The sequence below is a fragment of the Planococcus citri genome, chromosome 4, assembly GCF_950023065.1.
Source record: "Planococcus citri chromosome 4, ihPlaCitr1.1, whole genome shotgun sequence".
Classification (NCBI taxonomy): Eukaryota; Metazoa; Arthropoda; class Insecta; order Hemiptera; family Pseudococcidae; genus Planococcus; species Planococcus citri.
Window position 1 is genome coordinate 33984372 of NC_088680.1, and position 250034 is coordinate 34234405.

General features: G+C 34.4%; 11 protein-coding genes and 2 long non-coding RNA genes across 27 annotated transcripts; 5 read left to right on the forward strand and 8 right to left on the reverse strand.

Annotated features, from left to right (window-relative positions):
- Positions 1-830: 830 nt before the first annotated feature.
- LOC135845766 (RNA polymerase II elongation factor Ell-like) lies at positions 831-42339 on the reverse strand. Its single transcript, XM_065364589.1, has 10 exons — positions 42032-42339; positions 28819-28863; positions 18558-18697; positions 13916-14035; positions 9410-9787; positions 8751-8821; positions 8479-8635; positions 3893-4651; positions 1718-1889; positions 831-1619 (listed from the first exon to the last, which is right to left on the reverse strand). The coding sequence occupies exons 1-10, from the start codon at positions 42158-42160 to the stop codon at positions 1458-1460; spliced, it is 2133 nt and encodes a 710-aa protein (XP_065220661.1). The 5' UTR covers positions 42161-42339; the 3' UTR covers positions 831-1457.
- An 8754-nt stretch (positions 42340-51093) lies between these two features.
- Positions 51094-81096, forward strand: LOC135843753 (probable serine/threonine-protein kinase DDB_G0282963). The gene is made up of 8 exons (XM_065361754.1): positions 51094-54740; positions 61249-61367; positions 76769-76953; positions 79467-79569; positions 80041-80202; positions 80276-80466; positions 80540-80748; positions 80819-81096. The coding sequence occupies exons 1-8, from the start codon at positions 51545-51547 to the stop codon at positions 80962-80964; spliced, it is 4311 nt and encodes a 1436-aa protein (XP_065217826.1). The 5' UTR covers positions 51094-51544; the 3' UTR covers positions 80965-81096.
- On the reverse strand, positions 56960-57878 carry LOC135843764 (uncharacterized). The gene is made up of 3 exons (XR_010558380.1): positions 57730-57878; positions 57234-57329; positions 56960-57144 (listed from the first exon to the last, which is right to left on the reverse strand). It is a non-coding gene; the product is annotated as an uncharacterized LOC135843764 (long non-coding RNA).
- Positions 81097-81338: 242 nt separating the features above from the next.
- LOC135843751 (ankyrin-3-like) lies at positions 81339-154313 on the forward strand. 13 transcript variants are annotated; one of them, XM_065361742.1, is made up of 37 exons: positions 81339-81513; positions 84338-84510; positions 108719-108820; positions 118636-118768; positions 118854-119017; positions 119100-119255; positions 119334-119462; positions 119544-119741; positions 120158-120454; positions 120523-120720; positions 121220-121516; positions 121590-121730; positions 121815-121970; positions 122046-122144; positions 122216-122413; positions 122500-122689; positions 124156-124251; positions 128237-128356; positions 130629-130731; positions 131309-131326; positions 131656-131886; positions 131969-132132; positions 132506-132711; positions 136356-136560; positions 136635-136824; positions 136912-137047; positions 137155-137337; positions 137409-137535; positions 137626-137823; positions 137903-138027; positions 138100-138133; positions 138307-139818; positions 140219-140344; positions 140416-140466; positions 144794-151405; positions 152922-152972; positions 153290-154313. In XM_065361742.1, the coding sequence occupies exons 2-37, from the start codon at positions 84409-84411 to the stop codon at positions 153304-153306; spliced, it is 13065 nt and encodes a 4354-aa protein (XP_065217814.1). In that variant the 5' UTR covers positions 81339-81513; positions 84338-84408; the 3' UTR covers positions 153307-154313. The 13 variants fall into 13 exon arrangements, with proteins under 13 accessions (XP_065217814.1, XP_065217821.1, XP_065217812.1 ...); XM_065361740.1 differs by lacking the exon at positions 81339-81513 and adding an exon at positions 83263-83663; XM_065361752.1 differs by lacking the exons at positions 81339-81513; positions 144794-151405 and adding exons at positions 83270-83663; positions 140972-141427.
- A 2459-nt stretch (positions 154314-156772) lies between these two features.
- On the forward strand, positions 156773-158914 carry Mob2 (MOB kinase activator 2). The gene is made up of 6 exons (XM_065361773.1): positions 156773-156965; positions 157199-157353; positions 157430-157526; positions 157612-157736; positions 157811-158139; positions 158217-158914. The coding sequence occupies exons 3-6, from the start codon at positions 157459-157461 to the stop codon at positions 158361-158363; spliced, it is 669 nt and encodes a 222-aa protein (XP_065217845.1). The 5' UTR covers positions 156773-156965; positions 157199-157353; positions 157430-157458; the 3' UTR covers positions 158364-158914.
- A 2933-nt stretch (positions 158915-161847) lies between these two features.
- On the reverse strand, positions 161848-168197 carry NAT1 (N-acetyltransferase 1). 2 transcript variants are annotated; one of them, XM_065362734.1, is made up of 17 exons: positions 168101-168197; positions 167819-167927; positions 167630-167740; positions 167288-167548; positions 167031-167201; positions 166793-166954; positions 165592-165746; positions 165198-165511; positions 164976-165110; positions 164767-164906; positions 164032-164206; positions 163779-163937; positions 163545-163705; positions 163210-163461; positions 162868-163054; positions 162674-162795; positions 161848-162585 (listed from the first exon to the last, which is right to left on the reverse strand). In XM_065362734.1, the coding sequence occupies exons 4-17, from the start codon at positions 167507-167509 to the stop codon at positions 162496-162498; spliced, it is 2445 nt and encodes an 814-aa protein (XP_065218806.1). In that variant the 5' UTR covers positions 167510-167548; positions 167630-167740; positions 167819-167927; positions 168101-168197; the 3' UTR covers positions 161848-162495. The 2 variants fall into 2 exon arrangements, with proteins under 2 accessions (XP_065218806.1, XP_065218805.1); XM_065362733.1 differs by lacking the exons at positions 167819-167927; positions 168101-168197 and having other exon boundaries at positions 163779-163931; positions 167630-167734.
- Positions 168198-169769: 1572 nt separating this feature from the next.
- LOC135844520 (uncharacterized) lies at positions 169770-171168 on the forward strand. The gene is made up of 2 exons (XR_010558553.1): positions 169770-170300; positions 170879-171168. It is a non-coding gene; the product is annotated as an uncharacterized LOC135844520 (long non-coding RNA).
- A 207-nt stretch (positions 171169-171375) lies between these two features.
- colt (carnitine/acylcarnitine carrier protein colt, mitochondrial) lies at positions 171376-178118 on the reverse strand. The gene is made up of 7 exons (XM_065362738.1): positions 177858-178118; positions 177512-177626; positions 177237-177433; positions 176151-176268; positions 172276-172461; positions 172001-172194; positions 171376-171909 (listed from the first exon to the last, which is right to left on the reverse strand). The coding sequence occupies exons 1-6, from the start codon at positions 177951-177953 to the stop codon at positions 172007-172009; spliced, it is 900 nt and encodes a 299-aa protein (XP_065218810.1). The 5' UTR covers positions 177954-178118; the 3' UTR covers positions 171376-171909; positions 172001-172006.
- Positions 172585-175540, forward strand: LOC135844513 (leucine-rich repeat-containing protein 15-like). Its single transcript, XM_065362735.1, has 4 exons — positions 172585-172817; positions 172914-173051; positions 173309-173428; positions 173689-175540. Exons 1-4 carry the CDS (start codon positions 172761-172763, stop codon positions 175354-175356), a joined length of 1983 nt encoding a protein of 660 aa, XP_065218807.1. The 5' UTR covers positions 172585-172760; the 3' UTR covers positions 175357-175540.
- Positions 178119-178707: 589 nt separating the features above from the next.
- On the reverse strand, positions 178708-181591 carry LOC135844517 (peroxiredoxin 2-like). 2 transcript variants are annotated; one of them, XM_065362739.1, is made up of 4 exons: positions 181423-181591; positions 179856-179994; positions 179418-179788; positions 178708-179022 (listed from the first exon to the last, which is right to left on the reverse strand). In XM_065362739.1, the coding sequence occupies exons 1-4, from the start codon at positions 181520-181522 to the stop codon at positions 178940-178942; spliced, it is 693 nt and encodes a 230-aa protein (XP_065218811.1). In that variant the 5' UTR covers positions 181523-181591; the 3' UTR covers positions 178708-178939. The 2 variants fall into 2 exon arrangements, with proteins under 2 accessions (XP_065218811.1, XP_065218812.1); XM_065362740.1 differs by lacking the exon at positions 181423-181591 and adding an exon at positions 180554-180712.
- A 352-nt stretch (positions 181592-181943) lies between these two features.
- On the reverse strand, positions 181944-183448 carry LOC135844518 (uncharacterized). Its single transcript, XM_065362741.1, has 4 exons — positions 182997-183448; positions 182733-182877; positions 182345-182487; positions 181944-182274 (listed from the first exon to the last, which is right to left on the reverse strand). Exons 1-4 carry the CDS (start codon positions 183061-183063, stop codon positions 182174-182176), a joined length of 456 nt encoding a protein of 151 aa, XP_065218813.1. The 5' UTR covers positions 183064-183448; the 3' UTR covers positions 181944-182173.
- Positions 183449-185144: 1696 nt separating this feature from the next.
- LOC135844519 (pro-neuropeptide Y-like) lies at positions 185145-215001 on the reverse strand. Its single transcript, XM_065362742.1, has 4 exons — positions 214810-215001; positions 211944-211976; positions 186399-186600; positions 185145-186168 (listed from the first exon to the last, which is right to left on the reverse strand). Exons 2-4 carry the CDS (start codon positions 211945-211947, stop codon positions 186042-186044), a joined length of 333 nt encoding a protein of 110 aa, XP_065218814.1. The 5' UTR covers positions 211948-211976; positions 214810-215001; the 3' UTR covers positions 185145-186041.
- Positions 215002-225266: 10265 nt separating this feature from the next.
- On the reverse strand, positions 225267-239261 carry LOC135844680 (homeobox protein vab-7-like). Its single transcript, XM_065362991.1, has 4 exons — positions 238982-239261; positions 231906-232082; positions 227580-227737; positions 225267-227096 (listed from the first exon to the last, which is right to left on the reverse strand). Exons 2-4 carry the CDS (start codon positions 232078-232080, stop codon positions 226467-226469), a joined length of 963 nt encoding a protein of 320 aa, XP_065219063.1. The 5' UTR covers positions 232081-232082; positions 238982-239261; the 3' UTR covers positions 225267-226466.
- Positions 239262-250034: the final 10773 nt, after the last annotated feature.

The window sequence follows — 250034 nt, forward strand, 5'->3', positions numbered from 1 at the left end:
GAACTGATATGATTCATGATTGAATAAAATATGAACCGAAAATCACAAGAAGAATATTCACGAATTCACGATTAGCATAATTATGCTGAGTTGACCGTAAAGGTACAGTTTTTTGGCACAGAACTTTTCCTCACTTTTCGGCCGTTTTCCGTAACTTCTTGAAAATCTTAATCTTGATCATAGAAGCTCTTTGATAAATAATCAATAAACGCCCATTTTTCAAAACTGTCAACTTCACCTGATTCCAAAATCAGAAAATTAATTTTCCATAATTTTTCATTACGGTTTTGTGAAATCTAAACATGGGCTTAACTTGATATTTGAGATCTGCAGTCCAGAATAAAATATTACAATTTTAATTTCATCATAATATGAATTCTTACTCGGTAGGTATTTAGTTTTCAATTCTGATTTCGTCATGTTGCAGAAAAAATTTGTATAGGTGTGAAAAAATGCTACTGTAGGTACTTGGCAAGTTGGCAATGAAAATTAGTTTTCATATGTGATGTGTTCAGGCGAAGGTGGGTAATTGAGTACTCTTAATGACCAGGGTTACATTCATTGAGCATCAAGTATTCATATTGTTTCAGAAATTTTCGTTTTTTTCATTCAATTTGTATGTTTTATCCGCATAGGTATTCCAAGTTCAAGTTAAGTAGAAATAAATTCAAAATTAGAACCATCAGTAAGCCATGTACCGTACCTATTCACCCTAATTAATTTAGAGCAGCTTCCAATTTCAATGTAATACCGTCTAGACATCAACTTGAGCGGTTTCCATTCGTTATTAAAAGTTCTCGAAAAAAAAAAACTAATACGAAACACAAAAATAAATAAAAACATTCGTAACACATTTACTTGGTTCTTTGTTGTTGCCGCGTTGATTCGACATTCGACACGCGTATCAAAAATTTATTGAAAATTCAATATTTCAATGCAAGTAACAAAAAATAGTCGAAATTCAGGTATGCAAGACATATGAAAGTTATAAAAGAATATATACATGGTAAAATAGAAAACAAAAACTCGAAAGAGATGTAGGTAAATTGCCAATAGCCGCCAGATATGCAGAAATTTTCACTCATTTTTCCTGCGGTATTCTACCGGTTCAATATTTTTGAGTTTTTCTTTTTTTTAAAAAATAATAATCTCATTAAATGAAATTTTTAATGAAATTTCAATTATTTTTATTAATAATATTATTATATAAATATTTTTAAAATAAAATTAATTTGAAATAAAAGAGTACGTATGGTTGAAAGTTTCTACCAAATAGCTAAACATAAAATTTTCACCTATTCGTGTTTTTTTGAACTTTTTCTGACAAAAGTGGCGGCTATTGGGCAGTTTACCTCAAATCACAAAAAAAATGGTTGCGTACAAACAAAAAACAAAAAAAAATCAACCAAATTATTGGTAAAATAACTTAAAAATTTTACAAAAAAAACAACATGGCTTCATAGATCATCAATTTCGCAATATTTTTCATCGTAATTGCTAATCAGTAATTTAATATGAGATAACATTGCATATAAGAATTCACAACGTCGTTTCGATGCTTGATATGCTTCATCTTCTTTATATGCTCGATACCTGGTGATGATTTCATTTTCGATTCTCTGCAATGAATGAAGAATAAAAAATTAATAAACGGAGACAAGTTTAATTAATCTTAAGCAGGTAATATTGTTAATGTAAGGTATTGATGAATACTGACCTTAAATTCAACACTTCCTCTTTCACAGCGTTTGAGTGATTCTCCTAATTCAGCAAACATCATAGCTACTGCAGTTACTTTTTCGTTTAGAACGTCGTATTCTTCTAATATTGTTGTATAATCAGCCTTATATTTTCTACGTTGTTCAATATTCGTAATGGTAGTGTACTCTCTGTAATAAAAATTAGTTTGGAGTTAATTGACTAGATAGATAAACGATTATATCTCCGTATTTGAATAAAATAATAAAAATTACTAAACTTTTTATATGTAGCAAATAGACTACAGAAAAACAAATGAGTGGCTCATTCATGAAAATTTATACCTATATCAAGTCGCAAAATTATAATAAGATGAAGGCCAATTTTGTATGAATCAACCCAGTAGTGTTAAAAATTAGAATTCATCAAAAATCGCAAGAACCTATTTCACTTTAAATATAGGCATCTCTTCTATCAAGAAATCATCTCTCCAAATACCAAAAACCATCATAAAATCGTGATGAGAACTACATAACGCACGCATTTCTCTAAAACCATTTCTTACACCGGTTAAAAATTATTTATTCCTTCAAACATCGCAAAATCCATAAGAAAAAGTGAAAACTACACAGAAAACAAAACAGAACCAATAGTGAAAAAAATAACGAAACAAAATTTGAGAAAATTAGGAACAACAATGTAAATCCCGAAACAATAATACTTAAATCTTGAATCAATAAAACTCAAAACATTTCAAAACCTAACAAAAAAGTGATTGAAAACTGAAAATATTAAAACAATGTTTTGCAAAATTTGTGAAAAAAGTCAGTAAATTCTTCGTAAATAACAAGTCATTCCGTCGATACAATATTTTTAAAAAGGAAAAAAAACAAAAACTGATAAAATGTTATGGAAAATATTAAAAAATCAAAATCATGAATTTGCCATCTTCCGCAAAATTAGAAAAACTCATTAAAATAATAAAATTCGAAAAATTTAAACACCAGAATCATGAACTTTTAGAAAAGAAATTATAAAATAAAATGTACTCGTACGAAAAAGGAAAAAACAAAACTGTAGCGCAAATAAAATGTATGAAATTTTCTCAAGAAAAAGAAGGGATTTTTCGAAACAAACTCAATTAATTTTCAACATTTTTTGTGGTCCATCTTTGTAGTCTGTACCTAACCTAAGTATGAGAAAAATGAAGCAGACTTATATGAATGTGATTTCTACTTTTTATTTTTCAATTCCAAAAACCAAAATTTGAATTGAAAAATGTTTTCTTTTTTTTTGTTTTTTTTTTTGTCAATAGAAAGAATTTTATTCGAAATCTGTAGGTGTATTGAAATCGAAATTCAGACATTTTGAAAAAATTACAAATGAGTTTCTCTTTTTATCCTTTCAAGCCTTGGAGTAATTCAACGAAGGAACTTTGAAAAAATTCATAAGAGAAGGTCAAACTCAAATGGGACATGAGATTGTAAATTTTTCAGAAAAAATGGTATTTTCTTAATTACTTCAGAAATGCAATTACTTTGAATAAAGTTTAAAATAAATTAAGTTCTTGCATTTTTAATTTTCTGTATTTTTTTTTCGAACAATTGTGGTATTTGTGGTTTTTATTTTCGAAAAATATTTCCAGATAACGAAATGTTGGTATTAATGTGCAACAAGATGATCCATGATTTTTGATAACTCGTAATATAAACTTTATTATGAGAAATGAAAAACACACTTCGAGAAAAATTTCCATTTTTAGAATAAGGATTGAAACTACCATGTTCTATTGAACGACTAGACAACTTGTGACAGAATTTTTCAAAGTTTACCCCCTGAATTTCTCCTGGACGTTGATAAGATCGCCAAAAAGATTGTTGATTAAAAAGCAGAGAAAAAATTTGAAAAGTTAATAAACAATTAGTTGTTATCGATATTTTTTCATATAATAATTTTGAAAATTTAAATAATACGGTTCAATTGGCCTCATTTTCTAGTAAATTTTAGGTAACTCATTCGAGTGTTGAACGCTTTCCTTTCATTTATAGTCAATTTTTGACATTCGTAAGGTGAATTAATTTCCGAAGCTTGAAGCTTTTCTCAATTTTAACAAGCAAAAATTTAAACCACGATAACAACTACATCTGTACATATTTCCTAAATCATCGCCACACCACAAAGCGAAAATACTCACTTTTCGTATTCAATCTCACTAATATCGTCAGGCAGCATCATCTGCGACATTTTCAATGGTAACGGCGATACGGAACTAGGAGTTGGATTATTTAACGAAGTACTTCTCGAAGACGCGTTCGTATTACTAAATTCATTACTAGAAGATTTGCTAAGCTGAGATTGTCTATCATACGGTTCGGTTTTGATCCTTCCGACATTTCTATACGGCGCAGACGAATCGATTGCTTGCGATTTGGACGCGCTGCTGTACACATCCGAATGAGGTACAATATTTAGATCTTTGGTATCATCTTTATTATTAGCGTTGCATATGGTACTTCTGCTGGCGCTATTCGTGGCACTACGATCAGGAACACTTTTAGTAATAGTATTAAGCTCTTTCGAAGGTTTTGAAGGATCTACGTCCATTGGCTGCGATCGGCCATATCTGTAGTTAGGCCTCAACGGAGGATTTTTCACAGCTGTGTTAAACAGTCCAGATTTCTCGATGACTTCGTCGAAACAGTTCGTTATTCTGCTCGGACTTATCTGTACGTTTTCCTCGCCGGCGTGAGGTTTATTAGGCCTACTATAATGAGATATCCGATGTCGTTTCGTTTGCAGTCCATCGACACCGTGAAAATATCCGGGTCTTTTGTATTGGCACGACGGAGATTTATCTCCCGAAGAAAACGAGCTACTACTATTAGGAGACTGATTCGAACCGACTGATATACCGCTATCGCTGCTGGGCGGAGTTAGATTTTGAGGTTTATTTCTGCAATTAGAGTAACATACATACAAATTGATTAATAATTTTTTTAAATTGCATCGTACACCTGCGGGTACGAGTGGCGGTATTGTTTTCGTCGAAAAAATATATTTTTTAATAGTCTACATGACGACATTATCGTCGTCTGTGTCGTAGCTAGAGCTACTACATACGATACTCGTGCAGTACCAACCTATACACTCGAATCGTATGTTATGTACGAATGCTAAAATACCCCCGACCCCGATCCCGAGCCCTCGTGTGTTACGCAAATACACGAAATTTATTCCAAACGACAAGTGTGTGTTAAATAATCGTCGACCGACGGATTTCTACGTCACCTAACACTCGTACACACGCCATAAAGAATATCGATGCTTGTGAAAAGCTCTTATGAAAACCACGTGACACCGACACAATTTAATCGCTCTCAATTTACCGCGAATTCAAGCTCGGTAATCGTATCGTTAGTAAAATGTTACGTAGATATCGTATAATATACTTATGCTGTATATCGTAGCAAAGCAAATATCATTTTTCTTTTCTGTTTTCTCATTGCGCATTGCCATTTCGTAATTGCCTTTCGTCACAGTTGATCGAAAAGATAACCGAGTTGTTGACTGAAATCGTTTTTGTTTTCTTTTTTCTTTCGGATCCAAAAATTTAAAACTACCACGAAGAATATTGCAATCCTTAATAATTTGTAAAATAATTCGATTTCTTCGGATTAAAAATCAAAAATTAAAATAAAACTTAATTTTAATTGATTTATTTGGTTCTATCATTTTTGTAAATAGCACGAATATCGCGATCCTTCGACGATCCTTCTTGATACCGATACAGCATCTAAACTGATCGTCACATCATTAAATTAACATCAGGAAATACCACAATGAGCAAAAAGATAAACATCAGAAATAAAATAGACAAAGGGGCATGATTTTATGACGTTTTTCCAAGTACCTTAGTCGACTAAATTTATTCTGAATTTATACCATCACGATAATATTTTTTCATAATAGAAAAGGAAACTGAATAAGGGGAAAAATTCCGAGATTGATCATGAGTCACTAAATTACCACGGAATGGTATAGAAACTCAACAGTGACAACACGAAATGAGATACGAATAAATTTAAATCATACTTAAATGCTAATGACCAAATTCCATGCAGAAAAAAGGACGCTTGAGTACATATTTTCAGAGATACGAGTAGTAGGTACCTACACCTTACTTACACACAGAGAGTTCGACGTTCTTCGTAACGACATTCAATTTTTTTCATCTTTTACACCGTGAAAAAAATCGTTATAATTTTCAGAATCGAGAAAATGTTAATTTAACGATGCATTTTCAAGGTTACCCACTTTTTTGTTCCAAAGATATTCAACCTGGGAGCGATTTTTACTTCGAAAATAAGGTTTTACGATTAGGAATTTTTGTAAATATGGTCGCGAACACAAAAACACCAGTCGAATTTTAAAATATTTTGAAAAAAAATAACGAAAATATATGGATAATATCAAAAATATGAAAAACAAGTAAACAAATGGATTAAATATTAGATATAAAATGTTTTTAAAATCTAAACAGAAAAACGCAGAATTTGGAAGGTTTTTAAAATTTTTGTAGAAACCCATCTTTATTAGGTAAATAATAATTGAACAGTTGTCAGTTTTACTGAAAATGAAACTCCAAATAGGAATACCGTAGAACTGAACTACCTAGTCGGAAATATATTTAATAGCCTACTGGTTGCATATCAGCTGGAGTAGGTTTGCAATGAAAAAATTCTGTTGATGAAAATGAGAACCATATTCGAAAATTTGACAATCATTTTTAAACATGATTCTGAATATTTTGACATTTTTTAGGCATAAAAAGACAGATATTTCGCACGTTTGAATAATGTAATGGAGACGTTGTCAAGCTATAAAGCCCATGAAATCACGAAATATGTTTCAAAAAATGAATGAATGAGTAAAAAAAGAGCATAAAAAATATAATAAATAAGGTGAAATATAAAAACTTTAAATCGTAGATTTTAGGAAAAATCACGATAGGCAAGGAGATGTCAATTAGGAAAAGGGGATTTTAATCCAATCTTAAGGACGAATATTTTAGTAATACTATCTATCATTTTGCATTAATTTCGAACTAATCTAACGTTTCTTGGTCAAATCAAGGTTTTTCAAGAAACTGACTTTAGAAAATTTGAAAAAAAATTATCACGTCAAATTTTTAAAAAATTTAAATAATGTTCAATCTTTTTGAAATTTCTACATAAAATACATAACTGCAGTGAAAATACAACCGCAAGTTTTATCAAAATTGAAATCCGATTTCTGAAACGTAAGATGCTATATTTTCATTTTTATCAAATACCTCCTCCCCAATGGGGGTCAATAGGTTCAAATTTTCACCAGTTACTGAGGATACTGTACATATAATAGTGTATGATGTGGTTGTATTTCAATTTTTTCTTAACTTTTTGGATCGTAGGGTCCAAAAATTCCAAAAAAATCAGTTTTTGAGGGATATTTTGGTCCCTATGCAACTAAATTGATTCAAATTTTAGATTTGTGGTCAATAGGTTTTCAAAATCAAACTAGGCCATGGCATTTCTCGTCAATTCGTTGACAAAATGGGGGCGAGGAGAATTTTTTTCACATGTTCGTCAACACATTGCTAAAATATCTCAAAAAAGCAAACATTTTCATTTTTTAGGTTTCTGATGGTACTTTTGCAATAAGTGTAAAACTTTTAATTTTTTTCTCGAAAATGAAAAAAAATGCCAGTTCAATTCTTTGATATGTTATTCTACATAAAAATCACTAAAACTGAGAATTTTTTCAGAATTTTTACTCGCCAAGATCATGGTTATATTTAAATCATAAGTTTTTAAATCGATTTTTTTAGGTTTTTGAAAGTGGCAACACTGATTTTGACATCATTCGTCGATTACCCTCTCAAAGTACTACAATTTGAAAAAAAGTTCAAAATTCTATACCACATACAACCGGAGATATTTGCAATTGAAATTTTTCATTTTCGGCCATTTTGGAGAACTTTGAAGCCCCACAGCACAGCTCCGCCAAAAAAAATCGAAAAAATGTCCGGTTTGCGTCATTCATCATCGTTTGATGACCTCTACACATGATCTGATTTTGAAAAAAAAATGAAGACCCCTCGAGCAAAAATCCGCCGATTTGGGATGCATAATGACCCATACATATTAAAAAAAAAATCGTTTTCGACGAATTTTCTTTTCATCCCTCATTCTTGGGGTACATAAAAACAATTCTCCCCTCCCCTCCTCTCCAAAGAAGTAGTAGTGAAAATGAACCCAGAAAATGCTCCAGACAAAATATTCGCACTAAAATTTTTATATGGTTTCAATCGTTTTAAAATAAGGGAAGTATCAAATTAAAAATTAGTAACTTACTGTTCAAAATGCAAAATTAATACGTAATTTTTTTTACATAAAAAATCAATGATTCAAAATCACATACAACTGACTTTTCATTCCACGTACAAATCTTTCGATCAAAAAAAAAACCATTGACTATACCTTCTTAGTTCTCGTATTGCGATACAAATTTATCAAGGCAATAAAAAAGAAGCCAAGTGGCAAGTCTATCTACCATTTGAATACATCAAATCGGTCATTTACCTCGCAGCCCGGATCACCCTTTTTTGTAGCAAACTAGTTAGCAGTTGTATTCAACAGTATACATATGTACTACATAGGTATAAAAATCAGAGGCGCCTACTCGAGGCAGCCTTTATTTTCATAACAATACCAGGCAAAAAGACATACGAACGAAACCAACCTCTTCATCTGCTGCCTTTCTGTTTCCGTGTAGAAAGGCCAGTCTTCTTGTATATCATTCCACACATGCCTCAATAGCTGATAGGTATTATCACGTAGAGTGGATACTGATACTAATGTGTGCATTAAATGTGATTTATCACTTTCGCGAAGGCCATCTGTATAAAAATAAATTTCAATTAGTTATCAATTCTTGGATACAAATATTACGTGAGTACAAAAAGGAGACGAACACATCCATCTCCTTACAAAGTCCAAGCTGGCAACACTGACCTCTTCGAAGCGCCGCGAATAATTCTAGTTTCTTATGCGGTCTAATGGCTAACATATGAATAATACGTTCTCTGCAAATATAAGAAAAAAAAGAAGGGGAAAATTAGTTATATAGGTACCAGAGTACTGCACGGTTAAGTTAAAATAGCCGGATAACCGCCGGAGCTATCGGCTAATTTAACTAAAGGTTACAAACTGCAGTTACTTTTGTCGGCGCGCGCAACCAGCGGTAAGTTAGGTTAATAACCATACGTTAACCGCATTCGGTTCTCTGGTGTCTCAACAATACATTTTGGTGACTCATCAAACAGATAAGACAGAATCGAACATTACATTTCCGATAAGAGCGCGGTATAATCGCAGGTAGTTTAGTCATTTTAACTACAAAATTATCCGCATAGGCTAACGCTAATATAACTGCTTTTGGATGAGTTATATTTGGTAGCTTACCGCACACGACACGTGACTAACGCAGATAACTTTTAACTATACCGTGCAGGACTCTGATAGGTACCTACTGGAGAAATTGTTCATTCGGTCAGGAATTCAAAAAATCTTGACACATTCGTTTGGCATACGTTCAATATAATAGTGAAAAAAATTCCAAAATAAATATAAGTACATGTCTGTGCGTATCTTGTTGATGATACGATACTTACTTGAGAGGTCTTTTCATAATGGCCGGATTATTGGTACTGGTAGCTTTGGGGGCAGCGTTTGTTTGCTTGGTTCTGGTATTCTTAGCTTTGGTAGTAGGATTGGCTGTCGTCTTGGTTAACGACGGTGATGGCGATGGCGACGAAGACGACGTTGTGCTTTTATTAAGTCTGTTATCTAAATTATCCAACGAAGGTGCTAATTTCAAGTTACTAGTACGTTTAAGTATTGGCACAGTATTGGTAATTTTGGCTGCTGCGGTAACCGAAGCTGCAGGCGGCGTTTCAGCTGCGGATGGAACCTGAGCTTGTTTAGTATTTCGGTCTATTCTCACTTTGCGATTAATTCCGGACGTGACATTCCAGTCGATTTCACGCGTACTAGTTGCAAAAAAAACATAGAAAAATACGAGGTAAAAAATAAATCACGAATTAAATCAATGAGTAAACACAAGATAAGGTACAGTATGGAGTACATTAAGCATATCTTATCTCTTTCGTTGACGAGTACCCATACCCTCCAATACCATACGTGCATGGGACGTAGCTAGATTTAAACCGAGCCGAGAATTCACGTGAATGTGTAGATTGTGTACCTGCATATACACCTTCGATCCGACTGCACCGCACATATACATAGTATTATAGGGTCAATGTACGTATAGCAAGCAACAGAAGGGAGAATCGAGTACACACTCGCAGCATCCACCATACCTCATGCACAGGCATCACATCACATACCACCGCAGCAGTACACCCGAATGAAAAAAAAAGGGCAGATGATACTACGAAAACCTGATTGAAAAGGCGACAGATGTGAAATGAAAACCACCATCATCATATGTGCACCTTGGTCTAGGTCTCTTTTCGTCCTCCCTTCTTACCGTACCTGTCTCTTACACACTACGATTCTGCACATAAACCTCGGTTAATCTCCTCAGCAGCTATAAAGGTTATGATTATGTTAACAATGTACACATTTATACCTATATAGGATATGTTTGTATCTGCTCTCCTTCATGTCACTAAGGAACTGCTAACAGCAGAAACGATTTCGATGCCGCACATGAGACACCAGGACACCACCGTGCATTCGTCCACACCACCACCACCATTTTTATAGGGTTTCCTGCACCTCTACCTATGTACTATCGGGATTCAAAGAGATGTCGCATGTCGACGGTGTTAAAGGTGGTGTGGCTCGTGGGTCAGACTGCCGCCAGCCGGTCTACTTTTATTTTACTCTCGTGTCAAATAAATGCTTAATTCTTGCTTTTTGGGTTGTATTTCTTAGGTATCGTATGCTCAACGTGTACATGTGTAAGCTTAGGGATTCTTCGCCAAAGAATAATGAAAAATCACAGCAAGAGAGGACTTCTAATGCAATTGTTATGTAGGATAGTATACGAGTCAAGGGCTTTTCTAGCACCACTTTCTTTTGCTGAAAAAAAATTAAACGAAAATGATAGTCTAATGGATATACGACTTTTTTAAACCAATGAAGTTTCCCATCTCTCTAAACGTGAACTGATTCATTTTTTGATTCATTTCTAATGAACTTGTCGTTAATATGATTCATTTCTCAATAAAAAAGGAAGGAAATAGACGAGTGGGTGGTACATATTTATCACTGATACGTTGGGCCTGTGTATATCTAGGAAGCAACTACATCATCCAATTACCGAAAAATTATTGAAAAAAATGAGAGAATATACAGAGAAAAAATTATTGCATTGAATACTTCAGTACCTTACGTAATATTTCCAGATTGAAACGATGCTGGTCTTTACTTAAAACTAAAAGGGATAGGAACTAGAGACGAAGAATCATACCTACATACACGTAATAAAAGTACTGATGGAGTGAATTCGCTCTTCGGCACAACTTTTCGTTGAATTTGATGACGAAAAATGGGGTGAGGGGGGGAGATAACTATCAGGAATTCAGAACAGGTGAAATTTGTATGTACATTGAGTTTAAAATTGTTAAAAACCACTTATTTTTCAAACAAAATTCCTCAAAAAAATTTCGCTCTCACTCCGCTCAAGTAATATTTTAAGCTTCTCTTACAATTAGTATTTCTGAATTTCGAAAAACTCTTCAAGATCGCGACTTTTTTGATACTTTTGCGACCTGGTAATATAAAAGTAGTAACTTTCAAGATCCCCCCCCCAGTAAAATTGGTTTGTTCGCCCCTGATTCAGCAGTTTATTTGATTTTTTCTCAATCCTCGCATTGAATTGAGAAACTTGCATCTCAACTTCTCTTCCAAATTCCAAAATGGAATATTAATCCAATTTTCACAATCTTTTTGCGCTTTTTCTCCTGGCACAAAATTTTAAATTATTAAAAGTATGCATTCTTTATAAAAATGTTGCTAATCCTCAACCATTTTCAATTTTCAGAATTCCAAAATGAAATTTTATCAAAATTGAAAGCTCTGACGTTATTTTGCCGGATTTTATTCCAATTTTGTTATGTTGTAAAATTTTTTCCTCGTGAGCTGTCAAAGTTGTTGAAAAAAAGGGGGATTGAATTTTTTTTTTAATATATATGTTTTAATGTCACAAGATATATGTAGGTAAATACATAAGTGACTTAATATTGGAGCATTAAATTTTTTCTTAGCAGGTATTATAAAAAAATTGAACAAAATTTCAGCTGATGAAGGGCACATTTTCAACAAATTGGCTTTTTTTCGTATGTATCTGTTTTGGCTTTGGAAATCAACGTAATCTTTTTAAGAAAGTTTAGGAAAATCCTCCATTTCCAAGATGGGTGATCAGGTGATCACTAAAATTCATAATAATTCAATTTTTTCAGATATCACAATGTGATGGTTCAATTCAAATTCTCTCACAAAAATGCTTGAAATTTATCGGTTGAACTTCTCTCAGGAACGTCAAGACATAAAAAGTAAACAACCTTGCACAAAAGTAGAAATTTTTAATAAAAATTTTCAAAAAATGTTCATTTTGCTTTTCTTTTTGTTCCTTCAAATAAATAAATTAATTAATAAAATAAATTTTTTACCAATTTATTTGAAATTCAAATTCTAAAATGAAATTTAATCAAAATTGAAAGCTCTGACGTTACTTTACCTCATTTTATTCCAATTTTGTTGTTACATAAAAAATTTCCTTCTAAGCTGTCGAAATTATTGAAAAAAGGAATTGAAATTTTGCGCTTTGGAGACATTGGTGATCAACATAATCTTTTGAAAAAAATGCAGGAAAATCCTCAATTTCCAAAATGAGTGATCACTCAAATTCAATAATTCAATTTTTTCCCCAAATATCACAATGTGCTGGTTCAGTTCAACTTCTCTCATAAAAATTCTTGAAATTTATCGGTTGAACTTCTATCAGGAAGGTTAAGACTAATAAAAACGATTAATTAACTTTACTACTTTTTGTAAAAATGAATCAGGTAAGCAAAAAAACATGTAGCTTTCAAACTTTGTACCCTCTTCCCATTTTAATCGAAATTTGAAACACTTTCTCACGTACTTATCGGTTTTTAAACATACACCCTTTCTCGACATTTTTGGCCTTTTCGCACCTGGCTGACATCCAGCGCCCATACCAATCCCCGAATATACATACATATAAAGGTGTTTTTGCAACCTTCATTCCACCATGGACAGTAAACTTGCAATCACACACGACTGACCAATTGATATACCTACAATTGATTCGTTCAATTTGAACCTCTAACAGCGTGCGAAGGGGACAAGAATAAATAATTCATATACGAGCGATAACTGATAAGAGTCGAAATTTCATTAACCTCTTTTAGCGCTTTCGTTTCGCGACTAATTTACACATTAATTACAACAACGGTCCGTTTCTATCCAATAAATCATTGTTTACACCCAACCAGCGTTCTTACAACTACCGGGACATCATTCTATGTACAACCAAAGACTAAATATAAGGCAAGGTACAGACAGAAATACAAATCCTAGCAATGTTGCGATCGCTACAATGTACAATCTTCACACCAAAGCACTATTGCATATAGAAAAGAGATACCTATCTATGTAAAAAACATTCTGGACTGGCTGCATAAACAATCACACTAAACACGGGTACTTCGAATTTGACGTGTAACAGATTTCCTCGAATTTATCCTTCTTTCAGAATTTCAGATCCATTAGTAAAGATACTTCTAGGAAAAAGTTTCCTTCTAGTGTTGTACAGTTACCGAGTAGTGGGTATTGTTTCGAGGTTTTTTGTTCATTTTTCAAAACAGCGGAGAAAAATGTGACAGAAGTACATGCCAATCGACTTGAATACTGTTAAATGCCTAGACTCTTTTCATATGCGACTATTTTACTGTTTTCTGATCTGCCAGGGAGTTCAACTGTTCAACGCACTATTCACGGAGAGATGACTAAGACAGGTACCGCACTAGATACATAAAAGTGGTGGCTATGAGGTGAAAATACTCGTCATCCGAAGAAACAATCGAAATGCATGTAAATTGAATGGAAAAGAGCATATTTACCAATTCCTTCTCTGTTCTAATTCTATGGCGGCCATTCTATTTTTAGTCTTTTCGAATACATCTTCGTTAGCGTGAATCCACAGTCTATGCTTCAATTGCCCAAATTTGATTAAATGCTTGCTGAAACATAAAAGAGTAAACAAAAATTTAAGATTGGTTCAGCCAAATTTGCGATTCAAGCGTGATAATTATAATTAAGATTGATACACTAGAGTTAGATAGGTAAATCGCAGGTGGTACAAAATTATGCTCCATGTCTTACATATGAATCTACATCAGTAATATTTCATTTTTCTTTCCAAACTTAGAGAGGTGAGCACTCTAAACGTATCATTTATAGGCTCTACAGAGTAATACCAGATAAATCTGGATACGAACATTATAAGCACAACTTACAGCATAATAAAATCAGATCGAGCATTGAAGAGAGAAAAAAAAAGGGGGAAAACTTGCAAAAAAATATATATTTGTATCTCTAATGGCGGTAAACAACTTGTTAATTACAAATCATCTACTGCGAAGGTTATTAAGAAAACATCGTCGAATAAATTCGATCCAGTGGGTAGTAAACTTGGTTCATTCGGCAGCGATAAACCGGTAATATCGTACATTTCGCTTTCGCGATGACATCATTACCTAACAAAAGGTAATTTCTATCAGTTAAGTGGAACGACGGCACGAAGCGGCGTTTAGATACTTGAAAGTGGTTTCTTCTGAGTATCGCGTACACTACATACGCAGACGAAGTATGTACCTACCTATATAAATACATGGCCGAAGCGTAACCGCATATATAGGGTGATGCGGCCAGTCGGTATCATGTGTGATACTTATGCCATATCGACGCCTGCCTAAGATTAGAGAGACTAAATTGAGATGTTCGCCGGAGCTTCGCAGAATGTGACCATTATTGGAGAATTCCATCTTCTCTGCGTAAAGGACTCGAAAACGCAGCTTACATACTAGAAGGATGATAGCGAGTAAAGGGCTCAGGATTTACGACAAATTTCAAGACAGCTGATGCCAAACATTCCATCAGGAAGGAGATACTGTGGGCGATCATTTGCAACAGTTTGATCATCTTAATGACCAGGATGTCCGTCGTAATTTTGACAAAATTACCTTGGAAAATCTAGAGAAAAATTGTCCAAGAATACTTTGCAAGTAGGTTGGTCAAAGTATGGAAAACATTTTCGTCAAAGCATCGGTTGATAACATCATCAACTTTTTTTCCATCTCCCTCACCCTCTCCCATCCAAAATTGACTACCAATTTTTTTAAATATTTCATTCATTATTACCATTACAAAAAATGCTAGGTGGAAATTTTCATAAAAATTGAGAAAAAATTGACGAACATTACCTACCTACCAATTTTACTCTATTTGTACATAATGCATATTCAAACGCAACTGTTCAATTTTTTCAAAAACGCAATTCGAAAAACTAGGTACTCGATGAGTTTTTCAAACCTCGTGTAATTCGCACAAAAATGTAATCATTTTGGTAATTCTATCAATCATTTGAAAATGGCTATCACACAAATATTATACCAATTGTTCGCACACATTATATAGGCACGTACGATCTGTAAACAAGTTAAAACGAATGACGTACGTTACTTTTTTTTTGGTAAATTTTGAACGCGCATCATTATTACCTGCGTACATTATTGTCATTAATCTATTTTTTTCTTCTCATACTTGACGTTATTTTGTAACAAGGGCAGAATAATTCGATTAGCGATGTTTACTGAATTGCAACTTGTTCGCGTATACATTTTGTAAATTTCAAGTAAAACTCAACTAATATAACTACTGCATTTAGTGGTTCCTAAATTCAGATGGTAGCGCTACGATGTTAGTTGGTTTCGCAATCAACTCGATACAGACGTAGAAGATGGAACAAATTAGAAGAATGATCCAGCCTAGTTCAATGCGATGATAATGACTTTCTAATTAAAAACCGCGTGAATCCCTCTGAATGGAAGTCGCGTTATTCCCTCTTCGTTCTCCAACCACTAAAAACCAAATCACAATCCATTATAATGAGGTGAATCGCGAAAAAAATGCAGATATATTTCGATCAAATTCAGTGGAGAGCTTCATTTTGAGTTCAAAGTCATCCAGAAAAAATCGTCAGCTCTAGAGGTGCACCTGGAGAAAAGATATGGGTCCTCGAAGAGGAAGCATTTTTGAAAAAATCTTGGGCTTTTCGCTCTTTCTCCCCCCTTCCTCTCACCCTACATATTCTGGGGGAAATGCCCAATGTTCCAAAAGATAGAGTACTTATTACAGATTCTGCATCGACTTCTGTCTTCAAAATCCAAGACCTACATACTTAGAATGTTCCTGTTCCTATACCATTAGTGCATCAAATGCAGAAACCAAATTTGAGATGAAAGTCCTAATGCAATGCTGACGACCTTCCAAAAAATCAACGATATATGCCAAGTCTGCAGTACAAGTGAACTTTTTGATATTCAATCGTTTATGACATCAATTCCAACACTAATTTATGAACTGGACATTGACAAAAAAAAAATAGACTTCCATCTTTAATCTATGTGTACAGATGACCAGCATGGGTGCAAGTATCCAAACCGACGAGTAAAATCCGTGCGATTTAGTTAGGCAGGTGTGCGTGCGCAACTTCGCAAGTGGAAACCAACGAGGGTCCCGAGTTAGCAGATGGAAGTGCCAATACAGCTCCTCATTGGTTCCCGGGTGGATCAACCTTTCAGTATCATCGATTCAGCTACCTTGTTCTCAAAATTTACATTTCAGTTAACAGGGTGTCTAAAGAAATTCCCAGAAAAAAATCATGACTTTTTCATGAGCAATTTTTCACAATTTTACCGTATAAAAATACCCCCCCTCACTCCAAAAAATTGAATAACTTGAAACTGCGAGGAAATTTTTTTTTTGGCTATAGGTGGATATAAGTAGGGTGACTTTGCCCCCGAGAGCTTCAGGGTTGGTATTTGCATGAAAAGTGGGCAGCTGGGTACCCTTGAGCACTTTCCGTCAGGAAAGTTTCAGACCCCCCCTTTTCTGAAATTACAATAAAAATTATTTTCTCAGCCCCATGTGAACAGATTTTTTTAATTTTTTGGTATGTTGTAAGCATCCATAAGAGGTATCCTCACAAAAATGTTCACCCCCTCCCCTCCCTCCATATTTTTCCGTGGTCAAAAATTGAAAAAATTTACAGAGGGGGTAAAAAGGGATTCTGGTATAAATTATTGTTTTTGGTAAATGAGGTGTCGTTTCCACATCAATGAATCGAACCCCCCAAACACGAATATGACGTCCAATTTTATGTTACCCTCATCCACACCCCTCCAGTGCCTCTGCCCCCATCTCAATTTTTACTATGTATATCAAAAGTTGAGTATTTTCATAATATTGGTGTCGTTTCCATATGAGTCGAACACCCCGAACACGAATATGAAGTCCAATAGACAAGTGAGAAGGTACTTCAAGTTTTTTAATTTTTCTGATTTTTTGAACAATTTTTGATTTTTTGATTTTTTTCCATTTTATGGGCTTTTTGAAAAATTGTTGAATGTGTTTCGAGCAAAATTCATGACTTTCACGACCACCAACCAAAATTCAATGACTTTCATGACCGTTAGACAGTTAAGACACCCTGCTTAAGCAATTCAGTACTTTAGACCGGGGTGGGCCAAAAATACCTACCTTCTGGAATTTTTGACCAGTATGCACCAACAGGAGAGTTACTAATATCAAAACATACCTATTTTTTGATCAATCGATTAACAATTTCAAAAAATCAAAAAATTGAGAAGTTTTTGGCTATTTTTTATAATATTTTGAAATTGACAAAAATGACCAAAAAAATATTTTGCCTATTCCAGAAGTAAGAGAATATATTTTTTTCATCTTGAAAAGGTGGACCAGAAACCATCGTTTGGGGGCGGTTTCCAATCCTTCTTTTGCAAGAAATATGACCACTGATAGCATCCACTTGAGTTTTCTGAATATTTTCCAAGCATTTTTTCAATTCACTTACGCACCCTAGAAGTGTTTCTGCAGAAGAAGTTGGTAAAAATGTTACGTCCAATCATCAATTAGAATTCGACTGAACACTGTGAGGCGAACAATTGAAATTTAAAAATTGATTCAAATGGAGTGATAAACCATCCACTCTGAATCTCGTCCAATGGAAACAATTCTCCTCAAATTTTACAGTCGATCTGAGTGAAAAAATGAACGATGAAAAATTTCCTCACGACGAGACTCCAATCACGTATTTGCTATTTGAACTTGCATATATTGGGCGTGCTCGGTACCACTGGTTCCAGAACACGTTTGCTTTTACCTGTCGGCCAGTCATAGCGAGTCGCTGCTGCATCGTTGGCTATTGCATAAAAATCGCCACAGCGGCGCGACGCGACGCGGCGCGGCGTTGCTACCACGTACGCGGTTCTCGTGATCGCTTGATCATCGATTGGTGGTCGACGATGGCGGGAATAGGATGGTTATATATAGATATTTTTTTAAAGAATATTTACGAAATCGAAAGCGCTCATTTTATTATGAATGGTGTACTCGAGTATGGTATTATTATAGGTATAGTGAAATAAAAATACTAACAACGTTTAATAAATTTCATATTACCTTCCGCGTTTATGTTGAATACATTCGAAACGCCCTTGTTGACCTTGCATCGCAACATTGCTATCGACGTTAAATTTAAATTGGGCCATACATTTATCTGATTCTATGGAACCTTTGGAGCTCGTTGGAATAAATATTCTCTGCAACACGTGAAAAGAAAAAAAAAACTAATAAATATATCGTAAAATTAATCGTCACGACTTATAGTACAGTAGACCTACTGAATAGCAATATGGGATGGGATAGCGCACATCTAATGTCTACGGTATATAGTATAACAAAAAGCATCATCATCTAATATAAAAATAAACAACTGCTCGCGAATAATCATCTCATCTCGTTTGCTGGTCACATTTTAATACGGTGTAAAAATGTAGTCGTTTGTTAACCACGTATATGTGTGAGTGTGTACGCGTTATTTATAGTTCAAATTATATTAGTCATGATTCCATGATATTGTGTATCTTGTATTATTATTGTAGATGAAGAGTTTCATTTCGGCAGGCAGGATGAAGCTGTGCATGGTGCGAGTACAGTACACTACACACGATTACGTAATGACCACGAACGCGTGCCGATGCCGGGCCCTCAACCACCTCTATCGTACCATACCAATCTTGGTGGCATTTTCAAGTATTGAGACATCACATCGCATATCATCGCAGAAGGCAGTCTTAACATATTCGGACTGAGCTATACGAGTATATCGCCAGCTCTCTATGTCTGATCTGTCTACGCACGTCTGTCTATCTATATGAATTTTTCTAATGTTACATATTTGAATACATGAGACAATTCGTGACGTATCTACTACATATACACAGATTCGTATGCCAAACCACCCGTATGCCTCTGTGAATAGCGAAGGAGCAGATAAAAGCGCGAATATCGTACATAGGCACTCGTTGACTCATATGCACCTCGACTGTGAAAAAATCGTTACTGAATGATCAAGGCTTCGATGGCCTACCCAACACACTCTGATATAAATCATGCAAAGGTCAACGCTATCGAGATTACTGAGCACTCTGCCCAAGTACATACAAATACGTACAACAAAAAAACCCAACTGACTCTCTGAATTAAATTAACGTTCGACTTATCACACTCCGGGAGGGTTTCTGCAGGCTGCAGCGCCCAACACTATGAACAGTGAGCACTAAGCATGCCGAAATGAATGGTGACGAACAACTGAACACACATGTGTACTATAACACGTACTAGTCGAGTCGAGGAGGTAAGTACTTTTAATAAAAATACAATGAAGCTGGAGAAATTTCTCAATCATCCGAAAGAATGCCTCGAAATCGTTATTCGCACTCTCGACTCGCCGCGTGAAACACCATAAAAACCATCTCTTCAATGGATAAATAAACATTTCTATTGTTTTCCAATTCGTCTGAACCATTATATTAAGAATACATACACCATCTACGTTCAAACTATTAAGAAGTACCTTTAACTACGTTTGATAGTCGAGTACAGACCGTTTCAGTGGTCTAATATTTCTTTTTTGAAGGGATAAAAAAGATTGCGATGAAAACCTAGGCTATAAGATTGAAAAGCCTTTGAAAATCAGCAACGACAGCTCTCTGGATCAGAAAAGAGCAATTTAAAGTTCAGAAATGTTAAATCCATAGCAGAGATGCGAATAGTTTCACAGATTATAGACATTTCATATCACTTTCGATTCATTCACATATAGCCAATGATAATGAATAAATTTCAAAAATTCTCATGCGAGAAGTTGGACTACAAAATTGGGACGTGATACTCGTACTTGAAAAAAATTGAAAGTCATCGCTCACTTTGAAAGTAAGTGTTCAGTATCAGATAAATTTCAAGATGCAAACGAAAATGAAAGGTCCAGTTGATAAAAATTAGCTATGAAACTGTATCAACTAAAAATTTTGCCAATCCCCTCCTCCTCATTTTTTTAGAACCCACGAAGGAGAAATTTACATACAGAATTTCAATCCTATTTTTTAACATTTCGGCATCTCACAAGAAAAATGTTCTCAATATTTTCAATTAAAAATTTTTTTATCCTGAATAAAATGGAGGAAGTTTGTGCAGACAGCGAAAGCGCAAAAATTGATAAAATCAAATTTCAAAAGTTGATCTTGATGGCAATAAAAAATTCAAAATGCAAATAATTATATCATGTTTTCCATTCAAGATCAATCAATAATATTCAAAAATGAATTTTTTTCCATGAAAATAAAAAGAACTATCTCAACTGGTGTTTTCTGAGAAAATTATTTTTCATAATTATAATACGAGTATATACTTACTTACGTATTTGTGTATAGCAGACCATTTTGACGAACGTTTTCCCCAAAACGTAGTAAGATTTTTCGTTATCTCTTAAGTGAGTTCAACAACCTTGATTTTTCCCACGTTATTTAATAAAAGTTGTAGGGCAAGACAGATCGATTATCAAGCAAGTATGTATTGATCAAAGTTGAATACAATGTAATTCGAGAGTTCACATTTACGCCGGGTAAGTTCAAGTACACAACTTGAAAAGCATCTTTCACACGTGAAATCACATGGATTTCCTTAAATGATACATAAGTCAGTACATACCTTCTCCTAACCAATGATGATAATGTACATTATAAGAGAGTGAGTCATCGAAGTTTTGAATAGTACAAGGAAACTGCATTTTTATTAATCGCTGTGATAGAATTTAACATAGAATTCGAACTGATACACAAGAACAATAAAATTTTACTGGCAAAATGCATCATCATCATCATCATTGTGACAAATCACCCCTCACGGAGGTACAGGGTCGTCGAGGAGAGGGGGCAACCCCGCGCCTTTTCAAGGGTCCCGCAAAATAAGGGCTTATGATGAAAGAAACACAGTATTTTTTACTTCTCGAAACACAAATTTTCAAAAGCTTTTACCCTCGCTTCGCTCGGGCTTGTTTTCTTTTCCTTTTCAAGATCTAGATGGAAATTTTTTTTAAAAAAACATGTTTTAAAACCAAAAAATAATCTCTTCACAAAAAAAATCGTTCTTATGCCTCTCGAAATATAAATTTCTAAGAGCTTTCGCCCTCGCTTGGGCTGTTCTGTCTTCTTTTTAAAAATCAACTTCCTTCCAAAAAAACATAATTTATTTTAAAAGCCAAAAAAACCTCCTCGCATTAAAAGAAATTGGTTTTTAGGCATTTTGAAACAAAAATTTTCAAAAACCCTCCTTCTGGAATAAACAAATTTCACATTTGAGACTTTCAAAAATTAAAAAAATAAATAAATAAACATTTTCATAAGACATAAATATTATATCAATTGGCAAAAAAATACATACAGGGTGTTCCAGAATAACCTTTCACATTTTGGTAACCACTGATCTGTGTTCAAGTGGAGCTAGGGGAATGGTAAAGGCGGTTCTAGGTAGCCAAAGCATGCCGAATTATGTTTCAAAAGTTATTTTTTGCCCTGGAGAAGTAGATGGCTGTACAGTATACTTTTACTGTGAAGGTCTTTTTTAAAAATAAAGACTCCTGGACCCCTTTACTCTTTACTCATCAGTAACAAAGCTCATTTTTATCTAAACAGTGAAGTGAATATACAGAATGTGCGCTTCAAGTGTACAGAGAATCAGTTGTTACTACTCGAGAAACCTCTACACTCCGTCAAGTTGACTGTTTGGTTGGGCGTGGCTAAAGTTGGTGTAGTGGGACCATGTGTGTTTAATGAAACAGTAACGGTGAGGGGTAAGGCAAAATGTTGAACAAGTTTGTTGTTCCTGAACTGAAAGGCAGACGATAATATAGAGTTACTTACTTGGTTTCAACATGTTGGAGCTACCTATCATTCAGAGACCATCACAATATGTTTAGCGCGTGAGCACTTTGGTCATTGAATAATTTTGTTGAACACAGAAATTTAAAGGCCACCTCGATCCCCTGATTTTTCCGCCTATGATTTTTTTTATGGAGTTACCTCAAGTCAAAAGTGTATCAGGATGAATCTAGGACTCTAAAACATCTTCTAGGTAATATTAATCGTGAGTCGAGACTGATTGGAAGAGAAGTGTTCAATAATTCGAAAAAATGTTTGGTTGAATGTGTCAAAAATGATGGAAAATATCTCGATGGAAAAATTTCTAAAACTTAATTTTTAATGGAAACTCAAATATACGGTCTAAAAACGGCATGTTTCTACTTCATTTTGGTTGTAAAAGAATTTTTGTAAACATTTTTCTCTCAGAGTAATAAGAAAAACAAATGTGAAAGGTTATTCTGGAACACCCTGTAGAAAATTTTCACCCACACCAGTGGACAAATTTTCAGTCTACACCTCCCCCCCTTCAAAAACTTCAATATAGCTTCTGCTTTAGAAATGAGGCTCAACATGATACTTGCCCCGGGCCCGCATTGGCTCTTGTGGGCCCTGCGGGGGTATCGTATCAAAACCCAAATTACAATCTTGTTATTTATAGTAAGGTAAATTGCTAAAAAAATGTGGGTAAATTTAGACCAAATTCAGTCTAAACCTTCATTTTTAGTTGAAAGTCACCCAAAAAAAATTTAGCTCAAGAGGTTCCCTCGCAAAAAAGATGTGAATCTTCAAAGAGGGGACATTTTCAAAAAAATCATGGTTTTTTTCGTTCTAGCCCCTACCTACCTGTTCTGGGGAAAACTTCCAATTCCAAAAGATAGTACATATTTGAGATTCCACGTCGACCTGGTCCACTTTCATCGAAATCCAAGACTTCTTTTATGGTTCCAATGAGCGATTGAAAATTTGCAAATCGCTTATTTTAGGGTAAATTCGTTTTTTTTTTTTAAATATTTTCTTCTTAAATATTTTGCATTAATTACGCCAACACGTAGAAAGATACCATTTTTGAAACAGGAGAAATTTTTTTTTGCAACACAGTGGTTCTAATTTTTTGGTTATTTTATTGCAAATTTCACAAAAGCGAAAAGAATTGAGAAATTTTCGACTGTTTCTCTAGATTTTTTTAAATTGAAAATAATGACCAACAAAATATTTCCTTTGTTTTATACAGAAATGATATCTTTCTATGTTTCAGGATGATAAATGCAAAATAAACAATAATTTGTAAACTTTCAACCTCTAAGTACATAGAACCCCAGAATGCAGAATCTCAAATACTATTTTTTCCGAACAGGTTGGGTAAGGTCTACAGCGAGAAAAACCACGATTTTTAAAAAAATTTCCCCTGTTGGTGAATCCATTTCTCCCTTCCAAGAACACCTCCTGGTCTAAAATTCTCTTCTGAGTGACTTTCAACTCAAAATGAAGGTCTTCGTTAAATTTGACCAAAATCATCCGATCCACCTTCCTACGGTATAGTATAAGTACAAGTGTGATAAATGATTAAGTAAAAGACAAAGCGCAATTAATTAGAGCAATACGCATTTAGATTGTTTTTTGTCCATGTCCATTTCTTCTTTTCTCATTTCTTTCTTTCAAAACGCCGAAACAACACGGACGAAAAAAGTTATCGCGCCATAATAATTTTGACTTACGACTTACGAGTATTCCTAGCAGTTTTCTTTTCAAGGTTAATGTTACCTTACACTCAGGAAGCGATAAGTGCACGAAAAAGTGTAAAACATGGTTATGTCGGTGATAACCAGTCACATAGAATAACAACGTGTAAAAGTAAAACGATAGACATAAAATAGGAAGCGTATTACAAGTTCGGGTATTTACCCAGATAGAGACTACCTAATATTGCTCGTCGTTGAATTGAAAATAAGAAAAACGACCAATAGGTACAAAAATAAAAATACCCAAGTTCAGAAAACAATCGGCTGACTGGTACCTGTTTTGCGAAACCTTTGGAATCATCTCGCCAGTTCATATCGTAAGTTGATTGCACTGCTACATAAATAATTACCAAAGAAGGCAAAAAAGATAAGAAAAAACCATCAAATTCTATAATCGTCTATCGATAGAGGATAACAGTTTGCGGTGTTGAACGGATAAATTGTACACATTGTTACGGTTGATTCGCATCGTCACAGCGACGCGTGCGGTTATCATGTGCGCTTCTTATCGAATACCCGTCCCGTAGTCGAGTCGTACTGTATAGTTTATTTTTGGAAGGAAATAGAATTTTTCAGCTGCGAAGATAATACCTACGCTTGCAACGAACAAATCCAAACTTGACGTAAAATTTTTAGGCTAGGACATAATTTTTCCCACAGAATGAAAACAATTTTTGTAGTCAAATGAAATAGGGAATGATGCTATTTTCAAGGTCTGTATTGGATACTCGACGCACAACTAGCTAATTACAGGGCGAAATTGTGCTATTTAACGAGGTCAAGGTAGTACTTTCTAATTCAGTGTCTCGTTGCTTCGCCCTCTTCCATCTCTTTCTCCTACTCTTGCGTATATTCTGCATCCCTCTCAGTATGTGCCATGCTGCTCTACATCTCGCACACGACTACCTTTTTGTTCTTTCCTGCCAGTGCCTTCCACCCACCTTATCACCAAGAACCACATTGTTTGGCGCTGATTTGTTTTAGATGACACTTTTTTTTTCCATTTGAAAGAAATCGAGAACGTCCGTAATAGATAATTTTTAAATACGAAAGAAACAACAATTAGGAAACTAAACCAAAACAGCTGAATTACTCGAAACTCACAAATTGTGTCTTCTTTCAGCTTAAAATCATGTATGAAAACAGATGGTCTGGAATTAAAATTAATTATAGATGTATATCAGATTACAATGTAAAACTGCCAAAAACTCACACCACACCACTCTCTTTTTTCTTTCTGCCACCTACGAACGTGCATGGATACCTCTCTCTCTCTAAAAATAAGCAAACCTGCAGAAAAAGTAGGTACTACTGTAGGGAAAATTATCGGGGAAAAAATGTATACGAGTATTTAGATATGATGACAAAATCAAGTACTGTAATTTCAAACGAACGTTTTGTTGATTCATTAATAAAAAATTTCTCTATCGTTTTTCCTTTCGTGTTTTCCTGCTGAAACTGATAATAATTTTGCGGAATATCGACCTTTCAAAAACACATTTTTCTAACTAAGGAGCAACGAGTTATTGTTCATCTTGTCACCCTTTTCGCTCAGGCCACAAACCTCACTCTTGTCAAGAATCACATCTCGTTGTGAAATATACCAAGTACTTCAAAATGGTCAACTTTGTATCGAATGTAAAAAAAATGTTCGATAACGATATCTTGAAATTGCTGATACTGCTGTTTATTTTCTTCCCTGTCCTGCTCTTTCCAGATGTGTACTCGAAGAAGTAGGTACTTTCAACAATCAATTTAACGAAACAATGGTCACTTAAAAATATTAAAAAATCACATTTGCCGGCAATACTGCGAATGTGATATTGTTTTATCAGAAAAAAAATTAAACATTTCTTCCTCGACTAATTTCATCAAATCATACAGATTTGTAACTCATCGATGGCTTCTTATGTCTTCATTGTCTTATTTGTTTGTGACGTTTTAATACACTTTTGCTGACTCTTCTACATATAATCAGAAAAATTCCATTTACATTTTTTTTTTTATCACAAATGGTTTACAGTTACCTACCAATGCTTCAATTTTACAGTTTTCATCATACTTATCATAATTTTTTATCATAAAATGCTATTGACCAACGGTACATGTTATTATAAAATCCTTTTATTCATTTTTTACAAAAAAAAAAAAAAATTGGATAACGTTTTGTAAAAATTAACGATCATCATTTTTACGGATGCTGTTCAAAGGAAATTGTGGAGAAGGGGACAGTTGAATAGTCACATTATCATAGATTAGAAGCATGAAAACCAACAAAAAAATGTAGTAGCACGTAGCTTTAGCATACAATTTTAATTTTTCAGACTCGAGTACATTTTGATGAAAAAAATTCAACAGGTTGCTTATCAAAGTTTTCACAACGAAATGCAAGATTTTTTCAGCCTGCTCTTCCTCTTCGAAAATACACCTTCAGTACAAAAAAGGAAATGCACAAATTCTATACCGAGCTAGGATTATTTTACCCAGAAAAAAATTAGTTGCTGAATAAGTTTACAATTTTTTCTGACAAATTATAAAAAACTTTCATCTTGAGAATTTTCAAACTAAACAAAGAGATGTTTTTGTAGAGCTCGAGTAGATTCGAATTTCAATTTTTTTTGTTTGAATTATGCTTTTTGAATAAAGTTCATGACCTTTATGAACAATACAAACTCTGGAAATGCTAATATTTGCAAATTTGAATGATTAAAATCACAAAAAATAATTTCTGATTTTATTATTATTTAAATGAAATAAATTTTCGAATCGAAGACATACTTCTGAGTTCATAAAATTTTCAAACATCAAAATGTAAATTTTTAAAGTGCAATACAAAAATGACTATACATTTCTCGCGAGAAAAACGATTTCTTGAATTTGGATGTTTTTTTAATAAACTGATAGCTTACTTTTGATTTTGAAAAAATTTCATTTTGTCAGCAAAAGATTACAGATGAATTTTGTTAATTATCGATTTTCAATTTCTGAAGTAATTTATTCATAGAAAAACTGCATTTTCCTTTTCCTTTTTATTACTATAGAAACGAGTCATTGATAATTCATCTTTTCCATTACTCAGTTGGTTATTAAACTCAAGTAAATTACATACCTACATATTAAAACTAAACATCAAATTGCTCAGCAATTTCATGAAATTGGATTGACCTCTGGCCTAGAAACACTTCCACATTTCAACGATAGGTAATTCAATGTTATTTCGAACTTGTAATTGGCAGTAAATTTTTATAAAAGCCAATTGTTTGGAAAATTTTTCATAAGTGCCCTTCCCCTGTCCCCTTTTCTTTCAAAAACTTGCCTATAAATGATGGAGTCTCTTTGTGGTATGTTTTGAAATTTTGGAGTTTTGGATCATTTTTTTCATGAACATATCAAGGCTTACATACTTTTATTTTGAACATTTTTTCACGCTACTTTCATAGAAGGTTTTATTGATGAACATTGTGTAAGGTGGTGTAGTAAGCAATATTTCTACAGGAGGCTCCATCCTTTGGGTTCCAACCCCCCCCCCCCCCCATATTCTAAAATATGTTTTTGTTGTATTTCAAGTTGTTTCAAAATTCTGAGGGAGGGGTTCAAAAATTCCGAAATTTGGTTTCAAGGGCAAATTTCAGCCCCATGAGCCTACAGGGCCAAACCGGTTTAAAGTTTGGATTTAAAATTAAAAAACAGTTTTTAAAAAAGTTTTTCCACAAAATTTTCAAGTTAATTTTAGGTTTCGTTTTTTCCAAAATTTGAGGCCCTTTTTTCAATTTTAAAGACGATAGAGCCACGATCCCTCGACCTTTGAAGCAACCGTGTTTTAGAAATTTATTAAGACACCCTCTCATCGAACAATGGTCAATTGATCACCCAAGAGTTGACAAAATGAGACCCGAATAAAAAAATACGAAGACTACTGCCACGAAATACCACACACATCTGAATAAAAATGAGGCCATTCGTCGAACCGAACGAATAATCGCCATAAAACTCAATCAGCGATTCATCGTAACAACAATTCATACTTGTGGCGGATTCAAACACTTCACAATCCGAATCCGTAGACCGGAGAGTGTATCGACAAAATAAACACGATCTTATAATTTTAAACGCAGACCTGCGATTGTCTTATCATTATAAGGGACTTCTCGGCGTCGCGTCGATGACAATTCTCTTAAGCACTTCTACTTGAAATTCTTGCGTTCGCGAAAAGAATTTACACTTGTACCGAGTGAGGCTCCAGGAAGTAGTATTACATCATCGCTACCGTGCATTACGGTCACTGCGGTAATTTATCACTCCTCCAAAGCATTCTTTCACTGTACTAACGAGGAAAAAATATCTAAAAAATTCTCTCCTTTCTATTAACGTTCGTTGGCTCTGGCTCGGGCTCGGGTCGCGCGCTTATTAGAAAATCCACATATTAGTTTATCTATATACTCCATTCTATAATGTTATTAAACCTCCAGAGATACGGCAGAATCACCATCATCGCTGTACCAGTGTACCGGCTTGATGTACTCAGACGTCTTCTTCGTGTCTATATATGCTATGGTCTTCCGATAAAATACAGGTTTTTTTTCAACGTTTACACGAAAGAGAGGCTATTATGATTCCATGACGATGGTGTACGGAAGTACATCATAATGTATCGGGTAATAAATTCGATTTAAAATCATTCGGGTAATCAATGATCGAGTAATGAAGTAAAAGCACACTCACCCCGTCATCTTTATTGAATTCGATTATTGGTACTCTGCATTTATCCTGAAACAGACAAAAAAATTATACGTTAAATCACCAGTAGCAAACAAAAAAAAAAGGTCGTGAGATAAGAGATCAAAGGTAAGGTATCCAAAAAATGGTGTTGAAAGTCACAAAATTAACAAACTAAAATTATGAGGAGTTGAAAATTATAGCCTTTTTGGGGGGGCGGTTTGCAATCCTCACTTGAGGGTGTGGCAATTTTATTGTTTAATATTGGGATACAATTAGGTGTACTCACTCCCATCACTTCAAAGTGCCACAAGGCTCATATGAGGGGGAAAATTATAGCATAAGGAGCCCTCCGCGACACCCTATTTTTTTCACAACACCGAGGGGTCAAAAATATGTTAATTTTCGAATTCTGCGACCTCGATTCAGTAGGAATCGATATGTCACATCATATTTTTATCATTTTTCAAAAATTGTGATCGGAGGGGCATTGAGAGGTCAGTGTCATATCCAAAAATTAAATGAACATTGATTCAAAAAACAGAGCGTCCCTCGTCATATTCTATTCTTTGGTGTTTTAAATTGACCATTTTTAGAGCACTGGTTCAGCAGATTCCAGCACTCTCAACTTAGGTAAGGATGTATGTAGTAGAGACAAAGTCAATCCTATAACTTACTGCTTGAAAGTTGGAATTCTTTTCCTATGTTGCTCCACTCGCAAATAACGTGATATGGAGCAGAATGAAATTGCCCAGGGATCCTGTCACCCTCAGAGGACAATTTTTGCTATTGTGACACTCCATCATCATCAACATCATCATCATAGTAAAAAGTATAATACTCGAGATTGGCATTGCAGTTATAATAATATAATCTGTACTTTGCAATCGTTCTTACTTCACTGTTCCAGACACCAAAGTAGCAGAGAGTGCCAAAGAGAGCGAAAGAGAAAGAAAGACAATCAGTGGTGCGGTGGTTAGTACAATTACAAAACACGATCGTAAAGCAGTGAAAATGTTAAGGACGATGGCGAGAATTCAACCAGTATTGCATCTGAATAGGACACGATGTAGGCTACACCAAGAAGAAAAAAAGAGAGACTGGGAGACATCTGAAGCGCGACTGAAGGCCAAGTTCGATAGGTTATGGCTACACAGCAGAGTATCGCATCGTCGTGTTCACAAACAAACACAAACAAGCAAACAGACAAACACATAAGACGAGTAGAGTAGAGAGATAACCATAGACATACTCTACACAGCAGCAGCCGTAGCCGCAGTCCGAAAACCATCATCCGTAATAAGGCCATCGTGTTTACTTAATCGTCGCGGATGGCGCGCGCCACCGACCACCGCCGCGCTCGCGCTGCTGATGAAAAATTACACCGTGCTACGGATGTATTTTCCACGAATCTCCCGCTCCGTCTGTAACGTCCTCTCGCTGTCTCTGTCTCAATCTTAACACAATGTCTATCCATTTCGCAAACACACAAACAACACTAGTATGTACCTAAACGAAGGTATATTTTTTGACTTCATGATCGACTCACTATGGATAATGATGACAAGTACCATCGTCATGTCTTCTCTCTATCTCTCTCTTTCTAATGCATGGTACTTCTGAAAAGGACACACATCGTCGATGCAAGAAGCTCACAATCAGTCTCAGGGGGTAACCGGATATCGTGTTCGGTCGCTTTATCAAGGATATTGGTAATTCCTGGTTTATTTCTCGTTCTCTCAGGTTCGTCGTATAGTATAAGTAGAAGTACAACGAGATACTACATATTGGGCTTACAATTATTATAAAATGAAGCACATTTCTTCAGATATTCTTAAACCTAGTTTGGCTACAGCTTTGTATACCTGTAACCTAACACATTACGTAAAAAAGTACATTAATGAAGTCGTCGCAAAAACACATCAGAATACCTTGATCTTCGAAATACACGCTGTAATACGAGTATTGATCGATATCGACATACCTAACCTACAGGCCCTGATCTATCTTACAGCATTTCTCTATCTCTCCTTTCCCAAATGTTCCACTTTTTATGCACGTAGTTCAGAAATCTGCTCGGCAAATCGTATTCCAAAAAATTTCAAGAAACCCAAGATTTGTATCAATTTGAACGTGAAAAAGTGAAAAAAGACGGGCCATCGATTTAATTTTCATAATATATTTAAAAGATTTTAACTTCGACTTCTTGATGACCTTGGAACACGTCTTGTCCATTTCATTTTTCGATTAATGTATTAATATATTATTTTTGTGTACTTTTGAACTGATATGTGTATGAAGTATGAATACAGCATCCACCACGCTCTCCTCTTTCGTATCCAATCGTATCTTCGTCGAAGCGATCACATCGTCGATAGTACACTTCATATACAGCAACCATGTGTAGCTTATTATGTAGGATTTTTTCATTTTTTCGAATAACATATTTTGTACTTACAGACACACACACATGTAAACTGATAACTTATTGATCTAGCTCTTTCGAAACAAACACTTCTGTTTGAGCAGATGAGAAATTAATTCGATATTTTCGAAATGCATTATTTGCTATTGATTTTCATCTATTTTTCTAATCTTGTTTGACTTTTCGATTACCATTTTCTTCAAAAAATGTCAACTCATGAACCGTAACATCACACCCAAGCGATTTTTTTTGGATTACTGGTTTCAGATTTTGGGCTTGGATTTTGTTGAATCAAGTTTGGGGTTTCTGCTGTGGGCTTTATGCAGTTGGGTTCAAGGCATGAAAAAAAATGAAGGCATCAAAGGACTTTATAAGGTTCATTTTTTTGAGCATCTTTCCATTCATATGCACATTAGGAACCGGTTGGATCGCAAAAAAAAAACGTTGGAAATTTTGAGAAAATTCATTGGAAATTCTCATTTTGAGCTGAAAGTCACTCAAAAATTTTTTCATCTCCATATGTGCCTCTGGAGGAGAGATGTGGGTCCTCAGTAGTTAAGACGTGAACTGGCACCCAGGTACGGGTGCGAAGGTACCAAAAAACCTGGGTGCCAGTTCACGCCTTAACTACTGTCCTCAAAGAAAGGGCATTTTCGAAATTTTTGAAAAAATTCGTACATATTTTCGCTCTAGCCCCGACCCAACCTGTTTTGCAAAAATGGTCCAGTTCCAAAAAATAATATTTGAAATTCTGCGTCGATCTAGGCCATTACCATCAAAATCCATTTTAGAGATCTACAAAGTGATAGAAAATACTTACTTTTGGCTAAATTTATGTTTTGAAAATTTTTTCATCTCAAATGTTTCGCATCAAGATAGGGATATTAAAATATACTCGTAGAAAGATATTATTTTTGAAACACGAAATATTTTGGAACGCCTCGGGGACATTTTTTGTGGTTATTGCCACTTTCAAAAACTCGAGAGAAATATCCAAAAATTCTCGAAATACAACTTTGAAAATTGTACTCGTATTAATAAATTGAGATGGCTGAATTTCTCATTTTCACTATACAGATTCACCAAGTTTAAAAATGTGGCCCCTCTCTTCTCTCCAGATTATTATTCCCAGTAAGAAAAATAAATAAATTCACAGATTGTGCGAACTGACCCAGCAAACTTCAAAAGATCAGCAAAATGGCGAAAAGGTAAAGTAGAATTTACTTCGATTTTTGAAAAATTCATGATACACTACAGATCGCCTCTCACTTTTAGAAATATCATTCTTCCAAATTCTAAAAATAAACCCGAAAGTTTGGCAAAATTTATAAAGAAAAAAACCTGAAAACATTACCAACGTGATGATTAAAGAGTAATAGGTATAGAGATAAGGTAAGCCACTTGATCTAAATATGCAATAAAAACGTAGAAGGCGGGATGGATGCTGAAAGAAAAATCAAGTATTTTATATAATTAAAATCCACACGTGTATGTTTCCCTCCTATATAACATCTCGTTTCAACCATAGTATAGCGATTAAAACGGTCATTTTATTCAAATTATACAGAAAACGGATTAGGTACCTATTTAATGCAATCGTATAATCCAGTTTATTTGTCGAACTTTAAATAAATTAGCAGATGGAAGGAAAAGTCGAAAACATGTAATTTCAAAGTAAGAAATTCAGAAATCATCGCAATCGGTGTATGAGACATGGATTTCTTAATAAGAAAATCCAAGTGTTCAATATTTTGAATTTTTTATGAAAAAAATCCAAAAATAACGCTTCTCTCTTTTTTGAAAAATGAATTCGATCAAGTTTTTATAGGAGTAAGTATTAAATAAATATATTCTATGTATTGCATAATATTTGGTGCACAAAGCGAAAAAGTATGAAACTCAGGAAAGAAATAAGAATTCAAAAAATAACTTGGTTCAAAAAAGAGAAACGATCGAGTAAAGTAATAATGTAAAACTAGTAAAACTGAATAGTAGATGATTGAAATGAAACCCAACTCTTCTACTTCTCTCTTTTAACAATATTAGTGGATCAATCGCAGCGAAGAGAGAGAAGAGAAAGGGAAGAAGGAAAGCCAGCTTGAACAACATCCTACCGCATCAGAATCGTTACCTATCTAATTAAAACACAAAAAAAAACGAAGAAGAAATAGTACACATTGCATTAGGCCATTCATAGATGTACTCGGAATGGTGAATCCAGCGAGGGGGGAGGGGAGGAGAACAAGATAACATAGTCCATTTCCGATTGACGACCCATGCAATGCTGTACGAGCGAGTATCACATTATTACTCGTATTTTTATACTTATAATGTGGAATTTCTTCAACTAGACGACTGGAATCCGGTATTAATTTTTAAAGCTGAAATTAACATAGGTCAAATTAAATCGACGTTCATTTTCGACCTCACTTTCCCGCGCAAATGAAAGGTCAACGAGAATTTCAAAGTTTGACAGATACAATTTCCTGGATCTTTCATCAATAAATCGAATACTACTCTGGGCGAGAAAAAATCGCGAATAGATCAATTATCAATAAAATCTTGAAATTTTTTGAGTTATTCTTAGAACATGGTTCTGGTCATCGACTCAACTGAACGACCTTTTTTTTTCAAAACTTTATTCTTAGTTCATCAGCTGGACACCAAATTAATAATCTTCCAAGCTATTTTGTTCAGAGAGAAAAAAAACATCAATTTCTATACAAGACAGGCCCTGTACAATTTGAATAGAAAAATTGTCACGCTGCATTTGCAAAATTACCAGAAAAGAGAAAAAAATGCCAAGATAGCTGCGTTGTTGATGAATCATGGGATGAGCCCACCTTCAGCACTGGCTCGATTCGTCGTGTTCGGTTTCACGACACTTACAAGTTAATTAGCCGAATTAGTGCTTTACCAATTCGTTGGCACCTACGATGGTAAAACAGATGTTTGCAAAGTTAAGTCAAAGCTACACGGTCAAGGTCATTCGATGATGCGTTCAAATAGCGCAGACGAAATTCACACTGATGACGACAAAATTCGCAGGGCTGCGGTTTTGAAAATTTTCCAAATCTATCAGCTGTGTACGGAGTATACACATCCTTGACCGTATAAGACTCGGACGGTACAGTACGGATGCTTCGATTATAACGAGGTGAGTTAATATTTCCTTTCTTTAGGCGATATCGTGAAACAGAATAGATTTTTTACTTCTGGTACAAGATACTCGTAATTAATAATTTTGAGGCGAAAACGAACAGGGATGGATGTAGAATAGAAGCAAACGAATACACTCAACAGCAATGTAAAAATCGCAGAATGCATCAATTACCATCGAAAAGCACATAGATGAAAAAGTATACTCATAATGTAATGGTTATCAAGTCATTAACTATTTCATCATTGATATGCGTTACATTAACACTTTACGCTTCGTATGTGCAACCGCCTTTCGCGCCCTCGTCTCTATTCTCCCTACCACTCGTCCCGGCTCTTTAAATCCATTCACTTCATTATGCAGACCGCTCAACAGGATCCATAATACCTACCAAATATTGCCACGAAATTGGTAAAGAAAATTACATCGAATATTTCCGACCTCCCCTCCATTTCTTTTTTTCTTCTTCTCATATACCATACCATAATACCTGCAGCAGGGACAAGGACATCTAAGATCTGACACTTGGACCGAATCTACTCGCATGATCACGTCAATTAGCCTATATAATGTCACGATTTAGGTATACATTATATGTACCTATGAAATCCTACCATATCGTCACTATTTTTCTTTTCCTTTGTCTTGAGAAAAAAAAAATTCGTACTTTTGAGCCACTCGATTATATAATTAATGCATTCGTGGCCACGACGACGGCGGACGCGGACGGCGAGAAACAAACCCTCGAATTTTTTTTCACCGTCTCGATTACATCATTGCCGACGAAATTGTTCGTTTCGATCGGCCAACAAAGAGATAGGAAAAGTTACACTTGACGTAACTTTCACTCAATAGCGCAGTGCAAATTGCAATGCATTAAATTTATATTATACACACACACATACATCATTCTCTCCCTCTTTCTCTCTTATACTCCTGTCCTCTCTCGTCTATCTTATGATCTCATGGTGCCATGCAACCTTCTAATTTGCAATACAGACAAAAGCCGGATTGCAACCGCATATTCTGCTCCATACACATTTGGAAATAACTCGACTACCTTGGCACTTGTGAATTTGCGGTAAAAATTATACCATTAAATTACTTCCGTGGTTTTGACAATAAAAAAAATACACTCATATTCGCGTATAGAGGAATTTAGTATGTCAATACCTTTGGCGGCGGAATGGATTTCATTTTTTTTTTTGTATTTTTCTGCTTCTCTGCCTCTGTCTGTCTCACTATACTGCAAGCAGCTCTCTTGTTACAGTGCGCTCAGATTCGATCTTCGAAATATATTGTCGTTGTTGGTTGATGGTTGGGTAATTTACTACTACAAGGTATGAATGCGAGTAGGTATATTCGTTCGAGAGATGACTGTAAGATTTCATGGCACAGATGAACAGAAGGTTGCACTTTGTAGATGTGGTCGGAGACGGGAGAAGAGGCGAATTTTCTTTCTTTATAAATCGTAGAATTCGAACTTCAATGAAACACACCGTTTACGAATATATATATTTTGTCCATACTAAATTAAAAGGATAGAATATTCCAGAACTAAATTCGTGTACCTAATACCTATATCTAAAACTAATTACACTCCACGTACGAAAAATTGCATCATTTTTATTCAGTGCCACCGTCAATTGGGAGGGAAGTGGAAAAATTGGACCTGGGCGCACGTTTTTAAAAAACATTGTGAACTTTATTTTTAGAAGAGGAAATGCAATCGTCATTTTTGAACAGAAAATGAAAACTTCATTTTGTTTTCGAAGAGAGTAGTCAAGTCATGCAAACTAAATTTTTGGAGAAAAAATACAAACTTCATTTTTGAAATAAAATGCAACTTTTATTTTTGAAGGAGAGAAATTGAAAATTTACTTCATTTTTGAAGGGAAAATGAAAATTTCAATAAAGAACAAACGCTATCAAACTTTTCTAATAAAAAAAGTCTCCAGTAAAGAAAAAAAATTTCTACTAAAAGAAATTGTTTTTCGCGAAAAATTTTTTTCTAGACCTGAACTTTCGAAAATGAAAACTTCAACATCAAAAAATGAAGTTTTCACTTCTATAATAAAATTTTTTAAAAACGAAATTATCGTAACACTTTTTAGGAGGAGGGGCTTTTTCAAAGGGAGAAAACATGCGGAAAAATGTGTTTTGTGAACAATTCACTTTTAATTTCAATTTTTGAAAGAAAAACATGCTTTCTTTGGAGGAGGGAGGGGAGAAAAGTTTTCACTCGAGGCTCTTATTTTTTGATTTTTTGCCCTGGGCCAACATTGGTACTCGACGGAACTGCTTTCATCAGTAAGATTCTTATTTTTCCTCAAAAATCGTTCCTTTCGACGATGAGGCAATCTGACGGATGAAATTCAACATCCAATTTTCAAAACCACTGAAAATTTGCCAAATCAATGAAAATTTATTTCGAAAGTATTGGTACTTATACTTGACAGGAAATTAATTATTTCTGAATTTCCGAAATAGGAAATTATCAAGAATGAAAAAACATTTGCTCAGAATGTCTAATCTAATAGAAATCGAATACCTAATAAATTAATAATAAAAAGCAAAACTGCAAACAGTGGGAAAATTAGGGGAAACACAGCGTTACAAGTGAAAAAAATAAGTATCGAATTCAACATAGCATACTACCCAGAAAAGTTTTGAGCCCCCTAACTGCACAGAAAGATGAGCCAAAGATCTTCAAAGTGCAGTTACTTTTGAAAAAAAAAAGAAAACAAATGTTTTTTGTCATTTCTGAGCCCTATAGATAATTACAATTACCTGTGCAGACTGCAGAGCCTCGGTCAACCCCCTCCCCTCCCCACCCAAACGTACAAGATTGAGGTTCTGCATCCGCCGTCCCATTATGTACCATAGAAATTCAATACCACTTTTAGTCCTCTACAAACGACTTGAAAATTGATGATAGATCACAAAAATTTTCATTTCGTATCATTTTCACGAAACTGCCTAAATAAAAAGAGAAATACATATGAGCTAAATTAAATTTTATAATTTCTCTCACGTGAAGACGCGGAAAAGGACATTTTCGAAACCGACTTCTCGCATCAAGAATGACTTGTTTTATTTCTTGAATTATCAATTTTTCAAAGCTTGCCCTCTCACTTCACTCGAACTGATTAGAATTCTGCGGTAGGAACAAACTTTCAAAAATTTCCAAGAAGGGAATACTTTATTTTAGAAATTTTCAAAAGACATTTCATAAATTAATTGAAAAAATTTATTTTTTGTATAAAACCATCGTTTTAAAAATTTAATGACTCGTAATTTTCGTGTTCGACAATTTTTGAATTTTTATATCCGACGACGTCCCCCCTCCCCCCTCCAAAAAAATTCAAGTTTCTTTTGATGGATCTATTTCAAAAATAAGGGATACCAAAACTGAAATGAATAATTGAATCAGTGGGAACACTGGGAACAGAAAGGGACCAAGTCACATTTTTGGAAATTTTTCTTTTCACGGATATAGGGGTTTCAAAGTACGGCAGATCGACTGGTGATGTCAGATTTCCGCAAAACTGCCGGGAAAGTGGTATTTGGGCGCAGAAAAAGGGCAAATCCGCATTTATGACTTTTTTGTAAAATGTTTTAAATTCCTTGAAAAATAACTAACATTTTTGAGAAGACCATTTTTTGAAATTCAAGTTAATCTCTGAACTAAAAAATGATGAAAAAATTAACAACTTCGGCAAAAAGTCTTATACCTCAAGAGGTTTTTGGTCAATTTAAACGAGATAGCAGTCTAAATGATGTACTTAGATGTAGAATCATGCCCCATTCGTGCCCGAGCAATTTCAAAAGAAATTTTGTCGATTGGGTGCAGAAAGGGTCTAAGTCCCATTTGTTTAGGCAGCAACAGCGCCGGCGCACGTGAATATTTTTTTTTTCTAAACAATGCTAAAAATTGTGTCTTGGGGTCCTCTTTCAATGACCTTAAGCATGTTTACCAAAACTTTTTAATTTTCAAATAAATCAGTTTTTTGTTATTCCTGAAAAGTCTGAAAATGGACTTAGCCCCTTTCTGTTACCACCGATTCAATTTATAAATACGCCAATCATATTTGAATCAAGTATTACAAAACGTAATCAGAAAACGAGAAAATTTTATGCTGATTGCAAAATTATCTAACGGTAAATTGTATAAGTACGTATAAAAAACCTTCAGCGCATTCTGCAACACAAAACAGCAGTTAAAATGGATCTAGCTGAAAGAATTGCCACAATATTCAGAAATTGTTTAATACATCCAATTTTCCATTTTTCCAAATTTCCTTTCTTTAAATCAACCGTTTCTAATTTTCTAGGCAGGTATCAGTATTCTCTGACTTTTATCTTTTGCTAGGAAATGATAACTGTGATCCGAATATCTTTCCTGATCCTTTTAAACGATCTGAGCAAGGATGAATTGATAAAATGGCATCGGAAACGTTTTGGTTGTGATTCTCTTTTATTTGTGCAAAGAAACGTCTCTTACATCGACATCTTTCAAATTCCAACAAAAATACGTTGATGTATGCTCGTTATAATTCCTTTTAGAAAGCAATTTTACCTTTCAAACGTCGAAAAAAATCACAATTCTTTTTCAGAATCATAAAATAATCGTACTTTACTTTCATATTTTCAACCATATTTAACATCAATTGATCAATAAATTCATTTGGCATAGGTCACAGAATAATGCATCATTTCCTAAAGTCTACTTAAAATGCAACAACATAATGGTCAATTTTTGTTCAAACACATCTAAAGCATCACTTATAACACTTCAAATCCGTAATACACCTAGAACTCTATAACATCTGAAGTACGATTTTTACAAACCACTCCATTCAACAGTCAACTTCTTGACCTATCTATCACCTAAATGTGTGCATATGTTGAACTAGAAAAACTGCAAAACATCCTTGTACAATAAGTAGGTACAGTACAGGTAGGTACACCACCTAAAACCATTACACACGAATACCAACTCAAGTTACATCCCTCGACTCGTTTAAACATTTACCTGTTGATAAACAATTCGTCGATTCAATTTATTGTTCGCGTGCTCTAAAGAATATTCAGTTCACCTCAACGCATATTTCATACCTACTGTGAAAATGTCACTTACAGACTAGAAGAAATTTACTAGGCGGTAAAAAAATTCGTACTTTGGTAGTAAACTCGTTGTTTAGGCGGGTAATAAATTTTGCCACGTTTTTTCTACATTTTGCCAAGTCTCTGGCTTGTAAACCGATAGATACTGGGTATAGTATTTACTTAATGGAATTTTTTTATTCACATAGCTGTTTCAATTTAACAGTACATGACAATGTGACTGCTGCGTAATGAATTTTACGAAAAATTCCTTCGATACCGTGCACCAGGGCTTTTTAAAAAAAATTACGATTGTAATTATTTTATCATTCGAGACGAGAAAAAATTTTCAATAAGAGTATGTGGTGACGAAATTGGCAAAATTTTCTCGATCAGTTGCGTGGTATTCGCTATTTTTAATTTTTTTCAAAACAATTTTTCCCATATGTGAATTTTCAAAATCGACTCGAATTGTCAAAATGTGACTATTTTTACGAATTCGAGGATTAGCAATACAATGATGATTGATGATACATTTTCCTGCTGAACAAATATGTAATTGGGATCCCATGTACGAGAATTTTATATTTTTAAAATCGTTTCTCTCCCCTTCTTGGTACGAATACTGAAAAAAACTGAGGGAAATTCACCTTTTACCCTCACATTGCGTCACGTGTTTACGATTTTCCGAGTAGCGTTAACCAGGCGATAAATAATTTTCCTGCATCTATTGATAAAAAACTCTACAATAGTCGATATTTATGGTACACGGTGAATCAACACCGCAATAATAGCTATAGGTAACCTTCTACGTATTGAAATTAGCTCGCTGATTATTTTCGGCCAATCAATTAAAATTTTTCACATTTAACAATAGTAATGATTAGGCGAACGCGTAAGTACCTCCATAAATCCGCATTCGGTTACGTTCGTACTATGCTCGTATTTTATTTCGATATAAATATGATTTTTCTCATTGAACGTATTAATGAAAGATAATTATTCAAGGTTACTTTAAAGCGGTGTACCTCTGAACAATACGAAAAAGAATAATAAATAGTCATTAAGAAGATACAGTAGGTACCTACCTACCTATACACATATACGTTTAGAAAAACCCAAAAAATAAGGTCACTCGAAAGTGAGAGCAGGGGGAAAAAAATACCTATACTTTTAGCCCTGTGAATTGTACAAAAAAAAATAATCTACCGAACGCAAGGTTTGTACTAGTACTAATCGATGGACTAGTATGAAAAAAAAATAGTATAGTGACAAGCAGAACAGCACAATTTCTAGATTTAACCTGAATTATTCGAATGGCATTCCATCACTTGGCATACCAACGACAACCTACATAAATTTTTCACTCTAACGTTAATTTACGAGTAAGTCGACGTTAAACAATATGCACACACAAAAAATCCCTATCCCTCCGACTCGGTGTACAATTAAACTGCACTCTTGATCGTTAAGCTTGGAGTTATCTCTTCACACTAGTTTATGATTACGTGTATCATTTCCTTGTATTATTTATGTTAGTGGGTCAAGTCTCGCCGCTCAACAGACGTCCAATACGTTACGAAAATCACGAAAGATCATTTTTTTTCCCCTTCGATTCATCATGTTTTGTTCAGCGAATGATGCAAAATTACAAATTTAATACTCGTACCATCCGTTTGCGAGACGTGGTGTAAAAAATGAAACCGAAAAGAAAGTAATAGTATAGAAAACGAAGGTTTTCAGACATTCGATTTACATTGCCAACTCCAGCGACGGAGGTACATACTTTTCCATCCTTATCCGATATGAATACGATACGATTGTGTGCTCTCGCTTTTTCTCGCGTTGTTTTTTTTTAAACATCTCCATCACGTAACCATTTTTTCTCCTTCTTTATCGACAATCTGGTTGATATTGATATTACAAAATATCATGTTTCAGCAAGTTTTCAATTTTCATCATCTGATCGAACTAAAACCATGCAAATAACAAGCATTTGCCTTACAATCTCTCTTCCCTGTCGGTTACAAATACAAAAACATTCGAGTACACTACGCCATCAAAACTCAAAACAGTAAATATGCGCAATATTCTCGAGAAATCGAGTCAAAACAATGCACACAGTTTATGATACACAATATACCTAACAACGTAAAAGATTCGCCAAGTTCATTCCTATAAATTGAGATTTTTAATTCGAAATTATTTACAACGATGAAAAAATATTCATGACAGATTTACTACGAAAAGCAAAAGTGAAGGACAGACTGTAACGACTGGTATTTGTCACAACCAAAACATTTTAACAATAATGCAATCGAAACTTTCACGTTGATGAATTTATTCGTCAAAACTAGATACTTGCAGCGATTTCTCAAGAAGCTTGCAACGATTCGAATCTGAACATCGATTTGTAGGTACGACGAAGTTGGTTGACACATAACATATTTTTTTACCAACTTTTGCAAAAATTGTAAGATACATTATGAGATGCATAGAAAACCAAAAATCAAAATTAACGTGCTTACTTGGTTTTTGAAAAAATCATTCAATGCTCGCTGAGCTGAATCAGTAAGTTTGACAAATATCATGGATTTTTTATCACGTACACAATTCTTTTCGATTAAATCATATTCTCCGGAAGATAATAAAGCCATCTTCGAGATACTTAAAATTAACTAAACGAACGAGCAAATTATTGATAAAAACCATTAAACATTACATGCAGAATAATTTAAAAATTATCTTTTAAAATACAAAAAATTTTCACAACGCAAATTCCAGTCCCCGCAAACACAACTGATACCGCCACAGTTGACCTCAGATACTAACAAAACAGCGTATTGTTATTCAATGAAATTTTTCGCCAGTCAGTGTTGCTCATCGTAGAAGCGTGAAATTTCATCCGCATCGAAATCGTCAAGTAGGTAGGCCGGATTACGTCGCATAAAAATCGTTTTTTGCTTAATTTGCGTTTTTATTAGAGGGATTTTATCAATAGAATAGAATTAATAGAATATTTTTACAGTTATTAAAACAAATTTCAACCGAATTTGATAATTTTAAAAATTAAACTCTTACCTACTTACAATTCTGTAGCTACGTTTCTTTCCCCGATCAACAGATGTTTTATGTTGAAGGTAACATTGATTTCATATCGGATCGGACACAGACATAATCATGCAAGTTGAAAAATTCAAAAGCAACTCGAAGTCGAATCTTCAATTACAATTTTCAATTGCAATATTAAAAGTTTTATAATAATTCGTAGGTATTACACGAACAATACTGTACTTAAAAAGCAGTCATTTTCTTTTCCAAAGTTTCTAGTCATTAAGAACAGGAAGGTAATTACGTATTGGTAGCATCAACAACTGTCATGTCCTGGCTAGGTAGGTACGTAGGTACAGCTGATTTGCTGATGATGATTGTATACTGGATCGTTCAAAGTCGAAATAAAAATGCATAATGAATTATTAATAATCAACGCTCAATAATTTATATATCATTCCGATACATTAAGGATTTGAAATCATTTTTAATCTAGTTTACGTTACCATAGTTACTTAATTCAGTGAAAAGATTTTTGAATGCATGTTTTTTTTTCTCACCTTGGAACAATTATTATGCAATAATAAACGTTTTAGTTCTTTAGCAACTGACGAATTTACTTCATTTAATTGTCGAGTAAATCAATGATTGTTATTTGATTTTGCAAATACATATTTAACTCTCTATTACAGTAGGTACGCATATTTATATCGAGTTTGTCAGTTATCGAGTTCGATTCATTTATTAAATGAAACTACACACTCGAGAAAGATATTTCTATTATAGCGAAATAAAATTACCTCTCGCCTATCTTATAGCCTAATAGATTTAATCATACGCGAAGAAAGTTGCAATTGGATTTAAATTTTTACACATGTCCTCATCGTCCACGATGAATACTAATTCACCTATTACCTATACCTACCATTTGAAAAATCACCGTCGTCGTCGTCATTTCAATTAATCGGCGAGAAAATTTCGATGATTTTTATTCCTAATCTTACGCAATAAGATATCTCGGCACTTCTCCTATCGTTGAAAAAATAATATACAAAAACTCGGTGTCTCAATCGCATAACCATAGAAGATAATTTTTTTTTCATTTTAAGGTGACCAATTTGAGCAATATTGGCGAACACAATAAAACTCATCAATTTGGTACTGTACTAGCGCAACTTCGCTTGAAAATTCATAATCAAACATTTTCCATAGAAACCAGTTTCATATTTCAAATACCATAAAGATTTTTTTTTTTTTATAACTGAATAAGCAAACAGGTAATTAATTAAACTGACGATTAGGATGCATACATGCGGTTCAATGCATATAACACGAAGAAAACCAGTTAGAGAGTAAAAGTATCAAAGGTGTTAATAATACGAATAAAAAATGTTCGGCAGATGAGCATAACACTGTACGAGTACATGCTTACACTTGCGATAAGTGAAAATTATGTTTACCGCGCATCTTTCGATTCAATAAGGTATGGATAAAAATGAAAAGTATGTTTGAAATTTTTATATATTATTAGCGCTAATATGTAGATCACGAGTTGACCTCGATTTGTCGCCGTCATCGCGTTTAACTTTTAAGGGAAGAAAAAAAAAGAATCGTTTAACTCTCCTCTTCCATTACACTCCATCTCCATATTGTATCCATTGATCACGCCAGTGTAACGACCATTGTATCGCACACTCAGCAACTCAGTTACACAGACATACTCGTGCGGACCTACTTTTCGGAAATTAATTAACACTAATGAGCGAATACCAGCGTACTTCCTTCAGTCCATTTAAGATTAAATGGCGTAATTTGACTCGCGTATACTTTGTTGTCATCCACTTAGGCATATCTTCATTTTATATTTAATATGTACCTGTATAGACCTCTACTGATTACAGGTGCCATTTTGCACGTATAGGTAACCAATAACGAAGATACAACGACCGGAATTTACAGACATTGTTCAAATTTAATAACAACAGCCCCAGTCCAGACTCGCAATGACTTCCATGTTGCATTAACACTCACAGTCACAATATTCGTTCCAGATACTCCGAGTACCGTAGGTAATTAAAAGTAACTTCTCTTTTCACTTTTGTTCCAATATATGTGCTTATACACGAAGCAAAAGTGTAAGTACCTAACTTGATTTTAACACTTAGCAGACCTATAGGTACTTGTTTATTGTTTGGTGTTTCTACCTACTCTTATTTGTTTGTAAATTATTTCTTTTTTGCCAACCTATTTGGCCGAATATTAACTGTTTACAGTTTAGAATTTTCCAACACTACTAATAAGACATGTGAAGAAAGTAGGGAATTATGGGATTTAAGTACGTACGTACATGTGTATTTTTTTTGTTTGCCAATTTTCGAACTTTTTAATTTGCATCATAATAGCAAATTAACGATTAAGTATCTTCTTTGTTCGAAAATTCATGAACATACTTGACAACTTGATTACAAAAATAGCCCTCGTCAGTTTTTTAAAAAATCGTGAAAGTGCTATTCTTCACTAGGTAGGTACATGATATGGACGCATCATTATGCAGCTTTCCAAAAAAAATTTCTGAAAATAATAGGAACTATTACTTAAGTTGATAGAAAAATCACTTTGAACGCGGTCTATCAATTCATCAGATCCATTTGTAGTGGTTTTTTGCCTCGCATGCTTTTTATTTTTATTATTGACAAAGACTACTTTTGTAATCGAATCGTCCCTCCCATCTACCTGTTATCCAAACATTTTTGCAAAACATTTTACGTATCCGGTTTCAGACTCCTTATTTGTTCATTGTAGGCAACCACATGCACATCAAAGTTCAAAAAAATGCATCTTTTCAAAAATTGGCCAAATTAAAAAAATAAATACGTTGAGCAAGAAATTGTTCGAAAAAAGTGCATTGTACATTTTTTGACTGGCTTTATTTTCGATGGGCTGCAATATTGATCAGATATGCAGTGTGATACAAATTGATACTAGCCTTTCACTCGCAATTCTATACTACCTATGGTTTGTTTAAAACCTTTGTTAATTAAATTCCTAGGTACTTATTATAAATCGGCGGTTTTATACGATTTACTTCTTCTGGCCAGTAATACAAATCCTGACATGAAGAAGAACATTGGGTCGGATTTTCATAATTCAACTCTAAGTAAATGTACGTCTACTTCCTACAGAATAGAAATTTTAAAAAAGGAGTCAAGTTCAATTTTATTCGTTGTAAAAGAAGATGTATCATAATGATTCTAAAATGAATTTTTTTAAAAAAGTTGAAAAAAAGGGAAACAAATGAGAACAATCATTTTTTTAAAAATGGAAATTGATTACAAAAAAATATAGTAGCTAAAAAAGATTATGAAAAAAAACTTTAGCAGTGTAAATCTTGATACTGCGAACGTTTAGGAATTAAATTCAATTATCCCTCACGGAAAAATATTGGTCGGTAGGTAGGTAGGTAGGTAGTTTTTTTCATAGAATGGTAAAAGTATTTTGCTAATTGCTGAAGGTTATAATAAAGGTATACAAACATCACACATACATTATTACAAAATCTTAATTTTAAATACTTCTCCATTTCATCGGTTCACCTCAAAATTCGTTGTACAAGATGCTATAATTATTTCTCTGTGCAACATTAAATTTGAGAAAAATAAAATTCTGTTTGAAAGTAAAAATAAAAACACAATATCATTTTCTATTAGCTACTTACCTTAAAAGCAACAGAAAACAAATTTATGTGGAAAGTATCTCTTACATTACATGTCTATACCTACTAAAACAATCTAAAAGACTAATAATTTAAAGCTGTAAGGTATCATCGATTAGATTGGAAATGAAAAAATTGGAACTAAACATTTCAGTACAAAAACTAAAAACACACATTTATGATGTGAAAATGATGTTATTTAGCACGAATTGAAGCAGTCACATCATCTATAGTTAAATGAGTAATAAATTTCGTAAATTATTCATAATCGGTTGAAGACTTTTTTGATGATTATTACTTCAAACAGAAGGTTTTTCTATTTGTGTAAAAGTGAGTACAATTCGTTTCAAAAACAATTTGACATTTCAAAATTTGTAAACCCATATTAGAAAAAAAAAAAAAAAAAAAAAAAGAAGAAGAAAGAAACTGCACAAAACATAAAACAACGTTAGCACATTTTATTTAGATGTGAGCAAAAAATTCATTTTTTAAAATGATTTTTTGAATTCTTTTATTAGAATATTTTAAAGCTGATTCAAATTGCTTTTAACTTCTTACATATATAAGTACTTCGAATTGAAATCCGAAACTTGATCAAATTCAGTGTAATTTTATAACATTCCATCCGTATCCGTATCCATAATGCAAACTGAAGGTTAATCATGTGGGCATTGTTTAAACATGACATAATGGGTACGAGTAGGTACGATTATTTTGCAATTTTAACCGTAGATAAAATTATATGATCATGATAGAGCCTAGGTGTGTTTTATTGAAAAAAAAAAGAATTCACAATGCATTTACTAACATTATTCGTTTATTCGCTTTTCATTTATGTTTCATTGAAGTGAATCCAAAGTTCTTGATTTAATCAACGCATGATATTAATTTTTTTAATTCTTTTTTTCAAAACAATACCATAGCAGAATAAAGTAGCTGCTTGAGTAAAATAGGGAATATTATTACACCACATCTGCATTACGATAACTGCAATACCTAAGTGACGGATTTCGAAAGAGGAAGATATCACGAAACATTTGCCCGTTGGTGTTCTATGAAGTGAAGTGAAATTTGATGTAAATAAACCACTGAACTACAAATGAAAACAATTTTCAATTTTCATGCTGCACTTTGTATCACAAGTCCTTTTAACTTTGCTCTGTTGTAATCCATAGTACAATCATTTTTATGGAATAGGTAGGTACTAGCCACCTACAGGAATGTTTTTGGAGAATTTTGAAAAAATAACAATTTTCGTCTTCTACAACAGTATTAAAGCTTAACTTTCGTTTTATTCTAATGATCTTTTGCTACATTTTTGCTCCTGGTATACCTATCATGTGAATGATATAAACTGAAACTGACGTTAATGATCTCTAATCAGAGTTCTTTTTCAGTTTCTTCGAATTTTAGTCTTAGAAGGATAAATTTCCATGGTACTCAGTTAGCCCTAACAACCAATCCGCACATGGATTATTTGAAAGCAAAACCGCCGAACCGACATTTAAAATTTCTTGAACATGTATGTACAATTTGCTGGCGCTCATCACCTTAGCAGTAGCGGTACATTCAGGTAGAGAAACGTCATAAAGAGGTGTAGAACTGAACCTATGTTAAGGCTCTATATGATATGGGTGTACGCATCCACCATTTTGTTCCCTGAAGTGATAACGAACTAGTAGTATGCATACAATTTCTCATGTAAAAATGCAATTTTTTAAATTGTTTGCGAGTTTGGGTGAAGTGTTATGCAGTCTTAAATTAAAGACAATGAAATTCCCTATCGATTAATGTTAAATTTTGATCATTTCGCGTAAAAATAACGATTTTATGAATACTTCTATTTTACTGATTTTTGCAGTCTACGTACGTCATCTTTAAACTAGAAATACTCGAAATTTTCAGAGGACACATAAGTAGGTATTTTAATGCAGTAAAATGTTCGGAATTTCGTATTCTTTAAAATGAGTTATTACCGAAAGCTCTACATGCAACCGTTCAAAAGTTTTCGAAGTTGAAAGTTGCGAAAATCAGCTGCGGGCAGTAAGTATTCAACTTTGAACTTATTTTACTCAAAATTTTCAATGAACACATAGGTATTTTAACAGCAAAATGTTCGTAATTTTATCGTCTTTAAAATGAGCTTATAACGAAAGTTCTACCTCTCATCGTTCAAAAGATCTTGAAGATCAAAGTTGCGGAAAGTAAAATAAATACTGATCGAAACTACAATAAGGGAACCTCTTGAGGTGTCCGCCTCCGATTTGAACGGGACCGCGATTTTTGGAAAGAGCATGTTCTAAAACCCCCAAATCCAAATATTCAGCTGCCCAAGTTCATTTTTCGATTTTTGGCGAATTTTTGAAAAACCAAAATTGACTATTTCATTGGTGATTTAGGCTTTTTTTTAAAAAATACGTACTTGATCATTAAAAATGTTCAAAATAAGTCCTAAAACTGATATTAACCCCCAAATCCAAATTTCGCCATTTCCAGCCATTCTGGAGCCTCCAGCGCTATTTTTCAATTTCTCCAGAATTTTAAATTTGCTCCAGAAGGCGTGAATATGAAGTTGGTAAGCTAAAAATCGAGTTGTGTGTTATAATCGATCTGTTTAACGAGTTTATCCACATTTGAGCCGATTCTGGAGCGGACACCTCAAGAGTGGTTTTTTGACCAGCTTTTTTATAATAAAAATATCCAAAAATTAAAGGGAGGCCCAAGAAAGGCTGGAAATGGCGAAATTCGCTCTCGTGTGGTTAATTAATGACGAAATACATCGATCGCGCAAATTTCAAAAATTTCCTCACAAACGAGGAATTTTTGGTTTTTGGATATTTTTATTTCGAAAAAAAAACTGGTCAAAAAACCACTCTTGAGGTGTCCGCTCCAGAATCGGCTCAAATGTGGATAAATTCGTCAAACAAGTCGAGTATAACACACAACTCGATTTTTAGCTGCCCAACTTCATATTCACGCCTTCTGGAGAAAATTGAAAATTCTGGAGAAATTTAAAAATCGCACTGAAGGCTCCAGAATGGCTGCAAATGGAGGAACTCGACCTCAGGGGGTTTGTTGTGTTCGAAATACAGCGATTCGCACAAATTTCAAAAATTTCCTCGCAAACGGTAAAATTTTGATTTTTTTGGATTTCTTATTATGAAAAAAGCTGGTCAAAAAACCACTCTTGAGGTGTCCGCTCCAGAATCGGCTCAAATGTGGATAAATTCGTTAAACAGGTCGAGTATAACACACAACTCGACTTTTACCTGCCCAACTTCATATTCACGCCTTCTGGAGCAAATAGAAAATTCTGGAGAAATTTAAAAATCGTACTGGAGGCTCCAGAATGGTTGGAAATGGCTAAATTCGCTCTCGTGTGGTTAATTAATGACAAAATACTGCGATTCACGCAAATTTCAAAAATTTCCTCGCAAACGGTAAAATTTTGATTTTTTGGATTTCTTATTATGAAAAAAGCTGGTCAAAAAACCACTCTTTAGGTGTCCCTCCCAAAATCGACTCAAATGTGTATAAACTCGTTAAACAGATCGATTATAACACACAACTCGATTTTTAGCTTACCAACTTCATATTCACGCCTTCTGGAGCAAATTCAAAATTCTGGAGAAATTGAAAACTAGCGCTGGAGGCTCCAGAATGGCTGGAAATGGCGAAATTTGGATTTGAGGGGTTAATATCAGTTTTAGGACTTATTTTGAACATTTTTACTGATCAAGTACGTATTTTTTTAAAAAAAGCCTGAATCACCAAAATAGTCAATTTTGGATTTTCAAAAATTCGCCAAAAATCGAAAAATGAACTTGGGCAGCTGAATATTTGGATTTGGGGGTTTTAGAACATGCTCTTTCCAAAAATCGCGGTCCCATTCAAATCGGAGGCGGACACCTCAAGAGGTTCGCTTGTTAGTTTTGATCAGTATTATTATTTTATTTTCCGCAACTTTGATCTTCAAGATCTTTTAAACGATGAGAGGTAGAACTTTCGTTATAAGCTCATTTTAAAGACGATAAAATTACGAACATTTTGCTGTATTAAAATACCTACATATGTGTTCATTGAAAATTTTGAGTAAAATAAGTTCAAAGTTGAATACTTACTGCCCGCAGCTGATTTTCACAACTTTCTACTTGGAAAACTTTTGAACGGTTGCATGTAGAGCTTTCGGTAATAACTCATTTTAAAGAATACGAAATTCCGAACATTTTACTGTATTAAAATACCTATGTGTCCCCTGAAAATTTCGAGTATTTCTAGTTTAAAGATGACGTACGTAGACTGCAAAAATCAGTAAAATAGAAGTAGGTATTCATAAAATCGTTATTTTTACGCGAAATGATCAAAATTTAACATTAATCGATAGGGAATTTCATTGTCTTTAATTTAAGACTGCATAACGCTTCACCCAAACTCACGAACAATTTAAAGAATTGCATTTTTTTACATGAGAAATTGTATGCATACTACTAGTCTACTAGTTCGTTATCACTTCAGGGCTGCGATTATGAACTTTCGTTACAGTTAACGAATTCGTTAACTATTCGTTAACTTAACGAGAGATATTTTCTCACGTAAACTTAACATGGCTTAACGAAAAGTTAACGAAAGGTCACAGAAAAAATATGCGAGTTAACGAATTCGTTAACTTTAACGAATTTTCATAATCGCAGCCCAGGGAACAAAATGGTGGATGCGCATACCTGGTTTATATAGAGCCCTACCTATGTTGGAAATTTCATTTCAATTCAGTTATGTACTGAATACCTGAAATAACTATGTAGTGTGGTGGTGGTGGCGCGACCGCGACAGGACAGTTGTGATGTGAATGGCAGCAGTCATGATACACAGTACACAGACAATAGTGTTACCGAACAGGTGGGAGAACCAGTCGTTGACGTTGCTAGAAACTACTTGTCCTTCCAACGAAATAACGCAAACGTTCCACCATCTCCTCCTCGTTTCATGATTCGTTTCGAAGTCGAACCGCAATTGTGAGCTTGTGCGTTTGCGGCAATCGTAGTGAACTCGCTGCACTTCGATCGTGATCAGGTATCGTGTTTCTGTGTTTTTTTATTCTTTTTTTTTTCACTTGTACGTGCACCTCTTTCTAGTATCTTTCGTTTTGTACCTGGTGAACGCGAGATAGTCGATTACTTGGTTCTGACGTGTGTTTTTGCGTACCTACCTTCCTATACTTACTTATGTGTTTGTGAATCGTAATATGCGCGATGAAATATTCGTTCGTTGATGTGTAACTATGCGCGAATTATGGCAATCGCCTTCCATTCAGAATAACGTATCCGGTGGCTCTGTTTCTGTATCAACTCGAGTTGCAGTCGTCGAACAAACTTCAGCTACGCAAATATATCGCATCAACGGACCCGCTATAGGTAAACATTTACTAGGCCAGCTTGTCTCCGAAGATTCGATCAAATTATCGTCCATTCTCAGTTCTCAGCCTGAGTCATATTCTCGCCAAACTATTCTTTCTTCGCTAGTCATCGCTAACCAAGATGGCGAAAACGAAACTCCTCTTGAGGCGGACAACAATCCACCGCCGGACAATAACACCAACGATGACCATAGCACCAGCAACCAGCAAGGTAATGACGATCGTAGTAACAACGCCGCTGACGATAGCGATATAAACAATAACAACGATAATGCCGACGATAACAACAGTAGCAATAATAACGATAACGGTAGTAATAATCAAAACAACGATCCAGATGACAATGACCAACAAAATAGTAACGATACCGGTGACTTGAACGAGGACGACAGGACGCAAGAGGGTGACGAAAATAGCGACAGCGGTAATCCGGACGAAAACGATAAATTATTCGGCGATCAGTCTGATAAATTCGTCAGTATTAATACACCTTACGACAGTATCGAAGCTCAATTTAAACCTACCGCTAATTCGAGCTTCAAAAAAGATTCGCCAACGTCTCCGGAGGGTGGTAAATCGGACGAATTTTCCGGCACCGAATCAATGGAATACATTCACATTCCGGAGCAACAGTCTCCACCTGGAAAAGAAAACTGGTATACGAGTTTAATAACCATAGAAGATTCCAAACCTTGTGATAATTCGTTCGACGACTCAAACAAACCCGGCGAGGTACATGTGATCACTGGTAACGATACATTATCGGCTGTGATCTGTTTAGAGGAAGGTTTAGCCGACGATGACTCGTGGGTCGAAGAACTAGATCGCGATGAATTCGCCGAATCCTCCGAAGAAGAAGAAGAAGAAGAAGAAGATGAGGAGGAAGAGGAATACGAGGAGGACATTCCGTATGCGACCAAAGAAGAACCTCGTTATACCAGAACCGAGATCGACTTCACGTTACACACTATTATAGAAGAAAGTTGCGAGGAAAGCGACGACACAGAGACTGAAAAAACCGCAACGGAGCTGGAAAAATATTTTTTCGAGTTCGCCGGCGAAAACGCGAGCCAATCGAAAGACTTGGATAGCGTATCTGAGACGAGTTCCATATTCAGCGAGGCTCCAGACAAACAAGATACGCAAGACGAAAAAGATCCGGCCGAATTAGCCTCGTCTAGGCTAGAAAAATATTTTCTATCTGGTTTCATGGGATTTAATAAACGCGATTCGGACGGCAGTGTTGGTAGCGATAGCGAAGGTAAACACAGCCCCGAGCAAAGGCGTAAAAAATTAGTTCGAGCTAGAGGCTCTAGGCAACACGCTTCGTCCGATAATTTAAACAATGAAACCGAATTACAAGAGTCCAAATCGCAATCTGAAGATTCGGACGATGACGTCGACGAAAATAATTCATTTGATAAAAATGACGGCCAATTCGACACTGTAAAACGTACCAAAAAGAAGAAAAGGTCGATGTTGATGTCGTCCGTAGAACATCTAGAAACTTGCGAGCAACACGTAGAATTGACGGTGGAAACCTCTGAAGCGAAAATCGACTCGAAGTCGAAACCAGACCACGTGACGCCATTTACTGATCTCAATATTGCCAAAGAAAACGTTACTGAAAAAGTATCACTTAAGAATAGCCTTCAAAACGAAATAAAAAATTTCTTAAACGCTCCCAATCCGCCCACCGAAGGGTTATCTCGAAAAGACTCCTTTAATAATTGGAGTTCCGACGAAGAAACAAATCTCATGATGTCGAAAATGAGAACATTTTTCAAAAACATGATCGCTAATCAACGCAAAACTGCCAGCCCAGTGGTTAAAAATCGTAATAAACCTCCACAATTAATTTATTTCGAATCCGAATTAACACGCTTGATGAAAACTGTACCGGGCTTACGAGATGATCAGGTCAAAGAAATTGTCGAATATTTGAGCAGCGAGGATACTTGGAGTGATTCTTACGATTCCTCCGATTACACGAGTTCCGATTTGGAGGTAGGAACTAAAAAAAATCCATTCCAAGGAAACCTGAATGTTGCAAATATTAACAACGTGAATAATTCTACTGGTTTCCAAAAAGATTCGGATCTTATGTACCATTGTTTAATGTCGTCATTTCAAAGAATCGAGCCGTCTCAAGATTCGTCTTCAACTCAATCGAGAAATTCGCCTCCTCTGATTAATAAAGTAATGCAACATATAGGCACCAGGTTAGTAGCCTTGATGCACGAAGTATCCGAAGGCGCTACCACACCTAAAGGTCGATACCATCGCAGAATGCAACCAAAACTGCCAACTATTTCGACGACAACGGAGGAAGAAGATTCGGTCGAAGAGTGTAGCCCATTACCACGTTCAAAATCTTACGATCCTCTGTTGGAGGAATCTCGTCAAGAAACCAGTGATAATGAACGATTCAGTTGGCGTGGCAGTTTCGAATCGGCGTTAATGACCGGCTCCGATTCTAGAACCAGACTGCCATCGACTGGCGAAAACTCATCATCCGCTTTGGTCGTAGCCGCAGCTAAACGTCGATCTGCCGGCGATTTGTTGTTCAAATCGGGCAATAATAGCAGAGAACATTTAGATAGGGTGAGATCTTGCGGAAGCATCGGAGGCAGCGCCGAAGATAAAATATGGAGTATGAGACATCCTCGTAAACGTCGAAGTAGCGTACCAGATGCTGCCTCAAATTCCGGCGAATCTGCCGACGGCGAGAATGATAGCGATGACGAAGACGAGAGCGAGCGTGATAAGGCCCTAGAACTCGGCAAATCTACCACTCTCCCACGAACTTTGCAAACATGCACGTCGATGGCCTCAACCACCAATTCTTTGCCAAGACTGTCGTCAACATCGCCCGTCAGTCCGAGCATTTATAAAGTCAACAGTGTTCATCAATTTAACGTGAAATCGGCGAGATATCGACCGCCCGGGTATAACTCTCGTAATTCCGGATCAATGACCATTTGTGCTCCTCCTCGACGAGAATATGGTAGAAGAAGACCATCTCCTCATCAACTTTCGCCTTCTATATTGGCTTCTATGGGTGAGTTAATTCAATTGAGTATTTACTTAACATAAAATTCCATTTTTCAACATCGTCTTACGTCAGGTAAAAATATTCAACTCGATAGACAGTTATAGGAATATGTACTGCCATTAAAATGGAGATATTAATATTCTGCTCAACCACGTCGTATGTTTAAAAGCATGCAGCACGTTTTGCCCGCAGCATTAAATTTCTAAATCCGGTACCGAACACTGTATGTGCTTTGTACTAACTTACATTTGCACCATAAAATTGTCCTCTTATTGCCGCATACAATATTGACGAAAAATTTTAAACACTTCGATTAAAATACAATAGGTACCTAATCTTATTACCTAGGTAAATAAAGCTCTTGCGTGCTGCTGCTGTACCTATGTACTTACTCGATTTGATAACGTAAATAATGAAAACATTTAAATGTGTGAAAGTAGCCCATGTAAGAATTCTTTCTAAGATGTTCAGGTTCTATAATTCACAGCAACACGAACAGTTCATTATTTAGTACCTGTAGGTACCTACTCGTCTGTACCACAATCGACTTCGAGCTTCTATATAGGTAGGTAGTTGGTGATTACTTACTTATTTTCAATTTGAAATTGAGATAGGTGAGCAAATTGTTGTTGATCGTAGTTTTTTTTAAATCAAATTCTCGTGGTATTTATGTAAAGGTTTGACAACATTTTTTTTAATGGGTAAAAGCTTCTCCATTCTTCCTGCTTATTTGCTTGATGAATTTAGGTCAGTTTACAATATTCATTACTTTAAAATTGAAAATTGGGTTAGTAATCCTTAAAAGGTCCATTGAAAGTATACCTATACTTACTAATAATAACAACTGCAACTTACCACACAAAAAGCGTTGGCGGCAACAATTACGTCTTTTAATCGACGATTATAACAAGATTATGTTGTGTTTTTTTTTTAAATAAACCGTTCGGCTGTTCTTGGGAACCTAAATTACATAATGATTGTTTTTTGGAGGTCGGCGACATAACGCGTATTGTGTGATATTTTTGAATAGGCGAAAGAGGTCGAGAACCTCGGATGAATTCGCGCCTAATACGGTTCCAGAATCTTATACGAAGAAAATTGTTTGTCAGTAAGCTATTCACTATTCAATTTTAGTACCTTACCTACCTATATCAATTCACGTTGTAGAAGGTACACTTTTATTCACCAGTAGGATGCTCTGTGTTGGCTATTGTACTATTTATAACGTCTAAGTATCCATCTACATTTTTAGAAAAAATCATCTGATCAATATTGAAGAAATATTTTTCTGAATTTGGTTTTAAAAAATTACAGTAACACGAAATTATAGCAAATGAATACAAATACACCAATAAGTTGAAAATAAAAGAATTATCTATTAAAAATGAAAAAAAATTGAGATTACAAAAATCTTGAAGTCAGTTTCTCAATATTATTTTGAATACTTCTGTTTTATGATGTGACTAAGATCAAGATAAGTAAGCTTAGCCCAAAAATATCAATTCGCAGAGATAAAAAATTTTTAAAATTTATAATTTCCAAAAGTTTTGATTTGGAGACAGACTTTTAAATTGAGAAATTATTTTTGCATGAGAAGACTTGAGCAGAATTTGGATATTTTGAGATTTGAAATTATTATTTGAACAGGCTAGGGACTCAACTTTGTGAAAATTCAATTCGCAGAAAGAAATAAAAATAAAAGGGGAACCCCATTTTCGAAACTGGTCCTGAAGGCTGGAATTCATGAACTAAACTATTTGCTATTATTCCTCAGCAATCATTTTGATTATTTCTTTACTTTTTTTTTTTTTTTTTTTTGGTGGCACATGAAGACTTGTAGGAAGTTACTCTCACACAAATTAAAAAACGACGTTTCTGATCACATTTTAATTGCAGTTAAATTTCAAGGTCTAATTTAGATACCAATGGGAACCGGAATATTTTTGAAATGAGGGGGATGATCAACCGACTCAGTAGGTAGAGGAACCATGTTGAAAAGTCTGAATCAGCAGCTACGACCTGCTGCTTGAATTTCGAGTCTCTTGAGTTTCACTATTATAGCATTTTGAAGCCCAGTTGCTTTCCTATTTGCATTTCTCCAATGTTTATGAAAATTATGGTATTTGAAAAGTTAGAGCTCTAAATTATACCTACACTTTTTGTCACCAATTTCCAATAATGTGGGCCAGTACCCAGCGAATTAAGAAAAAAAAATACAAGAGAAATCAAAGTAACGAGTTTTTATTCAAATTCAACATTTTTCTTAACAAAAACATTATTTTTGGCAAATTATCTACCAATCACAATCATTTCCTCGACGGTCGCGATTTTTTCTTTGGTACTCGCGACATTTTTGTTTCAAGCATTGGTTAAGACAGCTTCCGAGTTTCCTGTATACTTCGGTACAATCCTAGGGGAAAAAGTAACATTCGAATTAGCACCAAAAAAATGAGATCTCGAAGTAATAAATATTTGAATCACGCCTAAACAAACACTTACTCCTCCACCTCCGTTATTGTCGCAGCCGCCGTCGTCTATGAGTCTCTCTTTAACGATGCAATTGCACTTACTGCATTGTTCTTTGGTACACCATTCCTGTGAGAATTTAAAAAAAAAATTGAGATGAAAAACATAAGTACAAAACAATGTAGCTCCAAGTGTTCGAAGGATTAGATGGAGAGGAATTATCGAATACTCATTTTGAGAATTCTTAGTTAAATATTCCTTCTATGCCAAGTGCAACATTGCGTGTAACCGTGAATTTATATTCTACAAGTACCTAAGTAGGTACATTATTTGCTTCTACATTTTGAAAAAAACTACGATTTAGACTTAGATTTTTTTTCTTTTCAAAAAAATGTAGGTCACTTAATCGATAAATTGCAATACATTGATCGAAGATCTCGGATTTAAAGTATTGAATCAAACCCGCGATTTCAGAATAAGCTAAGGTGCGTTAGAAAATTCTGTGCATAGTGAAAGAAATTATGCTTACTGACGACATGATGAGATGATTTATAAGTTTGAAAAATTAGTTTGAAGGAATGAACACTTGAAGCTGATGAGAGCGAACAAACTTTGATGCTTATTCGAACATAGCATCTGGTATTTATACGATTCTGGATACCTCAACTGCTCATGTATAATGTTTTATTTATTATTACACCACCTTTGCTTGTTTTCTCTTCTGGTAAACGAATCGATTGTTTTGGATAACCATACGTAAGTGCCTGTCAAAATATTTACCGAACAATGTAAGCTTTTCCGTTTACTTCTTGGAAGTTTACCTAAATTGAAAAATTTTGTTGACTTAGAAATGCTTCCTGCCACATTTAAAATTTGCCCAATAGATTTGGCAAGATTTGTAAGCATAAGTATTGCCATTTTACGTCAAGTTCATTCAAGTTAACTGAATTTTGGAGGAGCGATTGTTGAATTTTTCCGATTTTTTCCCCATAAAATCGTAATTTTAAGTTTTTAAATAGGTACCTACATGCGTCGACTAAATTTTAAAAACACCTACTGGAATTGACTGGAACGCTAATTTTAAAATTATAGTGATTCCAAAACTTAATATTGTTTTGTCTGAATCAGAATTCATAAACTCAAAATCGAAAAAGTGAGATATTAAGTAGGTAAGGGCGAAATAAAATTTTTCCTACTTTTCTGAGAAGAAAATTCGTTTTCTAGGTTCATTGTATCAGAATGGATCAGTAGAAATCGTAGTTGATAAGATACGTCGTGAATGATGTAACAGATACCTACCTATTAAATTAATGAAAAAAAGATTTTAATTTTTTTTTAAAAATAAATTTTATAAAATTGAAATTTTTTTGCATGATGTTGAATTATCTCAAAGATTTGAATTTTTACTGCCCATATTCATCTGACATTATTTCACAACTTCTTTTTTAGTTTTCGATTCTCTTTTCGATTTTCTATCTCATTTTTAGCGGTTTTGTTTTCAGTTTTCGATTTTATTTTCAAGGTTTCTCTGTTTTACTTTCATTTTTCGAATCATACTTTCAGTTTTCTGTTTTCAGTATGATTTTCAGTACTTATTTTTTAAATTTCATTTTCGGCTTTAGATTTTTTTTTTAGTTTTTTACTCTTTTCAAATTTTAATCTCATTTTCATAGTTTTCGATTTTGTTTTCAGTTTTTGATATTTTTTGAGCTTCAAACTAGTTCATTTTCAGTGGTTATTTTATTCTTATAGTTTTTGATTTTTTCCTCAATTTTTTTTAAATTTCAATTTCCAATCTTGTTTTTGTTTTTGTTTTTGTTTTTTTGATTTTATTTGTTGATTTCGACGTAATGTTTAGAATTTTCGGTGTTCAATTTTTCGTATGTATCATCAATTTTCAGTTTTGTTTCCAGTTTTCAGATTTTTACGTTGGGTTTCTCTACCTACCTATCAGTTTTCGATTTCATTTTCAGTGTTCAGTTTATGATTTCTTATCAATTTTATAGCACTATTCCACCATTAAATGTTTTTTTACAAAAAACTTATGCTGGATTCGCGCTTAGTAGGTTAAAATATCTCAATAATCACTTTTTTTGCGGTCATTTTTAACAAAATTTCAAAATTTATATGTATGTATCATTTTTCCCCTTATTTTGGCTAGTGCAAAAAATAATTCAAGCTGAAAAAGTAAACTTGGATTGGATGCTTTGATCGAAATGATTGTAAAGAAGTAGGTATGTATTTTGATCTCCTGAACACACTATATTTTCAATGTTTTTCAATGTTTCCGATAAACTGCTAAATTGATTAGTTGGATGAGTACGAAAAAAATGCAAGAGCTATTGTCCCTACGCAATAGGTAATTGTTTAAAACTGTCAAAAGGTGCAAGTAGTAGCAAGAAATATTATGTATAGTGTAATTATGCAAGGGCTGACAGAGTTTTTAGCTCAGCCTGATTAGAAGCCTTAAAATTGAAACAGAAAGTACGAGGGTTAATTTCTTGGTATTTTTAGCTTATAACTACTTACAGTCTATTCCTATATCCTTCTAGAATTTCTTTTTCATGGCACGAATGAGCTAAAAGTTTACCTACCTACTACTTATTTTCAATTGAAATGTAGGTATTCATTTTTTACGACGAGGTTTAAGCGAGGATACGAGTAGAACAAAATAATTTAAAAAAAACTTGAACTCAAATTTTTTAAATCTATAAAATATCGCTTTTTTTGATACTGAACATTAAAAAAAAATCAGTTGGTAAGCTATACACATTATTCAAGATAACGAGCGATTTGTATCATGAACAATGTTTCAGTTCGTTTTACTTTACTCATTTGGTTGAATTCCTTTCGGAACAACCTGTGTAATGAACGCAGCAATTATACATATGTGTTTCCAACTATACCTACGTTCATCTTCAGTAAACTCTCAATTAAATTAAAACTAAAAGATTTTCTTAAACCCGTGGTTACTTTAATTACATTATTGTAGCGAGTAAGTATGTAGTTACACTCGTTTTATACCGAACTACCACGATATTTACCCACTGCATAAATTATTTCATGCAAATAGAAGTAGAGCAGTAAAAGTTGTTTATTTTTCTGCTATTAATCGTCGTAATGACATTTATTTTCTGCAAAATGCAAAGCTAAGCGCAATTGAATTCCAGTAAGTTTCCGTTCGTTCGTAAAAATATAATCATGATTTGAGAACACATTTGTTTCAGTAGGTTGTTGTAGGCAAATAAACCTACTATACCTACTCTCTTTATTTACCTACCTGAAGTCTGACGGGTTGAAAAATGGGATTTTCCGGGTCAGTGAGGTTTTTTCGTTGTCGACGATTATGCGATTGCTATCTGATTCGTGTCGGTGCAGGTACTTTTGTTGTTTTATTTTTTTTAATTTGTTAATTAACAAAATCTCACCTGAAAATGAAATAACGACTAAGTTACATTCATTCGGTTTATCTTTGATGAAACTGAAAGACCGAAGAGTTATCAAAGTTTTTGTTTACATGATTTGAATTGAACTTTTCAACTCGTGTGATGTTATTGTTTATAATATTTAGGTATTTTTTGAACTTTTCAACGAACTGTTCTCCATAGGTACCTACTACCTAGTACCTACCTACGTAATGAAATGCATTGCCTCACTTGCTTTATGACGCTTTAGCTTTTTAGCCTACGTATTGTTTACTTTCAGTTTAGTGTACCTATAATGAAAAAAGACCAGCTGACATACATTTATCAAGTCGATAAGAACATTGATATTATTATTAGTTTGGGTTTTACGTTTTATCTTATTTATATTTTCTTTAAGTAAAATGTTTTTACGTTTCACGTACCTACATATCTGGGTAGATACGTCCATATTTACATTTCATTTCTAAGCGAGTAAGTTTAATAGTACAGTCGGTTGTAAAAGAAATTAGTTTTTTCGAATTTTGTCCCTTGTTTCGCACGAACGTTTAGAACAATTAATATGGAATTTTTCGAATGTTCGGATAGTGTGTACCTTTTGCTAATACGGTACCCTATGGTTACAGGTACCGGAGACGATTGCAGCGTTTCTTCGGATATCTCAGAGAGGACCGGTATACTAGATGACGAATGTGAAAAATCTCCTCTTCATCATCATCATCATCGGGTTTCTACCATAAGCGTAGTAAGTAAAGTGCTCAACTACATACATAACATACCATAAGGTACTCGACGTAGGTATCTGCGGCGCAGCTTGTAATAACGAGTGTTATAATTAAGCCTCTCGACGAGTTAATCAGTATTTTAATGATTTTAACACCTAGTGAAATGATTGGAAATCCGGTAATCTTTACGTTGACAGTTGCAACGTTCCGACGTAAAACACCAGCGATTCTTACTTTCGATTTTTCGAGCCTGCCACGTGGTTCTCGTACGTTGTTGCCAAATGGCGAAGAAGAAGAAAGTCGGCATTTCGATACGCTTTACCTCCACAGTCTGGCGTCTCGTGTACCTTACCTATACCTAACTTGGTACCTGAGATGATATTTCCAAGAATTTGTTTATTGTTTTAGTCACCCTCGCCTCTCGGTTTGTTTTCTAGGTCGTTCATCTTGTTCGTGTCTTCTTGTTCTTTTGTAGTATAATGAGATCCATCTCATTCTAGGTTTGTCTTATGGTATGGTCAATTTTATACCATCTTTTTGTACGAATTAATACAAAAGAGTTTTGTTTTTTTGGCTGAATAGTGAATAGTGAGTAGGTATGGCATTCTTTTCTAAAGCTTGTCGTAGTTGTCGTATGAAAGAATTACCTCCTACGTGGGTATTTAACGAATTGTTTGAGTGGAGGACTAGGAACCTATAGCTGCATGATTTGTATTTCCATTTCAAGCTCTCAGAAGCCCATTTTGTAATTAATGTTCGATAATAAGATCTTTATGGGGTTTCTTTTAAATTTTGAGAATCTTTTTTAGTCGATGAGTATATTTTCATGTACTTTCTTACTAAATGAATACGAATTCCGGAAGTAAAATCAGTTTATTTTCATCTTATTTTTTCAAAATTGTGATTTCTGAAATTCTGTTAAAAAGTCGAAAATACTGCTGACATTTTGCAAAAAAGCAGTGAAATTTCTAAGAAATTTTGTTTAAAATGACGAAATAGAAAAAATGGCAGAATTTATCATCTATTTATTGCAAATACGAAACAAAATTTAAATAACATTTTTGTCAGAACGCGAAAAAATCGTCCACATTTAGCAGAAATTCTACGAAATTATTGAAAAGTTCAACCGATAAATTTCAAAATTTTTCATGAGGGAAGTTGCACTGAAAAATCAGATTGTAACATTTGATTAAAAAAAATGAATCGAAAGATCGCTTATTTCCCAAGACCAGATGCCAATTACAGATGCAGATGGAAACAAAAAGCCGAGTTGATAGAAATTAGCTTTAAAATGTCACCAGCTGAGAATTTTTTCGATTGTTTTCCTGAATTTTTTTTATAAAACCCGCAAAGAGAAAATTTAATGCTCCAAAACACAACATTTCAATCCCTTTTTTTTTTTTTTTTTTTTAACAATTTCGACAGCTGACAACAAAAATTACGAAAAATGTTTACATCACAACAAAATTGGAATAAAATAGGGTAAAATAACACCGGGGTTTTCAAATGTGGTCAAATTTTAAGCCTATTTTAGAATTTTATTTTGAATTTGAAAAATTTCTACTTTAAATAAAACAAAATTTTGTGCAAGGAGAAAAAGTGCCAAGATTTTGAAAATCAGTTGGAATTCAGGGTATCGAACAGGTAGTGAAAGTAGTGTAAGTAGTGAAACAGTACTAAAGTAGTAAATCTATCAAGAAGGCAGTGAAAAAAAAATGAAAAAATTTAAACGTGCAACAAAAATCATCAAAACATTGAAAAAAAAAGTTCATTTTTGATGAAGTTGGCAACTGTTTTTTATAAGTAATTTTGATTGAAATTAAAAAATACTTTGTATGCAAAATTTTCTTCCAATTTAAATTTAAAAAAAAAAGTTTCCTGTGAAAAATGTAATTTTGTTATTTGTGTGTGTATGTATGTTGAGAGGGGGTGAGTGGGGAGGGGTGAAGTGAAGAGCTTTTCTGAAAATTTAGTGATTTTTTTCAACAAAAAAAATCGTTAGGTACCATGCAATTTCATTTTGGAATTTGGAGGAGAAATTTAGATGAAAATTTCTCATTTGAATGCAAGAATTTAAAAATGACTAAGTTTGAAAAAAAATCAAATTACAAAAAGAAATTACAAAATATACTTACCTATGATTGAAAATTCAAATTGATATTTTTTCCATACAAGTCCGAGTCGTCTGAAATGAAATTTTTTTTTTGCTGAAAAATTCTGATGCTGCATAGAAAAAGCATCAGTTTCTATGTTCCAACCAAGTTTTCATTCGATTAAAATCGAAAACTCCGGAATTATCTTATTCTATTTCATTTGAATTTTGTGGAGGTGTAAACATTTTTCCTTGTGAGGTGTCGAAGTTTCTGAAAAGGGGTTTGAAATGTTGTATTTTGGAGCTTTCACAGCAAATTTCTAATTGTTTGATTTTTTGTTTTCTTCTCCATCTGCATCCTCAATTTCCAGAATGAGAGATCCCCTCAAAATTCATTTTTTTTCTTCAAATATTTAAATCAGATTTCCTCATGAAAATTCTTTAAATTTGTTGGTTGAACTTCTCTCAGAGTCAGGAGTTAAAAAGTCAAGATGTTTTTGAGAATTGTGTAAAATTGATAGAAACTTTCACAAATTTTGTGAAAACTTTAAAAAATTGCATAAAATATTGACAAAAAATATTCTTTTTATCAGAAAATGCAAATTACTGAAACGTACTTGGCAAAAATACAAAATTAAATGAATATCGAAAATCTTGTGAAAAAACTAGTGCAAAAATTACTCAACTAATATGGCAGAACTTTTATTTACTATTTAGTGTAATTTGAATAGTTTTTTTCGTTCTTCTGAAAAACCAAATTTTTAAATATTTTCATTGATTTGGTTAAGTTTGAATTTGATAAATCGAGAGAAAAAATGGAGGTAAGGACTCCTCTGCGAAGTAAGATTTAAATAATTGGACATCTCGATTTTAATTTTTTGAATTAATTTAAAATTTCAAAAAATTCTAATAAAATATTGAAAATTGTGGAATTGATTAATAGTTGTCTATTCCTTGTGGAAAATTGTTTTTCACCAAAAAAAATGGTCAACATTGAACTCGAATTATTTCTCCGTTACCTACAGTAGTTGAAATTTTTCCTTCCCAAAAAAATGAAGAGAGAGGTTTTCTCAAGTTTTCAAAAGAAACTTGAAAAATTAAATTCCTTTTGATTACCTTTTTTGTTTCAACAAAAAGTTAGATGCTATAAATTTTTGCAATTTTGGTCCCAGCTGCCTGAGCTCTTGCATTGAAAAAACCCTTGACATGTGTAACGAATATGTAATCTTGTTAATGAAAACCATTCTGTTTGCGAACTTGAAAATAAATCACGTGTATGATAACCACGTTTTATATGTCTAACGTTGAGCTGAAGTTGATAATGAACGATATCTTTCGGTTTTTAATTGCGAATGATAAAAATTCGCAGGTACTATACCTGCTGTATCCGGCTCAGGCTCGAATGAAGGAAATCCATAGGTAGTTCTAGCGAAGCGACGACGAAGGTAAACCCGTTAATTTATTTTAAGTTCATTTTTATACGTTTGAAAGAACGGATCTGACTCTGAGTCGAGTAGGTATAGGTACCTACCTACTTAATTTGAAACTTCGTGAAAGTTTTCCTCGTTGGATTTTCTCTCCGATCGGCTTCTCGTAATTATCAAACAGATTCGAAAATGTGATAAGATCATCGGCGTATGCAAATTATTCCTATATTGGAAACGCAGAAATAGAAACATATAGCAAAAGAGAATTTCATACGAAACGAGTTTATTTTTTAAAGCTCTTCGCTAATTCACTTTCACCTTGGTACTTGGTTTTAACCTGTAAATACGGTTTAGTTAGTTGTGATTTCATCATAAATTAACGAATCGGTTGTCATCGTGGTGATCGTGTACTGTACACGCAGGCAGATTGAATAGCATCGTCGTCGGGTTACACTTTATCCGGTCATTTGACCGTTCCTAATTTAATTTCGCCTCTTATGGTCTCTGTTTCTACTAAGGTAGGTATACCTCTACCTATAGCTAATAGTTATTCTAAGGTTTCATCGTCGTCGTCGTCACTCGTCGTAGCCGTCGCCATCGTTGGAAAAAAATATGCGCGAAATAAAATAGCTGTGTTGTAATGAGACTGAAGTATAAGCAGTTTTCGCTATACGATAAACAAATTGTAGACATTCTAGACGCGTAGAAATTTTATAGGAAATTTTTTAAAATCCTACTTCATTACTCATACTTGCCAATACTGCTATATGTATAAGTTGTTTGTGGATGTCGAATGATGAGGGAAAATCTTGTTACGTTTATTAGCTAAATGATTGAACACGTAAGATATAATTTTTGCAATGATCTTGATCAGCGGTTGACATTCACCCCACTACTTTAAACGATGCGACTGGCCTTGATCGAGAATTGTAATGAGAAAAATGGGAAAAGATTAATTGAAATCCGTTTTATTGTCTGGTATAAACGTTGAGAAACGGTCTGTTCATACTGTTTGTGTTTGGAAAAATCATCGAAGGATTTTCCTCCACTGTTTTTCTCTCAACAATGGACCCTCTTCTTGCAAAATTCAAAAGCAATTTCTCTTTTGTGTTTGAATAAGTAGGTATTAAAAAAAAAAAACTGATGTGTATGGTTATGCTTCATTTCATTGGTTTATGTAAAAGTTGCCAGTGGTGTTTTTAAGTTTTGAACCAGCCATGTCCCCGATCCGCGACATTGAGTTTCAAGTAAATATCGTGTAAATTCGTAGATTTGAGGAAAATTCGACTACAGCTCCACCTCCGTGATTAAACCGAGAAAATTATGCTGCGTTATGTAACGTGTCTAATGGAGTTAGTTTCGAGTTACTTCCTGAAAACGATTTTTCGATTTTGAAAGGTGTCGAGATTATTTCGATTTTCAACGCAAAATAATCGAGTCAACTTAGGGATTTTCACGAGTGTGTTGATAAATTTTAACGTTTGTTGACTTTTTATAATAATCTGTGTAAAATTTGTCGATTCTTCGAGTCTGGTCAAGTTACACTGGTGCTGCTTTTTTTCTCTTCTTCTTCTTCAAGAGGATGTCTTTTTTATGTTTGGCGATTCGCGTGGTAAATATTGTTCATTTTCAAGATGTGTATTACCTTGTGTATTTTCAGCTTCTGAAGTTGATTTCAACGCTTTTCAGAGTGATTTTAATTTGTTGGCACAAAGTGAATTTTTGTAGGAGGCTCCGGATTAGCTCGAATGAAACGATTTTTCAGACTTTCATTCCAAAATTCACTCTTTTCATAATGATTTTCACACCAATAGGCCATTTCTGGATAGGGTGATCATTAACTACATGGCAAAAAATGTGCGATTTTTTCCGCTCCCACCTCCTAAAGTAGTGACCGCTGATGAGAAAATAATTCCCTATTTTTTATTTTTTCCATTTTCGAAAAATTCAGGCTGCGGTGGGCCTCTCAATTTTCAAAATTTAAAAAAATATATTCAATGGAAAATTTTAAAATTTTAAGTTCCATCATCTCTAAAAGGTCTCTTTTGAGTAAAATAGACTCTCATGACGATTTTAGCCCCCTCCCATGAAAACCAACCTACCCCCCCCCCCCCACAGAATAGCTGAAATTCGTATATTATGTGGGATGTTCTAAAATTAGTTGTTTTTGGTCTTTCCTCCTCCCAACCCACAAAGTAGTGTCCTTTGGTGAGAAAATAATTCCCTATTTTTTATTTTTTATTTTTTACATTTTCGAAAAATTCTGGCTGCGGTGGGCCCCTCAATTTTCAAAAATTAAAAAAAAATATTCAAAGGAAAATTTTAAAATTTCAAGTTCTATTATCTCTAAAAGATCTCTTTTGAGTAATATAGACGCTCATGACGTTTTTAGCGCCCTCCCTTGAAAACCAAGCTGACCCCCAGAATAGCTGAAATTCGTATTTTATGTGGGATGTCCTGAAACTAGTTGTTTTTGGTCTTTCCTCCTCCCAACCCAAGAAGTGGGGCTCTTTGGTGAGAAAATAATTTCCTATTTTATATTTTTTACATTTTCAAAAAATTCAAGCTGCAGTGGGCCCCTCAATTTTCAAAATTTAAAAAAAATCTAATTTAAAGAAAAAGTTTGAAAATTTAAAAATTTTGAGTTCCATCATCTCTAAAAGGTCCCTTTTGAGTAAAATAGACTTCTCATGACGATTTTAGCTACCTCCCATGAAAACCAAGCTGACACCCCCCCCCCGGAATAGCTGAAGTTTGTATTTTTGGTACAATGGTACCTATGTGGGAAATCCTAAAATATGTTGTTTTTGGTCATTACTGATATGTTGATGCGAATTGTTCACTTGCATACTAGCAATAACAAAAAATTCGTTATCAAAAGGACCATTGATATTGAATCATTAAGGGGAAGTGGGGACTTTAGTGTTGTTTCGAATTCATTGCTAGTATGTAACTGAACAATTCGCATCAACATATCAGTAATTACCAAAAACAACATGTTTTAGGATTTGCCACATGGTACCTAAAATACAAATTTCAGCTATTCTGGGGGGGGGTTAGCTTGGTTTTTATGGGAGGGGGCTAAAATCGTCATGAGAGTCTATTTTACTCAATAGGGACCTTTCAGAGATGATGGAACTCAAAATTTAAAAATTTTAAAAATTTTCCTTTGAATTAGCTTTTTTCAAATTTTTGAAAATTGAGGGGCCCACCCCAGCGGGAATTATTTTCTCACCAGAAGTCACCACTTTAGGGGGTGGGAGCGGAAAAAATCCCAACTTCAAAGGCATTTTCAAAATTCATCATTGAACTTTCCCCTTCAATGAAAACTGGGACATAATTTTTTTTTCATTTGTTGGCTCCTAAATTTATTTGTTGACAGTTCGTTCACTATAATAACAAAATTATGCGACCTCATTATGACAAGTGTAGGCAGACAGGCAGGTCGGTAGGTAGGTACTCAGTAGTCTGGAGTACCAATACTGTTTGCGTCTATTTACGCATTCGTAAAGGTGAGTGTAACGATTAATTGAAAAAAAATAGGACTCATCGAATTATACAAAAATCAACAATATATTTACATGGAACATTTACAACGAAAATCGAGTTATTATAGGCGAAAAAGATCGCGTTAAAAAGCAAGTCATTTTGCTATCAGTCGAGTACGTAGATAAACATTCGAACGTCTAGCGCTCGAAAAACCAGTTGAAGCTTTCAAAGCTTCGATGCGTCGAGAAAAACGACACAGATAAACAGGTAGGTATAAAATCAATCTACCTACCCAATCGAACGTAACATAAACTCCCGCCGCTGACAGAAGCGATTGAAGTCAGAAAAACAAAACGATAAAATAAAAGAAAAAAAAATACTTCGAATTACAAAGAATAAACAATAAAAAGACGTTCAAATAACAAACATCTTGACGACCAATCACTTAGCGATCGGTAAAGGCACAATTTGCTGGATCGGCACGACTTTCGACAAACGATCTGACGTTCGAACTTCGACTGTTCGAACTAAACCAGCTTCGTCGGGAAAAGTCTTGATAATTATCGCTCGAATCCATTGGCACGGTTCAGTATTAGGTTTTCGGAGTAAAATCAAATCTCCGACGTGATAATTAGGCTGTTCGTCTTGCCACTTGGTGCGAGAACGGAGCTGATTGAGATAATCCTGGGACCAAATTCTCCAGAATGCTCGAATACGATTCTGATTTGCAATGTATCGATCAGACAGCTTAATATTTGCTGGAGGCGGAGACGGTTCGGGTAGGTTGACGTTTAAATTTCGACCAACTAAGAAATGGCCTGGAGTGAGTATCTCCTCATCCGGTTCACCAGTATTCGAATAAGCTAACGGTCTGGTGTTCAGAATACCTTCGATTTGAGTGAGCAACGTTCTCAACTCATTTTCGGTGAATTTCTGATTTTCGGATATTTTCGGTATGTAACGCTTCGCACTTTTCACTGCAGATTCCCAGATACCACCGCGATGAGGCGTGTAAGGTGGGTTGAATTTCCAAGAAATCGTATTGGATAAAGCGTAGCGCTGGATTTCGGTGTCGTTGAAATTCAAATACCGTTCGCAACCCTTAAAGTTGGTACCGTTATCTGAGTATATAGTAGCTGGAAGGCCTCTTCGAGATACAAAGCACTTCAGCGCGTTGAGAAAATCTTCGGTCGATAAGGAAGGAACGAGTTCGATATGAACCGCCCTTGTCGAGAAACACACAAAGATGCAAGCATAAGCCTTCATATACTTTGTGGTTCGATGATACGAACATTTTAACAGGAAAGCACCGGTAAAATCGATTCCTACTACCTGGAAAGGCGGTAGAGGAGTAACGCGTTCGTAAGGCAGATTCGCCATCTGCTGGGGTTTTGATTCGACAAAACGTTCGATACATTGCTTGCAAGATTGAATCACTGATTTGATGGCTCGATTCAAACCACCAACAAACACGTAATTCGTCGATAACGTTGTCATTAGCCACGGACGGCCAGCATGGAAGAATTTCAAATGAACGTATCGAATGAAAATCTTCGTGAAATGATGATGAGCGGGTAACACAATCGGTATTTTAGCGTTAACAGGTTTGCGCGCATTTTGCAGGCGCGTCTTCGATTTCATTATTCCATTATCGTCGAGAAATGGAGTATGTCGTTTCAACAGGCTTCGCTTCGATAGTTTGCCTGGTTTGGTCTTCAATCGTTCGATATCTTTGGAAAATGCATCATACTGCACGATTCGTATGATACATTCGTTCGCTCGGATCATGTCGCTAGCTTCTACTTTCAATGGAACACGTTCTCGATTCAAAATTCGAGATTTCCAATGACGAATAACGGCGATTGCAGCAGCATACATAAACCGGAGTTTTTCGTACGATTCACACGATGAGATTAACTTCGAGTGCTTCTTGAGATCGGTTTCAAGGTCAGCAGCGATGAAAGAGGCGATTTTCGGTTTTCTGCGATATGGTTCACAGATAGTTTCATCAATTTCGGTATTATTTGACGAATTATCGAGATTTATAACAAATTCAGGACCAGACAGCCACATACTTGATTGCAATAGCGATTCAGTCGAAATACCACGTGTAGCGAGATCCGCAGGATTTTCACCTGAACGGACGTGACTCCAATGTTGAATAGGAAACACTTCGGTAATTTTCACCACACGGTTTCGAACAAACGTTTTCCATTCACTAGCAGGTTTCGATAGCCATGCTAGGACAATAGTCGAATCGGTGAACAGTTTACTGCGGTGAATATCGACGTTGAGTGTTTTGGAAACACGTTGGATTAGTTGCACAAGCAGAACAGCTGCTTGGAGTTCGAGCTGTGGAATATTGAGCTCTTTCTCGGGAGCAACTCTCGTTTTTGAGCAGAGCAACTGGAGACGTTTTGCATTGAACGCGTATACAGCAGCACAGTAAGCCTGCTCAGAGGCATCGCAGAAACCAACGATCGTTTCAGTATTGGCGTCAAAATCTTGAACGTATCTAGGTATTACGAACTTCGATAAACGATTCAAATCGGATAAATAAGCGTTAAACAGCGAATCGATTTCAGGAGTCACGGGATCATCCCACGAGATTCCTAGTTTCCACAATCGTTTGAACAGCAACTTGCCTCGAATCGTTACTGGACAAGCTAAGCCAAGTGGATCAAATACTTTCGAAATTGTAGATAGCATTTGACGCTTCGTTACGGTTGTTGTAGGAGCAGGAACATCGGTTTTCAGTGCAAAGCTATCGGTAGAAGGACACCAGGCTAAGCCAAGTATTGAAAGCGCTTCGTTATCTCCAAATTGAACAGTCAAATTATGTTCAATCAGAGCAGGATCAATTTTAGCCAGTACTTCGTTCAAATTCGATTGATATTTTCGTAGTTTGAAACCAGCTGATAACAACGTTTCATGCACTGATTGCTGCAATTCGATTAATTCTTCATCAGTGTCAGCTCCATAAAGCCAATCATCCATATAGAAGCCTTTACGTATAGCTATAGAAGTGCGAGGACGAGTTACTTTCACTTCTTCAGCGAGAATATCGAGACATTGAGTTGCTTCATATGCCGCAGGAGCAGTACCGTACGTTATCGTATTCAATTCGTGTCGTTTACCTCGCCAAATTATCGATTGAAATCGGCGATGGGCTTTTAGTATCTCGATACAGCGATACATGTGTTGAATATCAGCGGATATCACTTTGCAGAATATACGGAAACACAGCAAAGTATCGTTGAGCTCAGGTTGAATAGTTGGACCAACCATAAGCACATCGTTGAGCGATTTACCGGAATATGATTTAGATGAGGCATGAAATACAACTCGTAACTTCGTAGTTGTACTCGATGGACGTAACACAGCGTGATGTGGGATATAATATCTGGACACATCGTCAGAAACAACAGACATATGTTTTAACGCTTCATATTCTTCCATAAAATCGGTGTACATTCGTTTAGTCCTTTCGTCCAACTTCGATTCGATTCGTTTCAAATATTTCACGGCAATACCAAAGTTACCAGTGATGACAGATGGATCCTCCTTGAATGGTAGTTGAACGATAAATCTACCATCCGGAGCTCGTTGGTAAGTGCGCATGAAGTGTTTCTGGCATTCTTCATGCTCGGTTGATTTTGGAGCACTATCTGGATAACTGTCAATTTTCCAGAATCGTTCGAGTCGTTGGTCGATGTTGTCGATAGTTAAACCACAATACGGTTGAGAATGTCGAGTATTGCGAGCTGATTCGATCGATGATGAAATTGTCCAACCGAAAACGGTATCACGTAGACAAGCAGATTCGATAAAGATGGTTTTGTTACGCATGCACAAGTTATACGCTTCAACCCCAAGAATAGCATCGATTGAGTTGATATTTACGTTGCGATCGTAGAAAGCAGTATCAGCGAGATTGAGCCGACGTTCGTTCACTTTTTCTGCAAAATCGCCGATGATATAATTCGTTACAGAATACGGTATTCGATTGTTGATTACAGTAAATCGAGCACAAAATTTGAAATCTTCTACTCGTGATTCGATTGAAAATTCGATGATTTGATTACATTCGGTTTCGCTATCACCAATACCCGCCACTTTACTCGGATAGGGTGCTTTAGTCGTTGATAAATCGTTACGTTTGATGAATTCGTTCATTATCAAATTCAATTGAGAACAGGAATCGAGCAAAACACGCATAGTACCACACTTGTTTCCGCTAACAAACTTTACAAGCGCAGACGGCAATAACGCAATCGGTTTTTGAACGGATACGAGCGATGACATCCCGCAAGTCGTTCTTGGAGTGCCATCTTCGTTTAATTCGGGCTTCGGTGGATCCTTCGGGTCGTTCGTTTTATCAAAATGCAGTAGCGTATGATGACGATTGCTACATTTTTTGCAATTAGGCTGTTTACGACATTCGTTGGTACGATGATTCGAATGGAAACAATTTCCACACAGAGATTTCGATTTGATGATTTCGTATCTCTGCTTCGGTGTTTTGTCGTGAAAAACGTTACAATCGATAAGCAAGTGCAACTTGTCACAGCAGGAACAAGCTGGCTTCGGTGGCGATGATTGAGGAGTACCAGAAGGACCACTTCGCGTTTCGTTATTCGATACAGCAGTCAAAGTCGATCGTTTACCAGATGAACTGGGTGGAGTATCGTTTCGTTTCGTTTGTTTGGTCAAATCACTGCTACGTTTAGTGACCGACGCGCGATTCTCGAGAAAGGTTTTCAGAACACTCCAACGAGGAAATTTAGTGTTCGTTGTGAGAGATTTTTCAAAATCTTCGTACGTTACGTTGTCCAATTTTTCGGAGACGATATAACTCAATATCGGACCCCAATTTTCGGTGTCTTCTCCGCAAGCGCGTAACCCCTTCAAAGCGCGATTCACATTGCTAAGAAGCATAGGGATTTCACTCGTTGATTTGATTCGATTTATCGAGAATAATTGATCGATGTGCCTTCGGGTTATGGATTTGATATCTTTGTAGGTTGAAACTACAAGACACCACGCTTCGTCATAACCTTTATCGGTAACAGGAGTATCTTTCACCAAATCGTGAGCTTCTCCGATCAACGCTAGTTTAAGGTAATATAACTTTTTAACCTTCGATAAAGTTGGTTCCTCATGAACCACGTTCTGGAATATGGCGTAAAATTCCAAGAAATTCTCGATAGCAACACCATCAAATTTTGGTATATCAATTCGAGGTAATTTTACGTTCGGTTCAGGAAAACCACCAGTCATGTTCATTGATGAGTTATTTAACGATTCGCGTGTCTGTTGAGCTTCGAACTCGGAAATATAACTCTTCGATTTAGCGATTACAGGTAAAACAGCTTTGTTGACTTTTTCAAGCTCAGCTAAAATTTTGTCTTCGAGAGCGGAGACTTCTCAATACCACCTATAGTAAAAGGCCTGAGCGCTGTTTTGTGACGTCATCACTATTGGGGAGTACATACTCCGATAACACTATAGAAATGAATGCAATATTAATGCACTAGAACGAAATAAATCCCAAGAACATTTTATTTTGCGTTTTAAATCACATTCTGATATTTAATAATTAATTTAAGATCATGTGGGAATGATTTAAATGAAAAAATAAGTGAAAATTAGCTCATAACCAACACTGTTTTTATCATGTAAGATGAGAACATTGAGAACTACAATCGTTTATGATCCGATTTCTAAAAGAATACTGAGAAAAACTCTGGAGAATGACAATTGAGATTAAAAAATGACTTCAACAAATACAAATTATTGTGAATATTCAATATACGCGAACGCGAACATAATCTCCAGCTCATAAATAAGATACACCAGGAACATGATCACTGAACATTGCATATGTGACGGAGATTTCTCTTGAAGTTCTTTGCAAACATTGTACCACTTGACTATGCCTGTTGACATCTATCCGAAGGAATTTTGGAATTTAAAGCTGTTTCAATTGGTTTGAGATGTTGATGATTTCTTCTTTATATCCATCATATCATAGCTTTAGCTGGATGGTCCAAGAAGTAGATTTCAAATGTATTGTAGATTTTTCTTCAACTTGATGCAATCGCATAGTTCACTATTTATTTCATTACGACATCATTCCGGTAAAACACAAGCACTAGTTCACATTAATTTTCATTTTAATCTACATTATATCACTATCCATTCAAATCACACAACACTAACAACTTGCAAAAAATTCATTCTTATACACAAATCAAATAAACGGAGACCACCTACAGTTGAAAACATCAGTGCCACATGACTAGAACACATTTTAGGACAAATATTAATTAAATTTCTTAATTTAAATAACTTTTTTAACGAAAGTTTTACTCAATTTCACGAATTCGCCATTTAATCATACGTTAAAATTCAAATGGTAAACACAATCGAGTCCCCTTAAGGTGTGACGTCAGAAGGTGATAACGATTCAGCGCTCAGGCCTTTTACTATAGGTGGTATTGGACTTCTTCATCGGTTTTCGGTTTGGCGGCATCCTTGGATACAGATGCAAGATTAAATCCGCGACTGGATATTCGTTTATACAATTCGAATTCTTTGGTGAGTTCTTCAAGATTAACTCTCACCTCGCTAACGTTATCGATCGAGTAATTGTTTGCAATAAGCTTTTTGAGCGTTTCAATCAGCTTAACTATGCATCTGCCGGAGTAACGAGAACTATGCACGTAGCTAAAAGTACCGTCTTGGTCTTCCATGATAACGAAGATAAGGAACGATAAAACGATTCGAACGATGAAAAAGCGTTTCAATATGGTAGAACGTTTCGGTACGATGATGATAAGCGTTTCAATACGATAAACGCTTCGTTGCAGGAATAAAACCCTGGGTTTCGGGTATGGAAGCCCTTCGATACGATGAATTGCGGGTATGGAGGCCCTTCGATGCGTTGATTGAGCTATAAAAGCTCACCGGAACGATGATAAACTGGATTACAATTTGCCGAGCTGTATAACGAGCTCAAACACGACATAACGATAGTATATACGCGAAAATTCGCTAGATAGTTTTAAATTACATACGTACAACGTACTCGATAATTATTCGCACACGCGATTCGATAACGATAATTAGTATTTACACTCGCGTACGATGAGTCCCTGTTCGGGCGCCATCAATGTTTGCGTCTATTTACGCATTCGTAAAGGTGAGTGTAACGATTAATTGAAAAAAAATAGGACTCATCGAATTATACAAAAATCAACAATATATTTACATGGAACATTTACAACGAAAATCGAGTTATTATAGGCGAAAAAGATCGCGTTAAAAAGCAAGTCATTTTGCTATCAGTCGAGTACGTAGATAAACATTCGAACGTCTAGCGCTCGAAAAACCAGTTGAAGCTTTCAAAGCTTCGATGCGTCGAGAAAAACGACACAGATAAACAGGTAGGTATAAAATCAATCTACCTACCCAATCGAACGTAACAAATACCTATCTTTATTATAATACATTGTTACCTTTACTAATGCTGCAATGCGGGTACTCGACCCGTTAAAAATTCGTTATTCAAAAAAAAAAAAAAAATAATACGAAGTTCTGTAGCATTCATTTAGTCAATTCTTCGCATTGGAGAATTTTGCAGCGTTATGCGTCGACCGTATATAATGGACGAATAATTCAACGGTGAAAAAATGACAAAATGTGAAGCCTAGATTTTGGATGCAGAATCCTGGAAATCTTCTGCTCATGCGCCAAACATGACGCTTACGGTGCTGGTGGAGAGAGAGACGGTTTACTGGTTGAACGTGGGTTGAACCAGGGAACCGTCTCTCTCTCCGCCAGCACCGTAAGCATCATGTTTGGCGCATGTGCAGAACGTTTCCAGGATTCTGCATCCAAAATGTGGGCGTCATTTCCTGCCATTTGAATTATTCGTCCATTATATACGGTCGACGGCGCTATGTATGTTTAAGGTAGGTAAGGTACCGAGACAAAGAGATAGGTGAAATAACGAATTGGAAATTGCCAGCGTGGGTTTAAAAATCTGGCAAAACGTATACGTCTACCGATGGCATTCAACGCGCAGTACGAGTCGAGGAAAAATTAAAACAATGTCTTTTATGGGCCAATCCCGTTGTAATTTATGCATTTATCGTGTACACCTAAAAACAATCCATGCTGTTTTTATTTACCAAAGTACTATACACGTTGAAATCAAACGATGGCCGCCGTCGTTGCGACGTCGTCGTCATATTATTTTGTGTACCCGGTATCGGTATAGGCCGGGTACCTACAGCATATTGCACTCTGTGTTTAAGCTGCGCACGCCAAGTACCTACTTATAACGAAATTGTCGTTAATTGGTTTGAAAATTAATGAAATTTAATTATACGCGTTTTCTTCCATACAGACTAGAAGCGACTCGATGGCGAGCGTGTACTCTGGAGCCGGCGAGGGTCGTTATGGAGTTGTTCCAGTCCGTGGAGAAGTAGAGTTCAGTTTGCAATACAATTATAAAGCAGGCGATGTCGAAATTCATGTCAAACGGTGTTCAGATTTAGCTGCAGTTGATGTTAAACGGAATAGATCCGATCCGTAAGTTATAATTTGTTTAATTCATCGTTTTTCTTTGTCCGCGTGCTGCTCGCTAGTTCGAGTTAGTGCATTTTTAGTCCTCATACTGTATTCCAATATTTATATGTATGTGTAGGTAATTATCGAAATGACTTTTTACTCGTTGATGGAGATATTTACCTACCTACTGTTGTTTAACTTCGACAGCGAATGCCGCTAGGTGATCTAATTATCACCTTTTCATCGCTTTACTTCCTCAAAGGGAATATTTTTAATTACCCGTTACGAGTAGTGAGTTGTAGAAGTATGGACCAAAGATCGAGAGCCCATAAGAGGTTCGTTACAGTTCGTGAATGGCGAGTTGAGACTGAGAGGGTGGAAAAACCAGCTTGAGGAGGCGATGTATGATAGTGTAGGAAATTGGACGGGTTATTGGCCTTGATAGTTGATATTCAATCATAGATCAGCGTGGAGTCGATTTTTTGGTCGACGAAGAGATAGGGGAGAGTTTTGGTAATTTTTTTTTCATTCTTAACGTAGGATTTGTAGCTTGATGTTTTTGAAATTGAGCCGTGATTTAAGTAAAATTTACATTCAGAACCTACATATATTTTGATATTAATTATTTTCACCAACTTATTATTTTGAAGGTTAGGCATTCATCATGATAGACTTAAACTGTGTAATAATACTAAATAAGTATTAAAAAAAAAAAAAAAATTTAAAATTAGTCAAGTACCTACTTATTTGATCAATTGATCATAAAATTCTGTACCTAAAAACGATTTACAGTTCATGTAATGGTGTCAAAGTTTCATTATGTCTATCTACATTTTAAAAATTATCAATCTCTGAATAATTATGGTATTATATCCACGCTGATCTATGTTTAATTAAATTCGTTTCATAATTACACTGAAATTTTCTAATGCACCTAGACATTTAACTGCCCGAGACATGTGTACAGAGCCGTATCGAGCGTAAAAAAATGATTACGAAAATGTCCAACTATTGATCAATGCAGAAAAATGGCGTCGTTTGAATGATGGAGAGAGAGGGGATGGATGTTCTTCAAAAACCTTGCACTCAAGTGTGTCGAAATTACAATTTTTTCAATTGAAAATCTGTCATTGTAACTTGAAATTCGTTTTGTTGCCTTTTTGTCATTCGATTTCATTATTATCAATATCATGAATCTATCAAACCGATAGAGAGGGAGGGTAAAGCTGTTGAGAGCCAAAAGGGGCCCATGACTAAAGTCATTTTGCCCTCTTCTCTCTTCATTGAAAAACTAACCACTTGGTAACAAAATTATCTAACTACAATTTTTTTTTTTTTTTAAATACTAAAATTAAATCATTATAACCAGACTGAGAATTGGCCACACAAAAATCACACACAATCACCTCTATGAAAAGGCCCCAAAACCCACATGTCAGTTCTGCCTGTCAGAACTTATATCTGTACAACACTTACTATTTCACTGTCCCTCCTTACATCAGCACAGATTGTCCCTACAAATAGATGAAAGATTCCTAGTCATACCAGACGACCCTTCCGCAATTAAAAAATTCCTAGACCTAATTAAAAAACTTGACCTCACCAACTCGATTTAAATCTCATACAACGGGTGTAATAATCAAGTAATTACAAACACCCAAAAAAAAAAAAAAAAAAAGTTTTTGAATAAACTTTTAAATTTATTAATAATCTTTTTGTGAAGTTCTTCATTTTTCAGACCCCTCGAAATATTGAGGCAACTCCCCCTCCCTTCCCCTACGACTATGTCAGAAATATAGACAAGTCTCTTATTGTTCATCAGTAATCAGAAAATTATGACGTGAGAACGAAGAGGCTTCAGTTGTAAATGAAAACCTTGGTACAATCTATAAAATTGTTTGAAATCTTCTTATTTCTTTTTATTGTTGAAATTATTTCAATATATTGTTCAAAAAGCGAAATGTGAACAATTTGGAATCACTGTGAAATGCTAAACCCATTGGAAATATGGAAAAAATTGTACCTATAAAATGTATTGAAATTCATTTTAAATAATTCCAAAATTAGTTAAAATTCGTTAAATTTAACGAAAAGATTGTGGAAAAAGATCAGTTTATTTCAATAATTTAGTTTTTAGTAATTTTTGTACAAATAGATTTTTTTTGAAATTTTATTACCCTATTGCTATTTGTTGCCTATTGGTAATTTCAAGTAGCTATGTACATAGTTTTTAAAAAATATTTTGACTTTAATAAATATTTCATCAATTTTAACTTTTTTTTTTTCAATTAACAATGAACATATTAGAATTTAGAAATCAAATCGATTCTTTTCTTCATTTTTGAGTAGAGTAGTAATACACTTTTTTTTAAATTTATAAAACTGGATTTCTTTCTAAAATAATTTCTCAGTTCATGATGGATATTAGATAATGCGATTATGTATTATAAAGTTATTACTTACGTATTAATCCAATATTTATAATAATTTTTGTAGTCGAGCTGAAATGTTGATAAATTATTTATTTTTTTCAGATATGTCAAAGTGTACTTACTGCCTGATAAATCGAAAAGTGGAAAAAGGAAGACTCGCGTCAAAAAACACACATTAAATCCGGTCTTCGACGAAACTTTAAAAGTAACTTGAAACGCATTTTTCAAATACATATTAAATTTATTCTAAAATTATTTCCATGTATTTCACTTACTTATCAAGGTATGCAAATTTTTAAAAATCTAAACTACCAACTTACGTCATGAAATTCTATTTAAAAAAACATAATGTACAACTCACGATACATATCATGAAAAGTGTTGAAAAATTTAGAGATTTTTATTATTTCATGTTTCTGTTTTAGTGAACAAATTTGTAGGACTGGATAATTATTTCGATGATTGATTTTTCAAAAATTATATTGTTTATATTTTGTATTATTGCATTTATTATAAAAAAAAAAAAACAAAAAGTTTTCCATGCACCTGTAACTTTTTAATTTTATCATCTTTTTTTTTTTTTTTTTTGAGAGTCACGTTTACAAATTGTGTGTGCTCTACATTGTTTGTAATATGGAGAAAACAAAGAAATTACAATTCTATTATTTTTTTACAGTATCACTTACCTATAGAAGAATTGGAAACGAGAACGTTATGGTTGAGTGTTTGGCATTCAGATATATTTGGAAGAAATGACTTCTTAGGAGAAGTTATTATACCATTGGAAAATAAAGTCTTTGACGATCCATTACCAAAACTTTACGCTTTACAAGAAAGGGTAAATAATTAACATAATTAAATCTGTAATTTTCTTCGAATTTTAATATTAATAAAATAATTTCATTTTACAGTCTGAAGTTATAGACAATTTATCCAATTTAAAAGGAGAGTTGATAGTAGCATTGAAATTCGTATCAAATATCGAAGGTACTCTTAAAAAGAGACCAACCAAGGAAGCTGGTTCTTTGCACGTTTTAATTAAAGAAGCCAAAGGCCTCAGTGTGGCAAAATCCAGCGGTGCTTCGGATCCTTTTTGTAAAAGGTAATATTATTTCAAATTTTATTTAAAAATAAAAGTTTTCAAATTTTTATCTTAATTCTTTTTTATTTTACAGCTATTTGTTACCAAGCAAAGGTCGTAGCTGTAAGCAAAAGACGCCAGTTTTAAAACGAACTTGTCATCCAATTTGGAACCATACTTTTGTGTATAATAATGTTACCCTGGATGAATTATCGCAGCGTTGTTTGGAGTTGACTATATGGGATCACGATAGACTTGCTAGTAATGAATTCCTGGGTGGTGTTAGACTTTCATTAGGAACTGGTAGGTGGTCAATGTTATAATAATTGCACGGTCAAATACCAAAAATTCAACTTTTGTTTTTATTTTAAAGGTTTATACAACGACAAATCAGTCGATTGGATGGATTCGAATAATAGAGAAATAGCACTATGGCAAAGAATGATAGACCATTCTAATTTTTGGGTAGAAAGTTCTCTAGTATTGAGACCATCGTTGGATGTTCGTAACAAGACGTGAACTTTAATTAAATTTTTTTTAGCTACAGCTACAACAATTTATATGTGATATGTTTATTTTTAATCGCTTAATATTTTGTATGTCGTAATTTTTTATATTTTATTTGTACCAAATAAATGAATTTGTATATTATGTACGTTATATGCAACAAAAAAAAAAAATCAGTTTTATTATAAAATGTGTGTTACTACACTATGTATAAAACATCCCGCCAGTTACCCCATAATGTGTGTCGATTGAAACGAGAAAACGCGGCCGCAAAAAAAGTAGACGTGTGTACCTAAAATATTGTCGTCGTTGTAACGTTCAAATATTGCGAATCTGTGCAGTTGAAAAACATTTGAGAATACGGCTTTTGAAGACAGAAAGGCGTCACCATCCCTTTCAACCGTACCCTCCCTTAAAGACACCGCCCTTTGGCGCCTTAACGCGGCTGCAGTAACTTCACACGTTAAGAGTGCGGCATATTTAACATTTATAAATTCGTTAGATCTGAAATCGAAAGTGTTATGTGCGTGTTTTTTTATTTACGTTGTGTTATTTTAAATGGTAAGGCGCTAATTATTCTTTTACCAATTCGTTACGTATAAAATTTGTTAAATTGAGTGATGTTAAAAGAATTTCAAAAAGTTAGTTTATTGTTTCAAAGGTCAGGTCACGTTATTACGAGCAGTACGAGCACAATTGCTTAGAATGTTCGCTCGTTAAAGCTTTAATCAGACATCAAATGCCAGCGAAATGGCATTTTTGTCATTTTATATCGATAGCAATATTCTAAAAGAGTTAGATTATTTTTGAAAATTATCGCGTATTTTTTGGAGTAATTTGTAATCCGCAGATAACTAAATGGCTGGAATTTGATGTTATTCGACCAATGAGTGCAAAATAATTTATAGAAACTCGCTTATATACTTATACATTATTTGGAATTTGTTATAAATTTCAATTTCCGCATGCATTGATTTATTGTAATGTTCATTATTTGAAATTGAAACGCACATACCTAATAAGTAATAAACTTCTAAGTTGGTATTCGAACGAATGAACGTGACACATTATCGATTTCTGTTCAAGCTTCGAAATTGCCTTTCTAACCTAGAACTTTCATAATTCTGTACATAAACTTACGCATTGCTTCTAAGTAAATTTCTCTTGTAATGAAAAATTAAATACGTGTAGGAATGGTTGACTGACAATTTTCGTAAGGAAAACGTAAACCACAACGCGCACCAATTCGTTGGCTAAAATCGTTGCATTATTAAAGTGATGCTTGTTATTTCCCTACCGTAGTACGAGTTTGTAGGTATAAATTATGATTGTTGGCAAATTAAAAAATGAACCTATGAGGCGACGAATGTGTCTTCAGTTAGTCAAAATGACAAATTACATTAAATTTTGATTTTTTTTTTTTAAATATAAATGTTTTCTAGGTGTAAAAGTAAATAATCATCGGTATACTTTTGACAAGATATCCCAAAAACAAATAAGTGTTTACCTACATATTGTATGTAGGTTGTCTCATAAAATATTGCATTTTATAAGGATCAAGTAGAATAGGTATATGCCATCTACTCAATTTCGTGAAATGAAAAAAAATTACTAATTCGCTGCTCTACTTGTGTATTTAACTGAAACTATGTTTAGATAAAAGAAAAACAAACAAAGAATAGTGTTGTTTCTTGAAGTAGTAAAATTTTTTCTTTCTAAAAATTTAAAATTAACTTCAAGGTTGACAGTTACTTCATTAATTTTTTAGATAACTATGCTGAATTTCTTTCCGTTCCCGAAACAAAGTAATGTTTAACGAATTCTCATTATTTTGAAACAATAGTTGTGTTTTTTTTCTCTTTTTGAGAAAAGCAGAATGTAGTTTTAATGAATAAAGTTCAGCAAGCTCCCATAAGTCATATGAGTACCAAACCAATGTGAAAAAGCTTGGAGCTGCCGAACCGCCGGTATTTTCATGCAGGTAGCTTTCTATAGTTTTGACGGCGAGAATTTTTACCCAGTTTCTAGTTCAAAATTATCGTTATGTTAGAATTTTTGCCAATTGTTCGTGTTTTATGTGCCATAATTATTATCAAAACTTGAAACTTTGGATCCATCCATCCATTCAATACAAACTACGCCGTAGTGTTTGCGATAGGAAAGTGACGGTATTGGGCTTCTCCCTCTTTATGGTATGAAAGGGCAGCTTCGTTCATTTCATTGTGAAGCGAAGTTACGAATCTTTGTGAAATTCCAGATTGAACGAATCGAATCGAATACGTAATTTGGAGCACATGATACGGATTATTTTTGTTGTTAGGTGTTATCTTGTCGATGCGGCGTCTGGTTAATGGCGGTTCGCGAAGTGTTTTAGAATATTATTATTATTGATAATTATTCAGTTTATTGAATCGAAGGTGTACTAGATTATCATTTTTCTTAACTCTCGTCTCTCGAATTGTGTACAAATTATGCGATCACCGTTGATAACTTACTCGAGTGCGAGGTGATGACTGTGATGAGTGATGTGTTCGGTATTCGTGTCTGTGTCTGAAGCGTCTGGCTCTGGCGCGTAGGCCTTTTTCATGAATGTTTTTAATATTCGTGAATAGATACGTGTAAATGCAAAAATTATCCGTGTGTGTGATGTTTCGGTCAGAATTTTGTACCAGTATGGTGTAGTTTGACCTCATTCGGATGACAGAATTTAGGTAAAATTAATAGTCGAGTCATTTACTCTATAGTTTTTCATTAAATTAATGAAGTGTTTCCGCCCCTTTGAAAACAAAACAAAACAAAGTTGGCTGCAAAATAGACAATTAAAATGCTCGCTGTATTCCTTTTTACTTGTATTGCTAGCTACATCTTCTACAACTTCGACAGGCCTGTGCAGAGGAGGGGATTCTTTCGAGTCTGAGTATTTTTTGAGGTCCTTCCAAGGGCCCTCTAACGCTAAAATAATCTGTTTTCATCTAAAGGAAGTACACTGAAAAGTTACCTCAACTACGTTCAAAGATACAGGGTGCCCAGAAATATCGTGAGCCCCTAAAAAAGTTTTCTGCTAAATATTTCGGTTGGTCACAGTGAATGATACTAATGATAGCACATGATTGGTTGTTGGACTGGAGAGATAACATTCCACCAATCATATGCATCTATTTCACGTAGCCAACCTATATTTTTAATGAAAAACTTTCTTTGGAGTTCACGAGGATATTTCTGGGCACCCTGTACAATCTGCTGGGAGCTTTGTTTACTCTTAAGATTTTTTTCCAGGGTCCGGATTTCTCTGCACAGCCCTGAACTTCGATATGAACTCTTCGAAAAAAAATACCTAGTGCTGAAAAAAGTTGATTATTATCTTACATTTTTGTGTTTTGTGCAGGGCTGCAGGCGGCCGTGACTATTTATGATTATTCGGATGCTTAAAGAGCGGTGATTGGGACGTGATACATTATGGCAGACCAAGTGCAGGAGCCGATTCAAAATCACAAGGCTCCAGCGGACCATTTACTCAAAAATGTTGACTTAGGACCTCCTCAACAACCGCAAAAAAAGGTAAGCTTCTTTCTGTACGATTTACACTTCACAACGAAATACAAAATAGACGCTTGTAAATACGTGTCAACGTATCCAAGCCGGTATATGTATGTGGGTTTAACAGGCTGCACGTTTACGAATGTGTCTAATACGTGCATGTTGTTGCCTTTCAAGCGGAGTGGATGTTATCTGAATGGTCACGGTTATGTAATTTTTGCTTTCATAGACATTTTCTGTCATTGGAGTACCATTACCATATTTGAATTCATTACAATGGGTATAGCAAAATTCAGCTCTACGGACAGTTTTTTTCTTATAATGCAACGGTTCGGTTCTCGGTCAGATGTATGACAACATTTTGCAATTAATTGAATGTACGAGTTTAACTTCGCGGTAATTGTTTTTTAAAATGAACAAATTCGTGCCATACGAATTACCTACGATAGTTTTAATTCTTTACCTATTGTCAATTTACTGTCCTTTTACGAAGAATTTTTGCTTAGTCTTTCGAGCAGAATAGGAGTTTTTTTAAATAGGTACATTACATACCTTACTCGACTATACTTGACTATACGTACCAAAAATAAACCAAGTTGTTAATTTGAAAAAATCTGCTCGAATACTAAGATCCTAGAGGCAAGAGAAGGGGACATCCTAAGGAACATTTTAAAGCAAACTTGCCAAAAAAAAAGTTGGCCCTACTAACAAAGTGGCAGCCCTTTTGATTTACAGGTCAGCAAAAATCGCAGATTTTGAGTTAGATCGAAAGAGCATGCGAAAATTCATAACCAACCAAAACTTCGAGTGCTGAAGTGCGTTTTTAGATTTTTGGGGAATTCTTGAAAATAAAATTTAAGCCAAAAATGAGGGGAAAAAATCAAAATTTTACCAAATTGACCTAAAAAGCTGAAATTGGAGATAAAACTCTTATTTTCGACCTGCCAAATCGATTGGAAATGGTTTCAAACCGTTTGGAGCAGTTCTGGAGACTCCAGCAGATTTTTGAAACTTGAAATTTCCACAAAATTTCATCAAAATGTAGGTGGAAAGCCAAAATTCATTCTGTAAACTAATTTCAATACGCTATGAAGTAGATTGGAGGTATATTTCTAGTCGTTTTGGAGCCTCCAGGGACTTTTTGGAAATTACTGTAGCCTCCAGCAGATTTTTCAATGCTCGAAAATTCCACAAAATTTTACCAAATAAATCTGGAAATCCAAAATTCATTCTGCACTCCAATTCCAACACGCTATCAAGTCGACTTCAGGCAAATTTCAAGTCGTTTTGGAGCCTCCAGCGACTTTAAGGTACTGGAGCTTCCAGCAGATTTTTGAAAAATCCTGGCTATCCAAGTGGCCACTTTCGGATAAAGTTGAAAAATGTATACGTAGATTTCTAGTCGTTTCAGAGCCTTCAGCGACTTTTGGAAATTACTGGAGCCTCCAGCAGATTTTTCAATGCTCGAAAATTCCATAAAATTTTACCAAACAAAGCTGGAAATCCAAAATTTATTCTGCACTCCAATTCCAACACGCTATCAAGTCGACTTCAGGCAAATTTCAAGTCGTTTTGGAGTCTCCAGCGACTTTTTGGAAATGACTGGAGCTTCCAGCAGATTTTTGAAAAATCCTGGCTACCCAACTGGGTGGTCACTTTCGGATAAAGTAGAAAAATGTATACGTAGATTTCTAGTCGTTTCGGAGCCTTCAGCGTCTTTTGGAAATTACTGGAGCCTCCAGCAGATTTTTCAATGCTCGAAAATTCCGTAAACTTTTACCAAACAAATCTGGAAATCCAAAATTCATTCTGCATTCCAATTCCAACAAGCTATCAAGTCGACTTCAGGTAAATTTCAAGTCGTTTTGGAGTCTCCAGCGACTTTAAATTACTGGAGCTTCCAGTAGATTTTTGAAAAATCCTGGCTACCCAAGTGGGTGGTCACTTTCGGATAAAGTAGAAAAATGTATACGTAGATTTCTAGTCGTTTCGGAGCCTTCAGCGTCTTTTGGAAATTACTGGAGCCTCCAGCAGATTTTTCAAAGCTTGAAAATTCCACTAAATTTTACCAAACAAATCTGGAAATCCAAAATTCATTCTGCATTCCAATTCCAACACGCTATCAAGTCGACTTCAGGTAAATTTCAAGTCGTTTTGGAGTCTCCAGCGACTTTAAATTACTGGAGCTTCCAGCAGATTTTTAAAAAATCCTGGTTACCGAAGTGGGTGGTCACTTTCGGATAAAGTAGAAAAATGTATACGTAGATTTCTAGTCGTTTCGGAGCCTTCAGCGTCTTTTGGAAATTACTGGAGCCTCCAGCAGATTTTTCAATGCTCGAAAATTCCGTAAACTTTTACCAAACAAAGCTGGAAATCTAAAATTCATTCTGCACTCCAATTCCAACACGCTATTAAGTCGACTTCAGGCAAATTTCAAGTCGTTTTGGAGCCTCCAGCGGATTTTTGGAAATTACTGGAGCCTTCAGTAAATTTTTGAAAAATTCTGGCTACCTCACTGGGTGGTCACTTTCGCATAAAGTAGAAAAATGTGCCCAAAACCCGGTCAATAATTAGTCACTGAAACCATTTGATCTATTATAATCATAATTTTCGTAATGTAAATACCTATCATCTAAAAATACATAGAATGAAAAACCAATTTTCTTCAATTTACCATGCATTGATTACTATATTTTTTAAAGACGAGTAATTCCAATTTGAATATTTCATCTCTTTTTAACAATGGTCGATGCCATGTCTTCGAGTACCATTTTGAAAAATCGTGGTGAAGACCAAGCAATCAACGTTTATGAGATTACAATCAGTCATTTCAAATGACTAAGGGTCATTTCTCAGTGAACCAGTCAGCTTTATATATTCTCTGTAATGTGTGCATGTACTTATGTCTTCCGTTTTATGCGATTTTATGACATTCAATGGTTCAGAATAAGGCAAAGGGTACAGGGGCACCAGTAAAAACGTTTCCAAGCGTGTGTAACTGATAAGAGAACATTACAAATAGAGTCATATGGAACAGTAGCCGGTTGAAAAACATCGAGTAGGTAATAGGTTGATGCATTTATTTTTGCCTGTTTTGTCCATTTATAAGTTTTACCTATCAAAGCATTTCCTGCTTTCGCGATAAATTTGGTGTTCGGTGTGTCAGTAGCTCAATGGGTTTGCAGAGTATATGGAGGCAAAGGGCGCAATATAAGTACATATACCTACATTGTCAAGTATCATTATGGTTTCGATACGGTGTGTATGGATGTGTGGAATCTACGTTTATTCCTCTTCTCTCCCTCGAGTACTTTAAAACTGGAAACAAAGGATTTAAAATATGTCAGTATGTATACATATTATAATAAGGTAGGTAACTGTTGAAAATCAGGGAGAAAAAAGTACTCCAGCAGAAAAGAACATGATAGGGCTGCGAACCGCTCAACAAAGTAGCAAAGTATGTTGCTCACACCGTATTTTTCGAATATTGTCGTGTTTTATGGGCACTATAACATCGCGCGAATGTTCGGAAAAAATTCTGCTTCTGTATTACGTTCACGTAGTAAACGACGATGGAATGGAGTAATAGCGTTTTGTTGTTTTAAGGAAATATAAGTATGAAAAATGTAGACGTTTTGTGCCATTCCATTGCCATACCGTAAGTTCGGTCACTGGCTGCGTCTCTACCTGTACCTGTGCGACGCCTACAATCAGACACAAAGTACAGATTAATTCTACGTAATAATTGAAGAATGTGCAAAGTAAGTGCTCGTCGACTCGAGTGGCACATACTATTGGTACCATGGTGATGGCATCAACAAGTTGAAACAACCGACAGACAGCTCATTTTGGGTAGTTTTATGTGGGAAGAAACGACTTTTTGTTTTTTTTCTTCTCACGAATCGCGCCAGTTATTGTTCTATTTTGACGAGCATCGCGATCGTACGTATACGATGAAGACGCGAACCTGAAGACTCTGAAAATGCGAGAGCTTCGAGCTCGAGACTCTGTGAGCTGAGCTGTGCGCGAGCTGATCTGTATGTTCCACTCGAATTGCTCGTCGAGTGATGCTTTGATGCTCCAGTGCTCGTCGCTCGACCACTTTACCGAGCCGGTACCGCAGGCAACGGCAAGAGCTTAGATAACGGGAATCAAGGAGTGGGTAAAATTACGATTACGAATAAAACTGATTCTCGTGAATCTGTTGTCATTTACTTTTATTATCATTTCGTTCGCTGAACTTGCAGGTAACACCAGCGAGTTGTGTGTTGTGTGTACACGTTCGCAATTTGATAAATTTTCGTCGTGTCGTTCGCTGCTTCATGTCTTCTGTGTCTTTTTCTGGTTCCTTTTATCGATTTTAATTGTTCGCTTAATTGTGATTTATGACCACGTTGGCGGCACGCGGCGTTCTTTTTCGATCAATTAATTCGGATTAATTCTTCTAAATGGTACGTAGGTGTTTGAACTTGTTATATTTTAGGTATGATTTTTTAAAGATTTTTCTATCCGCGATATTACGTTTGTTTCGTCCTCGGTGGCGCCTCTACTTTTGTTAGAATTGTCATGTGCTTGAAAATTAGCTGTATATCTATGCTAATCAACAAATTCCTGCGAGTGTGACGTTCTACGAGTACGTCGTGTTCGTGTTTCGCGTTTTTTTTTCTTGTTAAATGCGAAAAATGCTGTATCAGATTCAAAGAATTTATATCATTAATCACGAGCTGGCCTGATGTACATGGAAATTGTTTCCAATTGTTGATATTTGTAGGATTTTTCTCTATGGATTTGTGACCGTGATAATACCAGGTGTGGTAGGAAAAAATTTGGGTGTTGGGAGTAGATATTTTTTTCATTTTGTTTTGCTCCTTCTTGAATACCTATACATCGGTGTTTACTACGTTGTAAGATTTAATATAATACGGGACTGTTATGTACAAAGAGGATCATAAAATTGGAAAGAATAGAATAATATCTATTGTATAACGTCAAGTTGAACTTACCTATTCGGGTTTTTAGCAGATATACCCACCATGTCGCCTTGAAAATCTACTTTGGAAGTTTGGTTTCGCTTTTATTGCCAAATTTTTATGAGAGAACGGTAAGAAGTGTGCCGATGCCCTGAAGGCCCTATGCCTATACAGTGTCTTCGCAGAGGCAATATTAATTACTTCTCTACCTTACATTTTTAGTCGCTTCCATGCAGCTTATTCGTGATGAAAAATGTTATATTTCACAAAACAACCCCCTCAATCAATTCGCGTATTTCTTAAAAAAAAGAAAAAGAGGTGAAGATATTGAAATTGATTTAAAAGTAGGCAGGGTAGGTCTAGGTACCTACTATTTACTAGTGAGAAATGATGTTTAAATATCTATGTAAAATGCAGTTTCGTGACTCGTAGCTTGATTGTTTTTAAACTGCTGATCGATTGCAAGACAGTTTTGCACATTTACGAAAAGAAAAACCATTTTACTCACAAATTTTGTAAATATCCCAGTCTTTCAGTTGCGGCGCGGTGTACAGAAACTAGGCAATGTGACTTACCTTTAATATTATAATGTGCTATTTTTTGCAATTCGATTGAAATTTAAACCTCACTTTCTCACATTTTATTTAATAACCCCAGTCACAAGGTTATTTCCAAAGTAAATTTTGTTCATTTTTGAATGTGTTAGCGCCCAATTTTCCCCTAAATTTTATGCTGAATAGAAATAATGTTAATTGGATGCTAATTCAAATTACTATAAATTTGATCAGTGGCGTAGCCAAGGGGGGGCGAAGGGGGCCATGCCCCCCCCCCCTTGAGAGCGAAAATTTGAAAGAAAACATGCAAAAATGGACGTTTTTTCGTTGTTTGGACCCATTTTTTCCGAAAATTTTCGCTCTCGCTTCGCTCGAGCAGTAATTTTGCCTTCATTTTCATGAAATCACCACACATTACAATAGATTTCCAGAAAATTACCCCTCACTTCGATTTTTCATGCCTAAAAATCTGGTTTTGCCCCTTCCTTGAGAAAATCCTGGCTACGCCACTGAATTTGATCACTTTGCAATGGGAAACATTATTCGATTCCATAAAATTTTTTATTTTGTAATGCAGGCTAATTGGATAATAATTATTCAACTTATATTTTAACCCTTTGGAGGTTCTCTAGGTTCCCATGTTGGGGAAACAAATTCAAGTTGTCTCAACAGGTCCTACTAATCCTACTAGTCCTATAAGAACACTGAAGTCCCACTTTTAGCCTATGAGTCCTTTTAGTCCTACTAAAATCTTACTGTTCAACAATTTTATCTAAAAGTCCTACTTTTTTTTCAAAAAGACTTTTTCAAATTTTTAATTTTGTCCTTTTTTCCGGAATTTTGAACAACTTTTGTAGAAAAGGGCTCATTTGTCGACTTTTTTAGATTTTAAATTATGTACACGTTTTTGAGAGCTTTTGCCCTCACATTGTTCAAATTCAAGAAATGTTCAAAGTTTGAATCAGAAAAATAAACTCCTCTCTTCTCCATAAAGAAACTTTTTGTTTCTACTTTTATTCAAAACATGATTGAATTTTTGAAAGCTTTTGGACTTGCTTCACTTGGGATTGTTTGCTTTTCTTTTTCAAGTTTGATTTTTTTTTTTTTTTTAATAATCATCATTCGAATTTTAAAATTTTGAAACAAAAATAATATAAACTTCTCCATATCACACTAGAAAACATCGTTTTTATACCCTCAAAATATTCATTTTTGAGAGCTTTTGCCCTCGCTTCGCTCGGGTCCGTTTGTGCTTTTCTTTTTTCAAATTTTTAATTTTCCAAAAAAAATCATTATGTACTTTTTCGAATTTCAAATTTTTGAAACAAAATAATAAACTTTTTATAAGTAGGTAACTTATCACCATCGCTTTTTATACCCTCAAAATATTAATTTTTGAGCGCTTTTGCCGTCGCTTCGTTCGTATACGTTTGCTTAATTTTCTTTTTTAATTTTGAATTTTTCAACAAAAAAAAAAAAAATACTTATTCGAATTCTATCGTTTTTATGCCTCCTGAGTAGGTACTAATTTTCGAGAGCTTTTGCCCTCGCTTTTCTCGAGTCGGTTTGCTTTTTTTTAAATTTTTAATTTCCAATAAAAATCATTACTTATTCGAATTTATAATTTTTGAAACAAAATGATAAACTTTTTGTAAGTTACTCATCACTCAAAAAACATCGCTTTTTATACCTCTCGAAATACTGATTTTCGAGAGCTTTTGTCTTCGCTTTGCTCGAGTCCGTTTGCTTTTCTTCTTTTTTAATTTTGAATTTTTCAAAAAAAAAAAATAGATACCTATTTGAATTTTATCGTTTTTATGCCTCCTGAGTAGTGAGTAGGTACTAATTTTCAAAAGCTTCTGCTCTCGCTTTGCTCGAGTCGGTTTGCTTTTTTTTTTTAATTTTGGATTTTTCAAAAAAATATTACTAGGTATTCGAATTTTAACATTTTGAAGCAAATAATAATATGAAATATTTACAATCGAAATCGAAGAATTCGACTCAAATTTGATTTTAAGAGAACATGATGTGATAATTCGTCAATTTTTGAAATTGATAAGGAGGAAATAAACTGAAAAATTGAAGTGAAACGTTATATTTTTGGCATCTAGATACTTGTTTAAATAAAGTCATAAGGTGTTTGAATACATCAGAAAAGCAAACATTTTTTACAAAAATTTGGCTAAAAACTTGAATGCAAATTTTGACACCCCCCCACCGCCTTAAAAAATTCCATAAGTGCTCGAAAAATGATCTGCTGAAAGTCTTGCTTGAATTCCTACATACTTAAGTCCTACTTTTTCATTTTGAAATTTTGTTAAGACACCCTGAAATTGCTTTAAAGGATGTAATAGAATACTCTGCCCAATTAACTAAATCACAAAAAAATTGAGATTTCTACTCGAGAAAAATCATTTTGGTGTAATACGAGAGATAGTCGGAAAGTAAGTTTCACATGGCTGGAAAAGTATGAACGCGTGGACATTTTTTGACCAAAATTGGAGGAAATATAGTTTTAACATTCAACCAGATCTGACAAAATTTATTCTGCATTTGGGTGCATTGTTCGTATTTTACAGTGTGATTAGTAGAGTGCTGATAAAAAACATCCGTCCAAAAATTATATTTTAGAAAAAATTAATTTTCCAAGCTAAAAAAAGAAAAAAATCATTGGAAAATTGATTGAGAACCACTCAAGACATAACATAGTAACATTATTTTGGTTCAATCAAAATCCAAATGAAGTAGATTGTTCAGTGATAATCTGATAATCTGCTGAATGTCGGCATTGTCGAAAGTCACTCAGCACCAGAAATTTTGCAACCATCACATGAACAATTTACAGCGCCAAATAACGTCCCAACTTGAAAAAACATCAGTATGATACCTTTTGAGTAATTCTTGATGAATTTTACTCATAATTATTACAACTGAAAAAACATTTTTTTTGCTAAATACTACATTTGGACGGATGTTTTTTATCAGCACTCTACTAATCACGCTGTAAAATACGAACAATGCACCCAAATGCAGAATAAATTTTTTCAGATCTGGTTGAATGTTTGAACTATATTTCCTCCAATTTTGGTCAAAAAATGTTCACGCGTTCATACTTTTCCAGCCATGTGAAACTTACTTTCCGACTATCCCTCGTAGCTCAAATCTTTCATTTCCAACGAAACAAATTAATAGAAAATTTAAAAAAAAACGAGTAAAAAACATTGTCCAAAAGCACTTTTTGAAAATGTTTTGAAACAAAAACAAAAATCTATGACACTAAGACAGGATTTTTATCAAGTCTTAAAATCTTGTCGGAAATCGAACCCAAATATGACACAAATTTCGGCAAAATTGCGAGCTTCGTAGTGGGGATAACTAATGAGTAATGAAACAATTTTTGCTTTGAAGCACGATATACAGCATGAAATTTTCATTCATTTTGGGAAATAATGAGTACCTTTTTTCACCACTTAACCAGATGTTAGAAATTCTTTCATGTGTCGATTGTGTTGAAATTTGAAAAATAATCAATTTTAATGAAACGAAACACCTACCTTGAGAAGGATTTCTAGCTTTTCGAATTCCATAATGACTGATTCAAAATATTCGTCAGTCGCATGACGTAGGTTTCTTTAAACTTATTCTACATAATCAGCAATTTTGGAGTATTGCATACCTACCACATAAACTGACCAAAAAATCTCTTTATCAACGGGTTAAAATCTTGAGTTTAATTCCATTTGGTAAACTTGACGTGTATGCATTTGGTTGTTGTCAAAAGAGAAAACGTAAATCGAGTCGGTGTTTTAACGAAGTGCGAATATTTTTACGATTCGTGTATGATCGTGTACGTGTAGGATGCATTTTCTTCTTTTTTATACGAACTGAGATCGTGAAAGCGGATGCGATTGAGGTGCGTTTCATTTTTAGACGCAGGGCGTTGACTTTTACACATTCGTGTGTATTTTTTGTGCCAAAAATATTGGACTTTCGAGGGCATCATCGTGTTTCTACACGATGCAATTTTTTTGCAGAATTTTTACGCCAACAAATGAAGAAATACTCGTACTTGTGTCTTGTATTGCGATTCGGAAATGGAAGAGGAAGACGAGCGATGTGTGAGGGCAAGTTGTAAGACGTATATCTTATCATGTAGATACGTGTATGATTTCGTTGGAAAAATATGCCCTGCTTATTTGCATCTGAATGGTTTCATAGCAGAATGGTGGATTTCGTTGTGATGGATTCTTTTGTGTACGTATATGTAGAATAGGAGACTCCAGCTTTTCTATGTTTAGGAATGGAATAGGTTAAGAAGTCACGGTTACGTAAGAATATGGTAATTTGAGCGTCGCATTGGGGGTCGTCGAGGTTTCGTCTTTATTTGGGCATACAATTCTAAGTGTATATGTATATGCATGCGGTCGAGGTTATGCATTTTTCGAAAGTTTGTTGATCTCGAGATTAGCAGGATCAGTAAAGGGTGATTTGGCACTTTGTCTTTGGTAATTTTTTCAAATGTTTGGAAAGCAAGAATAGGAACTGGATTCGAATTCAGAATCTGAAATCTGGAAAAATCAGATTTTTGCAGCTCTCAAGAACTGAGACTGATACTCGAACACTGATAGTCAAGTCCTAGAACCAAAATTTGATTTTGGAACCCATATCTTTCAAAGCTCCAAAACTTGGATCTCAAATGTGTGATCTGGACTGATCTTTCAAAATCGTTTTCTGAAAGGCCATAATCCTAAACCTTGCCAAAATACACACCTGGAAGCTCGATTCAGACAATCCCAGAGTGTGAGATCCTCCATTCACTATCCCTGCTGAAAATATAACTGTGGATCGCAGATACACGTAGCACAAATCTATGTGCTTATTCAACGCGTGATTTTAGCTGGCCGGAAACTCATCCAAAGGTACAGGTACTTGGGCGTGAAAATCAATTAGCCGAGACCAAATTAGCGATAAATTTCGGTATTAAATGCATCGACGCGACGATGCGAATACGTCGTATCTCCGGTGGCGGCCGCATGCCCAGCACCCAGCCGCCCATTACACGTATGCTGCGTTATGTTTGGACCGAAATGTTTATTTTTAACTCGACCAAGACTCGGAAGAATCGCGGAACGGTACACGACGAATATGCCCGATATACGATTTTTTTATCATCTCCGTAAACCGTGTCTGGCGACTACGACTGGCGAAACGATCATCTCATCTCTGATCTCAGTTCAGTACAGTGGCAGTGGCTGAGAGAATACCCATTACCTCTACGGGCTCCGGCGCAACCGGTACGCGGCTAATCGTGGGTTTGGTTTTGGTTCTCGCGCACGATTTTCTCATTTATTGTCCGACCGATGCGATGTGATGCGATGGAGCCGGCTTTTGGAAATTTAATAGTATAAGAGATTTTTTCGTCGTGTTTCTGGTGCCGGCGTTGTTATTTTCGTGTGTGTATGTAGTATCTATGGTCGAGATTCGATGTGTGTATTTTTTTAATGGTGAATTACGCTAAAGATGAATAAAAAAGCACCTTCTTTGATCAGTCTTGCTGTAAGTATATAAGTACAAATATTTACCCGTACTCTGGTTTGTGTTTTTTTTTCTGTTTGGTCATCGTGCATTATTCTTTGTACGTAGTACGTACCTCTACCTATATCTGTGATGTAATGAGGTACACATTGTAGGCGTTCGGAGTTCGGACTACGGAATGCATCAACTCCTTAGATGGTAACTTGTCCTAACCTGGGTTCGTGTACAATGTGGCCATACACATTTTACCAACTTGATTATACTGTGTGGTTAATTCAATCTCAATGTTGTACTCGGATGTCAGATGCAGCGAATTTTCAAGTAGGATCGCCTCCTCACCCGCGTATGCAGAATAAATTATAAAAATTATATTTTTTTGACTCCTCGTGTTTCCGCGGAAATCGGACGAATCAGGGGTCGATTTCGGTAGCTTGATTTGGCCGAGTGAAAATGAGTACTACAGATTTCTGCCTATCATTTTTCGGTGTCTGTGGTGGTGATGGGAAGTGTGAAAGTTTGACCGAGAGTTTTTTTTGCGTTGGACTCGTACGAATTTGGTGCAAAAAAGTGTTTGAGTCATTTTGGGAATCACTGACCCCCTCCTTTCGGGTAATCCGCCGGGGTCAAATTCATGTTTGAAAATCTTTGATTTTTGGAAAACTATGATGTATCCATTTCGCCAAATTGAAAAAACTTTACCTACACTTATTTTGATGAAAATGAGCCCAAAAAATCAATGATTTTCAATTTCTATGAAATTACAATCTATGATGTATTTCGAGTTGATATCCAGGGTATCCACTCTTCTGGAAAACCTGGAAAAGTCAGAGAATTTGGTCGGTCTAAAAAAATCAGAGGATTTCTTAATTTTCACGCAAAATCCCTGGAATTCTGAAAAAACGATCAATTACAAATTTTGGAAAGGACCTGTAATGAAAGGAAAATATTATTTTTTACTTCTCGAAACACAAATTTTGAAAAGCTTTTGCCTGAGCGATGATTCTTTTTTTTTCGAAGACAAGATGAAAATTTCTAAATAATAAATATCAAGTTTTAAAGCCAAAGCCAAAAAATGAACTTCTTACATAAAAATTTACTTATACTAGAGCTTTCGCCCCCGCTTCGCCCGAGCTTGTTCTCTTTTCTTTTTCTAAAGTAACTTCCTTCAAAAAAACATCATTCTGATTCTAAAATTTAAAAGACTAAAAAATAAACTCCTCGCATTAAAAAACCCTCGTCTTTTAGGCATCTTGAAATGAAAATTTTCAAAAGCTCTGCCCTTGCTTCCCTTGGGCCACTCGTTTTAAAATCAACAAATTTCACATTTGATACCTCCAAAAATACAAAAAAGAAGAGAAAAATTTTCATAAATCACATGAATATGGTATCAATTGGCAAAATTGATGTTTTTCTACATACTTCATCAGTCCACAAATTTTCATTCGAAACCACCTCCTCTCAAAAACCTAAAAATAGCTTCTATTTTAGAAATGTGGCCCAACATGATATTTGTCCGGGCCCGCATCAGCTCTGGGTCATTCCACGTCAGTTTTACCAAGAGTGGTAGGGGGGTTCGGCGTTTTTTTTGAAAATTTTCCTGTGTAAAGACCTTCCGAAGGGATGACCAATGGCGCAAATCGCAACCCTCTAGCCAATTTTTAAAGGCAGCCAGGGGGTGTCAAAGTTTTCAGTGACCCTAAAATATCATCCATTTCAGCAGTGGATTACTCAAGAACTGCGATACCTACCAAAATGGAACTTTTCTCATAGTTATGGGGTTTGAAAGAGTTTTTGGTGATATCATAAAAATCAGTGTTGCCACTTTTTTTCGTACAAAAAATTAGCTCAAAAAGTTTCAAAACGTAGTTTTCATATCGTTTCAACTCTCAAAAATTCTGAAAAAAATATATTATGGACAACTTTTCAAGGTGAACAACATATTAAAAAATTGGTATGGTAACAAGTTGCAAAGTAGATTTTAAAAAATTTTAAGTTTGCGAAAAAATGCTATTTTTTTATTTAAAACTTGAAAAAAAGTTTTGATAGGTGAAGTTGACCCATTTGAGCCCTATTTTTACGTATCTGTCGAAAAAGTTGAATAAAACCCTTTCACTCGATGAAATGACTTCCTCACAAAAAAATCAAAATTCGAAAAAATTCAAAAAATGAACAAATTTTTATTTTTTTGTTATGAGTGTAATTTTTATCAACTTCTTCATGAAATACGCCAGAAAGAGGTCAAAATAAGACAACTGAATTTTAAACTTTTTTTGATGATTAAAATTGAAAATTGAATTTTTTTGAATTTTGATTTTTTTGTGAGAAAGTCATTTCATTGAGTGAAAGGGGTTTTTCAACTTTTTCGACAGATACGTAAAAATAAGGGTCAAAGGGGTCAACTTCACCTATTAAAACTTTTTTTCAAGTTTTAAATCAAAAAATAGCATTTTCTTTTCGTATGCGCCCTCACATATTAAAAAAGTTGATAATCAAAGTTCACTTGTGTTTTATATCCGAAAAAGTATCCAATTCAAAGAGAAACTTATAAAAAGAAATTACCCCACCCCTCCCTCCCTCCCTCCCGAAAAAATTCTTCTTTTAATTAAAGTATGGGGTAAGTATAGAAAATTGGAAAAAATGGTCTAGAAAACCTGGAAAAGTCAGGGAATATGACTTGCCAAAAATAGTGGACCCTGGATATCGGTCTAGACATGAGTTTGGACTATGTGGATCATCAGAAAGGATGGGAGCAGTGATTCCCAAAAATGCGCAATTCAATTTTTGAATAATCATTATAAAATGTGAAAAAACTGACAGTATGTAATGCGTGGAAATTTTTTTCGGCCAAAATGGTCAATTGGGGGGGGCCTAAAAAAATCAGGATTTTGCATTTTTTGACATCTTTCACCTGTATAAAAAATTCTAAAAAAATTTTTGTATAGAAGATAATGTTTGAAAAAATTTCAAAAAATGTCCTTAAATAACGTTGGGAGTACATACCTATTCAGCATCTCTGCCAGTTTGAAAAAAATCCTGTGGGAAAGTGTCAAAGATGAAAATTTTCAACTGTATTTGCAATTTTACCCCTTTGTGAGGGGTTAGGTGGGAGATAGTGATCTAAAAAATCCATTATGGTGGTTTCAGGCTATAAGACACAATTTCCACTGATTAGTTTCAAAATCTGAGTACAACACCATTTCACACATTTTACACAATTATGCTCTTTGCGGGGAATTACTAAAAAAAAACCAACAACCTTGAGCTTGAATATCGGTCATATTGATGATTTTAAAATGACTCATCAGTCAACACAATGGACTAAGCATGTAAAAAAAATTCTCTAACAAATTCTTCATTTAGCTTAATTATTCGAACAATGTTTTCGCAACAGACATGTTCATCTGTGTCCACAAAAAATGGAAACAATAATCTCATCTCGTATACGAATGTAGTAACTCGGTTGAACAAACGGTACAAGACTATATCCGCGTATCATCTCCATCGACTCGCAATAACATCGATATAAATCATCGTTCGTCGGTGTAGGTAATTCGACTCGAAGAAAGGATATGGAACTCGATTCGAAGGTCTCGTTTCACGTTGAGGTTGACCTCCTGCACTTGAAATTCAAATCAGCATCATCGTCGATGGAACTGCCATCGAAGATTAAATCTCTCCTTTCTTCGTCTACTATGAAAATTTCGTGCCATTTGAATAATTTAGCTGACGCTGATTTACTCGTATCAAACGATCTGATTGGTGCGATCTATGTTGTTTTTTTTCCACGTGTTTCGTTCAATTAAACAATTTATTCCACCTACGTTTTTTGAAGAAAAAAAAAAGGTATCAAATTGTAGCTGACAAGCTGTGTGTGTTCTATGTTGACGAGAAAGTACACATAGGTACACACTTATATTTGACCTAGAAGTGTTATACAATATAGTACGGTCGCCTGATCCCACACAATGTAAATGTACCGGCGTAACATCGATTGAACTAGTCGTACTTTTTCCGACCTTTCTCAAAGCTTTACAACTTCTTAATTAAATTTCACACGGAAAACACTTCGATGCGCCAAAATCGTATCGCGCATGTACCGGTATTTCGCAGGTATTCGTATTTCGTACCTATTTCTTTAGCCCTGGCCTGTACTGGCTTTTACGGCTAGATTTTGTTCGATTACCGGCAACGACGCGTACACAGAGATTCGGATTTTCTTCACCAGAAATACTCCTAGTTTATCGATGATACGGTTCGATGACGAAGAAGAAGCGTCTGTCGGAAGTCGCTGGAGCGCCAACAAACTAGAACTTATCATACGAACTGATTGAGCGTATCGCTGGTGGTATGATTGTGAAGGTGCTATACTCATCGCGGAAAGTAAACAAAGGTTTATACATAAAGGTAGTCGAAGCTTTGTGTCTCTCAAACGATCTGTTTGCGACTGTGAAAAGCAGCTTCGTTTTTAAACGAGACTTGTAAAGATGAACGGAGATGAGCTGCCCCCACCGCCGCCCCGTCGTCCTTTATGAGCCACAGCATCTCTTTTCTTTATAAGTTTTCTCAAATAGGTTCATGTGTAGGTATCCTTTGAACTTCGTAGTAATCTTTCATGAACGAAGTACAATGTTGGCAGTGCCCTTTGAAAAAGTTATGAATTTGACGTTTAAAAATGGGGGGGGGGGTGTTTCTTTTTTTCTCCTTCTCGTGTACGAGAATTGATAGGTGACATGCTGTGAGAGGTGCGGAAGAAATGGAAAACTCTGCTTTTCAAGATTTCTCAAATTGGTAATTTGTTTAAAAAACGTTGGCTCTTAAAAATACCATATCTTCAGAGTTGTTATTTTTGTACCGAAATCAAAAACTCGTTCATTCATTTTTAAATGATTCGTTGTGTTCATTAAACGATGAGTCATTTGTGAGAGGTCTGTCATTGAAGATAGCATTCTTAATTCCCGAATGCATTTGAAAACTATGCGGATTTTTCGCGACTGATTTGCCTTGCAGTAACACTAGAATCGTTCGGAAACGATTGTGTGCGAAAAATTGAAAAGAATAAAAATTCTAAAATTAAAACTTTTGAAAGAAAGAAAAAAATTGATAAAGTTCTAATCGCATCGCGTGTACGCTATTTTTTTTTTTTTTTTAAGAAAAGGTCATCAGTGACCTTGAATTTAAACGAATAATTATCTCTTTGAAATTGTATTTACTCAACACTCGTTGCTACGATCGTAAATCTTTGTTCTTCTTAATTTGATTATAGAAGATGGAAAATTTATGTAGCCTACCTAATGTATTCTCTTCATGAGTTCTCTCTACCCTTCCTCAGGGAATTGATCGATTCGTTATGAAATCTAATCGCGTCGAAAGCTAAAACCAAGCTATAGAGGAATCTCCATTTAATTTTGTGTAATTTGGGATTTGACTGTACTACGTATACATACTTACATATTCTACCTACTTACATAGTTAGCGTCACGTCGTCTCTCTCTACCCCCCTCTTCATCGCATTCACATTTTTTCTAAATCAATTCATTACGAATTGAACGATCTACATACAGAGTCTGCAACTAGTAGAATTCGATTTCGTTCGAATTCGATATAAATACACAATACCTATATCTGCGGATTGTTGTGTATTTGTTAACAATTTCAAGGTCATTTTATGATACACTTTTGACGACGACGACGACGACGACGGCGGTGTACATAGATAGACATAGAGGACTCGAGTGTGCGTGTGTCGTCGTTCGAATGTTTTTCTCGCGTGTATAATCGTTTATGGTGCACGTACAATGTATACTTTACATTACATTCGCCGCCGGCCGGCTCAGCTCAGCATTAAAAACGCGAAGGGGAGAATTTATTGAATGTATTTAGAGAACCCTTATTGAAAATGGCTGGTAATATTTGGCGGCGTCGTATGGAGGTTACGTCACTGCTCTTAATAACCTGCTTATATTCTGACGAGGGTTTATATGTACCTATTTTCGAATAGCAAAACAAAAGTTTCGAAATGACATTATTATGATGCAGTTGATGCACCTTCGTTTAGTGAATTTCGGGAAATTTCTGTAACAAAATTTGTAACAAAATAGCACAATTTCAAAATTGAAAGAGCTGAGGTGAGACTCAAAAGCTATGATTTATGCTGTTTTGATAAAATCGGTATTTTTATTGTCTTATTATGTATTTCTGCTTATTCTACTTAATGAAGGGGAGGGGGCTCCTAGTAAAAGTCCCTACCCCTAGCCCACAAATCAGTTCCCCATTATTCGGTCAGATCCGAAATTCAAAATTATTTGAATCATGAGTAACTGAAAGTCAGTTTTTGCTAGAATTTTGAGTAGATCTAGATCGAAATCCTTTGATTCAGATATAAATTTTTTTAGATTTGAAAATTTTGAAATCGTAAAAAAAATCGTATATGTAATTGTGTATTTCTAGTCGTTCAAATATTTATGAGAAATGAAAGGTCTGCTCGAGACAGCAATGTTGTTTTGTAGCATTTCAATCAATAATTCGCTAATTTGAATAAATGACAGAATTTCAGTAGGTATCTATCTACCTACTATCGTGTGTCCATTTTCACTCTTATCGAATGAGTTATTTTTTTTCGCTCGTAGCGTGAATTTGTATTCCAATTAAAGATGAACGAGTGAAGTTTACGTATATTTGCTGCCACAACGATGAGTATTTGAGCGATAATGAAGCTTCAAATTGGTCAACCACGGTGGTTTTTTTTTCCTCGTGCACTAACGAGAATGTAATGCAAATTTTTGTTTACAAAAACTTGATGAAACCGGAGATGGGTACGCACGAGAGCACGAGAGCATTAGTAATTCTTAAGAAAAAAAAGTGACCGTAGGAATGTACCTATTCAATTCGAGACACCCTCATATACTTTCGCTTACCTTCTCTGTATGCGTACGTTTGTATGAAGAACCTTTGGGACGAATGAATGGAAATCTAAGGACCCCCATTTTAACGACCTCTATGTAAGGATATACGATACAAGCGATGAGTACACACTACACATTTATGAATTATAAAAAACTCGGATCCAGTCTCATCTCCCTTATGTGTTTATAGCATATGCGAGATACGAGTATACAGGACGTCCGTAATAGTAAATTTTTTTGCTGTTTCGAGCACTCACTATGTCTATGCGACCCCTCCCCCCCTTTGCTACGACCTTGATTGCCCGCAGCTCTTGTTGCCTTTGATGCCTTTTAAGGACAAGGCGTAGGTATGCACATAGTATTGATGTTTTACCTGTCGTACTGCATGAGTGAGTGTCGCGTTACATTGGTATTTTCGTCCGAGTTTTGAGTCAAGTTTTCAGGTCATAGCCTCAACTTTTCAAATATGAATGAGAAATTCGATAAGTCCCTTTTTAGTAGGTAGCCTGAAAGTTGTCAATTTTCATTGCAGATTTTTGAAAAATGGATTGTTTAGTATGATTTTTTCAAATTCTATTGGAGTAATGGATGCTATCTTTTGAGGCAAGAGGCAACTGTAACGACTACAACTTACTATCAATCTTGACTCGGGATAAGGAATCGCTGTTTGATTGAAATTTGTCTTTAAAATTTTGAGTGACCATGAAAATAATTGAAGAGCTCTATTCCAAAATGGGTTAAGTCATTTAAAAAAAAGCACGTTTTACGGAGATTTCTACTTCAAAAGTGAGTTAAGTCATCGATTTTTCAAAGAGATTTTTTCTACAAGCAATTGTTCAATGTCCAAAGAAAGGAAAGGTGCACCAACCTTTCGGAACAGAACAAATTTTAGCAACAAAAATTTTAAACGCATTTTTTGGTGAAAAAAATGACTTGACCCACTTTGTAATAGAGCTCTTCAATTTTTGTGTAAATTTTCCTTGAAGAAAGCACCCATCGTGTATTTTTTTTCAGGGTGGATTGAAAAAAAAAACTTATCCTGAGTTTTTACGAAAATTGATGGTAGGATAAATTCACTTTGAGTGGGAGACTATCCGGAAAATTTCTGAGCTCCCCCAACTGTTCAGAGGCTGAGTTAGGGGTCCTCAAAGTGGAATTATTTTGGAAAAAAATCGAGTTTTTACCACTTCTGGGTATATGTAGTGTAATCTATGCAAATTCTCAGTCACCCCCCCTCGAAAGTTGCGATTTGAATTTTTGAACCTTCCTGACCCAGTGAATTCAAAATTCAAGACCACTTTTAGCCCTCTATCAAGAGTTTGAAGATTGATGAACCGCGAAAATTGCAATTTCGTATTAACTGTACTTAAAGCACTTTTCAACCATTAAAAATTCCATTTATGAAAAACCAACGGTTGATTCGTGTCCAGCTGATCAAAATATCCAGCTTTCTAAATTTTTCGTGATCATCTCGATCATATTTTCAAAATTTGTATTTTTTTTTTACCTATTAATCGTTTTAGTGGATGTATAAAAATTCAAGCCAAAAAATGTGTTTGGAGAGTTTGATCGAGATCATCGTGAAAAATGTACTAATCGGAGCATTTTAACCTTCTTGGCACTCAATTCAACCCCACTAATTTTCATCAAAATCCAAAAAAAATTTTTTCAACCCACCCTTTATTCTTTGGAGATTTTCTAGGTTTCCATTTTGGGGAAACAAATGGCTTTGAAGAGTGTATTAGAGTACCCTGCCCATTTGGCCAAATCACCAAAAAGTTGAACTTTCAAAGAAAAATCATTTTGAAAAATGACAGTTTGAAAAATCTCAAATCCTTCATTTGCAAACAAATACAAATGAATATAAATTGGAGTTTTTTTTTCAAAAATAATTCAACAACACGAGTAAAAAATATGTATCAGTCAAATGTGTAAAATCTTACTTTTTGGGTCAAACAACCAATTTTCCTTTGAAATTATGTACCTCTACCTACATATGATCCATACCATGCACAAATCATAGTAAAAACTTGGATGACATTGTACTTATTAAATTGAACTTAATTTTGATCAAATTTAAGTAGTTGGATGAATTTTTTGATCATTAAAAATCTTCACTTTGTTTTTTCTCCGCAAACATGCTTTTAAAGTTGCATTTAGAATGATGTTCTCACTTTCGTTGAAACATCTCGCTCCAAATTTACATGAAAGGAATTTCGTGCTAATGCTACCTATTATTTAATCATGCGTGACGTCATGTGCGAATTTCCTTCGTAAATCGCTCGTTAATTGTCGAATTAACCGGACAATCAGTCCACTGCATTGTTGACCTTATTTTCGAAGTGATTAATGATCAAAAAAGTAAATTGCACGATTGAGTATATCCGCCTTGAAAATTTTACTAAACTGAATTAATCAAATGAGTACAATTGAATTGGCGAACATATTCGTCATTGCAAATAAAACGTCTTTCGTATTAAACGAAATAATTTTCAATTTTTGGGACGTCGAAAAAATTCGAAGAATGATTCCATTTTTTTTTGAGTGAGAGAGAAAAACCTTCTACCTTTAAAGCTCGCATATTTTTTCTTAAATGCTAAAAAAAATCGATTCTATAAATTGGTACTTGAGATGTAAAATTGATAACGCGTGAATTTTTCTCTTTGTAATTTTTTTTATTTCTTTTTTCATTTTTATAAATTTACGCTAATTCGAAATGTCACGAAGGATTGTACAGCGCGCGTCGCGTCGTTATATATTCGCTTTGAATAATAATTAGCTCCGAAAATACCGCCACAAACAAGTCGACCTGTATCGTGGTTTCTCAAATTACCTACTCGTGTTTTGCCCTTCTGTATAAGTACATGCATAATTCGAGAATTATTTCGGCCGCTTCGAAAGGCTGTTGTGGATTTTCTAATGCCTGTGAAACAAAAATGGAACTAGAGAGTGGAAAGAAAAGGAACTGAATACAAATCAAAATTTATATAGGAAAACTTGGTTATAAGTTTTTTTATGGGGTTATAATATTATCGAGACTTTGTATTCAACTTCATTATAGCTCCAACAGAATCAGAAATATTTTTGAACCTGATAAATCTAAATTGAAAAAGCGAGGAAAAATTCATCGCCAGCCAAAATTTTAGACGCTTAAGTGCATTTTTCGATTTTTAGACCAGTTTTTGAATAATCGAATTTGGGTTTGTTGAAAGTTGATAAGTAAAAGAAAGTAAGACGAAATGAGCTTCGTGAAAAACATCGAAGTGCCATGTTGAGCTCATTTTGAGGTGATTCGTCGCTGAAAAATACATAATGACGTTATCACATCGAAGGAAAATCCGTTGAAAGCTTTCGACTTTGGCTACTTTTTCCCTAAAGCGACATTTTCTATCAATTTTAAATTATTTTCAGTCGAAGTTAATAGCTCATTTCACCAATTTCGACGGTACTTTTACGCGCCCTAAGTCATTCGACGAGAAGATAACGAGCGTGATTTAAAGTCGAGCTTAAAAGTTTCACTCGAAAATAGGTACCTATATTCGGTATCAGCGAAGGGTAAAAATAAACGAAATGGAAAACGAGGTTTTTGAAAAGTTTCCTAAGCTTTTGCATTTAACCGAAGTGCACTCCAAGTCTCAAATTTCATTCTATTGTTTCGCTATATCCATCTCGAAATTAGCTGACTCTTTTTCAATGATGAGTGCACCGTCAAAGTTGGTCATAATTTTTTAATAGCTCGTTATTGTTATTGTTTTTTTGCTCGAACTTGTAAAATATTACAGATGAATTTAGTCTTCCGCTTACGCGTCTGTAATATTATAATTTTTTGTCAAGGTTGGTCGTCGAGATCACCCATTTATTGCCTCATACTCCTCTCGCGATACATTATGTTTCTCCAAATGAGAAATGCATAAATGAAATGGGATACTCGATTACTGAAATACCGCCTCGAGAAGGTTAATTTTGAAAAATTGTTAGGAAAACGACGCGAATGCGAACTTTTCCTAGCGATAAATGAGAAAAATGATGGTCGAGAAGTGGTTCAGAGGGAGGGGAACGCTTTTCAGCAGATGAAATGCGCTCGAATAGAAAACTGACAGCGAAAAGCTTTTCTTTTCGAATGAAATACGACGAAAGAAATCGGTCTATAATAAGCTCCGATCTTTGATATGAATACCTCGTTCCTTGCTTTCTTGAAATTCGATGGTGGTTTCTGTGGGAACCATGATAGACTGATGAGCATGAGCTGGTGAGCTCAAAAGAAGACAGGAGGTGAAGGCGAAAGACGAACGAAGAAATGTGCAATTTCCATAGACAACGAGATCATCGATTGGGTGCGTTTGCTTGGTTGGAATGGAACGAGAATATTATACTGTTGCATTTTTCGCCGTATTGTCGCCTCGGTCTCGTCTCGTGTGCTGAGTTCAATTCCATAGGGACTTGAAAGTTTTGCAATTTGAACTCGGCGAGCGAAACTTGAAATACAGGCGTGGTTTTTTCACCTGAAGAACTCTCAGGAGCTAATAAATTCCGCGTGTTGAATTTAATTTACAGCTCGTATACTTAATTTTATTCGTATACGTTCGGTATACGCGTACGTAAATCGTATTAGCTTGTTTGCGATGTACCTACCTAACTGAAAATCAACTTAGATAGGAGGGTTAGGGGTAGGTAGAGGTACTTACGGGACACCATAAAATTACATTAATACAATTCCGATATTAATTACGTAACGTGTATGTACTCGAACGATAAGTTTATAAATAGCTCGGTCAAGTTATATTGTGTATTGTATGTACACTTTGCTAACGATACTGGCATCCAAATGTTTGAGAAGGTGGATATCGTCGCCTTCATCGCCGTCGTCGGTGTGGTCGGCAGAACGTCGTCATTGTGTCGTCATGGTGGCAAAATGGCTTAAAAATTACCCCTTTCGTTTTGGCCGACGTCAACGTCGAACAGACGGATCAAAACAAAAATTGCTTGTCTCCCTTAACTATAGCATATTTACGATAGTCTTTGGAATATACGAAGGTGGCTCTTTTGGCTTTGTGAATGAAGTCGTTCGCATACGCGATGATACATATATATTTTCCACAAGACGCGAAAGAGAAACCGAGAGAGAGTAGACACGTCGTGTAGAAAATGACTCGCTGCTCGTATATGTAGTCGATCGATAAAGGAATGAGCTTGGGGTGGAAATGTTTTAGAGGGTGATACTCGCCGACTGTAGAAAGCTGACGCCCCGTTAGTAAAGTTTTTACCATTGTTTCGTGAATTTTACTCGGACGAGGAGCGCGTGTCTGTGTGCGCTTTTTTGTACGATTTTTCCTTTGCAAGTTTCTGTATACTTACTGCCGTGTTTGAGAAAAAAAAAATTTCTCCTTTATGACAATCCGTATAACGGCGCTGGCGTAATTACCGCATCCCAATATGGTGACCGAAAAGGCTCTGAATCAGGTAGGAGATATGTACCTATCTTCGTTGTATACTATACGCTTTTTACACACCGGAAATATGGCCTTTTGAACCGGGTAAACGATGCGATTCGATATACGATAACACGATTACACGTTTATGAAAATTGATCGAATTTATATTATGCATTTTTCCTACGTTATGATAGGTGACATGACAGCCTTTGTATCAGGTATCCGCACTTGCCTTTGCTGTGCAAAATGAAGCGAACATTAGCCGGGCGGCCATTTTACTCGTCGTGTACGACGACTGATGGCTACAGGCGGCGGTGTCGGATTTTCCTCATCCGAGACGATTTTTCTGCTACAAATCGGCGACGTTTTGTACATTTTCTGTAAATTTTACACGTTATCGTTGGTATTGAGGTCGTTTACGCGTTGCCGAGTTCATTAACGTTAATTAAGTCAAGGTTTGGCGATTTATCATCTGCTGCGGTACCGCAATTCGATATTTATAACTATACATTTCATTGTACGTATTTGTAGTACGTATGTGATGTACAATGTTATATGCATCGAGATCGTCCGCTATGATAATTTTCATTTCCGAATTGATACTCCCATTTTCATTTTCACAAGTACGAGGCTGGTATTTAGAATGGATATGGAATTCGAATAGAGTATAGAGGACTAGAGGTGTTTGTAATTTACAGATTCGTGTAGTCAGAAGTCAAAACCAACTATATGTCATACTTTCACCTATACGTGTGTGCTTTATGGTCTACTCATTTGTATTGTGTGGCTTTAATGTGCGGTTAATTTTGATTTTTTTTTTTTTTGATTTGTTTCAGACGGATGGAAATACCGCTTTTTTACGTGCTGCTCGTTCAGGAAATCTTGAAAAAGTGCTCGAGTTCATTAACGCCAATGTTGACATCAATACGTCCAACTCGGTGAGTATTATTTCGTCTTCGAGTGAATTTTAACGAAAGTCTACGACTCCACGTACATACCAAAGTCGATGAAGATGTTTGAAACTAGCCCTAATGAAGCACTTGTTGACCGGATAGTGATGGAAAGTTGAAAAATTAGGACTGAATATCTGAATTTTTAGAAAGAAATGAAAATTCTCGAAAGTACCTGTCTGAATTCCTGTGATATCCATCATTTTCTGTTTAGGAAGACATCGGATATTAATCTACAAATCAAATTTGTCTTTTCTCTGTTATCTTGATTTGTTTTTGAAATTTTGCAATAATATCTTGAAACTTTTTCCCCTACCTTCAATAGAGCTTTTATACATGCATAAGTATATGAGCTGACAAAGGAACCCTCCCACATGATAATATCCGATTTGAATGAAACTCGGACTGAGGAAAGAGGACTTCAAAAAACCCCCATCCCCCAATTTTCAGCTTCTGAAGTTGATTTTTCGATTTTTGACAATTGTTTGGAGTTTTGTGTACCCAGGTAAAGTTGTTCTGTAAATTCAAAAAATGGCCGTTTCTCCCCACCACATGAACTTCAGCAGCTGAAATTTTGGCTGAAGGGTCTATGCTTGATACCTAATCGACTAATACTACCACTCGCCGGATCAGGAATTATCATCAGAAATCGAATTTTTTGTACATCATCTTGTGGTACATAAATTCCATTGAAAATTTTTGAAAAACCAGTAAATTAAGCTCATCTAATGAATTTCAGGGGCTCAAATTTTGGTCAAACAGTCTGTGCCGAATACCAAATCGACTCATACCATCATTGGCCGGATCCGGCCGTCTGTTCAGAAAACTGGATTTTTTTACTGTTTTTTCTCGTGTTATGGGTGAATTTGAAAAATGGCCGTTTCTCACCGCCACATGAACTTCAGCAGCTGAAATTTTGGCCAAAGGGTCTATGCTGGATACCTAATCGATAAGTACTACCGTCGGCCAAATCTGGAATTATCATCAGAAATCGAATTTTTTCACGTAACATGAGAAGAAGTAATAAAAAATACACAAAACTTCAAACGCTCGCCAAAAATTGAAAAATCAAATTCAGCAGCTGAAAATTGAAGGATGGGGTTTTTTTGGGGTCCTCTTTCCACCAGTCCAAGTTTCATTCAAATCGGAGATTATCATGCGAGAGGGTTCCCTTGTGAGTAGAATTGCTCCACCAAGATGACAATTATGACCAAAAAATTGAAACATGTGAAACCACTGCATTGCTAAACATCTCCGGAGTTTCAGAACTTGTATCTTTAGATGTTTTGGCACTGTTATTGCGATATATTCGAATAGAAAAACTTTTAAAAATACGATTTTGGCCAAAAATAAGCGATTTGTTAATTTTTAACCACTCAGTGAAAACCTTAGAAGTGGTCTCTTGGATTTTGATGGCAACTATGTACTTAGGACTTAGGTCGACACAGAATCTCAATTACTCTCTTTCGGGACCAGGCCATTTTGTGCATAACAGATTGGATATGGGGTACTGCGAAAATACCACGATTTTTTCGAAAATACCCTCTGTTTGAGGACTCATATCTCTTCTCCAGATGCACCCCCTGAAATTTTTTCTGAATAACTTTCAGCCTAAAGGTCATGAAATTCATGAAAAAATCATGAATTTTGGTAGGTGGTTATGAAAGTCATGAAAAGTCATGAATTTTTTTTAAAACACAGTTGAACATTTTTAAAAAAGCTCATACATTGAAAAAAAAATAAAAAAATAGTTCAAAAAATTGGAAAAATAAAAAAATTGAATAATTTTTGATCTTGTAAAAAATGGGATGTTCGACAAGTAAATAGATTATTATACTTATCAGGTCCTTCCCATCCAGAAAATCAGGAAAAGTTAGTCTTTTTGCCTATGAGTCGTTCTTTTCAAAAAAGTCAAGAAAAAGTCCTTCTTTTTGTCCGAAGATTTTTTTTTCTCGAATTTTAAAATAATCCTGTGATTTACTTACTTGATCAAAATCAACCGAAAAATGAAAACTCAATTTTTTAGAATTTTTCATTTTTTTAAACATTAAAGTAATGAAATTCAATAACAAAAAATTGAATGTTTTGTTAATGAAAACCAATTGATTATTTCATTATTGATTATTGTTTTGTTTATTTTGAAAATTATAAATTTTTGAAGCTTTTTTTTTTGGAAATTTTGTAAAAATGGTTTTTGTAGCGGGAGGGGGTATCAGTCCTGTCAAAAGGTCCTGAAATGTTCTGATATTTCAAGTTATTCATTTGGGGGGGGGGGAGGAAGGGTATTTTCATGCGGATAAATGTGAAAAATAGGCCATGGAAAAATCATGATTTTTTGCCTGGTAGTTTTGTTGGACACCCTGTGAAGATCTCCACTAAATTTTTCCAAAATCTTTCGCCATTTTTTTCCCTCCGATCCACCCAAATGCATTGAATGCATTGGGTAATATTGTGCTTTCCACCCCCCAAAAATGTCTTGAGCAGTTTGTTTACTGAAACCATCAGCAGTCGTCTCTTAGTTTCTATTTCCTGTCTGATGCCTTTTCTGACCTTTCCAGAGTGAATGGATCCCAAACTCTGCCTAATTTTAAAAAAAGTAAAATCATCAATAAAAATGAAACTATTTAATAATTTACAGCTCTGAAATTCTCATCGTTTTTCAAACCAAAGTTGGAGTTTTGTCTACAAAATTTTTGGCAATTACTTATTCCTTTTCTGATGGTGATTTTTTTCGTTTTGAATGCTGATGTAAACGATACGAAGTACAGACGTAAATTTTGACCTTCGCATGTGTCATTCTTTGATCCCCCTTTACGTCCCTGTCACACCATATTTTAGGAATTGTTCATGACAGCTTGAATTTTTTTGCGGAAAACTCGACATTGATGCAATTCCCCACACGGTGCCGTTTCGGTGAATGATTCAATGTATGGAACTCGGCTCAAAAAAATCTATGTACCTACGTACGTACGTACGTACGTAATAAATGAGGGGTACTCTGTGGAACGGTTGTACATCGAATACGGCGCGAAAAACCGGCGAGTTGTACTGATAAGATCTAGTAACTTGGTGAATAATGTGATCGTCTGAACCATACTTCCATTTAAAGGGTTAATTAAACCATGACTAGTATCATTTTTTCATTCATTTTCTACGTGTAAAAATTGTATAAAAATAAGTAATAAAAAACCCCTAAAAAAATAAAGAAACTACGCGCACTGAAAATTGTGCTGTACGGTTTCTGCGAGGAATAATTTCAATCGAATTGAGTACCTACATTTCTGCTTGTTGGGTATAGCGTGTAGGTAAACAGTCCAAGCTATTCGAAGACGTAAAATTTAAACTTTTTATTGTCTCGAAATTGATTTTCCATTGTAGAAGTCGTAAAGTACACGTGGTTTTTTCACCTTAAAAGCGCCACCGTTTTGTACTGTGTTTTATTCTTTGTCTTTGCTCCTTCGTATGTACAAAAGTTGTGACGACGGTCGCCTGTGACGTATATGAAGTGCGATGGGCAAATTAAAAAGTAGTAGTCTCCCGGCAACCCTATCCTTATGAATTATGCAGGTCCGAATACACAGTAGGTACCTACAATGGGGAAAGAGGAAGCTAGAAATGGAATGGAATTGCCAACTTGACTTATACGTACATGCTCATAAAATCGTAAAATGGTTGCTCTCATTTTATGACCGGGGGATTCCAGCTTTTACCAAAATACGGTAAATTATTTTTTCCACAATGAAAGGGTCAAAGGGATGGTGAACGGTTTTCATCCCTTCGTTGGAAAAAAATTACATCAACAAGAGTATTCGTCTACTTTTTGGGGAAGTGGAATGTCGCTAGAACGGTGGCAGAAATACAAAGGACTTTGCTCATTTCATATGGAAATATTTTTTCGGAATGTCAATAATGTGTATGTGGAGTAGAAAAGATGTAGACTATATTTCGTTCGTCACTCATCGGTCAGTCATGAAACTGAAGCCCAAAGCCTCCAAAAGGAAGAAGAGAACATCTAGAGCAGAAGCTACATTGAGGGTGGGGGAGGGGGTGTCTTTGATGTGGGAGAAAAATATCAATTTTGCCAATTAATATACGAGTAATATTCCATTGACTGAAGTGTATGAAAATTTTTATTAATTTTATTTTTATTTTTGGAGGTTTCAAATGTGAAATTTGTTCACCTATTCTAAAACGAGAAACAAATTGACCCAAACGAAGCGAGGGCGAAAGCTTCTAAAAATTTTAATTTCAAGATGTCTAAAAACGATGCTTTTTCTCAATGCGAGGAGTTTATTTTTCGGTTTTTAAAATTTTAGAATTTAAGTGATATGTACTTTTTTTTAGGAAGTTGATTTTGAAAAAAAAGAACATGCTCCAGCGAAGTGAGGGCGAAAGCTGTTGAAAATTTGTATTTCAAGGGGCATAAAAACAATTTTCTTATATGAGGACGAAGAGTTCATTTTTTGACTTTTAAAATTTTAGAATTTGAATGATGTTTTTTTGAAGACAATTTGATTCTGAAAAATAAAACGAACAGGTCCAAGCGAGAATGGAAAAGCTTATGAAAATTTGTATATCGAGAGGCATAAAAACGATTTTTTTTGTAAGGAGTTTTTTTTTGGCTTTGAAACTTTTTTTTAGAAATTTCCATCTTGATCTTGAAAAAGAAAAGAAAACAAGCCCGAGCGAAGCGAAGGCAAAAGGTTTTGAAAATTTGTGTCTCGAGAAGTACAAATATTATTGAATTCATCAGATTGAGTGAATTACCTGTACCTGTCTGTCACGTGGTAATCAACACATTAATAATTTGTCGAAAAAACCTTTATTATGAACTTTACCTACTCAATTTAAGACTATGGGATTCGCAGTGTTGGAACGGAAAATAACAAGTAACGATGTTGTCGATGTCATGTTTTTTGTTGCAATTATAATTGCTTTTTTCTGTACTATTATTCTTATCAAAAATGTATGTTGATTATGGACATAGCGACTAGTGACATACGCATTCGTAGCCTATTTTTAAGTTTTAAAAATTAGAAGTACCTACAGGTCGGAAACGTATAACGTTAAAAAATGCATTTTTCATGTACAATACGATTCGTATCGTACGAAACACCGGAGTTTTTTTTTTTATTTCGATATAAGTATATTTATAGTCCATTGATCGCACAACATACCTAATCTCGCCAGTGTAAAAATTGTCATTGCCAATTTCCGAATACGAATTTTTTGGCTACGATTCCAACTCCAAGCGTCTCTATAACGACATGTGGTTATGGTGGCGTTTTCCACATCCAGTTCGACGTAAGAGGTAAACTATGTCCAGCTACCAGCCACCAGCCACCAACAGGAACCTGAAGCGAGAAGCAAAGCGGATTTAAATTACTTTGTATTGTCTTAAATGCCGGCGATGATCGTGTTCGCGAGATTGTGAACTATGCTGCATTCAGCCATGTTGCCAAATTCACTTAAATGGCTGTTACGGTACTTGAAAACGCGTTTCAGTATACTCAGTAGTAGTACGAGTACTTGAAGAGCTTTATGGTTAATTTTTAATAAGATTTATATGACCGATGTTTGCTGAAAATGGTCGAATATACGAGTAAAAGAAGTCTCGATAAAAACGAGCGAGCGGGAGCAATTACACATTATATTTCATTGATTTGAACGTTTGTAACTAGTGGTTTATTTTATTGATTGTGATAATGCGAGCTAACAGAGCTAATAATTTGACGTATTTAGGTTAAGGGTAATTTTTCGTAGTGTTTGTTTTTGGTCGATGAAAAATAATCCTTTTTAGAAAAGGCGGGTTCGCGAAATTCAGCGAAGTGATCAAGTATATGATTTTTGTAATTTGTAGATATTGCGCTAGTGACAGCTAGGTAGGTGTTTCCAAGCGTTGTGAGTGATGCCTATTATTCCATATTTTTGGGCTATGATGATCGTACGAGTATATTGTGTTTGAATTTAATCTGAAAAAAATGAATAAATGATTATTTGTAATCAATTGGAAGATACTTTCGGATGGGTTCAGAAATGCTGGTAGAATGTACATATAGATAGGTACCTAGCCTACTTCTCATCTGTATCTATAAAATATATGCATATTGTATAGTTTTTAATTTGTCATAATTGTCTCCGAATGTTGATTACCACTGGATGTATGACAGTAGTCTGCACAGACGCAAGTACTTCACAGAAATTTCAACTATAGTGAATCATCGTCAGACTTTGGTAGCAGGAAGGGAAATGTTATGTTGATGTTGTTCATATTATATGGTTTAAAACTATTACTAACCGTTTAAAAATTCACTGAAAATATTATAAGTCCATTTCGTTGTAGGTATTATTTATTCTTACTTTCTTGAATTCCATTTGAAGATCATTTCGCCTGCTTAAAACTTTACATTTACACATACATACTCCACACATGTAGCATTTATGTAATGACAGCTAGCTGAAAAAAAAAACGTTTAAATTACAGTAGCGAGTTTATTCGTTTGTTCGTTATGTTAGGTATTATCTCAATTTCGAAAGATATAAGTATTTACATATAATTACCACTTTGTTTGATGATTATCCCTAAGGCTAAATAATCTGTATCTAGAAATACATGCGAATATAGCAAACGTCCCTTGCAGCTATTTGTTACATTTTATTAGCGGATAAAAATAGAAATCACGTAGAATAGGTACAAAATCTACCGTAAATATTGTGTTTTTTTCCTTGCAAGTTCAAGATTATCTAATATTATGTATTCAATTATTCGAACCTAGCGAACAGTGTGGCTGAATTCTAGCGACGAAATCGATAGATTTTTTGTAAAAGTTCAATTAGGGGGAAAAACATCGAGGTCCAAGCGAAGCGGGGGCAAAAGATTTCGAAAATGCGTATTTCGAGAGGTAAAAAACAATGTTTTTTGTGATGAGTAGTTTTTTTTGATTCCGCAATTTTAGAATTTCAATGATGGGAACCTAATTTAAAATTTCAATGTTCAAAATAAAAGACGAGCAAACAGTGCCAAAATTCATGTTTAGAAAAGGGGAAAATTATAAATATCTGGTTTAAACCATGGCCTCTGGAAATTTCCAGGTGGCATTATAGGCCAATTCACCCTTGAATTTTATTTTGGAATTTGAAGAAAAAATTGAAAATTTCAACGTAATAATTAAATTGAAAAAAAAATGAAATTTCAAAAATAAATAAATAAATAAATAAATAAAAATCAAGAATTTAAATTGATGTGTTTTCCATACAAGTCCAGGAATCTTCTGATTTTGAAATTTTTTCTGTTGAAAAGTTCTAATTTTGCATAGAAACTGCATCAGTTTTCATACACCTAATTTCTTAAAATTCCAAAATGAAATTCGATCATAATCTAAAACACTATTTTATTACAATTTTGTTGAGACGTGAAAATTTTTCCTTGTGAGCTGTCGAAGTACATAATTCAAAAAAGGGAATGAAATTTTGCCATTTTGTTCCTTTGCGGGTCTTATAATAAAAAAACTGAGATAAGCATTCAAAAAAATTTTCAACAAATTTTTATAAACTTGACTTTTTGATTCCGTCTGCATCTGTAATATGGGGAAATCCTCCATCTCCAAAATAAGTAAGTGATTTCTGAAATTCATTTTTTCTACTTCCCTTATGAAAGTTCTTGGAACTAATTGTTTGAACTTCTACCAGGCGTTAAAGGATGAGGGATTGCTTGGCTAAGTAATGAATTTTGAAGCAATTTACCTATACTATGCGAAATTAAATTTTTGAACGTGAATTCGTTATTCAGTTGAGAGATTGTAGCCTCAAGTATTGATTGAACACATATTTTTAAAAATGAGAACTTTTGATTTGTAAGTATACAGTAGAACCTCGATTAACCGATCTAATCGGGGCGGAGAGACATTGCGATACGCAAAAAAGTCGGATAATCGATTTTTTGATTTTTTTTCAATTAAATGAACACTTTTCGGCGTATTTTTGTTAATTACTTTACATTTAGATTTTACTTTCGGATTCATCTCGATAAAATAAACAAATGTAACAAAAAAACAAAAAATTAATATGTAACTTTTGACAACTGACTAGACTAAAAAAAAAACAGTTAGTGATTTGAACCCACCTCAAGTCGTCTTCAGAGGGTGTTAAAATTGGAGTGTAGAGTAAATTTCAGCTTTCCATCTCCATTTGATGAAATTTTGTAAAAATTCAAAGGTTCAAAAATCTGATGGAGGCTCCAGTAATTCTCAAAAAGTCGCTGGAGACTCCAAAACGACTTGTAATCCCCCTGCAGTTGACTTCGTAGCGTATTGAAATTAGTTTGCAGAATAAATTTCAGACTTCCAACTCCATTTTGGTGAAATTTTGTAGGAATTTCGAGTTTCAAAAATCTGCTGGAGGCTCCAGAACTGCTCAAAACGGTTTGAAACAGTTTCCAATCAATTTGGCATGTCGAAAATAGGATGTATCCCAAATTTCAGCTTTCTTCGTCAATTTGGTAAAATTTTGATTTTTCCCCCTCATTTTTGGCCTAAATTTGATTTTCAAAAATTCACCAAAAATCGAAAAACCCACTTTAGCACTTGAAATTTTGACAGGTGATGAATTTTTGCTTGATCTTTCGATCTACTTTTGTACAGTTTGAAAAATTTTGTGCAAGTCCTACATTGGAACGCAAAATCTGCGATTTCGTATGACCTGTCAATCAAAATGGCCGCCATTTTGTTTGTAGGGCCACCTTTTTTTTTGAGCACAAGGGCTAGAAATGTTTCTTAGGACTCCCCCTTCAAGAAAAAAGTTGTCTTGGTAGATCGACCGGGGGGGGGGGTGCAATTTATCCTTAAGTGGGCTCCTCGACTGAATACAAAAGGCAAAATCAGTATGATTTGACATCGATTTGATAAAAAATTTGGCTTAAATCGGATAATAAAAAATTATCCGACTTTTTTGATCGGTTAATCGGAAGAAGTCGGATGTCGGATGCATATTTTTAGTCGGATAATCAGACACACAATTTTCAATAGGTAATTGTGAAGGATTCCTTCACAATGATTTCACCGCCGTTTTGAATTGAAATTAATTTTTTTTTACACAAGTAGGTAAAAAGTGACGATGACCTGGTGGCTGTTTTTTCTTTTCTGATTCTGAGACATTTTACCTGCTTTGCACTTGGGATGACCTTTTTTTCTTACATGCGGGGAATCCCTCAGTACGGTACCAGGATTACGTTACCCAAGAGTAACGTTAATAAAATGTCCCTAATGATCATCACACGTGTTGTGTGCTGGTGCTGGTACTGCTGGTTGTAGTGTAGGTAAGGTAATTCATGTGACGATGACGAGATTGGATGACGTCATTACGCGCACCTATTCCCTTCCCTTTGCCCCTGGTTTGGTTTTGTTTATTTCATTATTTTGGGCGCTTGTGTGTGTGTGTGTCTCTCTGTATGAACTGCGATCTGCGAACGATACGAACATCGAACTGATTCAATGAACGCGGAACGTGATTTGATTGAGTTCGAGTACAATGTGTTTCAATTTTTCAAATTTAAAAACTGTTCGAAATACCTAATTAAATTAATAGGTACTATGTAGGATTAAGATGTCAAATTGGTTAATAAAAATAGCGTTACACTTTATGATTGTTCTGAGAAATCATAATTGTGTTGTGTACAATTTGTGCACTGTAGGTTGACTTTGGTATGTTGTGGATTATTACCGGCGAATTGCCGTACTAAGTATGATAATTGTTATAAGCATAGTCTTGTTACACAGTTAGTTTATAATCGCTTTATTTTGTTACAGAATGGTCTGAATGCTTTGCATTTAGCATCCAAAGATGGCCATGTCGAGGTAGCCGCCGAATTACTGAAACGAGGAGCGAACGTCGATGCTGCTACGAAAAAAGGAAACACAGCTTTGCATATTGCATCTCTTGGTATGTCAAAAATTTTGTAAACAGATTAACGATGATCAAGTTTTTTGCATCGTGGTTAATATTTCAACGTTATTTTGTCGTATAGCTGGTCAAGAAGAAGTTGTGAAATTATTAATCGAACATGGTGCATCGGTTAATTTACAAAGTCAAAGCGGATTCACTCCTTTGTATATGGCAGCCCAAGAAAATCATGAAAGGGTTGTCAGATATTTACTTAATAATGGAGCTAATCAGAGTTTAGCAACAGAGGTACGTTGTTCAGTGGAAGAATCGTAGATAATAATTCAAAGCTATGTAAATAAATATTTACCCGAGTTTTCTTGACATGCAGGACGGATTTACGCCACTTGCAGTGGCCATGCAACAAGGACACGATAAAGTAGTTACCGAATTACTGGAGAACGATACAAGAGGCAAGATTAAATTACCAGCGTTACACATAGCAGCTAAGAAAGATGACTGTAAGGCCGCAGCTTTACTTCTCCAAGTGAGTCTTACGTGAATGAAATGTCATTGGTTTTTGTTTCGAACGAGAATTTTATTGTGATATATATATTTTTTTTAGAGCGAACATAATCCTGATATTACGTCCAAGAGTGGATTCACACCTTTACACATTGCTTCTCATTATGGTAATGATGCCATTGCTAGTCTTCTACTCGCCAAAGGTGCCGATGTGAATTATGCCGCCAAGGTATGTCTTTTTTCAGTTGTTTGATTGTCTCTGGCTCTGTATATCCTTCGTGATGATTTTAAAACGCCTGTATTTTTTCAGCATAATATCACACCTCTTCATGTGGCTGCTAAATGGGGGAGAAATAATATGGTGATTTTATTATTGGATAAAGGAGCCAGTATTATTGCTAAAACTCGAGATGGCTTGACGCCTTTACATTGTGCTGCTCGATCCGGACACGAACAAGTTGTCGATACTTTGCTACAGAGACACGCGCCTATTACAGCGAAAACGAAAGTAATTCAGAACAATTGTTGACTTATCTTATCGCGTATGTTTATTTTCTCGAAATCAGTTTGTTGAAAGAGGAATTTAGCAACAGTTTTCCTCGTAAAGTACCTAGCTATGTACACCGATTTGTGCTAATGACATTATCGCTTTGATACATCAGCAAATTATTATCTCTTGTAGTCGTTGCTCGAAGAATCTTAGCGAGGAATATTGATCTATAAAAATATAAACATGTTTATTTTTATTCAAAATTTATTCCGGCGTTATCTGCTGTATGGTAACCAGATTGATGTCGATGGCGATAACTTATCGATATTAGCTATCATAGAAAAGATCATACGGATTAATCCTTCGATTTATTTTATATCGTTTTGTTATTCGTACTTAATTCCTGAAATTAATTTTTTGATTTATTGTCGCAGAATGGTTTGGCTCCTCTTCACATGGCATCTCAAGGCGATCACGTCGAAGCAGCTCGAGTCTTGCTGTCGCATCGTGCTCCCGTCGACGATGTAACAGTCGATTATCTGACCGCTCTTCATGTAGCATCTCACTGCGGACACGTTTCCGTCGCTAAATTACTTTTAGACAGAAAAGCAGATCCGAATGCTAGAGCATTGAATGGATTCACGCCTTTGCACATTGCTTGTAAAAAGAACCGAGTCAAGATCGTCGAATTATTGCTCAAACATGGCGGCTCGATCGAAGCTACGACCGAGGTTTGTCGAACTGTTGTACCATATGATGGAAATGTTTTCGAAAAAAATAATTTACGATGTTTTTTTAGTCGGGATTGTCGCCGTTGCATGTGGCCAGTTTCATGGGATGCATGAATATCGTCATTTACTTACTGCAGTGCGGAGCTAATCCAGATGTTTCGACTATACGCGGAGAAACACCGTTGCATTTAGCTTCCCGGGCTAATCAAACTGATATTATTCGAATATTATTGAGAAATGGAGCTCAAGTCGATGCTAAAGCGAGGGTTGGTATTTTAGTGAAGTTATTTGATTATTCAGATGTCATTGGTGTCTTTACCATTTTGTTCCCAATGAGTCACTCGTAGCTTTTTCTTTCGAGGTTTTTTTTTTTTTTTTAAATAGATACTAATCTAATTGAGTAATCTAAAATCACAGAAAAAATACCGGCTTGTTTTCGAGATTTTTTTTGAGAATCAGAAATTCCGCAGTTAACGAACTCGAAAGGTTCGCAATATTATCAATATTCCACTGTTGTGGACTTTTCAGTGTAGCTAATAGAGTTAGTAATAGACAGATTTTCCCATCTCGTAGGTACAGACTGCAAATTTTCGTTGATTAATATTTTAATTAATTTAAACAAAATAAGTAGCGCTTTTTTTGTTTTTTTTTTTGAAGTCTTGAGAATAATTTAATTTTATACAAAATCGAGTTTGCAGGGGTTCCTAAATTTAATCCATATCGAATATCTTTACTTTAAATTTAATTTCACACTTCTTTTCTCAGGAACAGCAAACTCCTCTTCATATCGCAGCTCGACTTGGAAATACCGACATCGTCATGCTACTGTTGCAACACGGCGCAAATGTAGATTCAGTAACCAAAGATTTATACACATCGTTGCACATCGCCGCCAAAGAGGACCAAGAAGAGGTAGCTCAAGCTCTGCTCGAAAATAACGCTTCAATGACAGCCACCACTAAGAAAGGATTCACTCCTTTGCATTTAGCTGCCAAATATGGACGATCTAGTATCGCCACATTATTATTACAACGCGGAGCTCCAGTCGACGCACAGGGAAAGGTCAGTACCAGCGGTAAAAATTGAAAAATCTGTCGATAAACCGAAAACTGACCCAAGTTTTTTCCCATTTCAGAATGGCGTCACTCCATTACACGTCGCTAGTCATTACGACCATCAAGGTATAGCTTTATTGTTGCTGGATAAAGGAGCATCGCCTCACGCTACCGCTAAAAATGGTCATACGCCTTTACATATCGCTGCTAAGAAGAATCAAGTAAGGATTGCATTAAAAATCGTATCGCTTATCTAAGGTCAATATACTGATAAGATACGCTAATATTCGTGAATTGATTTCTAGATGGATATAGCAGCCATGTTATTGGAATACGGAGCTAATGCCGGAGCTGAGTCGAAAGCCGGATTTACACCTTTGCATTTATCTGCTCAAGAAGGGCACGTCGACATGACTAATTTACTGTTGGAACATAAAGCCGATGTTAATCATAGTTCTAAGGTTAGTTACAATGGTTTAAATATTAAATCTCGTATCATCGATTATTAATACGTTGATTTTTCTTTTCTATCGTAGAATGGATTGACTCCATTACATTTATGCGCTCAAGAAGATTGCGTCGACGTTGCTACAATTTTGGTAAAGAATGGCGCCGATGTGAATAATGTGACCAAGGTGAGTTTTTGAGAAATTCCTAGTATTTAAGTGCTTTTCAGATATTATAAATGTATGATTTTTTCGTCTAGGCCGGGTATACTCCGTTGCATATTGCCAGTCATTTTGGGCAGTTGAATATGGTTCGGTTCTTATTATCAAACAAGGCAAAAGTTGATACTGCTACGTCGACCGGTTACACACCTTTGCACCAGGCTGCTCAGCAAGGAAATTCGGCCATCGTAGCCGTCTTATTGGATAATGGAGCTTCACCTGACACCAAAAATAACGTTAGTAAAACGAATGTGATGGTAATCATTATTCAACGTATTTGTATTTGTACAAACCCGTACTAAATTATGACGTTGTTTTACAGCAAGGACAAACTGCCTTGTGTATCGCTCAAAAATTGGGCTACATCAGTGTGGTCGAAGTATTGAAAAATGTCACCGATAACACCAAAGCTCCTCCCGTCGCAGCTGCCCCTACCGGCGACGAGAAATACAAAGTTGTTGCGCCGGAGACGATGCAAGAAAACTTCATGTCCGATTCGGAAGACGAAGGAGGTAAGCGACTTCGTGTTTAGCATACAAACGGTTCTTAATTGATGAATATCGATTTTTTATCGCTTGTCAAAGGTTAATTGTATTGAAGATGTGCGAAAGTATCAATGAGTAATGATTTGTATTTCTATTTCGTCTTGACTTAACGTTGTTTTTTTTGTCAGTGTTTCGATAGTCACCCTTGTGCGCAGTGGTTATTTATTTCTGAAAATGTTTCATGAGTTGTGATTGTTATGACGGTTTTAATATCCAGTTGTATCGAGGTTTTCGGGTAAATGGAGTATTTTATTCGTTATCAACGTTCGCGTCGGTACGATTGTTTACTTTTAGTGATTTTTTTCTCTTTCTACCTTTCGTTCTTATCGTTTGGTATTACCGCATCTAGGATTTAGGCCAATGATATCAAAAGTAAATATTGAATTTTACTGGAATGTGTATCAGAAGTGTGTCAAGTATGGCGGTATTTTATTTTTGGTTTTTTGAAGTGAACCATAACCAGAGTTGTTGAATGTATCGCGAAAATCGGTATTATTAGTGACGTCAGAAGTTTTTGAATGTCGTCGAAATCTTTGTGCGAAATGTTAAGCTAAAAAATTAGATCGTGATGTGAAAAAAAATGAAATTTAGCAATTCTGACTTTGGAAGACGAAGATTCCCTGAAAACGATTGTGTGGATTTTCTAAGCCGAACCCGCCGAAGAAGAATGTAAATATGTCAAAGCTCAAAATTTCCTTTTTTTTTTTTTTTTTATTATGAAAGCTCTCAACAGAAAAATTTTACAATAAGGTATGCAAGATGATAACAAACATGTTTTTTTTTTTTCAAAAATAAAAATAAGAAGTACGAGCATAAAAATTTGCATTACTTCGCCCCATGCAAATGAGGGAAATGCTAACATGAACATTTCTTCATCAGATAATGCTTGAGAAGACTGCTAGTCTTTTCAATCTGGAGCAATTGATACAGAACTTAATACTCTTGACATTGGGTAGTTTTCTGTTAAATTAACAGAGCTTGCCGAAATCGTTTTGATAGAATTTTTTGATCTTGATCTAATGTTATTACTTACACGTAGCTCTTCTGTTAGTCATACTAACGTATTCTGGCAGTAAAATGCCAGTGGAAGCTTTTGATGACTGAATTTGGGTCTCGACAAGACCGTTTTCAAATCGAATATTACGTATCCTTTACCTTCGTAAGTCGCTCGATTATCGATTTTCTCGAAAAAAAATACAGTAAATTTATATTGAGGAATTGGTTGATCCTTTTGTATTGAAATTTGTATCACCTGTCACCCTCATTTATTAGTTTATTTGATATATGTAGGTCTAGGTATAGGCACCTACCACAAACTAAATTGTATCTACGCGTATGTATCGTATTCTATGTATGTATGTATTTATTTGACTCAGCTGTAAAAAGTTGATTTAGCATATTATGTGTGGTTTGTGTTATTTATGTATTATCAGGAGACGAAGTGTATATGGCGGCAAATGGCACGATGAGTCGTATGTGCGATAGCACGTTGTATTTGCAATATTACGAGAAAAACACGTTATTTATGCGTAAGTTCATGCTGACCAAGTTGCACGCTTCACACACCACGTTGCCTGCTTACCTTTTTTTTTTCTTAATTCGTTGCTCTTCTCTGGTAGATCTTTTTTTTAAATCGTACATGCGAATTAATTTTGATTCGCGAGTGAAAATCCTGCAGTGTGGGACGATGTATGTAGTTAAATTTTGTAGGTAAAGGTATCTTTAAAGCTTTTCTGGTGTTCTCGTCCACATCTGTCGTGCAATCTGGAAAAAGTAATTGTTATAAAAACGTACTATGATGGTTGATGGTGCTACATACTTTTTGGTAGAAGTTTTTATTCCAACGCCTGCCAAGGTTTGACCTAAATTACTAGCGTAGATCTGCGGTTTATTTGTACCTAATTGATGGAGTGTAACAGATGTTTGTCGACATTGTACGTACACTGTGTATATCGACGATTTGATATCTGTTTTCGAAAAGTTCGAGCGACTAAATCGTTCGATCTCGTCCATGGGCTGTTCTCTTTTTTTTGTCGTAAATTTACTATTATCATTAACATCGATGGAAGAAGGGAGAGAACAGGGTGTAGTGTTTAGAAAACATAATTTGCCGTATAATTAATATCAGTTGCGTTGAGTCTCTTGATGAAGTGCCAATATGTATATGGGTGCGTGTGCGTTCGTCGGTGTCTGTGTGAGCTCTGATGAATGGTGCGCGTGTGCGAGAGACCAACTTTTTTTCTGGCTATCTTCATTTATGCTCGAGTCGGTTTACAAGAAAGATTTTTCGTCGTAATCCCCGTATAAATTAATTAGATATCGGTGTATCGGAAAGCGTGCGTTTTTTTTCCTATGTCGTAGTTGACTGGTGCCTTTTTTTTTGAGTTTCGTAGTGTCGGTGTGTGTGTGAATTTCCGTGCGGCTATCCCTTTCAATGAAAATGTGTTCGTGTTTGGGATGTTGTGCTTGTACGCGTAAAGCTGATAAGAAAAAAGATAAGAAAGTTGATAAAAAAAGTGACAAGAAAAGTTTAAAAGGTATAGATATTTTTTTCAAAGCTTCCTATGATTTTTGCCCTCAATGGTTTTCAAATTAGAGGAACAGTTTCCTCGAGAGATCTCCGGAGCAGCGTAGCAAAATTTCACGATAGGTTGATCTGCCTACGTTTACATGTTCAACTGCACCGACGACGACGAAATGCAATTTTAAGAAAACATATATTATAAATTTTTAAATTAATTCCTCGTGCATACAAAATTTACATTGCGCTAATAGCTTGTATGATTCATGAAAATAATTATATAAAAAGCGAGTCGCCCGCGCCGCCACACGTTGTGCTATTTCTTTGCATATTTTGCGCCATTGCCAAGTGTTTAATATGTTCAAAATTATTGGCCGAGTTTTTCTCTCTCTTATGTCTTTCTGTATCACTGTGTTTTCTTCCCGAAACGCGCTATTTTGTTGCGAACTTGACGGTATTTCGTAAACGTAGGTTTTACTACTTATGAGGTGCGGCAAAGGAGAGCGTGGAAGAATGAGAGGATTTGGGTTTCGATTTGATCTGCGAGATTAATAACGAATTAGGATTACAATTTTTATTCGAGTGAAAAGAATAGGTAAGAGTGATGAGTGAGTTTTTTCCAAGTTCTTAGTGTCTGAAGGACGTGAGAGTAGCCTTAATGAAGTTGTTTGTGTTAGGTTAGGTTAGGTTGACGGAAAGGAATTTTATGTAATGGAGTCGAAATTAGGGAAAGTCATTGGATTAGAATACGAACGAAAAACTTTCGTTTTAGACATCTTCAAAATCCGCTGGGTAGGTATGTTTCGTTCATTGATTGATCTCAAGTAAACATTTTCGAAAATCCCAAAATTTCAAAGCAAAAAGGTTCAAATGTGTAGAAATATTGAGAAAAAACTTTTAAAAAATGAAAAAATTGATTGAAAAATTTATTAATTTCCAAACATTTTTGCATTTTTGAGAAAAAAATCTTTTTATAATAGTTTAGGTGCTCAATCAGTTGGAATGAGCCAAAATTTCAATGTGTAATATAGGTAGCCTCTCAATCCAGAAACATATCAACGTTGAGAATGAATATTCATTAATTAAGGTGTGGCTAAAATTAAGTACAAAATACCTGAAGTTCATTTTTTTTTTGCAGTAATCAAGCTTTAAAAGTTTGATTACGTCATTTGTTTATGAGTTGATGTTTTTAATAGGTAAGTTATGCTCAATATTTTGTTGAAATATCATTTTTTTAGGAGGGATTTTTTAGATTTAAAAAAGGTAATTTTTCATTGTGATGAAACAGTTTTTGATTTCTGAAATCCAAATTTCGATATTGTTCATTATATACCCACTTTTGGTGAAACCGTAACTAGAAATGAGGTTTTGAAGCTTGAATCTTGGTCCCCATCGCTCCAAAAGTGATCCCAGTTTCTCGATTGCGAAAGAGCGAATGTGGCAAGCTGAGCAAGCTCTTCTTTGCTCTTTCTTATGACCACCGATCTGAATAAATTTTCTCAAGAATACTTTGATTTCATTTCACTTTCTACGTGTTTTATTGTTTCCAACGAACAAAAAATGACCACAGTTTATGTTCTAAAAATATTTGATTGATTATTTATGTGGACGTTTTCGCATTATTCCTCAATCAATGCTGATTTGGGGGGGGGGGGCTGAAGAAAAGTTTTCCCAAATTTTCATATTTTTTTTCAAGAATTTTAGAAAATGATTTTAGCTCTTAATTGTAACAATTACCTACTAATTCATTCGTGTTTGTTTTGAATTGAAAGTGGCAAATATTAGGTGATAAATTCGACATTGAAAACAATGTCAAGTTTACTATTGTTCGAACAGCCTCTCATGGCCGGCTCGCACTTGGTAAAGTGAAAATGTACCTAACCTACAGCACTCGACTCCGTCGTGCCAATAATTCGGACGATTTTTCGCGCCGATAACCGCGTACGTATTCGCTAGAATACGAATACGAGTATTATTTGTTTTGTCTCAAAATTCCGTGAAAAGTACAATACGCACATTTTGCAGCTACGGTTAACCGAATTATCAATCGTATCCCATCGCGGAACGTATTTATTAGCGTTTCATCCTTATCACTAATTTTCATTCGACGATGGGTCATAAATTACAAATTTATTGCTTCGTTGAAAAGAAAAAAAAAATTGTTGTTTTCCAAGATACCTTCCAAGTTCTAAGTAGTATATGTATTGGTATTGCATACCTATATACTTGTGTGTGGCTCTCGAACAGTAGAGCCATCGTTGTGAGTAGTGTAGGTATTGCATTTGTAATTTGTTGAGTGCCTTCATTGGCACATGTATATGTATAGAATAGATATATAGCCTATCTACAGTTTACGTAGATTATGCTTTTTTTCACCTCGTAGCTCGTAATGTACACTCTCTCACAAACACGCACTCCTCGGTAGCCACGTTACGTACATAAAATTTTACGATCATTTTGTTAATAAGTGTTGAAATTTTTTTACAGTATACATATACTCGTATCGTACTCGTAATATTCAATATTGTACGTAAACGTATATCTCGTGTGAATGGTATTGGCTTCGGATTGATTTGCAGTGGGTAGTAAGAGTTGGCTTGCGTGTTAAATTTAGGTATACTGTAGGGTGTAGTACTTTGGAAATAATAAAATACTGAATGAGGATTGACAGATCCGGTCAACTATGCGTAATCATTTCCTGATTGCGTTGCACGGTGTCCGCGTGCTCGAGCTACCCCCACGAGCATTTAGAGCTATGGGCATCGGATTTGACGAGTCGCGAAGCTCCCTGGTCTAAAAAATCGAATCGATTTCACGCGTTATTTCAACTTGGTTAATTCATTTAGTTGATACTTTCATTACGTTACGGTAGTCGCAGGATGACCTTTGGCAGAGCTTTATCATGTCGGTCGTTTGAAACTGAAAGAACTGTGCGTGGGAAATTGAATTGATCGAGTTTAATGATACGAATTTTTTCCATTTTTCTGTTGTAGGCGAAGATGCTACCAATGAACAGTCGTACAGATATTTGACCATCGATGAGATGAAGAGTCTTGGTGATGATTCCTTACCGATTGATACGTCCAAAGAAGATAGATACGATACGACAGCAGGTGAGATTTGAAAAAAATCTGTTGATTAGGTTTGTTTGGGAGAAAAGAGAATCTCCGATTCAACGAACATTAACCGGTAATTTGAAATTCGCTCCAGCGGGGTAAAATTCTGAAATGTGGCTACTAGAGTGGTCCTTATTTTCAAAGTTGGGATTTTCCTACCTTCCAACCCCCGAAGTGGTGACCTCTGGTGAGAAAATAATTCTCTATTTTTTATTTTTGAAAAATTCAGGCCACGGTGGGCTCATCAATTTTCAAAAATTTGATTAAATACAAATTCACTGTAAATTTTCAAAATTTCAACTCTCATGACGATTTTAGCCACCTCCATTGAAAACCAAGATGACCCCCTAAAATAGCTGAAATTTAATGTACCTAAAATACGAATTTCAGCTATTCTGGGGGACCGACTTGGTTTTCTAGGGATGGGGTTAAAATTCTTATGAGAGTTCATTTTACTCAAAAGAGATTTTTTGTAAGTGTTAGAACTTGAAATTTTTGAATTTTGAAAATTTCGCTTTGAAGTTGGATTTTTTCAAATTTTTGAGAATTGAGATACTCATTCTGAGTTTTTTAAAAATGGAAAAAATAAAAAATAGGGAATTATTTTCTCACCAGAGGTCACCACTTTGAGGGATTTTTTTTGTCATATATTCAAGGACCACCCTAGACTAAGGAACTACCTAGACTGGTTACCTACCCGAAAAAGGCCAATTTGGTGTTTTCCTGAAATCGTCTTATAAAGGAGGTATCCTAAATCAAAAGAGCATGCAAAAACACATCATCAGCTAAAATTTTAATCACTGAAGTGCATTTTCTGATTTTTGATGAATTTTAAAAAATCAAATCTGGTCCAAAAATGATTTTGAAAAAATCAAAATTTCATCAAGTTGACCTAGAAAGCTGAAATTTGGGGTGTACCCTTACCTTACTTTCAACGTCAACTCTTCGAATGAAATGGAAATGGTTCTGAGTCGTTTTGAGCACTTCTGGAGCCTCCAGCGAATTTTTCAATGTTGAAGGAACACAATACGTTTTCAAAATCTAAGAACCAAAATCCAATTTTGATCATGGGGGGTCGGTATAGTACTTTGAAAAATTAACAAAATTACCTATTATGACTTTTTGCCCAACTTGCAAATTGAAGAGGCTACTAATGATTTTTAATTTCAAAAAATCGCGATGAAAAAAATGAAATGAATACTAGGTCAAAAAATAAACAAATTTTAGTATGTTCATGTTTTTTCTTACTCTAAAATTTAAAAAGTTTTTGGGGCTCGAAAATTGTAAATTTAATGAAATTTTCAGCAAATTGAAAATTCTTGAGCTTCTAAAACTATTTAAATTTTAGAGTAAGAAAAAAAATGATCATAACAAAATTTGTTTATTTTTTGACGTAGTAGTAAGGTATTCATTACATACCGCATTTATTTTTTTCATCGCAATTTTTTGAAATTTAAGATCATTTGAAGCCCCTTTAATTTTCAAGTTGGGCAAAAATTCATAATAGGGTATTTTGTTCATTTTTCAAAGTACATACGTACTATTGACCTTCATGGTCAAAATTGGATTTTGGCTCCTAGATTTTGAAAACGTATTTTGCCCCTTCAATTTTCAAAATAGGCAACTTGTTTATCTTAGATCTTTTTTATTCGTACCCTGTTACTCGTATATCCAAATGTGAAGTTTGTACTGCCACTCGCCGGACACCCTGTATACTTTGAAATTAGGGTATGAATTAGTAAATTTTAGCTTTGCGTAAAAGTTTGTCGAAATTTCAACATACAAACATTTTCTGGAGACTCCAGAACTGCTAGAAACATTTCGAAGCCATTTGTAATCGATTCGGCGTGGAATGTCAAAAATGGGATATACCTACATATACAAACTTTCAGCTTTCTATGTCAATGTGGAGAAATTTTGTTCCTTATTTTTTAAATTTTAAAAGAACCATTTTTGTGCCATACAAAATTGCTATTTTCAAAGATAAATTTCGTCCTCAAATTTGATTTATTTTTGGAAAATGAGGTGGTCAAAAATGTGAAATTCTGTCCACTTTCGATTGAAATGATAGTGAAGCCATTAAGTGAGATACATATATATATGGATTTTAATGAGCGTTTTGGCGAATTTCTGCGAATTCACAAAATATTGCATAACGAATTTGTTGAGCGAAATTCTATCAACTCGATTAATTATCAACTAATACGATCAAAATTAAATATCGAGTTTCAATATTGCATATTAATTTTTTTTTTCAATTTATTTACAGGACACGATGAATCTATCAGCCCTCAACACACCTACAATCAGCTGAGCGCTGCTCCGGTGATTGATAACGTCGACGTGACCAGAGCCCCAGTCATACAAACAGGGTAAGTATTCCAGTACAAGTTTAATTTCCTCAAATCTTCCCTTCGTAACGTTTAAAGAAAATGTGTACTTTCAAAAACACACGAGCGTTTCCTTTGAAGTGTACGCCGAAAAGTGGCTTGTTCAGTTTCGCGACATTTCAATCGTAAACAAAAGTGAATTAAATAAAATTGAAAATACATACGTGCCTGAGTTCGGATAATATGGTACGTGGCTCGATGCCAGACCCGTTCGAAAGAGACCACTACGTTTATCTGCTCATAAATCACCATCGTAAATTCGTCGATCGGGTATAAAAATTTTGATTAATTATATTTGGCTCGAGGTCGAGTCGGTTTGCCCTCTTAATTTTTCTCCGCCCGTAGCAACTTTTTAAAATAAAATGTACGTAAATTATACATAGTATGATTCGAACATGTGCTTTGCGAGGGAAAGGGCATCTAGGCGCCTGAAATATTTTAAAAATGTTACTTAGTCATTTTTATGCGTAAATAACTCGACTTCGGTTGAGATTTTTATCGATCAAATATACATGCATATAACGAATGTCTATTTTACACGCTGCATTTTTATGTAAAGGAAACTGAAATGGAAGAGGTAAGTTGGTATATTATTTGAAAGGAAATTTATCTATCGATAATTTGTTGATTGTAGCATTTAGTTACTTACGGTAGTTCTTTACCCATGAATTAATACGAAATTATCTTCCCGACGAATGGCCTGTTTTAGTACGAGGTACCTATTTATTTTGAGATTAGTTTTGATTTTATTTTTTCATTTTTTTTTTATGTACTTGCACGATTTCTCGTGTGATTGAGTAGAATTTAGTATTGGAATGAAAAATACACACACACCCACTTGATTGTTCTTTTTTATGAAAAACCAATGGTAGATTAAAACGTTTAATGCAAATAATTTGGTTACAGCTTCTTGGTGAGTTTTCTGGTCGATGCCAAAGGTGGTGCAATGCGTGGGTGTCGTCATAGCGGAGTTCGCGTCATAGTTCCACCTCAATGCGTTACGATGCCAACTCGAGTAACGTGTAGATACATTCGAAGAGATAAACCAAATCATCCTCCGCCTCCGCCGCTGATGGAGGGCGAAGCTTTAGCGAGTAGAATACTAGAATTGGGACCGGTTGGAGTTAAATTCTTAGGGTGAGTTGGTATTCTCATTGAAATGTGTTTCCATCAATCAATGATACCGCGGTGAATACTAATTGTTTCATTCGAATTTCAGCCCTGTTGTTATAGAAGTACCTAATTTTGCCGCCCTTAGAGCTAACGAACGAGAAATTGTGATATTACGTTCGGATAATGGCGAAACGTGGAGAGAACATACCGTAGATTCGAGTAGTGAAGCTGTGCATGATATTTTATCGAGGAGTTTCGATAAAGATGGAAGTACGTTGAAGTATACTCGAATGAACATGGTTTGTAGGGATGGCGATTGTAGGGTAACGCAATAAAAATATTTTTAATGATTTGCAATTAGCTAAAAAAAAGTTACTCGTTGTGAAACACAAATTTTTACCACTCTTTTTGGAATTATTCGACCTCTTCAGCGCTACAAACTCCCATCATATTTATTTAAAAAAAAAAAAAAATGAAAATTTCTCTTTTTATTTGCTCTTCCAACAGGAACAATTTTCCAAATGTTCACTAAGAAAATGTCGATCAAATTTATCGCCTCAATCTCGAAACCATTTTGATCCACATTGCCTTATTTATTACCTAAGTACTAATTATTAATCGATTGCTCATTTCGTTCCCGCAGATCAAATCCAGTCCGACGAGCCGAATCGTATCACCTCCATAGTAACGCACGATTTCCCGCACTATTTCGCCATCGTGTCTCGTATTCGTCAAGAAGTACACGCGATTGGTCCAGAAGGCGGTATGGTTTCGTCTTCGGTGGTACCTCAAGTTCAAGCAGTATTCCCGCAAGGAGCTTTAACCAAAAAAATCAAAGTCGGACTTCAGGTAAATTTATTTAAACCGAGAAAAAATGCGCCTTCTTCGGCTCTCAAAAAAATTACCGTCAATCACGTAACAAAGAAAAAGAAATTCACCTTAATTTGGTAGAAATACTTACTCATTTTTTCAACAAAAAAAAAATCCTTCGACAAAAATTGAGAATTTTAATGTATACTTTATTTTTTTAAGCGTTGAAAACGCTCCACGAGTTTTTATTTCCAAAGAATTTTCTCTCAAAGTGGAGAAAAAAAATTTCACAAAAGCTGTGCGTTTTTAAAATGTAAATATATTTATGTACTCTTGATCGTAAAGTCAAGTTTTACGTATCAGTATTATACGCTAAAGTTTAAAATTCTGTGAAGTGATCGTCTCAAGAAAACATTTCTAGTCGTCAGCTGGTTTGTGTTTTGTGGTAATTCTGGGAACATTTTTTTCAGCAGCCGAGAGCTGCTTTTTTGCTTTTTATAAAGATTTTTTTTTGTTTTGATTTATCGAACGAATTAGTATTCAAAGATGGATGGGTGTGTTCGAGTGTTTCTATTATTATGCACTTTTTAAAACGTTCCATGGCCATAAAATTAGCTATATAATATGCGTAGTTTGTGACTACGCTGGTATCTAAACATGTTTTATGTGTTGTTATGGTAATTATGGAAATTTACAACGAATGGGTTTTCAGTGCGGAAAATATTTTCCTGTTTTAAAATTTTTTGAAATCAATTTTGCTGGTTTTCTGAAGTAGTTCAGTTTCAGTATTTTCTAGACTTTGAATTCTATGCACTTTTTGGTAAAAAATATCCCTTCGAGGGTATTTATTTGTGTCAATTATACGCCAAAGATTTTCCTCGCAGATGTAGTCTTCTCTTTTTTTCAGTTATACTAGAGCATTTTATGATCTCTCTCTGTCTCCCTTCTGTTTCTATTTTTTTTTTTTTTTTAGTGTAGGATTTCAAATTTTATCTACCTTATTGTGTAACTTGGAGTCTGTTTTAAGCTTCTTTCTTTTTCGTTTTACCCTTTTTTCCCTTCTTGATGGAGTTAAGCTTTTTAATTCTGTCTTTCATGTGGTGTATTTTCTGAAACTGGGATTTTCGGATTTTTACTAACGATTAATTTATCTCATTACTTTAGTGATTAATTTTAGCATGTGGCCGTCAATTGTTGTAAATCGTGTGGCAAAGATGAGGAGCATTTTCATGTCTAGGTTGAAGGGTTGATATGGAATGATGGAGTCATCTAAATTTGTTTGATTGTTAAAAATAAGTCTATGAAGATATTACACTAAAAATAGGACGGCTCGTCTGCATTATTAAAATTTCAAATTTTTCGATGTCTCGGAGTGACGTTTATTGTATGGAAAATTTTCTATTTTAGCTTGAAAATTAGTTCAGAATTTCTTTTACTATCCATATAATATGGGTAAAAATCGGATTTGGAGCTTACAAAGCTACAAAAAAGCTCAATTTGACGAATCTGCTACGATATTTATTTGTAGTTTGAAATTTCTGCTCTTGATGAACCCAAATTTCGAAAGTACAGGAAAGAAGGAATCTGAAAAACATCTAATGTTATCAGTGCATTTTTGATGGGGGGGGGGGGGGAGTACGAGTGGAAAACGTCGTGCTCAAAGTGCTGCAGGAATTTGGAAAAGTTCCTACGAAAGTTTCACCCTGAAAGATGAAATGACTCGAAAATGCTCTTCATTCATACCTTACATACGCCTATACTTACCTCTACGATCAACTAATTGAATGTTATTTTTGTGTTGTCTCTCCTCCCCTTTTTAAGTGGTTAATTTTAAGAAATGTTATTGGGTTTATAGATACGAATGTGTTTAACACTACTAACATTTTACACTACTGATAAAAATATTGATCTGTAGTAACAACTAACAACCTTTTGTAAATCTAACCTGTTTTTCAAACAATTTTTCGTTAATGTTCTTCTTGTTGTTGATATTGTAAAATCAATGGAGAATTCGCTTGCCTTACTAACACATATGCTTAGCTAAACTACAATTTTTCCTTATAATATTTAACTAACTACTATAACAACTGTAATAACACGCGTGTATATGGAATACATATACCTTTTTTTTAGCTACATGTATTGTGTATATAAACCTAAGTATATGGTTCCTGTGGCACGTTAATATGTATGTCTGTCCGTGTGTTCTCTTCTTCGCCCTGCGTCTTTTCTTCTCCTCTTTCCGTTTCTGTCTATCTCTCTGATCTGATCATTGTGTAAATGTGAACAAAAATGCCCAATAAATTTAGTTTTTATAAAAATTGACGCATTTATTTTTTGTAAATGTAATCGGAAAACTCCGGAAATGGTATTATTAAGCGCCTTTTCGTGTAATTGCTATTTTTTTTTTCGTTCTAGAAATTAACACACGAGGATGTGGTGGCGTTTAAGAATACACGAGTCGTTCGACCAAAAAATTCTTTATAGCTCCGGAATAAATATTATTTTTATGGTTTTCGGCGAAATAAAAAAAAAATGAGTGAAAAACTAATTTATTGGGCTGATTTTGTATAAAACACTTGCTTTTTAACGATTATTCTGTGTACAGATATGCATTTTAAGGCGCTTTTTGCAACAGCGAAGGCTTTTTTTGTGACCATATTGTAATATTTATTTCGCGAGCTATGCTTTGAATTTTTTGTTATTTTTTAATATTCGTCACTGCCTGCTTTGTGTGTTAATTTTTTTTTTCGTGCTTGGCGCTTATGGAAGAATGTAAATTGGGTGTTTGATGCGGTGGTGATGGAAGACTTGATTGGGGTTTTTCAATTGTGAATTGACCGAACTGATTGATAATCGGAATAGCGAATTATTTTGAAAAAATAATTATTTTTGATTTTATTTCTCGTTTATTGAAGATTCGAACGTTTGAGCGGTTGAATTGAGTTGTTCATTTGAACAGATTATTTACAAACGGTTCAAACGTTTTGGCGGGTGGGGAAAGTACAGGTATCAAACCGGTTCTGTTGCATTAGAAAAAATTTTAAAAATTGAGCTGTTACTTGAATTAAAAGTTATAGGAGAAAATTGATACATCTCGTTAATTTTTTATAATCAGTGATTTTTTTCCCCCAAGATTGTGGGGAAGTAACAAAAATTGGAATTATTTCATAGAACGAGAGGGAACACCAGAAATACATCCTACCAACATTTTTTGAAAATTTAATGAAGGTTATGTTCAAAATTCGATCATCGATTCATCTTAGTTCACGAACAAGAACAGCTAAATAATTTTTCTATTCGAGTATGAAGTATTTTGAATAATTTCTGAGCTTCGAAATTACGAGATAGATTAATTACATTTTTTTCAATTGAAAAAAAAAAAAAAAGGGCACCGAAATGGTATTTATTTTATTTGGTCGTTTTAGCGAGTACTTTATGGCTGAAATTATACGCAAGAATAATCGATTATGATAATGAGTAAGTATACGCCGACGATGTTCGTATTTCCGAATTCACAACTTGGAATTTGTTTTCGTATTTTCTGCGATGAAAATGTTTCTAAAAATTAAATTCATTGACGAAAATTGACGGAAATTTTATACTGCATTAGGAAAACCTAGAGATATCACAATTTTCCGTCCATGTTCGTTCTCGTCAATAGGATTTTTATGTTGTTACAGGCTCAACCTATACCGTCCGAATTGACGGCAGCCGTTTTGGGTAATTGTGTCGCAGTTTCTCCTATAGTAACGATAGAGCCAAGACGTCGTAAATTCCATAAGCCGATCACATTGACGTTACCAGTTCCGCAGGCGGCCAATAAAGGAATGATTAATCAGTATTCAGGCGATGCTCCTACCCTAAGATTACTTTGTAGTATTACAGGTTGGTCAAAAATCAGATTAATTTGAAGATAAACTTCAACCTTTTGATTAATAAAATGTTTTTGGTTTGAATAGGAGGTACGTCACGTGCTCAGTGGGAAGATGTTACCGGGTCTACGCCGTTGACGTTTGTCAAAGAGTGTGTCTCGTTTACTACGACCGTTTCGGCTCGGTTTTGGTTAATGGATATTCGGGATATTGCGGTCGCCACGAAAAAAGCTACTGAGCTGTATCGCGAAGCTATTCATATTCCTTTTATGGCCAAGTAAGCGATGAATGATTTGCATTAGAAAACAGTGGTAATTCTGAGAGCTATACTTCAGTTTGGTGTATTTTTCTCGTATCCTTTCAGATTCGTTGTATTTGCTAAAAGAATCGACAATAACGAAGCTAGATTAAGGGTATTTTGTATGACAGACGATAAAGAAGATAAAACGTTAGAAAATCAGGAACATTTCACCGAAGTGGCCAAGAGCCGCGATGTTGAGGTTGGTAGATCATTCTTGGAAATCTTGGATATCCAAGGGGTTTAAATTACCTCACTCGATGAGTGAAATGTGAACGCGATCAATGATGTGAATTATTTTGACTGCAGGTTCTTGAAGGAAAGAAGCAACTAATCGAATTAAGCGGTAATTTGATCTCGGTGACGAAATCGGGTGATCAGCTCAAGCTTGGATTTAACGCTTTCCAAGAAAATCGACTACCGTTCACTATTCGTATCAAAGACAGCCTCGCAGATCCAATCGGTCGTATGTTATTTTTCAAAGAACAGAAGGTAAATAGAACCAGTGGATTTTGATTCTCTGTTGATTACGAGGTGGATATTTATCGAATATTTGATTTCAGCCGGTTAAAACTAGTACCCCGCATCCGCCTATTTGCGTATTAAATATCGTTCTTCCTGATACCATAATTCCAGATTCCGAATTCGGAGATTCGCCTATTCGTAAATATAATTTGTTAAATGATTCACGTGAGTATGTTCGTGGTAAAAATTAACTGACTTTTGAGTATTGTTTTCTTCGTTGTATTTACATCCTTCATAATTTTTCTCTGTCTACAGAAGGTTACCATCGTTCCGAATTGAAGTTTTCGGATATTAGTAATTTAATCGGCGAAGACTGGGAAGCCCTGGCGGAGAAATTAGGTATACGTTCTTCCGAATGTAAAGTGATCAAAATCGAAAATCCAGAAGGTACTGCTAGACAATCGTCCGTCATGTTGAAACAATGGAATCAACGCGCCGGTACTAAAGCTACTGGTATGTGCTCTCATGTGGCTCATTAAAGGAGTAAAAAAGCCTCGTGGAATGACAATGAGTTTGTTTTCTTTTTTCATAGCTAACATATTAGAATCAGCTTTGCTCAGTATTGGAAGAGAAGATATTGTTCAAGAATGCTTTTTAAATACCAACCAAAAAAATAAATTACCCAATGAAAACGGACTGATTACGCATAAGGCAGAAGTAAGAAATCTTGCGCTTTCATTTCATTTTTATCTCCTACATGAATTTTAAATAATTTTTTTCTCTTCACAGGATATTCGAGGAAGTAAAAAGGATCCATATTCGAGTAAGTTTACGAACGATTCCCATTTTAGTTTTTTATATGCTAACGAAAATCATTTTAGGGTTGAATTTTTTTTAGACATAGCGTAGTCTTCAGTTGAACCCTTTTGACGCCTAAGTCCAAGCTTCCTTTGCCTAATTCTGTGATTGAATTTCGATTTAATATTATTATTACAGCGGATGACGACGAAAAAAAATACACAGCCGAAGAAAAAATAATCGACGAAACCGAATTGAAAAGCGTTTCGGAACGTAAGCAAGAAATCGAAAAACGTTTACAGGATGAGCAAAACAATAAAAAAGAGAATCTCAAAGAACGAAGTGAAAGCGAAGAGAGAAGACCATTGTCGAGCAAGCAGTCGAGCGAAGACAGAGAAATAATTAAAAATGTCGTTCACGAAGACAAAGAAACATTCGAACCGGCCAAAATGACTTTCCAACAGAAACGTTTGTCTTTCGAAAAAGGATACTCGGTGGATAAAATCTTATCCGAGGGTATCGCAGCTGGCGATACTGCTCAGTCTGTCGTCGAAGAGCAAGACAAAACCGTGAAACGAGAAAAGTCTGTTGACAAAGTTCAGTCTGTCCAAAAAGAGCCAACGCCGGAAAAATCACCCGAAGACGTTAGCCAGAAACCACTCAAGAAAGAGAAATCGGTCGAAAGTAAAATTCCAGTTCAGAAGAATAAGTCTGATGATAAAATAGCTCAGAAAACCGACCAGAGAGAGAAAACACCGGAGGATAAGAAACCTGCTCAGAAAGGTAAATCTGTCGAAAAATCAGCATCCAAAGATAAAGTTGATAAAGTTTTGGAGAAATCGCCATCCAAGGATAAAGTTGATAAACCTTTGGAAAAATCTGCGTCGAAAGACAAGGTTGATAAGACTTTGGAAAAATCCGCATCTAAAGATAAAGTCGATAAAACTTTGGAAAAATCTGCCTCGAAAGATAAAGTTGACAAATCCCTAGAAAAATCTGCCTCAAAAGATAAAGTCGATAAACCTCTCGAAAAATCAGCATCAAAAGACAAAGTAAATAAACCTCTCGAGAAATCAGCATCCAAAGACAAAGTCGATAAATCCCTTGAAAAATCCGCCTCAAAAGATAAAGTAGCTCAACCTCTTGAGAAATCAGCATCCAAAGATAAGGTGAATAAACCTCTCGAGAAATCAGCATCCAAAGACAAAGTCGATAAATCCCTCGAAAAATCCTCTTCGAAAGATAAAGTAGCTCAACCCCTCGAAAAATCCTCTTCGAAGGATAAAGTAGCTCAACCCCTCGAAAAATCCTCATCGAAAGATAAAGTAGAAGAGAAAGTATCTACCGTCGTAGAAAAACCAGTAGTCGAAGAAAAAGTTAAACCTACTGAAAAAGCCAAATCATCCGATAAACAACCATCCGAAGATGGCGAAAAATCATCAACTTTCCAAGAAAAACGCTTATCATTCGAACAAAGTGACGGATCTCCTTCAACGACTACAATTTCTCAAACTACCGTGGTCACAACTAAAATACCAAGTGATGAGGCGAAAGCGCCCGAAACGATATCTAAAGTAACGACAACGACGACGACGACGACAACAGTTGAAAAACGATCAGATACAGATGCTAGACGAGATTCGGAGCTATTCGAAGGAGTTTCTTTAGGATTAGGCAAACTTGAAGCTAAACCGATCCCTGCTGAACAAAGTAAGCAAAACGTAATTTCTTTCTCAACGCTTCGAGCTTTGCTCATCAACTCACTTTAGCTTGGACGATTCGGGTTTCACATTTGTTGTATATATTTAAATGGAAATTGTACATGATGATTTTCATCGAACTTCCGCCGCCTGTTTCTTATTTATGTACACGAATTATCCGGATCTTTGTATTTTATATTGTGTGTTACATTCTCTTTTACCTAATATTGAAATTTGATCGTCGTATGATGCATTTTATTTTGCATTTTTGTTTAAAAATCACCTTTATATTAGATGCTTTTAATTTTTGTTTATATTTTTAAATCATCTATTTTTTTTCGTGTAGCTTTGCTGAAAAAGTTTGTTGTAGAAATGATTGAACTAAACGCGATGTGTAAATCTTGTTTCAGATTTCCTTTCACCAAAACCACTCATGACACCACCACCTAGTCCGGCTGAATTCAGCAAAGAAGGTTCCGAAGAATGGCATAAAACTGATTCTCTCGATAGCAACAGGAGTAATAAATCGGTTACTGGTGAGTTTCCATTTCCTTTCATTTTCTGAAATTGCATTATTTCGTATTTTGATACAAAATTTTGTTCGCAGACATAGAAACACCAAGTGAAACACAGACTGTTACGCCGACTGAATATACAGGTAAATATTCTAAAATTCTTACATGTATTTACGTAGCATGATATTCGTTCGTAAGATTCATGTTGTTTGCTATTATTTTTTCCATCGATTTTAAGTGAAATTTATTATTTGATCTTATGAGTATAATTAATGGTTAAATTGATGAATTTTTTTTTTGTTGATTATTAGAAGATAGACATATACTATGTTTATTGTCGCGCGTATGTTTATTATGCTTTTCAACGTTTCAAGCGATACTTGCGGGAATGAGAATGCATTTTTTTTTTCAGTTAATAATATCGTACTTCGTTGCGGTTATGTATTGTATTTTGTGATAAAAAATTTCATGTTGCATGTGACACACAGCGAATGGTTAACACACGTTTTGAATTATTAAAAATGTAATTATTTTCTATAGTCGAGAGAGGAGAAGCGAGCAAAAGAGAGAAGACGGTGTCGCGTGCAAACGGTATTCTTTTGTTTTTGTGTTGGCTTTAAAATGAGAATATGCGAAATTTTTGTTTAGATGACATCTATGTAAGACTAGAAAACATTAAACAGTGGAAACGTCGCAATAAACCGAACCACGGGTTCGAGATAAATTCGAAATTTTGCCTATCCGATAACCATCTGGACGCCTCCGTTAACCGCGTTTTATCTCCAAAGAAGCTCGCTGCTAGTTCAAGACATTTATCGCAGCAATGTTGTTTTATCGATTCGGGTGTAAGATTAAACGAGCAGGAAATAAGTAGCGCAAGTTTCAAACGTAATTTCGCAGCTTCCTGTTTGCCATCTTGCGTTTGGAATAGATCTTTGCCAAATTTACGTCTTTGTTTGGGGTTCGAATTTAGTCCTGTAGGTCAAGATATATCCGGCACATATTCCACTAGCGTCGAGTATTTCACTCCGGAGCCTAATTTTGTACCTAAGTACGGAGCGTATTGTATGTGGTCTTCGAACGATGATGACGATTACCCCGAAGGTAATTTATCATTCGTATGCGGTGCCTGTAAAAAACCAGTTCGATAACGCGTCTGCGGTGCGGTGGAGTTTACTAATGTGTTAACAATCGATAATCCTTTTTTTTTTTCACTTTTCTGCGCACGTTAACTGTCCCTGATTAGCCCGACCTGTGATAGAATAGAGAACTTGTTTGGTTGAATGATTCGTTCGTATCGAAAAATCTTGATTTTTTTCCTGTTGTCGTAAGGATTGTCGTTTTTTTTTTCAAAAAAAAATCCTCCTTGTTTGTTTTGTATGATTCTGAATGTACGTGAATCAATCTTTTGAAGTCTTAATTTTGTATGTGTAACGTGATACGATTTCAGAACATATTGCGTCTCATATTGTTTCAAACGACCACCGAGAGAATTTGCTAAATAATCTTAGCGAAGATTCTATCGAACAGTTACCAGTACCTGATTACAATTTCGAAAGCATAGCCGCCGAATCAGTTAGCGAACTAGAAGCTCCTATTAGTAGTCGCGTGCAAATCGTCAGCGAAACGAGCCCCCCAGAAGTATTCGTGTCCACGAGCCAGCAACCGCCACATCATCAACAGCAATCGCCACCTCAGAAATATACGGACGAAATGATCGACAAATTGATTGAACGAGAAAGAGCCAAACTGATCGCATCCGGTATCAAGTTTGATTCGGATACCGACGAAGAAGAGATTGAAAACGAATCCGCGAAACGAAACGGTCGATCTGACAGAATTGATTTGTCATCTGATGAAGATAATAACCGAGACGTAAATTCCGACTCGGACGCCGAAGTCATCAATTACCTTAAAGCGACCGATAACGACGATCACGTCGCATCCGATCACAGTGAACGATCTCCTCAGCGTAAAGTCGCGTTTAGATTGAATTCAGACGAGAACGAGCTCGTCTATCCGGGTCAAACAGATAGCGAAGAGAATACCAGTATTAGCGATAATAGCGACGATTCGGTAGCCAATGACGATAACTTAGTCGTCGCCGAACCCGCCGCCCCCGCTGCTACCGTCGTCGCCCAAGAGACGAAAATCTTGAAAACGCCACCCAACGAGGTGGAAAGAAAATTCGAAAGAATGGCGTCCGAAACGGAAGACGATGTTGGCAAGGTAGAAGGTGAATTTCATCGTATCGTTTCACAGCTCTCATTCGAAGAGGTAACCGATTGTTTGAATGCTTGGAATGAGACGGAATCAGCAGCTAAACGCGATTCGGGCGATAAACCCAACTCCGTGCCTGACGCCGGTCGTCCGGAAGGTACTATAGTCATTTTACCTCATTAAAAATCAAAAAACGCATTTAACACGAGTGCATTTTTGGCTACTTAATTATATGTACTTATCACAATGTGGTTGTGGATTTTCCGCTCAGCCCCGCGTGCCCGCCAACTGTACGCTTCGTTAACGCAAAGATTTTTTATGCAACAGAGATACGTAATATTTATTTATGAAGACTGCGTAATATTCCAGTACTTATGGTATATGTGTCTTATTTCATTTGAAATCGGTTTTATAATAACTTGCATGTCATTCAAAAGGTTATCTGCGTTTCTTTTAATTCTTCTTTTTACTTCGTCTATCAAGTAATCCTATAGCTGAAATGACATACCTACTTTTAGGAAGAACTTATTCGGCATGCTCAGAAGTATCGAGCACCTCCAAAACAATTTTTGTGTTTGAAATATAGGTTGGTCACCGTGAATAATAGTAATGGCGACTCATCACACCAATCACATTCTATTCCATCATGTTGCCGACCTACATTTTGAACCAAAAACTTGCTACGAGGAGCTCAATACTTCTAAGCACGCTGTACCTATCTATACTTATCTTTTTGATGGATGTCTCCGAGAAAATTATCGCTAAATAATTATGATGTCGTCGTTGAATATGAGTATGTGCACCAATGAGAAAAGAAAACTTTACTAAGCGCTGAAATAATCCCTACATATTTATTTTTTTACGTCTATCTGTAGATAGTTTCTATTATTGGCGAAAACCTCGGTATAAATCGGTCCGATACGCTTCTATGATCTACTTATTTTATAGGTGTTGGGTCGTCGCATTATGGAGCTTTACTGTATAATTATAAATATTATTGTTTTCTACCATATTCGCTTTCCTCTGAGCGTATGAGCTGGTTATTAGGCCTTATTCTATTTCATTCAACCTCATCATATACATTCATAGCCTATATGTGATTCTATAATCTCATTTCATTTGTAGTTGCTAATGTAACCTGAATTTTTTATATGAGTTATTTATTTTATTTACCTACTTACAAATCCTGGGGCTTGCTAATGCAAGTATTTGAATGGATCAAGTCGATACTATGAAGTTCAAAATTAGTGAAAAGCTCCCCACCCCGTTAAAGAGAAGTGCTTCTCCTCGTGATTAAAATACTAGTGAATTCATAATTGATCCCTCCTGATATGCGCTTTAGAATTTGGTCATTGTTTTTCACCTGGCAGAGTAATTATCATCTGTTGATTTGTCTCCTCAAAAGTACATATTTTTCATGTACCTACCTATCCCTAAAAAGATGAGAACAGTCGAGAAACTTTAATTATTTCAATTTATGAAATTTTTCATTGTTTATGAATGACCTTTTTACTTTTTTAAGAAGACAATTACTATGTTATCAATTTTTGCTGAATAGTCCATGATTTTAAAAAACAAAACAAAACATTTCCTCGCGATCTAAGTAAAATTTTTCCACTTGAGTACCTACCTATTTAAAGAAGCTGGGTAAATTATTCGACATCATTCTCAGTCTCACCTCACCTGTAAAAAAAAGTACCAAGTCAGAATAATGAATTAAGGCTCGTCATTGAATGAATTGGAGAGCATGAGTGGTTTTGATCAAGTTGTGTGAGTTTTCATATAGAGTGATTTCTAAAATTTCCAGCAAATTGTTGCAAATTCATTTTTTCATACCTACTTATAGATTCAGCGGATATATGCATATACTCAAATTTTTGAATCGATATGAGAAAACATTCATAATTTTACTGTGTACATTTACCATGTGAAAAGCAGGTATAATTTGAGAACGAATGAACAGAGTCTTTTCCTTTTTTCATCACCATATTTTTGCATGTTGATTATAATAATGAATCGCTTCCTAATGCTTTTATGTATTGAATATCTTCCATTTCAGGTGGAAAAGTTTGATGAATTTGACTATGTACAAATTCTTTCTGTTCTTCTTTCCTTTTAGTCGAATTTTCGCATTAATCATTGTGTTTTTACTAAATATCATAACTGCTTTGTTTGTTTGTTGTGTTTTTTAAAACCATACTAACCATACTAACACATTTTTTTTGTGTATTTGTTGTGTTATGTTAAAAGGCAATAAGCAACTCAGTACTGAAAGCGATACAACGCGTTCATTTTCACGAGATTTAGAAACCGATACTGTTGATAAAGAGGAAAGTATGGATTATGTATCGAGAAAGAAATTCTGGCAATCATTTGAATCAGCAAGTGTCGATAAAGTTTCTGGCACTGCTACTAGCTCGGCACCTGTACCTAAACCTAGGGCCAGTATTTGTACTACAGGCGTGACCATTGAGGAGGCACCAGTTGCCGCCAAACGTTCGACTGAGAATATTCGATCCGGGTTTGTTGTATCGAAAAGTGAATCAATGCAAGAACGAGTTTCTTCAGACACTGAACGTTTTAGTAGGCCGTCAATGAAAAAAGTCCATTCGTTGATGTCATATAGCACAGACTCTGAGGCTGAATACATTGCCACTTGTGGTATTGAGAAGTTAGCTTATGAGAATGTTGCATTTAGCGAAGAAGACGAGTCAATTTCTGAGGCAAAACCTGAGCCAGAAGTTGAAAGTGGTGTTAAAGCAAGAAAAATGTTCTTTGAAAAGATGCAAAGTAATTCGAGCCAAGAAAGTATTACTAGTCCACCTTCAAAGAAAGATGAGATTGCTGGAATCGTAAAAACCAGCATAGTCTCAACTGAAAAACAAATAAAGAAGGATTCTAGTCCAGATAGTGTTCCCAGTCAGATTTGTGAAACAGATAAACATGTTAGTCTTGTGAAGAGTGCAACTGCTTCAATTGAAAAACGAATTGAACAACCAGTAAAGAGGGATTCTAGCCAAGAAAGTATTACTAGTCCTCTGTCAAAAAAAGATGAAATAATTTCTGGAGTTACAAATGAAAAACCTCTGAAGAAAGACTCTAGTCTAGACAGTGTGTCAAGCACATCATCCAAAAAAGTTGAAAATGTTGGGCTTGTAAAAAGTGCAACTGCTTCAATTGAAAAACGAATTGAACAACCAATGAAGAGAGATTCTAGTCAAGAAAGTGTTACTAGTCCTCTATCAAAAAAAGATGAAATCATTTCTGGAGTTACAGATGAAAAACCTCTGAAGAAAGACTCTAGTCTAGACAGTGTGTCAAGCACATCATCCAAAAAAGTTGAAAATGTTGGACTTGTAAAAAGTGCAACTGCTTCAATTGAAAAACGAATTGAACAACCAGTGAAGAGAGATTCTAGTCAAGAAAGTGTTACTAGTCCTGTATCGAAAAAAGATGAGATTTCTGGAGTTACCGCTGGAGCACCTCTAAAGACCAACTCTAGTTTAGATGGTGCCTCAAGCACATTGTCCAAAAAAGATGGTCTTGTGAAGAGTGCAACTGCTTCAATTGAAAAAAGAATTGAACAACCAGTAAAAAGAGATTCCAGTCAAGAAAAAGTTACTAGTCCACTAACTAAAAAAGATGAAATTATAGGAGTTGCATCTGAGAAACAAATAAGAAAAGACTCTAGTCAAGATAGCATTAGTAGCACCCCATCCAAAAAAGATGACCATGTTAGTTTAGTGAAAAGTGCAGCTGCTTCAATTGAAAAACAAATTGAGAAAGAACAATCTACTACAGGGCTTGTGGAGAACACCACCAAGGTGATCAAAACAGGTTCAATTGAGAAGATTGAAACTCCTGTTAAGAAAGAACCTAGTCAAGAAAGTATTTCAAATGTATCCTTGAAAAAAGATTCCCCTGTTATACATATGGAGAGTGTTACTAGCAGTATTGAACAAATTATTAAGCAAGAATCCAGCAAAGAAAATATTACCAGTTTACCTTCTAAAAAAGATGAAATTGTGCACACAACTCCAACCACAATTTTGTCAAATCAAGAGAATCTTGAACAACCTTTGAAGAAAGACAGTTTTGTAACTAGTGACAAAAAGGAAGAAGTAGTTAAGACAACTATTGCAAAAGAACCTACAAAAACTATTACTAAAAAAGAGGATGTAGAAATTACAACTTCTGAAAAAGTGGAACCTTCTGTCACAACTAAAGTAAAAGAAACTGTTGTCACAACTTCCTCAGCATCCAAAATAGATGCACCAGTTGTTACAACTAAAGTTGAAGAAACAGTTGTCACTACTTCCCCTGAAGGAAAGCTTGTTACAACAATCATTAAAGAAGAAACATCAACAGAATCAATTGAAAAACACCTTTCATCAAAAATAGATGAGAAAATTGTATCCATCCATAAAGTCACTGAGCAACCTGTCAAAGGAGATGTCAGTTTGAAGAAAGTCCCATCAAAAGATGAGTCTCTTAGCCAAGTTGAAACTACTGCAGTTATAACTACTACAAAAACCTTTGAAGAACCTGTTATAAAAGATTCTTCCAAAGAAGTTGTCACCTGTGAGCAACTTGTTTGTTCTATTCCAACAACTACATTAAGTTCAACTACTGTCACTACTACTAGAACCCAATCTAAGCCGTCAATTGACAAAGACTCTAGTATAGAGAGTGTAACTAGTGTATCTTCGAAGCAAGGTGACCTTTCTAATTTAATCAAGAGTACTGTCACAACTTCAATAAGTATTACTGAAAAGTCAATTAGTAAAGATCCTAGCCTGGATAGTGTGACAAGTTTATCTTTTAAAGCAGATGAACCTGCTGGAGTGATTTCTGAGAATTCTCAGTGTAAAGATTCTATTTGTGATAGCTCAAGTCTGTCTTCCAAGAAAGATAGACCCATTGAAGCTACAGATATTGTGAAATTAGATACTCAGTCACCATCCACTATAGAATCCAAGCCAAATGGTAGTTTAGATGAGAGCATAGACAGTACTCAATCTGAATCTGATATAACTCCTGAAGATCTGAGAGACAAACAGTTTATCATGCAGGATTGGGAAAGTACCAGTGAACTGTTGGAAAACTTGGTTCAAGATAGAACTATACCAATGGCTCAATCATCTGGCATTGTTGTACAAGAGATTTCTCAAAGTCAAATCAGATTCAGTGATTCAGAACAGTATAAACATTTCAACAGTACTCCAGCATTCAGTGAAGATGATTCAGAATGTGAGGCTTTGAAAGAGGAGGCAAAAGCAGCTGCTGAAAATCTGATTAATGAAATTGAAGAAGAACTTGGTAAACGACCAGATATTGTAGAGTGTCTGCTGAAAAATAAAATTGATGAGCTTGTAGAAGAGATTGCCTCATCAAGTAATGATATCACAGATGAAGATCTCAAAAGTACAGGTACTGAAATAGATCTGCCAATGCCATATGGCTTTGAAGACCCCACATTAATGAAAATGAAAATCAGCCAAGCTTCGCCAACTGAATACGAAATAAAATTTGAACAAGTAGAGGAATTCAATGTCCTTGAATCAGTTGATTTTGAAGAGCCAATCATACCAGATGATATGGAAATTGGTGTACAAAGTGGTAGTGAATCTTTAATGAGCCTTAGTAAAAAAGAAGTAATTAAACCATCTAGAATACCTATCAGGAATGGCGCCAAATCATCAGCAGAATCTAAAAGTCCAGTTGTTCAAAGAAAAACTAGTGAAGAGGATAAATCCAGAACTAGTACATCTCCAGAATATGTACAAGATTTCATAGAAATCCGTCAGGCAAAACATCATCGGAAATCTGGAGCTGATTTTGAGCCATGTTCTAGTTCCAGTGAAAGTCATTACCATTCTTTTGAACATTCTGGAACTACAAGTAGACCTTTGTCATCTGATGTTGAAGGTCTACTGAGTGGAGGTGGTGTCCCAGGTACAACAGGCTCATCTGAATATGAAACTGCTGCTTCCCACGATACATCTCATGATTTCCATACTGCTATGAGCTCAGCATCTCTTCATGAATCAATTAAATCTATTGATTCGGAAAGTTCTGGTAATTTAGGAAGTGCAGAAGTGTCCAGCGAGGTTTCAGAAACTCTTGTGGCCTCATCTGCAGAACTAGATCATGATATTGATCTACCGCCTTCTCATTATTATGATGATAATACCAGAAGAAGTGCGTATAGAAGTTCTCCCATTGAGCCTTATGATCATGATATCCCAATGGAGGTGATTAAAGGTGTTAGCCAGAGTTTTGATATGAGCCATCTTGAACCATTTGCCAACTCGCAGAAAAAATCAGTCGAGCCAGCACTTCAAGTTCGTTCTCAAAGTGCTAAATTCAGAGAAGACTTGCATGAAATTGATGATAAACTGCTATCTAGCTCTGAAGATGTTAGTATGTTCAGCTTGACTGATGGTGGCACTAATTTGCAAACTGTCATTGAAGTCAATAGTGCCGCTGAATCTGATAAAATGGACAATTCCATCATTTCAGAACAGAGTTTGACCATCTCAGCCACCTCAAACCAGTTTAGTACCTCATCATCAGCTGAACTGAAAGATGAAATTGAAGGAGATAAGAAACCAGGAGACTTGAATTCTGTCCAATCTACCCAAGATCTAGTTACTAAATCTAGTAGCAACGCTAGTGCTACCTGTGCCCAAATATCATCGAGTAAAATTGATAAAAGCGATAGCAAAGATACAATTTGCAGAGATATCTCCATCGATGATATACCAAATATCACCATTCAGCATTCGACACCCCCTCAGCATCCTCCTGTGGCAGATATTGTTCAAGAATCGCCTTCCAAAGACCCTTCTATATCTCCTGATAGTGAATCTTTTGAATTAATCGAACAGCCTGATATGATGGATGATTTTGTGATCATTGAAGAGGTTGCTAAAGAGGCATGTGAACAAGACCCTGAGGGGAAAAGCATCAAGATCACTGGAAAACGTCAAATTGCCATGAGTTACGATGATGAAATTGTTATTCCTCCTAAAACCTCTTCAACCCTCACTAGAATCGAATATTATGGCGGAGCAGATGGTTGCGGATTCCCTATTGAAGGGGTTCCTGAAGTTGCCAGTAAACCTGCTGGTGATGAAAATGATGTTTACGAACATGAAGTTGAAGAAGGTAAAAAATGGATAGAGATGCAGTTCCAAGCAGATTCTGAAGATGCTTCGGGGTACGAATATGGTTATGAACGTGGTCCTCTTGAAGATATCAAAGAGGAAGATACGGATGATATGCAGAGTAGTAAAATGGGCAGTGTTGGAAGCCAAATTAGCCAATCAATTGGTAGTTTGGGTAGTATGAAACAATCCTTGAGTTCAACACCCGACTATGACATTCTGGCAGGTAAACGTTATTTTGCCAACAAATCTTCTGATAAAGATGACGTATCGCAAGGTTCTTTGCAAGAATTTGAAAGACTGGAACAACTGATGACTTTGGAATCAGTCAAGAACAAGTTATCTGGATCACAAGATTCATTGGGTAGTAACAACTCAACGAATGGTGGTGGTAGCAAGAAACGAAGTGCTACTGGAGACGACGTCAGTGTATCTTCACTGAACGAGTTTGAAGGCTTAGAGCATGCTTGTTTGGAAGCTGAAAAAGTCAAAGAACGTGCTAGAATCGAAGAACATCTTCTATCGCAAATTGAAGAAGGACATGAAAGTCAAGCATCCGAGTCCGAAAGCTGTGAAACATTAGAGAAGAGTTGCTACGAGTCTGATAATGATGAAGATTATGATCAGAAGATGTTCGAGATTGATGAGATAATCAGACAAGCTCAATCCAACGTTGAAAAGTTTGTCGATGTCGATCAGCTTGAACGAACTGAATCTCTCGGACGAGGAGATTCGTTCGAAGAAACTGCACGTATACCAGATTTTGAACTAGATCAGCCCCTCACTGAGAACACACATTCTTCATCAGATATCTACAGTGGTAAAAAATACATCGAACATTTCGATCTGTCTCACTCACTTACCACCAGCACTGATTCCCTAGAACCCAAAGGTAAACCCGGAGATATCCTTGTTACCAGTACCGATTCACTGGAAGGTGGCCCCACTACAGCCACAACCAGTAAGAGCAAGAGCACTGTTATCAGTGATTCGCTCGATGCCACAGATAATCGCGTCGAATCACCTCGCAGTGCCTACGATGCCGATGAAGAACTGCAAATCGGCGCCGGAGACGACTTTGACACTCGTCGGTTGTCTCCTCACCACTTGATGCTCAGCAGCCCCGATTCCCTGGACGCGACCAGCTCCGCTGGGACTCACGCTACATATCACAACGAAACAGATTCGGCTATGTCGAGTAGCTTCACCAGTGCTGGTTCCAATACCATGATTTCCAGCACAGAAAACCTAGAAAACATCGTTACCAATTATTCGAATTGGCTCGACAGTAATCCTTACATGACCGAGGTTGCTTACAACGTTTCCGATAAAAGCTACGTTACTACTGAACGAGTCGCTGAATCAAGCAATCAGCAACGAACCACCTCGTCGCAGGGTCAAGATGCCAAGAAACTGTACGAAAAAGACATGGCAGCCTTTCAACCCGGCGAATACTACAGTGAAACTCGAGAAGTAGATAGCGATGGCAATGTACATATTAAAAAAGTCGTCGAAAGTCGAGCCGTGGTCACGTCTGAGAAAGTACAAAGCAGTGAAAAAATAATCCTCGATCCAGAACAGTATCGTGGTCACGTAACCAATACCGATTTCACCACAGTATCCTCTTCCTCCTCGCATTTCGTTACTACTACCACTAGTACTACTACAGAATCCTCTTCCGGATTTAAGACAGGTATTCGTCTCCTTTTTACTCTAACAAAAATTACATAAATAAAGATCAAACCGTTGTAAAATGCGCTGCGCCGCTTTTGAAACAGTGTTGCAGAATATTGAGCAGCGTTGTTGTGTAGTCTTTTGTGTCGTAATAGCGATATGGTCGCCCGATTCTGGGGCTGCAGCGTTGTTTTTGTTTTTTAAGGTTCAGCACTTCGCTCAGCAGCGTTGACTATAGTTATCTACCTATGTTTAGTCGAAGTGCTTATTTTTTGAGTTGCTTTACCTGAATTTTTACCATAAATACAACGAATATGATATCGTATAATATTATGAAGAGTTGGTTTTGGTTGTGTTTTCCCTTTCATTTCTGTGGAAAATGTTGAATTTTACTACCTATACATAATATAATTTTAGAAATAGCTATTAGAAGTGCTGAATCAGCATGCCAATGCTGTAAGTACGCTTTAAGCTTTTCTTCTTTTGATGTGTGTGCCCCTGTGTTCTAGCATGAGCCTGGCCTGATCTCCCTTTTCAACAGCTTTTTATGCCGTCAGCTTTTGGATTTTATTATTATTGGTTTTGTGGCAAAGTAAAGTTTTCTTTAGGCGTGCACGAATAGGTACCTAATTTACCGAGCAGTAGGTAATACCGGATTACCGCGGATCTGGTCAATAATGGTCGTTGCGGAGGTGGTATTCACGATGCATGATGCGGTTGTGTGTATTATTATTTCGTTGATCAACTGTTGTCGATGAAGGTGACAGATTGAATTATTTCCGGTCGATGTTACTATCAACCATTGAGGAAATGTGTGAGATGGTTCTGTCAATCGTTCGATTCAAGATATGAAAGTACATGAAATTTCTTCTTTACGCTGTTAATTTTTATCATTTATCAAATTTTGGATCATAAAAACTGAATTATCCGTTATTTCGAGATTATTCGATTAATTATCTACGTGTTTATACAAATAAAAAAAAACCTACATCGAGACATACCTACGCACGTGAAATGGATTTGGAATTTGGATCCTACAACGAATAAATTTGCATGTGTTGACCAGCTTATTATCTCGAAGAGCACCACTAGCTTTTTGATTTTTTTTTTGTTTTTTTTGGTGTATTGAAAATCTCAACGAATCAATCATCCCGCTGTTGCGCTTGTTTATTAATTCAATTTTGTATTCTACGATTTTCGTAACTGAATAAAATTTTTCTTTTCGTATTTTAATTTTTTATTAACGTTTTTATTTTATATTTATGTATTTCAGCAACGTAAAAATGAAAGCTTTAGCTGTGGTAGATTGTGCCAGATAACACATTCGCTAACGTTTACCAAAAAAAAGCTTATTGAGCACTGATTAATTTTTTTCTTTTTACAGTCTTTATTTTCTATTTGCACTAAACTGATGAAATTACTTATTTTATTTTTTAATGATTTGAAATATTTTTAATTTCGATCGAAATAACGTTCTAATTGTAATTTTTCATCCGTGATGATATTTTTAATCGTGTATTTTGTTGTGTTTGCAGAATCAAATGTTCGAGTAGAAAAGAAAGAAGTTTCCGGAGAAGGATCTTCTGGTAAGTTGATATTTTAGATGTAGATTTATTTTTAAGCAAGAGAAATATTTCGTTTTTAATTTAGGAAACTGTCAATAAAATTATACTTTTGAGCTTTTTCAAAAATTTTTGTTGAAATATCAAGAAATACTTACTTCCTTTCTTCAATTTCAACATTTCAATTTTTCGATTTTATTTACATACATTTTTTTTTTTTTTTTTGATCCCAGAGAAAAATTGTAATTTTTTTCTTCAATTACTGCTCAAAATGTGTACTTATTTTTACATTTTTGTGAGATCAGTATAATATTAATTTTTTTGTTTTTTTTCCCTTGCAGATAAACCGAAATCATAGTTTCAGCGGACGACACTTTCGATACCCACGAAGTCTACTTGTACCTTTTTATTTATGTAGAAATGTGCTTTTTCTTTTCTATTTAAAAACTTTTGTTTTATTAAATGTGATACATATATGATTGCTTATACTTTTTCCTTTCTTTCTCATATGTATTTATTGAATAATTCGAAAGGAAAAAAAAATCCTCTAAAGAGAAATTACTATACATACCTATAATATGTACCTATTTACCTATTATTGTGTAAACACAGACACGAAAAATGAAGTTCATGTAACTTACCTATTATAATGTGTAAGATTTTGAATATAATAATAATGATAAAAATAAACTTAAGTTGAAAAAAGCCTGTCGTATAACAGAGAAGGCGGCATTTTACGCGCATTTGTGTATCATACGAAACGAATTTTACGATTTTTTTTTTTTTTTGTTTATAATAAGCGTTGGTATTTAATACGATCTGATTTTAACTTTCAACATTTCATGTGTACGCTGTGTTTGTTATTTATTGATTTAATTCTCTATATATTTCAAGATTTTAGATTTAATTTTTTTTTCAACTCGCTATTTCGGCTTTTATACAATTTTTTTTACAATTAATCACTACTTCTTCGTTTTTTTTTCTCTTCGCATTCATGTTGAATATTCACACCAAAATGATAATTATAAAACGATTTACTTCGATGTCAAGAAAGGGGGGAGGGAAGGATAATAATTTTTAATCACGGAAATTTTTTCTTTAGGGGCCAATGTCAAGACTTTATTAAAAAAATGTCTCTTTTGTTTCGTAATGTGATAAAATTCTAGTTGGCGAAAACTAGACCGAGTATCAAGTGGTGAATTGTATGTTATAGGTACGATGATTTAAAGAATTTTGAGAAGTGTATTTTATTCTGTTGATATATTATAATGTAGATATCACCGATATTTTATTTATTTAGTCAAAGATTGTTGTTCATTGTCAGAAACCTTGTATGCATAAATAAATTTAATATAATGCTTTGTTTTTTTTTGTCGTTTTATTTTCTTTTATAAAAATTCAGTTCAGAGTGACGAAGCAAATGGGTATAAAGTCTCCTATTGAAGGATAGTTTTTAATCATCAACTCGATATGCAGAATTCCAAATAAAAAGAGAAGTCTAAAGAAACAACAGAAAGTCTTTACTAGGACGTAATTTCAACACTTCAATGCAGTTTTCCAAATTTTTGAATTCGATTTGACATTTAAAAATCTACTTCGATGTACAGAAGTAGAAGTTTCAAAAACTGGTCATTTGTCAAGAATTCATCAGAATTTTTTTACAAGTTTTCATTTTTCAAAAGTCAGACCAAACATTGAAAATTGATTTTTTTACAAACTTTATATGAAAGTCTGATATTGGTATCGAGATCCAATTATGAATGATTTTTTTTTCAATTTTTGAGGAATATGCACTGTTTAAAAGCATTGAATTCATTTCAAATTGCCAAAAACTTACGAAATTTCGTTTCAATACAGCAAACGTTAACAAAAATTGCTTTAAGCATAAAACTTCAAGATCAGAAATATGTAGTTCGTTTTGATTTTTTGAAAATGGTGTAAATTTACGGCAAACCGGTTATGCAATTTATTTTACACGTATATTGCGTGTTAATTAAATTGCATAACCAGTTTGCCGTAAATACTAAATTTGGCATCTTGGAAGTGGAACAGTAACGGGTAATTAATGACATTTATCTATAATTTTTTTTTGAAAGATTTTTAAAAAACCTGAAAAATGATTGAATTTTAAGGGTCGTATTCATAGACGTTGTTTAGGGAGGGATCACTTGGCTCAGTGATGGCAAAACTTTTACATTTCAGACTTCAGTTCAAGTTTTCAGTTTTTAGTTAGTTTCAGTTTTATTTTTTTCAGTTCAAGTTTTCAGTTTTCAGTTTCACGTTTTATTTTTTTCAGTTCAAGCTTTTAGTTTTCAGTTTCAGTTTTTCCAATTTCAGTTCAAGTTTTTAGTTTCAGTTTTCAGTTTTGCTTTTTTCAGTTCAAGTTTTCAGTTTTCCATTTCAGTTTCAGTTTTCATCATTTCTTGAGTTTGAAAAAGAAATGGAAAAAACTGAATTTTTCTTTTCTTTCATGGATTTTTAGACATTAATTTGCTACTGCCTACTTAGCAACAAAAACTTCAAATTTCAAATTCAAACTCAGAAATTATGAAGAAATATGGCCATGGGCAATTGGGCATGTTAATTGCAGTAAATCAAGTAAACTGCAAAACTTTTACATTTCAGTTCAAGTTTTCAGTTTTTAGTTTCAGTTTTATTTTTTTCAGTTCAAGTATGATTTCAGTTTCAGTTTTAAGTTTCTGTTTCAGTTTTCCATCACACTTGGCTAAGTGGTGAATTTTGATTCAATTTTTCTCGTAAACGAATACGAATACAAATTTCATATTTTTAAAATGGTAAACCGATACTCTCAACTTATTAATAATTTTTTTTTTTCAAAAATTCAGTCACGCTGGGAAAAATTGCTTCAAAAATCATCACTTAGCCAAGTGATTCATAGGTAACGTCTCGTCCATGAATAATTATGGCCCAAAGACATTACAGTACATACACTCGAAAAATTAAATTAAATTTTTTTTCGAATTCTCAAAAGTCAAAATTGGTTATTGAAACCATTTTGAAAATAGAAAAGTATTAGTGTTTTATTTATTTTCATAATTTTGAATTTTTGGATTTTCAAAATAAAAAACGAAAAAAATAATATACAAGCATAGGGAATTTTATTAAGTATGTTTTTTTTACACGGATTCTCGAAAATCTGGTTTTTGGACGTTTTTTGAATCTCTTTTTTAAACACTTTTTAGATCCCCACCACAATTTTTCAAAACATCAGAAGTCTTCTCTCTTTAAGTAAAATCCATAATCCATTTTCAAAAGCTACTATCCTAACAGATTCTGGTGGATTTTAAATCTGCCAAAATCCAGATTCTCGAAAATCTGCCAAAATCCGTGTAAAAAAAACAAACTTACATTGAAATGGTTTTCTCGAATTAAAAAAAAAATCAATGGAACAAAAATAAAAAATAATAAAAGCAAAAATTTGAAATGATTAGAAATTTTCCAAATTCCAAGATTAATCAGTCTGCATGCTTTTCATTTTTCATTTCAAAATTATTCAAATTAATTATCTAAATTTCTAAAAATAATTATAAAATAAAATAATAAAAATAATTTAGTATTTTACGGAAAAAGCGAAATGAATAAAATGATAATAAAAACTTAAAAAGGAAGAGAAGATTTTAAAAATTAATAAAACCATGCAAAAATCATTAAATTTAAATTAAATTTTCATTTTAAAAAAAATTTTTAATTTAAATTTTTAATAAAAATAAATTAGAAGCTTTGGGTTTATGACTGAAGAGAGCGTTGCTAAATATCAACTTGTCATCCATCCAGTATTTTGAGTGTAATCAGTTTGAACCTGCTTCAAGTTATAAGTCCTAGATATCAGCTGGTGTTTGTGTGAAAATAATTTTTCGAATTCGAAAAATGTTGATATTATGTCGATTACTGGCGTAAAACAAACGTAGGAACCTTTTTTAATTAATCGTTAGTGAAATTAATCATCCTGGACAAGTTACCAGAATATTTACGAGATACAGTAGATTGGTTTATTGGGTAAGTAGATCGACCCACAGTATCACTGGGGGTACATTTTTACTCATTTCTCAGCACCTAAACAAAGAATCTAAGCAATAATCACGCCTAATCATGTCATCGGAACAAGTGATCTTCACACAATAGTCTATCTAATCATTCCTCAGTTCAAGTTGCACTTTCGTAGATAACTTTCGGCAGGCTGAATTATTACCCTACGACTAATGAGCTTTTCCGTTCTGCGAATGTTACAGAAAGGCTAGACGCCGTGACAAAGAACTTTGCGCTGACGAACCGAAACTTTACTTGGAAGAATCTGTATTGGAAAATAAACTACCGGAGATAACATTCCGATCGTTGATCGAGTTACCTTCGGGATTAGACTATAACGAATGGCTAGCATCACATAGTAAGCATATCTTTTCTTGTTCTCCAACCTGGAACCTAATCAGTTGGATGAGTAATTAATTCGTTCTTTATTTTAGCTATTGCGATATTCGATAATGTAAACCTGATGTATGGAACTATTTCGGAATTCTGCACGGCTACAGGGTGTCCTGATATGGTTGGTCCCGGATTTAGGTAAGAGTGTCTATATATTCCTCACATGTACTGATATTACGATTTCAGCGATAGTATTTTTTGAATGTTGTTTTTCACATTTTAGGACATATTTATGGTTTGATGATAAAGGGAAGAAGACTAGAGTATCGGCTCCTCAGTACGTCGATTACGTGATGACTTTTACTCAGAAAACTATTAACGATGAAGGCGTATTTCCTACTAAATACCGTAAGTACCTACCACAGCTTATTGAAGGCTAGTCGAGTATTGAATTAATGATACGAGTTTGTTTCACGTTTCAGCGCACGAATTTCCTTCGTCTTTTGAGACAATAGTTCGTAAAATATTACGTTTATTGTTTCACGTGTTAGCCCACCTGTACCATAGTCACTTTCGTGAAATGGTTATGCTGAATTTACATTCGCATTTGAACAGTGTATTCACGCATTTAATACTATTAAACGATTGTTACCATCTGATCGATGATCGCGAGCTAGAAATATTATACGATTTAGTACAAGCGTTGAAAATTCTCGAGAATGACGCCGTCGTCGCTACCAAATCATCGGAAACGAGTCGAAGTTCCGTAACTAACGGTTGCTTATCGTCTGACAATTCGGCGGATAAACAGGTCAGTAGATATTTCCACCAATACGTGATCCATTTTCAGTGCATATTTATTCTAATCGTCGTATGTGTATTTGACAGGTCGAAGCTTCTACTGATACAAGCGCCTCGGTAAAGTCATCGGAACAACTCGCTTCCTTTTCTGATCCTAATTCTATGTTACCTGCAACTGGAAACGTTGCTACTGATGCTACGAGCGCTACTGAAGTTGTCAACTTCTCCTGTTAGTTTATAAGATGTTGTGATTGGTAGGTGTTAATGTAATTATTTTATTTGTTAAATATATGTAGTCACTATTTAACATTGGTTAAAGCGTTGTTGTATCTACTGTAACGTTTCTTTATCTTTTTATTAATTTCGATCATTAGAATTTTACATTGTGTACTCTCCTCCTCCTCCTTCTTCTTTCTTATATACAGAGTCTTCAAATCGTTATTTTATTCGTTTTCGATTAATCGTTTTATTTTTCTTTAAAATTCATTTTTTTTTCTCTTCTTGTTTCATTATTGTATTGTTATGGCTTTAATTAGGGTTATTATCGTAGCATTTTTTTGTCGGTATACTGTCGTCACACAATGTTGTAATATTAATTTTATCGGTGAATCGTACACTACTTACGCGAAAAATAGTATTTTAAAAACTGAAGAATTATCGTATTTTCAAAATATCTTTTAATAATGTTCAATTTTTTCTTTATTATTTTTCTTTCTTTTTTCAATGTATCATACATGTTGGAACTTGTGAATTTGTTTCCTCAATAAAATTTTATACGAAGTATACTCGAGAAGTACTTGTGTGTTAATCAATAAATTGTCTGAATTCGTTGGAAGCGAATTACCTACTGCGTAATGTGTTTCGTCGGAAGTGTGAAATTTCCTTGGTAAAATGTTGCGAACTCGCTTTATTAATTATTCACATCGCGGTTTCCGTTGCTCGACTCGAACACGTAATGATGAAACCTACGTTGTCGACTTTATTTAATTCGTTATTTTTTTTTTTACATTTTTTGCAGATGGATGTACTAATTGTAATTGTGAGCGAGTACATTGTATACATTGTTTTTCAAAAAAATCATGTAAGTTTGAGTTCAAGTACGTCAAGCCGTACGCTACGTAACCTCGAAATAGTCAATGAAACCTCATGTTGCATGCGGTGATTAATGATTACCTATCGAATTTATCTGGAAAACGTTTGAGAGAAAAATTCTTTTTTGTATGGTATGAAATTTTGAAAAATTGAGCGTTCATTTTCAGGAATTTCAAAATACGAGAATAACCTTTAAAACCTCATTATATGTATTTCCGTCTAAGTAAATGATTTTTACAAAAACTGTTGATATCTTTGCATCGAAGACTAATGAGTAATGAGTAATTAAAATATCATTATTTTAAATGAAAGACGAGAAGTATCTACGAAATTATTATCGTGAAAAGTAACCTATCTAACACGCCATCGTTGGATTTTATCATTTGGGCGAAAGGGGAGGGGGGGGGGTTGAAAATATATTGCCATTAGTAACTAATAAAAGATAAGATAAGAATATCAACAGCAAAGCCTACGCATTAAGAATAAATTGAATGAATTTTGAAATGCATTTTTGAACTTGTTGGACTATTCTATTTTGAGGACTGACTGCAAAACGTGTTACGTTTTTTAGCCTACAAACCGTGAGAAATTCAGCTCTGAATAGGTATTTATTTTAAATGGGAATGATGAATAAAATCTATATCTTATATTGAGTTTTAAATAGAAGAAATTATATGGCTAATAAAGATAAGAAAAATATTTAATCATATTTTGTACAGATTGGACAAAAATCACGTGAATGTTGATTGCAAAATGATTCATTTTTTATTTTTAAAGAAATGTCAAAACCAAGTAAGTACTTACATTAACTTACAAGGGAACCTCTTGAGATGTCACGCTCCGATTTGAACGGGACCGCGATTTTTGGAAAGATCACAGTCTGAAACCCCCAAAACCAAATTTTCAGTTGCCCAAGTTCATTTTTCGATTTTTGGCGAATTTTTGAAAGTTCAAAATTGACTGTTTTTGGCGATTTATGCTTTTTTTAAAAAGTACTTACTTGATCAATAAAAACGGTCAAAATAAGTCCTAAAACTAATATTAATTACCCAAATCCAAATTTCACCACTTCCAGCCATTCTGGAGCCTCCAGCACGATTTTTCAATTTCTCCAGAATTTTGAATTTGCTCCAGAAGGCGTGAATATGAAGTTGGGCAGCTAAAAATCGAGTTGTATATTACATTCGACCTGTTTAACGAGTTTATCCACATTTGAGCCAATTTTGGGAGTGACACCTCAAGAGTGGTTTTTTGACCACCTTTTTTCAAAATTGAAAAATCCAAAAAATCAAAAGATAACCGTTTGTGAGGAAATTTTTGAAATTTGCGGGAATCGCTGTATTTTGTCCGTAACTAACCCCCCAAATCAAGATTTCACAATTTCCAGCCATTCTGGAGCCTCCAGCGCGATTTTTCAATTTCTCCAGAATTTTGAATTTGCTCCAGAAGGCGTGAATATGAAATTAGGCAGCTAAAAATCGAGTTGTATATTACACTTGACCTGTTTAACGAGTTTATCCACATTTGAACCGATTTTGAGATTGACACCTCAAGAGTGGTTTTTTGAGGTGTCACTCTCGTTCCAAAACGGCTGGAAAAGGTAGAATTTGCGCTCCGGGGGTTAGTTCTTGAAGAAATACAGCGATTCGCGCAAATTTCAAAAATTTCCTCCAAGACGGTCATCTTTTGATTTTTTAATTTTGAAAAAAGCTGGTCAAAAAACCACTTTTGAGGTGTCACTTCCAAAATCGGCTCAAATGTATAAAAACTCATTAAACAGGTCGAGTATAATACACAACTCGATTTTCAGCTGCCCAACTTCATATTCACGCCTTCTTGAGCAAATTCAAAATTTTGGAGAAATTGAAAAATTGCACTGGAGGTTCCAGAATGGCTGGAAATGGTGAAATGTGGATTTGGGTAATTAATATTAGTTTTGTGACTCATTTTGACCATTTTTATTGATCAAGTACGTACTTTTTAAAAAAAAGCATAAATCGCCAAAAACAGTCAATTTTGAATTTTCAAAAATTCGCCAAAAATCGAAAAATGAACTTGAGCAGCTGAAAATTTGGTTTTGGGGGTTTTAGACTATGCTCTTTCCAAAAATCGCGGTCCCGTTCAAATCGGAGTGTGACACCTCCAGAGGTTCCCTTGTTAAAATGTTGAAAGTAAAATTTTGATTTCCATCAAAAATATAAAACGTGTCAAAATTTTTTTCAAACCAGGAACTAAAGACAAAGGCAATCGAGTAGAAAAAGAAACTATTATCAAAACGTTCATATGCTTGAATTTGTACGGTTTTAGTTTTCACACACATGACGCATGATTGGCATTTTTTATTTCAGCTCCAACTTCATTTTCACTGTAAAACAATGGGCTTCAGCAGTTCAACATGACAAGGGTTAACCTACGAGTACTTTGACTTCAGCCCTTTATGAAGTGGTTAACTCGAAATTATCAATCATTTTACGATATTAAAAATTGGATGCGAAACTCCTTTTCGATCTGGGCATCGAGGAACTCCGACGAGATGTCAGTCTTCTAGTAAATTCCAATAACACAATTTGAAGTTCTCAAGTTAAAAAACATTTCAAACAAAATAAACGCAATTAAAACACAAACATTGAGACAGAGATTATTTATTAATTACATTTCAATGACCAGCAAATAACCACAATACATTTCAACGAAAACATCGACACATTTGCACAGTGATGTCCAGTATTTAAAATGAATTGCGGTATTGAAACATGAATTATAATTTTTGTTCGTTCGTTATTGCGCATATGCTACATTTTCTGGTAGAGGGCGGGAGCGGAATCAAACAACGGATGAACAAATTGCACACATTTGTAAATACACAGATATTCGTAAAAAAAAAGAAGAACAAAGAACAAGATAATACTTCGACGAAGAGGAGGATACATAGGATTCAGGTATAAATTGACACAGAAACAATACGTATGAGGAAAGGGGACCTGACGTCCCTGATACAGACGTAGGAAGAAAAACAGATCCAGTCACGATGTAAACAAACAAAAAAAATACACACAATAAACGAACTAATGAATTTTAAAAGTAGCGAAAATCAGAAAAACGAAAGAAAAAAAACGGCTTTTATGGCAGAATGAAAATTACAACGGAAAAGAAAATATCAGTTCTGGATAAATAAACGGCAGCGGTAAAGAATTTCTACGTTAAATTTTCCGATTAAATTTTATAAGACACGGTAAAGAAAGAAACAGAAAAAAAAATTTATAAAAATTTCTAATTAAATATCTATCATTTTTTCATCTTCCTCTTCCTCGTCTTCTTCCTCATCTGAATCCGGTTCAGCTAACCACTGCAGCCAGTTATTTACCTATAAATCCACACCGATACAAATTATTAAAAATATAAAATAATTACACAATGGGGAGGGGGAGGGGAGGCAAGGCACCAATACGTACTTGAAACAGAGCTTTTCCTTTTCCAGGATACGCATCGTTGACATCTTCCCTCCATTTCAAAAAGGCCTCATCTTCGATAATTTCAAATTCGTAAAGGCAAACGAACCAGCGCAGCAACATTCCTTTAGAAAAAAAAAATTATTCAATTTGACGAACTTTGCAACGACGCCATCATTTGACACAAGTTGGCTCACCTTTGGGGAAATTCAGCGAATACCAATACACCTGAATTGCGTAGACGGCCACGATTTGCAAGTAAACTTGATTATGCAAGAACGTCTGTAACAATTGGGAGAATTTTTTCAACATTTGCTTCTCTTTTTCCACCACCACCTTATCTGGAATGCTTGCCGGATCTGTGTTCTCGGGGAATGTCGTCTCCTGTGATAAAAAAAAAACAATCAAGTGTTGTAACTACATTTTTTTTTGTTCAGTTAAAAATTGGAGTTCACCAATGGAAAAACTCGAGGGATCCCTTCGAATTAGCGACTCAAGACACAAAAAAAAGAGATCCGGGATTCCGGGCTGTCACATACCTGCGTGATATATTTGACGACAACGGTTGCCAATGCGGAAATGAAACCGGGATCGCTGAAATGACCCGGATCGAGATTTTCTTTTATCCATTTATACAGATTATTGGGATCACCGTCCGCTTTGAGCTGTTTCCAAAGGTCGGCCTGGATGCGAAGTAACGGAAATAGGAAAGTGAGATTGCGATCTTCGAGTATCTCTGCTAAACGTTCTTTAGTACGATCTGCTTCCGGTAAGGTGTGCAATAAGTTGATCTAAAAAAATAAAGGAGTGCGTATTTGTAAATCATTTTCTCGAAACTCAATTACGAATAAAATTCACGGTCGAAACTACTCACTTTACTTTTACCAAACAAATCAATCAGGGCGTTCTTTCCTGCATTCTTGTTGATATTTTGCAACGTTATCAACATCAACGGATAATGTTTACCGTTTTCCGTCGCATCGGCTACTTCCGAAAGCGGTAGAATGTTCTCGCAAATTACATGCGCCGCGAAAGCTGCCAAAACAATGAGAAAATTTTAGCATTTTTTGAATTTCAAACCGGTCAGTAACCTTCGAAGAAACCTTACCCGCAATATGAGAAAATATCAACGGGATGCTGGACATATTCTGCGACATTTTTGTGATCAAATTCCTGAAGCAGTCGACGACGTGGGTGTTATTAATAGAAGACTCGTTTTTCAGCATTACGATGAATTGGAATATCAATTCGTGTTCTTTTTCTAGATCAAAAAACGTAAATAGAAAGATTAAATTCTCTGAAGGAGACTCGAAATCAGAAGGAGTTCTTCTGCTTGGAACGAAAATGAGTATTAAACGTACTAGCATTTTTCTGGCTGAAGACATGCGTTAACGTATGAACCAGCACATCGGTGACCAGCCGATCGGGTATTTTGATTTCGCGCCATTCGGTCATAGCTGCATCTAAATTGGCGCTGTTTAACAAATTATCAACCACTGTGAGGGTTTTCTTGATGATTTCGTCTTTAGAAAATCCCTGCATTACAAAAAAAATAGAAAAAGGTTAGTTAGTAAAATAAAAATGGATCGTGGATCACAGAACCGGATTCGTAATCAGGATTCTTGATCCGAGACCCTTTCTCCTGTAACACATTATAACTCATAATCCTGCATGTTTCGTACCAAATAATTTTTTCGTGACTCATTTTTCCATCAAAAAGTCCATGCAATTTCAAAAAATCATTAGTAAGGTTTAGCGAACCATTCAATTGGTTTTACAAATATTAATTTCGAATGCATTACTTTCAAGAGACTTTGTTACACGGGTTTTTGGATATCCCGTATATAAGCCAAGATTTTTTGGCTTCAATTTTGAAAACATTTATAACACAGTTGCATGAAAAATGACGTCAATGAAAACATTTCACTATCTCAATCGAGCCAAAAATTTCACTACTGGATGGGATTTCTGCGTAATATTACACATCTAGGCTAATTTTTTTTCTCTTCTTACTCAGCATAAAATCTCAACGATCACCAGTTCGGTGGAAATTTTTCTGATACGAAACACGCAGTAGGCACGTAGGCAAATCGTACCTTATCTTTTTTATTATTCTTTGACTTTTCGTTGGCAGCCGACTTAATAATAATGGAAGGCGTTTCTTTCGCTGGAGCTGCCGGTTTTGTTGGCAATGCGATACGTATGCAACCGGTGGTGTTTTTCGCCTTGTTGCGAACTGAAATAACAAGAATGACGAATTATTATTACAACCACGTAATGCTTTACTCAAATATCTCACACTTACTACTATTTTGGCTGCCGGATTGTTTCAAATTCGGTGGCTTACAAACCATAGAATTGGCAGATGGTCGTAAAGATACGTCGTCTAGATTAGTTCCTTGTTGAAGCATCCGTTTATAACGTGGAACGATGTCCTTTCCTGTACGAAAAACGTCATCATTAAGTAAACGTACCGGTAAACACAAATCTTCGAATCGAATTCAATGAACGGACATGAAAAACTTACCACCCATATTCATAGAAACTTCTCCACTATTGATGTTATTTTGTAACGACACGTGTTCACCGCTACCACCGTTACCAGAATTGGACGACGAATTATTCTCGTTGGAATTGCCGTACGTACCGCCGCTATTGTCGGCATTGAATTGATTATTGCCATTTTGTACGACGCTATTGTAACTTATATGATTCTGATAATGAGTCATACGGGGCGCGTGATTCGACGGATTATTCGATGGAAGCTGAACCGGCCCGTGCAAGGGATTCAACCGGTTACCGTTTCTGCTATACGAGCCGCTACCGAATCCGTTCGTAAAACTGAAATCGTACCGAACACGTGAGGCAATTTTCTACCCACATCGAGTAACTTCGACGATCAAAAAAAATATTATACTCACTTTGGAAAAGGAGGCCCAATGATATCATCTCTCACTTTCAAAGATCTTCTGAACATGTCGTTAGTTGAATGAAGGAAGCCATTACCAACGTTCCGATTGTGACCGTTGTTTTGTCCGGAACTGTTGCCAGGCCGTACCAGATCTTCTTCCATTAACTTTAATTGACAATATTTTTTAACAGACATGTCATTAATCATACTACAGATTTTGCTTGTTCCGGAGGATTTTTTTTCGAAAAATTAAAAAAAAATGAACAAAGCTAAATTCTGACCACTGTCCTCCAATTTTGTTCAACGTATATTACGTGAAATTTTACCCAAAACAATTACGTGTCGAGAGGATGATACCTTTCAAAGAACTGAATTATCCTATCAATCGGGCAGATAAGTAATAATTTTCTAAATTGATCGATTTAATGGCCGAATATTTGTTTACATATTCGTAACACTGGAATAATTTTCGAGAAGAAACACCTAAGAGGAAAACACCGAAAGAATGGTTGGAAAAATGGGACATTTTCTTCAAATGTCATCTTCCAGATTATCACCAAAAACAAAAAAAGCTTCAGTTCTCTTCAGTTCAAATTAATTTCAGATTATAAGAATTAAAGAATTTCAACTTCGGTTCAAATTTTTTCAATTTTTTCAATTCAATCTTACGATGTTTCAAACTATTGAAACCGGTTTCATTTCAACTTGTTCGTGAAATATACCACTAATAAACGAAGTTCCAGCCATCCCTTCAACTACGAAGTTGAAAAACCAGAATACGATATAGCCTGATTTCATCCCAAACACCGATAAAAATTGCGTCACTTGACGAAAATGTTGACCAGAATGATGACGTAACAATAAGTACCAAAGTTGATAACGATGACTAACATCTTTTCAAATTGACGATATAATACAACGATATTGGCAATATGCAGACAAAATGTTGGCTCATCATCAACACAACGAGCATGAGATTTTTCACCTCACACACTAATAACTTTTCGCCATTCATTCTTCAGCAATTTAAAGTGACATGTTAAATCAAATTTGAACCGAAAATTACAACAAAAAATCCTCCGAAACTAGAATTCAACTCTAGGCTTGAAGAAGTGGCAACGCAGTTAGGCTCAGAATCTGGACCTTTTAGGTCCAGTATCATCTAAGTGGTTGCCATTCCAACTGAAAAGTAGTTCTAGGCGTATAATCACCTCATGAATGGGAAGTGGGCCTTCAGAAACAATGGCTTTGCGTGGAACCCAATTATCCTGCCTCAAATCGATAACATCTTGAATCATAAATCGAATTCTCTGCGGCAGAGCGATTTCATTGACAAACATCGACATTCGGTCGAAATATTGTTGCATCAACCCCTGTGAGAAAAAATTCCATATTAATCATAGCGATAGTTGTTTTAATAAAGATCTTTAAACACCAATAATAACTAACGTGGCCTTTGTCATGATCCAATATTCGTCCACATGTACGCATTATCTGACAGAGGCATTCAATATCCTCTGCCATATCCGTAATGTTGCTCTTTCTAGGCAGTAATTGCTGGATACACTGATGTAAGATATTCTCCGCCAAGATTTCCAGCTTTCCAAGCTCTCCAATAAACTGCATTTAATAACGAAGAGAAACACAAATATTAGTACACGAGTATTGCATAAATCACTTGGTCGAAAAAATGAAAGTAGATTAACCTTGATGTTTCCGAGCATTTTACGTTTGGCCAACAGTTTTCGTTCTTCATCGTCGGAAGATAGAGTTCCCTTGACGTTATCAAATGCTTCGGTAGCTTTGGAACGATTTTCAAATTCTGCGCGACACTTATTTAAAAGTAAGATACGGAAAGTACACGGATGAGGCGGGGTTTCGAAATTTGGAGCTTCTTCACTTAATCTCTTACATAGCTGTGCGTACATAGAACTATACTTCGGTTCATCGAGAGCTTTTTCAAATATCTAAAACAATACATATCAATTTTACTTAGTATCATACGTCTTTTGCTACCTTCTGCACAAAAGCTGAAGTAACTGACTCACCAAAAAGATGACACCTCTGAGAATAACACTAGAGTTGAGTTTACAATTCAAAAGGTCATCGCTCAGTTTCGTAAAGTTTTCTGGAGTGAGTTTATTAAGAATTCCTCGAACCTATTCATCGAGATGAGAAAATATAAAATTACCATTCAAACCGGAAGTAAGATTAAGATGATTTTTAGAGAATATTACCTTTCGGAAAACGACATCTTGTGTATTCTCCTGGGAAAGTGCAGCATCGCGTCTAATAGCTGAAGGAGGTATCCAACGTCGCTTAATGGACAAGGGATTACTATCGTCCCTGCGGAAAAAATTGTAAAAAATTAGTGGCCTAAATCAAATATCATTTCCGATTAGCCTAGAAATCAACCCAATGGCAAGGTGAACAAGATCGCAATGCCATTCGATGCAGCAGAAGATTCGCGATTCAGATGAATTAGTAAAGTAGCCTTGGTTTACCAAGTTCGCACTCACCTTCCTCCTGAGACACGAGAAGCACCCCCTGATTCTCTAGAATTGTCCGTTGTGTTTAGAAAAATATCACTGGACGCAAAACAAGTCTTAAAATATACTTAATCTGAAAGAAAAAACGAGAGTATTCGTTAACAAAGGTAGTACCATAACAAAGAAAATATAACGTGTACGTCGACAAAAAATACGAAAACACTTCTAAGGACACTACTTTAGAAATAAATGTGAAGCATTGAATTACCTCAAGATAATAATTTTGATCAATTCATTTGCGTTATGATGAAACGACCAGAGAAAAAAGGCTTGTTTCAAATAAAACAAAGAAGTTAGCAAAGTAGGCGACTTCTACTTAGGAATACTTGAAAAACGGTTTCAATCTAAAATTATGCTGCGTTGATTAAAATCACAATAATATTTCACAATTACACAATAAAAACGTGAATAATGAACAAAATATTTAAATCATAATAAACAAAACGGTTTTCTTGTTTGTAAAAACATACAATTTACAACAAACAATCTCGTTATACACTATACACTATGAATCTTTCAAGTAGTAGGATGAAGGAAATATTTGGAACTTTTTACAAATCGAATTCGAAGAGATTTCAATTTCAATAAATTTACATAAGAATACGGGATAATTTTTTTAAAAAACGAAATGAAAATGACTAATAGTTGAAGAAAAAGCGAAGCATGGAAACTGGGTTTTGGTGATACGTAACACAAGCAGTGTGAGGTTGCTCATATCAAAAGAACTTGAATTAAGGCATTTGGCTACTTACTTAGAAAAAAAAGGGTAAAAGTTGGAATTCCTTTAATTCGTGAACTATTTTTTAGAACGATTAAATAAATTATTACAATTATTTAATAAAATAAACTTGAACAAAGCTCGATAAAATCCACCACTTGCCTAATCGTGTTTCGTGTCGACTGCGCAGTGTTTATGGATGAGCTATTTATTGTTATGAGGCGTTGATCGATTTCTCCAATTTTCTCGACAATTTTACTTTGTTAAATAAGACGAAAAACCGGGCGATAATTATTTAAATTAATGTATATCATTGTTAAAAGATAGAAAATACTCGTAGAAGTCTTTTTATCGTTTGATTCATTACAAAAAGTGTTTTAAAAACGTTTTAAATTTATTGTTGACATTTTTGAAAACAACATCTGGCACAACTGCTGACTTGCAAACCGCAACGCGAGTGATGTCGCCACTGTCGCCTGTTTCGTGCTTTTTGATTGGCTGACTGGTTTTACAATTTTTGATAGATTTTTGATTTTTTTAAAAACAAAACTACAAAAGTCAAAACAAACTCATTTCAACTTCAAAGCTTTACTTTTTTTACGTTTACGTCATTACTTCAATCTTAAAGTAGAACTTGTTGTTCTTATTGTTGGTTGAATAAAACAGAAAAGAGATCAAAGAAAATTCAGAAAATTGATATGATTTATGATACTTACCGAATAAAATGAAACAAAACTTTGAAAGTTTGAAATCACAAAACTTACAAATTTTTCCTCAACTGAAGTAAGAAAGTGAAATGAGACAGTCCTTATGCATGTAATTCTGTAATGTGTACGTGCATCGAAAAAAAGACTCTACTTTTGGTTTTGAGGCATTGAGTTGAGATCAGATTTTCAAATTTATGCCCATTCGATTGAATGAAAATGAAATCTTGCGAAGCTCTTTGTCATATTCGCTTTTCTTCGTCGTATTACGATTACGAACTTTCAAAGTTCAAATTTCGAAAAAATGAATATGCAAGAAAAAATAAGTTTGCAGTTTTGCAATGAAAGGTAGAAAACGAAAACTTCCGAAACGTTCTTTGCATATCATTTTTTGCAATTACGACGTGAAGTAAGCTTCTTGAGTAGCTATGAGTTTGATTCATTGCAACATACCTATTACTCAAGTACATTGAGTACCTATGCATCTATCTTTGTAGTTTTCTATTTGTAAGCGACTCCTAGGAATCTGGGAAGATTGTATTCCTGTTGCACATAAAATGTGCTATTGTAACGCAAATTGCAAATCTTGATGGAGAAATTAGAGTATGTAAGTAAATGTGACGAAAGCACAGTTACCTATAGTAGTAGCCTACATAAATACGGGTTAGATCAGATAGCTTTATTGTATATCGCGAACTTGCATTCAAAGTTGTGTTTGTGTAGGTGTTATTTTTAAAGAGTGATTTCGGTAAGTAGGAACCTAAATATTTAATTTTCATTCGATGAATTTATATGTAATAATTCACCCTATCGTGTCATCCATGTTTTAAAAATCAATTGTGTTTTTTTTCAAACTTACCTATCTATATATCTAGATCTAGAAGTGTTAGATTGTCGTGAAAGTTGAGAATCATCCGACTGTTACTTCGTATAAACAAAATTTGACATTTTTAAAAAATTGTTTTATAAAATCGAAAATTTTCAACAGAAATTGATATTTTTGTTTTTCCCAAATCGAAGTAGGTAAAATTTTTCCTGCCCAAATTCCGGATCTCTTCTCCTAAGCTGGGCGGAGATTTCGATTCGACGATGTTCAATAACTTTACAAAATTTAACCTGTATAGACGCCATTTTTTCTGTATATCATAGGTTAAAAAAAACTACCTTTTTGAATTTTTTTTGGATACGGCGGAGAGACTGAAGGGGTAAAAAGAACTGACGATTCATAAATCATTCATTCACACTTTGCATACGTACCTAAAGGTATAGGTACAGCAGATGAATAACAAAAGTTAGTTTACTTATTAGCAAAAATTTTGATTTCAGATCGCAACATTACGAACTTATCTTTACTAGATTTCAAAACAAGATAACAAATCTTGATCAAGATGATGAATATTCTTCCTGTAATCATCTTATTGCTAGTTGCTGGATTGTTGTCAAGTAGTTGGAGTACTATTGTAATGGCAGCCGAGGAAACTGGAAGCTCTGTAACTGTTCCAAGTACGATGCAATGTTTAAATGAGAATTTTCAGAAGATGCTCAAATGCTTTACATGAGAACGCATCACATGTACTATGATTTTGCAAAAATGACAGAATAAATATGTAAATGTACTCTTGGATTTTTAATATTGTTCGAGTGAGTCACGAGTCATTATTATTGATAAAAATTAGAATATACAAATGTTGCATAACAGAAAGTACTTTTGCGGAAAATCAAATCAAATAGGTAATGTTTTCATTCTCCAGATTCTAACAAAAACTAACTAAACTATCACAGTGTTTTGTGAAACTTGAAAAAAAAAAGAAAGAAAACAAGTATTCGATTGATAACACAAATTTTATTCGAATTAAACGGGGAAAATGTATTCCTGGCTGTATACTTGCAGCTCAAGACTTTCAAAATATACCTACCAACCGAGTTATAAATTTTTATTTTACAAAACAGCACAAGGTAACAAAAGGTAACAGAATATAGATAAATAATACGAACATCACAAACACTTACTTGAACATCGTAAAACGAAGCATTTGCAGATTTTCTTTTATGCTTATAAAAAATGTAACATAAAATCATTTGAAATAAATAAGCTTATATACCAAGAAGAAAAAAATCAGAAAATCCTAGACTTGAACGAATACCAAAAAATAAATAATACATCATTGATATATATGTACATCGTAATATTACACAATTGTACAACAGTTAAACCATTTCCAAGTAGGTATTAATAAATTATCACAAGATTGAAGACATTGGTCCTTTCAGTCGTAAAAAGGTAAGGAAAAGGATCGAATTAATGACGTTGACGTAAACCATTAGAACAAGCTATCCCTTTACTACATTTTGAAATCCTGCAAAATTACATAAAATTTTCAAAAACGTTAACATTTTAACGCGCGGAAGTAAGTATGCAATATTCTCTAAGACCGTAAGTATTCGTACCAAATATTATAAATTTGGAGCAATCCAATTCAAAATCATGAATCCAAATTCGAGGCCTATGAAACACGCAGCATTGGCAGGAAAAGCTCTCACCATGACAGGAGTAATGCCTTTGAATAAAGCCGGAACACCTTCTTCGGCCATTAATTTTCTAAATACGTCTCTTAATCCATTCGGGTATGTGCCTTCAGGAGCTGAGGATAAAAATTTTAAAAATCAGTATGGCTTTAGAACTGAGAGTGATCTATTTTGAATTATACAGAAAAATTATTTACCAGTTTGTAAACGACTTTTCAATACATCGGCTGGCATTGCCACAACCCAATTTAAAATACCAGCCATGCCACCAGCTGGAATAGCGATTAGAAGTTTCTGTCCTAAAGTATCTTGTTTTTCAGCAGGCGTTAGAGCTTCTTTAATAACTTCATATGTCATAAAATACATTCCACTGGCCGGTATGTCTACAAAATACAAAAAAAATGTATATTTTACTAAGCTAGATAATTCGCTCAATGGGTCAACACGCTGATTATAAAAAAATATTGCCTTAAATAATACAGCAATATAAGGAAGGTATTATCACTAATATTCCAAGCATCAACCTACATTATCAGAAACTAGGAAGGAAACCGGATGACATTAACTGATAAAATGTCATCTTCTCATTAGAATAAGCGTAAAATATTTTACAATAATAAATAAATAATAGCAGTCAATTTACTGGAATGTGATCTTGCATATGTAAATTAATTTTTTAACCATGTTGCTCAGTTTGTTCATTTTATTGATCTCAGCCTATGAAGTAAAGCCTTTTGAAGTAAGTATAACTACTCTCTCTAATAGCTTTAATCATTACGAACAAAAATAATGACTCAAATTAAACATTATTTCATACTGTAAAATAATACTCAAGCCGAGGCAATCGATTACGGGATGTCCAAAACAATGCGCTTGCAATGCAGAATACATGGCGGATCTGCCATTAATGAAATGGTTAACAATACCGATGAACAAATACTGGCAACAGAATGATTCAATTTTTGAAAACCAGGTAGGTACTTCGTACATCAAGGTTTGAATACAGTATACATATTTTAACTAATTGTAAGCTTACATGAACTATCAAGTGCTTTGTCAAGTATAATGAAAACCTACAACATTGACGAATGTTAGAGGTCATGTACCTCAATAATATTAGTAGACATGCATAAACATGGTTCATTATATTCAAAACTTCACCCATTGGATTTCATATTCTGGAACCTTGGAAAAAATAGCAACATTACCACTAATCAGAATATTTTATAGGTGTGGGATAACAATGAAGAAGTTCAATTACAACATAATCCACTGGTACATGCAGCATATTGTGTGTATCAACAAGACGCCAAATATATCGATCGAAATGAATTCACACCGCACATAGAAGTAGGTTTTATCGCTGTACTTACCATAATCTAGCTATCAACATTAATTTATTGTAGGCGTACAAAGGATCAATTATCAATTTTCTTCAAAATTTCTGTCAGATATGCCTGATCTATATTTTATACTCTCAGGAATACCACTCATGAGAATAGCCTCATAATTTTAAAAAAATCACTTCAACGAATCAATAAAAGACCACAGTCTAATCAAATTTTCTTATCAAACTCAATAGGTACCTACATATTTTGTTTTGATTACAGGCCTTAACCATCTTACACGGACCAGATTACCTAAACCGAACAATAGAACACGAACTGTCCAGTTTCCACGAGCTTCTCGCATTAGATATTCAAGGATATCAACAACCTTCGACTACTTACTCGGAAATCTTCCTCAACTACAACGCTTTACTCGAATTACAAAACTTACAATACCTCAACATCCAACACGTACGTCTTGTTCCAAATCCCAATTCAACAAGTAAGGATATCCCTCAAGCTGCTTACGACTACCTTCAAACCATCCTCATGAAACAAACGTCGAGTAAATCACAAAATTTAACGTTCATAATTCCGGATGAACCGGAAATAGTACCTTATGAAGAATTCAAAATGAAAAACGACATAATATCGACATTTTCGCACCTGACAAATCTATTATTCTTACGATTGTATCATTGCGAATTAGAATCCATCAAATGGGAGATGTTCGACGGTCTTCAAAACTTACAAACTCTCTCGTTAGAAAGTAACAATATATCGAGAATACCGGAGTTCGCATTCTATGGGATGCCTAACCTTAAAATATTGATATTATCGCACAACAAATTGACTAGCATCAGCACAGAAAGTTTAGCGGGACTGTTCACTTTGGAGCATTTAGATTTGACTTATAATCAGCTTAGGCATCTGTCAGATTATACTTTCGCACCTCTTCCTGCATTGTTCAGTTTGGATATTCGACACAATCCTATCGTTTCTATTCACAGTAGCACTTTCGAAGTGATGAATATGACAAAGGTGTTGATTATTGGAAACGATAATGCGGCTTTATCAATTCACCGTTCAGCTTTCAACGGTTTATTTGAGCTAGAAACGCTGGTAATAACCGGAGTGAATATTTCAGCGTTAGAAAAATCCGCATTACGGGGAATGCCTTCGTTGAAGTATCTGAAATTCGAAGGTAGAGTGGAATACATTTATTTTGACGCATTCGCCGATTCGATACAGCTTGAAACAGTGGTATTGAAGAATTGCTCGTTGAAATACCTCTCGATGGACGCTTTCTACGGTTTGGTCAATTTGAAAACACTCGATTTATCTGATAACAATTTGGGAAATTTACCAATGGGCTTATTCGATGGATTGAATTCTTTAGCCGAGTTGATTTTGACGTATAATAAATTAACAACTTTGCCACCGAACATATTCGATAGTTTGGTCAATATTCAAATGATCAGATTGGATAATAATCCGTGGCATTGTACGTGCCAATTATCGACAATACCTTCGCATGCAGTGAACAGAGTAAAACAGACTAAAATGGTGGAAAAGTGCAATTATCATTACGATAAATCTCCTTGTACATCCCAACTCGAGGAGTATTATGCTTACAGTCCTAAAGTAGTGCCAAAATGTGCTACGCCTGAAAGGTACTCCGAATGGAATTTACTTCACGTTGTGAATAAAAAATTGAACTGTCGAAAGCGAGTTAAACATTCGAAAAAAGAGAATAATTCGACTTCGCAATCCGATCAAACGGATCATAACAAGGATGCGATACGAAGAGAAGAAGAATCGCAGCCCATGAAGAATGCAATAAATTCTAAAAAACAGAAGCAAATCGTGCACGATGATGGAATGGATAATGGATTAATGTTAAATGCGAATAATGCGGAAAAGAAGCTCAATGAAGTTCAAGATTTCTGATGGAATTCGATAGGTATCTACTTATTTGAGTAGGAAATATAAAAATATGCTTCATACTAAGTAGGCACGTGTTGATTACAATTTTATGATTATTCATCTCTGCATTCTGCCCATGTACTAATTATTAATACCCTTGTTTCTTTATTATTTCTAAAAAAATTAAATTATTTTTCCACTTTCTAAATTGAATTATGTCAATATCTAGTGGGGTTTTCTCCAATTATTATTTTATGTAGAAAGAAAACTGAATTGATTCCAATTTCCTAATATCCTACTTTTTTAAATTGGAGTAATCCGGGCTGGTTTCATTTTCCCCCAAAAATAAGTTTTTTGCAATACAAGCTAAAAGATGTAAAGATAATGTTTCATGCATGAAAAATTATCTACGTAATAAGTTTCATTTTAAGGAACATAATACATTAATTAGAATACGTTTTTACTGGAGTGGGTCGATTTTCAACTTTCTTTCAAATTTTGATGGACCCTAGCAAAAAATCATGGCCAAATGATCTTCAATAAGACGCAAGAAAAGTTTCAAATTTTTTGGTTAACGTTTAACCCCCTCGGTTCGAGCTCAAAGTTTTCAGTTGTTTCAACTTTTTTTGAAAATGTTTTTTTGACTTCAGGTAAGTAGTCTTTTGACATCTTTAGTACCTACTTGCATATGATCGCTTTTAGGCCATTAGAAAAGTTCAAAGTTCATTTTTTTCTAATGCAGGAGTTCTAAAAATAATTCGAAAAAGGTGAAAAACAACCCATCCTATTTTTTACCCAACATAAAAGTTGAACTTCACCTCTCAACAATGTAGCACAGGTTCCTTTGTAAATTGATCGTATTCCGCCTTCAGAATATAATTTCTTTATCACGTCGACCGGGCCATTATATTGGACTTTTTTTGCACTATCTTGGACCTAAAAGGATAAGATCACATACACGATACATGTTTCAATTAATAATTAGCTAAGTAGTAAAGATACAGATAAGTAAAAGTGTGCCAATTTCGAAAATATAGGTAATTTGATTTGATAATGAAACGAAAATTTTCATGTTTGAATTTCGAATATCGATGAGAAATTTATTTCATAATTCGAGAACATTCTAAATACATAGAGCGAATCAAACGATTTTTACTCATTAATGAAACATTATTTTTAAATTCGCATAAGCGTTTCGTAATCGACAAACGGCTGCTCTACTGCTCTGCGTACTGCCAAGGTCGAGCACATACCTACTTTTGTCGCAAAATAAAACATATTTTTTTCATCGCCGTTCGCTGCGTCTGAATACTAACATCGTTTCTCTCTTTAAAAAATGTATTACGAAGAGACAGAAAAATTCAATTAGTCTGGAAAATCATTCCATAACGTTTTACTTCTTCGTGCTGTGAAAATAGCCAACTTTCCTGCGAGACGTTTCATTTCAAGTCAATGCACTTCTTCAAAAGATAAGATAATCTTCTACCGACTGGTGTAATACATGTAGAGCGCTATCGGTTGTTTTTTTAAAAAATTGATTCGTCGATAATGAATATCAACGTTGAAATATTTACATATAATATTTCCATATGAACTTGATTTCGAGTAAAGCATCCAAATGCTTTACGGATCGTTTTAACTAATTCAACTTTGTTACATGCTAGATTCGTTTTTGAACGTAATTTATAGCAATTTGATAAGAATGAAATAGAATAATAACTTTACAGACGTATTCTATGATAAGTCCTATACGGTTGAGATTTATAAGCATACTTTATCGTAAACTTTTGACTTTTACCAGGTGTTCAAAGTTGACTATAGTCTGCCTTACAATTGCTTATAAATTACTAATAATAACATAACCCTAAAATTATAAACACAAGTAAAAAAAAAACATTGTTTACCTGTAAAAGACATTTTATTCTCTCTCCCGGTGCCATTATACTGGTTGTAAAAATTCCAGAAAACGCTCCAGCGTAAAGAATTTGTAATTTAGTTAATTCGGCTTCACTATTCCCTGCGAAAATTTTCTTACCCAAGCCATATCCCAAAAAACTAATGGCAAAAATTGGAGCTACACCGGTCAGAGGAGCTGACATGCCTGTCAAAAACACATTTTATATGAGTTCAGATTTAGGTAACAATAATTCAAAACAGGAAACATGAATCACGAATATACCTTTGTATAACCCTTTGAATCCTTCTTTCTGTACAGTTTTGACAGCACAATCCCATGTTCCACGATATAGAGGTGATTCTCCTGCTTTGACCAAAGGCATAGTTTGCAATCGAACCTTGAAATATACGAGCCATTATTCTGGATAATTTAGTAATGCAAGAGATGGATTTTAAGAGGAATAACGGGTTGACTTTTATTAAAAGGAACTGCAATACAATATGATTATACGATGGAAGTGATTTCAGGTGAAAGATAATCGAATTTATAGAAAAGATTACACGGAAACGTTACTCATAAATAATCAATTCACTAAAATATGCATGTTAAGGAATAAATTAAAACTCACTTTAATGGTATCGAGAGGATGACCCACTAGGACAGTACAAACACCACCTAGACCTCCGGCAAGGAAATACTTCACTGGACTTTGATTTTCACTCATTTTGTGCAAATTTTTTGATTAAACTCCAGCTGAAGAGTAAAACTAAACGAAATATGGAAGTATAATGTATTACAAATGAAATTAAAAAGTTAAAAACCTCGCGAGTTATCAGTCTTGTAATTTGCATTCGCAGATTGATGATAAAGAAGTTACTCTCCTTGAAAAGTTATTTTGCACATTTAGTTGTATCGAATTGATGATGTGGACATAAGATATCATCTTGGTAGGTAGAGGTACGACGTACGACTGTCAAAGATTCTGTGAAATTTTGCCACGTCAGAAGTGAGTTGATCATTCAGATCAAGATCAATCATGATTTCATTTCAACTTGGGAAGAATAATACGTTTTTCGACCAAGTACCTATGTAGTACTAGATGAACAAACTTTCATCTTTTCACCGCACCATGAAAAGATTTCAGACGGTTGGAACTAGAAAGTGGAAATTTTCCTATTTTCGATCTCACTCAAAACTCAAACCGATGAATCATGAAAATTTTCAGTTCATTTTCATTTCCTGTTATTTCTGATTTCACTGCTACGAAACACATTACAATTTGATTTGATTACGAAAGTTCTCTCTTTTCGAAAATGACGTAACGAAGTACGAAACCTGAAGTTACCAAGCATTAGAAGTAGGCACTTCACTCTTCGCTTCACTTATTCCTACGTAAACCCAATTCGAAAAATCGCCAATGATTCAATTTCCAGATATAAGTTTTAGCTTTCAAGTACACATTCAAGTAAAACACGAGGTTAGCGAGCTTAAATAATGTTGTATTTCTAAGTGGCACACATGATTCTGTTTAAATTAACGCGACACCTCTGTTCATTCAAATTACAATAAATAAGTTTTTTCCACTATTTTAAATTAAATAAAAAGACATGATTAAAACATAAAAAGATGAGGATTAAAACTATACATAAAAATCTTTTTTTTTTTAAAGATAAAAAAACGACACCAGGTTTTTTCAAACAATTCGAATGCTTATTGATTTTGGAAATATTCTTGAGCTCCTTTCGGGTCTGGTTTCATAGATTTACTACCCGGTTTCCAATTAGCGGGACAAACTGCGCAAGAAAATTCAAACATTATTAAGAGAACATTGATTCGTTATCGTAAATCACATTACGTGGTCATTCGAGCATTATGTCCAAATTGCCAAAACGTTTAAAACCGGTTCTTATCGTTTCATCATCGATGTAATTTCTGATACGCATCTTTCCGACAAGATGGCAACCAATACACATACGTGTATCGTTATCTTTCAACTTGTTGCATGTTGAAAAACGAACTTTTTTTGTCCAACGATAATACCCCTAGTAATTTATCCAAAAACATACTATAAATTATCGAATGACATAACAAAGTTTTTCTTATCGGAATTTTACACGTTTACTCGAGCTACAAATGACCACGCGCTTTTGTTAAAATATGTTTAAATTTGACAACTATATACACGTACCTTCTCCGTGCTTATCGGTAAATTGGAATGCTTGTACTAAACGGAGTGTTTCGTCTACAGATCTTCCCACTGGGAGGTCGTTGATCGTAACTTGTCTTAAGGTACCTTTGTCATCGATGATGAATAAACCACGGAAAGGTATACCAGTTTCTTCGTTGTAGACGCCGTATGATTTGGCGATGGTCGCCGATTTATCAGCTAACAAAGCGATATTCATTTGACCGAGACCACCTTGGTTTCTTGGAGTATTCACCCAGGCCAAATGACAGAAATGACTGTCGCATGATGCAGCTACGACTTCGCAACCGATTTTTTTGAATTCTTCAACTCTATCAGAGAAAGCGATTATTTCTGTGGGACAAACGAACGTACTGCAAAAAAAAGATCACATTAGCGCATAAATCTTAGCTACGATTGTATTGAAATTATTCAACTTACAAATCTAACGGGTAGAAGAACAAAACCAAGTATTTTCCTTTGAAGTCGTCTAATTTGATATTTTTAAATTGACCATTGATAACGGCGGTTCCAGAAAAGTTGGGAGCAGGTTTAGCTAATTGTGGTGCCATATTCGGATCTGTAAAGATAAATTGCACAACTTAACAAATACGCACACAAATAACGAAAAACTGAACAATGAAAAAGCATGCTAAAATTCAGCCTATTATACGTAAGTATCGCATTCGCGATTTAATTGTTAATTCAACGCGTAATAATCCACTTCGATGTTACTGAGATCATGAAAAATAAATCTCACAGGGACTTGAAAATTTTGAATATTTAATACATTACAAATACGTATTATAAGTGGCCGTATCTTTGCAGACATATTCGTGCAAACATTAATAATTCATTACCAAACAACCGCCCATCAAAAGGTAAGTTACAGGTGTTCTTTACTCAGTGAAAGGTGTACTTCGTAATTTAGAGCAATAAGCCGAACAATTATCGAATGAAAATTTCAACCTTTCGGGAAATTTCATGTAAGAAGAGATAATCACAAATTCACAGCGGCGTGAGTAGGTATTACATGACATTAGGAAAACAAAATTTAGACATGGCTAATATTATAGTGTTTGATGAGTACGAAAAAATACACGTTTACAATTATCCAAGCAATAGAAAGCTTTAATTACCTGAAAGCTGAACTTTCTGAGAAAATATTTAAATAATTGAGGAATTTAATAAAACACGACTCACACAACACCACAATTCAATGAAAAAAGTTGCAATGATAAGGAAAAATTCAACTACGTTAGACTACGTTCGAGCTCGCGAATCGCGTGAGATCGAGCCGGCATTCCGGCATTTTCCAAGGTCGTTTCGTTCATGACTTGAACGAATTGAACGAAGTGATCAAATTAAAGATTCGAAATTGTCATACGAAAACCAAGATTCCAAGTCTTCAAGAACAAAACAAGGAACCAATTTTGAATTTTGATTGATGACGTGTATTGACTGTTGACGAGACGAGCTTTCATTGAACTTGAACTCATGTCTCTAACTCTAATCTAATCTCGAAATTGAACAAGAACAAAGTATTGAAAAATGAAAATGAATTTTCATTGAAGTTTTATGTATTTTTGGTTTCCGTGTCTATGTGTCTCCCTCTCCGGAGAATGGAAGCCTTCCCAGATCGGATTTTATTTTTGAAACCAAATCTCAGTTGAATACAGAATAGAATAGAATACCATAGGATAAGGAAACTGAAAAATGAAAAGGAGTTCAATCAAAACTCAGTCCATTTCAGCTTTCGCTTTCAGGATTATACACTGTGCAGTGCCTTTCCAAAATATTAAAGATCATAATTTTCAAATTTTCCTATGATGATTGATTAAAGCTCCAATTTTCGTCTGAAAAATACACGGAAAACACATCCTAACTGGTATTTTTTTCTTTACAAATTTTACAGGAGAACGTTCTGTGTATTTTCTCTTTAATTGAAAAGTTCGAGCAGTGAATGAAAATTAATACGAAATATTTGAAATATATTGGAAAAACAAACCTGAGGAATGATTACGTCTCAATTGGCATTGAGGCGGAACCGTTCCGAATATATTTGGAAAACAAGTCAGAGTTATTACTACGCAGAATAAAATATACATTCTTTTTAAAGTCACCAATGATTCAACGAACTTCGGGTAGAAATATCTGAATAAATTATAAATGATAACTGAAGTTTAACTTTTGATTTGCAACCTAAGATGTTGGTTTAATTTATCTATCAAATGTTGAAAAAAAAATCAGATAGAACGTACTCATATCTATACTTACTAATGATCTTTCAATTTAGAAGCTTATGGGAGTAATATAAATCTAGGAATTTTAATTTAATCAATTCAGTCCTCAATTTCAAATCAAAACATTTTCTATTTCTGCACCTTCAAATTTTATAATATCACTCTGTCTGTAAAATAATTGCTGATTATTTCTGCGAATAATATAATTAATATCACCTATTTAAAAACCCACGTTTTCATAATGTTATAACCGACTAAAATATCAATAAAAATTGAAAAAAAGACGGACGGTTAATAAACGTTACAATTTATTACTTACAAAAACTGAAATAAAACAAGCGCGAGCAGTTCAGAGAGCAATAAGTAGGTATGCATTATCAAAATTGTTTGACAAAAAGAAAAAAAAACATACAAAATACTTTTAAAAAACACAAGTAAAAAGCGTACGTAAAAAAATATCACCGAAGCGTTCACAATGAATAATACAAAAAAAAAACAAAAAAACACAAGAGATCATCAAATATCGTTGACTTTGCAAATTTTCACATTAACGGGCGTGTACTGATGGCAGTAATCGTTTTCGTCAGGTGGTTGATTCAGCGCTTCTTCTTCTTTAGCTGAAAAAATACTTCGACATTAATTAAAAGTCGAGTACTTACGAAAAATGAAACACAAAAATATACTCACAATAAGCGATGATTCCTCGTTGAGCGTAATTTACCCGACAAGAATAAAATAATGGGCAGCGTGACCAGAAGCAACATATTATAATTAAAAATGATATTGCGAGGCAGGATGAAATTACAGTAATACTGACTAGCATCACTAATCTGTGCGGAAAAAGATGAAATTAATAAATCACATAAATGTAATACAATATTCAGGTGATATTTAACTGGAGTTGAATAGAACAGATACATTAATTGTAACTGAGGCAGCTCAGTTACTATAAATGCGTTCCATAGGAACAAGATATTGGAAAATTTATGACGCTCCGTAACACAATTCCATTCAACAACTGACGAATGAAATTCCAGAATTATTTGCGATTAACATTTTAAAACATAATACGAACCGATCGTAATGCTCGTGGTGATGGTTTCGGTTCAAACAACAAAATGTTTCAGTCGAGTTCTCATGCATACAGCAATGCGTATAATTGAGTTGATCTTTTGGCCCCGGACAGTTTATACGATCATTGTTTACCATACACATGTCAGCTGCAACAAAAAAACACATTTCTTAACAGTCTTACAAAATACCTAATTCTCAAGGCGTTACCAGCCAAAATCGAACCTGAAAGTTTCAGAAACAACAGTACTGCTAGATTTAAACTTACCGAGGCTTTGAACGAATAATGAACCAAGTAGTATGAAAAAAACGTTGAATGCGTAATTGGAACTCATGATGAAAATATATCTACTCAACCTTAAAAACGCTGAGAAGAAAATGAAATGAAAATTCTGAAGGTTCCACTAGAAAGTATATGCTAAAGATACGAATCACATGAAAGATAGAACATTCATGTTTCAAAGGAAAGATCCTTTTGAACGTTGAAACACATGGTAGATCACTCGAATCGGATGAATGAATAACGAGCTGTAAACATTCAAACACTGAGCACTATGCAATAAGTCATTTGTTACATTTTGACTCAAAAACGAAAAAGTAGAAAGCTTTTAAGAAATAATTAAGAGTTAAAAGTTACAACTAATTTTTGTTGTATGTTGAATGTTTCACTTCCAAATAAGTACATGAGTATTTTGGACGATTTGGCTCAGATTTATCATTATTTTTATTTTTATTGATAAAATTTTGATAAATCATCAAAAATTTTGATTGGTGGAAAACGTACGAATGAGAAAAGCGTAAATAAAACACTCAATTATGATTAGTTGGTTTTGAAACGACGTCATGAATTTCATAACAAACCACAACATTCCCAACATTCACATTTTTCTTTTTGATTTTTATTTTTTGGAAAAAATTTTTTTTTTCCAAAAAATAAAAATCAAATCAACTATCAAGAAAACAAAATAATATACTACATTAAAAAAATAAAAGAGAAAAATAGAAAGTATTCCTAGTAACAATACGGTAAAAGAAAAAGATCAAGAGATCAAGACTCAAGAGTGGGTTTCATTTCAATATACTGAAGTAGCTTTTAAAGAAGCATAGTTAGCCTGAAGTGAATAGGTACTGAACGAATACTTAAATTTATTCTACTGCAAGTTTAAATTTGAATAAAAATGATTCAAACAAGAGATGCTAAATTTTTTCATCACGTTTTCAATGTTTCCTTACATTTATGATGTCGGCTTCGGAGTTCGGACCAACATCTATAATAAAAAATGTTCACAGTTCACATCACATCACATTTGAATCCATCAACGTCAGTCGTCAACCACAAACCCAGACAAAGATTTGGAATTTCTTTTGAAAAATAAATCAATCAATGAGAGAAATCGAATTCAGTAGAAAAAATCTGGAAAATCTGTTTACTTTGATAAATTTTAAACAGCTATCTTCTTAACTGAATTGATATTGAACTGGCAATTTTAAATAATTTTTCAAGTAGGTACCTACCTAATTTGCGAATTTTTCCACATTTGAAAAAAAATTCAAGCGAAAAGTGCAAAGTTCTCCATCGAAATTCAAAATCATATCTACTCAAAATTTATTGAAAAAAAAAACAAAAAACAAAACAGCGGGATCGAATGCTGATAAGAAATTATGTTGCCCAATAAATGACTGCACCACAAGTACCGCGATACCGATAACTTTGAGGCCAGTAGACCAACCAGCCTTGGCAGCCTTGGCTCAGCACTTTTTGTTGAGTTGAGAACTGTTGAGAATAAGATATACTTTTTTTGTTTCACTCAACTCACTTAAGTTACAAGTAACTTATTTTGAGGATTGGGGATGAAAAGATTGATCGCTCTTAAATTCGTCGATTGTCGAGCTGCCTTTGGGAGAGGAGAAACATAGTATTTGTCTTGCCTAAACGAAGCGAGGGAGCACAATTTTTGAAAAATTCGACTCATAAGTCATAGGATTAGAATAACATTCTTTCATTTATATCGCATTTTTTCAACAGGTTGATTTCATTTCAAATAATAATCAATAATGCGAACATCTTTTAAAAATATTGTAAAAGTTCAGGCTACCTATGCGTAATCATCTGGCTAAGTGAAAGTGAAGCAAGGTCCCAAAATTTTTGATTGATATTGCTCTTCAGTCTTCAGATTTCTGCTATTTAGACAGATATATCTATGATATCCAATGTATTGATATGTGGATTGATGGAAAATAAAAACCTATTCTTGGAGCTGAATTTGGCGTAAAAATTATACACGCTCAGAGAAAATTAAAATAAATTAAAAATTGAGTATATAGGTATATGCGTAGATTGTGTACACTACACTACACTTACCTAAGTATAGAGAAATGAATGGATACAAATAAAATTACTTTATTTTCTCGTACCAATATAACAACTGTTTGTTTCATTTTTTAATAGGTACCTACTTATATTCCTCTGAAAATTTTAAATACATAGCCCACCTAATTTTTTCCATGCTTTTATTGTATGTACTCGTATATATGCACTTCCGTAATGCCTTAGCTTACGATTTTTATAATGCTATATCTATACTAATGTAGCACATTTTGTCATTACAATGAATTTATTTTGCATAGGGTAGTAGGACATTTCTGAAAAAATATATTCTAAAACTTATTATTGTGTTCCTATAACTTTTCATCCTCCAAGGGAAGAGAGTAGAGTACTTACTCCTTTTGCTGCGCAATTTCTCACTACATTTATCTAAAATTTTGCAATTTAAACAAACAAAAAAAATCAAACACGAATTCAAAAATATTTTTTGAATAGAAAACCTTAAACACAAAACTATATGAAATTCAATTGTGTACGTATGCTTCCCTATCCCTACTTTTCGAACGTCGAAAGGGTATAAGGGTCCCCACACAATACGCCGCCCTTGAGTACTTACTTATAGGTATGTTCAAAGAAAATCCATCATTTTTTAATAAAATAAACTGTAGATAAGATATCTATCTACCTACAAATTATTTGTTTGAAAGTTGAATAAGTATTATATTTGAAATTTCAATTTACAATCACGAGTGGTTTTTTAGTTTTAACGGCAAAACAAATAGGTATAAGTAGTAAAATTTACAATCAAAGAAAATTATATAAACTGGGTAGATAAATTTTTAATTTTGTGAGTAGCAAAAAAAAATTGTTTAAAAACGTAAATTTTTAATCGATCTTGTTATGCAATATATATTATGTAATTAAATCGAAACATTTTATTGCTTTAATTTTTACATAAACGAAAACATATCAAAATTATAATAATAATTAATAAGCATAATCAGAGTTTTCAGAATTCGTTAAAACCGGTAACCGATCACGATATTTCTGCAGTAAATAATCCTGTAAAGTTTTTACGTACACCGAATCTCTGCTTTGAGTTCTTTTTCCAAACCTACGAACACATCATCTGCATTAAAATCAATTATGAATTTTTCTAAGTAATTAATCCACCATCAGTCGACCCAACTTCAGACACCATTCCCTAAAATAATTCGTTTTTTTTTTTTTTTTTTTTTTTTAAATAAAAAATCGTGTCTAAAATTATGGCATGACGTTTGAAGTCAGTACGTTTGAGTTGGACAGTGGTTAAATTTTCGTTTAGCATTCAAGTGTATACTGTACCTAGGTCTTCCTACGACTGCATAAAAATGGCTCAAATTGTTTAAATGAGATCGTAACTCATTTGGTGATTCGAATGGTCTATCTTTATCTTCTGAGGAAAAAATATCTGTGAGTAACATTTCTGGTTCTGCGCAATTTGCTGATACCATTAGCATAAAGTATAAAGTTACAATCGTGGCGACTATTATTTTCATGTTATTATCTGCAAAAAAAAAAAAAAAAAAAATGAAGCACAAAATATAATAAGTTTATGGAAACATATTGTACCTACACTTTTACGAAAGAATATATGTAGGTGAATTAAGTAAATGGTGCTATTTCATATGAACGGATGTACCTAATTAATACACGCCCATACGAAACCACGTCAAATGCAAGCTCATCATTAGAGATTATTTTTTTAAAAAGATTTGCTCTCGAAATCAAGTCACTCAAAAGCGAATTTGTGGCTTTCAACCTAATTTGTAGACGGCTACATAGGCTCATTTAATTTTTCTGTTTGATAGGTGATAATAATACATTAGATACCCATATTTAATTACAATCATATCATCTACCTACACATTCTTTTTGGGAAACAAACTCACAAAGTTCACTACTACGTATTTTTCGATCTCATCTATCGCAAACAGGATAAAAAGAAGGAGCATTTATTTACTGCGCTTTGTTTTGCATTACCCAACTTTTTCTTTTAGTTGAAAATACGATATGTCTTGTTATGTAAGTACGTTCAGACTTGGTTAAAGTAAAAAACCAATTTTTTATGCCCTTTATCCTTATAAAAGGACTATATCCCTTTGAGAATATTCGATAAATTTTGTTATTCTGTTCATCGATTCGTAACGAAATTAGGTAGATACGAATTTCTTTTCTAAAACTGAAACAGCTAGAAAATGATGCGTCGGAAGTAGAGACGGGAATGCAATTAAATTATGGGTATTTAATACTATTAAAGCGGTACTGTATAAAGGATACTTTGATAAATGAACCCTAGGCTATAGTGTGGAACTATGAAGTCTTTCGATGTCACCTATATGTTGAATATAATGGTGAGTAGTTTCGATGAGTGAAAGAATAAGACAAGAAAAAGCAGGAGTGAGGATTTCTTTTTTTTTGAAGAAATGTCATGACAGATACTTGAATGTATAGCAGTTTGAAGACGGTAGCAATAAAGTACGTAGCTAGGAATAGGAACTTCCATTCTTCAAGTCAAAAGATTTCATAATGTGCATAAACGGCATTGCATAGGCAACCCAAATAACACGAGCGCACAACTGAAGAAGAACAGCCAAAGTGGCGCTGTTCCAGTGGTTACGGTGATTAAAGAATAATTACTGACTGCACTGATTGAGTCAGAACGTGAGAAAAAAAATGAAATTAATTATTAAAAATTAAAATTTCACGAAATCCTCATGTCCATGATTATTGTGCTTTGAAGTTCTTATGAAGTTGTCATTAATTGAACAGTTCGTTCTTTGTTACCTATTGACTATAATTATGCCGGAGGATGTACTAAAAGATAATGATCGCGATTGTGTTTTGATGCTTGTGCCTCATCGTACGCGTGGTGTACCGCGTGCTACTGTATAATTTTCGGACCCGGCGACATTTCAATCAACAGCATATTCTGCTTTATTTCATTCATCATCTCAATAAATGACGATAACTAATTACAAATTAATTACACGACGATTCCGATTAAAATAAAAACGAAAAAAACTGAATGAAATGGCATTCTTTTCAAACAGCGAAAACATCAACAGATGAAATAAAGGGCGAACTGGTGAGTAATTTTAGGATATTCGATCGAACTTATCACCTTTCAAACGTATAAACAACGGGAGCTTCTAATGAAGTGGAAATAAGCGAAAAAATCTTAGCTTTTTTTCTTTTGTTACTTTTGTTTCAAACGTAGTTTGTATCGTACCTATTGAAACATTTCCTACGTAAAATTCGGCGAAAAAAATCATTTCTAGAGGGCGATAATTAATAAATGGTTCTATAGAAAATGTTGGCGTTTCGAATTTGGCAAAAATTTGCATTGGTGAAATTCTCATCAAATCAACTCTGTGCATACAATTTTTGTTCCCACATCTTTTCCAATTTTATTAACACTTGTTCTCACTCACTTACTTAAACTCGCGAATTTGAGAAAAACAATAGAGAAAGAAACATAAGTATAAATTTTTACATTTCAAAAAAAATACGACGTTAGTTGAAACGACGTTTGGAATTTTGTAGAATTCCTGGTCAAATTCATATTACCCTACATGAGCTTTACGCTTATAATTTTCTACGACGTGTTCGCACTACAAAAATAAAATTTCCTCTTTGTAATTTTCTCCCACGAGTTTATTAATTTCCTACGTAGGTACTTACATAACATCAGTAAACTTTCATCACCCTCGCATATTCATAACGTAACCTACCTACCTAAATTTCTTTTATTGTCGACGGTCCACGACTATTCTTTTTTTTTTTGTGTTTTGTACAGAATTAGCAAACTCGCCAACTTGCTATTGTTTTTTGTTTTACGCCGCGAGAATTTTTTCCCCCTTAAATTTACGAACAAAATGAAGTGACGATTTTTTCAACATGAAATTATTGTTGTTTTATCATTACGGATTAAGCTCATAACCTTGATAGACAATTTTCAAACATTATTGTCTCGTTTTTCAATTTAATGAATACCGGATATTGAACTGTTGCTGTCGAGTTGGGCGAGTTTTCCAATTAAAAATTCAAGTAAGTGATCAGTTTTTGGAGAAAGATATTGTACAGTTTTTGAGATTTATACAGAGGTGTGGTTTTTTCGAGCTGTTATTGTGCTTTACGTTGTGCTTATAGTCCTTGATAGTGTGGAGGTGGAAATTTCGTAGGCTATGGAAGGCAATAAGCTCTTAAAACGTTGGTTCGAGTCATCACAATTTTTTTTCTATTCGAATTTAAAGAGGAAAAAAATTGTCTTCGTCAAAAAATTTGTATTCATTCGAATTTTTCTGCTTATTTGGGTTAAGTAAGTATTAAGTATTTTGCATAGAATTTTTTTGTACTTTCTACTTTCGTCATTTTCTTTGCTAATATCTAACGGTTTCAAAATTAGGTAGGTACCTTAACCTCGATTGAAATTTCGACCTTTTTTTTTATGGGGGGTCTCTAAGCGCAGAATATTATAGTCTCAATTATTTTTACAGTTTTTTTTATCAACGAATTGATGAGTGGGGAGTGGGTAACTTTGAATTGAAACGAAAAGTGAACGAAAAACCGAAAGATTTCACGATTGAAAGATTGAAATGAAATTTCTTACAACATTTCTTAAGATGAAAAAAAAAATCATAATTTATAAACTCTTGTTATCGTTAAAGCGAGAGGGACTACGTACGGGAGAAAAGTGGTGTAGAATGATCTCCTTAATAATTTTGTTAATAAATACCCCTAGGGGGGGGGGGAGATTTATCAGATACCTAGCTAGCTCTGATAGGCATTAGTCTCGAGTAATCCAACTGACTCTAATTACTACTGTATAGTGTATGTACAAGGTTTATTTTATTAAAGTTTCAACAACATTCATCGTATACATCTGTGGCTTAGCCAGGATTTTCTCAAGGAGGGGGCAAAACCTGATTTTTAGGCATGAAAATTTAAAATTAGGGGTAATTTTCTGGAAACCTATCGTGGTGATGTGTGGTGACTATGAAAATGAAGGCAAAATTACTGCTCTTGCAAAGCGAGAGTGAAATTTTTTAGAAAAAATGGGTTCAAATAACAAAAAAACGTCAATTTCTGCATGTTTTTCTTTCAAATTTTTGCTTGCAAGGGAGGGCATGACCCCCTTTGCCCCCTTCACTATGCCACTGGTTTACATAATATATGTATTAGATATATGTGATGTGCTCTACGAGAATCGACCTTAGGGAAAAAAATGTGTTTTGAGAAACATGCATTTAAAGTTTTGAAGTGTGTTTTCGCCTTATTTTTGGGTAGGTATGCAACAGAAACGTCTCCAGTAGTTTCGTCTAGGTCCTCTTTAGCTCTGTGACCGTTCGTGTAAACCAGTCATTACCGCGTATTCCTATGCCGCCACAGGTATGTCAGACGGCCATTTTGTTCCTGGTTTGACGAACTTAGCATTGCAGTTATAGACACTGGACCTGCGGAGTAAGACAACCAACTGGCAGCCATCTTGCCAAAAAAACCTGTGTAGAGCCAATTTCTCCCGCTGAGTGCTCTTGGCTGCGCTGCTGTCGATTTCTTGAACAAACTACATGCAAAATACAGCGCAGCCAAGAGCACTCAGCGGGAGAAATTGGCTCTACACAAAACTCACTACTGTCCCTTTCCCCCATTGCCTGCGGATTGAAGTACAGCGCAGCCAAGAGCACTCAGCGGGATAAATTATCCCTACACAAACTTTCTTTACCGGTTCCATTCCCCTCGGCCTGCAATTGGTTGTCTTACTCCGCAGGTCCAGTGTCTATAATTGCAGTATTATGGGAATTCGGCAAACTTTAACCGCGTATATCTTCAAAACCGTGCACTTTTACAACTTTTTCATAATAACACCTTTGAAAGAGATTTGAACGAGCTTTCCAATGGTACCTATGCTACATGTATCAATTGAAATACATTTAATTGTTTTGAATTTCAGTCATTTTTCAGCACTTCATTTTTGGGTTAAAAATAGTTTGAAATTGTGTGAAATTCACAGCATGTGCTCTAATTTAATGATTACTTTCATTCTACGCCAGAAATTCCGTCATAAAAACCTTGAATCGAAAAACAACAATTTTTTTTTGGTAAGGAACAAAATGGGAGTCTGACATACCCGGGTTACAGTAGCCTACCTTACTGCCACGCGGCCTGGCGCAGCTGATGGATTATCACGCAGGAGGTACTGAGTTCAAATCCTACCTAAGCCAACAATTTTTTAAAATTTTTTTTCAGTTGTTTTTTTCATTTTTAGTACATTACGTGACAGGAGCGGAAAGTATGCGATTAATGAGTGCGAAGTTTAAGGAGCGAGGCGAAGCCGAGCGACTTAAATCGCTCAAGTTAATCGCGTTACTGTCCAATCCTGTCGCGTATACTATTTTAATTTCATATGAGAGGAAAATAAATGCTGAAATTTTTAAAAATTGTTAATTTACAATTTGTAAACATGTGTGGAAAACAGTTACTTTCCTCCCTAGGGAGGGAAGTAACTGCTTTCCGCACATGTTTAGATGGCTGCGTTAAAGACGTATTTTCCAACCGCAAAACTGGCTAGGAAACTACTCATTTTCCGATCATATGAAATTAAAATATTTTTTCAAGCAGATTTTTCACTGAAAATGAAATTTATTCTACTTTTTCTTCTTTTAAAACATTAAAGAATTAACAAGTTTTTATGAAGTGAAATACACGAAACACGAATGGGGCTTGATAAGTGTTTGTATGCAAATTAGGTTATATTTCCTGCCAAAATCATAAAAAATAAAAAGAAATGAATTTTGAGTTGATTTTGGCCCTACTCCTCAACTTTGGGGTCGATTTCCGAGGAAAGTAAAAGAGAAAGGAAGTTGCAGTTTGCACCATTGGAAAGAGAGTATTTTTTCTATAAGAATCGCTCATTAACTTGGAAATCCCTTTTTTTGACCTAAGGTTGATTCTTGTAGAGCACGTCATATGTAGTATGTAACAAATGTGATTCATATTGATTATAATCAATGCTACATCGATTATTTTTCTCAAAATAGTGCATAATCGCCAAATAATTGGCCGATTAAATCAGCCAAAAAACATGACGTCATACGGGGCGTTTGGTACCATTGACCAATCAAAAAGCCTGAAATAAAAGATCCAATTAATCTACGATGTCCGGTCATTTAATCGGACCCGAATCAATCGACCATAATCGATTATAATCGGTAATCGTTCCATCTCTGGTAGGTACCAAAGAAGGTACAAATCTCTGCAGATCATGGCAATTGATTGATCATGGCAATTAACAGACATCAAATATTGATATCTTATTCAACTATATTTTCACTATAATCAAATATGCAAAAGAGATTAAAACATTTGTAAGTATCAGATCATTGTCTTCAACTTACCATAAAATGACTTCATCAATTAACTTATAGGTTAGGCATAGGCTACAATTAATTTAGTGGAGACACCACAATGTAAGTCTCTACTTACCAAACCACTGATTGTCTCACCTCTCACCATCTCTCTATCCTTAGCCTACCCCAATAACAGTGGCTGTCGATGGATGCTCTACTTTAAAAGAGGACTGATAAACACACACTCCAATTCATAGATGTCCGGGCTCATCCCAAATTAGCCAAAAATGGTAACCAAACGTTAGATTATCCCTTCCCTATTGACAAAATTATGCATAAAAACAGGTGTGTAGATGCATACTTATGTGGGAAATTGGACTTCTTCAAAAAAAAAACATGCGGTTAAGCCTGCGAACAGCATGCATAAAAGTAATGTTAAAGCATGTAAAATAAAAGAAAAATTTAAAAAAGGGTTTGCCCTGGGCGGGGATCGAACCCAAGACCCGCAGTTGCTGTTATTCCATGTTACCTAACCCACTCAGCCACTTCTCTGCTTGCGAATAATGGACTTATTTCTGCATAAATGTTTGTGCATTGTGAACTTATTAAATTTTTTATTTTTCTCCCAAGTCCAAAAAGTGCAAACATTTATGGGGAAATAACTCTATTCTTTGCAAGCAGCGGAGTGGCCGAGTGGGTTAGGTAACGCAGGAAAACAGTATGTAATTGCAAGTTGAGAGTTCAATCCCCCCCAGGGCAAATTTTTCTTTCATTTTACATGCTTGAACATTACTTTTACGCATGCTATTCGCAGGCTGAATCACATGCTTGTTTTGAAAAAAGTCCAAATTCACGCATTGCTTGTGCTATGCATAAAAGCATGCGTTTTAGCATGCTATCACATAATTTTTGTCAATAGGGTTTGGGTTAATCTAACTTAAATAGATTTAGAAAACACATTAACACCAATAATCTACATTGGGTAAAATCATAGTGCAATCCGACTTGAGATAAATCTCCGTTACATATCAATAAATAGAATTACACTTAACTTCCATCCTTGACAAACTTGACAAGACTCCTGCCACCGCAAATAGCTGGAATCAAGTGATTGTACATACTCTTGGTGTTTGGCATGTAGCACGGTAACCTTCAAGTACATCCTCCAGCACACCCTATATAATTTCCCACGTTACCATGCATCTTTATGTCATGGCAGTGGCACTCATGGCATATAAACAGCATGATGTAAGAATGCATTATTAGAATAACCAACCTAAGTGGTGAAGGCATATTGCAGCATATCACTCTCACTACTCACTTTCAATACTGTTCAAACTGAAAACTCATTTTTTTAAAAAACAATTACTCACTATTTTTTAAATTTTGTATGTAGGTAAGTACATAGGTATGTTTAACTTTTTACAAAGAAAATTCGATTAAAAATAATGTAGACATTCTGCTATAGTAATTGCTAGTAAAACAGTTGACAGAAAATTCACAGGACTAATTCGAGTTGTACAAAATACAAATCTTCATGAAATTACCAGAAAGCAGGTGTTTCCGGTACATAAGTCGGACTCGGAGTCAACGTCCGGCGGAAATTCCTTCGCAACAGGTGAATTAGATAGGTACCATGAAAGACTGAAAATAAGGGCGAAGGTAAACCAATAAAAACGTTATTTTTCAATAAACTAATAGGTAATACTTACCCCCCTTTTTTTTTACTTAGGTACTGCTCTCTTATGCCGAGTTACGAAATAGAATTACGAGCATGTAAAAAATGAAACGTGAAGCTCATCTATAAAGCAACATTTGGATTTATTATTTGTTGTGCACAGCTGCACAACATCGCCAAAATTGATACACTTGATAAGTTTTTGAGCGAGGAAGACCGATGTCAAAGTACGAATACCTAATTATTGTTGGCATTCTCGGGTTTCGATGGTTTAATTGTGTAATTTTATACTTCCTTCTTCCATCACTATTTCACTAACCCAATTGAAATTTTTTATGTTTGATGAAACATTGATTTTTTCGTACCAATTGATTTTTTTTCCCACTGCTCAGTTTTTTTTTTTTTTTTTTTTTTAAATAACTATTTAATTGAAGTTTGTCGTTTAACCTTTCGTTCTATGTATTAGGGTACCTAACTTTGATGAGAACAGGGCACTTTTAATTGCTTTCAGAGATATCGATTTCAAATACTGATAAAGTTTACCTAAATTTCATTAATTTCTTCATCTCAATGAATTTAATCGTATGTACTTTTAAAAATCCATTGAAATAGCTCTCTAATTGAAGATGCATTTGATTGCACAAAATAGTCTTTTTCTTTTCTTTTTGCTGTAGAGAAAATTGCAAGTTTTTTTCAGCAAAAATACACAATGCGAATTTTACGATAATTCGCAGGTGTAAAACACGACGATAGTATTTTGGTTTGATTTACGTTGTAAAATTATTCTAACGTAAAACCGAGCCCGTTTTTATAGCTCATCATAGAGGGCAGGGCCATAAAGATGCAAAGTCTTGACATAACTAATTAATGAAACTTTCGGCTATGTCGCCTAAAAGGGTATAACTTTTTCCAACTTCATCGAATACACAATTAACAATTCAAAATAAAAAATTATCCCGTATTAAGTACCTACCTACCGAAGATAAATCAATAAAGAAAAAAAATTATAACGCGTCTGACGAGAATTTCAAAAAAAAAAGTACACAACTGAATAAAAGTGAAAATCAATTTACAAAGAGCCCTCTCTTTGACGTAAAACTAAACAAAAATAGTTAATCCTTTGACTTTTGTTGAAATATAACTGCGTCACGATGAACATTACATATTTGGTTATTCGTCGTTATATAAGAACTCAAGAAACGCTTCTTGATTTGAAGGATAGGTATTATAGGTACATTTAAAAAACTTAAACCTGTGTCGAAAGACACGAGAAAACAAATTAATTAAAGTTACGCCAATCAAAATATAAGTATATAAAAAAAGCATTGTATTTATTTTTAAATTTACTCAGCATTTTTTTAATTTAAAATTTTCCCTAATAATTTTTATAGAGTACATTTTTCGCCAAGAAGGAATTAATTTTTTTAAGGTATCTTTTAGGTACCTACATTAACTCAAGTCGAATGATAACGAGATGCCGACTTCAGTTTGTCTCAAGATTTAATGAAAATTCGCAGCGTTAGATATACGTTACTTACACTTACAAAAGTCAAACGAAGAATGGCGTAGGGTTGATTTGCTTCGGGGAATACAGGAGATGATATGTACGAGTGTACAAGAATTTATTTATTTCACCTTTGAGAATTTTTTGTGGGATTTTGCAAGTTTTAAATAAAACTGCTTATTCATTGATTGTGCTGGAAAATTTTAATCTCTTTGAAAAACGAACTGGGTGGATTAGGATGTGGTATCCTTTCAACATTGACAACGTTTCTAAGATGATTTGCTTAGAAGCAAGTATTTTAATGATGAAATGTTGAAAATTATCCTTTAGTATGTATTAAAAACAAAAATCACAAAATTGATTAATTTTTCTAATTTTTGAGACGCGATTTTTTGAAATTAAAAATTATTTTTAGCCCCTTCAATTTGCAAGTTAGACAAAAAGTCATAATATGTAATTTTGTTCATTTTTCAAAGTACTACCAAGCGGACCAACCCCCAGGGTCAAAATTAGAGATTTTGACTCTCAGATTTGGAAGATGTATTTTGCCCCTTGAATTTTCAAAATAGGCAACTTGTTTATCTTACTTTTTTTTACTCGTACTTACCTGCCCGGTTATAATTTATGCAACTCTGAAGTTTGTACCACCACCACTGCCTGGACACCCTGTAGACCCAAAGAAAGTAAAAGTTTGGAGTATTTATACGTAGGTACGTTTCATCTACACACACCCTTTATTTATTAAGCGATAATTTCGGTAAATCGTCGTTAAATAATTATAAAATAATCCAGTTCTTTCAAAAACGGGGGAAAAAGTAGACAATCTATCTCATCTAACTGTTGTAACATTTTAATGGAATTGTTGTTTATTGGTGTACGAACAGACAGATACATACAATACGTATATACCTACTTCACTTACTGACCTATCTGCTAATAAGAACAAAATGCTTTAAAATGATATCAAATTCAACTTCCTAAGCCTTACACGAGATGCCGGAAACTCTGCAGTCTGCATTACAGCATCCTAGTTCTTATACGAGTCAAACTGACCACATCTTAAGAGCTTATGGTCAATTAACCTTAACCTCGTGTTCCAGCTAGAGCTACTTCAGTAAGGTATTAACACCTCGAAACAACGCAAACTCTTCGGTATATAAATTGAAAAAATTTCATATCGTTGATGAAACGTTTTTTTTATCGAGCTTTATATCAAAGAAATTATAATCTTCAGAGTTAAGTATGATATTACTATTTCTCGAAAGTTTCATCGTCGTCGTCGTTTAAAAAAGGCATACGAAAGTAACGAGCTTAATAAGTACGATATTTTAACAGCAGCCATTGTCGAAGTATAGTATAATGATAATGAAAAATTATGTAAAATACCCTTTAGTCAATACCTCCGAGGTGTGAAGTTGATTAAAACGTTTTTTATGCCGTCTGCTGGAAAGGTAAACGGTATAGAATAGAGCAAAAGAGGTCGATATAGCGTGTAACATCTTTCATTTTAAGATGATTTATCATTGATGTAGAAATGATTTATTCTGTCGACCTGTTACTAGGAGGTTAGCTTCGATAAGCTCGCAAAATTTAACATGTCTAAGTATAGGGGTAGCATATAGACTCGTTGTGTTTTTGATAGTGAAACTTCTAACGTAGAGGTAGGTACTTCTACTTACCTATCGTTGGATATACTATGTACATGTACCTATTGATTTCCCGTCTCATATGTAAAATGCGTTATAAATGAGAAATTTTTCATTTTTTCTCTTTTTCATCATTCAACTCTACGAAAAAATTTGTTCATGTTCACGAGTCTGCGTTTAGTCGAATTTTTGTATGAGTTTGAAGTTATTGCGTCAGACTCCAACATTGAAAATTGAAAGCAGAAAATTATTTCCAAAGAGACTCAGGTACACAAATGAAAGGTTAAATGGAAAAGGGGCATTTTTCAATTTTTTTGCTGATTTTTACAATTCTGAGTTGACTAAAAAATTTTTTCCATAAGCAAACATTTTTCAATTCGATTTTTTTCTTCATGGAAGAACACTTTTTATGATCACTGAATACTTACGGTGGAATTACTTAATAAAAAGGAAAATTTTAATTCTATTCAGAGTTGTAAAAATCAGAAAAAAATTGACAAAGACTTGTTCCCCCATTAATCCCTCAAATAATTTATTTAATTTACTCTGCCGAACAAAGTGGCTGACTTCAATGTTGTTAAAATATGAAGATGGGCCAACTGGCCAATGTTGAAAAGTTCGACCAGGATCCTTCTTTAGATATCTCTAATAAGAAATCAAACTAATGAAATCACCCTAAAATTGAAAACATCATTGTATAATATTTTCAAATTTCAGCTACTTATCAAGCTTATCTCTGCTTGTTAAAGGATCCACAATAAAGTGAATTTTCTCCTCATAGTTGGCGAGGAATGTTCACTTTGAGTGGGAGATTATCCAGGAAAATTTTGAGCCCTTTAGGTATTTGGAGCCATAGCCAAGGTTCTTCAAAATGAGGTATTTTGTGAAAACACGTCCCCCCCATTTTAGAGAAGTAATGAAGGAACGAAAGGATTCCCTCGGTCACCCTCTTTAAAAAATGGGACTCGAGTGTTTCTGAACGTACCTGGCCATTGAATTCAAAACTCAAGACCACTTTTAGCCATCTACAGAAACACTTGAAAATCGGTGGATCTTGAGAATCACGACTTATTATCAACTTTAAAGTTGTGTCATTCTACGTCAATTCGACCAAGAAGTGGTAAGAGAGGTCGATGATTTTTTTGTAATTTTTCCTCTGTGATGAGACCTTCCGAAGAGGCGACCAATGGCGCAAATCGCAGCCCTCTAGCCCTTTTTTAAAGGCTGCTAGGGGGTGTCAAAGTTTTCAGTGACTTGAAATATCATCCATTTCAACAGTGGATTACCTACTCAATAACCGCGATGCCTACTAAAATGGAACTTTTCCTAATTGTTAGAGGTTTTGCAAGGCTTTTTGGTGATATCTTAAAAATCAGTGTTGCCACTTTTTTTCCGCACGAAATATAGCTCTCGAAAAGTTTCAAAACGTAGTTTTCATATCGTTCCGACTCTCAAAAATTCTGAAAAAAATATATTACGGACAACTTTTCATGCTGAACACTATATTAAAAAATTGGAATGGCATTATTTCGTAAAGTCGATTTTAAAAAAATTGAAAATTTGCGAAAAAATTCGATTTTTTGATTTAAAACACGAAAAAACGTTTTGACTGGTGAAGCTGACCCATTTGACCCCTATTTTTACATATCTGTTGAAAAAGTTGAAAAAACCCTCTCACTCGATGAAACGAACTCATCCCAAAAAAATCAAAGTAAAAAAAAATTCAAAAAGTAAACGAATTTTAATTTTTTTGCTATGAGTGTGATTTTTATCAACTTTTTCATGAAATACGTCAGAAAGAGGTCAAAATAAGGCAACTGAATAAATTTAAACTTTTTTTGATATTTGGAATTGAAAATTGATTTTTTTCATGATTTTTTTCGTGATGAGTTCATTTCATCGAGTGAAATTTTCAACTTTCTCAACGGATACGTAAAAATAGGGGTCAAATGGGCCACCTTCACCAGTCAAAACTTTTTTTCATGGGTATAAGTCAAAAAATCGCATTTTTTTACTGTTGGAATCCTCTTTTTTTCGCTTAAATTTTTTCTATCACTTACTAAAATTAAAAAAAAAAATCAGAATTTTTCAAAATGATCTTGAAAAATATGGTAATCGAGGAATATTGACCTGCTGAACATGAATTCAGTAATCGTTTTCTTGTAAAAGAAATTTTCGATGGTGGGAAAGTGCAAAGTTGATCTTTATATTCCTGGTAGAGGGCTAAAAGAGGTCTTGAATTTTAAATCCAATGGATCAATGATATACAGAAACTTGAATCGCAACTGGGAGAGGGGCTGGTGAACTGAGAGGCTGCACAGGTTTAACTACCCAGAAGTTGAAAAAACACGTTTTTTTTCATCAAAAATTACCCCACTTTGGGGACCTTTGGCTCAAATCCCTGAACGGTTAGGGAACTCCTTCTCTGAGTGGTCATCTCACTCGAAGTAAACTTCCTCACCAATTTTCGTCCAGATCTAGGATTTTGTTTACTCCACCTTATAGTACTTAGTTCATAATATTGTGTGTAGTCTGCGGATAATAAAATATGCTTCGTCTGGCCTCCCCCTTATTCCCTTTATTTGAACCTTTGTTTCCGGCATTCATTCTTTGAAATACACCGCGGAACTAAATTTGTTTAGATATTGTTTTTCACCGCGAATGTGACGTTGCAGCCTACAGTGACGAATATAATTTCACATTTCGTGTCTTCCTGCAGGCTTAGTGTGAATTGTCACATATGAAAACTTACCTACTCTCTATCCTACATCAAAAGTCACCACTTTGAACGTAATTTTGTGCGAGTAAAATTCAATCGAGCTATGTAAACTTTACGCATATTTCAACTTGAAATTAAAAGTTTCTTCTGCGTTGAGTTATTTTCGTAAATTTTTCTTGAAAAATTTTCCCACATCTTTGTTGGCAGGTATTTTAAATTAACGATTAACGTTCAAAAGAAAGTATCGAGTTGCCATACACAGCTTTACTTTGAAATGAGTTCCTAGACAACTATTTTCAGTGAATTGAAACATTTTACTTCTATTCGTGAATTGAATAATTTTTCACATTTTCTATACTCACGTCAAAGTTTTTAGAATTGAAAATGAAAATCAACTTCGTAAGTTTGTACTTTGATTTTTCATTTTCTACAAAATATTTTCACTGGATTCATTTTTCTGCTTCATCTTCAAGTGGACATTGAAAATTTTATGCCATTTGAGAAACAAGCAAGTCGTTACATATCGTAAGTCACCAATCTCATTTCTCATTTATCTCCTCACTCCTGTTGATGATGAGAAGAAATAAGTCAAACCAAGGTATTTCCAGCAGATCCGAACATTTCTGGACAAATGTATACATCTTCATTCCTCCCATAATTAGCTGATCTGCGCTGAATAGTTGTGCTGATGTGAAATAATGAATGGATGTAAGCTCGTACCATCTTTGATAGATTTTTTACATTTTAAAATCCAAAAACAAAAGTATTATTTGTTTTCATTTCGTTTTTTTTTTTTTTTTTTTTTTTTAAATGTAAAGTAGAAAGTACCTTCCTACAGGACAAAAAATATGAAGAGAATAGAGAAAGGTTGCAATAAAGCAATAAATTTTTGATGTATTCTGTAAAACCTACACGAATAATTCATCGTATCTGCCCTCGAAATATTAATCAAGTTAAATCTCCCCCCCCCATCCCTTTTATTCGAAGAAAATATTCCTCGAAAAATCTAGTTTTCCATTTTTCATCTCACTCTGATGCGTAAGCTAAGTATCATTTCATTGTAGGAGATTATTTAGTTCCTGACCTGCTTTACATGATATAGATAGGTACTGTACATGTACCTACCTATACATTTATAGAATACCCTGAACGTGTCAAACGCCTTAAATGTAACATGTAGGCAACTAGTTGGATAATCACACTTTATTAGTTGCATACTTGATATAGTTCGAAGGGGACTCTCTGTACAGAACGATCCAAATTGGATGTAGTTGCGACTAAATGGGTGGTGAATTACGCGAATTATATCTCACTGCAGGTACTTTAATGACTGCAAAATTGACTCTTGAAACGGCTACGAGCGAGCATGATAACTTGAAACAGATTTAGTTCGGTTAAAATATGACAACCACTGCGGCTCGTATCGTGTCGAAACAGTTGTTAAGTTTAATTGTGGAGAAATTCCCTCTTTACTCTACCCTCCTTGCCTTTATTGCAACAAATTGGATTTTTTGAGAGTCGAATTTATCGAATGCTAAGATTTTATGATTGCTTCTCTCTACATTCTTTGCATGTGAAAATTCATTCATCTTTTTACATTGGAATCGTATCACTCAAGCTTCCTACTCGAGTATTTTTTTCCTATGGTTTCCTGTCTAGAAAAGAGTAGGTAGGAAGGCACCTTGTCGTTGGTAATTCTCGTTAATTTATAAAATTATATCACTCTACAGTATTGTTTTTCAATTCGATGGAATATAAATTTATTTCTTTTTAATCTTTTATTGCGAAGCACGACGTGGAAGACGTTTTTCAACTATGAAGTTTTCAAAAAACAATAATAAAAAACAAAGATGAAACACAATCGCTGCCGTCAGCGTCATCGAAAGGAATTAATTAACTTCTATTTTTCTAGTATTTCATTCAGTTTTGTTGTACGCTTCCCCCTGGCCCTGTACCCTATCAAAAAATTGTTAGAATTGTTAATTACTAAGAGTCTTCTTTTTGAACTCGGTCGATCTGATTCAGCCTGGAAATTCTTGCTATTTTTAATTTTCAAGGTTAATCTATTTTGCTTTAAAGGTGAAGGAGTATCTATCTATAGAAGAAATTATGCATCGCCTCCACGTTCAGAAGCTTTGTGTGTATTAACCTACAATTTATTAGGTCGAAAAATTGTTCCAATTGTTTTATTAATACACAAATTATTGTTTTGAAAAATTCAATTCTCTTCCCCGCTCGTGCTCCCTGACTGGAAAAATTTCCAAAATTTTATTCTCGAGGAAAAATTAGATAATAATTTTCAAATGACAAAAACGCTTACCTTTACTCGCTCATGGCCTAACTGTCAAAGTTCGCTTAGTTCTTGTGGTCGTTAAAAAAAATCTGCCACAAGTTAACGTCTGATTTTATGAACATTTCTCGTCGAAATGATATTTAAAGCGACGATCAACCGCCTACAGAGTGGAGTTGAAAGGATGGCATTTTCTTATACACAGTATAATGACCCAACAACAGCGCTTAAACTCATTAATTATCTTACAGCACCTGGGCAAAATTTCCTCTTGTTGGTATATGGAATATTTACGATTTGATGTCCTTTCGACGATTATCATATAAAAGTGAATAGGTACCTATCGTGAATTTATTTCAGGTACTTTGTTGGTAAGTATAGGTTCATTTTTTTAATATTTTTTATTTTTTATCGTCAATAATATCCGTATAGGTATTCTAAAATACCTAACTTCGATTTTACCACCTACGAGTTTCAGTATAGTTGACGCAATGTCATTCTTTTGTCTTTTGACCATCCAGTAAACGAGAAAACAATCGCCTCCGGTAAAATCCCTTTTCTTTAATTAGACAAAGAGTTAAGTTGTAGCGAGAGTAGTTAATGCGATTTAGGTATCGTATAATTTATAACTAAATTAGGCATGTTTCGAATATGAATGTTGAATTGTCATCTTCCGTGAACATGACTGCAGGATATCTAGTGTAGCAATCAAAATTCAACAACAGGGGAATGATTCAGGGATAAGTGGTGGTATAAGGGACAACTTTGGCCACAAGGCTCCTAAGCCTTAGCTATAAATAGTCTATGGCTTCAGTAGCACTCCTCAAATTACATACCTCCTTACAGCGAATTCGCTCTGTATTATCTCATTATTCTTTTTCCTTACGAAGAGTACCTAATCCTTTCGCGGATGTCATCATATCAAGCTTTAAATTCTATCTGCTTTCCACTTTAAGAATTACGAGCAATTGATGAAATTAATGACTTTTTTTTTTTGAAGGATGTGAAATTTGGCTGCTAAAATGAGTATTTACGATCGCCCACTGCATATCATCAACTTCATTTTATGCCTATCTGCCTGCCTCAACAACAGGCAAAAAATTGTCAACTTTGTAATAACCTATTCGTCCTATCCTTGTTTGCTTTATTGCTATAGGTACCTATTGCGAAATTCAATCAGCACCACGCACTTTGAAAATTACCTGTAACTATTTTAATTACTTTTTTATACACGTTTAACGCTTCCATGGATACTGAGTTGATCGAAACCCCCAGCATCCAAGTCTGGAGAAGTCGAGAATTACAACATAACGACAAAAAAAATTTAATTAAACAATTACCAACGCTAATCCGAGGCGTTTATTTTATTCGTATATTTAGTCGAAAACACAAAGTAATAATTAAAAAGATACGAATATTTTTCTTAATTTCTTTTAATTACCGTCCTCTTTTTCGCATCGACAATATACTGTAATTGTCAAAAAGCTACCTACCTGTTCGCGACGTTATATTATAAGGATGAAAATATCAAAAAATTAATTGTTTATTTTTCAAGTTTTCTTCTTCATTAATTAAACGAAGAATGAGCCCAAAAATGGAGCAACAGTTGGTCCTGAATCTTGGATTGAATTGGTGAAACGTACCTCTACCTACCTACTACTTTTCCCCTACATTATTCCCTTGTAAAAAAAAGAGTAGGGGATGAAGAAATGCGGCTTGTCGCGTTTTTTCTCCTGTAGGTAGTTTGAAATTCTCTTTCAGTGTCTCGTCTTTTTTTTTCTCATAGAAGGTATTTCTCGATGTATTCAATAGGTAATTGAATTTGTTTTTTTTGGTGATTTTTCCTTGTTCATAACGCTCACATCTCACTCTCTAAAAAAATACGCAGTCAACTGATGAGGAAATCAAATAATTTTCTATCAATTTAGGTTACGTCATAAATACGGTTCAATGTTGTTAGAAAAAATTCAAATTCACGTACCTACCTAACAATGGTTTATAAATGATTCTCGAAATTTTAAGGAACCTGCGTAAGTAATTAGCTTTCGATGTTTGGGAATGATTCATCTATGAAGCTTTTTCATAGTTTTATAAACCCTTCCTACCTGAGTTGCGTTTCAATTTTGGATTTTTTAAAGTACTTAGGTAAGTATACCATGTACGTACATACATACAAATACAAAACACAAAAATGAGGTAAAATTTGATTTGATTACTATCATTGATGATACCGCTCCGAATTGAAGAAGGTAAGTTACATTAGGTATACAGGATGTCTATACCTTAAAATTAAAGGGGCTGCATGATAACACAAACTGATTGAAAAAAGTGAATTTTTTGGAAGAATTTTTTATAGTGTTTATTTGGATAGTTTACGAATACATTCTACCTCTAAAAAGTGCATTAACAGTCACTGAACTATAGTGGTGCAACGTTATCGATAGGTAAGTATAATTATATTGAATGTAATATATTGATGTAAGAAGATTTCGATGTGCATCGATGTAACATTTCGATCATTGATGTATATCAAAACTGCAAAAATTTGTTAAAAAACTGGGTTTTTGAACTGCAATTTGGACTTAATTTTATAAAAACCAGAATGCCTTGTTGAAAAATTGTACTTGACTCGTGAAAACAGCAAGAAAAATGCAGTTTTGCTGGAACTTGACGAATTAATGAATTATGTTGTTTCATCACTGTAAAACATGCCCAATTTTCCCAGATTTTCCCTCTAAAAAAACATCAGTTTTGAATTTCGATGTACATCAATTTAATCGATGTAAGCTCACATTAATAACTTTGCACCACTACTTGAACTAAAATTTTGCAAAAATTGTCAAAAAACAGTGCTGAAAATAGGTTTAGACTTCAAAAAAATACAAAAAAAGTAAGTATTAAAAAAATGATGTCAATCAGAATACACTTCTGAAATTTCAGAAAAACTAGGCAAAAACAAAGTGAAAAAAAAGGTGTTAGAAACATCTTAAAATTACCTAAGTACATGAAAACACAAAATAAAAATCCATTAAAATCAGTTAAAAACGTGGACGAATACTTCAAATCAGGGCATAATATGAAACCGACTTTCTGGATGCAGAATCCAGGAAACGTTCTGCGCATGTGCCACTTTACACTTTGTGTACTTACTAGGGTTGGTTGCATGGTAGGTTCAGTTGGTTGTAGTAGGCATCGGCCTTTTAATTATCTAGACGGCTACTCAGTACTCATACACAAAATTATCCCACTGGTTATGTCACCAACTCTGTTGATTTCAGATTGGAAACAAACGCATCTGCGCATGTCTCAGGAATTGATGCTTGTAAACAGGAAATGGAAACACCACCAGCACCCCCACTTCCACCACTACTCCACTGACAACAAAAATACACACTTATTTCCTGAGACATGCGCAGATGCGTTTGTTTCCAATTTGAAATTGACAGAGTTGGCGACATAACCAGCGGGATAATTTTGTGTATGAGTAGCTGTCTAGGTACCTAACTAAAAGGTCAATGGTGGTAGGAGTGATGTCAACTGTGTAGCAACTAGCAACTGCAATGCTGAATCAGTGAACCATCTCTCTTTCCACCAGCCCTGTAAGCATCATATTTAGCGCATGAGCAGAAGGTTTCCTGGATCCTGCATCCAAAAAGTCAGCTTCAACTTGGCGTTTTTTTTAATGTTGAAATATAGCTCCAAGCACCAGAAATGCACGCAATCTGTTGCTGGTATCAAAAAGCTGTAACTGGTTAAGCAACTATAGGTAGCGGGGATTACGGAACTCAGGGTTGTAAAAACCTGGCTAGTGATGAATGAGCTACTTTGTAGATAGCGTAGAAAGCAATGGGAAACTACTACGTGAAAGCTCAAAACAACGTCGATTCCCCAGAATAATCGCAGTGGCAATAGGCATTTGCCTCACCCTGTTAGGGTACCACAAAAATGTGATTTCCAATGTCCTGTAAAGGACAATGATAACATTATCCGATGCTCCAATCACAATAACCGCTGGAATTTCTATGCAATTAGATATAAAAAATTGGGACTGAACAATTTTAATAACAAAGCGATTGATAACAATATTAACCATGATGAATGATAATAATAAGTGGCTTTCAGTGCAAATAAAAATTGCAATGAAATTAAATGAAAGTGGAAATGAATACTACGTCAAAAAATAAACAAATGCTGTGATCATTTTTTTTCTTACTCTAAAATTCAAAAAGTTTTTGAAGCTCAAAAATTTATTGTAAATGAAATTTTTAGCAAATAGGAAATTGTTGAGCTTCATAAACTTTTCTGTCTTTGAACCTATACCTGGGCAGTACCTGTACCAATACCTGATTAGTGATTACCCAGAACAAAAAGTCAAATGACCCATCAATTTCTATACCTTTATCTGTACCAGAAAAAATGAGACAAAGAATAGTTGTACCCATACCCAAAAATTTTTGGAATATCCACACCTGAATCCATGCAGGATTCTCTGAGAAAAAAAACTATACCCATACCTGATACCTGTACCTGAAAATGGTCGGGTTTGAAGCCGTGTTTTCCATAACAGGAAACTGAAATTTTATTCAGTTTAATGCACCTACTGCCTACCTAGATGGAATGATGAAAATCGCATTTTCTCTTAGCAAATGTAATATGATATGAGTTGACTTTTGCTCATGCAGCTTAATTTTCCATTCATCTGCCTATTTTGTGATTCCATTAAAGACTTTTTGTAGATTTTCTGTTGCTTGGGCTCAGGATGAATGAGCTGACAGAATTACTGTGTTATCAACAAACATTGCAGTTTTAGTTGCTTTTAATATTGGTATATCAGCTATGTACAATATGTACATTAAATACAGAATTGGTCTCAGAACACTACCCTGTGACACGTTTGGTATCAGGTAACTCTAATTTTTTAGTCATTGCCAATTTCAAACAATAGTTTACAAAAATGGCCATCAATTTTTGAATTTTTCCCATTTTTTGAAATTGATAAGATCATGACCAAAAAGTTGGAAACAGTGAAACACTGCATTACAAAAAAAGTTTCCAGATTCAGAAAAGATATCTTTTGATGTTTTGAACTTTTGACATTTCTGGGGTATACTTCAAGAGCTACAATTTTTTTCAAATAACTTTCAACAAGGTAGGTAGTTGAATTGTGGTAAAAAAAGACAGTCTGGTTTTGATAAAAGAAAGAGTACTTAACTTATGCAAATTAATGATTTATAATTTAAGGAGACTTTTTCCATTTTGATTGTCAAAGAAATATTTGATGCACTTGGCCCAAGATGCAAAAAATACACATTTTTTAAAAATCTTTTTCTGTTCAAAATTGAATGATTTGAAAAGTATGCCTACGTATACGTACGAAGTGTCTTTTTTATGATTAGGTAGTTGAAAATCAGTGTAGTCATAATAGGAAACAGAAAAGCAACGTTTCAGAAACTTTCAAAGGGTTGTAATTTAGAAACTTATTCGCCGATTCGCCTGCAGGCCTCCGACGACAGTCCGACATAATATAACACACGTTGACGTCCACGACGATACACGTGGTGGTTAAGGTTAGGTTACCTACCCATAATATTGTATGTGTAGGTCTAGGTAGGTAGAGGTACATAATATTTTGAAAAATGATTCTTTTTCAAGGCGACTATCGTAGGTGTGACAAAAATGAAGGAAATTTTATTACCGTTTTACTACGAGTACAAGCACGCGTCATATTAGGGCGAAATTTATTTCATCTATTTTGCTAATCAAATTACACGCGGTCTTCCACTGTTAGTTTGTCGCGTCCTCAATGCGCGTATAGCCTAGATAGTATCGCAGATAATTTTAAAAACTTAATTACATTTATCTTCAACGTCAAAATTGCACTCCTTTTTATCAGTATTTTACATTTACACGTTTTGAGTCTGAGTCTGACACGACGACGCCGCGCCGCCAACGTATAGATATAATTTATGAAAAATTGAGCCGAGTTTTTTTACAAAAATCATGAGAACGTCGTTCGTAAATTTTAAGCATAGGTAGGTATCATTTTCGTGATGAGTTCAGTAGGGAAATTAGCCTGTATCGTTTAATATTTTCATTACCTGGAAATACGTACGACGACCGACGCGCCGTGGCGCGGAACAGGTAGGTAGAGGTACACCTATATTGCTATCAAGTCGAGAGAATAGATTCGAGTTCATTTATAATAAGGACAAGGAGTCATCTAATGGTTCATTAATTCGAATATTTTAACTAAGTTATAAAGGTAGTTTGAAGTTATGGGTTAATTATTAGCGCAAGAAGCGTAGGTAATACCAATGGTGATTTTTCGGCTGCATTGCAAATTTTCGAAAATGTAATGCAAAGTCCTTCGCCTCGAATAGTTCTATTAAGTCGTATGATATTCGGTTTACTCCAAATATGTACTTGTCTGCTATAAACTTTCATTACATTCGCCAAACACCCGTTAATATTTTCGCTGTAGTAGTATGCATAGTAATTGGTTCTTCATAGTTTTGGAATGGGCTCGACCAGCACCGTAATGCGTTCACGTTAAATTAACCCCGTGACGACCTCATGAACGTTATGCACTGTAGTATCCTTTACTATAGGGTATGATATGAGCCAAATTGCACATTTAGAACAAAACATTGTGTTTCTTTTCTTTCCTTTTTTTTCCTACTCGTATCTCTCGTCTCATGTACCACTACCTATGTAATGTAGGTACTTATGTTTTTCACATTCTGGGTAGGTACGTAGTAAATGTATGTGAGTTCATAGTTCTCGCTACAGAACTCTGTTTCGGGGGACGGGAATGGAGAGGGGAGGCAATTTGTACCCATCGATTTAGCGAACTCGTGTATAGAAATATGTCATTTTGTCAAAGCATTGCGGTTTTTTAGCCTTTGTAATCGAACGTGTCATTTGAAAAAAGTGCTATGCCATTGCCACAGGTGCCTCATCATCGAAGTGCAACACCAGCGAACAACGACCCACCTATACATATTTTGTGGGTTCATTTTGCGCGATTATTTGGGACACAAATTTCATATGTACGTACCTATACTGTAAATAAAAGGTGGCTTGTCAACATGTATGTACTTCTCAGTACAATGGGTAACCTGATGAATTTTTCCACACAAAGGTTAAAATAGAGCTAGGTACATGACTGGCAGGATAATTACCTATTTCAGTTAACTATAAATACCTACTCTCTCAGAAAAGTGTAAAGTTGCGAACTTGCTGGTGGGTTGGAATATTATTATGCGTTTATTAGAGGTAATTTTCGTATTTAATTGAGAAGAGCGAAATAAGCTTTGAACTCACTCGCAACGGATTCCATAAAATTACCTAAGGTCAAATAGCTCTTTAGGAGCAAATAACTCGATAAGAAAGACTTTGGTTTTGGAAATAGGGATGCTGTGTTTGTGTGTATCGGTCGCGATTCATTTCCTCTCCGTCATTAGATGACATTAGATATAAGTAGCAGAGCAATTCGTATCATGTCTTATAGGTAAATACAATTCGCAAATAACAAGTTGAATACTCGTAATTGAGAAATTCAAAGAAGCAAAATAGTGTACTTGAAATATTAATTAAATGATAGGTATAAGGCTTATTATAGTTATTAATTATTTTTTACTTCCACCAAAACTCGAAAATTTTCCAAGTGCAATGAAGTCCTGAATTTTGGCTGAGGGTATTTAGAAAAGTAGTTCGAAGCTGGGAAGAGATTTTACTCTCATTTTTTTCTCACCTGTCTTTTAAATAGCCAAATCACAAAAAAATTGAGCTTTCAAAGAAAAATGATGTCGAAATGTCGGAAAATTAAAATAAGCCTTTCTTTAAAACATTTTTTAAAAAACGAACTGAAAAAAAGTAATACGTGATTTTAAAAAAATGCCATTAGACAGTGTTCTTAAGTTGAGCAAAAATGAAAACCTCCTGAAAAAAAAAGATGTTGTCTAAAAAATGAAGAAAACAAAGATCTAGTTTGCAAAGAGAGTGTTTTCTTTTTTATTAACGCTTAAAATCATGTCAAAAATGGGACCGAAATATTGATGAAATTATGTGCCTATCCTGAAAAAGCTTTGTAATGGGGGGGGGGCACTATTGATTCAAAAATATGTTTGCTTTGATGGGGGTGATTTTGCATTGAATTATCCTTCATTTTGAAAAAAAAATAATTTTACCATTGAATCGTGATGTCAGAATATGGGGTCAGACTTTTGAGAACTTCAAAAAATTGCAGTAAATTCTCAACATTGTGAGACTTTTAAGAATTTGAAAAAAAAATTATTCAATAGCTAAAATTATGTCGACCTTTCAAAAAATGGCTTTCGGGCATTTTTCTAAGTTTTTTGAAAACTTGGAAAAATCCCATAATGTTCCTATCGATGAAAATTTTACGCTGAAGTTTCAAAAACATATCGATGATTTAAAACTTTCCTTGAAGATTGAAGAGAAGACTACCTACCTTCATTTCTCTCTATTTTTTTTTAAATCAAAAAATCAAAAACACTTCTGCTATAAAGTGACGTTTTTTTTCTCGATTTGGTGCCCAGGTTAGATCTGTTCCAAGCCTCATCGTTTCCTGGGTCATTGACCTGACAAAATTGAATTAATTTAAAATTAGTGTACAATCTGATCCTAGTTTATGGATTCCCCAATTTTTGAAAATCAGATAGGTAGGTATTTTAAAATTTGAAAAATTCGAATGTGTAAAATATTGTTGTGAAATTAGGCGAGTATCTCAAAGAAAGGAATAAAAAAATCAAACGTTTCATGTCAAAATTTTACGCTCTCTCTCCCTCAGAGGCGTCAAGTTTAAAAATTTCAATTTTATTACACAATTTCAGAACAAAGGTATTTTGAAAGAATCTTACATAAGTAATTATAAAAACGGATTCAATACTTTATGCTTATGCATATTTTATTTTGTTGAAAACATACTTGACATTTTCTGAGAGGTAATCGAAGTTTACACTTTACATTCTATGATTGCGATTTACTCGCAATAATGTTTCTTATGTTGCATGACTAAATCTCCACTCACCACTTACAATTTTATTTTAAAGGAAGGTACCTCACTAAATTTAATTTAATAGATAACACATAGAAGAAAGAAAATAAGATATCTATACAAGTGAATATTCCTATTTACTTATAAAGAGAAGAATCGAATCGAAATTTGAAAAAAATGATTACCTTTTTACACACATATGAATAGTAAAAGGTGTATAGGGAGGTATTTAAAAAAGAAAGATTGGCACTTTTCTCTCGTTATAAAGGTGGAAATTTGAAGCATATATTATCAATAAAAGTGTATCTAAAATGTCTATATCGCTACGTGATCGCGATTGATGCGATAGAACGTGACAGAAAGCAACGAAATGATATGCAAATAGGCAAACAATTTAAAATTTGCAATCGAACGCGTAGGTATAAAAAGGCTTACTGAACACGAATATTATACTCTCGAGGTGACTGAACGATTAGCCTTTTCCTATAGGTATTTAGTTAATCATTTTATTTAACCCCATTCCCTCCCCCTCCCATCCAATAATGACATTTAATGCAACAGAGATTTATACGAGTACCTATTTAAGTATAACTTTTTTTCGAATTTTGTAATTTTGACATTGGACAGAATTCAAACTTGACTTACCCATTTTGTGGATTATTATTGAGCTCTGGGTATCTGTAACATTAAAGTGTCTAATTGTATTATGTGATTGAGTGGGTCCTTTCTCTCGTAGGTAGGTGTAAATTCCAAAATATTTTGACTTTCCTTGTTTTGTGTAATTCTGGTCGCCAACGAATGTTACAAAACAGAAGGCAGTGAACTGCGAGCTATAATCTGATTCCAGTGAAGAACAATCATGCAAGATAGTTATAGAGAAGAGATAGTAGATTTTACAGTAAAAGAAGTAGGTACGTTCTTTGACGAAATTTAACGTTTTCAAAACTGAAAATCTGTAATGAAATTATGGTTTTAAAATGAAGAAGTTTTTGAAGGATCGATTCAAAATAACATAAAAAACGATGCTTTTCAAGTCAGTCAGAAAGTGTTTATTTTTGAATTTTTGAAAACGATTGAACCACATTTTAAAATGGGGTCTACATTGCAATTCTCTAGTTTCAGAATAACCCTGTCTCTTCCATAACATGACCAATCCATTTAAAGGTCTCATGTGCATGTTTGCCCAGTTCCTAGATTTACTTAAGTGGTTGATTGGATTACTCCAACTATTTTTCTTGGGAAATATATAATTGAACGATATAAAAGGTGGTTTGCACGACAGTCATTAGAACTATAGGTATAACAAGTGGTTTAAGAACGACAATTTAGGTAGTAAGCACAACATTTTTAAACGACAGAAAAAGATGTTGGCACGATGTTTTTCATTGATAAAAGAAGACGTTGGCATTATGAATTTCTCTGGTAGATAAGCAGGGCTTTTTTGGTCACTTCTTTTTTTGGGGGCACGCCAATTCTCGAAAGTTGTACGTCCACAACTTTTTGTACCCCCTTCCCACCACAAAAATTCAAAAAAAAATATTTTCACGTTTAAAAAGTCCTATTTTTGTTTAAAAATTGTCAGACAAAATTTTTTTTTTAAATTTGCTTTCAAGGTTTTGTTTTTTTAAATTAAATTTGCCCCCAAGTCAAAAAGTGTCAATTTTTTGGGGAAGAGTGTCAAAAAGCGTCAATTCTTGGCAAAATAGTCAAAAAGTGCCCATTTTTGGCACAATTATTAAAAAGTGTCCATTTCTGGTAAGATTAGGTATTAAAATGGGCCAATTTTTTCAAAAATCGTCAAACAGTCCTGTTCTTGCCAATATTGCTCAAGAAAATGCTGTTTTTGCTGAAATTGTCAAAAAATTCCCATTTTTTATCAAAACTGTCAGAGGTATCAATTTTTGGCGAATTGACGAAAAATTGTGATGTTTTTTCGTCAAAATTCTCGGGAAGTAGTTTTTTGATAAAATAGTCAGATAGTCGTAATTTTTTTCAAAACTGTTGAGAAATTTATGAATTTTTTTGCCAAAACGTCTAAAAAACACTGATTTTTTCCATGTACCTATGCCTAGAAATTCCTCTTTATGTTCAAGTTTTCCAAACAATTTCATTTAGAGTCATATGGTCATGTTATTGTCATTGCATTACAATAATTTCTACTTTTCTTTCATAAGCAAAAATCTGAGAGGTACATATAAGTAGATAAATAATCTTATTTTGCATAGGTAGGTAGGTACATTGATAGCCCAAAAATTACGTAAAAATTTAATCTGGTCATTTGTAAATTCTGAATTCATCTGAACATCTTGATATTTAAACTAAAACAAACTGAAAATGAAAATAAAAAAAGCCAACAACGTGAGTTTTCACTTTTTTAGAAAATGCATAAAATTGTATTTTTATTTGCAGTTTTTCAGAACTTCGCATTTTCCCGAAATTTTTTCGAAAATTTTCAAGTAGGCAGGCACATTTTTATCTACGTCTAACGTGTTCGTAGACTCATGCAAGATGTAATGTTCATATGAATGGCACAAAAGCTGGAATAAGCAAAGGTATGAAGGTATACGTGTAAAATCTACCCTATAGAATGTTTAGTACAATAAGGTATGTTAGTGACGTAATATTTTTCTGTAGGTAGTCTAGGTACATTGCAAACAATATCAAAAATAGTTGACTGACTTGAATTTTCGCAACAGTTACATTATGCTTTTAACCTATTACAAAGAATTACCAGACTTGGCGACACGACGATATATACAGCCTCACCCTTTCATTTGATTTATGAGCGAGAAATTAATTTGAAAGTTTAAAATTCGTTTTCGTAAAATCTAAAGTGACATTGTTCTTCTAAGTTGTGTACATTTTAGAATGACAATGTTGAACTTGGGTGCGAGAAAAGTTTAATTTTAAAGAAGTAAGGTTAATTTTTACATAAGCCGAAGTTTTTTTCACCCTTCGTAAAAGAGTAGGTAGGCAAGACTTTTTAGTCTTTAATACCGTCCTCCTTTCAACATCACCTATTCATTTATTCATTATTTTTTCGCATATTAAACTCTCTTTCTATAACCGTCATATGGTTAAGAATTAATTTTTTCTTTATCGCGGATGAGAAATCATTTATAATAATTTTTAGTACCCGATCACCTGTGGGTTTACGAGCTCGTTATACGTTATACTTTTAGTTTTACTAGGTAAGTACGAGTATAGGTACCTGTACCTTCACAACTTATTACGTCTTCCGTTCAATAAATTTTTATAAAACTGGCTCCGGTTTAAAATTAAACTATAAAATAAGACCGACGCGAAAATCAAATCTTACAAATGAAATAAACTGAAATTAAGCGATATAGCGTGGCACGTGGCAAATTGTTGCGCATGTATTTACACCATTATAGGTATTTGGAAAAATAAAATAAAATGAAATATATACCTATATTCTAAACTACACTCTTATTTTTAAAACCAAAAAAAAAACAAAAAACGAAAATGAATAATTATTAAAAATAATTACCTATCGATGTAAATTTTTGCGAAAATTTTTATCCTTCGTTTCGTATTAAAAAAAAAATTAAACTAAAAAATAAAATAAACTTTTTTAAAACTGACCAACGAAAATGAAAAATTTCGCACTCGTGTTTGTATGTAGTACCTATTTCGAAAAGTCAACCTGAAGCTTGAACAGTACTGGTCGCTAATATAAAGAGGAAACTGTAGCAGTGTTCATAATAGCTAGTTACATCCCCCTTTTCATCACTTTTGGGTGGGGGTAGTTCTGGTAGAGGTACCGTTGCGCCTTTACCACACAGTATTAGGTTATATTCTTTGTTGATAAAGTTACTAATCTAGCTCGAGAAGTGTTTCGTTTGAGAGAGAGGAAAAAAAAGTGAAAATCAAACGTAATTATATTTTTATTTTGTACCAAATTTATCGACGAAAAAATAAATGAAAAATTATAGAATAAATTGAAAAAGATTTAACAAAAATTAAAAGTCGTATTATGGTGTTTTACACAGAAGTGAAGTGATTCCTGCGAGGATGGTAAAAGGAGGGATTTGGAATCGACGAATCGTGGAATTAATTTGAATTAAATTTCCAGGTTTTATGCAATTCCGAGTACCTACCTTACCTATGCACACTTACTTTGCTTTACATAATTTTTTATTTTATTTTACATTTTTTTCTTTGGTCAAAGTGAACGTTTTGTCTTAAGATTTTTTAAAAAAAGAATTCGTAACAGGAATAGGATGGCTAAGATCATACACGAGGGTGCGCATAAATAGGATTAACTGTTTTCCATATGTTTACTCTTTTGACGTATTTTCATTGTGGATTGCGCCGTATCGGTCTCGTGTTTTTCACTATACTAAGCTATTTATCCGTTGTTCATCAGCAAAAGTTGAAAGTCGAGTTTAGAAGTTATTAAACATATTCGCTAATTTTTGCTTACGGGATGATAAATATGCTGCGCTGCGTTCGCGTAATATGCATAGATAGGTACTTATACTTTAAAAGGTGTTTGATATTAATAAGGTTATTCTATGTACTGTATGGTCCCCTAAGTTAAGCATTTCATCCACACTATCATGCATAAAATGATTATGCGAGTTTTGTAATAATTTGTCTATACGATACGTTACGATGGACTTTTATTTTGTTTTAATTTGTTGTTTTTCATGATTTATTGATTTTGAGCTGGAAAATGCATTTTTTAAATCTGTTATAGGAAGGAAAAAGTGCCTGAAGGTTAAAATATAGATCCAATATTTTTGACAGAAAAATTGATTTCAGATTTGCTCTGATTGCAGAGTGGCTGATTTCAAATCGATCGGAGCATGATTTTAAAATTTGGTAGTTCAATCAATTTAAACCCTCACGATTGGATTTTTAAGCGTTTTTTTCTGTCAGTCTTGATTGTTTCAGAACTTGCTGCGGATTCAAATTTTAAAATTAAGAAAATCTGTTAAAAATGAACAATTTTTTTGTGGTGTCGTAGCAGTTTTGAAGGAGTTCTTGATTGTTTGAAATTTGTTCTCACGCGTTATTTGCAGAATATTTTCCAAATTAATTTTCTAGGGTGTGAGATAGAATAAAATTCCCAGAAAAACGAAAAATATGCATTTATCAAGTTTTATTTTCTCCTTGAAACATTTCTCTTGGTCGATTATTTTTCCCTTTTAATTCAGATTGTTGAAATACTTGGTTGTGAAATCAGTGGCGTAGCCAGGATTTTCTCAAGGGGTGAGGGGAGGGGGAGGGGGAGGGAAAAATCAGATTTTTCAGAATGAAAAATCGAAATTAGAGGTAGTTTTTTGAAACCCTTTCGTGATGTATGATGATTTTATAAAAATGAAGGCGAAATTACTGCTTAAGTAAAGTGAGCAGAAATTTTTCAACAAAGTGGGCTCAAAAAACGAAAAAACGTTCATTTTTGCATGTTTTATTTTAAATTTTCGCTCGCCAGGGGGGAGGAGGTCAATGGCTCCTTGGCTACAACACTGAATGCTGTCGTAAAAAGAGTCATGCGAGAGTTTGAATTCTTACAAATTCATTAGAAAAAATTCTAAACAATTTTTTTTTACTTACTTACCTACTTTTTACTTTTTTCCATTAACGTGCCTTTACTGCAACAAAGGCCAGAGGCACGGCAAGTAAAAAGGTTACAGTTGAGTTAAAAGTCTACTGGAGTGAAGAAACTTGAATAGGTTGGCTAAATGGCTATGGTCTCTGGGTCCTCAAGTACATAGAACGTCTGGTAAACTGGTAAAGTATAGTTGGTAGTTTGAACTTATTTCTCAATTCGCGATATTTTGGACAGTCCACTAATTTGTGGTGGATTGTGACTTGAAAAAAAAATTTCTGGACTAATTTTTCAGACTTCATAGATATAGCCTTTAATCATCAAGTCATATAACCACTCGAGGTAGTATCGCATACAAATCAACGCACACCCTTATGCTGAATTGGGTATTTGGGCTAACATCCTTTATGTTGGTGTTGCCTCTATCACGTTGATTTTGTATCTCATGGAAATTTATTTTTCAAGCTTCCACTATTAGTTTCCCACTTGCTTACTAGTGATATCTACACAAGCACCTTGGAGCTAGCCCGGGTTGTTTGCAGAGTCCTGCACGGTGTAGTTAAAAGTTATCTGCGTTAGTTGCTGGATGAGTGCGGTAAGCTACCAAATATTACTCATCCATTCATCCAAAAGCAGTTATACGTGTTATGACTGCGTTAGCTGTTGAGATTATACTTACACTGCCAAATGATTATTCTAACCTAACTTGTAGTTAAAATAACTACACTGCCTGAGATTATACCAAGTTCTCATTGGAAAAGTTATGTTTGCTTCATTCTTATCTGTTTGATGAGTCACCAAAATGTATTGATGAGACACCTAGAGAACTGAAGCTAACTTACTGCTGCATCAGCAGGTAGCTGTAGTTAGTTATTTGTCGATTACGCGCGCCAACAAAAGTAACTGCAATTAGTAATGTGTAGTTAGATTAGCCGATAGCTCCTGCGGTTATCCGGCCAGGCTTGTAGGACCTCTCAGGTTTTGCGGTTGCTCCAAAATCAAGGTCCTAGTTTGGAGCTTTCAAACGGTCCAGTCTGGTCATTTAGTTCTGCATTTTTTGTCTTTGTACTTTGTAGGTCAGTCCAGTCTAGTCCTGACCAGAAATTTTCACCATGGTCATGGGTTGGCCCAGGTCTAAAAAACGGTCTTCATTTTTCAGAAAGAAAAAAGCCTCCTAACACATAAGATGAGTTGAAAAATTGGATTTTTACTTTCAAAACAATAAACATTATTGAAACTTCGAAAGAAATTAAATCACAATGGAAATTCATTTGAAATAGGCATGTAAAATGGCATTATAAATTTGAAAAATTGGGCATAACTGGGGTCCAAACTGCAGTCATTGGTCTGATTTTTTAGAAAGGTCTTCAGTCTCGGTCTATCCCTGTTATTTTTTCTGAAAAGGGTCATCTGTTCAGTTAATATTTACATAATTTTTTTTAGAGGTCCAAGGTCCAGTCCGGTCCACTCGGTTTTGTGAGCATTTTTGGGTTGGTTGTGGTCATCGGCCCGGTTTCTTGGTATGGTCGGACAAGCCTGTATCCGGCTATTTTAAGTACACCATGCAAGACTCATCTGCCAGGTTGTTAGGAGACCCTGAGCTCCTCAGTGTTGACCTCTATAGACGCTCAAACCAGTTTCAGCTTTTTGATTCTGCTAACAGATGGCGTGCATGATCTGTTAGCTCGGCTAATAAATAACTGGTGGTCCCTCGGTACCTGGGGTGTGATGTTGATAAGTGTACTACTTCAGACAGATTGAAAAAATTTGCAATGTGAGAATAATTGAACTCCTTCAATCCAAAATATAGGTGAATATACTCACTTGTGCTCAATCAGAGTTGCCCAATTACCAAATGGAATTAACTCCATCAAAAACCTCATAATAGAATTTATAATAAAAAGGTGTTACATGTTTCTTTCAGGTGAATGTTTTACTTATGTTTTTTTCATTTTTTCAAAAATGCAAAAAACTTTATAAAAAAAAGAGTCAATTTTCAGGTTATTTTGAATAATATAATGTTGTGCCAGGGATTTTTATGGTTTGCATATTTTTCTATGGGTTATAAAAAGTGCATATTTGGTAGGATCTCCACGAATTATGAAATTTTCTGACGAATGAGCCCAATATCATTTTGCACATTTTAGCATATTTTAGAGGATTTTTTGGTCATTTTTTTGCATGATTATTTACGGAAATTTTGCAAAAAATATATTTTGATTTTTTTGTTAGAAAAATTGCAACACTGCTAGAATGTCACCAAGAAAAATTTTTCCCAAAATAATAATTTGTGAATTTATAAATAACTTGTTTTGCTTATTTTCATCATATTTCTGCATAGAAATCCCAGCTCTACTTATAAGTTGAAATCACCATGATATGAAAATTTACATTTTTTCAAAGATATTGTTCTGAAATGTTTGCAACTTTTGACCACTACTGGAAACAAATTCTACATACTGAAAATTTTTCAAATTTGGAATACATTTTCAAAAAAAAAAAAAAAAAAATGTATAAAACGTTTAGATTTTAAGGATGAATTTATATTGGGGAGAGGGTGGAGGGGGTTGATTCATCATAATTCATAATTAACCATTTAGTAGATTTTTTTGTTTGTTTCTGGAGAACATTAAATAGGCTGAGAACTTGAAATTTTTCAACCCAAAAACAGTTTCAAAGGTGAAAATGGAACTGTGAGACGGACCTCCGAGGACATATTTTCATTGTTTTCATGAGGACTCAACACATTCAAATAAATAATTTGAAAAAATAGTATGAGTAGGTACCTAATCAACAATTTCAGATATTTGGAAGTGTGTAAGAATGTTAGTAAAATTGACCAATAATAAGCTAAAACAACTTTTCAATCAAGACTTCATTTTCTGAGAGTATACGTAGCTTTTGCATGACTATTTTTAAAAATCCTTAAATAAATAAATCAGTGCTGTGTATACGAATGGACTGAACAGACTTCCCCTTTGAACCTTTTGTGTTAAATATTTATGGCCTATTTCACAGTATGTAGAATGTCTGAGTTCGTTTTTTCATTTCTAACGAGTTGAGTAATCTTCTTGATTGATATTTAGCTATTTTTTGTACTTGAATATTCGTAGAAAATAAAGCAGTAATGAATACCTACCTTACCTTTAATTTCATAGTCGTCTCCAAAACTAGCATAGGATCCAGCCAGTATAAAACCATCATAATTTAGAGTGCAAATATCTTGGTAAAAAAAATCATTCAAACTTATTTTGAAACCTGCAAGATTGTTGCTCACTTTATTACTTCAAACACATTAATTTATCAAGACAACCTCTCTCTTCATGTTACACCCTCCTGTATTAACACGCTATGCACCTATAGGTACCTATCTATCTATAGATGAGTATAAACAAAATGACTGAAATTAAAAAACAACAAATTACAACGGAAATTGAAAAAAAGACGAATTATCTACAAAAAATCAACATTAGGTGCTTATTTTTAGCCAAAAAAACGTTGGCTGGAGCGGAGGAGTATGAAAAAAAAAGGGAGAGACGCCGACGTAACTGTAGAAAATAATTACAAAAAATCTCGTATACCTAATTGTCGTATATACTTACGCATAGATTCGCCCAGTCGTATATTTATTCGTTTTCATTACTTGATTTCGTTTACCGAAATGCGTTGCGAATATTTTGCAACAGGGTACCTATTTCTTTTCTTTAGAAAATTTTCATCTCATTGTTACAAGAACGCTCCGAGGCTTGTCGTATTTTTTAGTATATGTAAACTTGATTAACTCGACGGAACCGGGAATCGGGGCGGAAGGACCAAAAACAATTCGTATATTACTCGTATTTTCTGTCAGCCGGAAAAATTCATAAATACCTGATACAATAAGAAAAAAAAAATCAAAGATTTTTTCGAATATTTTTTATGCATAATGTATAACGTAGGTATATATACGATGCAAAGTGAAACAGAGAAAAAACTTATCGATTATTTGAACTGAGTACCGGAGTGTGTTTTTTTTTGTTAACGCTCCCAAATGAATTTTTTCTCGTCGGAGTTTTTCAAATCGTTAGGGTTTATTAAATTTGCCATCAAAGCGATACCTACACATACGTATAAGAGTATATACTGCATACTATACCTAGATGCTAAATTAAATTTTACAATAATTAATAAATTAAACACGTACCTACGGTACGTTTTTATATACGTATTCGACGTATAAGACGTTAAAACGTATCTCGCTTTGTTACTCAATTACCCGCGCATCAACCACTATAATTAGAAATATGCGTTTTTCATTTCAAGGGTTATACCGTGTATGTGTTCCACATTCTATAATCATATTTTTTTTACGTCCAAATTAATTTGTGAAAAAAAACCGCCAGAAAATAAACATTACGAGTGCGACAGGGCCGTTTGTTTGTTTAATGATGTTTGACGTATTATAAAAGCACTCTCCTTTTCGACTCCTATATGTAGGTATGTTGAAAAATTTATTCGTCGCTGGTTCATAGTATATCGCATATCCGGCCAGCGAATTCGATGTAAGACTATTTAAATACGATGTTGTCTATGAATGGAGGAAAAAATACCCGAATGAGCATTATTGTTGTGGGTGTTTGATGAAAATCTGAACAATATTACGGTAGGTATGCTACAGGTGGTGATAAAAGCTTATAATGTAAGTACGTACATAGGTAAATTGAAGCAAATGTTATGGATATTCAATTCAAAAAATTTTCTTACCTCGGTATAGAAGTTTTATGTAGGTACTCGAACGTCGATCGCAGTATAGGTACCTATGTCAAATTCTAGACTATCTACAGCTTTTCATGTTGCTAAATTTTTTAAGTATCTACGTAAGTACACATTTTGAATCACAATGACGTCATTTTTCGAGCGATGACTTCTTAAGATACCCTTCAATTCTCATCATAAAGACTTTAATTACGTCGATTTTGGAAGAAAAATTTCATAAAACTTGAAACACTTCGAAGTGAATGTTTTTTCGAGTTTTTTTTTTTCAAGTTTATTGCTCCAAGAAATATATCTAAATTTGAAAAGATGACGTGTGCGATTTTTAAGATACTTATACGTAGAGGTAAATAAAAAGCTAATTAAATCATGAATTTAATCTTGAAGTTTGATTGAAAAAAATTATCGAATTTTTCGCGATCATTTTTTCCCTTATCTATATTATTCTAAATCAATATAGGTAAATTTATGAAAGCTTCAACTTTTTCATTTCATTTGTTTTCTAAAATGTTTAGGCAGTTTTTAAAAAAATGTTAATTTTTTTTTAAGGAGAGAAAAGAAGGGTTGGAAATTTTTTTATCCTACATTTTCAAGTTCCAGTTTGATTTATTCTACAGTTTACTCAAAATTCTGCAGTTTAAAAATTGATTTTGTTTTCATAAAAATGAATATTATGGTATTTCGTAATAATTTACGTCATCCCCATTCATAAAATTGAGATAGGGCAGTAGAGAGCTGTGCAACGAGTGTTAAACGAGTCAGCAGGCGTGACTAGTCGTTCGTCCAGACTAGATTAATAATTTATCTATAACAGCTGGTATCGGCACTTTCATATGTAGCTCATGAGTTGGAGTGAAATAATGATGACGTGGTAGAAAAATCACTTAATTGTTCTATGACCACGAGATAGATTGATTGACACAATGTGGCGATGGTCCGAAAATGGGTGATATGTTGGTCATATTTTTAGTGGATCTAAAGTCAGATTTCAAGGTGGATTGCACATGAATGAATGGGTTGAAACGAGTATAAAAAATATCACTTATAAATGAACAGTGGAGATGTTTTCTTTGGCGAATTTAGTTGACGTTTTTAAAAAGTGAAAAATTATATAATTTTTTTAAATCCGTTTTGAAAACTATGCGTGGAATGCAGAGATTCCAGCCGTAAGAGTATACATGCCTACTTTTATGACGATGAACTATGAATTGGTGGGGGGAGGGAGGGAAGAGTTGAAGGGCATCATTTCATTTCAGTTCTTTTGTAAAATGTGTACTAACGATTCTAACGTAAAGCAGCTTTTAAAAAATTAACGCATACCCCTTCAAATATAATTTCTAAGTATTAAGTATTAAGTAGCATTGTTAAACACATGCTAATATATTTGCATAACCAGTTTGCCGTAAATACATAAGTTAGATACAGGTCATTCCAGCTCAATTCGACCAACGTTTTTGAGTCATGTATGTCCTTCGATTTCGCTGAATTTTTTTTTACAATATCCACCCACCCAATACGTAAGATACCCGCAATCGGTTTGGTCCCAGCACCCTCAGGGGGGTGAGTGGGAGAGGCTTCAATTATTTTCAAATTGTCTCGAGACACTCAACTTCAGCAGCGAATGCCTCCAAAGCTATGATACTTTGATAAAAACTGATTTCACATCTCGAAAGAGCATTGCATTTTGAACTATTCAAGTATTTTGAAAGTTTCAAAAGTTGAAAGTTGAACTTTCAAATTGAAAGTTCAAATTTTAAAATGACGCTGTGAGTGGGATCTACCATTTAAAATTCTGAAAAAATGTCCATAGATGTACTTTTTGATGCTTTTTTGAAATATGTATTTAATTTTCGAGATGGGATCTTTTAATGGCAAAGGAGCACCCCCTCCCCCAAATTTGGGCAAAACTATCAAAAAAATCTGGGCCATGTGATATGTCGAATTGTATGTTTTTGGTGACGCTGAATACGAATATGACGTCAGATTTTTGATTGAGACCCAATCCACGGCCCTCTCCCCCTCCCCAAATAGGGTAAAATTTCAAAAAAGTGTTTTGTTCGTCTGACACATGAAATTGTATGTTTTTGGTGATGCTGAACACGAATATATCATTGGTTTTTCAAATTAACCTCACCCACAGCCCCCAAAACCTCTCCCAATGAGTTAAAGTCCAAAAAATTTGTTGGAGGCCGTGGATGAGGTCCAATCAAAAATCTGATGTCATATTCGTATTCAGCGTCACCAAAAAGATACAATTCGATATATCACATGCCCCAGATTTTTTTTTTGAAAGTTTTGCCCAAATTTGGGGGAGGGGATCTCGAAAATTGAATATTTCAAAAAAGCATTAAAAGGTATATCTATGGACATTTTTTCAGAATTATAAATGGTACTTAGCTCGCACTTACCACGCCATTTTGAAACTCAACTTTCAACGTTTAAAAATTTCAAAATACTTGAAAAAATTGTCTTTCTTAATTTTTTTTTTTGATGAACTAATTTTCAGAATGTGGATAACCCTTTTCGACCTTCTGAACCACATTGCGGTCATCAGTGATGCTAAAATTAAAAAAAAATCACAAATCAAGTGACATGTTGATTAAAGTTTAGGTATTTAAAAACATTCAAATTAAATACCTACTAATTTCCTGGATACGACCCTTTCCGTAGTCACTTGGAGTTAGTCCTCCAGTCTATCTATTTTGAAGAAAGGCTGAAGAACGTTTTGAAAATGTAGTGTGAAGAATTTATTAACTTATTTTTAATCCGAGGTTGTTGAGTTTGAATTTGAAAAAAAAAATGATGGGTACTCGAATTTATCGTCGAACACAAATTGGTACTAAAAGAAACTGAAAACAACAAATTTTATAGGGATAAAATTTTGAATCCAAATTAAAAATAATGTTGAATTATTTGTGGAGGTGTAGTGGTGGGGGGAGGGAGAAATTAGGATGACTCTTTAAACGCTTGAGGTTCGCGGTATTATGCTGGGATAGAAATTTTTCGTGGGCTTCTCTGCGTAATCTACACAGAAAAATTTCAGTGAAAAAGTAAGCTCTCGTCATAGCATGGCGCATTCTTACACCCTCTATTTGAAGATGAACGAATCATGGATTATTGTTTCGTTTCCGTTTCGTTTGCCACTCTCAACTGTTTCGTTTCGTAAAAGTTATTTCAATTCGTGTACATTTTCAAGTAAGAGCAACAACCTATTTATTTCGTTGAACAATTAGTGGGCCATCTTTTTTTTTTCAAGATGCAAATTGCAAACCGTTTCTACCTACAATGATAATGAAATATTAAGAGAACTTTAAATAGGTAATACCGATATCTACGTTTTACTGGGTATTTGGAAAAGTTAAAAGTTTTGAATGGAAAGCAGTAGGAGGCAAATGAAAAAAAAAGTGGGTAGTTGTAAGACGGCCTTTTTAACACTTGAGTAATTCAGTTCGCGGATCTCGAACTGATTCTTTTCTATATCTATAATAATTAATAAATGAGTGTGCAAAAGTTTTTTTTTTTGCAGTTCTACGTAACTTTTGTACTTTCGAAGTTCGCCCAACTTTTCGTGGAAGAGGGTGTATAATTTTAATCACTGCCATGCGTTCATACATAAATATAAAAAGGAACACTAGAGGTCATCATTATTAATTTACTTTAGGTATATAAATATCATCATTCACATTCATATATTTTTACAAAATAAAAAAAATCATTCATTTGTCTATAATTTGAGTAATAACAAACCTGTTATCTGAACGTAATAAGGTATGTTCTAATTTAATATTTGGCAAACGTCACCTGTTATACCATTCTTGAGTCTGTATTGGATTAGGTTAACATTGTTTTTTTTTTTGTTTTTTTTTGCATGATGTATGTATTTAATAATCCAGAAAATAAAAATAGGTAATAAATATGCTTGTACTTAGCTCATAATTCAAAACATTCTATAAAAATAATCAACAATAGGTACAATAAGTATGTTAATCGAATTTCTACGTACCCGCTGTATGAAAATTTCCAAAGTGAGCACTTGGAGATTTTTTTTTTACTGAACATGAGAAATTAGACCTCTTCTGGACTAAATTTTTGAGCAACTTTTTCTATTTCTTTACTCTTTGTTCTGTCATTTTTTTTCAATTTTTATTGTGAAAAAACCTAAAAAAATGTTAAAAGTATGTATTTTTCTTTTTTTAAATAATGATAATTTTTTTTGGAAACTTTTCAAATAAATTATAATATTGTCTGAGTGTCCATCAAACTCATACAAAATTTGATCGAAAGTGAAATTTGTATTTTTGGTGGCCATATAAGCAGTCGTTTGGTTAGTAGACTCCATGGTATTAGTTGATTCTGTATTAAATGTCATGATGCTTAATTATTTAGGTACTATTCTAGGAACATAGAATGACTAGAAAATATATATACATCATACACTCTTCCCACTGTGAATTGAGCTATAGGTAGATATCGTTGTTTTTTTAAAAGTACCCAAGTATTTGTAATCGCGATTGCTCCAATTAAAACATAATTTTTGGTATAAAATTCAGCTAACAGTAAAAAAAAAAAAAACAAACAAAAAATGAATAAATTGTAACATAAGTAGGTAAGTACCTTATCTTTGAAAATGAAATTAAAAATGAAACAAAAATACCTAGATCAACAAAAAATAAAAACTAAATAGTAAATACATAAATAGGTAATATAAAAAATACTTTCGTTTTTTCAAAGAAAAAAAAAAGACAAAAAAAGAAATGCGCGAGGAAAAATGACTTTTGTACAATTCGTCGGTCGTATTAAAACAGAAGAAAAAATACACAAGTATCAAAATTTTACCCTCAATGATGCGTAAAATACGCTTTATACGGCGGAATTACATCATTTTTACTAAATTCGTCGTTTTTCGCCATTTCGCCGGTTGTAGACGGTTCTAAATGGCTAATGGTGAAATTAGAAGGGTATAAAAATGAACTAGTATTTTTGGGTTTCTCGACAACAGCTGGCACAGTGGACGAGGACCCAGAAGATGACGATTTGTTCGTCGAAACGCAATTAATAATACCGCAACGGCAACTGGTATCGGCGGCGCTTTCACAGCTGACGGGCGACGAAGTTGTAGGAAAATCGCTCATTTGCAAAGCTGTAGGATGACATAGGAAAGGCTGATTGGTACAATTAGATGGTCTCAAGCAAGACCTAGAAGGTTGATCGTATTCCGGCGAATCTAGTTTCAAGTTTAAATGCCTTTGAAATAAATACGGAAAGTATTTTTGTTGCGAAGGTACTACCATAGGTGAATATCTACAGGATACAGAAGCGATGGCCGATATTTCTGGAAAATTACTCACAGCGCCGACAGCTGCAGCTTGAATAATACTGGCGGCGAAATTCGAATCGTAAATGCTGTATGGCCAGCCCATTGACATTCTTTGCCGTTTCTCTTTCATACGCCTGTTTTGAAACCATACCTGGAATGAAAATTTGTTTTGTTACTACTGATTACAACAGAATGTAGGTACAATGAAAATGAATCCTTGTTTGAAGGGATGATATTCGATAGCGCACTCTATCGAAGGGTTGGTGCAAGATATATAAATATGGGTACGTTTATTTTTCCGAAGAGTTCGCTGGTGCAGTGAGTTTCAAATTGTGATACACTGAAGGGATGCTAGAGAGCGTTACGATGATACTCATTGGCGATGTTATTGATAAACTTTACCCTAAGTTTTATCCTACGCTGAAATGTTTTCTGCGATCGAGTTCCAACTGCTACATATAATAATAATATCCTACGCTTTCTGCGCAGAAGTTCGCATTGGTTTACTGTAAGTAGGTATATGCGTCTTACGAATGAATATTCAGCGAAGCTTTTGTTTCAGTATAGGTACCTAGCACCTACCTAGCTGAAAATGATGTTGGCTTTTGTATAAAGATACTCTCATGCAACTTACTTTGATAGTTGATTCAGGTAGGCTAAGTTCTGAGGCTAATTCGCATCTTCGAGGGCGTGATACGTAATTTTCCTTGTAGAATTCACGTTCTAATCGCATTAATTGCTCGCGAGAAAATGCAGTTCGGTATCTTCGTATACTTGGATCAGAGTAATAATCTGTAATAACATTTTATGTTGACTTACATGAGCGTATATAGAATTAAACTGACAGTATGAACGGACGATTTTCTTGTCTATAATTTCGAAATTTTCAATTTTACACCATCCTAATTGAAAGTAGGTACTTACCTATAGGTATTTCGGGATGGCAGTTTCGGGAAAAATGCATCATAGCGCAATGAAAGAAAATTGCAATGAGGAAAGATGCCAATTATTGATTTATGAAGAAAAGAAAAGAGAGAGTGATGCTCTTGACGATTTTGAGACTTACTAGGAAACCTCATGAAGTGTCCCTCAGGAATTTGGATAGAAAGTGGTCTTATTGGTAGCTCTTGCACGAAGTACCACACCATTAAAATTTCATCTGCCAATTTTGAATTTAGCTCTCAACGTAAAATTTAAAAAAAAACGTTACCCCGACGGTTGGGTTTTTCCCATGGCGTTGTCGTGGGAAAATTTTGACCCACGCGCTTGACCAAGGGGCATTTTTTATTTTCCCTCTCAATTAAATTTTTTATATTGTATTTTTCAAAGATTAAGTACCTATTCAAATTTTATATTTTTGATGAAAATTTAAATGATTCTTGAAAGATTAATATGAAAAATTTAGCTTACAATATTAGATAATGGGGAAATGAAAGAAGTCCCTTATGCAAGCGCGTGGATCAGTATTTTCCCACGACATCACCGTGGGAAAAACCTGAGCGTCGGAGTAGCGATTTTTGAAAATTTTAAAACTCAAAATTTTATTGTGAGGGCTAAACTTAAAACTGGCAGCAAAAATTTCAGTGGTGTGGTTCTTGGGCCAAGGGCTACCACCGAGACCACTTTCCATCCAGATCCCCGGAGGACACTTTATGGAGGTTCCTAGTTAGGCATATTAAGTGAAATTTTTTTGCGGGATCAGCGAATTTGCTTTACTCCTCATAACTTTAATTTTTTGTCTGATTAAAAATCCAAAGTAAGTACTTGATCCAAAAACTTGGAAACTTTTCCAAATTATGAGTAGGTTAAGAACCTAATTTGTGGATTAATGCATAAAAATTGTTTCCATTGTTTCTTAATGTGCTTTTCAGAAGTTTTCCGGTTGTTGAGAATATCAAAAATTTTCCAAAAAAGGGTGTGGAGCTATGGCTTGATTTTTGCCTCATAATTTTATTGGACCTTTTAAAATAAAAAATATTTTTTCGGAATCAAAAAAGGGTGCGTCACGCTTCATTGAAAAATTGAAATTGATGAAAAGAATAACGCGCATAGTCACTTTTATCCTTTTCTCCGCCAGAACTGTGGTAGAAAAATTTCGATCAGAGTTTCAAATTTTCTATGATTTTTTTACCTCTTGAATATTACAGACCGAAGAAAGAGAGTTGGGTTGCAATTTTTGAACTTTTTGGACTTTTTTACATGCTGACATCAACGCGTGAATTTATTTGAATCTCTTTTCCCCTCGTTCCTCTCATTTCAAAAAAAAAAAGGTCAGTATGTATTCACATCAAAAAATTGACCGTATCCGGAGACGTTTGATCAGATAGATCTAATTAAATTTGAGCGGATTCAATTAAATCTGGTTAGATCACAGTTTTGTTCGGACTAGATCTGACCAGATCACATCTCATCCAATTACCTATTTTCCACTGGAATATTACTGAAAAAGAGCGTCTTTAAAATTTTTAATTTTGTGAATTCGGGGAATTGGATTTGGGTAAGTATTCGGGAGAACGGGATTCGGGGATTATGGTATTTGGTGAAATGTCCGTTCGAAATATTGAATTCGGGCGAATGTCCGGGAACCCATGTACCTAGGTGAGGTGTAGGCAATTTTTAATTTCTACCTACTTACGCGTATGTAATTTTAAGCTCTTGTCATGGACAACATGCATTGCAGAGTTGAGGAGCTTGGAATCAAAACTCACTTTTGCCATCGGACAAAGTTTCGAGAAAATCGACAATAACTGATTTCGCCTAGTGCGTTGATGAAAAAAACGTCGCAAAGTGTGTCGAGCTCTTGAGTAAGACTACTAAATAGGATTCCATGAGAAACATTTTTTTTTCAAGTTGCCATATCGTTGCAGTATGGCTTTCAAGTTTGGCAAAAGTGAGTTTTGATTCCAAGGTGGGGTAATTTTACTTTCTTTTGCAAATATATCGAAAAATAAGCCTCCTAGAAGAAAACTAACGACATTGTGTCGATTGGAAATTTAATTCTCTACAATTTTCCTCGATTTAATTTTTCTGTAGAATGCTTCGTTCCGTCTCCAGACAGCTTTAAAAGTTTTGAGCGCTGAATTTTTCCAATGATTATACTTTCTTTTGCAAATATATAGGAAACTAAGCACCCTAGAAAAAAACTAACGACATTATGTCGATTGGAAATTTAATTCTCTACAATTTTCTTCGACTTCATTTTTCTGTAGAGTATTTTGTTCCGCCTCCAGAGAGCTTTAAAAGTTTTGAGCGCTCAATACATCCAATTTTTTACCTCCTCAGTTGCATAACTTCCAAATTCAAAACTACCATTTTCGCTATTTTCACTATCAGAAAATGCATCCGAAGTTGCAATTGAATCATTTTGGCTTTGTAGACTGCCATGCGACCTTGAAAATACAGTTTTTTTTATAGCTTGGAGTCAAAACTCACTTTTGCCACTGGCAAAAGTGAGTTTTGACTCCAAGGGCACTTTTTAACACGAAATTGTGAAGAACTAGGGCCGAATTCGGAAAAACGGATTCTGTAGGGGGATAGAGACATTGAAGAAGTATCCGAATCTGCAAAAAAACGCATATCGATTTTTGGTGTCAAAAGTGAGTTTTGATTCCAAGCTCCTCAGTTCTCTCTTTGTTTATGATAGGTGGAAAAATTTTATATGATGGGTTGAAAAAAATTGATTGAAAAAAAACATCAAAGCTAAATCTCACAAAAGTTTTGCACCATTCAACTTTTACTAAGTAGATGACTTCAAAATTCCTGCTCATGGCCAATTACTTTTTAACGGGGTATGTTCTTTGCGAGCTGACTTCTTGCAAGAAAATAATAATTTTTGAGGTACCTTTACTTGAATTATAAATTTTTCGAAAACTTCAGCTGTTGATTTTTTCTTTTTCAAAATCAAAATTTTTCTAAAAATCGATTAAGTATTCAAATTCAAAAATAAACTCCTCATATGGAAAAAAAATGTTTTTTACTTCTCAAAATACGAGCAAAATTTCGGGTTTTTTCCCCTCACTTTGTTCGGGAATTTTTGCTGTTCTTTTTCAGAACTGAAATTTCTAAAAAAAAAAACATTCAAATTTTAAAATAAGCCAAAAAAATCAACTTCCTCTCATAAAAAAAAACAATGTTCTTTCACTCATCAAAATAGAAATTTTCAAGAGCTTTTACCCTCACTTTATAAAATGAAAAAATTCTATGTTTGAGGCCTCCAAAAATTGAAAAACGGAAACGAAAATGTTTCATACCTAAGTCATAATAGGCTATGAATATATGTACTTCACCTAATTAGTAAATAAATTATTTACCTATAACTACCTACCTACATATTATATCAATTGGCAAAATTGGCTTTCTCGCCTTTTATTTCGCATTATAAAACTCATCTTTTTATTCGGCAAATTTGCATTTCTTTCTCATATCAATCGGCAAAGTTTTTGATTGACACCTTCCCAAAAATAATGCTTTGTTTCGTCTCTCCTTGCTTTATAGTCGAGCTTACATCGCAGTGAGATTCAACCATAGCCCCTACATCAGAGGGTGAGCAGAACTCTACTGAGTGGCAATTTCCATTTTTTCAATAACTCAATACAACTTTTAAAGCAGTCTTGGATTCAAAGTGCAATTTTTTGAGAGCCTGGCCATATTTCTTCTCCAAGCGTACCCCAAGATTAAATTTTTCCGGGCGACTTTCAACTCAAATGAAGGTCTTACGAAATGTAGTCAAAATCCAATTAATTCTTTCTCAGTTCCGCCTTAATAAGTATACATTCTTCCTGAATGGGTTTATTTGAGTTTCATTTTTTTTTTTGAGTTTTTCTCAAGACTGCTCGCGTGAAAAATATTACGGGTATCTACTTAAGTCTTATTTCTAATGATGCGTAACTGGACAGGTATTATAAATTCTAGTTTACTAGTGAGAAACAAAAATCTGAGCATTTTCATCTTATTCTCATACCTTTCGGTGTTGATGAAGTAGCTGTCGCCATTTCTGTTTTATCTTCATCCCATTGTTTTTCCGGACAAGAATAAACGGAAGAATTGCTCATCATTTTTGAATCTCGGTAATTTTCTTTCGAACAAAACGTAGAATTAGGATTCGAGCTCATAGATTTGTGTATTTCTGTGTCCATTTCTGTAAAATTAAAAGATTAACGTGTTTAATCAAGTAGGTACCTAATTGGAATTTTCTGTGAAATAAAATAGGTAAGGTGAAGTGAGAAAGTTGTTGTTATCATTTCACTGGAAGATTTAGGGTTGCATCGTTGCATCATGTTTCCTCTTGAAGCTACCTAGTTTGGAATTTTTCTGAGAGAATTGCAGATTGATTTATCGTAAACCTTATTTTGTATTTAAGTACACAAAGTATACGAGAGGGTATCATCCTATATCCTTAGGTACCTACCTACGTTTTTTTTTTTGAAAATGATACGGGAGTGTATTGCTTGATTGCTGAATTGAAGTGGCAAATAACCATTCAAAAAGAAAAGCAAACAAGAGCTACTTCTGGGTAACTGTCTGAAAAGAAATTGTTTTATAAAAAAAATAACGAATATGAATTTTATGTAGAGGATTGGAAAGTTTGACCAATTTTGTTGTATCAATTCATTAGTTATATACCTCTTATGAATTTGAAGGATGCTTTACGTCGTAGCTTTTGTTTAAAAAAATGGCGTTATTTCTACAGCACTGCAAGAAATTATTACTAATTGAAAAATCATTTCCAAAAAAAAATTAGGTATCTACAGTAGGTAATAAATTTTTAAAAATCTCGACCAAATTTCAGTGTTTGATGAATTTGTTTCAAGTCTGTAACACCATCCAGAACACTCCCTAAAAAATAAGATTCAATCAGTTGGGTGATGTTCTGTTGCAATTTTAATCTGCTTGAATTTTTAAAAAACTCATTTCAGTATCGTACTTTGAAATAAACTAAGCCTAAATCCTACTTTAACGACACTCTTGGGATCAAGTGTCCCGCGTAAAAGAAACATGTAGGTAGTACGAGTATCTACTTCTAATCGTACAGTGTTATCTGTTTATTATTCAATTATAACATCCTATTTTTAACACGCTGAAGTGTTAAAGAGTTAACAATCTACATACAATTGTTTATTATACTTCGTACATCTGCACCCGGCCGTGCGAAGGGGTTGCGCGAATCATTAGCTGGTTATTTGAAAGGGGGAACATACCAGTATTTGTAGGCGAATCTGCACCGACACGGAACCATCGTAAATTGATTGTTTTGATTTTATTGAGTGGATATTGATATGATTTGAATTATTTGATGAATTACTTTTTATAGTCGAGGTCTCGAGGGTTCGTGATGGATCATATGGTGAAGAGGAGGAATCTCTAAACATCAAGTGGCGTGGGTTTTAATGATTGAAAATGTTTAGGTTCGCGATGACAGTGCACTTGCCTCTATTTGTGTTATTTCATGTTTTTTGTGGCCCTACTTTTGCAAATGTACAAACGAATATTTTCATCGAATTACTTGTCTAGTCGGAAAATATTTGAAATGCATGGTTTTGATAAAACTCAACTACATACCTACCAATGAAAAAATTAAGTTAGTTGCCTATTACTTGTAATTTTGATTTTCAGAAAATGTAAAATAAAAAAGACGTGACGCTACCAAAAATTTTTACAGTTTTGGAAATTAGGTTTTAGAACCTTTGCATAACGAATTTCTTGAAAAGTTTTCAACTGCCTATACAGTATGCTTTTTCATCGTCAATTCCAGCAGTTTATTCAATTTAAATGTCAGAAAAATTGTGACGAAGAAAAAACAGTTAGGTACCTACTGAAATTCTAAATCATGCCTTTCAAACTTTTTATTGCGGTTAAAAGGTCTGTATAATATCTACCTACTACCTATAGGTATACCTATCCTAAAATTGTTATACCTAGTGCATTTTTCGTTTTGTTTTTTTTTCAATTTTTCGTTATTTGGATTTGATTTGATTACATTTCGGTTTTTTCTGTACTCAAAATTTTTCTAATAAGTCTCTCACTCAAAGTAAACTTATAACCTGTAATATTTTCGCTGAAATTCAGATCATGTTTTTGTTTTACTACGCCCTGAATTTTGATCATGATTTTTTTTTATACCATCTAGGTACCTATGTAAATAAATACCTATTTATAATACTGATTGATTATTTTATAATTTTTTTCATTTTAGTTTTAATAATTCATTTTTTAAATTCAATTATAAAGGTAGTCAAATTTTTTAAATAAAAATCCATGCGGTTATTCGTTATACTTAGTTCACCTACCTATCTGTATATTTTTATTAAAATGAGAAAAATTAAAATTAGAGCGATATCTACTGGTTATTTTTAAAGTACAAATTTCAAAAGCATACCTCCATAATTTCTAATAGAGATGAAGGGTAATTAGGTAATAGAGAGAAGAGTAAAATTTTAATGGAAATTATTGTTGCCAAGCTGTAACTGACAAAAATGTAAAATTTTTAGAATAAGTAAAAGCCGTGGTCATTTTGTTATTTTTTACCTACCTATTTGTAAATTTATAGGTATTAAAATGAGAAAAATTTAAAATATGTACCCAGGCAATACTAGTTTTTAAAATTCAAATTTCAAAACATTAGGTTAATAACTATCTACATTATATTCAAAATTCGTACGAAACTTCTGTTTATTTTTCGCATAGATAATATCACTCAAAATTCAGATGAATGCGTTCAATGGGTAGAGAATTTCAACTTTTTAATATGTACCTAACAGGTATAGTTAGGTATGTACTTGTACATTTTTTTCAGCTGCTACAAATGCTTGCATCTGTGTGCAGTAAAATTGAACAATCCGTCGGACCCCAGTAGCATACAGAACTGGATTTTTGATTTTTCAAATTCAATAATCAGGTATTAGGTCTACTGATAGTTGATTTTTTTTTTCAGATGACCGGCTGACGAAAATCGAGAGTCGGAAATTAGAAACACAAAAATTTGGAGTACCGGTTATATTGGGTTGGAAAATTGGATTTTGTAATGGAAAATACAGGCCAAAATGTAACACCTACCTATAACAATAGCAACACCATCTTGAAATATTTGTAGGTACCTATGAAAGAAAGATTAACCAACAGAAAAAACTTAAAATGGCATGGTCATTCAACCCTTTGGAGGTTCATCCAAGTTTCCATAAGTTATTGCGGAATTTGAATTGCGTTGAAGCGTGTAACTACAGGGTACCCTGCCCAATTGGCCAAATCACAAAAAAATTAAACTTTTAAAGAAGTAGATATCTGTATACATATTTTGTCGGAAAATTAAAGTTTTGAAAAAGCACAAATCCTTTATTTCCGACAAAGGAAACGAATGACATTTTTTTCATAAATAATTAAGTAAGTAAGCAACATTAAGTAGAAAAACTTTGGTCAAAGCTAAAAAGCACTTTTGTTCCGATTTTCTTTTTTTTTCAAAATAAAGGAAAGTAAGTTTTATTTCAAAATTGAAATTTTTAAATAGGTACCTAATATTCAAATTCTAAAATTGTAGAGTCAAAAAATAGACTCATTATTAAATAATTTTTTTTTTTATCTCTCAAAATAACGAATTCTTGAATGCTTTTTCCCTCGCTTCGCTTGGTCACCTGCGTAATTTTTCTCAAATTGAACTCTTAAAAAAGTACGAGTAGGTATATCTACACATATTCAAACTTTAAGAAATGTTTAAGCCAAAAAACGCGTCTTTCGCCTGAGAAAACACCGTTTTTCATTTATCGAAACAAGCTTTTGCCCTCGCTTCACTCTCGGATCGGTTACTTTTCATTTTCAAAATTTAAATTTATACTAACTCATCATTCAAATTGTAAAATTTTGGATAAAAAAAAATAGCTTTTTACTTTTCGAAACCCGAATTTTTGCAAGCTTTTGCTCTTGTTTCGCTCGGCCCAATTCTTATCACTAATTAATCTAAAAAAAATCCTTGTTTGAAACTTCCATAAATTCAAAATGGAAAATTAATAATTTTTTAATGTGAATAATAATATTAATCAATTGAAGCATGTGTTTCCAAAACGCACCAAGTCCAAAAAAATATTGATAAGAAATTCATGGTACTTGGTACAATTTGGAAACGTATGAAATGGCTCAAATTGGCTGATTTTTTGATATGTTGTAGCCAAGACCTTTAGGCACAACATATCAAAAAATCAGCCATTTTGGGCCGCAACTTCATGCTAGATGGCCTTGCAACCTCAGAATCTTTGAAAATGGACTTGGTGCGTTTTGGAAACACATGCTTCAATTGGCAAAATATCATCTTAAAACTCGTAATTTAATTCGGCAAAATTGGTACCTACTTAGTTTTTTTCTTGTCAAGTTGACTAGGAGGATAAAGATTCTATGGGAATGGGGGTTTACAATTTTGATAGTCCCCCATTCGGTGCATATCCGCCAAGCTTTTTTTGTACGTATGTTTTAGAAGTGATTTCAAAAATACAATTAAAAAATGCTTTGATGCTGTAGACTATACAAATAGAAACTGTTCAGAAATTATGCACCATGGTGGGACGTCTTTGACTTTTTTTTTGTTGAAAAATTGGAGTAGGGATTCGAAAAAAGTTGTGGGAGACTTCAAAAAACAGTGGGAAAAATTTGGATCTCTAACTTTTACCTTTACTTTTCTGCTGGGGTTTCAAATTTCAAAGTTAACATCTGAAGAACACCTTTTTTCTAAATTTTCTTTGTGATACCATTGCTGTTCATACAAGTTACCTATATCTACTTGAAAGTTTGAAAATAGTTTTTGATTTTTCCAGCTTTGCAGGGGTTTTGCATGACTTACAAAAATGATACGATATGTTGGACCTATTTCAAACTTTGTAAAATAACTTGAAATACTTAGTGAAAAAATTCCAAAAACGGGTTTCTTTACTTCCAAGTGGATATAATGATCAATTACTTATTATGACCAAAGATTTTTTTTCAAAAAATTTGTTTTTTTAAATTTTATTTTCAATCTAAATGTTACATTTTTGAAACCCAAGTTGAAAATTTATAGTAAAAGTTGGGTACCAATAATTTTTTCAACGGTCTTTTGAAGTCCCTCGCATCTTTTTTTCGGATCCTCCCTCCAACTTTCCAAAAAGAAGTCAAAGATGGACCATCCTATTACGCACCTGATCGACGTCATTATTTTTTTTTCGGTAGTGATTTTTAAGGAAATGGTTCTCTGCTTTCGCAAGCAGAATAATTTTTTTTTCAATTAAATTGAATAGGTATTTCTGAAAATTTATAGAAGGAAATCCGTCAGTTTGAAAGAAAAAACGAGGTAAGTATTACTTGATAGGTATTGAAAAACTGTTTTTTGAAAAATGTGAAAATGCATAAAAACAAACTCAATTGACAATGTGTCAACTCTGAACCACTCAATCTACATAGATCTACTTAATTAATAATTATGAAGTAAAATGTGTTTTTTCTTATTGAAAAATAAAGCAGTGTTAAGTAAGTGTTTAATACTGGTACATATGTGGTCTGCGGATCGCAAATTACGGATTACGGTCTGATTACAGAAAAAGTACAAAAATAGATAATTATTTAAGTATGAGACAATGAAGTAGGTACATTGTAGTTTATACTGACATGGCTGGCTGTGAAAGTTTATAATTTTTCTGGAAAAGTCACTCCTTTCTTTTCTTTCTGTTTACTTTTCCATAACTTTCTGATTATAAAGTTCTTTGCCCATGAACAATTTTGCAGCCTGGTATATCAGCACTGCTTATAGATTCAGGACAGGCTAATAAGAATCACTCACAGGAAATAAAATATCGCAAAACCTCCCTCTTTAAATGTACTTATTTTCTTTATACTTATGTACCTAGGTACTCGATATCATGAAAATTGAAAAAAATGTTGAAAAATGAATTTAGACTGCTCAGAACAGGTGTACCTAGGTATTCTCATTTTCTCCCTTCCACCCAATTATTTTGTTCTGAAATCCTAGAAGATAATCTTGTAATTTTCATGTTCATATTTTTCATCAACTGATTTTCCATGCACGGCATAAACAGTCTAAAATTTTTAGACCTATAATTATTCATTCTGTTTCAGTGAACATTTTGAGAGATAACGATTTCTGTACAAGATGAAATTTTTGGTCTCGTTATTCCTTGAAAGTTCTCTCTAAGCCTAGGAATGAAAATAAAGTAATATGTACCTGGGTATTTACTGTATAATTTTGTGAACATTTGCTGCAACATAATTTAGCTCGGAAGTATATGCGACGTAGGTATATCTAAGGACATAATTTTTTCTCCAAAAGCCAGTACTTCATTTTATTTATAGAAAGTGATACTCGTAGAAGCGATATTATTCTTCGGAAGCATTGAAATGTGATTTCTTGAAAGAATTTCTCGCAGGTCAAATTCATAAGTCTTTAATTTGTTTTGTTCTTTTCACGTACCTATATAAATTTGAAAAATTACTATTTTGAGTAATTCAGACCTTTGGGATTTTAGAATACTTATAACGAACTCAAAATCGTAATGTAATAAGGTTTAGTTTTTGAATTAGAAATATTAAAAAAGTTTACCTATGTGAAGAATCAAGTTTTTTTTTCTCCCCAAAAGCATATTTTTTTTTGTGAGGTGGTCAAATAGTTAGATTCCTGCGTGAGATTTAAATTCGTGGGTATTGATAGAACTGACTTCGGGCATTAGGTATTTCAATTCACAGATCGTGGGACGCAATAAAGGTTTTCACATTTCCATTTCAGGTCTGGCCCGTTTTCAGTAATTTTGTATTAGCAAAATCGAGATTGTTAGGTAGATAGTAGGCATAGGTATGTAGGTAGGATACGTGGAAGTACATTACCTATTACACTTCTTGCACTCAATTTAGAAAATTACTAGGGAACAATATTGAATCGATTTTCAACACCTGCAGATATTCTCTCTTACCTATAGGTATACTTAAACTGTTTACTTTCAATTTCTTTCACAAACAGTACCAACTTACTTATATACAATTTAAATTACAAAAAGATTATTTGATACTTACGGCTTATTATTTCCTCGTTGTCCCATCGGCTAACGCCACATCAGCATATCTGTGACTAACTTAACTGTAACTGTTCAAAATACGCGCAAAAATTCGAAAAAGTATTCTCGCAAAACACCACCATAAACACACATCACATATGCTCGCAAGTCTTTATCTAATAATCTTTTTACTGTAATGGCAAGCAGATTTTTCTAATAATTTGAAAGTTTAGAGTTTAGTATCTCCCTCCATGATTTTTTCCTTTTTCTCATTTTCTGGTATACGGCGAGATAAACCGCACAATTTGTTAAGCTGCAGGGATTACACGTTCTAGCAGTCATCGGGGATTATTACGTGTTCTGCGATTGGCTAACGTCGCAGATTTACTTAGGTGGCAATTCGACGCTATTGGTCGGATCGTACGGGGCTTTTGAGCGAGGGCATCGATTACATGGGCGTGTCTAGGCGTGGTATAAGTCGACAGAGTGAAAAAAAGGCCGAGGTTTTAAATATTTTATCACGATATATATGTATACGAAAGCTCTTAAAAGTTGTTACCCTACGTTAAAACGCTTTTGATATGTTTTCATTGAGCAATCATGCCTTTCTTTAGTATGCCTATTATTCCGCATTATTTTCACGCAATTTTCACCCTTGTTATTGTAGATTTCGAAGCTAGTAAAAATTTAACATTGGCCCCCTGTAGGTTTTGGTTTCTTCGCTTTTTATCGCCTGACGTAAACGCGCTGAGGTGTGTTGAAATTTTCACCTCAAGTTTTATACTAGATAGGTACCTATATACTTACGTACGTGGTGTGTTGTTGTACATACCATACCATAGCATCTGCCTTTTAAAACTCGAATTAGGCGACTTGATTAAATTATTTATCACGTTGCTATATCTAATAAAATATCATTTTTAAAGGTGGTTGGAACTCGATACAGGTGACTTTGGGCGTTGATACATTGAGATTCAGTCAATGACTAAATTTACAATACCTAACGGAGAAAAAATTCGCAATTCCTACTTTAAAATTATGATTCGTTGTTGTTTCCATTAAAAAAAGTTTGAAAATCGTTTTGAATATTTTTGTATTTTTTCCTCTAGCCTCAAATAAAATTTTCTCTCCTAAAACAAAACAGTATATAGAAAACTCGCTTCAAATTCAACCTGGGAAAAAATTTCACCCGAAGTAGCGTGACTTTTTTCACTTCGAGTGAAGATCTCTTTCAAATGTGAAGAATTTTCGGACCAACGTTAAATTGAACGTCGACGTGATGAATTACCTCGAATGGAAATCGATATCCGAATCCTACGACGAAATTTATGTGTTTTCGGTTTTAAGTTCGGAAAGGTATTGAGACCCATAAATCGTTGTAAGATTGTACTGTAGTTTTTAATGAATTTTTATAAAGGTGCCGAATGTCACTCATTAGTAATATGGTAGTCCACCCACCTATACCTAAATTAATTCCAGTCAACATTGAAAACAGTACGTGAGTATGAATTGAAAATCTTTTATACCTTTTGGACTTGGAGTGAATGCCCAGTTTTTTTTCTTCCTCTAGTTTTTTTTACACCGCCCCCCCCCCAGAATTTGGTGAAAAACCACAAAAGTCATGAATCAATTAATTTAAAACCAAACCACACCTATTAATAATATGTTTTGTGCTTCTTTTGGAACACGATACCTACTCATGAAAAGTTTCATTTTTCATTCTGTGTTCACGATCCAGCAGAATTCCAAAAACGTGATGCAAAGAGAAATTCAGTCGATTTTGTTTTTAAAAATGTTTAAAGAAGTGTTTTTTGAATTCAAGGATTTTAGTCAGGTCTCAATTGCATATCCGCTCGCTATTCATGTTGAAAGCAATTTTGATTGATTCTTGTTCTACACACTAGAGCGAATAAATTTAGCTTGTATGCCTATTTTTCCCCCTCCCCCTTTTCCGAGGGTCCACCCCCCAACATTTGAAATTCGTGTATCTCCTAATCTATGGGTCGTACAAAAAAAATTATTGAACAAAAATTGTTCCTTGACATCAGATCTACAATTTGAGCTCATCAAAATTTGTTTTGGAGCAACCCTTCCCCCTCAAATTTCGTAAATACCCCTCCAGAAAACATCAATTTTACGTTTTTCACATTTTTAATGAAAAGTTTCAAAGTTGAAGAAAAGTCTGTAATATCTAACATAAATTGTTCAGAATTGAATTTATTTTCCAACGAATTATATTACGAGCATTTTCCCATCCCCCCCGCTGCTATGGTGGACCCACCACCCCCCTTGGTTACAAATACCAGACAACAAGGGAAACAATCCAACGCAAGTTGTTTCAGGTTGAAATTTGTATGGTAGGTGGGTACCATCGAAAGACTTACGCGTGGAAAGTTTCAGACCCCCAGACCCTTCCCTTTTTGAGAAACCTCCCCTTTTCTGAAAATGAGAGTTTTGGGGGAAAATAACCATTAATGAGTAGAGTGTCGTTTTCGCATGATTCGATACCGCTGAGTACGAATATGACGTCAGATTTTCCGCTACATTCATCTAACCCCCGCCAGACCCCCCAGACCCCCCACCACAAATTTTACCATTTTTGAAAACAATTACTTTGGTGATATTAGTATTGTTTTCATATGATTCGAATCCCCTGAGCACAAATATTGCGTCAGATTTTGTTTTACACTCATACAGCCCCTCCAGGGCCTCAGCCCTCCTCAATTTTCACTATTCTTGAAATACGGCTACTTGTATAATATTGGCGTCGTGTTCATATGAATCGAACCTCCTGAATAAAATGATATCTAGAGGTCAAAAATACATCCGAAAATTGTGTTTAAAAAATTGTGTATACCAATTTTCATTAATAAAGAGCAAAAAAACGCCATTTTGAGGAGTAATTATGAGGGGAGGGGGTTGGGGGTTGAAAATTTTTATAGGGATACCACTTATGAATGTCTACAACATACTAAAACATTAAAAAAATCGGTTCACATGGGGTTGAGAAAATTATTGTTATTGTAATTTCAGAAAAGGGGAGGTTTCTCAAAAAGGGAGGGGTCTGGGGGGTCTGAAATTTTCCACGCGTAAGTCTTTCGATGGTACCCACCTACCATGCAAATTTCAACCCGAAACAACTTGCGTTGGATTGTTTCCCTAGTTGTCTGGTATTTGTAACCAAGGGGGGAGGTGGGTCCACCATAGTAGCGGGGGGGATGGAAAAATGCTCGTAATATAATTCGTTGGAAAATAAATTCAATTCTGAACAATTCATGTTAGATATTACAGATTTTTCTTCAACTTTGAAACTTTTCATTAAAAATGTGAAAAACGTAAAATTGATGTTTTCTGGAGGGGTATTTACGAAATTTGAGGGGGAAGGGTTGCTCCAAAACAAATTTTGATGAGCTCAAATTGTAGATCTGATGTCAAGGAACAATTTTTGTTCAATAATTTTTTTTGTACGACCCATAGATTAGGAGATACACGAATTTCAAATGTTGGGGGGTGGACCCTCGGAAAAGGGGGAGGGGGAAAAATAGGCATACAAGCTAAATTTGTTCGCTCTAGTGTGTAGAACAAGAATCAATCATAAAATTGCTTTCAACATGAATAGCGAGCGGGAGCTTTTTTTTGTGAAATTGAGACCTGACTATTTGGGCACTCTAATTTCCTTCAAAATGAACTCTTGAGTAGGTACATTGCTGAATTTACACAGCACTCTGGTCTATAAGATGAGCTAGTTATATTTCATCAGAAGGTTGGTAAACATTTCAAGAGGTAGTAAAAAGATGGGAAACTATTCAAATCCAGTTTTCTATTTTTTTAGGTAAGTATATTTGGATGTGTATAGGTACAGTGTACAGTTAACATACAAAATGTGAACAATTCTTCAAAAAAATTGAATAAATGATTGATACCCCACTAATAGGGTTTCTATGGAAGTAATCGAAACAAAAACAAGTAAAAAAAATTGAAGGACTCAAATATTTATTAATGTAACTGTAGCAGCAACTTCAAAACAGAAAATTAGAGCAGGAACTTTTACAGCAAATTTTCATCATCTATGTCCACAAAAAATCATAGGCGCCGCTGAGGTCAAATTTCTGGGAGGGGGGAGCCATACATAGGTATCAGATTACCAGGAGCATATATTTTTTTAACGTATTAACATGATTTTAGTAGGGACCCAATGTGCCCATAACTGTTGGTAATTCGCTCATTTGCGTTTAAAACAGTGTTTCAGAGTTTTAAAAAAATATATGTAGGTAGAGGTACCTATTTATTTTTGGTGCAAATAAAAACTTGAAAAACCAGGGCTTACCCTAAAAAAATTTTGGAGCTGCACAATGATGAGCTTTGTACATACTTCTAAACAATTTATCACTTTGCTTCAAAATTTTGAAATTTAACTGACGATTTTTTTTGAAAAATTCAAAGGCAAACGCGTTCGAAAATTAGTATTTCGAGAAGCATAAAACACTGGAATTTGAATGATGATTTTTTTTAAATCTGAGAAGGAAAACAGAAAAGCAAACGGCCCGAGCGAAGCGAGGGCAAAAGCTCTCAGAAACCAGTATTTTCAAGAGGTATAAAAAACGATGTTTTTTTTAGTGTGAACAAAATTTCATCACTGCTGGTGTTTTCTTTGAAGAAGTCATTTTTAGATGTCACTCAAATATTGAACTGATTAGTATTTTCCTAAAAAAAACAGACCTTTCGACCTTTTAAGATTTTTATTTTTTTTTCAAGCAAGTAAAGATGACGATAAAGTTTTTAAAAAAATTGTTTTTTACATAAATACGGATTTTGCTTAGGGAGGGAGCAATTTTGAGTGGGGGCACGCCCTCCGGCACCCCTGGTAGCGGCGCCTATGCAAAAAATTCATGAAAAACAGTTTCTTTGTGAAAAACAATGTGATGGTCCACAAACTTTGAAGCCCAAAAATACGCCTATTGAATTTTTTCGATGAAAATTTAAGCAAATTGTCTTTAATAGAAACTGTCAATTCAATTTCCTAACATTGGATCAAAAACATCCCAAGAAATGTTCTTAAGGGAGGGGGATTGGGTCGTCATCCCTACTTATATAAATTGTGGGTCTATACACATCAACGTATTCATAAAATTACATACTACATTCTGAATTAAGTAGGTGGATACCTACTTAATTCAGAATTTCAACCGAAAGATGTCTTTTTTAAAAATTTGTTCCAGGAAAGTCACTTTTTTAAACTCTAATTTTGTAGTGAATTTGAATTTCATAAAAGTAATGACTGGAAATATATGAAGAGTGATATTCCAAAACTCGCTTTGTCCATTTTTATCAAAGTTGGGTTTTCAGTGGTACCTGGTAGATGAAGTATTAAGATTAACACATATTCCTACATCATCAACCTACCAAAATGAGGTGTTAAACTCGCTTAAATGACCAATTCACTAAAAATTAAAAAAAAAATAGTGTTCCAAAACGCGTTTTGTCCATTTTTATTGAAATTTTTTTCAGCAGTATTTAGTGGATGAAATGTATACCTACACTCCTACATCATAAATCCACCCAAATAAAGTGCTAAACTCGCCTAAAAAGCCAATTTACCCGTTTAAAGGGAAACTGTTTTTCCTCTCTCCTGAAAAGTTGTGAAAATGGACAAAGCGAGTTTTGGAATATCACTCTTCATATGTATCACAGAACATCCCACAAATAACACAACTCGAGTCTTGATAGAAAAAAAAATGAAGAGATACGCAACTTACGAGTTGAAAAGTCACTCTTTTTGTGAAAAAATGAAGCAAAAAACTGAAAAATTAGTGTTTTGCAACAACTTGAATTCGATGAAAATCGATTATCATGATGACATGATGAAAAATTTTTGAATTCTAAATGCTTATTAATGTTGAAATTTTTTTCTTCTTGCCTCAGATTTGGTCTCGGCTTATTTCTCTCCCCTCCTCTATTTTTTTAAAGACCATTTTTACTACAAAAAATCAAATTTTTTCAAAATCCAAATGGACTATATTTTTTTACTCTTTAGTGTGAATTTAATTCTACCCTAATTTCATTTTTGAACATTTTCGACTTGTCTGGTTCTTTCCGTATGGTCTTCAACTCATTTTAATAGGTAGGTACCTATTGAAAATCAGATCTTATAATGTCTTCAAATGTCAACTCGAATGTGATGGCTATGATGTATAGATGTGCTTTCTCGCTCTCTACTTCTGTACTATAGGTACTTAATATACGTTCCTACCAAATTACCTATTCACTTTGAAAGAAACTACAAAGGCTACGAGTACCTATTTTCTAGTTTTAACCATTTTCTTGATTGAAAATACGACGAAAATTCGCTTTAAATGAAGATAACTCAAAATTAAAGTGATGATGATTTTTTTGTGATGTTCTGCTTAAAAAATAATGAAAGTTTTTATTAGGTACCTGATTATGCAATATTTTCGTGAAAAAATAAACCCGGGTTTTAATCGTTGTATTTCTTATTTCAGCGCATTTTTCATTTACCTAGTGAGTACCTATATCTCAAAGTACCTATTAAGAATAATAATTTCTGCACATAAAATCCTATCGTTAAAAAAATAATCCGCGTTAATTCGCTAAGAATAAAAAAACTAGAACAAAACACACGCAAAATAAGAAGCTTTCATTACACACGTAATGTAATAGAGACCGGGCCGGGAAACAGTTTTCAAAAGTAATTAACGTTGTAATGAGAGGCCGCGCGCGTAAATGGTTAAAACGTTTAAAAGAGGTTCAGCTGCGTTTTGGGAAATTGAAATTAAGTCGGGACCAGATTCGAAGAAAACGTAACGTGCGTATATAGGGCTAGGGGTACGCAGGGTGCAGGGCGTAGCGGGCACGTCGACGGCGATTCATCGAATAAGGAGGAAAAGACTCTAAAATGTAGCCGGGGATTAATCTCCGGAGAATCGAAATAATAGAAGGTGGAATAGGGTGAAAGGTGCGGGGACCGAGTATATTGCCGAGCTGAAAGCAATCACGACCCGAAACAATTTGTCAAGGGGCAGAATAATAGATGGATGGTTGCTCGGTAAATGGCTCTATAACGCTATCCTATTATCAATGTATTAAAATCTAAATTCTGCTAGTTTATCTTCTTTTAATCCTATTATATTTGTAACGATGCGAACTAATCTAGTATCATCGCTGAAGCAACAATATAATATTGATTAACTTATTAACTTTGCCCGTAACTGTTTAGCGGCTGTGTATATGATACTCTTGTTTTCCATTTTTACCGCCTATTTTCAGCTTGATTTCCCTTTGCTTTTGCTATATAAAATTCCACTTAGTTTTCGTTTTTGACTTATTTATCCTACAGACGTGCGTAATACCAATCAGATTTAGGCTTTTTATTTCTTTCACGTACGGTTCGCGAACATTGGTCGTAACTTTGATAATGATCTTAATTTTATTTTTGCTTTTCTCCGCTAATACTTACATATAAATCTGCGTGTTATACAAACCAATGAATTAAACATGTTGGGATGATCTGTAAACATTTTTACAATTTGTAATGCATTGAGGATGAGTAGATTGCAGTTAGTACCTATCTGTATAGGAATTCGCTGTTTATTCTTTCTTGTTTTCGGTTATGGATTTGTGTTTATGTTAATTTGTTAATAATCTGAGTTTATATGCTCTGAATTCAAATGTAGGTTTTTTTATGGAGTCTTTCAAACACTAGAAAGTATAAAAATCGATTAAGGGCTTCGGGATGATTTAAAATTACCATCAGCCAATTTGAGAGGTCCAAAGTAAAGAGATGAACCTTCAATAAGTAGGTAAGAATATTGTATAGGTAGTGGGTGGAACACGAAAAAAATACTAAAAAATAACGAATGATTTTTACCAAATTCATTTGAAACTCTCGTTTCAAGTTGAAAATTATTCATTTTTTTGTTCCGGTGGTCACCTGGAGGGGGAAAAAGTCATCAATCATAGACAAAGCATTTTCGACAAAAATCGTGATTTTTTTCTCTAGCCCTTACTTGACAAATTTTGGAAAAAATGAATCACTACCAAATAATTGCCTTTAAAATTAAGACCACTTTTATTTATAGTTCTATTGAACAATTGAAAAAAAATTATTTTCGAGGTAAATAAATTTTTTCTTCTCAAATAAATATTTTACATTACATAATTTTGCCAAAATATAGAAAGATAATTTGAAGGGGCAAACTACGTTTTCAAAATCCAAGAGCCAAAATCCAATTTTGGCCATGGGAATCGGTAGTATGTACTTACTTTGAAAAATGAACAAAATTACTTTTATGACTTCTTGCCCAACTTGCAAATTGAAGGGGCTGCAAATGATTTTTAATGTCAGAAAATCGCGATGAAAAAAATGAATGCGGAAATGAATAATACATCTAAAAAAAAACAAATTTTGTTATGATCATCTTTTATCTTATTCCAAAATTTAAAAAGTTTTTGAAGCTCAACAATTTTTGATTTGCTAGAAATCTTATTAAATTTACAATTTTCGAGCTTCAAAAACTTCTTAGATTTTCGACCCCATGGTCAAAATTGGATTTTGGCTCTTAGATTTTGAAAACATATTTTTCCCCTTCAATTTTCCAGATAGACAACTTGTTTAAATACTACTTTTTCTCGTAGGTACTAGGTAGGTAGGTACCCAATTATATCCATGTTCCATGTTACGAGTACTTGTATATCAAAATCTCAAGTTTGTAATAGTTACCACTCCTCGGACACCCTGTAGAGTACCTACTTGCCTATATTAGAAAACTATTTTTTTTTTTTTAAATTTTAAAATATCCAACTTCAAAATCTCAGTTAGGTATTTTTTAAAGCCTGATCACTGATCGTGACCTATGAAAAGGTGTGATTTCAGATGTTAAATCTTGCTGCTCAAGTAACCATTTTGCTTATTTTACCAATGATGAATGAATTGCCTGTATCTCTACTTTATATCTATTCTAGACAAACGCCATGAAGTTAGTTTTGTTTTGAGAAGATTGATGTTTTTATAAAGTACATACAAAAATATGCAGCGCTGAATTTTCTACCCTACTGTGTCTGACTGTCTGTAGAGTCACTTAAGTGTCGCTGAACTGTTGAACTAAAGTTGAGTATTGACTCGTAGGATTTTTAATTTTAATGCTTTATGCCATCGCCATTATAGATAAGTTATTTTTTGAAGTTCTCATCAAATTCAAAACTTATGTTAGTTCACTTACTTCTAGTTTCTATATTTAAAATTATTTTAAAACTTAAAAAGTCTCAAGGCCTTATTCATAAACATCACATCACTTATAGAGAGTTAGAGATCACTTTGGCTAAGTGGTAAATTTTGAAATTTGAAGCAATTTTTCGAGGTGTGATTGAATTTTTGGATTTTTTTTTCATTAATAAATTGAGAGATTGAACTCCAATTTGAAAATATGACATTTTTATTCGTTTATGAGAAAAATCTATGAATACGGCTCTAAAATTAAAAACCAAATTTCTATTTTCTTCATTCTTTCGCTAACAAAAAAAAAACAAGCAAGGTCGCAGGCGACCTGGCCCCGGATTTGAATCAACGTTTTGAATTCAAAAATTCAAAAACAAAAAATTTAAAATCATGTTGGACTTCGGACATAAAGTTTTTTGGTTTTCTTTTGTTTTCCACGAATCCACGATGGAAAAGAAAAACTATAGTATGTACCTATTGCTAGACGAAAACGTAGAAAAACTAATGGAAAACAATTATTAGGTGAAAGATAATGAATAAATTTAGTAGATATAGAGAAGGAAACAAAAGTGAAAATATTTGTCAGCAAGCAATAAATGGAATGAGGAGATTTTGTTTCTTGTATGGAAATTGTTTCAAATGTTCTGGTGTGTTTTAAAAATATTGGTGTTCAACTTGATATTTTTGTAGCAATATAAAATATATAAATCCAAAATTGTTGATAAGATTTTCTCTACATTTCGAAAATTTGATTACAAAAATTGAAAAATCGGTATTCAATTTGAACATAAGTTTTTTGGTTTTCTTTTCTTTTTCACGATGAAAAAGAAAAAAAAAAAGAAATAAAATCAAGTTATTATTTAATTTATGATCGTGATAAATAAATTAAATATTCGAATTGTTTTCCAAATTATTTGGGTGTGAATTTTGGCAGACTTCTTTTTTACAAACGTTTATAAAAATGTTGACGAGAAACGAATATTATTGGGGGGTTTTGAGAATTTCGTGAATAATTAGACCGGCCAAATAAATACTAAATAATTAGATATAGGTACGTACTTATAATTTATTGTCGTTGTTGAAAATTCGAATTGTGAAATAATATTGAAGGTAGCAAGGTGCCACATTTCATTCATCTTCTGTTGGTGATGATTGACCAGTATGCATAAGAACATTTTCAAAACAGACGTTCTCAAGTTCTCATTCCCCTTATGATATGAAGTTATAAGATGTAATTGTTGCTTAAAAAAAAAAAAAAAAAAAAAAACATTCGCTTGGTATGTAGTATAGTATTTCTGACTTCACCAATAGAAGCTGATAATTCACAGGAGAAATAATTCTCTTTACGCGGCACCAGACAGCGCTAGTATCGGTTACTGAAAACCAAAACCAAAACGTAACGATAATCCATAGCAATTTTAATAGGGTTCCCTTGCCTTGGTGGGAACCCTAAAAATCAAAATAATTACCCAGTAGGCTAGTAGGGTCACGGGTGGTTAGTTGTCCTTTTAAAAAATTATTATAAAATTTATCTTTTCAGCCCCATGTGAATTTTATAGTATGTTGTGGCCTTTGTGTGGGCATCTACGGGGGACATTTCCATAACAATTTTAACCCCCTCTCCCATATTTTCCCCTCAAAATAGAGGTTATTTAGCTTTGTTTATCTGTTTTAGCAATGACCACGATTCGGCACAAAAATAAGAATAGCAATAGAATGGCATTTTCAAATGTGTTTTTGACCCCTAAAAAACATGTATTTTTTTCAACAAAAAATTTTTCCTATTATATTAACCTTGTGTGCCCGGGGAACAAAAAAAAAAAAAAAAAAGTTGAGCTAC

Bases quoted from the DNA above. Each gene is read 5' to 3' on its own strand.
- LOC135844518 (XM_065362741.1), bottom strand. From the start codon at position 183,063: ATGAGTTCCAATTACGCATTCAACGTTTTTTTCATACTACTTGGTTCA. The intron at 182,488-182,732 runs GTTCGTATTATG...TTTTCCGCACAG, and splicing joins CACCACGAGCATTACGATCG to ATTAGTGATGCTAGTCAGTA. The intron at 182,275-182,344 runs GTGAGTATATTT...GTATTTTTTCAG, and splicing joins ACGAGGAATCATCGCTTATT to CTAAAGAAGAAGAAGCGCTG.
- LOC135844517 (XM_065362739.1), bottom strand. From the start codon at position 181,522: ATGTATATTTTATTCTGCGTAGTAATAACTCTGACTTGTTTTCCAAAT. The intron at 179,995-181,422 runs GTTTGTTTTTCC...TTATCTTTACAG, and splicing joins GAGACGTAATCATTCCTCAG to ATCCGAATATGGCACCACAA. The intron at 179,789-179,855 runs GTAAGTTGAATA...TTTTTTTTGCAG, and splicing joins TTCTTCTACCCGTTAGATTT to TACGTTCGTTTGTCCCACAG.
- Mob2 (XM_065361773.1), top strand. From the start codon at position 157,459: ATGTATGGAACTATTTCGGAATTCTGCACGGCTACAGGGTGTCCTGAT. The intron at 157,527-157,611 runs GTAAGAGTGTCT...TTCACATTTTAG, and splicing joins ATGGTTGGTCCCGGATTTAG to GACATATTTATGGTTTGATG. The intron at 157,737-157,810 runs GTAAGTACCTAC...TTCACGTTTCAG, and splicing joins CGTATTTCCTACTAAATACC to CGCACGAATTTCCTTCGTCT.
- LOC135843753 (XM_065361754.1), top strand. From the start codon at position 51,545: ATGCGCGAATTATGGCAATCGCCTTCCATTCAGAATAACGTATCCGGT. The intron at 54,741-61,248 runs GTGAGTTAATTC...CTATGGTTACAG, and splicing joins TTCTATATTGGCTTCTATGG to GTACCGGAGACGATTGCAGC. The intron at 80,203-80,275 runs GTAAATAATTAA...TTCATTTTACAG, and splicing joins TTTACGCTTTACAAGAAAGG to TCTGAAGTTATAGACAATTT.
- LOC135844519 (XM_065362742.1), bottom strand. The intron at 186,169-186,398 runs GTACAGTATACA...ATGTGTTCGTAG, and splicing joins GCAGTCGTAGGAAGACCTAG to GTTTGGAAAAAGAACTCAAA.
- LOC135844513 (XM_065362735.1), top strand. From the start codon at position 172,761: ATGTTGCTCAGTTTGTTCATTTTATTGATCTCAGCCTATGAAGTAAAG. The intron at 173,052-173,308 runs GTAGGTACTTCG...AATATTTTATAG, and splicing joins ATTCAATTTTTGAAAACCAG to GTGTGGGATAACAATGAAGA. The intron at 173,429-173,688 runs GTAGGTTTTATC...TTTTGATTACAG, and splicing joins AATTCACACCGCACATAGAA to GCCTTAACCATCTTACACGG.
- LOC135844680 (XM_065362991.1), bottom strand. From the start codon at position 232,080: ATGGACACAGAAATACACAAATCTATGAGCTCGAATCCTAATTCTACG. The intron at 227,738-231,905 runs GTATGAGAATAA...ATGTTATTACAG, and splicing joins TACTTCATCAACACCGAAAG to ATTATTACTCTGATCCAAGT. The intron at 227,097-227,579 runs GTAAGTTGCATG...TTTTCATTCCAG, and splicing joins TACCTGAATCAACTATCAAA to GTATGGTTTCAAAACAGGCG.
- LOC135843751 (XM_065361742.1), top strand. From the start codon at position 84,409: ATGGCAGACCAAGTGCAGGAGCCGATTCAAAATCACAAGGCTCCAGCG. The intron at 132,712-136,355 runs GTAAATTTATTT...ATGTTGTTACAG, and splicing joins AAATCAAAGTCGGACTTCAG to GCTCAACCTATACCGTCCGA. The intron at 138,134-138,306 runs GTAAGTTTACGA...TTATTATTACAG, and splicing joins TAAAAAGGATCCATATTCGA to CGGATGACGACGAAAAAAAA.
- NAT1 (XM_065362734.1), bottom strand. From the start codon at position 167,509: ATGTACGCACAGCTATGTAAGAGATTAAGTGAAGAAGCTCCAAATTTC. The intron at 164,207-164,766 runs GTACGATTTGCC...TTTGTAATGCAG, and splicing joins AGAATAATAAAAAAGATAAG to GGATTTTCTAAAGACGAAAT. The intron at 162,586-162,673 runs GTACGTATTGGT...GTGGATTTATAG, and splicing joins AAGGAAAAGCTCTGTTTCAA to GTAAATAACTGGCTGCAGTG.
- LOC135845766 (XM_065364589.1), bottom strand. From the start codon at position 42,160: ATGGCTTTATTATCTTCCGGAGAATATGATTTAATCGAAAAGAATTGT. The intron at 9,788-13,915 runs GTAAATATGCTC...TTTTGCAACTAG, and splicing joins TTAGAACAGAGAAGGAATTG to TACGCGTGAAATCGACTGGA. The intron at 8,822-9,409 runs GTAAGTATCGTA...TTATATTTGCAG, and splicing joins ATTATGAAAAGACCTCTCAA to AGAACGTATTATTCATATGT.
- colt (XM_065362738.1), bottom strand. From the start codon at position 177,953: ATGAGTGAAAATCAAAGTCCAGTGAAGTATTTCCTTGCCGGAGGTCTA. The intron at 177,434-177,511 runs GTATATTCGTGA...TGTTTTTGACAG, and splicing joins ATTCAAAGGGTTATACAAAG to GCATGTCAGCTCCTCTGACC. The intron at 172,195-172,275 runs GTAAATAATTTT...TTTTATCCTCAG, and splicing joins GAAAAGTCGTTTACAAACTG to CTCCTGAAGGCACATACCCG.